Here is a 232,556-nt window from a genome sequence, read left to right as displayed (position 1 = left end):
CTAGCTATGAAGTAAAATCACAATAAGTAATAAACATAAGACTCAGGTAGCTGGGAGCCAGACAATAGGTTATTAATGCCTACTTTTTATAAGAATATAATCAGAGAACTGAGTATTTTGACCTTTTGGGGATGCGTAGTAAAGAATTAACCTGGACTTCCCTGGTGGCGCAGTGGTTAAGAATCTGCCTGCCGATGCAGGGGACATGGGTTCGACCCCTGGTCCAGGAAGATCCCACATGCTGAGGAGCAACTAAGCCCGTGCACCACAACCACTGAGCCAGCGCTCTAGAGCCTGTGAGCCACAACTACTGAGCCCACGTGCTGCAACTACTGAAGCCTGCATGCCTAGAGCCCATGCTCTGCAACAAGAGAAGCCACCGCAATGAGAAGCCTGCGCACCGCAACGAAGAGTAGCCCCTGCTCACCGCAACTAGAGAAGGCCTGCGCGCAGCAATGAAGACCCAATGCCGCCAAAAAGAAATAAGTAAATAAATAAATTTATTAAAAAAAAAAAAAGAATTAACCTCACTGGTCTGGTCTTTGCCCTCATGTCCTGGGAGGTAATCTCTAGGAAGAGTAGGTTTGTTTACCTGGGGGCCTTGGGCCACATAGTATTCTCTCTACGTCCAGAGGGGATGGAGACTAAAAATCAGCCATGAGGGCTGTCAACCATGTCAACATAACTGAGTCCCAATAAAAGCTCTGGAAACCAAGACTCAGATAAGCTTCCCTAGTTGGCAATATTCTGTGTGTGTCATTGCACATTGTTTCTGGGAAAGTAATGCGGTCCGTGACTCCACTGGGACAGGACAACTGGAAGCTGCACATTTGGACTTTTTCTGGACTCTGCCCTGTGCACCAATTCCTTTGGCTGATTTTAATCCGTATCCCTTTGCTGTAATAAACCGTAAGTGTGAATACAACCACTTACAGTGAGTTCACTGCATCCTTCAAATATATTATCAAACCTAACAGGGGTCTTGGAAACTGTGAACTCTGAAGCTGGTGTCAGATGTGAGGGTGGTCTCTTATGGACCACTTCCCTAATTGTGCAGGAAATTTTTGAAGTTTTGCCACAAAGTATATAATCAGATTTCTAAGTCATGCCTACTGATAGGGTATATTTTATGTTTGTTCACAACAGACTCCTATGAGAGGTTGTGTGGACTATTTGTGTGTTTCTGTGAATTTTTGATTATAATACCAATAGTTCTTGCTACATTTGTTTTAATGCTGTTACCTTTAATGTGGGTGCTATATCTGGTTCATAAAAGGCCTCTTTTTGTTTAAAAAAAAAAAAGAATGAGGGTGAATTAGATACTGTTCTGATAAGCAAACATAAATAAATAAAGTCTTTTTTTTTTCTTTGCCATTGGCACCTTCTCAGTCCCACTAGAGAAAGTGTCACTCCTATATCCAGCAACAGTGACTTCAGGGTGTGGCTACAATGAGGAATTAACATTCTTCAGTTACTCTTCTATTCATATCCTATGTTCTGTCACTTAAGCCACTTTCAATATTTTCAATTCTCTTGAAAACCTTCCTTCTCATCTGCTTGGCAAAACTCAGCTCTTGTTCAGTCCAGGCCTAGTGACCACTGTTCCTCCACAGTGTTTCACTGCAGGTCCTTCTGCCCATCCCTAGCGAGTACTGAATTGTTAGTACTCAAGAGTATTGAAATGTCTCTGGCCTCCCATTCCACCATCTATCTCCTCATTTTCACCCAAAGACCAACCTGCTATTTAACAAGAAAATTGATACTAATAGTCAGAAATTTGTTACCTGTGCTTACCAACAAATCTGTATTCTAACAAAACTTGGCTTCTCTGGTGGAAGAGAGAAGAATCCTTTTATTTGTATCCTAGATGTTATTACCTCTCACCTCCCTAAGTGTTTTGTCCCATTAGTTATCTTCCCCTCCATCCTACATCTTCAGTCTTTTCCTACAACCTGCAAGTTGCTCAAGTTTCTCACATGTTAAAACAACACCCCATACAAGCCAATCCTCCCCTTAACTCTAAGAGGCAGTCTAGATATTTATCTAATCTCTCTCACTGCCTTAATAGTCAAGCTCCTTAGAAGGGTAATGAGCATTTATCTCCGGTTCTACACCTCCCAGTATGTCCTATGCTCGAAACACTTCTTCCATTCTCTCCCCACCCCGCTGTTTCCCATCACCTACAGGATAAAGTCTGAGCCCTTCCAAAGTTGGCCCCTGCCTAGCTCTATAGCCCCTTTCTGCCACTTCTCACCTTGCCCTCCACGCTTCTGCATTACTGAGCCACCCAGAACACACCACGCTGTCAAAACCATCTGTGCTTTTGCGTGTGCTATTTCCTTCTTTGGCAACTGTCATCCCTTGCTTTTATGCCATCCATCTATTCATCCCTCAAGCACTACACTGGAGTCATCTTATCTCTGAAACCAGCCTCTTAGAAATTCAATGGAACCAAGTAGATAGTACCGGTACTCCTCATCTGAATCTTGAATCTATTTATAAAGACCACCAAAAAATAGGGCTGGTAGAGAACCATAGGATCTCCTTTATTACTGATAAAGCTAATATTGGGGAATGCAGTCCCCCTCTGTAGGCAATAACAATGAACTGCGTCAAATCACAGGTGAGCTGGAAAACCACAGACTGCCTTTCCTTTGCCACATGGCAGAGAACAGAGCAGAATGTGTGCAGTCTGAGGCAGGCTGGCTCCCAAGACGGACGGAGGAGGGGCTGGAAGAGGAATACCCAGTTTCTTTCCGACTCACCAGATAAGTCATCCCACCTCCTCAGGGCAGGAGTGAGTGAGGGAACTGAGTGAGGTAAGGAATCATTTCCCCTCCCCTACTGGCCATTCTGTGGGTTTCCTTCTGTTGGTCCACTGTGCTTAGACCTTAAGCCCAGAGTCCTCTGGGCATGGAGTTGTCCTCTTCGGGAGGAGCTCAGCATTCAACCAGGGTAATTTTGCTCCCACTTTCAGAAGTCTGTCCCCCTCTCAATATTCATCACCACCCCTTTGTGATTTCTCCTAGATCACAAAGTGTGTGGTGTAGGTCTGTTCCCACAGAAGGCTCTGAAATGGATCAAAACATGACATTAATCCAATCCCTCCCAAGGTCTATTCTGTGCCCAAGGCTGAAAATTCACTCTCTCTTCTATTTCCTACCTCGAATTCTATCTAGGCACATTGTGACCATAGTAAGCAGAGACTCTTTACTGACTTCAAATTAAAACATAAAGATACTTCAGTAATAAAACCACATTTGAATATGAACAACCTCCCATTGTCAAGTTCCCAAAGAAAAATTAAATTCCCTGCAAGTCAAGCCCCAGTCTTTAAGAAGTGCTTCCCTAATTGCCCTTACAAAGTCAATCTATGCCCTTAGAAACTGCATCTCAGTTCTCTAGATCCTGATTCCTTTTGGGGAGTCATTCCAGTCTGCCCCTTTGAGATCTTGCCTTTCTTCCTCTGTCAGATTTCTTTGGGCCACAGTCGTTTTCTGATCTAATAACAGTGAAGGTGTTTCCCCATTTTATAAAGTTTTAAGAACACTTAGATCCAAGTGCATCTCCATTTCTCTCTTATACTTGTCTATCCTGGAATTCAAGATCTCATTTTTCCATTTTGCATCTTCCTAGTCTCTTCCCCCAGAAGCTGTCTCTCCAAGAGGTCAGATAGTCTCCTAAGGAAACCTCTCTCTTCCTCCAGTGCAATCAGCCCATCTTCCTTATTTTTTTTTTTTTTTTAAACACTTTTTTATTATTTATTTATTTATTTATTTATTGGCTGTGTTGGGTCTTCGTTTCTGTGCGAGGGCTTTCTCTAGTTGTGGCAAGCGGGGGCCACTCTCTTCATCGCGGTGCGCGGGTCTCTCACTATCGCGGCCTCTCTTGTTGCAGAGCACAGGCTCCAGTCGCGCAGGCTCAGTAGTTGTGGCTCACGGGCCTAGTTGCTCCGCGGCATGTGGGATCTTCCCAGACCAGGGCTAGAACCCGTGTGCCCTGCATTGGCAGGCAGATTCTCAACCACTGCGCCACCAGGGAAGCCCCTTCCTTATTTTTTTAAAAAAATTATTTATTTATTTATTTTTGGCTGCATTGGGTCTTCGTTGTTGTGCGCGGGCTTCTTCTAGTTGCGGCAAGTGGGGGCTACTCTTTGTTGTGGTGCGCAGGCTTCTCATTGCGGTGGCTTCTCCTATTGTGGAGCACAGGCTCTAGGCGCACGGGCTTCAGTAGTTGTGGCTTGTGGGCTCTAGAGAACAGGCTCAGTAGTTGTGGCGCACGGGCTTAGTTGCTCCGCAGCATGTGGGATCTTCCCAGACCAGGGCTCGAACCCGTGTCCCCTGCATTGGCAGGCGGATTCTTAACCACTGCACCACCAGGGAAGTCCCCCACCTTCCTTATTTTGTCTCTATACTATTATTACTGTTCAGAAGACAAGACTGAAGCATACTTTTCAAGTCACCCTAGCTTCTCCTTGACTTTCTAAGCACATCTGATTCCTAGAGACAATATTCTAAGCAGTCTTTTAAATTGCCTTTTTAACCTTTGGATTTGTAATCATTTCATTGAGTTACTTCTCTAACTCCAACTCAAAAAGATGGCATAGTCTTTATAATAAGAACTCCCATTATTTATTAATATAAGTCCTCTCCCTTCCTATAAATGAAGCTACAATTTGACTGTAGCATGGCAGATAAAGCCATGGTCAGAACAAATGGAATCAAAGAATTAAAGTCAACCTAATAGGTAATGAGTGACTCTCAAGAGCCTGTGGACAAGCCACATGAATCCAGGAGGTTAGTACTGAATAGTTTCCTCCTTTGGCCCTGTAGGTAGACAAAAATAAAATACAAATGGGTAGGATTTAGATATGCCTATCCACGTTGTCTAACTAGGCCTGGCAGTGACAATTTGAAGCTAGAAGTTCAAACATAAGTCCTTTATAACACACATGAAACTTGGGTGCAGGATATGTCCTTGACTGTAGACCCAGCTGAAAAAATACAGTATAAGCAGCAAATAATTGACTGCCTCTCATGTCTGATGGGTCAGTATAGGGGAAGACTCTTTCGCCTGCAATCATGTCCTTGTTTATTAGGGTTTCCACAGGCTGTAGAAATCAGCTGATTTGTGGGGGGCTGCACATCCACAAGTGGGCAAAGGTGCTGCTGTCTGCTAAGACTCCTGTCTGCTAAGGTCCTCTTGGCCTTCCCTTTACTGAGGCCTCTGAAGGTCTTATAAGTTTGCTGAGCCTAGCTTGACCTGTGAAGCTGAGGCTTCACTTGCTTAGGCCAGCCAGCAAGGCCCACCTGTCTTTGCTGGAGGTTATTTGCTTGTTAGAGGCATTTTCTTTGCTGGGACTCATGCATGCTTGCTATGGCTAGCAGGGCTCTTATAAAAACAGCTATTTGCCTATTACCATAAATTTCAGTAGCCCACCAAAGTGAAAGACCCACATGACCTAAGAGTTAAAGACACCCTCAGAGAGCACGGCAGTTAAAAGAAAACTGTGTGAGTGTAAACATCTACCACATTACAGAGTATGAGCCTCAAAGGCCAAGGTCAAGAATTCATATGGTTTGGGCTCAAAAACTTCAAGCTACATTCCAAGCTCACTCCAGAAGTCTCAGTCTCTGCGTGTTTGGTCTCCATCCACCTCACTTTTTGTCTTATTTCTTGATGATTTTGGCCAATGCACCAGATTTGGGGACCTTGAAGGGGCCCATTAAATAATATGAAGCAATAGGGAAACAATAGACATCATATATGGAGACTGAATATTCCCTTATTTCTGATATATAGAGAATTGACTTGTACAGCAGGCAACTGAACTTAATTCGAAAACCCCAGAATCAGAGAGCTAACCTTTCAACCAAAGGCCACACCCACACTGGACTTTGAAAAAGAAGGCATGGAGGCAGAGAACAGAATGCACGTTTCCTGAAAGCAGCTTGCTCCTAGGAGAAAAGGGGAAAGACGTGGCTGGGCTGCGCACACCCAAGTTCCTTTTCTAAACTCTCCACTTAGACAATTCACTCCAACTCCCTATGAGTGATTTTTTAGCTATTACCAAAAAATGCCATTATAAACATTCCAATATATGTTTATGGGACTATGTTTACATATACATAAGCATTTCTGAGGGCATAGACCTAGGAGTAGAATTTCTGGGACATAATTATGTCTACGATCAGCTTTAGTAGATGCAGTCAAATGATTTCTCAAAGTGGTTCTGACCACCAGAGTCTAAGAGTTAGATGCTCAGCATCCTTGTTGACATTTTGATATGATCATTTTAAAAATTTTATCCATATGGTGATATATAGAGGTATCTCATTATGGTTTTAATTTACATTTCTCTTACAGCTGTGGAGCATATTTTCACAGCTTTATTGGCCGTTTGGAAAAACTTTTTGTGAAATGTCTGTGCAAGTCTTTTTGAACATTAAAAAAATGACGTCTTTTTCTTATTGATTTGTAGGAGTTCCTCATATTTTCTGGATATGAGATCTTTGTTGGGTATATTTGTACTGCAAATATCTTTTCTCCCTCTGGGGCTTGGCTTTTCACAACTGTAATTGCACGCTTTGATGAACAGAAGTTCTTAATTTTCATAAATCTTGTTTATCAATGTTTTTCTATGTGTGATTAATGCTTTTTCTGTCTTATTTAAAAATTTTTTTGCCTACGGCAAGGTCATGAAGGTATTGTCCTCTGTTATCTTCTAGAAGCTCCTGTTTTACCTTTTACATTTAGAACTGCAATCCACCTAGAATTGATATTTGTGTATGATGTGAAGTACTTCAATTTAATTTTTGTCTATGAGGATACTCAATCTAGCACCATTTATTTTAAAAAATGTCATCCTATCCCCATTGCACTGCAGTGATTCTTTTGTCATAAATCAAGGCATTTTATATATGTAGGCCTTTTCTGTTCCGTTGATCTATATGTCTATCTTTTCACCAATACCACACTGCTTAGCTATTGCCATTTAATAATCATCTTGATATATGATAGTGTGTCTTCCAACTTCATTCTACTTTAATATTACCAGCTTTTCTTGGCCTATTACATTTCTACATAAATTTTGGGATCAGCTTGTCAAATTCTTTAAAAATGTGCTGGGAATTATATTGCGATCTCACCGAATCTACAGATGAATTTGGATTTTTAAAGAATATTTAAAATTTTACTTTATATTATACATATATATTACTTTACATATTACACTGTTGCTTTCTTTCCAGTTCTTTTACTTATGGAGGGGGCAGGGGGAAAAGAAGGGAATGCTTTATTACACCGACCAACACCTCCAATACATGATTGAGTACAAGTGTGATAGTGGATCTCCTTGTCTCATTCCCAATTTCAGGGGAAAACTTACTTCAACATTTCACATTAAATACAATGTTTTCTGTAGGGTTTTTGGAGATATATTTATTAGATTAAGGATGTTCTCTTGTATTATTACTTTGCTAAAAATTTTAAAAATCATAAATGGGTGTTGCATTTCATGAAATGCTTTTTCTGCATTTGGAGATGATTTTATGATTTTTTTTCCTTTCAGTCCATTAATGTAGCAAATCACAATGACTGATATTTTTGAGTGTTAAACTAATCTTGCATTTCTGGAAGACTACCAAATTGGTCATCATGTTATCCTTTTTCTACGTTGCTGGATTTATCAATATTTTGTTCAGGATTACTGCCTGTAGGTTCATAAGACACTGGCCTGTAATTTACTTTTCTTGTAAAGTCCTTATCAGGTATTGTTACCAATACAGTAGCTAGATTTAGCAAATAAAAGTGTGGGACACCCAGTTAAATTTGAATTTCAAATAAACAATGAGTAATTTTTAGTATAAGTATATCCTGTGCAATATTTTATACTAAAAAGTGTTCATTGCTTATATGAAGTTAGTTTTAATTGGGCAACTCTAGTACCAAGGTTCTGTTTACTTCATAACAGAAGTTCAAAAATGTTTCCTCTTTTTGCATTCTCTGAAAGAGTTTGTGAACTTCCTAAATGCTTGCTAGACTTTACTGGTGAAAAAAATATGTGCCTGGAGTTTTCTTCATGGGAAGGTTAAGTACAGGCTAAGGTTATTAATAGATGAAGGACCATTCAGATATTCTATTTCTTCACCTGTCAGTTTTGTTAAGGCATGTTTTTCAAGGAATTTGTCTATTTGGCCTAAATTTTCCAGTTGATTGATCATAATACTTCTTATCTTTTAATATGTAGGGACTTTAGTTATATTCTCTTGATATGTTGATTCTTTTGAGAAATGTTCTTTTTGTCTCTAGTAATAACGGACACAAATTTGACTTTGTTTGATATTAGGGTAGCTATACTAGATTTCTTTGGTTAATGTTTTTATGATACATCATTTTCCATTCTTTTACTTTCACTTTTTCTGTGCCATATTTATGGCGTATCTTGTTTAAACAGCAGAGGATTGGGTTTTGCTTATGTAATAAGTCTGACAATCTTTGTCTTTCAATCGAATTATTTAGTATATTTAATAATGCACTTGGAGTTTTAAACTACCATCTTGCTGTGTGTTTTGCATTTGTTGCATCTTTTTTCATGTTCTTCTTTCTTGCCTTTTTAAAAAACCAATTAAATATTTTTTATTGTTCCATTTCCCCCTCCATTAGCTCGTTATTATAATTTTTAAAATAAAACTTTTTGAGATAATTGCAGATTGTCATACAGTTGTGAGGCACATTATAGAGATCCTGTGTACATTTTACCCAGTTTCCTCTTGCAAAACTATAGTTCAATATCATAGCCCAGAACTGACAGACAGTCAAGATTCAGAATATTTCAATCACCACAGAAGTCCTTCCTGTTCCCTTTTATAGCCACACCCATGTCCCTCTTGACCCCACCCCCTCTTTAATCCCAGGAAACCACTAAGCTGTTCTCCATTTCTATAATTTTTGTCATTTCAAAACAAAATATATAAAAATACATGAAATTACACAGTATGTAAGTTTTTGGATTTTTTTTTTAACTCAACACAGTACTCTGGAGATTCACCCAGGTTGTTGCATGTGTCAATAATCTGCTCCTTTTTATTGCTGAGTAGTATTCCACAGTACCGATGTAAAGCAGTCTGTTTAGTCATTCACCTGATGAAGGACATCTGGGTTGTTTCCATTTTGGGGCAATTACAAACAATGCTGCTGTAAACATTCATGTACAGGTTCTTGTGTGAACATAAAGACTTCATTTTTCTGGGATAGATTCCCAGGTGTGCAGTTGCTGGGCTGTATGTAGTTTCATGCTTAGGTTTTTAAGAACTGCAAACTGTTTCCCAGAGTGGCTGTACCATTTTATATTGCCAGCAACAATGGACGAGTGATTGATACAGCTTCCCTGTATTTTTTCCACCATTGGGTGTTGTCACTAATTTTATTTTAGCCATTCTGATAAGTGTGTAGTGATATGTCATTGTGGTTTTAATGTGCATTTCCCTAATGGCTAATCATATTGAACATCTCTTCATCTGCTGATTTACCATGCATATACTGTACCTGCTTTGGTATGTGTTTGTTCATCTCTTTTGTTCATTGTTCTAATTGGATTTTTTTTTTTACTGTTGAGTTTTGAGAGTTCTTTATATAATATAGACATTAGGCCTTTCCCAGACATGTGGTTTGCAAATATTTTCTCCCAGTGTGTAACTTGTCTTTTCATCCTCTCAATGTTTTTCACAGAGAAAATCTTTTAGTTTTCATGAGGTCTGATTTATCAGTTTTTCCTTTTATGGACTGTGCTTTTGGTGTTAAGTCTAAGAACTCTTTCCTTAGCTCTGGATCCCAAAGATTTTCTCCTGTGTTGTTTTTGTTTTTTTAAAAATTTTATAGTTTTCCATTTTACGTTGAAGTCCATTATCCATTTTGAGTTAATTTTTGTATAAGGTGTGAGGCTTAGGTTGAGGGGTTTTTGTTTTTATTTTTTATTTTTATTTATTTTTTGGTAAGGCACAACTGTTTTTATTTTATTTATTTATTTGGACGTGCCCCATGGCATGCGGGACCTTAGTTCCCTGACCAGGGATCCAACCCTCAAACCCATGCCCCCCGCAGTGGAAGCGCAGAGCCCTAGCTACTGCTAGGGAATTCCCTGTGTGTTTTTAAATCTATGGGTGTCTTTTATCAGTTGCGCAAAATTCTTGGCTATTACGTCTTCAATTATCTTTCCTCCATTTTCTCTCTTCATCTTCTGGAACTCAAGGTACATGAAGCTAGACTTTTTCACTTTGTCACATTTATCTCTGATGCTCTTTTCTATATTTTTCATGTTTCTCTCTGTGTTCTAACTGGTTATTTTCTATTTCCTGTCTTTCTTTTCCCATATTGGCAACTCTTTTTTCTTTGCTTTAATGCTAACTAGTCCTTCTTGTATTCATACTGTACTTCTAGGGTTATTTTCCTTCTTCAGTAGTACTTACTTTAGAAGTCCTGTTAGGGCTAGTCTGTTGAGTCTCACAGCTTTCTTTAATCTTAAAACGTTTTTATTTGCACTTATATTGCAAGATCATTTTGCTGGGTGCACACAGTTCTAGGATGACAGTCATTTTCCTTCAGCACTTGACAGGTATTATTTCACTGTCTTTGGGCTCCCATTGTTGCTATTGAGAAGTCTGTCTTCCTTCCTTGAGAAACTGTCTTTTCTCTCTAGCTTCTTTTTAAATCATTTATCTTTGATATTCTGCAAATTCAACTTGCAGTATTTGTTGTTGGTTTATTTTTATTAAACTACTTGAGTTATTTTGTGCTTCTTAACTTTGAATTCATAGTTTTCATTATAAAAAATTCACCTACAATATTAAAATAGTACCATTCCTTGTTTTTCTCTGTCCCTTTTTTTGTAGAAGTCATTAAACATATTGGAATAGTGATAAACATTGTTCTATTTCCAATGTTTCTCAACTTCATTTTTAACTATTTTTCATGTCCTTCTTCTGTGCTTCATTCTAGGTAACTTCTTAGTAACATCTTCCAGTTTAATTTTGTTTTCAGCTCTATCTAATCTGTTCAGCCCATTTATTAATATGTCAACAATTATGTTTTTTATGTCTGGAAGATCCAGTTGGTTAATTTTCAAATCTTTCTTGCCGTTCCTAATAGACACCTGTTACTTCTTCATCTTTATAATTTTGTCCTTTTTCCTATTAAGGATTTTTATATTCCAAATCTAGTGACTGCAATATCTGAATTCCTTGGGTTTGTTCAACAGTGGCTTGCTTCTTCATTTGCTTGGTCATCTTTGATTTTGTACTTAATTTGATCTGTGATTTTTCTGCAACATTAAATTGGGATGTTTTCCCAACTGAGATTCTCATACATTTCTGTGAAGAAACAAAGTGTGCTACCAATATGCTTTTTAGTTTCTTCAAAAGGCCTGAGTTAATATTGGCTCCAGTTAGTTTCCCTTCCTTGTTGTGAGCCTACAGGTTAGGGTCACACATTAAACTGCTGCCCTGGGCATTTGTTCTCAGGGCTGACCTGGGCCTCAGGTTTACTTAGCCCTCAAAGCTACCACTCCTGAGTTTAGCTCATGGTTGGGGTCTCCCCCTACCCTGGCCCTTATTTTGGCAGAGGGGAATTCCTTAGATATTTCCATTTTCTGCCATCCTAGTAATGCATTAAAAAGAATAATTTACTCAGGAAATAATTCTTAGAACACAAAAATACCCAAGTACTTAGTTTATCATAATGCTGAAAGCTGCAATCACACATCCCTCTGTTACATGGAAGGACAAAAAAAAAAAAAAAAATCCAGTTTGGATTCTGGGGATTGCTTTCAAGTCAAATCAGTACTATTACTTCATTGATTAATTCATTTAATTGAAATTTACAAGCACTCATGTACCAAGTGCTGTGTTAAAGGAGAAGAAAAGAAACCATCTCTGCCCAGTTGGGGTCTAGCTGAGGATAGAACCCCTAAACTAATAAGCAAACAGATACACATATTATTACAGTTAGTGATGAGTGTGATAACTGTTATGAGAGAAATTTGGGCAGCAACTTTATATTTAAGCTTAAACCTGAAGTGAAGGAGCCACCTATGATGAGAAAGAAGGTAAAAGTCTTCTAGGCAGAAGGAATAGCTTGTGCATAGGCCTCGAGGCGCAAGATTTGGTGTTTAAGGAGCTGAAAGATAGTGTATGTAACTATGGCGCGAGGGACAGGGAGCCATGGGGGCTGACGTTAGAGACAGGAAGAGGGCAGACGATGCAGGGCATTGTGTGCAATGGGAAGGTGTTGGATTTCTTCTTTTTTACAGATTATTTATTTATTTATTTCTGGCTGGGTTGGGTCTTTGTTGTGGCACACGGGCTTTCTCTAGATGCAGTGAGCGGGGGCTACTCTTCGTTGCAGTGCATGGGCTTCTCATTGCAGTGGCTTCTCTTATTGCAGAGCATGGGCTCTAGGCACGCGGGCTTCAGTAGTTGTGGCACACGGGTTCAGTAGTTGTGGCCTGCGGGCTCTAGAGCGCAGGCTCAGTAGTTGTGGCTCACGGGCTTAGTTGCTCTGTGGTATGGGGGATCTTCCTAGACCAGGGCTCAAACCCATGTCCCCTGCATTGGCAGGTGGATTCTTAACCACAGAGCCACCAGGGAAGTCCAAGGTGTTGGATTTTATTTTTTGTGAAACGGTAGGCCACTGAAAAGTTTTATGCTGGGAAGCAATTGATCTGACTTATGTTTTGAGAAGATCATTCTCGCTATTCCATGGAGGAAGGATTGTTAAGGCCAAGAGTTCCTGGAATTAGGGAGACCAGAGTCTCTTGCTGTATTCTGGGTAAGAAATTATTGCAGCTTGAACTTGTGTGATTATTGCAGAGACGGAGATAAGTAGAGATTCAAAATATATTCTGGAGGGAGAACAGAGAACGTATGTTTTGAATGTGGTGGAGCCAAGCCAAGAAGCTGGGCAGAGGAGAGCATGGTGACTAATTATGCTACATTAACTGGTACCTGAAAGGTCATCACCTCACTACCACTTTCTGTGACAGAGCCCTGCTGAGCTTCTTGAGACCTAAGTTTTAAAATATCAAAGTGAATACTGCAGGGAGAGCACAGGAAGAGAGCTGTGGGGAATCCTGTGAGCTTGCCTTAGTCAGAGGGGAACGCAGAAGGATTACGAATAGTGTGTCTAACCGCTTACTGCTCATCTGTGTGTCCTGATAAGTTACTATCTTAAATAATTTACTCCAGAAATAAAATGACTTGTCCTGGGATTGCTATGCAAAAAGAGGGGAAAAAAGTTATTTAAAAAGTTATGAATCACTGGCTGCATAAAACAGAATACCTGCTTAACAGTATTGTTGGGCATTTATTTTTCTGAAGTAATAGAAGACTGGTGATGCCTCAGGAGTTCATCAGTGTCAGGGTCGGTACCTGTGATTTTCCTGACTTTCCCCCATGCTGTTCAGAGTAGCATTCTCATGATTGACTTGAACCAGCAACAATCTATGAATACCCTATTTATTATAATCAAGGTATTTTTTAATATAAGAAGGAACAGGAGAATGGTTATTGGGTAGGTGATTAATAGAGTTATCTACCACTGTCTAGATTTAAGAACAATAACAGAAGGACTAGAACAAGACCACGTTACTTAAAACTCCTGAAACATGAAAAATTCTTTCAGAAGTTAGCAGAAATGAGTTATTGATCTTAATGACAGTTTAAAAATAAGTCCACCTTTTGTAAACCTAAAAGGAATATGTAGTTATTAATTAAATTGATAAATTCACTGGGTGAATATTTGAGCCTATGACATATATACAGCACTGTGCAAGGTCCTAGGAGAGATACAAAACATGATACAATTCCTTACCTTCAAGAAACTTCCAAACAATAATTGTTTGTATTAGACTTTCTACTTCATAAAACTCTTTCCAGGCATTATTTCCTTTGAAATCATAACAACTCTGTGTAGAGGAAATTTTTATCTGATGAAGAAATTAAGTGCAGTAGACCCTTCAGATCCTCGCAGGTAACTCTCTGGCCTTCACCACTTCAATTCCTCAGGCTGCTTTCCTGCCATCAGTATCTGTATCTTTGCCCGAGGGCTTTCTCCCAAGAATGGAAGGCAGCCCTGTCCCTGGGGTCAGGGCAATTCGGAAGTGCAGGGAATTATCAGGCTCTCATCTCAGCAGCTCTCACCTAATGACTGACAGGGTCTGTTGTACAGTTACCCCAGCTCTCTTGCCCCTCAGGTAGGTAGCTTTGAGGCATGTGTTTCATACCATTTCCCAGTTTTCCCGTGGGATTATGCTCCAGGCATTACCAATGGTAGCTGGCTTAATAAGGCGCCCTTTATTTACTGCCTTCCCTTCTTTGTCTCACTTCCCCACCTCCTACTGGTGTTTCCTGAATCCTCCAGATAAACTACCTGCACTCAAATCCTTGTCTCAGGATTATAAAGGGCATTTCCACTAGGTTATTTCCCCAATACCCACCCAGCAGCTAAAGTGCTTGGTCCAGTGGGTGGGCCCATGATTCAAGCCAAGCCAGCTGGAATCTTTCCCAGAGAATTTTGTTCAATCTGAAATAGGGAGAAAGGAGCTCTCTTCCCTCTTTTCTGTTCTCTTTTTCCCCTCCCTTTCAATGTATTTCTAGTAGAACAGCGCCTGGCACAAAGTAGGAACTTGCTAAATATTTGTGGAATATTTAATGTATACAAGTCCTACAATTTCTTTGCTGCTAATTGACATTTATGATCAGATGTTAATTTAAAATGTATGAAATACTCTTGTTACAGTACATCCTAGTGCCATAGCACAACGTAGTAGTTGAGAGCACGGACTCGGGAACCAGACTGCTTGAGATTCAAGCTTGGCCACTTGCCAGTTGTTTGACTGTGCAGGTTGTCTGTTGTCTCTCAGTTCCTTTCTCTCTCTACTCTCTCCTCTGGATTCTGGAACCCTAAAGGGTTCTGGAACCCTAAAGGACATGTCCCAGACTCACTTGCCAGGAGGTCGCCAGTTCGGTTCTGCTGACAGATCAGTGGGCAGGAGGAGGGTGGAAGGCACTCCTCCTGTCTTCGGGCTCCAGCAGCCCCGGCAGCACCGTGCTCCTCTATGATGGCCAGGAACGGGGGTCCCCGAAGGCTGCTGGCTTCCTGCGAAGCAGCTAGCAGAGATAGTTCCAGTAACGCCAACAGTTAAGTTCCAAAAACCTCAGAAGCACACATTTGTGGGTTTTGGATGACACTGCTTTCTGTTTCGCGTCCCGAGGGCAGGGATGCTGGCTTTGATCCCGGTAACCTCTGGAGAGCGACACTCTCTCTCCCTTTTGCTCCTCCAGTCCTTCTGTAGGGATTCCGTCAAAAATAGACGTAATAACATTCCTTCTGAAATACCCTAAGTGGCTTTTCTTTTCCTGACTGGATACTGGCTGATACTGTGACCTCAGGCAAGTAACTAATTCTCTTGGCCTCAGTGACTTCCTCTGTAAAAGTGAAGATAACACTAGTATTTCTATCTCATTGGCTTTAGGAGGATTAGATATTTTTAGAGCACTTAGAACAGTGGCTGGCACACAGCATACACTATGTTTGTTAAATAAATGGTATCGTGTATCACATTCTATTGTTAAATACATATGGCATTAGCCATAAATTTTATAAAACCTAATGTCCCTCAGTATACAGCTACCACTTTGTGCAACCTGGCCCATGATCCGCCCTTATCATTACTGCTTGTCACAATCACCTTCCTGCGTCTTCTGTCTTCTCCTTGGCTCATCTCTTGTGTCATAAATCAGCACGTGTGTTTTTACAGTGTCTTCTTCTCTCACTTGCTTTAGACATAATACAGACATTTTGGAGGCGTGCAGGTTTAAGGTTTTTATGAAGCGACTGTGTTTCAGGAAGCTGCAGTGGTGAGAGGGGTGTGCAGGTTGGGAAGCAGCACTGGCACTGGAAGATTGGCGTTAGAACCTGAAAATGAATCCAGACTCATGAAAGTACGATGCCAGGGATCTTGTGCAGGAGAAAAGATCGAGAAATACCGATTCTTTTGGTTAAATCTTATCCACATTAAGAGTATTTCACATTTGTGTGGAGTTACCTCACTGACTTCTGTTTTTGATTTTTGAGAATAGACTTTCTTTTGATTTCCTACTCAGCAGGGAGAGCAGATGCAGATTCTATGTTACATTCACTCCATTCCCAGGATCCTTCAGACCAACCCTCACCCTGCCACCCCCCTCTCAAAAAAGAACACAAAAAAATGTGGGAATGAGACAGGCTTAGAGGTTACTGAATAGACAGAGTACTGCTGTGTCTGTACAAAGGTGGGATCATTGTCCAGAGAACTGGTTACAGAAATTCCTAGAATGACAGTTTTCCACAAAGTAAGATCAATTCAATTTTCATTGTCCTTTTAACTTTCAGCTTGTCCTACTAGGCACAGAGTAAATACTCTTTCTTCTTTGCTAATTAGTCCAATCTTCAACTCTGCATAAATGCATTGTTTTAGTCTAATTAGAATTCTAGACTTTGAATTTAGATGGATATTTTTTAAAGTACATCTGAAAAATCTCATATTGTTTACAAACATATTTTTAAATACCATCAAACTACTAAGCATAGAATCAAAATTATTTAGGGGGCAAAGTTGTAAACATTTCACCCTTATGAGTATTTACACCAGAATTTACAATTTTTAGTCATCACCAAACTTAAAACTGTCATTGGTTAGATATAAGGTGAGCACAGTATTAATATATCACAAATTTACTTTAACTGGAAACACCTACAAAAAAGTAGACAAAAAAATATTTTCAAAAAAAATTACAACAGAATTATTTTCCTCCTGTATGAAAGCAATAGATATTCAGCTAAATATGGGCCAAATTAACAATGCTATTATACAATTCAATAGCTGCTGACTCTAACCACTGTTTCCTAAAATAGAAGAGTAGTATTCGCTCCCTCTCAAATGATGCCTCTATTTTCATACTGTATTCTGCAGCTCTTATTGTTAAAGTTTAAATTGTTCTTGACTATTTTGGATTCAGTACTCTGCAAGCAGAAAAATAAGTCATTGGCCTTAAAAAAAAAAAAAAAGCTTTACTGAGGCATATTTTACATATCACAAACTTACCCATTGTAAGTGTACAGTTCAGTGATTTTCAGTTAATCTATACAGTTGTGCAACCATCACCACAAGCCAGTTCCAGAACATTTCCATCATCTGAAAAAAGTTCTGTTGTGCCTCTGTGCTGTCAGCAGGGCTCCCACCTCCAGCCCTAGGGCATCTCTCTTTAGCTTTCTGTGTCTATACATATATTTGCCTTTTCTAGAAATTTCATATAGATGGAATCATACAATATGTTGTCTTTTGTGTCTTGCTTGACTTAGCATAATGTTTTTAAGGGTTCATCTATGTTATAGCTTTTATCAGTGTTTGTCCCTTTTCCCCCTTGATTCTTTTTTACTGATGAATAGTATTCCAGTGTATGGATACACCACATTTTTGTTTATTTATTCATCAGTTAGTGGACATTGGGATTGTTTCTAGCTTTGGGCTATTACAAGTAAGGCTGCTATAAACATTCATATACAAGTTATTTTTGTGGACATAGGTTTTCCTTTCTCTTGGATAGATCCTAGGACTGGAATTGCTGGGTAAATATGTTTAAATCTTGAGAAACTGTCAAACTGTTTTCCATAGTGACTGTACTATTTTATATTCCCATCAGTGATGCATGAGTGTTCCAATTTTTCCACATCTTCACCAACACTTGCTATTTTCTTTTTGATTATAGCCATCCCAGTGGGTGTGAGATGATATCTTACTGCGGGTTTAATTTGCATTTTCCTAATGATTAATGATGTTAAACATATTTTCACATGCTTAGTAGCCACTAGTCATTGGCTTTTTAAGCATAGACTTATTCAAGACCTGGTATCCTACATACAGGAGGATGAATTTTTGCACATGCACATACCTACATGTGTACGTATATAAGTGTATATATACACATACCTGTGTAACTAGGACCCCAATCAAAGTATGTACATCATGCTAGGCATATTACAGCTTAATACAAATGATTACTTTTATCATTTTCTGAACAACAAAAGATGCTTACAATTTAACTCCATTTATTTCTCCTATCTACTTCTACATGTTATAAAAACGCCCAAGACATTATTATTCTGTTTTAAACAAATAATTTACATAATTACCCTTGCCTGTGTTCTTTTTCTCCTCCTGAGGATTTAGGATCATTTTCCTTAAGCAGGACTGAGGGAATGAATTCTCAGCTTTTTCTTGTCTGAAAACATCTTTATTTTGCCTTAATTCTTGAAAGCTTTTTCCCTGGATATAGAACTTGAGGTTAGCAGTTTGGTTTTTTTCTTTAGTAATTTAAGGATGTCCTTCTATGGTCTTCTGGATTTCATAGTTCTGTTGAAGAGTCAGCATTCAGGCTTATTGTTGCTTTTTAAAACTTACTGTCTTTTTCCTCTGGTTCCTAAGATGTTTTCTGTCTTTAGTTTTCACATTTTTTATTATGATTTGCTCCAGATGACCTCTTCTACTAGAGAGGATTTGACCTTTCCTCTCTGTAGGGCAGAACCAACCCCTCTAATAGGTAGAAGGATAAGGGACTGATTATCTCAATCCAATGAGGGACTGAGCTGTATGTATCCAGGCTGTGTTGTGAAGTCTTAGTAAGACCCAGTTCACATCTGGCTCATATTCCTGATCCTTAGACATTGTCACATGCGCTTTTGCTTTAGGTCTTGGTGGTCTGTCTCCTTAGCCCTGAAAGACTACCAAAGATTCATTTCTGCTCTTTCGGTGGACATTTAGTTCACACTGATTCACAAAAATAATAGTTGTGGGTTTTTTTTGAAGAAAAACAAAATACCTTCATTTTCTTATCGTTTTTTGTTGAAAATGCCAGCAGCAGAACGAGAGGCTTTTGTTTTTTCTTTACCTGCATTTTCATTTCTTCAAAAATTTACTGTTGGGCTTCCCTGGTGGCGCAGTGGTTGAGAATCTGCCTGCTAATGCAGGGGACACGGGTTCGAGCCCTGGTCTGGGAGGATCCCACATGCCGCGGAGCAACTGGACCCGTGAGCCACAACTGCTGAGCCTGCGCGTCTGGAGCCTGTGCTCCGCAACAAGAGAGGCCGCAACAGTGAGAGGCCCGCGCACCGCGATGAAGAGTGGTCCCCGCTTGCCACAACTAGAGAAAGCCCTCGCACAGAAACGAAGACCCAAAACAGCCATAAATAAATAAAAAATAAATAAATAAATTTAAAATAAAATGAATTATTAAAAAAAAAATTTTACTGTTGAGCTGCATCACTAATGTGATTCTTAACAGTTAGGCCTCAGAACCAGTGGTCTACTCACAAATGGCTGTGCCCATGTGATGACACTTGAGTATGCTTTTCCTTCTCCTCTGCCTTTCAAACAACTTGAAAATATTAAACTCCAATGTAAGATTCATCTTTCAGAAACTAATATGTGTGCAGAGCAATTAACGGCTTTCCGTTTTTTACACTAACTATGCACCTTGAGAGAACAATAATAATTTTATATGCAACTTACCGTACGGAAAGTATACTTAATTTTGACTAACTATATGAGTTAATCAATCAATAATTATTGAGAACTTATCATATACTGCTTTGTGTGTATGAGGGGAGGTTACAAAAAATGTATATATTTTCTTCCCCTCATGGTTTTCCAGTATGATTGGATGATTATGAAAAGTACAAATTTTTAGGATAACTGACTGGATAAATGATATGAATTTCAATAGGTAGCACAACCCAGATTATTTCTACACAGTCCTGCCAGGTTGACATTGCTATAGATAAATTCCAGTTTATCTACAGAACAGCTATTTATACTTATAGGATAGGGGACCTACTTTGGAAACAACTTCGATCTTAGCTCATAATTAATTTATTGCTAAATATTTATGCTGTTACAGTTTGTGAGATGCTGAACTCAGGCAAAGTTCGGCAAATAAAGTGATATATTGGTATCGCCTAGGGGGAAAAACCCTGGTAAGATCATTTTACTAGAAGACGAAGATGACTGAGCAATAGTGTGTAATCTAAAGTTTGTTCTATATAGTTTATTACATTTGAGTAGCTATAGAACTCTTACTTCATCAAATACTGTTTTGAAGTAGCTGGGCTCAAACTTATTGGTACTTATAACCAAAGGATTTCCTGGAAACAAATTATTTATCTTTTAAATTTTAATTATAATCTCTTGACCACCTAACAACTGCTAAAATTAAAATATTTCCTCACATTATGATCACATATTCGCAGAATTATAGAATCATAAAACTTAGAGATTATCCCCCAAATGTCATTTTACAGTTTGGCAATCAAAAGTCTAGAAATGTTAAGTGTACTGTTCAAAATCACAGCCCTTGTTGGATTTTAATTTACACATTTTTTATGAGAAACATAAACCCTTTCCCCTTTATCATCTTTTAGGAAGATGCAGTATTCTAATAAAAATAAATTTGGAAAATTAGTTTTAGAATATATGAAATTGATATGTTTCTGAAAAGAAATGGCTTTAAAGTTGAGTACAACCTTTTTTTTTTTTTCTTTAGAAATACAATCTTATTTTCCCATTTAGAACCGTAACAGGATTAGTGGCACAATGAGAAACACCTTTAGTACTACCTCTTCATAGGACATTTCAGTTTTCTGATAAAGTCATATTAGTCATGACATAATGAATATACCAAGTAATTCATAATAGTGAACTAGGCCTCTTGTATATTTAATCCATTTTTTCTGAACAACCTTTGGGATTAGATTTTTTGTGTGTGCTACCAGATTCTGTATATAGTTTCCATTAAAAAAAAAAAAAAGTTGTTCTATAACCAACCACTGTCTAGATCTCACTTAAGCCTTATTTCATTTATGACTTCACTGTGCATCTCAATGTTACTTTTAGGTCAGGAAGTACAGCAGAGTGGAGTCTTGGCATGGAGGGTAAATGCAGATTAAATATAGAAATGTTTTCCTGTTCTCTGCTGTGATGGAATAAAGAATGGAAATTGGTGTCAGTGGGGTTGGCTCCTCCTGATGGTTGTACGGGAAAAATCTATTCCAGGCCCTTCTCCTTAGCTTGTAGATGGCCATTTTCTCCCTGTGTCTTTTCACATCATCTTACCTCCATGCTTGTCTCTATGGCCAAACAAACCCTTTTAACAAGGACACCGACCATATTAGATTAGGGGCCTACCCAGCTCCAGTATGACCTCATCTTAACTAATTACATCTGCAATGACCCTATTCTCAAATAAGATCACAGTTACAACCATGCTATAAAAGCACACAAAAATCCAAATGGAAAAAACAAATCATACATTATTCAAATAGCAATGAACAGATCACTGATGCCTTACTTTTCAAGTTTATTTTAAAATTCAGTGGTATTGAGGACATGCACAATATTGTGCAACTAACATCCATTTCCGTTTGCAAAAACCTAGTTTTTAATTAGTAAATCTAGAAAAATAGCTGTTGGAACTGAGGTTCTAGCGAGTATGATCACCGTATCCAAACCAAATAGGAGCACACAGTCTAACAAATGCCAGCGAACTTACTGAGAAAAGCAAGAATATTTAAAATCTGTTGAAACCAACTGTCACTGTTAACATATGGGCCAAGAGGAAAAAATAACCCTCAAAACTAAACACAACACAGAAATAGCATAAGATGTCAGTCAACGTCCTCCTACCCCGGGAAAGGCGGCTGGTGACGCCTGGAAGCAGTAAGCTAAGGTCGCTCGGCTGCGCTCTCACCAGACACTAAAGCCAAGATTCTTAACCTGGGCTCGGAGGAGCCTGGAAACGCCGCGGAGCGCAGTTTGGCGCATAAATGCAACGGGGGGTGCGGAGCTTTCACGCGAGTCTCGAAGGGAATCTTTGATAGGGAAAAGGTTTTAAAAACGATCGCGTTGCGGGGACCAGACAGTGACCACTGCGGTGACAGCGGGCTGGCCTCGGGGTGGGAGGGGCGTCGCAGCGCTCAGGTGGAGGGACTGAAGGGTGGAGGGAGGGGTGGAGGATGGGGTGTGGGCCCGGCCCCAGGACCTAGGCCCGGGATCGGAGCCCGGATGCAGGGGCGGGACCGGGAAGACGTCGGCCGCCCCGCCCCGCCGCCCGCGGGCGGCTGTTTACCCCGGGATTTGACGCCGGGACAAAGGGGGAGGGAGGAGTGGCCCCTCGCGGACTCCGTGGGCGGAAGGCGCCCTGCTTCGCGGGCGTGCGGTACCCCCATGGGGACGGGAATGGCTCCCTCCGCCCCTCCCCGGTCCCCGCCACCTATCTTCCTCGGGTCCTACCCCAGCCTCAGCGACACCCGGCGGCGCCGGCCGTCGGCCGCAGCGCAGGCTCCTCAGCCTCCGTATTTGTTATTCTCCGGACGGGGCGGCGACCACCGCTCCGGGAGCCGGGGCTGTGGGCCGCGCTGGGGCGGGGGACAAACAGGACCTGGTCCGCCGTCGGGGTCGGCGGGGCGAGCCGCTTCTGCCCCTTCAGCGCCCGCAAACAGAGCGCCGTCGACCCCGGAGACCAGCCCGCGGACTCGCGACACGGTATTTTTAAATCTGGCGGGGCTTCTCCACGGGCCAACCACGCCCCCCGCCGCCCGCCCCAGCCAGTCAGCGCTAGGCCCGCCATTTTTCAAACCCTCTTCCGGCCGCCAATCAGGATCGAGCAGCACATTCCTCTCCTGACCGGTTCTAACGGGTCTAGGAGTTAACTACCCGGGCGACCCACCGAACCTGCTAGGCTGCGGCCGGGGGGACGAGCCTGGCGGCACACCGGCCATTCGGAAGCCGTCGTGGCGAGGGGGCGGGGCCTCTCCGAGTTTGAATAATCCCCAGGGCCAATCGGAGCGGTGGGGGGTGTGGCCTGTGGCCCGGCTCGTCAAGTTGCCGTGGCGCGGAGAAGTCTGCAAAACAAGAGACGGAGGATTGCGTTAGCCACATACCAGTTCACGCCGGAGCCGCGTTTAGCAGCGTCGCGGTCGGACCCGGCCGCTGCGCGGTACTCTGAGGAAAAGCTACCGCCAGGCAAGAGCCGGCTCCGGGCCTGGGGTGCGTGGCCGGCCGGCCCCCTTCCCTCACGGCCGGCCCGGGCGCCTGCGGCTCTCGGGGCTCGCCCCGCGGGCGGGATCCGGGTGCGGGCCGGGCGGGCCGGACTGCGGAGGCGGGAAGCTCGGCCGGGCCCGTCTCGGGAGTGGTTTGAACGCGGGGCCCGAGGCGGCAGCTCGGAGCAGGGCTCGCGGCGTGGAAGCCGGGGGCTTTCCTGTCAGGAAGGACCGGGCGGGGGCGGCGGGCCCGGGGGGTGGGGGGCGGCGGCTTTTGGGCGGGAAGGCGCCCCGCCCGCCAGCGCCCGCCGCGCTCTCCCGCCAGGTGGACGCGCCGCCGCCGCCGCAGCAGCATCATGGGGAAGGGCGACCCCAACAAGCCGAGGGGCAAGATGTCCTCGTACGCCTTCTTCGTGCAGACCTGCCGGGAGGAGCACAAGAAGAAACACCCCGACTCCTCGGTCAACTTCGCCGAGTTCTCCAAGAAATGTTCCGAGAGATGGAAGGTGAGCGCGAGGGTCCTCACGCGGGCAGGTGGCCGTGACTTTGAACTTGCCTCCGCCGCCGACTGGCCCCAGTGTGTTTATTCAGAGTCTGAGGCACAGGACTTCGGGGTGCCGGTGTATTTTAAGACGACGGAGGCAAATGTGGCCCTGAAGAGAACCCTGCCTCTTCGGGGCTGGATGTCGGTTTACAGTGTTGCATTTTCACTGCTGCTTTCATGCCCACAGACCATGTCTGCCAAGGAAAAATCCAAGTTTGAAGATATGGCAAAAAGTGACAAAGCTCGCTATGACAGGGAGATGAAGAATTACGTTCCTCCCAAAGGCGACAAGAAGGGAAAGAAAAAGGATCCCAATGCGCCTAAAAGGCCTCCGTAAGTTTTTTTGTTTTGTTTTTTTCAGTCAACTGAATTGCCCGCATGGCTTTTCATTCAGGTCATTACAGCTCTGTTCCTTCCTTTCAGATCTGCTTTCTTCCTGTTTTGCTCCGAACATCGCCCAAAGATCAAGAGCGAACACCCTGGCTTATCCATTGGCGATACTGCCAAAAAATTGGGTGAAATGTGGTCTGAGCAGTCAGCCAAAGACAAACAACCGTACGAACAGAAAGCAGCTAAGCTAAAGGAGAAATACGAAAAGGTGTGTTGTGTGAATTTTCTGGAGGCAAGGTTGAAATCTGGTCGACGGTTTCTAAATGAGCGCGTTAGACGCAGGTAGAAGCTGTATGTTAATAGGTAGAAGCTGTAGTCAGTTTTCCCTGACTAGCAAGTGGGGAACCTTCCGCGGTTCTGTGTTGATGGTTGTCAGCTTTGCTTTGAAAAGGTCTAATGAGAGTTGGACGCGGAAGGAGTATAAGCTAATTGGCACCTCCTTTCTTTGGTCGGCAGCCGGTGTTTGTAGCCCTGGGAGGTTGCTGCATTCAGATGTATTTGGGGTAAAATGCATCTCTTAGCTGAGAAGGATGGAGGGCTAAATGTTTTTTGTAGGTGTATCTAAAAGGTGAAGTCAGGGGACAGGCTCTGTGCCGCTAACAGATAACGGTAGCGAAAGTACTGGCAGACGTCAACCTGATACACCCCCATCATTTTACATCATTAGCTTTCTAAGGCCTGGAGGGAACAAATGATCTCAAAACCAAGTTTTAGACGGGCATCAGGGTTATTGGCCAATAATCTTAGATTGTTTACAACTACGTGGTTTTCATGGTTGAGTAATGACACCGGATGACGATTTTATGTTTTTGACAATATTTCAGGATATTGCCGCATACCGTGCCAAGGGCAAGAGTGAAGCGGGAAAGAAGGGCCCTGGCAGGCCAACAGGCTCCAAGAAGAAGAATGAACCAGAAGATGAGGAGGAAGAGGAAGAGGAGGAAGAAGATGAAGACGAGGAGGAAGAGGATGAAGACGAGGAATAAATGGCTATCCTGTAATGATGCGTGTGGAGTGTGCGTGTGTGCTCAGGCAATGGTTCTGCTAAGAATGTGAATTCAAGTGCAGCTCAATATTAGCTTCAGTATAAAAACTGTACAGATTTTTGTATAGCTGATAAGATTCTTTGTAGAGAAAATACTTTTTTAAAAGTGCAGGTTGTAGCTTTTTGAGGGGCTACTACATACAGTTAGATTTTAAAGCTTCTGATGTTGAATGTTTCTGAATATTTAATGGTTTCTTTAACTTCTTGACTTGTGTATGGTAGCACAGCAAACTCATAGAAATTAGTACCAATAGTGAATTTTGGGTTTTCTAGAATGAGAATGTTGCATTCTGTTTTTTAAAAAAAAAATTTTTGTAATAAAATTATGTATATTATTTCTATTGTCTTTGTCGTATATGCTCAATTAGCTTTTGCTTTAAAAGTCATGGTCTGGAACCATGTCAACTTTTCTTTGTTTTTCTGCCTAATAGTTCTCAGACATGGTTGATTCAGTATAACGTTTGTTTAAAAGTCAAACATGCCCATATTATTCATATTTACAAAGTGTTCTTTAAAAAGCAGCAGTGGAATTTAATGAACTTAAAAAATTTATGCAGTTTTATAAAATGAGCAAGGTTTGTTCTTGACATTTATGTTCATTTGTTAGCTAACTTGTTCCATTTTTTTTAGCTGACATTTTATTTTGAGAGAAACTTTCTTTTTAATACGAGGCAGAGGAGCTCATACAGTGAATCCATACCTAAAAACACATAAACTTTTAAAAACAATAGGAGCAGGGTTACATTTTCTGTTGATAATGATCTAGTTTGGGGTAGAATACCAGAGTGAATTTTGAGTTAAATCTTAAAAATCAGTGTGGTCTTAAGCCTAGAATTCTCGTTAACTAACCCAAGAAAGCTTTTCAGATGGTTGTTGTGATTTTCCATGACTGTAGTTAGGCGAGATTTTACTAGGATATTTATTTACAGGTGAAAGCAGTTACTTAGGAAATGCTCATTTGAGGAAGCAGTTGCTTGTATTTGAATTTAGATAACTATTGTAAATAGTTATCAAGTTATTAGTGAAAGTTAGCCATCTGTTGTCTAAGAGATTATAGAAGAAACCTATTTGTTGATAGTTTCATAGTTAAACCTGACAATCTTGGTTACCTATCAAGTATTAAAAATAGAAGCCAAAATTCTTATTACCCAACCATGGGAGCCTTGGTTGTCTATCTTATGCCATATTTGGAATTATTTCTGACACAGGAAATACTAACCAAAGTTGTTAAATGGAAGGTAAGGTATTAGCATAATTCCCAAAGCAGATGGACTCAAGTAGAATCTTCAGACCTCTTAGAGATTGCCCTCCATTAATATCACAGTTGTTGTTTTGGGGCTTTTACTGATCATAAAATGAAAACTAGCTTATGTATTTAAAAAATATTTCCTGGTGTTAGGTGACTTAATGCCAGAAAATTGGGGGTAAGGTGTTTTAGAGACACGCCTAGGTCTGGATCCCAGTTCCCCAGCTCTACCAAATGCTAGCTCTATGGACTTTACCTCTGGGCTTATTTCTATCTGTGTAGGGTGTCAGTACCTACTTCGCAGTGTTTTAATGATTAAATGAGAATGTTAAGTATTTACAACAGTACTTAATGCATAGAAAAGATATTAAATAGGAGTTTTTAAAATTGAAATAGAGTCTTTCTTAAGGATTTCTATATCTATAACTTAGACCCATGAAGCAGACCTATCTGGTTCCTTGTCACCTTTCTTTTTGGGAGTTTTTGTGTTTGCTTTCATTCTGTCCTTTAAATGAAATATAGTTTAAATGTCTAAGAGTGACTCATTTTTTAAAATCAAGGGTTGTTCCATAATCTCAGCATTTGAGATGAGTCCTCATATTTGATATTTTCTCTAAGTGTGGATCAAAATTTAAAATACCCTTGTTTTCAGGACTAAATGACCTCAAGGAGTGGTTATGTTGGAAAGCTCTGAAATAGGGGTAAGAATCAGGTTCTATCCCAGGCCAGCCAGTACTTGGGGGTGTGTTTATGAAAACCACCTGCCCCCCCTTTTCTTTTTAAAAAGTCATATCTTGATGGTATAAAATGTAAAAGGGCTATATAGTGGGTAGTTTACAACCTTGATTTCCAACTACCAGGTTCTCCCAGGAGGCAACTCCAGTAATGTAATAATTTACCCTTCAAGAGAGACTGAAGCACAACAGTCATATGTGCATATATATCAATGTTGCACAAAAGGAAGCTTATTATATATGTTGTTCTGCCCTTTAATTCTCATCATTTTAGATTCTTAGCACAACAGAGCTGCCACATTTCACTTAAATAGCCATCTGAATAGTAGCCCATTGAATAGATCACAATTTAACCAGTTCCTTAAAGATAGTTATGGTTGTGGGTTTTTTGCTTTAAGAACAACATTGCCATGAATATCCTTGTATGATTTCAAAAAATTCTTTAAATAAGTTTGTGCATTTAAAATTGTGCTAATTATACTAGCTAAAACCTGTACTTGGTATATGCCAGAACCTGCTCTCGTGCTGTTAACTTGCTGAAACCTGCCAAAATTGCTCTCAGAAGTTTTACTAATGTATACTCCACAGCAATGAATGTCTATTTCCTCATCTCAGCAACATTATCATTCTCAAACTTTGTAATCTTTGCTATTCTCTTATATAAAAAATGGTTCCTCCTATTATGAATTCTGCATATTTTTATGTTAAAGAGCCATTAGTGTTTCCTGTGGTCTTCTGTCTCATTGGTCTTATTAGTAATTTGTGGGAAATAAGGAAAATGACCCTTTGTGACATGCATTGTAAATATTTTTTTCTCTGTTGTCTTTTGACTTTATGATGCTTGTTTTCATGCAAAGATTTGTTTTTATGTAGGCAAATTTATTCTCTAGTGGCCTTGGGAGGCCTTTCCCACTCAAAGATTATAAAAATTGTCTTTGCTTTCTTACTTTTTATTATTATTTAATTAAATCTTTGATCCTTCTGGAATTTATTTTGGTGCAAGAACTGAAGTAGGGCCTCAAATTTCTTTTCGGATGGTAGCCACTACTTTTGGTCTTTTAATCTATAAAAGCTGTGTTAGAAGATGCTGAGGTCCCTTATGTAACTTGCAGACTTGCTCAATATGGGACAGTATGCCTTTCTGTGTTTTGCTCTTTAACAGCATCATTTACTGTAAGTACTAAACCATAAGTTTGTCTTAGCCAAACATAGCATTATCTTAAAGCTGACTTTCTATTACTACGTATACCACTAAAAATGTTTACAAAGCAGTAATGATTTTATTTCTTGGGGAATAGCAAGAAGAAAGCTAAAGGGCCTGTTTTGCCGATGCACAAGATCCAGTCCTTTTAAAAATAAAACATCTTTCTCTAGCAATAAGCCATTTTTGTACACCTCGTGCCAGAAAGAGTAGCTGTCCTAAAAACATTTGTAAACATAAATGCCCAGGATAAAGGGGACAGCCATTGTTTAGCTCAGTCCTGTTGCTGGATGTGTGGGTCTAGGATTCCCAAATCTCCCAAATTTTCAAGTGGAACCAGAATTCTAGATATTTAAAAAATGTGAAATCTGAATTGTAAATATTAGCAATGAATTCAAATGTCAGGCTCAAAGAAAACATGTCTGTAGGTAAGATTCTGTCAAGGGTCACTAGTTTGCCACTTCTATAAATTAGTGTAGGTAAATGTAGGATTATTAATAACATTTACTTGAGTTAGGGCTGTTGGTAAAAGTTTAAGTACAGGCCTCCCCGCTAAGCATTATTTTCCTAGTTGTCTAGAAACCCTTCTCGCCCTGATTGGAAACTCATCTAACTTCTTATCCTGTTGTAAAGGTAAAAATAGACATTGTCTCTGAGATCTTAATGGAATATTGGGCTCCTGAGCCTTTGTTCTTCAGGACTTAGCGCAGACCTCTCTTAGCCTCATCCTGGGAGTTAACATGTCTATAGAATAGTGGCTCAGGAGCACGATTAGTGTCACATTAAAAGGAAAAAAAAAAAAAAACCTTTTAAGCAGTATGTAGCATCAAATTTCAGAACTGGTCCAGTCTCCTTTCTTCAGGAAAACATAGCAGTCAACTAGGACAGTGCCCTAGGGCAGTAGGTAAGAGAAAGCAAAATTGTAATTCATACATTCATGTGTTATTCTTTGATTCTCTACATTTTTGCAATAAAGGTGAGATGGCTTATACAAAGAACAAACTATATAAAATACAGACATACAAAAGGAAAAACGAAGTTATGAAAGAAATTAAGAGTGAGCTGATGAGCTTACACTGGGAATCAGATCAGTTTGACTAGGGCTGTTTCTTATCAGTTTGGTAACATCAGACCTCGTGTGTAACCTTTCAGTTTCCTCAGGTGTTAAAATCAGAATTTTTTTTTTTTGAGCATTAAATGAGACAATACATCTAAGACATCCTAGTGGCAAGAAATAGTGAATAATAAATGTTAGCTAAAAGTACGCAAAACAATATGTATGTGTTAATATATTTGCTATGATAAGAGTACCAGATTCACTTCTGAGATTCTTAACAGTTTAGGTGGACAGGAAAACTAATTATGTGGAAAGTACAATAGACATTCCTCCCACAGGGCTCTGGGGATACTGAGTACTGGAGTTATATCCTTGACTCCAGTACTAAATTTGGGAATTTGGACAAGTTATTTAACCTTTTCTTTTTAATTGAAGTATAGTTGATTTACAATATTGTGTTAATTTCAGGTGTATAGCATAGTGATTCAGTCTTTTTGCAGATCATACTCCATTATAGGTTATTACAAGATATTGGGTATAATTTGTGCTATACAGTAAATCCTTGTTGCTTATCTATTTTTACGTCTAGTAGTTTGTTAATCCCATACCCCTAATTTGTCTCTCCCCTCTTCCCTTTCTTCTCTGGTAACTATAAGTTAACCTCTTATTCAATCACATTTTATCCACGTATATTTGATCACATATAAATGCGTGACTTACTGTACGTTTTAGTTGCTTTTGATTTTACAAAACGTATTTGTTGAATGAAGTCTTCTGGGAATTGCCCTTTTCACTCAACACTACCCTACTGGCTTGTTTTTAACCAGTTCATTCACCTTCACTGCCTTGTAACATTCTGTCATGTGATTATACCACAAATGATCCACTCTCCTGTTGATGGGTCATTAGGTTGTTCCTGGAGCTTTTGCTGTTATAAATGGCAGTGCTATAAAAATTGCTGTACACGTCTCCTGGTTTTCAAGTGCAGCCCCCTCCAGTGACCTGCCCTGTCAATTCCAGCTGTCTCTGCATCCTCTTCAGCTCGGCCAAATCACCAGGGTTTGAGCTCCACTTTCCTGTACCGTGGTGGGAAAAGTTCTCCAGGCAGACAGACATGCTGAACCAGGGTTCACCCTGTGTGCTTCCTTTCTCTCAAATTATTACAGTCTGCTTTGCCTGTTACCCAATTCCTGAAAACAGCTGCTGCATATATTTTGTTCAGTTTTATAGCTGTTTAGGACAGCAGCATTCTGTTTAGGGCAGTAACAATTACTATGCTATGGCCAGATGAGGAAGTCTATTCATCTCTATTTTCTACTGAAAGTTTTAGTTTTGTTTTGGGCATTTAATCATTAAGACAGCTGGAGTTTATTTGCTCATATCAAAAGCCCAAGAGAAATTTCGTTTAAAGATAATTTAAAGAATGTTCTATCTTAGACATTCTTCCAGATGCACTTAGTTCTATCCAAAGGTTAAATTATAAATTCGACCACTGAAAACTACGTTCTACACATGAACGGTGTGAGGTAGAGATAACAATTACTCTCTTATGGATAACCATTTCACCCCCAGTGTTTATGCTTAACTTATGAGCTTAAATTCTTCACTTGGAAAGTGGAGGTAATGATATCTCACATATGAAACACAGGTACACACACACATAGCCTTTATAGAGGGTCTGCAGTGTAGCTGTCTTAGTTCTTCTGATTAAAGACTGATTTTAAGACTTTGAAACCAGGTAACAATAGCTACCATTTATATTACCCTGATTATATGCTGGGGACTATTCTAAGCACTTCATGTATGTTAACCCATACAAGCCTAATAAAAATCCTATAAAACAGGACTATTATTTCCCCCCTTTTACGAATGGGGAAACTGAGGCATAGAGAAGCATCAATAACTTGCCAGGGTCACACAGGTAATTTGCAATGGAACAGGGATTCGAATGCAGACAAGTGCACCATACTATACTATTCAGATGAGCAGATTGTAATATCATTCTGTTATGAAAATTAAGGTGCCCTTATGCCACCTCTGCTCAGACACGGGCCCAAGGCCTGATCCACTTACAAAACCAAAACCCACCAACCACAGTTATAGGCATTTCAAACTCTTTTTTTTTTTAATTAAAAAGTTTTTTTTTTGGCCCCACCGCACAGCATGTGGGATCTTAGTTCCCCAACCAGGGATCGAACCCACGCCCCCTGCATTGGAAGCGCAGAGCCTTAACCACTGGACCGCTGGGGAAGTCCTCAAAATCTGAAAAAGGAGATTGGCAAAGCAATTATCGAATTTAGTTTAGAAACAGCCCTTCTGTTAATCTCTACTCCCAGGGACAGTGGTCCCCCCAAATCATTCTGACTTTTGTCCATTTTTTGGCAACAGATTCTAATGAATAATATGCATTCTCATAGTGCTCGGTACTTCTAAAAGTGCTTTCACATGGGTTAATATTCACATACCCAGTTACTGGCCTATTAGCCCTCTGGCTCAGGTCAGGTACTTGTCATGTTCTCCACTGAATTTTAAGTGGCTTTTTTTCCCCAATTACAGTCTGTCCAGAAATGATGAAACATATTCCCAGATCCCTGTGAAAGGCTATCTCTTAGGAGATAAATGAGCCCCCATTCACTTCAGTCTGGTGCTCTGTCACTTTTCCACGTTTCTCAGGCACAGCAGCTGAGAAATGAAGCCATGACAACAGCCGAGCTTCCCAGACCAACATGGCCCCTCACTGGAAAGCTGGCAGCCGTACCTTCTCCTGAGATGTCGTGGGTTGTGCTACAAGGTCCTACGGCCCAGTTCTCACTTCATGTTGGTAGGCTTCCCTTCTTTCTACTCACTTGATCTATCAGGTTGTAAAGAATTTTGACTTAAATTTTTGCTTTCAACGGGTAATGATATAGTAGAATACACTGCCAAGGAAGATATACGTTGCTGGGTTGTTTTTTGTAATTGATAAGTGATTTTTAAAAATTTTCTATACATAGGCAACCAGGGGCAAAAATAAGCCTTTATGTTTCCTTCTTAGATAGGTAAGCTCTGAGTATTCTAAACACATTCTAAGCAGAATTCTAACCAGCACTCAAGCACATACTCAACATATAACTGTGGTCTATGATATTTTAACTATTATGTTAGTGTATCTTGTAAACAGTAAAATCAAGTAATTATTTCAAACATGCGGTGTTTAGATATAGAAATGATTGCAAGTACTAAAAAAACCCATGGATTAAAATACAGTATTTTATTTTTTTCTCACCTAAAAAACAAGCAACCCAGAATTAAGATATACATAAACTTCTCAAATTTATCCCTAATAAAATTTTGAATATTTATACAATTTCTACAGAAACATACAGTGTATCAAAATCTGCATAAATCAAATTTATAAAATGTGTAGAAATGCATAGTGATATTATCAACTTACAAAGCAAGGATATGGGAATTATTTCCAAAGCAGCCTACAGTAGAAAATAGTCATTATGGCAGCAGCTTCTGATGTGTTTTCGTGTTTGGTAAGGTTTCTGATTTCAATATATAGAATCATTTTTTATAGAGTATCTTAACGAATTGCACAAAATACCCATTTAAAATTTACATGCACAGTTTATGTGCCACCTTTCTTAGGCCTATGCATAGTTAACAAGGTTATAATCTATTCAACAAAGAAAATGGAGCCTTTTTGCAAACACACAAGTAATTAAAGTACCAATTCTCTTAGTTTCTTATTTATAGTTGATTTATTTTGCAGTTATATAATCATATAAATGTATTCCTTTTTAAACATCCCTAGAGATGAATGAAAGTTCAAATGGTTGATCAGAGATCAGTAGCAAAATACAAATTGGCAATTCAAAAATTATAAATAAAACTCTGTTTAGGATGTTGAACTTTGACTCTCTGAAGTTAAGAGCTAAGCTTGGAAGAAACAAATCTGTAGGCTTTTCTTTTAAACAAATGTAGGGTTTTTTCCCTTTTCTTTTTTAGGCTTTAATTAAATGTATTTCCCTCTGGTAGTAGTTTGTGAATTCCTTTCATTGATATGATTACAGGATCAAAAATGCTTAATTTACTTGCCATTCCCTACCTCATCATTTAAAAAAAAATTTGTTTTGCATTCGACATAGCATTTAACCTTGTAGGTAATAAAAGACTATTTAGCAATTAAAATCTATTGACAACTTGGAGTATTTGGTTTTCTTCTAGTAGGTACTATCTTAATAAATGTGTAAATTCAAACAAGTCTTCTTTTCACTGGAAAAATACTAATAGAAATATGCTTTCAAAAAAAAAATAAGAAACACTAGGGAACTAACAGATAATCTAACAGAATTCATATTTGTTAATGAACTATATTTTTAAATAGCCTTTTTTAAAATTTAAAAACTGTGCAGGGAATTTCATGAAGATATAAATGAAACGTCTATTCACCCTTGGCTTCATAAATTGCACAGCTTAGGTTGTAACACACAGTAGTCTTGTAAGGCTTAATCCAACAAGGGTTTGGAAATTCTCACCTCGGTCAGAACAAACCTTTGATGTGTTTACAGTGGTGTTTTGTTGTTTTTGTTACCCCCTCTTCAAGGTTTCAAAACTGAGAGTTAGTTATTTATAGTTTTCTGTGGTGACAGGGAATGGGGAAAAGTCAATCCCCAATGTCAGGGGACATTTTTCTCTAGTTAGTAGACCCTCTGCTGCCTTAGGAGTTGGTACTGACAGAGGACACTGGGAATGCCAGCAAATAGGGGAGTTAATGCCATACAGTCTTCAAACCCTACGGAATAGCTTTGGATGTTCCATCTTGTCATTTCTTTTTTCAAGCAATACAACATTCAATTTCAGAGCAAATGGTAGCACATTAATTCAGTTCTGAGTGGTAAAAGTGTTCCTCAGACAGGTGACAAGTCCATCAACATCCTACAAATTGCATCAAAAGCTCTTGAAATATACCAAGAAATGAAAAGAGGCACTAAATGTGTTGAAATTCACCTTTCAAAAAAGCAGCATGACTGTGAAGGAAGGCCACCTTGGCTAATAACCTGTGGCAGTGCTTCAAAAAGATGTAAAATTAAATAAAGATACAACAGGTTGATAATCACCAAGTTACATATGACGATCTGGTTACTCCAACCTTTTTTCAAGTGTGTTAAAAAAAAAAAAACAATCAAACTGCCTTTCAGACCCCTGAGTGTAATCCCAAAAAGACAACAATGCTTTTTACTCTGTTCTAAATAAAACAGAGCTAAATGCACAGATTACCAACATCATCTTAAAACAAAACAAAAAAAAGATGTAAACATCTACAAAGTTTAAGGTAAAAGCAGTTTTGTAAACAGTAACTGCAGATGATAATGTTATCGTAAAATCACAGTTTATCAATGTCCTCAGACTCCTCAAGAGCCTCTGGGTTTGGAGCTGTACAATAGTTGCAGCAGGTTTCAGGAGGTTTTCAGTCCTGTATATATTTACGTGTCAGTAGGTAGGTTATTGGTTTCTTTCATTCCTTCTAAACACTATGGATGTTATTTATTTCCCACTTTTGAGTCATTTTGCTGGAGTCGCAGTCGGAGATGAACACTTGATGGAGGACCTCCGAGCGATCCAAGCACTTTCTGGAAGGAATGTGAGTCAGTCTGTGCAGGTTCTGGAAAACACAGGGAAACACAGTGTTAGGTTTGCACTGTGTGATATCACTGACATTAGACAAAGTCACAGCCTGGCTTTCCTAAGAAGACTATTCAAGCGAATCGGGCAGGCATGAGCCAGGCACACCCCAGAGTCTGTGTTTCTCTTGGTCGTCAGTCTTCTACATCCTGTTATTGTTCAGTCATGATGTACTGCTGGTACCTCCAATTCAATACATACAAACTTAAATTCATCATCTTCCCCTCCAAACCTGCTCCTCTAGCTCCTATCCTACTAATGACGATACCAGCTTTCCCGTGCTCAGGACAGCACGGCTCAGGCTGCATTTCCCTCCTTCCTTCCTCCAAGTCGTTGGCTGAGGACGGACATCTGCAGTGGCTTGGGCTTGCATCCTTTCCCCTCCCCACCGCCCTTGCCTTGGTCGAGCCCTGGTAACCTGCTGGAGGTTTCCTTCAGTACAGCTCAGGGCTGTTCAGAGTGTGGTCGTCAGACTAGCTAAGATTGGGTCTGTAAGGTCGAAACGATTTCATAATAATACAAAGAGCCCCATCTGCCTTCTTCATCGTGTGGACACGTATACCGATGGTGCAAAAGCCATGCTGGGTGAACGTGCTGGGGCCGTAGCATCAATCACGCAGTCATGTTCTCCATGGACGCACACTCACAATTAAAAAAGAAAAAAAAGCCAGTTTCACTTGAGAACGCCCTTGACAAAGCAGTAAAAACGTATTAGGTTTTTTTGTTGTTTTTTTTAAATTTATTTATTTATTTTTGGCTGTGTTGCGTCTTCGTTTCTGTGCGAGGGCTTTCTCTAGTTGCGGCGAGCGGGGGCCCCTCTTCATCGCGGTGCGCGGGCCTCTCACTATCGCGGCCTCTCTTGTTGCGGAGCACAGGCTCCAGACGCGCAGTCTCAGTAATTGTGGCTCACGGGCCTAGTTGCTCCGCGGCATGTGGGATCTTCCCGGACCAGGGCTCGAAGCCGTGTCCCCTGCATTGGCAGGCAGATTCTCAACCACCGCGCCACCAGGGAAGCCCAGTTCGGTTTTTTTTTTTTAATGATAATAACGTTTAACATTTATTGAGCACTTGCTCTATGCCAGGTAGACGCATACCAGACGCTCTACGTGTATTAATTCATTTAATCCTCATAATGAATGGCCCTGGGATGTAGATCGTCTCCTATTTTTAATTTTTTAAATTAATTTTTAAAATATTTACTATTTTTTTAATTGGGGCATAGTTGCTTCACAGTGTTGTGCTAGCTCCTGCCGCACAGCGAAGTGAGTCAGCCATATGTATACACATATCCCCTCCCTTCTGGACCTCCCTCCCATCCATCCAGGTCACCACAGAGCACCGAGTAGAGTCCCCTGCGCTATACGGCCGGCTCTCACTAGATATCTACTCCATACTCAGCGGTGTATATTTGTCAATCCTAATCTCCCAGTTCACCCCCCACCCTTTCCCCCCTGGTGTCCACGTATTAGTTTTATTAAACCTTGACCCTATGAGATAGTATGGGAAGAGTGGACAGCACATGAGCAGTTGTCGGGACCCGAGGGTTGAACGAGCTCCTTCTCTCGTGGGTTGTCACTCTGACTTGAAAGGACAACCTGCAGGCAGATTACAATTATGCAAACTTGGGACTGGGTAGACATTTTCCAGAAAATAAAGTGAGCCCATCACTTCAAGGAAAAAACAACAATATAAAGCTGACAGTATCTGTTGCCATTGATAAAATTTGAGTTTTCAAGCAAAAATTCGAGTTTTCGAAAACTTGTATCCATTACCATGAACTTGACAGCTGCACAAGATTTAAAGACTTTTCTGATGAAATCAGTGGTTATATTTGTGATTTATTTGGCATTGTACGATGAAATGTGCCATCATTTGGAAGATCTACATGACTTAGTGAGCCAATGTTTTCCAAATGAGCAGCGAATGTGTGATGCTACAAAAGATCCACTCCGGTGTAAGACAGACCAGTGGGTTTAATGCAACAAAGAACAAAATGTTCACTGATAGGATTCCAGATTCTACACTGCAAAGCTTTTAAGAAACTACCTCTTACACACTTGTGTAGCACTGAAGAAGAACAGCCTCAATTATCTGAAAAGGCTATTAAATTACCCCTCGTTTTCCAACTGCACGTGTATGTGAGGCCGGATTTTCCTCAAATACGCAACTAAAACGACATATCGCATCAAACTAAATGCAGAAGCGGAATAAGAATCTATTACACCAGACATTAAAGGCGTTCGTGAAACTATAGAACAATGCCACTCTTCTCACTTTTGGGGGGATTATAAAAGTGTTATTTATATTAACATGTAATATGGTTATGATTGTTACATTTACGTGAATACATACATAAATACAACAATTCTCAGGTTTAATTCCCAACTCAGGAAATACCGTTAGCTGTAACCTCTAAAACAAATCTGTCTGGGGAGCGTGTCAGTGGTTTGTAAGGATGTAAAGGGGGTCCAGAGACGGGGCAGAGTGAGAACCACTGACCGAGCTGGCCTCCTGCTCACCAGTCCATACCTGACAATATTTCCAGAATTATTTTCCTAAAAGTATCCACTGTTTCCTATCACTGTGATCCTTAACTAATGTCAGTCACTCCCTAAAGCCCACAAAACAAAGTTCCATGCTCTTTCTCATGGAGAACAACTTAGGGAACCAGACCAAACGCAGTTCCTAGAATTCTCTACACTTTGATGCCACGCCTCTGCTCACCCGTTTTCTCATTTATTATCCATGAAAAGCCTTTTTATACCTCAAGACCTGGTACAGTGATACTTCCTACATGAAACTCATCAGAAATAACTCCTCCTGTTAATCTCTCTTTTGCTGTCCTATGGCATTTTGCTTATTTTTACTTCTGCATTTCTTTCCTTCTCTGCCATTATAGTATGATGGGCTTTAGATATTTTTTGAAGGGCCCCAGTGAATATTTCGTAATGTCTGATGCACAAACGGATATTCAGTGCTGTGCTCTTTAAAATATCTAAAATATGTACATTCCATTCTTATCCACTTCTTCTTGTGTCGTTTTGCATCTGCTAACCTTCTTTTACTAGTTTACTAATATTGTCCTTACTCACCCCTAGCCTTTATTGCTATTATTCATCTTTCTTTGTGTAAATAAATGTTCTCTTCTCTGGGATTTATGTTCATCTTCTCCTTCCTAACTTGTTATAAGAAAAATATCAGCAACTGACACATACTTACCACTTCATAGTAATTATCTATGCACGATGGTAACTGGAAATATTCAGCTGGGTCGTAACATCATCACTATGTGGCAAACAAGTGTTTGCTGACAGGGAGGACATGACAGCGAACACAAGACGCGTAAAGAAAGTTCAGGGCTGCCAGGTTCTTTCAATCTGGGGCAGCTTCCCCAACTTTTTGTTTCATAATAAATTGATTTATTTTAGCCAAGTCTAGACTTTGAAAATTATTCAGAAAACCATTATTATGTTGGAATCCTCAACCTGGCACAGAACTCTGAATATTCACAGCTGAAACAGAAAAACTGCTCCCGCAGAGTCAAGTGAGAAACTAAACATGACCTTTAAAACAAGCAACAGGCGACATGTATCCTGTTGCATTTAGCAAGCAGCCACGATGAGAAGCTTTGAAGGCCTAGAGTCCAACACGTTATTTGTTCGTCTCTATCCCCACCTGCTGGACAACAGGCAGCAATATTTTAAAAGTTAATAAAATAAAATGCAAAAATAAACGCAATATTTTCTATGTGTCATACGTAGGTATACTTACACATTATATACGTAATTTTAATGAATGACTCTTTTGGATTAAAAAGATCGGCTTTTGATATTAGAACAATGGTGATGACTGCCTCAGGGAACACTGGTTTTCCTGTGTTGATAAATTAGCAGTGGGTCTGCATGGACTCCAGGTGGCCTCCTTCCATGACAATACTACACCAGAGGATAAAAGTGATGCTTCAGTGTGGAACAATGAGTCACTAGTGCTCAGGAAAACAAATGAGTGAGTGAGACGGACATGCAAGTCAGCGTGAATGCAGGTTTTAAGGTTTATACGTCTAAATTCCACACGGTAGGTGTTATTAAAATGAAATAGCATGTATTTCAGAACTGAAACACAGATTACCTTGAAGTACTGCCATTCCTTCAATTCATTCAGATTACAGTGTGTAATCATAATTTTGGATCCATCAGGGCCCTTCGTCAAACACTGGTCATACTGCATGAGTTGATTGGCTTCGTTGATTCGGAAAAGCTATTAAATAAAAAGAAAGAGAGAAAGAAACTTAACTCCTATAATTCAGCTCAATGAGTATCCTATTTCTCTACCATGTTTCTGTATGTCCAGAACTGTAAGTCCAAAGACAGGAATTATTCATTTGGATGGTAGTAAAGACCCCTTCTAACTCTTAAAGGATTATGTTCTTTAGCCTCTTAGATACAGAATGGGTCATTAACATATGAATTTGAACCAACAATGTAAGAAAGTGGAAACAGACCTGAAAATATTTCACAATGTAAATCAGAGACAAGAAAAATACTCACATAAGGAAGTAAGAGAATATACTAGTGAAATATACATGATTGGCAAAAGCATCCCAGCCTACTGGGGGGAAGATGCGGGTACTGAACAGTATCTGCAAATAATACTGTTAGGGAGCTAGGCTTACATAGTTACACACTCATGCAAGAATATATTCTAATCTACATAGGACATAAATTCTAGATTCTGGTTGCTTACATGAAAACCAGGACTGCTCTTATCCCCTCATTTAAGTAAACGTTTTAGCACTGTCAGTTTTTCACGGAATGTTTTACTTTACCAAACAATCACAGTCACCAAATGGAAAACCGGGCGAAACCCCGTGCCCGGTCAGCCCAGCTGCTTCCAGCGCCGACGGAATTAATCGCAAAGCCCGGCTGTTTACCTGATTCCCGCCCATCCTGTGGCAGGGGCCCAGCTCAACAAAGCCTCCGTTTGTCTTCCCCATGCTGTCAATGCAGTACACAGTTTCAAAGCCTCTGATCTAAAAAACATGAACAGAGAACCATAGGGAAGGCGACAGTTTAGACTCTAATAAGCTCTCACGTGGCATCAGAGAGCTTCGAGTTAACCGGGTCCCTACTGTCCTGTCAGGCCTTGAGGAGTTCGGAGCTACAGTCATCTCTGAAATCACTTAAGTCTTGAAGTCAGCACTGGAATGAGCTCATTCCAACGGAGGGTCTTGGCCTCTAGATTTTGACAAAATACCACAGAAGAAAAAAATAAAAAGATACCATTAGTACCATTTCAGATTCACGATCATTCACGTGAATGAGAAGGAAATAGAGCAAAGGGAGCTGACCATGGCGGTCACAGACACTGGCCCCCGGGTCTAGGCCAGAGTGAACTTGGGAGGTAAGGCTCCCACTCCTGGCAGCAGCCCCCAGGGGCCTGGGCAGTGAGGCTGCTCTCTGACTATGGATGTTGCAGGTGGGCAGCAAACACGCGTTTCCATGTTTGAAATGCACATTTTGTAAAAAACAAAAAACAAAAAAACCACAACTTTTTCCTTATTGGAAATATTACAGATTTATATCTCAATTATAAATTACTCCTGTATTTGGATAAAATGCTTTATTCATTCCTTCAGTCGGCAAACACTGACTGAGCACCCAGGACGGTAAGAGCTTCAGAGGAGAAGCCAGTCGGGGTCGGAGGCCCTGCGGTCTGCAGAGAGGATGCGGCCGGTGCTGGAGGCGGCCCCCCGGAGGGGACAGGGCAGGGGTTCACCCTGGAAGCTGCAGGGAGGGTGCAGAAGTGGCTTGTGAGGTGCAGGGACCAGAGCGGGGAGGGTTAAACCGAACACGTGTTCAGGGTGAGACCGTAAAGGGAGGATGGAACGTTCCACCTGTTCACTGGCTCGCGCTTTGATTTATTCGTCAGCTGTTACGTGAGTGCTGCGTCAGGCATGCTGAAGGCTCTGATGCGCCAGGGCACGAGATGGATCGGATCCTCGCCCCAGGGAGCTGACGCTCTAGGAGGGCAAGCCCGAATATAAGCAAAACCGTAACAGACACGTTAGAAAGTGGCAAGTGAGAGCCAAGGAGAAGAGACAGATGAGCAAGTTGCGGGGTGGGAGTGTCTGGGGGGCACGAGGTGCACAGAAGCCCTGGCCGTGCCTGCAGACGCTCCCTCTGCTTCCCCAGGCAAAGCATCCCGGGGGAGGGAAGGGCAAGGCCGGCGCAGGCCCGCGGGAGGAGGACGAGGGGGGAGGCCGGCCGGGCTGCAGCGCGGCGGGGAGTAGCAGCGGGGCCCCCAGGAAGGGCTCTGCCCCCCACCTCGGCGTGCCCGGGGCCTCCTGGCGGGGCTCGGCGCGAGGAGCGACGCGGCCCGGCCCGGCCCGGCCCGGCGGCCGCGTTGACAGCTAACCGGGGGCAGGCAGGGCTCGTCTCAGTGGGAGACGTGGCGGGTTAGAGCAGGGCGAGGGAGGGCGGTTTCGGGAACTGGGTGTGCAGTGTGAGAGGAGAGGCGTCAACGAAGGCGCCGGAGTCTGGGGCCTGAGCCGTCAGCACGGGGGGTGGTTGGCGGGGGGGCGTCCAGCCTCACACACCCTAGTCTGGGCTCTGGGACAGAGATTTGAGTTGAAGGGGGGGTTATCTGAGAGCCCTCAGCACGTGCAGGGGGGACTCTGAAGCCTCTACTGGGCAAAAGCTCTCCAGGAGAATCCATCCCTTCCACGCACAAGGCAGTGTGCTGATCAGGTGCTCTCCAGAGCGAAAGAGAACCAAAAGGCGGTCCGGACTCCCAGGGGCTTCGGTCTAGTTGGGAGTTACGACAGAGGGGCAGAGAGAGCGAGAGAGAGCGAGAGAGAGAGCGCGAGCGTGGGTATCCTTCTACCCAAACGCTAAGTGCTGGGGCTCCTTAGGGACAGATCCAGCCTCTTTCCTCTGTATTTTTCTCATTCCGTCCCATGAAACAATCTACCTGCTGCTGGATCCAAATAAACGTCTTTAGATGCACATGTGGCCTCCTTTCTGGGCCTGAGATCTGGACGGCCCAGCGGGGTGTCTGCTGGGCTCTTCGTGCCCCCCTGGTCCCTCTGGGCCCCTCCCCAGCCGCCCCCTCTGCCCACCTCCCCACCCTGGCGGCCACCCAACCCGATACTCAAATAAAACCAAACCAGCTGTCCTGCTGGCCCACACCCTCCGCTGCCCTGCCCATCGGGGAGCTGCCTCCAGATGAACTAAGCACCCTGACGGGGCCTGCGTCCCGCCACCTCCACTGTCACCACCCCGTCCCAGCCACCATCACTTCTCCCTGGAACCGCCCCACTGCTTCCTAACCCGCATCCTTGCTTCCACTCTTAGGCCCCACTGTAGGGTGAGTGAAAACACAGCATAAATGGAATCCCATCACCTTTCTGTTTAAAGCCCTCCTGTGGTCTCCCACTCTCAGGAGGACGGTTGCCCTTTCCACCTGCCCCTGCGCCTCATTGCACCTCCTCTTTTCTGCTTATCAAACACGCAGAGCCTTTCCCGGCTCACAGCCGGCAGGCACACCGTCATCCTTACCCGGAGCACCCTTTCCCGGCTCTCTGATTTGCTGGTTCCTCACATTCAGATCTCAGACCCACCGTCACCTCCTCCGAGAAGCCTCCCTTACCGGGTCCCTGAGTCCCCTCAAACAGCAGCTGTCTATTTCCTTCATAGCCTTTTCCGCCATCTGTCACTACACTCTTTGTTTTCTGTTTCTCTCTCTGCCCCACTAGCAATGCACGGTCCCTGAGGAGAAGGTCCTTGCTTGTCACACTTTCTGTCTAGAAGATTGACCGGCACCTCGTAGGCCCTCAACCACTATTTGCTGAAAACATAACTAAGCAAGGTCTTGTGGGCTTGAAAGTTCATGGTGTGTTTAATGCACCTACAGGGCAGCAGATAAGGCACAAGGGTGGGTGCATTCAGAAAGGAGGCTACAGAGGCAAGTTTGAAGAAACAAAGACAAAGCAACACAGATCAAGGCCTTTGGTTTTCACTGTTTTCAGTTACCCTCACTGTCTGGGTGCCAATTGCACATGGGGCCTCCGCGTAAGTCACTGGGACATGGCAGTGAGCAGGGCCCCGGGGCCCTTACAGACAGTGATTCCGAGTTACGAGAGGATGGCAGGCCTGAGTCTCGGGATGGAGTGGGGAAGCGTAGAAAGGCTTTTCACTGTGGGCAATCTCCACGTGGACAGCAGTAGGGTAGGTAGGAGTTCGCCGAGGAAGGGAGTCGAGCGAGGGGTGGGGAAAGGCAGGAGCTGAAGGGAGCGGAGAGCGTCCCGAGCGGAGCAGACAGGAGGGACTTGGGGCGGGAGGTCGGTGCAGGGGAACTGTCCAGTGGAAAGGCTGGGAGGTTAACAGCTTTTCACCAAACTTTCCCCCAAGAATTCTCCTCTCTCCTCCAACATTCCCATCTCGCTCTGCTTTCTCCCAAGCTCAGTCTGCATACAAACACACTTTGAGATCTGACCCCCGGCTGATACTCACTTCTCCCCATTCGACATTTTTGGGCGGCAGAGGGTAGTGTGAGGTGATATCATAAGCTATTTCTTCCATGAACCATTTGAAACTTTTGCAGTTGTGATCTTCTCGAAATTTCTTCAGCTCTGATATATCCCCATATGGTAGTGCCTTTGATTCAGGGCGACTGGCATAGAAGTAGTCTTTATACTCATCCCACCAGACCTCTACAACTCTGACGTAATTCTGGGAAAAAGAAAATTAACGTCATTATAAAAACCAAAAATATTTGTACTGTCATAAACAGCCTCTCTTCGACATACGAAATATGACCAACATACGACAAATTTGTTTCAATAGGACCCGATACTTAATGACACAAATGCAAGCGAGCCCGTGACTCTGACATGTCCCTGTCACGCGTATTGACGGACACAGAATCTGGTGTCACTGCGCTGAAGGTCCCACACTCTAAGATAATCCATTCTTTCCTGCTGATGGAGCTGAGCGCAGAGGGCTGGTGAGACAGGCTGGCTGGCTGGCACCGGGCACCCCCTGACCCCTCAACAATCTCCTCTCTGAGGACCATGCTGCTGGCACGTGCGGGGGGAGGGGTCTCACATCAGAAACCACTGGGGAAAACAACAAGCACATTTCTGCAAGTGGCTCTGCCCATCTTGTAACAGCTACACCTGAACCACTGCACTGCAGCCCAGAATTAAGTGGATAGTTTCCCCAGGGGGTGCATTTTGAAAAGCAACTAAAGAACAATCATGTAAGTTGACGTGTGAGAACTGACAAAGATCTAACTTCTACTGTTTCACTGAATGAGCGCTCGTAGGCGTGAATCGATGCGATGGACGCGGCACAGATCCAGCGAGGCCCTTGCGCTTGGACATCACGGGGCAGCGAACTTTATAAAGGGCCCGGGAGTCAGTCTTTTCAGCTGGGTGGCCAGCCAGTTTCTGTTGCAACTACTCACCTCTGCTGCTACAGTGAGAAAGCAGCACAGGGAACACGCGAACAAACGGCAGAGCTGGGTTCCGACACAACTTTATTTACTGAAAAAGGCTGGGTTTGGCCCTCGGGCCGCAGAGCAGGAACGTCTAGTGTTCAGGTTAAATTTTCTCTTGGCTACAAGACAACTATCAAAGGGGTGCACGCCTGGCCGTGGGCATGTTTCTGCAAAAGCCCGTGGGCTCAGAAAGTTTTAAGCGGCAGCCTCCTAAAAGCACACAACATTATTGCTAAATATTTTGAATTCTTGCAAATCCACCCAAAGTTAGACACAGTCCGTGTCTTCCAGGTACTCGTGAACATGACGAATTAAGTGCACACGCCTAAGGTTACGGCAACAAAAAGGAGGAGCATTTAATTATTTGGGATGGAGAGGGCGGGGACGGCTCAGTCCCGAAGGAGCGGTCAGTCAGGCGGGACTGGGACCCGGGGCAAAGAGCAGTGCAAATATATGACAAATCATGGTGCATGTGGAGTCCTGAAAGAGGTCCATCACCACAGCGGGAATGCAGGATTCGCTGAGACAAAAGCCGCCTCGGTTTCCTCATTTTAAGATGAGGCTAATTAAGAAGTTAATCAGTGCGAAGTATTTAGATTTGCACACACTAAGCACTCACGAAGTGTGAGCTATTAGTGATACGACTGATCGTTTCCAAGGGCTTTGCACGTCACCCATTAGCTGACGGCCGTCCGAAGGGTCCTCGCAGGTAGCAGACATCAGATTCAGCTTTGAGGCGAATAACCGGGGCAGGGAGTGCAGGTGGCCTGAGGTAGAGAGCCGCCTCTGAGGGAAAGTTAAAAGCTCAGCTCTGAAGAGGCCAGGTCTGAAACATCTGAGGGCCATCTAAGAGGAGGGTTCCAGGGACTTCCCTGGAGGTCCAGTGGTTAGGACTCCGCACTTTCGCTGCCAAGGGCTCGGGTTCGATCCCTGGTCAGGGAACTAAGATCCTGCATGCCACGCGGTGCCACCAAAAAAAAAAAAAAAAAAAAAAGAGAGAGAGAGAGGTGTTCTAGAAGACGGCTAAAGAAGACGGTCTAGAAGACCGTAAAGGTCTGCAGCTCAGAGAAGACCACCGGCTGGAGGAAGAGCCCTGGAGGGTGGAGGGGACGGGCAGAAGCGGAGGACAGAAGGCGCTGGTGATTCTGGCGAAGGCTGCGCTGGCTGGTTCATCTGACAGCGATGAGTGTCTCCCTCTCGTCTCTTTTCCGTTTGCTTGTAGCACCGGCCTTCCTGAACCGACCTGACTTTCCATCAGTTCTTCGTGGTTGTGGGGCGGATTCCAAGGGCGGCTGTCTTCCTGCAACGCCGTCGGGCCCAGTGTTCACTGGCGGCTATCTCCGTCTTACTGCAGAGATTTAAATCTCGTCCCCTGTCCTGGCGGGGCTCCGTTTGGCCACTTCTAAGAAAATTTGGTCGGTTAGAGGGCTGTGTTGGTTCTTAAAGCCTAGTCTCTGCTTCTGTTATCTACTCGCTTTGGGGAACGGTCCTGAGTCGCATCCGTAGCCAAAAATAGACCTCCTTCTGCTTTTGACTTGGTTAAGGGCTCCAGAAAATGAAAGGCACCACAGTCATATGCTCTTAGAGTCTATGAAAGCCGCCCAAACAAAGGGCTTCTAAGTTGTTCCATCAAAGAGAGAGGCCATCGTCCTGCCAGCACTGGGTCTGTGGCCTCTGTGTGAAGCTCTCCTGGTTTGTCCCTGGTTTGAGGGACAAAAGTTATTCATTCACCTTTTGCAAGCACTGTTGAAAAATGTGATTTTGTTTACTACACAAACTTCTATTATAATTACTTTACTTTTTAAAAACCAAACAAAAATAGTGTTTCACTCACGTGGGAATAATAGACATTGGTATTTCCCTTTCAACGACTCTCCTACATGGTGTCAGGTTTTAAAAATTTGAGTTATCATTTTTTAAAAAAAATTTTTACTGAAGTGTAGTTGATTTACAATGTTGTGCTACTTTCAGGTGTACAGCAAAGTGAATCAGTTATACATATATTTCCACTCTTTCTTTTAGATCCTTTTCCCATATAGGCCATTACAGAATATTGAGTGGAGTTCTAAAGTCTGAGATATCTTGACGGAGAACATTCAAAACCATTCAATAATGGAATTCTAATCAGAGTGGGATACAAGGAATAATCCTAGAAAACAATAAGAAGTTTCACGAATAAGTCTAGTCTAAGTGAAAAGTGAGAACCTGCGTGACTGCTTCAAAGATGTTGCCTGGGGCTTCCCTGGTGGCGCAGTGGTTTAGAGTCTGCCTGACAATGCAGGGGACACGGCTTCGAGCCCTGCTCTGGGAGGATCCCACATGCCGCGGAGCAACTAGGCCCGTGAGCCACAACTACTGAGCCTGCGCGTCTGGAGCCTGTGCTCCGCAGCAAGAGAGGCCGCGATAGTGAGAGGCCCGCGCACCGTGATGAAGAGTGGCCCCTGCTCGCTGCAACTAGAGAAAGCCCTCGCACAGAAACGAAGACCCAACACAGCCAAATAAATAAATAAATAAATAAATTAATTAAAAGATGTCGCCTGGCCAGCGAGCTGGCGTTAAGTGGCCACGTGGCACATACGTGTCAGCTCCCTAGCCCCCCCACTTTTAACCGGAAGACTCACCTTTAGGGTAGGAGAAGACCCGACATAGACGGGCGGAGGGTTCCCCTGCCAGCCCTCAAGACGGTAGATGTGCCCGACACGGGAACAAGGGACAAACAGTAACTTGCCACCGCACTGCCAGATCTGTCAGGAAAGACACACGTGGCAGCTGTCTCAAACGCCCAATCTGTCCTGTAAACGTAAACCTAAAGTCTAAATTAGACACAGGGTCTACGGGGAATTCACCAGCTAAACAGAGCCTACGATAACTTCTTGTTTCTCAAGCTCACGTGCTAACAAAGAGGCCGCTGGGGAACGCAGGCGCACAGGGCACCCAGGGGCCCGTCCTGAGCCCCGCAGAGCCACGCAGACTCCTGCGTCCCAACGCTCTTCATCTCTCCCAGCGCTAACACGCCTCCTCCCACCTGGGGGGTTGTTCCCATACCCGCCTAACCGGCGGCTCCTTGGCCTCCGCTTGCCTCTACTCAGGCTCCCTTATTTATAGCAGGAGATTCGGCTGGCTGAAGGGCCGCTCTGGGTCATGCTCTCCCCTGCTTAGTCTCTCCGATGGGTCTCCACTGCCTGTCAGATTAAGCAACAGTCTCTCAGCCCAGCACTGAAGGCTCTCCTCACTGTGGACCTGGCGCCCCTGCCCACGCCATCTTCCTGGACGCCCGTCGGATTCATGCTGTCGGCTTCTGCCAGACGGTGGGCCCCGTGCCCGCCCTGCGCCTTTCCCCGTTCTGCTCCCCCTTAGCTCGGCCCGTCTTCCTGGTTCTGCCTCGAAAACGTCCCCCAGCATGATGCTGCCTCTGAATCACACCACCTGAATGTCGGTCTACCTTCTGATCGTACTACGAATGTAAGCGTAGTTCTCATCTCTCATCGGCTGTAAGTTCCTTGACAGCGAGGACCGAGCTCCTCCTCTTCTGTCCCTCCCAGTGCTGAGCACCGGACATTTAAGACAAGAGGTAACGCCTATGTGTTCAACTCGAACTGGAAAATACTTCTTTCTTTTGGGGAAGTGGCGGGGGGCAGGGGTGGGTGCTGCAGGAAGGCAGCTCCAGGGTCAGTGTGAGGACACACGATCACTGTTGGACACACGATCACTACCTCTGACCTGAAGCATCCTGTCCCGCGGTGATGAAGGCGAGCTTCAGCAGTGGATGGTCAAATAGAGCCCCACACCTGCTGATTCCCGCAAGGGCTCCTATCACAAAAGGCTCCGAGGTACAGAAGGCTTTCGGGGGTGGGGTGGGAGGGGAAGGAGAGGAGGTATTTTTACTTCTGAAGCTCGCTGGCTTCCATTTTTAGCTGAGCCATCTACGTATGTAGTAAGTTTGGAGCTTGCATTTTTGCCTTAGTTTTCCCAAAAGGCAAATATTTTTGTTAGTCTTTCCTTATAATTTAGAGAAATGCATTAAACAGGTTTTTCATTTTTTTTTTTTTCCAAAGAAACCAGCCTTATCTGAATGTCACAAGAATCCATAACTGCTTAGAAAACTGCATTTGTTTCAATGAAATGTTACCTTGTATGAGATCTCAAAGTTTTCACCACCCCAAATCTGGAGGCCTGGATCGTAGAGACCCAGCTCAAAGAAGAAGTCTCGTTCAATGGCGAATAATCCTCCAGCCATGGCTGGGGACCTAAGAAAAAGAAACGCTGAAATAACTTTTAAAGACAAACCCCCAATACCCCTTCAACAACAGATAACAAGCCTTTATGGAATACAGTATAAGTAGTGCATAGAAGAGACAAAACTGATGGCCAAACATTAAGAAATTATAAAGCCTTCATGAAACAATGTGTTCATAATTCCTTATGAATTTACTATAATTTCTAACTGAAATCCTGTTACAGTTCGTTACAAATTAGAGCATTACATCATTTCCCCATTAGAGGGCGCCTTGGTTCCTTTGTTTATTTAAAAATTAAGCCTTGAGACTTAGTTAAAATAGAATTTTCTCTTTCACTCCTAAAAATACTGAGCCATACAGCCGTGGTCTGCTAAATGTTCCTGAAATGATTTATGATTCATTCTGGGATGAGTGAAACCATACACCATGGAAGTAGTCTCTCATTTTTTAATTTTATAGCTCAGTGGTTTGCCAAATAAGGGCGTAAATCATGGTAGAACAGCCACGGTTCATTCAGAGTTTGCAAATATAGCACAGAAATGACACAGGAGCATTAGACACAGCTATTTACTGTGTCAGGAGGCAGGGCTGCCAAAGGGTGATCTGTGGTCCTTCTTGAGTATGACCTTGAATTGGGTACTTTTTAGGGACAAGAGAAAAAAAGACTTGATAGTTTTTTAGGGCAAGCCACTCGCACGGTTAGGAATAATTTTCACCCTGTTCCCCTCCCCTGGGAACAGTGAATTATCACTGCATTCGATTCTTAGGTAGATCCCTCCATTAGAGCCTCTTCATCAGCACACCTGATATTCAGTCTATCACCAACTCCTACTGATTCTACCATCAACACACATCTTGAACCCACTTCTTCCTAGCGTCACTGCTGCCATCCTAGACCAGGCACAGGAACCCCGACTGTGTCCTCCGCTCTCTCCTGCCCCATCCAAGCCCCAGCAGGCAGCAGGCAATGCCTCCCTGCTCTGCCCAACCCCCTCCTGTCCCAGGGCCCTGGCTATGCCGCAGTCTCCCGAACGGTCCTTCCTCCTCCTCCACAGGGCCGACTTCTCATCCCTCAGGGCTCGGCCTCAGCGTCACTTTCAAGACACTTTCCGTGAGCTTTTCTTCTCACCACTCGTCACACTTGCTGCTCCAGTTATTCCTGCAGTTAACTGTTTAATTTCTGTCTCACCCACTACATGTTAAGTGCCATGAGGGAACAGGTCTCTTTAAAATTTATCCCCAGAAAATAGCGCCTGGCACATAGTAAGCACTCATTAAATATTAAATAATGAAGCAAGGGACTTCCCTGGTGGCGCAGTGGTTGAGAATCCACCTGCCAATGCAGGGGACATGGGTTCGAGCTACGGTCCAGGAAGATCCCACATGCCGAGGAGCAACTAAGCCTGTGCGCCACAACTACTGAGCCTGCACTCTAGAGCCCGCGAGCCACAACTACTGAGCCCACGTGCCACAACTACTGAAGCCCGTGTGCCTAGAGCCCATGCTCCGCAACAACAGAAGCCACCGCAATGAGAAGCCCGCGCACCGCAACGAGGAGTAGCCCCCGCTCGCCACAACTAGAGAAAGCCCCCGTGCAGCAACGAGGACCCAACACGGCCAAAAATAAATAAATAAATATATTAATTAAAAAGATAATGAAGCAAGAAATATTTTCAATATTAAAGGGAAGTCACATCAGGGGAAAGTCATTCTCTCATAAGGCTTTTCTTCTTAAAGGAGAAACAGCCCTATTGCGTTTTCAGTTATACTTTCATGCCACATTTATTTAACTGTCATTTAACATTACTCTATTATAACTATGCCTTTTTGATCTTTAAATATATTCCCACTTATCTCAGTACATATTTGAAAATGTATCTTAACATGGAAATCAGTGAGTAACTTAAAGAGAAACTTTCCTTAAAATTTTCTACCACATTTTAAAAATTTTCTTTACTAGTCCATGGGATTGGTAGAAATAGAACTGTAGTTATTACCCCTTATGTTTTTTCTCCCAGAATTATTTGTGAGTCAGCGTAAGCGGGTAAGCAGTAGATTCCTGGACAATTTTTGAAAAAGAACTTCAAAGAGAAATTTGGAAAATGTCAAATAAAGCTGAAAGTTGTATAATTTCCTTATGTTTGCCATTTCAGTATCCTGGTATCACGACACGTCCAAATCCCACCAGCTTTTTGCATGACGTTGGAGACACCTTCCCCAAATTGAGTTTCAACATCATCAGTAGCGTAACAGTAAGAGAGAGACCAAAAGCAGAACCATAAGATCAGAAAAATAAAATCAGACACATTTAGAAGCCTACATTAGCATTTACGCAAACATTTCATTTGGGGCCACTCTTCTGAAAGATGGTAAAATATTCCAGTGAAAAGACCAAAGAGAGAGTGGCACAAGTTGTTCTATTTGAAGAGCCACAAGAAGGGAGAAAAAGGAAGATTTTGGAATGAAGTTTCCTTTTCATCAAGTGCTCTTCTGAAAATGAAGTAATAAAGGATTCTATGTAACATTTCCCAAAGTCATGTATTTTTATTCATCAGATTTAACTGGGATGAAATTAGTATTTAAGAGTTAGCATATAAAACAAAAGGAAGAAAAAAAAAAACTCTTGTTACTGTCTTTCATTGTCAACACTACCCGCAAGGCATCAAAGTGGATATAAAACTTGGATCGTAAGCAATGTGAGCATTTTAAACTTACAGAATGACGTAATCATCAAAAGAACAAAATTTCATGTCTAGTCTACTAGGACATGATGGCAAAGATTTTCTTTTTTTCACCTGTATTTGGAACTAATGCCATAAAGCATGCTCACCCCCAAACGGAGCTTGCTTTTAAGGAAAAAGCAACCACAAAGAAGCAGGTGTGAGTTTAAACCTCTGAAACAGCACAAAGAAAGAAACCCTTTCAGAATCTGAGACAGCATCTACAGTTTTAAAAACAAGTTTCTTTTTTTTTTTTCTTTTTTAGCTTGGCAAGAGGTTAATAGGTTAGCAGCAACTGGAGAAAAGAGAAACAGGTAAGTGATTTAGTGATTACCGATATGGTTCAGTTTTTGTCTTTCTCATTCTCTTCTCTCGAGGGGTCAGAGGCACCCGTTTCCAGAGCATACTCCAATCCCATGCTCCTCGGGCATACCCATCTTCGTCACCACCCCCTTGGGGTACAATTTCATAAGTGTTGCCATTTATGACATCTATGATCGGCACAGTGCAAGTGGTTCTGCATTGTGATGATGGCAGCGAAGATGAAATGCAAGGGCGTGTAGGGACCCACATGTTTACACGAGTACATGGGGAAGGAAAAAAAGAAAAGTACTTAGGTAAACGTTCCACGTAAGAAAAGGAAGGAGTAATCTTTACCGATAAGGTTCAGTTTTATGTTTTCTTTTGGCCTTTTCCTTGTGGCTTAGAGGAATACGTTTCCATAGCAAACTCCAGTCCCAGGCCCCTCTGGCAAAACCATCTTCATCCCCACCTTGCTGTGGCTCAATGGAATAATCATTCCCATCTATGTAATCTATCAGAGGCACAGTGCATGTGGTTCTGAAACATTTACAGAAAATGAAAAAGCATTTAAGAACCCAAAACTGACTAGTTGAGCATGCCTAACTAGATTCTCTCTTGTTACTGTGGGTTTGCCTTTTTTTCTCCCCCACTAGGGGATTTTCATATCTAATGGGAAGTGAATGAATGCTTTGAAAAGTCAAGGAGGCTGTTTTCTTAAGGGAAGGAGAGAGGAGATGTCCCTGGGCTCACAGACACATGTCAGGGACAAAGAGCCATGAACTTGAACTTAATAGGATTTCCTCATTTTCACTGTGGTCCTACAGGCAACACTCTCTTGGTAACTTCCCATTATTTACCAGATTTCCCTGCCTGTTATTTTCCCTCCTTACCCCTCCATTAAAAATGAGTGTGTGTGTAGAAAGATAATACCTGCTACACGTTCAGCAATGCTCCCAACTCTTTGCTGCTTTCTACTTCTTTGGAAGCAGTGACTATGAAAATCTGTTTCTGTACATTTACTTGATCTTCTTTTCCTACTTCTTTTTATTGGGAAAAAACAGCTTTTCTTTTATTGCAAAAAAAAAAAAAAAAAAGTACTGTATTGTATTCCTGCTTTTTAAAAAAACAAGGAAAAAAAATCCCTCAAAACTTGCTGAAGAACATAAATAGTGGCCTGAGAATCTGGAGCAAAAAAATCTTATACCTTTTACGTGGGCTTCATGAAAATGCTAGAACTATATGACCAATCAGGTGTAGAGCCAGCTCTACAAAGATAATCGGTATCCTGCTTGTTCCAACATTCATTTTATCAGAAAAGAATTTTAAAATGCATATCCTAAAATGGAGATTCTAGTTTTTTACAGCCATGTTAAGGTGCTTTTTAGATGTTTAGAAACCAAGGAGAAGGGGAAAATCAATGGGGCTTAGAATTTCGATACAGGGGAAAGGTACTTTATTCCGTCCAGACAGTGGACTCCCATGGGCGAGTGGAGGGTCCCTGTGGTATGGCCTCCCTCACCACCCCGAGGACTGCCAGCTTTCACCAGGACAGGTGAAGGCTGGTTATCTCTCCTTATGATTCTCGGATTTCTAAGTATGCGGTGGAAGGTGTCCCGGAGAGATCTCAGTTGGGTAGTTTATAAGCTGTCAGATTTGGGGCAAACTAATTAATTTCTCTCAGCCTCAGTATCCTCTGTAATACAAAGGAGGCAATAATATCTATCTTGCAGGGTTGCTGCGAGGATTAAATCAGACAGCACGTGGAAATCGTGTCTGATAGATGCTCTGATGATAAAATCCTCCAAAAGTTCTTCCTCTGACTCATGCCATTGCCACAGGGACATGTCTTATTTCTTCTTGATTCTGAAATAGTCAGGATTCTGGACTAAAAGCAAGGAAGGCTTTGGGAACTAGAAAACTGGTGCTGCCTGTCTACTGTTTCAGACCTTCTGTAAATTGGTGATCACCACATTTCCATAGGATAGTCATCTACTTCTAAACTTTAAAGGTCCTGTGGGAACCCAAGGTCTTGCCACAGGTAAGAGCTGGCCCTTACTGTGTAAAATAATCACTTCAAAGGGCATAAAACAACCCACAGGCAGAATTCCAAAGCATGCTCCTTCAAGTCTTTAGAATGTTACCACAGTGTGCGGGAACAATTAATATTACTCTTAGAGCAAAGCTTTTGTAGCCAGAGGAAGAAGATTCTGAGTGAGATGCCCTAGGCTTATCCCAAATGTCTAACTGCCCGCATGTGAATCGGCCCCAAGTAGCCACCTAGATCCACCCAGGGAAACAACTAGCTAAAAAATAGTACTCAACATACAACTTGATGCACTGAATGGAACTGGAATCAGAAGAATGGGAACATTATTTGTCCTTCTAGGGTGAGGTTTACTTTTCAACCAGGAAAGAAAAAAAGCAAGGTAATGTTACCTGTCCTTAGATATGGGAGCTACGAGTGGTGCGTACCAGTTAACCGCCACCTCACAGTGGGCATCGAGGTATATCAAAACCTGAAAAAAAAAAAAAAAGAGGCAGGGTGAAAGAAAACTCATATACAGCACGACATATATCACGTACAATTCAAAATTAGATGCTAATATAAACTGGCGTTAGAGTCAATTTTGATATAAGTTATCTGTTTAAGGTAGCATTTTCAATTCTAAAAAATTAAAAATTAGATGGGTACTTAAAAATGTAGACGATCTTTTAGTGACCAAATCCAAAATGTTGACATAATAGATATCCAATGTGTCCTACCTGTCCAAGTTTAGCCTTCTGGGCACCGATACTTCGTGCCTGAATTAAACCTTCTCTTCTCTCATTTCGAAATACCTTGACTAGGCCATTCCACAGCTTAATATAGTCATCCAGTTTTTCTTTTAAGTGTTCTATGAATAAAAAATTCAGTCAACATTATAAATTATATTTATGGCTAATAAACCACTTAAACTATTTTTTTAAATTAACTAATTAATTTATTTTTGGCTGTGTTGGGCCTTCATTGCTGTGTGCGGGCTTTCTCTAGTTGTGTTGAGCGGGGGCTACTCTTCATTGCGGTGTGTGGGCTTCTCATTGCGGTGGCTTCTCTTGTTGCAGAGCACGGGCTCTAGGCGCGAGGGCTTCAGTAGTTGCAGCGCACGGGCTCAGCAGTTGTGGTTCGTGGGCTCTGGAGCACAGGCTCAGTAGTTGTGGCGCACGGGCTTAGTTGCCCTGCAGCATATGGGATCTTCCCGGACCAGGGCTCGAACCCGTGTCCCCTGCACTGGCAGGCGGATTCTTAACCACTGCGCCACCAGGGAAGTCCCCATTTAAAGTCTTATTTTTCTCAAGAAATGAGGATAGGCAACAGGTCCTTTGAGTACTCGGTAATTTTACACAGACCATATTGAATGTTAAATGTATAGGGAAGTAAGGTGAAGTGTATTAATTGAGTTAAATTTTGAGCTTAATATACCTACGGAGAACTAGCTAGCCTGAGAATTATCAAACCTCTCTCTAAACAAATAAATGATGACTATGCCAACTGACATGAAAACTTAAAAAAATCAAATGTTAATATCATATCTAGAAGCTTTCAGGCACAATAGTTTTCTGCTTTTGGAAGAAGCAATGGTTCAGGATTTCTGAAGATGTACTGCCTATAAATAACATTACATGGCCTTCGGGATCCACACAGGGTATAGGTTAATATTTGTTTCTGAGCCATCTTTCTACTACAATCAGTGTTGAAGGGAGTAGTCTTGGTGTGGTGATGAATATAGTTCCCATTCAGTTGGCAAGTAACAATAAAAGATCCCATTTTCTCTGTATTTTAAGCATCAAGTGTCTGTATATATATATGTGTGTGTATGTATATATTTATAAATAAATCTTTACATATTTATATAATAAATACATATATCATTTCCACACATATGCGTGTATATATATGTATATATATATATACACACACACACACATATATATATGTTTGCAGTTTGGTAGAGAAAATTTTATGTTATAAAAACAAGATACATTTGCCAAACTTTCCATCTTGGCTTCCTAGTTGCAAGAGAACAGTTTTTGTTTGCATCACTATGAGCCAATGAAACTGACTCATCACAGCCACAACTAATTCCTGGATCCTTAAAGATGTTTCTTGAAGACACAAAAATTATTTTTAAGTTGTTTAAAATTTTGGCCCATGAATACAAAAACAACCCCCAAAACAGCTGTATTTAGTAATGAGCCAGTGGTTAAATGGGCAAATCAGGCTGTACACTTAATACTTTACTCGTTTTTAAGGAGCTTATAATTAGCAAGATACCCACACATGGGTATTCAAAATTGAGAAGAAAAAATTTTCCATTCTCTACTTTGGTGTCCAGTTGTAATGAGACTTATAAATAAAATTCTCATGCTGAATTACAATGTTTCCCCAGAAAGTCTTGATGATTTTCCCTTCAATATAAGGGTTTTTTGTTGCTGTTGTTTTTTTTTTAAAAAAGCTCTTACCTTCCTATTTTTTTTAGTTCGGTACAGTCCTAAGTTTTTTTTTTCTAAAGCCCCTTCTGACTTGCATTAGGTACTTTTTTGGATATGTGATCTAAATATATCTAAAATAAATTGTTACGGCCAGAAATGAGTTGATGGTGTGCTCTTTAAATTTAGATTCTAGTTAAGATGACTTTGGCTGCCCTTGGGTCTCACTACAGTGGATAGATCAGTGCCCCGAACGAACACGGGCCCTGCTAGGGGATGATCAATCCTCCCCAGCCCCTGCCCGGACTGCACGCTGGGCCACCTGACTTGCTGTGGCCAATGAGAAGCAGGTGGAAATGACGTGCACTTGTGAGCGGAAGTGCTCCCGCAGCTTCCTTCCCTGAGTGCTGCAAGGAGGACACGTGGTCCGTGTAGCCCTTTGCCCGATGCACAGGTGGAGAGGAGTGTTCTCTGTTCAAAGGCCCCAGACCCTTCCGTTTTGAGGACATTGTAACTTCCAGAAACCCGAGGGTTCTGAGCAGCCAGCTCTTTTGTGAGGTTTTATATAAATTAGTTAAGTATTTTGTCTTTAAAAGAAAAATTATAACTCAGAGTTTTAATTACTGAATATATTGGGGAAAGAAAACAATCCAAGTTTTCACTTAAGTCAGATTTACCAAATGCTGTATAGTTTTACTGAGGATAGGACTGACAGATGTTCAAGGGTGTTTTGAAATTGGGAAGAGTAATTAAAGACCTTCTGTACTTCTGTCCAAGAGTAGCCCCAATCAACGACCCTCCCCACGCTGTAAGCTAAGCAGACCCTATATGTAATTGCTTTTAAAATGTGTCACAAGAGGCTGTTAGAGATTTGTAACAACAGAAGCACTGATCACAAAAAAATTAAACTGGACAAAAAACTTAAGCCCCCATTTTGTTCTTTCCTCGGGCCAAGCAAGAAAGCAAGATTTTAGAATGGGAAACACCTTTTGGTGTATCTTCACTTTTTTTTTTTTAAGGACTATTCTGAGCTTTTTAACTTGTATTAATAACATAGTGGTTCTTAAAATCAGTACAATCATAGACATGGGATTTCTCCAAGTTATTTTTGTAGACTTAAGTTTTGCTAAATCTAAAACATTGTTGGCACCAACAGTATCACTTAAAAACATATTTTCAAATATTTATTTGAGACAGGAATAGTATTCTTAATGAAAATGATCCCGTTGTAGAAAATTGCAACCAAGATGTCTAAGCTAAAGGCATTTGATGACTGAAAATTTAAAGTTATACATTCCCTGCTGTAATTAAAAATGATTAGTTGAAGAAAGTGGTAGGTCATATTTCTGTTTCTCTCCATGCTAATATACGTATACAAGATCAAGATTCTGGTTGTGTCCTTCCAAAAACAGCAGAGGTTTATCCAGACTGCAAGAGTTCTAAATTAAGTTTTGGAGGAAGCTCTTGTAAAGCCATTTTGAATGGTATTTTTATGCTGCCCATGTTCTGACTTCTTTTCTAACATTATATCCAGTGGTATCACTACTTATATACAAAAACTCTCTGCAAAACTCATTTGCCAAAAAGCAGATATCCTGTTGTTATTGAGTGGTCTGTGCTCTTTGGTCAGTTTTCAAAGGTTTCAACTCAGTTTTAGGACAAGCAAAGAAGAATAAATAACTGCCCAGACTTGGGTTTTAGGAGCATAATTACATGCTGCTTTGGGGTCTGAGCTATAGCATTATCTATCTTTTGATATTTACGTCATTAAGAAGATATATTCAGCTTACAATAATGGATCTATTTGAAGAAAAAAATTTTAACTTAAAAAACCCCACTTATCTGGAAAATCACTGCTCCATCTCTCTCTAGCCAAGTTGAACCAAGACTAACCGATGTCTCCCTAAATGTGTTAGAGCTTGCTCCATAAAGAGAGTAAAAAATAAAACACAATTTCCTTCTATTCAATATCTTAAATCAAATCTAGAACAAAATAAGCTTTAGTAGGTACTTTCTTTTATAAATAAAAATAGTCCATGGTTTCTGGTCAAATTCAAAATACATTGAAATGCAAAATACAAGCTATTAAACAGGTATATAGGTTTCAGTATATAGATTTGGACAGAGCTTTGGGTGGCATTACAATATACATGCCATTGCATTTTTTTCAGTCATTCAATAAATTACCTCTACGATTAAATTTGTATAAAACCCAATGCCCACAGAATTGGTATAGTATAAGACCGTGGTTAAATACACAGACTTATGAGCCTATAGATTTGGATGCAGCTGTTAATGACTACCTCTGTCACCGCTGGCAAGTTACTTAACATCTCTGAGCCTCAAGTGCAAAATGAAGATGAACAATATGTATCACAAGGCTTACCGTCAGAACGAAACAAAATAATTCACATACAGTGCTTAGCATAGTGCCAACTTGTTGATAATAGATGCTATCAATAGGTGCTAATTATTAACTTCTGAAGACTATTTTGAGATCACCTTTTTGCAATTGCTTATAATTATATTATAGACAAAATGTCGATTCCATAGCCATTACCTTTGCTACTGAAATCATCAATTAACACGATTTCTGCTAAGTATTTCCTTGGAGTCCTTTTAATTACGCTGTGAACTGTCCTCATGAGGGTGGACCACCCTTCGTTGTGGAAGACGATGACAATGCTGGCCGTTAGCAGGTTCTCATCATAATGCCAATACTTGCATCTGCAAAAGGAACATTTCATCATATTTATTCAGAGGCAATCTGCAGTGTTTGGTTCCAGACTTACTATGACTACGTTTTCCGATTGGATTAAATATTATTGACTTAACTAAGGTAAGTGAATGAAATACATTTTATATTTTCACAGAAACCCAAGGTAGAAGAGAGAAGCTGCTATGAGATGAAGTTACTCATATTCAAGCTACTTCTTCACCAACCGGCACTTATTGTGACAAAGAGAACTAATTTGTGAATTTATGCTTCTCAGCTGGGGATGGTATTAAGGTTTGTTTTCCATGACTTCAACCTCAGTTTATTTTCTGCTTTAAAACTTGAGCTTCTGGTGCAAGGGATTTATTTCACTTGCTGTGAATAAACCACTGTATAACTGTGTTTGAAAGCTGTCCTGTTCTAATATGGCTAAAACATTCAGAAAAACATGAAATGGGCTGAAGTGCAGCATACGAGAGACATTCCAAAATTAACTGTTGGATGAATAAACAAAGTTCTAATAGCGTTTAGAGTTATTAGACTGACTAAAGAAGGGTCTTTAACCGTTTTACGCAAAATTACTTCAAATAACTGTAGCAGGAATAAAGTTGCCAGAAACCTTTTTCTAGTTGGAGAGAACCCCCCCTGCCCCCGCCACAGTCGGCCCTCCATATCTGCCAGTTCTGCATCTTAAGATTCAACCAACTGTGGATCAAAAATATTGGAAAAAAATTCCATAAAGTTCCAAAAAGCAAAATTTGAATTTGCCATGGCAACTATTTACATAGTGCTTACCTTGTATTAGGTATTATAAATAATCGATTGAAAGTATACAGGAGGGTGGTGTGTATAGGTTATAAGTAAATACCATGCCATTTTATATAAGGGACTTGAGTATCCACGGATGGATTTTGGTATCCGAAGGGGTCCTGGAACCTATCCCCCGGTGGATAATGAGGTACAGTTGTGTGTATATTATGCATATACAAGCATATGTGTATACACATATATGTGTGTATGTACACACACACACCCACTTTTTTCTGTTTGGTTATGGGAGAAGAACAAGACAGTAAGAACACGACAGACGGATGAGAACAATCTGAGACCCATGTTCTTTCTGCAGGAGTTAGCTTTCAGAACTAGCATCTGGTGCCTATTACCTTCTCCTTGGTAAGTGGAAGGGAAAGATTTTTCTTTTAATCCCAAAGTTTTTCATGGAGGAGTAAAAAAGCTTGTTCCCAAGATTAAATTTAAAACCATAAAAGCAGCAATTAACATTATCAGCTTGATAACCTATACCACCATTATTTAAAATAGGACCTGGCCCAATAGAGGTGCAAACAATGTTTTCTCCGGGTGTTTATTTCCCTTTCAACGTAGTTCTCAATTGTCTGTGTTCTTAGAGGTTGTTTTTATAGAAATACAGACTGAGTCTGGAATCCATTCAATCTTATTTCTTACATCTGCATTTTCTTGTTAAAGGAGTAGTAAGTACCTGCTACGTTCTGAGCTAGGCACTAGCTCAGCATCAAGGAGCAGACATAGTCTCTGCCCTTGTGAAGCCCACCGCGAGACACAGAGCAAACGTCTGCACTTTCTCTGCGTGTGACAGTGGGGAAACCATGGTGCTTTGACAGGTGGCCCTCATTCAACCTCAAGACAGGTGGGCAGGAAGGCGTCCTGGAGCCATGAGGCGAGGGTGAGACCAGAAGGATGATTTAAAAAGTACTGACACCAAAGAAGTGGGGAGGAAAAGATAAAAGCACACAGTGAATTGTGTGCATGGGATTCAGATAAAAAATGAATAGACGGAAGATCTATATCTTTGGAAGGTAGAATTAAAACATGAAAAAAACTGAAGAGGCAAAGTTACAAAAAAGGGCATTTGCAGTATAACTGCAAATACCAGCATATACTTATTATGTGTCAGGCACTATTCTCTGTGCTTTACTTTTATTAACTTATCTAACCTCCCCACATCACTATGAGGTTAGTACTATTAATGTCCCCATTTTACAGATGAGGGGACTGAGGTCAGGGATAAATGACTGCCTAAGATCACTCAGCTAGAAAGTAATGAAGCCAGGACATAAACCTAGGCTGTCTTGGGTTTACAAGAAATCTTGTTAAAAGTAAAATGAAAGAAAAAGAAAAAATACTAGCTATACCTATCTATGAATGGCTAAGAATTGACCTAAGGTCTAGGAACTGATACTGACATTGAATATAATGTCAATACAAGGCACACATCGAGCTTATTATTATGTGATGGGAGCTCTCTCCCCTCCCCCTCTTCCCTGCCCTTTGTGGCCTGGAGATAACCCAGGAATGGGGAAGGGGGTGGGGGCATGGTAGCCTTCGGCAACAAAGAGGGCTTTCCAAGGTTGGGAGGGGCCACATGCTCTTTCAGAGTACCAAGTTAAAAAATACAGCAGTGGAGGGATGCAGATTTTGAAAGAAGATGTGATGAGTATTTCTGGAGAGAAACTAACCTGGGCAGGTACGTCTAATTTTGGAAGGGTAGGGACAAATGATCTCCCTCCCCGAAACTGCAAAAACAAGCAAACGCTCTGATGGAGATTCAGGCAATAATTTTCTTCCCTGAGTCTAAGCACTGGGCCTAAAGAAGCAGAACTGGATGGGAAAGACACAGATTTTGATTTACAACAGACACCAGAATTGGTGAAAATATTTAAGTCATGGAAGGAGATTTGGAACTTGCTGATTTCTAAGGCAAAAGATGACAGCTTGGGGAAATGAACCAGATAAGGACCTTGAATGGGAGACTGCAAGGAGTTGGAAACAGAGGGAATGGAGGAGGGGAGGAAGGGGGAAAGTGAAGACGAGAGGGGGCCCACAGGGGACACCTTCCTGTCCCAGGGACTGCTTGGGCAGACCGTCCATCGGAAGGTCTGGACGTGCTACCTTGCATTCCTACAGGACAAGGGGACAAGAGCTGGAAGAGAGTGTGTTCCCAATTTCTCCATCTTCCCTCACCTCTGTACGGTTTGGAAATAACTCCAAAGATGTAAACTAGGTTATGTGCCAGTAACGACAACTCTTGGTATATATTTTCCTATTTTCTTTGTCTTAAAAATTACCAAACAAAAGCAATATTTTTTTCAAGTCCATCTCTTAAAGTAAGGGAAATAAAAGCAAAAGTAAACAAATGAGACCTAATTAAACTTAAAAGCTTTTGCACAGCAAAGGAAACCACTGACAAAACGAAAAGACAACCTACTGAACGAGAGAAAATATTTGCAAATGATATGACTGATAAGGGGCTAATATCCAACATATATAAACAGTTCATATAACTCAACATCAAGAAAAACAAACAACCCAATTAAAAAATGGGCAGAAGAACTGAATAGAGACATTCTTCCAAAGAGGAAATGCAGATGGCCAACAGGCACATGAAAAGATGACCAACATCACTAATCATGAGGGAAATGCAAATCAAAACCATGAAGAGATATCACCTCACACCTGTCAGGATGGCTATCAACAAAAAGAACATAAATAACAAATGTTGGCGAGGATGTGGAGAAAAGGGAACCCCTGTACACTGTCGGTGGGAATGTAAATTGGTGCAGCCACTGTGGAAAACAGTATGGAGATTTCTCAAAAAACTGAAAATAGAACTACCATACAACCCAGCAATTCCACTCCTGGGTATATATCTGAAAAAAACAAAAACACTAATTTGAAAAGATACATGCACCCCAATGTTCATAGCAGCATTACTTACAATTGCCAACATATGGAAGAAACCTAAGTGTCCATCAACAGGTGAATGATTAAAGAAGAAGCAGTATATATATATATATATATACACACACACATATACATATGCATACATACATACCTACAATTGAATAGTACTGAGCCATAAAAAAGAATGAAATTTTGCCATTTGCAGCAACCTGGATGGACTTGGAAGGCGTTATGCTAAGTGAAATAAATCAGAGAAAGACAAATACCATATGATATGACTTACATGTGGAATCTACAAAATACAACAAACTATGTATATATAACAAAAAGAAGAAGACTCATAGATATAGAGAACTAGTGGGTACCAGTGTGGGTGAGGGGCAGTATTGGGGGCAGGGAGGTACAAATTGTTGGGTATAAGATAAATAGGCCCAATGATGTACTGTACAACATGGGGAATATAGCCAATATTTTGTAATGACCACAAATGAAGTTACCTTTAAAATTTGTATAAAAAAATTTTTTAAATAAAACTGAAAAAAATTCCAAAAGCAATACACACTTTGTTGTACAAAATCCAAACAATATACAAGTGTATAAAGTAAAGGTAAAAGCTGCCCCCCTTCCCTCTCCCCAACAAATCTCATCTCCTAGAGGAAATCATTGTTACTAGTTGTTGTGTTTAGACATTTTATGCTCATGCAGACATATAAATGTATGTCTGTATATATATACAGATATATTCAGGTGAGTATGTATAGATTCTTCTTTCATGTGAGTATGTATAGATTTATCCTGTTATCTAATTCTTTGTAACTATTGCACAACATTGCGAAGTATGGCTGTTCCATAATTTTTTTTTAATTAATAAATGTTTTTGGCTGCACCACGTGGCTTGTGGGATCTCAATTCCCCAACCAGGGACTGAACCCCGGCCTTGGCAGTGAAAGCCCAGAATCCTAACCACTAGGCCACCAGGGAACTCCTGGCTGTTCCATAATTCATGTGACCTTTTCCTTATGGACATTTCCGTTGGCTCTACAACGTGACCATGATCATCCTTATGCATCAATCTCTACACCCGCCCTTGCCTGGAATCCTTCCTACAAAAGGCTCGAGACTGTAAGGTAAGCTCATTAAGGAGAGGAACCTCAACTGCTTTGCTCACCACCATCTAACACAGAGCAGTCGCTCGATAAATATTTACTGAACTGCTCTAAGGGTATTTTTGAAATGCCTCTAGATGTGTTTTCTCCTCTGCGTAATGTCCACTCTCCACCCCGCAGTCCAACTATTTTGAGCTACTGTCAAGAATCAGTCAGTCCGTATGGCAGGTGGAGACAGATGGTCTTCTAGCAGGAGAGGGGGGAAGTCTGGAGGAAGACCAAAATAGAGCAGATAGTCGAGAGACCAGGATAAAAGCAGATGGAAGGAGGGGCTCAAGCCCGGCCTCCCTGTCTGAACTTTAGGGGAGAGGCCCAGCGGGGAGGCGGCAGCATGGGGTAGAGATGATGTTGTGGGTATGCGGGCAGGGGGAGCTAGGCAGTCCCTTCCCACCTCTCCTGTGCCGTCTCCTTGGCTCTCGATGGAGCCAGAGAGCGTAGACGTTTCCACCTGCTGTCAGCAACAGAGTTAAGAACCAGGGCTGCCAGGAGCCACCACGTAAGGAGTAAGGCGACGTGCAGGGAAGCGACGGGGTGGACGGCTTAAGCCGGAGCCTGGCCCGCGGCCTCAGAGGATGCCCGCTACCCGTGAGAGCCGGAGGGGAGATGAGCGCCCACAGGGGGGCAGGCGTGGGGTGGGGCCCGCAGGCTGGGGGGCAGCAGGTGAGCAAGGTCAGTACACCTGGGAGCCAGGAGTGGGTGGCAGGGATGGCGGGTACCGGCCAAACTGCCGCCAACACCTCGAGGACACGCCACCCTCCTGTCGCCCCGACGCTACAGGAGAAAGGGCGAGAGCCCCTGGGGCACGGGAGCAGCCGGAGGGGGACGTACACTGCAGGCGGGCATTTGCGCTGGGAGAGGAGGCCGCCGGGAGAGCGCGCGGGGGACAAGTGCCGATGACGATGCAGAGCCTGGACCAGGAGACTGAGTCCTGAGAGAAGCACCCTGTGCTGAGGTCAGACCCCCGTTCCGCAGCATTTCTCTCACGTTACTGGCATAAAATCTGTAATAAGCTCCAGGAAGAAGGAGGGCCAACGGAAACACGATGCCACCTTGAAACGGATGGGTTCTGTTACAGACTTTTGAGTAGTTTCTCCTTTCTGGCACTTCATCTTCCAAGAGAGCTTAAAGACCCTCGGCACCAAGGGCATCGTGCCCCGCGCTAGTTACTGCAGAACTCTCCGGCCGTGCGTACTTATAGCTGATGCACAATGTTGTGTTCGTTCCAGGTGTAGAGCAAAGTGATTCACTTATACATATATATACGTTCTTTTCCATATTCTTTTCCATTACGGTTTATCACAGGATATTGTATATAGTTCCCTGTGCTATACAGTAGGACCTTGTTTATCCTGCAGAGTTTTTCTTAAAAGTAATTTTTACAGAATATTTCCAGGGCACCTATGTGGTGCCAGGTGCTTGTATCAGAAGACAGGAATGACGAATTTTCATAGTGACCTTTCTATAACTTAAAAAGTCAAAAATGGATTTCATAACCAAAAATGACATGCCTATTAACAATTTCCTTCCATTTTCTCTGTCCCAGCTAGGTTTTTTTTAACATCTTTAGTTTGATATAAAGCCTTTATGTATTTAAGCTTTATCAATAAATAATATCTAATTCAGCAGACTATGAAAAACTGGTTACAGTTGGAAGGTTGCTTGGCAAGCCTGAGATCTGATCATCTTGCTGGTTTTGAAAGCTCCATGCATGCTCTTCCACAATAGGGATTGCTGAACAGACTAAATTCAGACTCAGGCCACCTCTCCCATGACAGCTGTGGGTGCAATGACCACGTCTCTTCTTTGGGTCCCCTGTTCTCACCCCCAGGTAGACTATTCCCTTCTTGATAATATATTCTTTCTTTTGACTGGGCACATAAAATTGAAGCATGAAAAATTATTCTGTATTTAATCATTTTCTCAAAACTCTACCTCTATGCCTTGAAGAGCTTGTATCCCTTTCCTTGATTATTAGAAACTCTAGGATGCTCTACTTATTTTCCCCCAATGTTCTTATCAATCCTTCTTATCAGTCAGTCTTCCCTTGAAGGTCAAAATTAAGTCTGTACTAACAGAACCCATGCTTCCTCCAAGATGAAAATGTCAGCTAATCACCACAAGTTCTGCTCATAGCTGGAACAGTGTTTTCATATATTATGTTAATATTCAATACATATTGGTTGATTTGATTTCAAAAATTTTTCTAGGAATACTCCTCTTCACAATGCTGTACTACATCATAGAATACCACACATTTTCTTCATTAATGAATTAAATATTAATGAAAAGGAGAATAAGAAATCTTTAACTTGTGCTCCATTGGGGTTGAAAGTCAAAATCAATGAACACAGGATTAATGGTTGGTTATGCAAAAGTTTTTCAGGATGAAACTCAGTAACTGAGGAAGCACGGTGTCTGCCATGCTCGCTCTGGCACGCTCCATGTGGTGCCACAATTGGGAGGCAAGAAACCAGAACGGTATGAAGGCAGGGACGATGGGTGGCTTTAGCTCATCACGCCTGTAATCTCTATCAGGTCCACACTCCCAGTCAGCTCAATCTAAACTAAAAACCACACGCTGGCCACGTGTGCAAGCTTTTAAGCAAGTGCCCTGGTTCCAAGTGGGTAGCTGCATCTCAACTTCATCTTCTGGGGCAGAGAGTTGAGGGGCTCAGGTTTGTTTCACGTCCAAGTGACCAATGTGTTGGAGAAAAGGGGGAAATTCCTAGCAGAGCAGAATGACTTGGACCAGAAATTCTCTAGCTCATCATGGCTGATTCCTAAGGCAGGAAGCTACAAAACCCGCTGCTTCACGTATTTCACAGAACAAGCAGCAGGACCGTTATCTGCCCAGATCGCTGGTGGCCTCCTGTGGCCCCGGGCTCTCTGAAAAGCTTGTATCTGTCCTATTTCCATTTCCCCTAGCCTCCTCTGGTAGGCAGTTTCCTGGCATCCCCACAAGTAGTGGGGGACAGCTGTCCAGTCCTTACCCATGGCAGCTCAGCTGTCAGTGACCCTCAGACAGTCACAGCGCAGTTGGAATTCACAGCTCCAAACAGCCAGCGGCTTCCTAAGGTTACATGGTTGTTGGCCTCTGCAGCAACCGTGGATCATGTACAAAAACCCTGGGGCGGGAACCTTGGAGGACGGCTTCGAGAACAGCTCCATCTCTGCCGCCCCACCGATGCTCTGGCTTGCTTAGTATCCTGACAAGCCAAGCAAGTGTGAAGGGCACGCTCTCCACGAAGATGGGTACTTCACAGGTGGCAGGTGCCAGAGTGGCTCCACGGGGAGACTCTGTCCCTGTGGTGGGGACGGGAGTGGCACCAGGGACCTTGGGCCAAGGGTTTGGGCAGCCCTGGCTGGTAGGCAGCAACAGGAAGCCCCCTGCATGGAGAAGTCCGGGAAGATTCGTTCCCAGGGTGTTCAACAGCTGGCTCCAGAGCTGGCTGGGAAGAATCTGAGGGACCTAAAATTCTAGCACAGTGGATAATGTTTGAGCCAAATAAGTGGTATTTTTCGTATTAGTTACTGTGATCCCATTTCATCCCAGGCTGAGGAAATGCAGTTCCACTAGCTCGTATGGTACATACACGATCATACCTGAATAGTCCGGAGGGGGCCCCTCTAGACCACATGATTTGCTCAAAGTCACAGCTAGTGACAGAGGCAAGATTTAGAAACGAAGCCTTTAAGATTCTTTCCCCTAAACCACAGATTTACCAAGAATTACTCACCAATATATGCTTAAAAACAAACAGGAAAATGAATTCCTTATTTTTGCTCAACACCCAGGGGATATACAGCCACGAACAGACGGCCGCACTCAGCTCTGTGGAGTGATTTGTGCCTGATCCCAGGGCTGAGAATGCCAACTGCGTCGGGGCAAACTAAGAATGCTGACTCTGTTGCTGGGTAGCCGTCTTCAAATGATCTTTTTTTTGAAAAGGAAAACATACTCGGACAGATGTGTCCACTTAATGATCTGAAATGTCAAACCACAATTTAGGGAAAAAATCTGGCAGGGAATCCTAGTACTGGACAAATGTTCTTGTACATTTCTCCAAAACTCCCTGGGAAAAGAGAAAGAATATTTCACAGTGGAAGCCATATGCTTCTAGCTATATTGGACTCTCATCTCACACACGAGCTTTCATGCCATATTCTGATTTTACAGAAGCACCAGCTTAAACACCAATATATCTAAGCTGAGACAACCACCGCTACCAGGTGCAAGGATCTGGGTGCTACGGCATGGATGTAAACGACGCTAGGGGCATGAACCAATCAATACAGGTTTGCATCTGTAACTTACTTTTATTTTAGTTTTTAATAGAACTTCATATTGGAGTATAATTGCTTCACAATACCGTGTTAGTTTCTGTTGCACAACAAAGTGAATCAACCATATGCATACATATATCCCCATATCCCTTCCTCTTGAGCCTCCCTCCCACCCTCCCTACCCCACCCCTCTAGGTGGTCACAAAGCACCGAGCTGATCTCCCTGTGCTATGCGGCTGCTTCCCACTAGCCAACTATTTTACATTCGGTAGTGTATATATGTCGATGCGACTCTCACTTCGCCCCAGCTTCCCCCTCCCACCCTGTGTCCTCAAGTCCATTCTCTATGTCTGCCTCTTTATTCCTGCCCTGCAGCTAGGTTCATCAGTACCATTGTTTTTTTTCAGATTCCATATATATGCGTTGGCATACGGTATTTGTTTTTCTCTGACATTAATTCATGCTGCACCTTATTCCACTGCACCATTGGAATTCCACTGCACTTTGGAATGCTGCACCGTTCCAAAGGACTTCAAGCAGCTTACAAAGACACACAGAATACAACAATACTACAAAACTCTAAAATAGGAGGGGGAAAAGATGGATAAAGAAAGAATGAGAAGAAAAAAGAGGAAGCAAAAACAAGATTTTAAAAGTGCATATGAGAGGGCCAAGGGGTCCTGTGTGCACAGTCCTGGGGCACCATTCACAGAGAAGACACTCAGATGGCACCCCCTGAGCTGGGCAGCAGGGTGGGCTTGCACCCCACCGCTGCCCCGTACTTCGAATGGATGGGCCACAATTTGGCTTGAATTTTCTAGCAGGGAAACCTGGTCAGGACTGTGTTTAACAAACCAGTTGTTCGGAAAGAGTACAATATTCTTGGCGTGAAGACCAGCTGGGATTTTTTTTCCAGGGGGCCTCCGTATGGTAAACGCAGTGATGAGCTTCCCTGGGCTGTCTTCCTGGAGGCTGTCAGTGGAGACCAACGGCACTGCACCAAAACACAAGTCAGTGTGACAGTTGTGCGGAGACCAAGTTGGGAGTTTAAGTTCAACACTGTTTTGAAGATCACACTTTGCAAACATTCCTTAAAATGTTTACTGAGTATTTGTAGTGAGGTGGATGGACCTAGAATCTGTCATACAGAGTGAAGTAAGTCAGAAAGAGAAAAACAAATACCATATGCTAACACATATATATGGAATCTAAAAAAGCAGTACTGATGCACCTAGGGGCAGGACAGGAATTAAGACGTAGACACAGAGAATGGACTTGAGGACACGGGGCAGGGAAGGGTAAGCCAGGACGAAGTGAGAGAGTGGCACTGACATATATACGCTACCAAATGTAAAACAGATAGCTACTGGGAAGCAGCCGCATAGCACAGGGAGATCAGCTCTGCGCTTTGTGTCCACCTAGAGGGGTGGGATAGGGAGGGTGGGAGGGAGACGCAAGAGGGAGGGGATATGGGGATATATGTATAGCTGATTCACTTTGTTATACAGCAGAAACTAACACACCATTGTAAAGCAATTATACTCCAATAAAGATGTGAAAAAAAATGTTTACTGAATCATGTTTCAGTGAAAAAATAAAAAAATCCGTGTTTCATCCCTCAGTGAGTGATTATATGCCTTCTCCATGTGCTCTGATTTCAACAAGGAAGTCACCTTGACCACATGGAGGACCCGTATTTCCAAAGGCAGATTCTGACCCTGGTAATGATGGAAAAAAAGATATAAACTTACAGGGCAGCATGGTGACTTTAGGCTGGACTGAGCAAATAATTTCCCCACCAGAGAATTGTTAGGTATTAAAGGAGTTATCAATATAGGCCGTAGAACATTTATTTATGGAAGGTCTTAAACACTGGCTGATACTTATGTTCCTACAGCAAAATGAGGATATATATACACTAGATCATTTTTTGAAGACTCAACTATAAAACTCTGAATACAGATGTGGAAAAGAGTACATAATGTACAACAGTTAGCATTTATTAATTCGCAGAACAAGCAATTGCTGGGGCTATAAGAATATATGCAGTATGTTTAGCGATTTACCTTCATAAAGGTATTAAAAAGATATGTTGCCTGTTTAGCATGTAGTATAATTGATACATATGTGATGTTTAGTAAATATTGTGGAAGAGGAAGTGGGTAATACTGTTTCTAGAAATCATTAAAGTAGTATCCTTCTTTTCCTATATTAACTGAATTATCTTCTCCCTTACATCTTTGCTTCACTGTAATTTTCTGGAAAATCAAATCTTCCAGAACTTAGTGAATCACCAAAAGTAAGCTGAAGTTAGTTATCGAAAGGGTTACGCTCAGAGATGGGATGTTATTGTAAAGGTAAGTTAGCGACAGGGGATGTTCATTCTCACCCTGAAGGAGGCAGACAGATGCCAGGAAATCTCCAACCACCACTTTGGAAAACACTGTAGTTCATTAAACTCTGGCAAAGGAACTCAAGGACTGAACAGCTGTGAGATCACAAGTGAGGTGACTCATCAATTTGTTAACTTTTCTCCTCAGAGGCCCTGGGTTTGTAATAGGTGTGCAGATGGGCCATACACATGGGAGACGATTACCAAAAAGGAAAGAAAAAAGGGAAACGGCAACACGAATCTGATCTGTGTTGGGTGGCAGCTGACGGAGCAACGGGGAGGACCAGGGGTGTGTTGGACGGTGAGAAGAATCAAGGAAACGCCACCAGGCACGAGGCAAAGGTTACCAATCCTTTGTTCTGGCTGGTCCACGGGGATCCGTCCTGCTGAATAATCCCCGTGCGGCACAAAGACAGAGCCAGCAGCTCGGCCATGACAGCAACGTCACCGCAGGCAGGGGACCCGTGAAGGAACGTGGTCCTCCCTGCATGGCGCATCTGTGTAGAAACTCCAGCCTGGCTGCGAGGTGATTTTTATTTTCTTCTTCTAAGTTTTCTATTCAATATATATACTTTCCTCTTTCAGAATACTTAGGAATAAAATGGCTACTTAAGACAACTACAAGTGAACAGAACATCACTTGGTAGCTTTGAAAGATTCACAAGCATCTAACCCCTGGGCAAGAGGTCTTGTCCTGGTACCTCTTTTCTAACTAAAACCATCCCATGAAGGCTTCCCAGACCTGGAGTTCCCCGTTTCCCAAGGCATTCACCCAGTGGGCGGCTTTGCCCCACTGCATCTTTTCTAAGCAGCGGGGGGCACATTTTATAAAAACATTACTATTTATACCCATTTGCATTTTGATTCAATAGTAGGATATTGGACAGATTTGCAAATCAGACTGCAGGTGCCTGTGTTTCACTGCTGCCATTTTTCCCTCCTGATACCAGCTGGTTAATTATGCCATCGAATCCCATCACCCTGTTACACTGGTAGAGCAGGGGGCGACACAGAACGGGGTGCAGGAGGACGGCTGTCCCCAGAGCAGACACCCTGCCCGGGGGGGAACGGGACGCACACACAGAGATGTGAGAGCTCGGGGGGAAGAAATCTCGTGTGAGGGCCGGCTGCCAGCTCGTGGAGGTTTATAAATCGGAACAAGAAAGCCAGCTCTTCCAAGTGCCAGGGTAGTGTTTCCAGCATTCCTGAATAAGTATGTTTAATTATCAGCATTTTAGACAGGAAGTATTTCATGTGGTAGAAAAATTATACTTCTTCAAAATCCACCCAAAGTCTCAGAAATCAATCCTAAATATTCTGAAGCAGTTTTTTAAAATTGTATACATTTTGCAGCAATTGAGATGTGTTCAATTATGTTGCTCAGGGGTAAAAAGGTTTGCCTTTTAAATTCCTCTCAATACCCTAAGCGGACATCACTGGTTTAACACATACGTCGACCCCCAGTTCCCGCACTCTGAGCCCCTCTGACAGGCCTGGCCACGGGCCCACCGTGCTTGCCCGGTGTCTGCCGCCCAGAGATGAGCTTCATAGCACCGAACCCCACGATGACCTTTTACACTAAGGCCTTCGTGAGCAAGGAAGCCGTTTCTGCAGCTTCCTCATTTCCTAAGACAGTAGGATGCAGAAACCATTTTCTCCCTGCAATTTCTATTCACAAAACACTGTCATTAAAAAATATATTAGGCATTTTTTTCCCCTAAGCTGCTAAACTCAAGACCTCAGAGGAGGAATTTAATTGAACCCTGTGGCTATGTAAAGTCTCGTTTTCTGAAGGTGATGCCAGTCTGTTAAGTCTTTCTTCTGGGGAGCACAGACAGCCATAAGGGTTACTGTCACAGCTGAAAGGAAACAAGTTTCACTGTATTTACCTCCAAAGTATTCCCACTTTAATTTTAAAGATTTCTCCCTGAAAGGATCCATAGCCTTACATACCGCCAATAACAGTACTTTCCTGTACCTCTGCAGAATTGTTAAAAACTAGTGGCTATACTTCAAAGTACATTTCATTAACATTTTGTATTTTCCGGTTCTAGAAATATGCACACATGTACGTTATCTTGCTCTTCTCTGCACAGGACTTTTGTAAATAATTTGCCCACGGGACTTCCCTGGTGGTCCAGTGGGCAAGACTCCTCACTCCCAATGCAGGGTGCCCGGGTTCGATCCCTGGTTGGGGAACTAGATCCCGCATGCCGCAACTAAGACCCGGCGTAGCCAAAATGAATAAATAAATAAATATTTTTTAAAATTATTTGAAAAAAAAAATAACTTGCCCACAATCAGCTGGGGGCGATATCTGTAGTTTTACTGGATCCCGCTGGTATGTGAAACCTTCCCAGCACCATGCCTGCAACTTTCCCTTCTCAAAAGCTGTCCATCCCTTTTCCTGCGTTATGACAGCTGACTTCATGGCCATGGCCCATTAGACTGTGCTGTGCTCCTCTGAAATGAAGGCTGAAGTAAGAGTCAGGTGGGATGGTCTTTGTTTATGTGCTACTGCAAAGAATTTCAATCAATCACTTCTCTTGAGGAGGAGGGGAGATTAAAATCTGAAATTAATAAGTGTTCCTGATAAAAAGTCTAGGCTAGTTACTAGGAAATTAAACAGACTCAATACGGCATCCAACCACGTGGGTGAGTGATGCACTGGGGCCTGAGAGTAAGGTACTACCCCTTTTACACGGTCACCGGTACCTGAGAAACTCAGGTTAGGTCTGCTCATCAACAGAGACTATTTCAGCACTAAATCTAATAAATATTCTGAACAGTGCAGGACACCTCCTGGTTCACGGCCCCTGCGCTGACTGCAGCAGCCTCTGTGAGCCCGTCCCGGCATGATTCCAGCTCCTTCCTAAGCCCCTTTAGCAAGAAGACAGTAAAGGAGGTATGGGGGGAGGGGCGGGAAAGGAGGGGTGGGAGGCAGAAAAGAAAGATGAATGAGGCAGGGTACACTGAATCACAACCAGGCCAGTTTATTTCTGTTCTTTGAATGGAAAATCTTAATAGTCTACGCTTTTTGGTCTTGACATTTCTAAAAGCCACTGTCAGATTTTCTTTCTGGCGTAGATTAACAAGTAAAAATATTTGGTCAATTAGAATTACCATTTTTCAGTGTTACGAAGATTTGCACTTACTATAATGGGATATTGGGCGCTTTGTCCACTAACTCTATACTAAATATTTCTGTGATTAACCTGCACTCTATACTCAAATATACAAAAACACAGTGGCTCCTTATTATTCGTGGGTTCTGTCTGTTAATTTGCTTCCTCTCTAACATGTATCTGTAACTCAAAATCAGTACTTGGGACATGTTTGTGGTCATTTGAGAACACATGCAGGGCAGGGAAATGCGAACAGGTGGGCACAGGACGACGCTCTTACTCTGGTACTGTAAACATGTCCTTTACAGCGTCTGTTTAGTCTACTTATTTCTTATTTTGTGCTTTTGGTTGCTGATTTCGCTGTTTAGCGTGGCCCCCGAGGTTGGGCTGCAGTGCTGTGTGGGGCTCCTATGTGTGCGAGGTTGTGCTGAGCCTGACAGAGAAAGCGTGTGTGTCAGACAGGCTTCCTGCAGGCGTGAGTCCTAAGGCTGCTGGCCGCGGATCCAACGTTACGACGCGACAGCACACTAAATAAGGTGCCTTTAAATAGAAACACACATAAGACAAGGTGACGCACACATCAGTGATGCAAAGGTGCCAGAGGCGTGTGAGCACCTCTCCCTGCGTTTCCTCCGGCAGTGATGCTTCTGTATCCCTGACCCTGTGTCCGCAGGGACTTTATGAGCCTCACCCCCGTGAATGATGAGAACTGACTGCCCATCAAAATGCACACGCACAGAAGCTACATGTCAGCGGCCGGCTGTGAAGCCTGTCACTCTGGACTGCCCACTACAAAGGGAAAGCATGGGGGGTGGGTGGATTTCTATCTACGGGCAAACGTTTCTGGCTGTCAAAACAACCTGCAGGGTGTAAGAGGTAGAGACTGAATTACATTCTCTCCATTAAAATTAAATTTATGCTTGGAAAAACAATTACTAGACCAGAGAATGAAACTTTAACCAGTAGGGTCATAAAAAGTCACGGTAAGCTGGGAACATTCTGTAAGATATTCAGGGATGCTTTGTATAAAAATGTGCTCTGAAAACTGCAGGAAGCTGCCGAAAGAAGAGAAAAAGAGATTGAGAGATCAAGAAAAGAGAGAGAGAGACAGAGAGAGAGAGACAGAGAGATTTTCAGCACTTAGCAGCGGTAGGAACAGAGAAATGAGCCTGTGTCACTGGCAAACCTACCCTTTCAAAGGACAATGTGGTCTCTTGCTTAGATGACAGTATAGGCTCCAAAGAAGCTCAGAGTCAGAAGAAATACAGGGGTAACTTGGAAAACAGATGTGTGTTTTTAGAAATGACAAAGGTGTTTATTGTTATGAAGTGTTTGTTCACATACTACACCCCAGAGCCCTGATCTATCTTAATTCTTTCTGCCCTTCTCCTAACGATGCAAATCATAGTTTCAATTGCCCCACACCTCCCAGTAAGTAGTCCTTCATCTGATGTTGACATTAAGGACGTCTTCCTCTTCTGTAGCAGGGTGACTGCTACCTCTTATGTGACGGTGAGGGTGACGCGCCCTAAGGATGAGGCTGAACACACACCTAGTGTGAAGAGAGACCCTCGCAGAGCAAGAGCTTTTGTAGGGTCTCTGCCACAGCAGGCGGGGGTGACCTCCGACAAGTGGGGCTCACGTTACCGACTGTGTCACATGCCTTTGACGTTCTTTATCACATTTAATGCTCACAATCACTTTATGAGCCGAGTACTATCACCCACATTTGCCAGAAGAGGCTCTTCTGACCCCTCTCAGCCCCGCCTCTCTGCATCCGTGGGCCTGGGGCTCCCAGGCACCCGTGGCCCCTCCTCCTTGGGCTCAGGCCCAGCCCACTGCCCGAGCCACTCCAGGGCAGGGCCACTGCAGAGCCCACTGGGTGGGGGGCTGCCAGCTTCGACACCCCTCAGCTGTGGAGATTTGCCATCCGGAAGGTCTACAGACAGTTCAGGGAAAAGCTCCTTCGCAGCATGTCCTCAGCACTCGGGTGACAGAGTTGCACGTCATGGGTGGGTCTGCCGGATCCCTTAACACCGACCCTCTGCTCGGGGACCACACCCACCTGGCCCTCTGCTCTCCCTGCAACGGCTTCTTCCAACTTAGATACAAGCAGAGGCTCTTGCTGCAAAGAGTCGGGATTTTCAGTGCCTACAGTTAAAGACAGTCACTTTGCAATTGATAAGATACTCCCCTTTTACGCAGACGTAGAGAATGGACTTGAGGACACGGGGAGGGGGAAGGGGAAGCTGGGATGAAGTGAGAGAGTGGCATGAACTTATATACACTACCAAACGTAAAACAGATAGCTAGTGGGAAGCAGCCGCATAGCACAGGGAGATCAGCTCGGTGCTCTGTGACCACCTAGACGGGTGGGATAGGGAGGGTGGGAGGGAGACGCAAGAGGGAGGAGATATGCGGATATATGTATATGTATAGCTGATTCACTTTGTTATACAGCAGAAACTAACACACCACTGTAAAGCAATTATACTCCAATAAAGATGTGAAATAAATAAATAAATAAATAAAAAGATACTCCCCTTTTGTTCCTAAGTAGAACATTTTATTACTGCAAGGACGTTGCATAAACACAGAGCACAGATAACAAGCTTACACGACTCTGACGAGCAGACCTGCCTGGGCTTCTACGCGTGTGGAGACAGGCCCGGGGAGACAGCATGCCTCCTGTGGCTGGGTCACCCTGCAGACGTGCCTGCTCTGGATTTCCGGTTCCCTGTCCACGAAATGAAGGAGCAGTGACCTCTCCGGCCCCCTGTGGCTCTAGAATTCCGAGTCAATGGAATATTCAACAGATGACGAGCACGGTTCCTGAAGTGCCCAGGCCATTCCCTGTGAAAGCTGTCGTGTGATGGCGAAAGTGGGATCTCGGGCCCTGGTTCCCATCCACTGTGACTGGTGGTCTGCTAACCGTGTCACATCACGGGGAAGAGGCTGGTGAGGCTCAAGCATAAGCCACACACGAGGAAGGGCAGGGAGCGATGAGCTTTTAGCACACAAAGCAAGTCTTTCATGCTCTAAAAACCATGAATATACGTATACACTTCGTATGCGCAAAGAACACGACAAATATTCACCAAACAGTAGCTGCCTCTGGAAGGGGAGAGAGGGGACCCCTTTCTTGGTCGATGTGGCAAAATGGGCTTCCTCCACCCCCGGGGCTGGCCCGCAGGAAGGGTAACAGGGGCTGCTCTCCCAACAGGATCCCGTCCCGGAGATGCTGGCAGGGTTGGTCTTGGTGACACGCAATGGCTGATTGTCTCCCGGTTCATCCGTCCTGGTCCCCTTCCTCCTTCTGTGGAAACCAAAGAAGGGTGAGCCTGGGGTCCTGGCCGCCGGCCTGAGGTCCCCCCGCCAGGGCAGGACAGTGTCATGTTGCTGCAGGGCTGGAATCGATGCAGCACGTGCCTCTGCCTGGATCCTGCATCTATTGTGACTTTCCAAGAAGAGCTGTCACACCTGGTAGGGCCTCGGGCCCCCGGGGGCAGAAAGAGGCGGTACCCACACTCGCTCAGCTGGAGTGATAACAGCTGCACACCAGCTGCTTGCTGTCTGGTTCTACTTGGCTTTGCATCTAGAGGAACGTGAGGAAGACCCAGGGGAGGATGTAGAAACGTAGAAAAAAGTACTTTGAAAACGGAAAAGACCTTGGTGGATGCCTAGTCGAGGGGTTTCCAAACCAGACGGAGGAGCCGGGGGATTTCAAGGAGATGCGAGAACCAGAGCAGAGGTGCTCCCTAGGAAGCCGCTGGCAGAGAGGATTCTGCCAATTCTGTGCAGGAAACGAGCTAAAAACACTGACGACCCCCTCTCTTTACAGATGAGGAAATGGGACTCAGAGAGGACTGTGGGGCGGTGTGTCCTCTGAGAACTCCTGCCCTGTCAGGACAGAGCTGTGTCATCCGCACGTTACACTTTATAGTGGACACAGATGGGACAAAGAAGACAATTTGGTCGTCCCGCAGGGTCGGCTCTGTCTTATCGATGACATTCTGTCCTGTATCATAACCACTCACGTCTTAGTCTTCGTTACTTTGGCTTTGAGTGCATTCTTCTGATTCCATTGTATATCTGCTCAAAGTTTTGCAATCATTAGAATAGAAATAATAAGTGCCTTCTGACTACTCAGGTATTATATAGAAGACTTTTTTTCAAATGGAAGAGGGGGTGAAAATAATCAATGCATGGCATGTCCTCAGGTTGCTATAGTTCCCTCATTAAAAACTTGGTCCTAAGACTAATTTTAACTCCAAAACTTAATTTTTTTGTCTATATAAAAACTGCAGATGATAAAGTACCATTTTTTGTCTGGTAATTTGCTTAGGGGGAAGGTGTTGCATGGACTAGCTTTATAGATGTCCCCAACCAATGAGTGAGCAGTTTAGAAGCTAACTTAGGTCACCTGCATCATGTCTGACCAAACATTTTCATCATGTTAATACTACTGACCTCATTTTATGATACATTTATATGATAAATTATATGATAATTTATATATCATCTCTAGAATTTAGAAAATATAGACAACTTGTGTGCACTGTGCTATGAATTCCTGGAATTGTGATCAATACAAAATACTGATTTAACAAAGTACCCAACTAATAAACTGTTGAACTTTGAACCTTGGGGTCTGAATCCCTGTTTTCTCCCACGAGTTCCTTTTCTGAATCATTTAAATTACTACGATGACGGTAAACTACTCCAAATTTGGAGGCTGACTGCATCATACCATTTAAAAATACTGCCGTCCCAAGAATAGTAAAGCTGGTCTTTTTTCTTTTTTCTTTTTTTTTTGGCTATTACTTTATCCCTTAGTCCTATGTAATTAATGTAGAGATAGGATCTCATTCATACTATCAGGTCACCTACCCTTTTGTAGATGTTCTAGCACTTTGGTAATATAAAATCAAGTTCTTATTTATCAGTTAATTAAAATAGAGTTCAATTAAATTCTGGATTAAGTAAGCATTTAATTATCTAAATGACTGGTAACCCTAGAATCTGGTGAAATTACCAGTGAATCAGGTATAAAAGATCTCCTTGAACTTTATAAAATGTCATTGTATTTGTCAATGATCAAACTAGAGGATGACAATTTTTTTTGAAGTCTCATTATTTTTATTATTCATCTAGTTTATTCTAAAGATCTGTTAACAGTGGTTCACAAAGTACGGTCCACAGATCCCTGGGGCCCCCAAGACACTTTTTGGTTAGGTCAAAATATTTTCATGATAATATTAAGACCTTAGTACCTTTTTACTATGTTGATCTTTAATCTGATGGCACGAAAGCAAAGGTGGGTAAAATCGCTGGTGCCTCAGGACAAACCAAGGTAACGGCACCAGAAGGTTCCTGTGGCCTTGATGCTCCTCACCTGCCACACCCAGCGTACAGCCGATGCTGCTGACACCGCGTGCCCTGGATGGAGGGGTGAGTCCTCCTTGGGGAGGATTTATAATTTGTACTACATCTCACCCCTGAGAACATGCTTTAGCGTCCTGTGAGACAGATGGGAAGTGTGCAGAAAGGATTTCTGCTCCTACTGAGGACAGCGGTCATCTCGAGGACGAACACCACGCGGCCGAGCTCCCGGCGAACCCGCCGAGTCCCTCAGAGAACGCCGCTGCACTTGAAAGGACCCGCAGACAAACCGAGGCCAGTCAGACTTGGTGATTTGGCATTTTCTCAAACACAGATGAAGGGAGCCTGTCACTTCAAGGAAAACAACTGACATCATTCGTCACCGATGATAAAACTTGAACATTCAAGCAAAACTTAGACTCTTGGAATTATGACAGCATCCCAGGAGTTGAAGACTTTTCTGATGAGATCGATGATGATATTAACAAGTGGGGCTTTGTTGTGCTTACCACACAATGAAATTGTCAGTATTTGGAAGATCTGCATTGCTCAGGAAACCGGTATTTTCCAGATGACCAACACATGATGCTACAACATCACCTAAGAGCAGAAGGCCCGTCTAGGGCTTCCCTGGTGGCGCAGTGGTTGAGAATCTGCCTGCCAATGCAGGGGACACGGGTTCGAGCCCTGGTCTGGGAGGATCCCACATGCCGCGGAGCAACTGGGCCCGTGAGCCACAACTACTGAGCCTGCAGGTCTGGAGCCTGTGCTCCGCAACAAGAGAGGCCGCGATAGTGAGAGGCCTGCGCACCGCGATGAATAGTGGCCCCCACTTACCGCAACTAGAGAAAGCCCTCGCACAGAAACGAAGACCCACCACAGCCATAAATAAATAAATAAATACATACATAAATAAATAAATTAAAAAAAAAAAAAGAAGGCCCGTCTAAGGGCGAGACCGACTAACAACAGGGTAGGGGAGGGTCTTCTGAGGGATTCAGATTCTATGTGGCCATTACTTTTAAAAAACTACCACTTGTTGTGTTTTGGTCTAGTATCAACGAAGAATATCTACAACTATCTGAAAAGGAGATTGAAAGCACTTCTCCTTTTTCCAATTACAAGTCTGTGCGAGGCCAGATTTTCTTCATCCAAGACAGCATATGGGCACAGACTGAACGCAGAATTCAGCAATCTTCTATAAACCAGACGTTCAAGGCACTGGAAAAAATCCAGGGCAATTCTACTCTTATCAGACTTTTTTTTTGGAAAATTTAGTTATTTTTCATAAAATATGTTAACATGTAATAGGTTTTTCTTCTTCTTCTTCTTATTTGAATTTAAAACTTCTGTTTTAATTTCAGTATGGTAAATTGTGATAGATATAGCCCATATAAAAAAACCTTAATAATTTGGGGCTATCGATAATTTTTAAGCATGTAAAGGGGGCCTGACCAAGAAGGTGAAGAATTGCTGGTCTGTAGGCTATGAACAGGCCAAGCTGTTAAACATGTGTGCTGTTACATGTTTTACTTTCACATAATTCATTCTGATACTCGCTGATATGTAACTAAAATATCAATTTCTACAATGATCCAGATAAGTATGGTACAAAATTATCTTCAGAGGTCAAGAATATAAGCATTATCAGTATTTTTCTTGTTACTTAGAATAATTTCACTCGCAAGTATTAGTAATTCTCCCGATTAGAAGGAAAGGAAATGGAAATAAGGGATAATTCAAGGGAATGGGTTGAATAACTTAGAATAAAGCTCAGATAAATATGCACCAAATTCTGAAAGTGTCATCAGTGGCCCCCACTGACTGAAAGGTGGACAAGGTAAAGGGCAGGATAGGGCCTTTTTACAGTGGGATGACGGGCAGCTCTCTCCATTCCACCCCCAGTGCATGTTATATTAAGAGAGAGAGAGAGACCATGTATCCATGAATGATTACTGAAACACCACTGATAATGTTCAGATGTTCTGCCATGATGTAGCCTGAGACCCATCACAAAACCCTCACTGCTAATACCTAACTTCATTTTACCTTTATTTACTTGGCGGTTCAACCGATCTGTGCCGGCTGTCCCCACAACGTTCTAAGTCCCATCTCTGTTCTTCCCATTGTGTTACATACCCTCCACCCCTGCTCGGCACCTCTGGCCAACGTTACCTTGACTGGCCCCTTAGAGCGGTGGGGATTATTAACCAGGGGGGATTCTACCCTACAGGGCCATGTGGCACAGTCTGGAGACATTCTGGGCTGTCACAGTTAAGGACAGGGAGGGGCGGTGTGTGCCACAGGCATCGGTTGGGTGGGCAGAGTCCAGAGATGAGGCTGAACATCCTACAAGGCACAGGACAGTCGGCCTGACAGAGACTGTCAGTAGTGCCGAGACGGAGAAAACGCGGCTTAGAAGCAGGAAAAGATTCTGCAGTAATGACATACAAAAGTCTTTGCCTTTTCCCTTTTTCTAACTTTCTGTTCTCCTCTTTCAAACAGTTAATGTGATGTATATACTGTAATATCCACCTCCACCCCCGCCCCTGCCGCCCCGGGCCACCGGTTTAGCGTCACTAACAAGGCGATGCGGTGTGGAAGCCCGAACCGGGATCCCGCCGCCCGAATCTTCTAGTTAATGTGACCTTCAAGTTATCTGCTTCGGAGCCTCAGTTCCATCCTCTACAAATCCAGAGGAAAAATAATAATAATAACGCTGTTTCCGCCCGGTTATGAGGATGGGAGACAGTGTGTCCGAGAACGGAGCACACTGCCAGACACACAGCAGGGGCTCAGCAGGTGGTCGGGGATGCCGGTGATCCTCGCGGCCACTGACGGAGCACCCCGTCTTCACCAGCCGCGGCCACGGAGAAGTACGGAACGGAGAAGCGGCATCGCGGCGGCAGCTCATCACCCGGGAGTAAAAGACAGGCGTGGACCTCAGGGAAGGCGACCGAGAAACATCCCCACCGCTTGAAGTGTTAAGTGAGCGCCCCGGGGCTGGAGCCTGGGGTCCTGCGGTCACGGCACCTTCCCAGCCCGCGCTCGGCCCCAGCCGAGGCTGCGCCACGCTGACACGGGCAGCCAGACCCCAGCCGAGGTGGCTTCATCCTCTGCTCAGGACAGACCCTTCTGGATGTGCCTTGAAAAAGAACACCCGATGCTGCTTCTCCGGTCAGCCGGCGTTCACACGGCCTGGAAGGACAGCTGGCAGGACGGAGTTTGCGGGCTTCCCTGGAGCCCCTCCTGCTCCCGGCTCTCCGAGGAGAAGCCCCTGCAGGCCTGCACCGAGCGCGTCCGCCGCTGGGGGGAGCGCCTGCCTCGCGAAACGCGGCGCAAGCGCGGGGCGGTCCCATCTTTCGCGGGAGACCGCCCCCCCCCCACCAGCTCCTGTGTCTGCGGGGACCGTGGCGCATCCCCAGGGTCTTAGGGACCTGGAGCTCAGGTGCTCAGATCTGTCTCCAGAGCCCTTTTTCCCGGCTCTGGTTTGCTCGCTGGGACTTGCCTTTCTGCAGAGGGTGCGGGTGTTTTGCTTCTGATTGAAACGGCAGTGCTCATTCTACAGTGAGTTACTGGGTTATTAAAAATGACAGTCTCCTCCACATTGGCTACGTTTGGGACAGCGGACGCTCCCCTGGGATTCCGCGAAGAGGAACGCAAAACCGCGGCCATTTCCCAGTGATGAACTAAAAGATATTACTGAATGTAAACTGTGTTTTTATATCATTTTAACTCATGTAATTAGCTTGTTCCTCTTATACTTTGCAAGGATGACAAAAGAGCAATTCTATTTGTGATACTAAGTGCATTTTTAACATATTTGGCTTAAAGTGAGCAAAGGTGATGGACTTACTGAGAAGCGCACCCAGGGAGTCACATGCGTTATTCCTATTGCTCCTCCCCCAGGCCCTGCTTGAGAGGAAATGGTGCTGCTGACCCGCCTCACAGCTCTCCCCAAGGACCCGCCCGCCCGGAGGGGGAGCGGTCAGAACTGCCCCGCTGCACGGCAGGCCCCCAAGACGGCTGTTCTCTTGCTCTCTGGGCAGCCCCTGCCTGCCTGGTCCCACCTCACCTACACCCCCTCGCGTGGCTGGCCTTCTCTCCTGCAGCCTCATCAGTAAAAATGCCTACGTACTCGCCCCGGGCCCAGCTGGTGGTTGCTGCTACTGTGCTTCCAGAACAAACGGGCTTCTCTTCCTTAACTGTTGGTTTATGCGTGGCCTAAAAATAGCCCGCTTCAGGTAGATGATGCTTCTTAAGTGTGGGCAGCGCCTCGCTGGGTGTTCAGCTTTGACTCACTGCAATAGGGGCACTTCTGCTCCAATGCCATACACATTTTTTCCCCTGGAAGGCCTTCTGTTTTGTAAAATCATGCAGAAAGAAAGAGAAAAAAGAAGAAGAAAAAAAGAAAGGAAGGAAGGAAGGGAGGAAGGAAGGAATGGAGGAAGGAAGGAAGGAAGAGGACTTAAAGGAACAACAGGGCTAGGACCAGACCACTGGAAACCCAGGGCGCATGGGGACCAGGGCCCTAAGGAAACCAAAGTCAATCGGTTAAAATCGCTACCAACGTGCAGTTTCATCACAGCCCATCCCTTGCGTCCGCGCAGCCTTGAAGCCCGGGGGCTCATCTTCTCCTTGTGCAGGTCCTGGGAGATAGTCTCTTCTAGCGCAGGGCAGCGATACCAGAACTAAAAGGTGGTCCAGGGCAGCCTTTCTCCTCCATCACGTTCCGCTTGGCTTCTCGGGGACCCCTCGGGTCCACGTCGCCCAGCACAGTGCAGCGCCGGTGTCCTGAGGCCCTCACCCCGTTCCTGGCGCTAGAGAGAAAGACTTTCTTCTCCAGATCTTCATAAGTACACTGTCCTGGCGGTCACTTTAACTGTGGGACACCTTGCCGGCCCACCTCCAAACATCACCACGCAGGAGGAAATGGAGGACCCCCCCAGGACCACTTCCCTGTTTACCAAACACCCGAGGGCCCTACGCAGAGGGGACACAGCGAGGGACCAGGCTGAATCTGACGGTCCGGTGGCTGAAGCACCGGGGTTCGTGCCAGCCTCCGGGTGGAAGGGCCCGTGCCTGACGTCCACCGGGCACTGTGGCAGTTCAGACGCTCCCTGCTGAGGGATTGGTGACTTCTTAGCAGATGACAATGACCAAACACTCTGAAATGACCGTCAGCTCCAAATCTCAGATGCTCCAGTAGGAAAGGGCACCAAAACTCCCCCTTCATCTCCATGTCAGAGCTCTGGATGGGTGGGAAACTCACCCTGGAGGGAAAGAAAGAGTCAAGGTCTCCCTGACACTGTCTGTCATTGGGGTGGAATGTAATGAGGTACCTCGCGGTGCCTCCACCCACATAGCCAGCCTCCAGGGACTTACTGTAAACTCCCGGTTGGGGGTGGAGAGCTGTGCGAAAACAAATCAAGCACCCGGGGTTATACTTTTACCAGGCAAACCCTGTCCTTTTGTGACGTGGTGGGCGAGGTGTGTGGGGAGATGAAGCTATGTTCGTGGGCGGGACCTCAGTAACCACACGGGGTCTCGGCAGGACAGGAACGTCCCCCCTGGGGACGGGAGCCACCCCCGCAGGCTGCTGGCGGGGGGTTCGAGGTTGCTGCTACCCTGCTAACGGTGGCCCGGAGCAGCAGATGACCTCCATGTCCAGTTTCCGGAGGCACCCCTCTAAACTGCTGTGCGAACTGGGGTGACCTAAGTTACCCCGATAGCTCCAGTAATTCCCATTTGGCTAAATACGTCTCCTGTGGTCAGCCAGGACCTTGAATAAAAATCGGCTGTGCCCCCATCATTGAGAAAATCCCAAAGTGCAGTGTGTGTGTGTGCGCGTGCGTGTGTTCAGACGTGTATGTTTAGAAGAGAAAGAAGAAGAGAAACTAAGTATCAGAACACAATTTATTTTTAAAGTTCATGTGGAAAACCTCTGAACTCACAAAAAGTGGCTCCCAAGAGTAAAAACTTTCAGGCCAGTTAGAAAGCAATACTTTCTGGGTGTAAAAGCAGCAGCGTGTCCACTGTGGGTCACCTGAAACCAATTTCAAATGTGCTTCCTGCAGATTAGCTCTACGGCTGCCAAACTGCAGTCTGAAAAATGAGCTGTGCTTTGGGTAATCCAAGAGAGGAAAGGAGTGCATGTCAATGGTCGTGACCCGTGTCGTTTGGACGGCGTCGTATAGAACCAGCGCTCATTGTGCTAACAGAAACTAGGACGCAGCACTGAAGTTCATGTGCACATACGTGATTCACATACACATGTGTGTACATGATTTATAGATAATTCTAATAATTTGTTTTAACCTCTTACGAGCGGCTCCTTACCTTTAGTCAGTGTTAATTGAAACCCATGGGTCACAATGTATAGAAACAGAAATTAGAAAAGAACCCTACAGCCTATTTTGAAAATAGCAACTATTTGATAAATTATATTACTATATTCTACACAAAGGTATCAAAGAGAACCCTTAACACAGACAGAGAATGAAAAAAGCTCACGACCATAACCTTAAATAAAATTAAATATCAGTATTCTGGTACCAGGTAAGAAGAGAATTACCTAGTGTATAAGGCAGGAATGTCAGTGTATAATATCTTTAAAAAAACACCTCAGTTTCCCACAGACAAGCTTAACAAAGTTATTAACAATCATATTAACATTTGCATAGCTCTTAGAGTTTTTGAAGCACTTTAACATCTATTATTTCGCTCTGTCAATGCAACTGAGATAGCTTTCTACAAAACAGAAATGCAATAGCAGTGTAGGCAGGAGGAAAGGTTAAACAGTAGAAGCAGAGGAATTTGTTCAACAAGTCAAAATATTTAATTCATTTGTTTGAAACAAAATAGCTTGGATTATATACCCCTGATTGTCTGCCTTCTTGGGCAGAAAAAGGGCAAGAATAATTTCCATATATTTGCATCAGCCGTTAGTTCACAGTAAAGGAAATAAAATCCTATGCTTTATTAGAAGAAAATCTAATGTAACCACCAAGAGCACTTCCCATAAATGGGCTCAGCCCCCTGTGGGGCTCAGCACGGGGGAGGCCCAGGTCTAGGGCACAGGTGCTCTGGGCAGAGCAGCTTGTTCTGAACCTCCCCCCTCCTTGGTCAGTGGTGGCCTTCTTCCTGTTTCTAAGCTTCAAAGCCTCGTACTGATGTCTCATTCCTCCTTCCCCTCCATCAGGCGCCAGCGCCTCCGGTTCTAACTCTTGTTCTCCCCCTGAGTCTCCTGTCTGGTTCTGGGGCCTTCACTCAAGTTCCTACTGTGACGCTACGGACCCTCTACCAGGTCAGGCCCCCACCCTCCGCCCGCTCCGGACACCCCAGCAGCCTGACACTCCTCACGTTCTCTCGGTACCCCTTCGGTAGGTCTTCCCTGCACCGCATTCAGTGCAGACTATGAAGAGCGGCACTGGGGGCCTGCAAACGCCTCCCTCTCTGTCCTACCAGCTGTGTCTGTACGTCTCTGCACTCACTGCTCCATCCACGTAAGCCACGGCACCGGGTTTCCTCCCGGCCCACGCCTACCGTCCTGCCCTCTACACCTGTACCCTCCTCCTGGGAAACCTCCTCATCGTCAGGCCCGTCCCTAGTGCTCCCCCCATGAATCCTTTCCTGACTTCCCTGTAACTCGACGCGGCTCCCCTCTCCTTCCTCAGGCTCTTACGTCACGGTAACCTTTCCCCTCTCCCCAGGGGTAGATGGCGAGCCCCTTGAAGGCAGGGACTGTACTTTCTTATTGCTGCATCCCTGATGGGCTAGCACAGTGCCTCGTTTATTGGAGATACTCCATCTCCGTTGAACTGTGCAGAAAATCATGTATTTTTTTTAATAGAAAACAAGTGCGAAGGCAGGTGAGGTCATTCTTGGCTCAAGCCTTTAGAAAAGAAGGAGGCCTCCAGTTCCCTCCAAACACTGTTACTCACCCTCCTAATGAGCGATCAACAGCCAGTAAATGACTCAGCCAGGGGATGTGATTCAAAGCTGCAACAGACGTGAGCCTGAGTCACACTGGCAGCTGGGCAGTTCTGTCCTGCTTTTCATCCAAAAGGACAGAGGGAACGGCCACAAGAATGAGCGAGTGAGCCAGGGGCCGATGTTGTAACTGGACAAACAGCTCAAAGCTGGGTTTCCAAGCGTGGCAGGTGGCTCATTATGCGTGACAGAGGCAAGAGAGCAGGCTAATCAGGCCTAGATCCCACAGCTGCGGAGGTTCAAGCCCTGTGCAGTATGCTTTCCATGGGGACCGAGTGTGAGGGAGGGCGTGCGTGTGAGGTGGGCCCGTGGGATGCTTTCACTTTGCTGGTAGAGCAGAAAAGTGCTAATATGCACATCAGATACTACGTGAAACTTAGCAGTGCTTTATTTGCTGTTGACCTTTTTATTTTGGAGAAAATTCTTAAGATTGACCACATTCTCAATTATGAATAACTCAACTTAGAAATTATTTACGAGTCTACACTGAATTTTACAGTGTTCAAACAGGAAAGAAGCCTATCCCATTTTTTTTAAAAAGGGTGAGAAAGAATTAAATTTAAAAAATAATCTGGATTCAGTTAAAAAAATCTTCTGGGAGTATGTTTGCATATTTTGAGTATAAACAAAAGTTTTCTCACTAGCATAGAATTTTAGAAAGGGGTTTAGGATCATTTGCTAAGATAGCCTCGGTCCTTTTATCTGACTGGGGACACGATCCTTGCAGGAACATGCAATAATCTTATTTCTAAGCGCTGCTCCAGTTATGCCAGAGAAAAGAACAAAGAAATGATCAGCCTATGTAAAGGCATGGCAGGAGGAAGGAAGGAAGATTAGAGGAAAGAAGAAAAGAAGGAAGGCGACAGGTTGGGGAGGAATGCAGTTAGGAAAGACAGCAAAAGGCAGGAAGAAAGACGACTGTAGGAGAGCAAGGCCCAGAGAGATGGGAGCTTCAGAGGCGCCTGGCGTGTCTGAAATCATCAAAGGGGACGAAGGCTTTGCCATCAGGGGAGGTGCGAGGAGATGTAAGATGATGCAGACACAGCGGTGTGGGGGGAATCCACATTTTCCAAAAAGCAACAGAGGACCTCAAAGCTGCATAGTTACAGAAACATTCAAGGTTAGACAAACTGTGACCTGAAGAAAGTGCCACAGCAATTAAAAAAGAAACAGCCACTAATACTTAAGTTTCTAACCCCCAGGCGTGTGGTGCGACTTTTAGTCTATGATGTCCTTTAATCCCAATGCCAATCCAGGGGGTATAGGTATTAGTGGAGCCACGTGACGGATCAGGTAACTGAGGGTTAGGGAGGGTAAGGAGCTGGTCTGAGATCTCGCGTCTGGTAATGGAGCCAAGGTCTGATCCCAGCAGACTCCTTCATTCACTCCTTCATTCACTCACTCATTCATTCACTCTCTCAGCAGATGTTCACCACTGGGCACGGCCAAGCTCCTGGGTGTCACTTACTGGAAGTAGCTGGTGAAGAAAACAGACAAATTCCTTGCTCTTGGGACCTTATCATCTAGTAAGAAAGACAGTCAATAGACAGCTAAATTAACCAATGTCTAATTATAAAATCTGAGAGATACTAGGAATGAAATGGCCAGAGAGGAGTAATGGAAAATAAAGCAGGCCAGAGAGTCTGATGGAGCCTGAGGGTTGGGAAGGGGCCACAGAGAAAGGAAAAAGCCCACAGAGGTGAGGGGGCGCGGGGGGTGGGGGGAACGTGCAAACGCCCCGGGAGAAGGCGCGCGGCCAGGGCGAGGTGGGCAGGCCCGGAACGTTTTATTCTAGGTGCTCTGGGAAGGCGAAGAATGATGTTCCCCGGGCTAGGTGTGAACAGGCAGGAGGCACTGGCGGGGTTCTAGGAGAGATGACAGTGGCGTGGCCGTGGCTGGTGACAGGGGAGGTGGAAGGGTGGACGGGGACGGAGCGTGGTGGCAGGAAGAAGAGGGCTGGGGGACAGAAGGATGTGAGGGGCGCGGGAGGGGGAGGCACCGAGGGCCACGCTAGTCCTGGGCGCTGCTCCGCCGTGTATGCACGTATGCCTTTGATTTTCTTGGCATGTTTCTTCCTTCCTTTTTTTAAATTATAGTTGGTTTACAATGTTTCAGGTGCAGAGCAAAGTGATTCACTCACATATGTACTATATATATATATATATACACATATGAATATATCTATTCTTTTTCAGATTCTCTTCCATTATAGGTTATTTCAAGATACTGAGTATAGTTCCCTGTGCTATACAGTAGGTCCTTGTTGGTTTTCTATTGATATTTTATATCTTAGCACATTTCTTATACCGAAGAGTGAGCTAGATTTTAAAGTGATTTTAAAACTGGTGTTTTACATGTGTATCTTTTATAAGTAATTCCTGTGCTAAAATCTCCGTGTCCACGCTGAGCTCACCCGGGGATGGCAACCCTGCCCGGGGCCACACTGTCCTGGAAGGGGTGGGGCCGAGGAGGGAGAAGGCCTTTCTAACCGGGCCACCTCGGGTAGGACCACAGCTCTGCCATCTCGCTGGGCAGATACAGAGAAGTCACAGCGCTAAGCCTCAGACTTCACATTCATACGTGGGAACTCTCTCGCAGTTTGCTTGTGGGAATCAAATAAGATCACTTGCAGCAAGTCCTGGCCTGTAGCAGAAAGTCAGTGGTAGACTCTCCCCCCCCCTTTCCTTCCCCATCACGGTGAGGAGAAGGCCATCGCGAGGTCCTCCGAGAACCCCCCTGGGACAGACGCACGGCCTGAGACTGTCTCGGGGAACTGGGAGGCACTCCAGGGAGGACCGCAGATCCCGTCTGGGGTCCTAAAGCGTCCATGCACGGCAATTCTCGCTCTATGACAACCACCTCAGCCCCTGCCTAGGGGGGCTGCCAGATACAATACAGGATGCACAGTTAAATCTGGATTTCAGATAAACCACAAGTATTTTTAATGTGTGAGTATAGTCCAAACACTATTTGGGACATACTTATCCTAAACATTCTCCAGTGTTTAACTGAAAGTAAATTTGACTGAGCATCTTCTATTTTTTTTTTTTCTTTCTAAATATGGCAAATCTGCGACCAGGCAAGTCTCTACCTTGACCAGGAATAACTGCTCCCACACTCTCCCTTCACAGTCCCCCGAGATGCTCCAATTCTTCTCTGTACTAGAGGTTATGTCCCTCACCACCCTGGTTCTCTACTGCTTCTCTTTCTTTCTTCTCTGCATATTTCAGGCACCCCCCACCCCTCACTCCTATCAAATCAATATAGGAAGGTCCAAAGTCTCTGGAGTAGCCCTCTGGTAGGTCCAGAATTCGACTGCAGGGTCATAAAGGCTGCTGCCGTGGGGACCGTGTGTGTGCGCGCGCCTGCTGTGTGCACTTCTCAAAACAAGGACTGCGTTAACCACCCGTCACAGGGGACACATCTGGAAAGTTTTCTAGTAGCAGTGAATAAAACGTGCACCCGCACAGTGGAAGCTAATGGAAGCTGCTTAGACCCTCTGAGTAGAATCAGTTACTGAATAAACTGAAAGAGAAAAAGCTTTGAGTTCATTCAATAATCACCATTATCAAAAGTCAGGAGCTGGAAACCCTTTGTTTTAAATCTCACTACACGAAAAGGGCTTGAACGTGAGCGCTACGGTTTCATCTGTCGGAAGGCGCCTTGTGTACAGTACATACTCAGGGGCTTCCGTTCCCAGCTTCAGTGCCGAGGGTAAAAACGGAAGAAGGCAAACAACCAGCTAGTTCCAGAAGCGTCCCGAGCAGCGTTCCTGTTTGCCGTCCCACAGCAAGACAAGGAGCTTGGTGCAGAAGGAAAAACAACGCACCAAGAGAGAAGGCTCTGGTGTTATTCAAACATTGTCAGGTGAACGTAAAGCACTTCATAGCAATAGTTACTTCACGGCCTGGTACAAGCTCGTTTTCTCTCTGCGGACCGGGAACAGAAAGTTCAGACCGGTGCTCGTCCGGGGACCACACTTTGAGCAGCACCGGTAGAGGAGACCCCAGAATTTTATACGCCACACCCTCAGTGAAATAACACAAGTGGGGAGATCTCCCCCTTGTGGCCACTTCGTGGACCAAAGGCCCTCTTATTCCCTTGCAATGAAGGCACAAATACGCTTTGCACCCTAACCATCTAAGTTAAGTCTAGGCATCTATGGAAACGCGCGCCCAGGTCAGAAAGGGGAGGGGTTGTGCTTACTCTTCTTGTCGTAAGTCACTGACGCTGCGGTCCAGGGAGATCATGTCACTCGCCACCATGTTAAATCCAAACTCTTTAATGCTGGCTTGAACTGCATGTTTGAATTCTGGTCCCAAAACCAACGGCTTGGCTTTCTCTCCAGGGCCACCAACCACTCCGTGAGGCTCGGGCTCTTTGGGTTCAAAGTTACCGAGGACCCCTGGGCGGAGCACAGGATCACGGTACGTGAAAGTCTGAGGCTTAAATGTGAGATACTGCCTCTGCATTATGTCTTTCTGGTTATCTCCTCCAGCATGGCGCTCTTGTTCATGATTGGCCTTGTTTTTTCTTCTAATAGACTCTAAGTCCACTTCTACTCCTTCAACATGAGGCCAGGGCACCACGGGTTTGAATCTGTCATCCCCAGGAGCTAGTCCATTGCCCCCTCGGTCAGGCATGGGGTTATTAACAGCTCTGTCTTCCTACACAAAAGGGAGGGGTATACAGTGAGTACATGAAGGCAACCACAGCAGAGTTTATGACACCAATTTTCATGTTTTCAAAATAGCTGAGGCAACAATCAAATGGTTTGAAATATGAAACAGAAGCAGGCCATGAATCAGGGCCCCCATGAGAAGGTACCTTTCCCAGGGGGAACCAAGAAGAGACTATTTCCTTGCCTAACCGTTCCAAAACGAAGGGGGGGATGCATTTTTTTACTTCTCCCCTTATAAACACGACTCTCTATCAAAGACCCCTTAATAAAGCACATTGTTGTTTTCTTTCTTTTTCCCTAATTTTTTGGCTGCGCTGTGCAGCATGTGGGATCTTAGTTCCCCGACCAGGGATCGAACCCATGGCCCTTGCAGTGGAACCACGGAGTCTTAACCACTGGACTGCCAGGGAAGTCCCAAAGCACACTGTTACAGGTCAGAGCAATGAGGTTCTAGGACCTGTGACTAAAGCAGGCACCTAACAGGTCCTGTTGTACAGTGTGGTTTTCCCAGTTATCTGGTGTACGAGGAATAGGATGTTTTGTCGGTCACACAGCCACATGGTGGCAGTGGTGTCAGGCGTCACCCACCCCGAGGCTGGCTTCGTGCTCCAAATGCCAGAGGAACAGGGCTGGGATATGCACTCAACAGCCCCCATTAGGTATTTCCTGCTCAGTGAAAGTTTAGCTGAGTTCCAAACTATATTAAAAAAAAAAGCTCTGGTGACTGTAACCGAGTCAGCTGGGGCTTTTAAACCACACCCAGTACCTAAGTTGGCCACATTCCAGAGGCGTCCCAAGGAAACACAGACTCTGTGTACGGGTATTCTGGGAGGACTGTCTCCCTTTCCTCATCCCCTGCACAGATCTTCCCGCCAGAAGTCCTGAGTGCAGGGTGTCCTTGGTGGTACAGTGGTTAGGAATCCGCCTGCCCATGCAGGGGACACGGGTTTGAGCCCTGGTCCAGGAAGATCCCACATGCCGGAGAGCAACAAAACCCGTGCGCCGCAACTACTGAGCCCACGTGCCACAACTACTGAGCCTGTGCTCTAGAGCCCACGAGCCACAACTACTGAAGCCCACGAGCCTCAACTACTGAAGCCCGTGTGCCTAGAGCCCGTGCTCCACAACAAGAGAAGTCACCTCAATGAGAAGCCTGTGCACCGCAACCAAGAGTAGCCCCCGCTCGCTGCCACTAGAGAAAGCCCATGCGCAGCAACGAAGACCCAACGCAGCCAAAAATAAATAAATAAATAAACATTTAAAAAAAAAAAAAAGAAATCCTGAGTGCTTTTGTTTCTGGGGTGTCACATGTGAAGTTTTTCCTGAATCAGTGCACAGAGCCTTGTTTCTCAACATCAGCCTCACCTCCGTGGCTGTAAGTATACTGATGTCCGCGTCCCACCCCTCAGACACTGTGATTTAATTGGTTGGGGCATCAGAATTTTAAAAGCTCCCCAGGTGATTTCAACATGCATCAGGCTTGAGCTCCTCTGGCTTAAAGGGAGCACCTCCAGCTATAACCAGCGGAGGAGGCAAGAGAGTATGTGCAGCTGGGCCGGGGCGAGGTGAGAGGTCAGGACCAGAACCGCAGGCGGCCGGCTGGTCTGCCAGCCGCCTCACGCCAAGACCCCCTGGTTCCTTAAGAGATTCACGAAAGAATCAGTACCCTCCCACTGACATGTTTCTACAGTGTTAGAGCTGTCTCGAAAAGTAAAGTAAAAAACGTAAAAGAGTGCAGAAGTAAGGCTCCAGGTGTGACTCTGATATGCAGGCTGCCGTCTACCAGTAGTTTATCTAGAGACAGAAAGGTCTCTTTGGAAAGTCAGCTAATTCAAATGTGAATTTAGTCCATGTTGAAGTTTTGGTAACGGCTAGCTAAGGACTGACTTGAGAGAGTTCAAAAAGGAATTTAACAAGTTTATCTCTTTGTTTAGGTAATACTATAAGCATGTGATATAAAATTCAAAGGATCGCTAAGGGCGTATAGTGAAAGGCAAGTTTTCCTACATTCCCTTCCGCAGAGGTGCACACAGCCAGCGCTTCCTTGTGAATCTTCCTAGAGATTTTACATGCAGGTATGAACATACGTGTGTATGTATAACAAGAATTTTTTTCTGAACGTGGGACACAGATTTTAATTGACCGATTAATTTTAAAAGGAACCGTAAGACGTTACAACCCGTTCAAAGGTGAATCCAAAGAACAGACAAATATATAAACATCAAGAATACTGCAAAGAATTTACAAATAGAGGCAAAACTGGTAAAAACTGGTCAATATCCAGAGAGCAGTAACCAATTGCATTCCACAGTACATGACTGCCATTTCAATGGACAAGACGCCTGTGCATTACTAGCAGTTTTCTATCATTTACAGGATGGTAAAACAGCTCAGAGATAATGAAAGGGTGAGATAACACAGAAAGCCGAGTTGGATAATGCACCCCATAATCTTTCTGGTCCATTTCAAAGTTTCTCCACAATTTTCCTCCTGTAGCACAAAACTAAACATAAGATGCAGCACTTCGCCTAACCATCTAACGTGATGCCTTCGTCCAGGTACAGGTGGATAAGCCTTCTGGATCAGGCTTCTGGCCACCGCACACCTGAGTCGAGTAGCAGGGACGTAGCTGAAGCCTAACCCGTGAGCTCTAAGGGTCAGAGTAGGGCTAGTCTGGAGGCAGGAAGCAGCCTTGCCCGAGATCCGTGTCCCGAAGCGCTGAGGGCTCTGGTGGGAACTGACCCATCCCGAGGAGAGGCAGCCAAGCACGTCTCTGTCACAAGGAGGTAGGCGCAGAAAAGCTGGAGGTGATTCCGGTGATGGGAAAGTGTCCTCTTCTCCACTTATCTCCTGGCTCTTTCCAAAATTATACTCTACAACTGCAGTGTTGTAATAAACAAATTAAAATAGAGAGGTCATTATAAAACTCTCAGATACTGGACTCAAGTTGTTGATGTTGAACCAAGTACCCCACAAAAAAGGAGGAAGACATGGTCCCCCCACTTCAACTTTTCACATCAAGGCTCCAGTGAAGCAGTAACGGGGTAGGTAAAGAATGAGGGGAGGGAAAAAGGGACAGAAAAGGGACAGAAAAGTACACTGCACAGGTCACCGAAGGTCAACAGAGCATCCGCTGTAGTGCCTAATATTCCACTGGGGGAAAACGGCTTACTGGAAGAACGCGGAACATGGGAGTAGGTGAAATCAGGTACCCAAATCGTGAGAGACGTGCTGTGGTTTAGGTGGGTGGGGTCTGATGTGAGACTCGCGAATTTAAATGTTTCTCAAACTCACCCACCTCAACAAGAGAACGTTTAATGGATTCGAACTTCGTGCTCATCTTCCTCCAAAAATTGTTTCGATCTTCCCTTTGTCTAACCTTTGACTCTCTTTGGCCGCGAGGCTCGTGGGATCTTAGTTTCCCGACCAGGGATCGAACCCAGGCCCTCGGCAGTGAGAGCTCCGAGTCCTAACCACTGGACCACCCGGGAGTTCCCTAACCTTTGCCTCTTGGACTTCTCTGTAGATCTGTTAGGGGCCTGCCTGTCACTCCTCCTCGCTCTGGCATCTCCTCTCCCGAGCGAGGTGCAGGTTCATTTGATCTTTCCTACCCCCGTCTCCTCAGCCCACATCTCACTTCTCATCTCCGGACCCACAGTCAACTGCTTCCTCAACGTTTCTGCTTTAATCAACCTGGCACCTAAATTGAAAAGACCCCAGAATGAACTTACCACTTACCCCATGTCACACACCCGTTTCCATTACTGTCCTCCCCACCTCGGGGATGGGAACCACTGCCCACTCGACCGATCAAACACCAATCCTACGTTTCATCCCCAGCCTCTTGTTCTGACAGCCTATCAATCCCTGACTCCTGTCAATCCTACTGCCTTGTGTAGCTCCTGAATCCGGCCACTTTCTCCATACCCTCACTGCTGTGAAATAAGATTCGTATTCTATGGCAAGACAAGAAAAATTTCAACACAGAAGTTCTTCTCTGCCCCTTGGCCTCCTCTCTCCCCCACTGCGCACTGTGTGTCTGCATTATGCATCAACCAAACCTCCCCATCGGCAGAAATACCTGCTCAACCACCAAGAGCAAGATTCTCCCAGCATCAACACGACAACGCCTTAAAAGATAACATTCCTTCTTGCCTTGTAAGGGCTCACGTGACCCACCGCGATGGCACTTAGATCTCGATCGTGTAAACTGTCAACAATACGTCATTGGATGTACAGCCCTCTGTCTCAAAAAAAAACTTATATACCTGTGCCTTGACTTCTAACAGGCAGAACAGTTCTCAGAGCTTTCTGAGATGCTCTTCCTGGGTTATAATCCTCGAATTTGGCTCAAAAAATTTTTTCCATTTCTTTCTTAGATTGATTAATTTTTGGCCAACACTGCCAAGGCCACTCTGCCCTCTTAACAGGAAGACTAAAATAGGAATAACAGTGACAACTGCAAACACTGTGTTCTGAGTGCTTCACGCGTATCAGCCTATTTAATGCCAAGAGTTAGGTTCTGTGATTGCCATCCCCATTGCACAGACAGAAGAGCCAACAGAGAAGTGACCTAAAGTCAGGATCAGTACAAGGCAAGGCTGAAACGTGCATCCAGGCAGAGCCCGTGCGCCTGAACCCCGGGCGTTAGTGCTTCTCCTTCCAACGCGTGCATGCACTCACTGTCTCTCGTCATTACTGTTCTGCACAGCAGCCGGTGTGACTTCCCTGAAATTCAAGTATGAACACGTCCCTTCCCCTGCTTCCAGGCTCCACGCCGGCCCTCTTCCCTCAGGAGAGCAGACACTCTGCCCAGAGCTTTTCCGGCTCCGGCCTGCACTCATCTCTCCACCTCACCCCCTGGGGCAGGAGCAGGAAACACTCCCTGCTAGGGACCTCAGCGTCTCTGCTGCAGTTACTCGAGATGCCATTAGAGTGCCCAGAGCAGCCAGAGGGTACGTAACCGAATGGGTACAGCTGTGTTCCCACAAAACCTTGTTTACAAAGACAGGCTAATGGGGACGGATTTGCCCCCAATCCCTGCACTAGACTGGAAGTTCCGTGGAAGGGGAGGGACCACGTCCATGGGATGCACCACTGCACCCCAATGCACGCAATCCTCAGTAAGTATTTACTGAATAAATGCATGAATCCTACAATATCTGCCTGACTTATGAGAGAGAGTCTGAGAGGGAAAGGGAGAACACGGACAGGGCAAGAGGGGCTTGATGAGACGGAAGCTTCCTAGCGATACTTTGTATTCTCTGAGGAGAGGAGGACCTAACTTTATATTCTGTGCACAGCGCTGTATTCTTAATAACGCTGTATAACAGACACCAGAAAAATTGAATTTGCTCACTTCTCAAAGCCTCCATGTCATTAAATCTGAAGGCAAAACCAAATACGAGAATTGTCTGTCTAACCCCAAGTCAATTAAGAATAATCACGTCCAATCGTCATGTTATATGATTCAAAGGATGACTGTAAAGTAGTGTAACACTCAACTCCCCGGAGAGGGAGAACTACAGGCTCCTTCTTCCTGGGAGGGAATGAGAGTAAGCAGCTGCCTTTGTGACTTGCTGGTGTTAAGATACCTTCATAAGCATGAGCTGATTTCCTTAACAGTCAAAATCAATGGATCACTATTGACTAGAAATGGAAAACAGAATCGGGAGATCATCTTCTAAGATCGGTATGTTTGTAAAGGTGGAAATGTACTGAAAAACAGGATCAAACAGACTCACTAATCACCAGATGGAAATACGGGATTATCAGGAATCAGGTCAGACTACTCACTTTCCATCTTACAATTTACCAAGTTTCCCCCTCGACCCCAAATCACCTTTACGCACGATATCTTTCCAAGATGGTCATGCCTCAGTAGAAATGATACGAATACAAAGGAATTTAGAGCAAAGGAAAGTAACACAGACTTGGATCTGAAATTCGAGGTGAGCCTAGAAAGCTAAGCTCATAATGAAGAGCTTCTGCAGCCACCAGATCTCTTGAGAAACCAGCTTTGCTTTGGGACGTGGCCGCCACTAACAACTGCTCGCGATTTGGTTGTCATTCTGCCTGAGCCACAGAGTCTACAAGGTAACAGGTCAAATTTAATTCTACAGCTTAAAGACCCTCTTGATAAATTAGATAAATCCGATCTGCATCCCTTCTCCAGCTGCACTCACTCACCTAGGAGGAGCAGAAGACAGCAGGGAGGGAGGGGTGAGAACAGGCAACGAAGTTCAGAAGAAACGGGGTGAGCCTGTGGGCGGGGAGTCCCCAGACTCTCCCCAGCGTGCGGCAGGATGTAGGCATGGGTGGGGTGCTCCAGCCTTGGCAGCCGGTTTCTCTCTGGTCACTACAGCTGGATTCTGAGCTGGCCCAGCCCCTGCTGACATCCTGTGCTCAGGAAGACCACCCACTCTGGCTCCTTTCAGAGGCCTGAGAGTTGACCGCACTGCCCTGGGCGTCGGCGGCCCTTCTGGGGCATGGTGGGAGGGGGGAGGGGAGTGTCAAGTAATCTGCCTGCTTCCTCAGGGCTTGAAATGGATACACTCAAGATGAAACAGAGGACTCACCAGTCCTTGAATACGTAGGATGTCCTCCCTTATGGAAAAGGACCCTATTCAAGTACATTTTGAGACCAATGGCAATGCCTCTGTTAGCAGTTACGGCAGAACTGGAAATGGAGGAGGGTCTGGCTTATCAGTGAGAAAAAGCATTACATCCCGACAGAAGGATTATCTGCCCAAAGAAACGGGCGGACTCAGTAGGGATGCCAAGCACCAGGCCAGGACATAAACCAAAAGGGAAGAGCATGGAGAAAGCAGCACACTTGACATCACCGTAACTGCTCCACCGGGAGGAACGCAGGTCAGCAACCCTGACACCACAGGCTAGACCTGGGCAGGTAACCACCAGTCACAGGCTACTACACAGTAAGCCAGGGGGACCGAGGCGTACCCTAGGGACAGCGCATCCCTGGACTGTCTGGAGCTCCTGTTATATCAGAGCTGCTGACACTGGCAGCCAGTCACCGATGGGAAAGGCAGCGCTGCACTTGAACCTCCTACCAGGTTCAGAGTCAATTAAATGCCACTCCTCCTTAATCAGATGAGCAATACATGAAATGCAGTATATAATACAGATCTGTCCTGTATTTTGTAATACTGAAGTTAATAGGTGTCCTCTGGACTTCCTGGTGGCCCAGTGGTGAAGAATCCACCTTCCAATGCAGGGGGTACGTGGGCTGGATCCCTGGTTGGGGAACTAAGATCCCACGTGCCACGGGGCAACTAAGCCCGCGCGCCACAAATCCTGAGCCTGCGCACCACAACTAGAGAGCCCGCGTGGTGCCGCGACGAAGAGCTCACGTGCCCTGGAACCCGCGCAACACAACTCCAGAGAGAGAACCCGCAGGCCACAACTGGAGAGACGCCCACGCACCTCAATGCAGAGCCTGCATGCTGCAATTAAAGATCCTGCATGCTGCAACGAAGACCCCGCCTGTCGTAACTAAGACCCGATGCAGCCAAAAAATAAGTAAATTAATTAATTAAATACATATTAAAAAATATAGGTGTCCTCCTAAAAAGTGGCTATACCACATTTTTGAACACTTATTCATGTTAATAAAGGAGATTTCCATTATAAAAGAGCCTCCTGATAAATCTCATAGTTGTGCGGCTAGTCGAGATTTGTAGATTTGTATTTTTGTGCATATCACATGGTACTCTTAAAGGAAGTGTCCATCTGCACTGGCACAATGATTTTCTGGAGATAAATTTGCGATCTGCCTGACTTATATAATGAGAAACTTTCAGTCTGTACGTAAAATACTACATAGTCAGTAGAAAAGTCTCAACTATTTTGGGGCAACCAACTATGTGAGTTATTGAAGACAACCTCGTGAAGGTTATCTAAAATTAGCTACATTTTCTGAGGCCTGGAGCGGGCTCTCAGTTGATGTTGTCTAGCATCCTTTAGTCCGCTCCCTCTGGAGGCTGCAAGTTCCCTTTTTAAGCAGAAGGCAAAGGCAAGCACTTCATCCCAGCTGTTTCTAATCCATTCAAGGCTTTTCCGCCAGGTCAATGATGAAATCCGGATGCTGGGAGTGGGAAACACTGACCCCTTCCAGCATTTAACATCATCCAAGAAACAAAACAAGAGTTAAGCAGCTTTCTCCCCACCAGTATTTATAAAAACACTGCAACGTCAGTTTCATTATGTTCCACCTTTGGATAACAATTATGCACTGACAGTATCCCAAGTTATAAATTAGCCAGTGTCCAATTTCCATCGTTTTCTCTGGTTCAAGTAAATACTTCAGTACGTTTCTAATATTTAACATCACTCATACCATTGGACACTGTATGTGGGTACACTTTTCTTCTTGTGTTTGTGGGCGCACCTCTTCATTCAGGGTTTAGGAAAATCACTCTTTAACTGACAAGAAATATTACCTTTATCTCACCAGAACCCAAACTTAATGGACAAGTAAGAATTTCATTATAGGATATACATTTATTTAAACTGTTTCACAGATGAGAGGCAATACTAAAAAGAAAGACTTCTGAAATATTAAAAAAATTCTAATTTTTAAGTTTGATCTCTCTCAACTCTAGATTACTCCAGTGATTAGGTATAGTTTAAAAGTGGTTGACAGGGATATTAGTAAGCGTGGGTAATAAAATCTATCACGTTTCCTCAGAAGCATATGGTACACTTTAAAACAAAACTTAGTTTAACCAAACTAAAATAAGTGATCAAATTGGTTAAAATTATGATAAAAGTTACTTTTTAATAACTATGTCAGTGCATTGCATTTTTAAAAAGGTATCAGGGTAAACTGCAAATTCCTTAGTAATAAAAACTTTCCATTTTCAACATATAAATTCAAATTACAACTGGAAAAAGGGAGATTTCACACAAGATCCTTCTCTGCATTAACACTATAATGTCTAATGTTCTATTTTGTAAATGTGAAATTATCATTAAGCACCAGCAGTTCAAGCCAGCAGTTTTGAATGCCCCCCCCCCCAATTCTCCCAGGTCCCAAATATTTCTAACACTGTTCTTCCCAAATTCCCTTAGGATCTGTTCACATGTTTCTCCCCAGTCAGACGAGGGCTCTCGGAGGTCGGTTATCTGTGTGTAGACAGTAGGTGCTCAATGCGTGCTTCTTCATGGACTGAGCAAATGGGTAACATCTGGGGGGGGTCACATCACCTATTTATTTGCTGGAATATAAACTGGCTTTGCATCCACTGTCTTATGCCACTGCTGGACTTGGTTTAAGTTTTAGCATTTTGAGAATCCAAATGAGATGACTGAAAACATTACTTTCCCTACAAATCTAAAATTTGAATAATCCTTTTTTTAGTTTCTCTTCTTCAGATCTGAATAAATCATGTCTGCAAGTGAAATTTGTTATTTCATGGAAAACGAGTACTTCATTTAAACACAAGAAAGTAAACCTGCTGGTGTTAGTCTGAGCCTCTAGTGCAATTTATCTTGCCCATGGTCTCCTGCTAAATTTGGTCCTTGTTTTCAAAACAGAAATAAGCTAGAGATTCTAAATCAGGTCAGAAAACGACCAGATAGTACTCAAGAGGGAATACATTAAAAGAAGAAATGGGCAGATAAAGGACCAAAATATACGTTAATGTCTACAAATAGGAAAATAACAAACTGGTTATCCTTTTACAAAAAGCTTTTATTTCTTAGACTGTTTAATGGCCCAGATCAAAGTTATTATCATAGACAACTAACCAAGAGGTCTATGAAACATGTAATGTAAACACCTTGACGAAATCCAAATAACTTTTATTTTTCATGCCTTAGCTCATTAACGGAGTCATATATATACTTTACAGGTTTAAAACAATATTTATTATTGTGAATACTTAGTATTAAATCTCTAGCTGATTCGAACTGAATTTTAAGAATCAAACATAGGTACTAAACAACTGATCAATAAATCGGGACTTCTTACGTGGTCCAGTGGTTAAGACTCCATGCTCCCAATGCAGGGGGCATGGGTTTGATCCCTGGTCAGGGAACTAAGATCCTGCACGGCGTGGCCAAAACAAACAAAAAACCAAAATCAATAAATCATTTTGTAGCAGATTTCAAAAGGTGACGAAGCTATATTTGCCAAAGTTTATGCCATCATTTCAGTGGTAACAGCACAGATGTCGAGACAGGGCTGTAAGAACAAGGCACATCGATGTCACTTAAAAGCCCCATCTCCCACAGGTAATGAAAGGTGGATTAGAATACCTCTTAGAAACCATAAAAGGATAGAGTGGGTAACTCTCTGTGTTTGGGAGCTAAGCAATTACTGAATTTTAAAAAGAGAGTTCCTAAATGGTATTTTCATTCTAAAAATTTTTTTAAAATTGTCACCATTTCATAATAAATATCCTACCACATTATTCCTACAAAATGACCTGTCTAAAAATAAGAAAAGTCTTGGGGAAAGAGTGAGGAGAAAAAGATGAAAGCAAAGCGAAGAGAGAAAGATGGTAAATTAAAACCTGCAAAGATCTTTAAACACATGAATAATTTATGTATGCATATATATTATGTATGTGATGGAGAGTGGTAATATACATTTAAAAGCCGAACAGCTTGGTAGGATAAGATGCAAGAAATTAACCCTGCTGAACAGACCCTTTGAAGGAACAATTGCAGCATTCTGTCAGGTGGAGACCGGAGGGCCCGCTGAGAGCTGAACTGGTGAAAGATGAGCCCCCGCCTGGCCCTCCTCTGCCCACCTGCCCACCCACGTACTCTGGGACCCTCTCTCAGCCTGGGCCAATCAACTCCACTTTCTTACCTAGAAGAGCTGACACGTGCTCCACTCTCTTTTCCAGATCATCTTTAAAATATTTTAAAAGAATGAGCCCTACATCCGTCCCTGGGGACCATGCTGTTAAAACTTCTTTTTTCTTTTTTAAATCCAGGCACATGCTTATTTAATTCTACCCTTTGATTCTTGTTTCCAGTATAACAATACACTTCATAATCTAATACCAGTCGAAGCCAAACAGTTTAACTCTTAATTCTCCTTCACATCTGGTGATCCCAGTGAAAGCACTAATGATTTCCAAATCTTCCTGAAAACTGTCTTGGAAATTATGTCACCAAGAGGATCATCAATAATTCTTAGGACGTTAAGGAAAACATTTTACTAAGGGAGAGCAGAACGAGGTCAAACGTGGGATCCGTGTCAGGAGAGAACGTCTGTAATACCCTCGTGAAAGCTGAGAAAGCAATGTCCTATTATCTCTCTGGGGGAGAAGTTCTAGAATGAGCACATCACTCCCACGTGGAGTGCTGCTACTTTGCAGAGGGAAGTGCATCAAACAGCCTTTCCTCCAGTTCTCCCTGGCTTTGCCCCGAAGTAACAGCTCATAAAACAGCACGGCAATGTGGGGCTTTACCACACATACACTGCGATTGGTATAAGATAATCTTCTCTTGCAAATCTGAAAAAAGAATCACCTTGGGAAAGAAAATACCTCAACATTTTCAGGGCAGATGTATCATTTTAAAGCGTGGAGTACCATTTACTACATTTCCTACCATGTCGACAAGAAATCCATTTTGGGAGGGGTGACAAGGAATTGTAACTATGTGAGAAAGAAAAATACCCTCAGAGTAGATCAGGGTTACTCATGTAATAAACTTTCTGACCTTTTACTCTTCAGCTACAAGAGGCCTGCTCTCAAGAGGGAATGCTTATCCAGGGATCCTCCAGTTTATCATGAGTGGTATTTGGCATTCAGGTTAATATTTATATGCGTCATTAAAAGGTAAAAGAACTAAAAAAAAAAAAAGAAAGGTAAAAACTGTCCTTCTAGTTATCCAAGTATTTATTATAGGTCTGCTACCCGCCAGGCGCTCTCTGACGTGTCAGAAGGCGGCCCAGGCTTCTTCGCAGGGGAAGGGAAGCCGGAAGCGGCATGACCTGGGTTTGCAAACACTCCCCATCCCAGGAGCGGTGGGAAGGATTGCGAGATGGCGGGGGAAGAGTGGGGCCTGGCAGCCTTTCTAGACCGAGGCAAAGGCACCAAAGCATAAAAAACGCAGGGACTCTTCAGGGAATGCAAATGGCTTGGTGTAAGGAGTGGAGAGGACCGGTGGGGAGGTGGCAGGAGCTGAGATGCTGGCGGTGCCTCTTAAAGGCCGAGAGGTCCTGGCGGCATCCTGCGAAGCGCGGGCGCCTTGTGGGCAGCAGGCCAGCGCAGAGCTGAAATCCGGAGAGAGGACTCTGAGGGAGCATCTGAATGCGGAGAGGGGCCCAGATGTTTTCAGACTAGTAAGAAACCAGTTTAGAAATAAAATGCCGGGGAAAGCAATGCAGGAGAGAATTTCAAGAAAGGAGTCATCAACAGGGCTGAAAACTAGGCATGTTGTTAAACTAACGAGAACCCCAAGGCCGGAGGGGTGGCTTGCTTCTGCAGCAGGACCCACTCACCGGCTTCGGGACACACGATGACACCGGCTGAGGCCCAGGAGCCTGGGTCCCGAGGCCTCGGGGCTCCCCACGGTTATTCCTCCCCACCCGCAGATGGAGAGAGCCCACTGTTTCGTCATCCCGGTGCTAGGGGCACCCTGTGGTCCTCGTGTTCTGCCCTAGACATTCCTCGGAAGCGGCCGGCTGACGGGCTGTCGAGCACGTGCTGAGCCCCTACTCTGCCGACCCCGGGGACACGGCGGTGCAAACGCACCCCTGCTACTGGGGAGCTCTCCTTCCGGGGGGAGACAGGCAATCAAGTCATCGCACAGATGAGGTGCCATGTGAGGGCTGGCCTAGCCTGGGAAGTTAGGGAAGGCTCCCTGAGAAGGAGGGCTTATGCAGGACGAGGTCGAGAGAGGAGGGGAGAGTCCTGCAGAGCCCCCCAGGGACTCACTGTGGCTCCAGCACAAAGAGCGGGGGGCGGGGGGGGGGGGCCGGGATGGTTATCTGTGTGTAGACGGTAGGTACTCAGTGCATCTTTCTAGAACACCGCACAAGTGATTTGAGCGCCTTCTCGGCTCTGTGGGAAGCAGGGCCACAGCTGCTGGTGAGGAAGGGCAAGCACCTCGCCACCACGGGGAGAAGCTGGTCCGTCAGGGACGCTGCTCTGACACACCCCAGCCAACCTCGGCCGGTCACACGCGAGCGCCACCAAGTCTGACAGCCCTTCGCGACGATCGGAAGAATGCTGGCAAATAATCTGCGTGGTACTTGGGACCGTCAAGTCTCCCCAGGTACTTTGGTTTTATTTGCCATAATCTTCTGGTGGCCCTAAGTCATTCAGGTTGAAAGAAGGAAATTTCTTTCCTTTACTTGGTACTTCGAAGGTGAGCAAGACATTTATCTTGGTATCTACGAATGAAGGAAAGGAGGTACGAGAAGAAGACAGCAGCCAAGTGTCAGACAAAGCACAGCCCAAGGCAGCAAAGTTCACACAGAGCCTCCAAAGGCTTAGAGTGAAAAAAGGAATTAAAAAGAACCCACAGGGGCTTTCCTGGTGGCGCAGTGGTTGGGAGTCTGCCTGCCAATGCAGGGGACACGGGTTCGGGCCCTGGTCTGGGGGGATCCCACATGCCGTGGAGCAACTTGGCCCGTGAGCCACAACTGCTGAGCCTGTGCGTCTGCAGCCTGTGCTCCGCAACAGGAGAGGCCGCGGTGGTGAGAGGTCCGCGCACCGCGATGAAGAGTGGCCCCCGCTTGCCGCAACTAGAGAAAGCCCTAGCACAGAAACGAAGACCCAACATAGCAAGCAATTAATCAATCGATAAAAAATCTTAAAAAAAAGAAAAACCCACAGCGGTAAACCAATTTCTCACCCAAGTGTTTTATTGAAAGCTGATTTCCAAGGCGATGACCACAAAGATGAGACAGGGTGAGGAGGGGGCAGGACCCTGACGATGTAAGAGCACCTGTCTCCTGCCATCCTCACCATCACCCTCGGAGCTGGGTAACACCACTGTCCCATTCTGCAGATGGGAAAACCAAGGCACAGGGTCTGAGGGGTTTGCTGAAAGCCACACACTCTGGGGGTGGCAGGGGCGGGACACAGACCCAGGGTCTCTGACGCCAGAGCCCACGTTCTGGACCACTTTATTCTCTCCTGGGAGGGAGGCATCCACAAGTTTTTCATACCTTTTAACTATACAAATTGATAAGTATCAAGATTTTTGAAATACAAAAAGTAAAATACAGCCCTTAGAATCACTGTCAATTTCAGTACATTCATTTCAGTAAAAATTTCCAGACTTCCTCAGCAGTCCAGGGGTCAGGACTCCAAGCTTTCACTGCCAAGGGTGCGAGTTCCATTCCTGGTCGGGGAACTAAGATCCCGCAGGCCACGCAGCACGGCCACAAAAAAAAAATTTCCTTTAGTTTCAAACCAATACAATGTTATTAACTAGAATTAGTAATAAATAGTTCAGACAGGGCTGTTTTCATAGAAGTAATCTTCCAGAAATCCAATTAACACTTCAAAAAGTAGTAGTAACTTGCTATGGGGCCCACTAGCCTAGGTGACTATCAGGATGTAAGAAAATGGAATATATACTCATCTCATGTGACTTTATTTCTACAGAGAAAAATATAAATTATTTTCAGTTGCTCACTTTGGCACACAGGACCTATTCTGATTTCACAGAAACACAGAATGGTTTTCAGAAATCTTCTATTTGTCTGCCACTGACAAATATGAAGTAAATACAATAAGGTGTTCAGATTGACACTGAGAAAGAGTTACAGCATTTCCACTGCCCGAGTCACCTTACTCCTGTTTTCCTGAAACAGAGCCTCGGTTTCGAGCACATGGAGGTCTCACCAAGACCCTATTTTCACCAAATTTCTTGCACATCTACTTTGGGCAATGTGTGTTGCTAGCCTTCTAGAAAGCTAAAAGGCAGTGATGAACCTGAGAAACATAAAATCTCTTTCTATAAACATACATCAGTGGTTCTTAAACTTTTTAGGGTCACAAAGATCTCGCACCCTCTCCTCAGGAGAGAAAAAAAAAGTACAAACAGTGTGACTTCGGTGGACTTTTTTGTAGAACCATCTAAGCTGTATGTATCAAAATCCTTAAAAACATTCCCTCCTTCTGACTACAAAATTTCAGAAGTGGGATGTATTCTAGGGGCATAACTCTAATTACAGACAGGATATTATGCATAAATGTTCAGTGCAACATATACCAGCAAATATACTAGAAACAAACAGAAAGTCTATAATGAAGACTAGTCAAGAAAATTAATGCTGCACTTACACAACTGAAGAGTACTTAACTATAAAAATGTTTAAGAAAAATAATTCTTGTGGAAAATCCTTATGATATAATGTTAGTTTTTTAAAACTAGGAGACATACATTGATTATGCATACTGCTTACACCATATGCTCTCTTCTTACAAAAAGAAAAGCATAGAAATGACTAGAAGGAAAGAAAGTTAAAAGTAGTAGTTGTCTCTGGTGGTGAGATTGTAGATGATATATTTCTTATGTCTTGGTTTTCCTTAGTCCCTATATTGAACATATGTTAGTATAAAGTTTTAAAAAATTGTTAAGCTTCCTTTTAAACTTGTTTTAAAAATTATTTATTGACAAAAACTGACTCATTAGAAAACAGTTCATATAATAACTTGAGATTTTTTTTTCTGTAAGGAGGCTGTATATCACAGTAAGCTCTAAAGTTTGTTGATTGCCAGAGAGGTTGCCATACGTGATTTAGTGATAAAACAGAGAGAGAATACACAACAAGCAGAGCTGACAGAAGGCTCAGAGAAATAATACTTATAACCACAGAAGGATTAAGCTAAAAGTTCACACACAGGGCACAGCTAGGGATATTCTTCATCTGAGGACACAACCAAACTTTAGGCAGCATTAAAACAAAAACAAAACACGCCAGCTTTAGCAAATGTTTTAATAAAGCACAAAAAACAGAATGTGGTGAATTCAATTATTAATCAATCATCGATTATCGATCACTTAAAAGCAAAGGAGAGAATTACGTCGTATCTTCTAAAACGAGACAGTCACGAGGTAGCAGCCCACGTCCTGCACTGCACAGCACTTAACGTGAAGACGCTTCTTTTTAAAATAAGAACAAATAAATGCTTCACTACACTTTGTTCTTATACCTGCTCCCAGTTACATCATCTTAAGATACTTCTTTAAAGGGGAGTTAAATTTTTAAATTTAAATTAAAAAAATTAAAGAGGTTAAAAGTCTTCATCTTACTTTCTCTCCAAAGCAGTAGACACACATGGTAAATTAGAAATTAGGAATTAAAAGGAGTAGTTGGATTTTACCATTAATTTTGATGTCATTTTTTTATTATATTGTCTTTTAACCACATACTAAAGTATATGACATACATATAATTTTAAGACACCTCACGTCCAGTTTAGAGAATATTATAAAGCAAACAAATTATGTTGCTGGGTGTCAAAATTTTGTGTACTGAGAAATAAGATTAAGTTTTAAAAACTCTAGAACAAACATACTGTAAGTATGTATTTCAAGATCCTCCAATAGAAAAGGGAACCCTCCTGCACTGTTGGTGGGAATGTAAATTGATACAGCCACTATGGAGAACAGTATGGAGGTTCCTTAAAAAAGTAAGAATAGAACTACCATATGACCCAGCAATCCCACTACTGGGCATATACCCTGAGAAAACCGTAATTCAGAAAGAGTCATGTACCACGATGTTCACTGCAGCTCTATTTACAATAGCCAGGACATGGAAGCACCCTAAGTGCCCATCGACAGATGAATGGATAAAGAAGATGTGGCACATTTATACAATGGAATATTACTCAGCCATAAAAAGGAACGAAATTGAGTTATTTGTAATGAGGTGGATGGATATAGAGTCTGTCACACACAGTGAAGTAAGTCAGAGAGAGAAAAACAAATACCATATGCTAACACATATAGATGGAATCTAAAAAAGTGGTACTGATGAACCTAGGGGCAGGGCAGGAATAAAGATGCAGATGTAGAGAATGGACTTGAGGACATGGGGAGGGGGAAAGGTTAAGCTGGGACAAAGTGAGAGAGTGGCATGGACATATATACACTACCAATGTAAAATAGATAGCTAGTGGGAAGCAGCTGCATAGCACATGGAGATCAGCTCAGTGACCACCTAGAGGGGTGGGATAGGGAGGGCGGGAGGGAGACGCAAGAGGGAGGGGATATGGGGATATATGTATACGTATAGTTGATTCACTTTGTTATAAAGCAGAAACTAACACACCATTGTAAAGCAATTATACTCCAACAAAGATGTAAAAAAAATTAAAAAAAGAAGATCCTCCAATAAAAACGAAGACAGACATAGCCTCAAAGCAAGTGAACTTACGACACGCAGCCTGACCTAATTCAAAGGAAACCATCAGGACTGTCCTTTGCTGAGAGCACTGAGTCCCCCGAACCAGGGGGAGGAACACCAGGGGGTCAGCGACACCCTATTTCAGCCCAAGCGAAAAGCTGGAAGGGGGTCTCTGTGAAGCAAAAGCGAGTCACCTTCTTCATCGGAAGACACAGGATGAAGGTTGAGAGAGGGGTCTGGGATTCCGGGGTCTCTAGCTTGCGTCAGCATAAGGCTGTCTCTGGCACTGACTTCTTCGAGAAACTTTCAAGCATGGTTATAGAGGGAGCACTTTTGCGGACTGGATTAGAGAAGCTAAACACCTGAAGTTTGCAAACAACAGTAACAGGCTGCCTGCACGTAAACACTTGGCCCGGCCAGTATCCTACAAGGCAAGGGTTCAAGGCTGATAAAATTGGGTTAAAAGAAAGCCTTTAGGGTTACGATGAGTGACACAAGAGCAATCTTTTTTGACTTCTTTTAACATACATCTTCAATAGGAAAAATAAGAAATGGATAGTCATAGAAAAAAAAAAGTCTTTGTCCAGAATGGTTTGTTTTGGAGAAACCACAGCAAATTTACTGGCGATGTGGTAGGTGCTGTGAGAACCCCCAGGACCCCTGACCCCAGCTGCGGGTGGCTGGGCGCAGGATGGTCCCGGCAGCCAGACCTCCTCGGGGACCCCTGCTGCTGCGGCGGCCACGAGACTGCCTCACCCAAGGCCAAGGCTCCTTGTAGGACGGGGCGGCCCAGAGTGACCGTCCAGGCAGCGGTCCCAGGCCCAGCCTCCCTCTCTCCACGGGATGGACACCTGTGATCCAGGGCTCCGTGTGTGTGAGGGCCAGGGCTTCTAGAACCCCCGTCACAGCTCAGCCTGGTGCAGCTGGGCCAGCCCCTCCCTCCCAAAGCCGCTGCCCCCAGAGCCCCGCACCGACCCCAGATCAGAGCCCGCTTCCTGGAGAACCCAACCTCCAAGAAGAGAAACCTGGTATTTTCCTGAAGAAGCCATTCAGCAAGCAGAGACCACAGTATTTAAGTCAGTTTCCTCAAAGTTGGAATAATAGCAAGCAAGTACAGGGTCACTGCAAGGAGGGGGTGAGGTAATGCACAGAAACACCGAGGGCCGGGCAACACCGCATATGCAATAAATGTTAGGCGGTTATTAAGTAGATATTAAAATGTTCCTCAAGACGGATTACTGCTTCAAGACCTCTAAAGAACTGTAGGGAAGAGGCTGCAGAGAACAGGTTCTGAACATACGGAAAGTTACTGCTCAAGGCAGTTGCTCCTAAGCTCCCTACACAACTCCCACCAAATTCCTGACCTTTCTTATGTTTCCCAGGCAATCCCTTTCCCGTGTCTTTACATTTTTCTCTCTGTGCCAATTATCCAGCGGTTACATTATACAGTAATCAAATTATAAAAATGTCTCAGGAGGAATAAAAAGGGGGGAAATATTACCCAAAGCAAACAGATCTCCCACATTCCAGAAATCCCAAGACTGACCAGGACAGGAGAGTCAGATTTATTTGTAAAATACAAACCTACCAGCTGACACTAATATCCCCCCAAGACTCTGATTCAAAAGATCTGGGGTTATAGAAACTTGTATTTTCTAAAACTCCTCAGGTACAGAAAGAACTGCAAAGAAATCTTCAACCTCAGGGTTGCTTTCTTAGTAGTAATATTGACATTGTAATTTTAAACATGTATATATGAAGGAAGTAAGCAAATATATTAGTAAGAAGCAAGATTTTCAAAATAAGACATAAAAATGCTCAAAAAGTTTGTTACATTTAAATTGGAAGTATCAATATGAACTCACGATGAAAAGAAATCCACATGTTTCCTTGCTCTGAGAATACTGAAAGGGCCTAGAAGAAATGACCTAAAAGTAGAAAGAGGGCACCTAACGTTAGCTCTTGACTTCTAAATACCATCCTTCACGACAAGGAACTGGGGCTGTTTGGAGAAATGGCTGATTCTGGGTCTGAGGCAGGAAATCAGAAGGTGAGTCAATTTGGTTGTGTCAGAAAGAAGAGTGGAACTGAAAAAATGAGGGTAAGGTTTGATTTAGTGACACCTACTCCAAACATAGCAATTAAAGAGAAAGCAATAAGCATTTACCCCTGCTTTTTAGAAGGAGCTACGGGCCAGCCACAGTGGATGAGGGAATGGTCCCCTTTACAGAAGAATGCCAGCTGAGTCTGTGGAGGAAACAGTGGACTCTGGCAGGGACCGAAGGATGCTGAAACCTTCAGGTGAAGACAGCCTGCTGGGGAGCATTCACGTGGTGCCAAAGCATTGCTCCTGCACATCTGCTGTTTACGAAAAAGAGACCCATCTGGCAGTCACCACCATGAACGAGTGATCACACAGCACCATTCATGATGGAACGATCTAGCATCCTCTGCCTCCTAATGTGCTTTAACATGAAGTACACATGACAATGAAGAAGTATTCTTACCGAAAAGGTTTCACCTAAATCAAATCAAGCCGAGACCCACAGAGAGAGGTCTGTGTATACAGTGGGAAGGGGAGGGGAGGGAGGGGGAGAAAGCAACTTTGTCAGAATATTATTAACTGTTGAGTCTAAGAGGTGTTCATATGGATGGATGTTCACGGTACTATCCTTTCAACTTCTTGTATATTTGAAGACAAGTTTCATTATAAAAAATTTAAGGGAAAGTAACATTTTAATGTTTTTGAAATGATTCTGATAATCATTTAGTTTGACAAATTTGGGACTAGGGGTCTCATTTAAGGGAGTTAGTTTTACTCCAAAAGTGAAGTAAAGGAATTCCTAAAGAACGCATATACAACCGAATGCACTGTGCAATTTTTAAATTTAATAGCAATGTTTTTACTGTTGAATACCTCACTCTAGATCACAGAATTGTTTTATATGAGAACTAGTATCACCTGCTTTTCTTAGATCAACGTTAAACTACTAATGTAATTCAAGCTTAGAAATCTTACTGTACTAATTTAAAAAAACTACTACTTAATTTATTCACCAAATTTATTGAACACTTAACATGGGTTAGAACAGGGCAGGATACAGATTAAAAAGAGGTGGAAGGACATTTGAAACACAAGTGCAGAATACAGACACTGCCTGACCTGACTTTTCGATTACGGTCAGTATCAAAGCTCAAAAACTCTCCAACTCACTCCTTAGGCAGCTTTCAAAGTGCTCACCTTGTTGAAACAAGAGGACTGCTTATCCTCAGGAAGCTCCATCTAAGTACAAGTGGTTCCTGGAACTGATTTAGAGAAGTGCTGAGATGGGGTTTTTTTGTTTGTTTTTTGGATTTTTTTGAGGAAGTTTCTCACTGAAGAAATTTACACTACTATGGCCAAAAAAGATCCAGAGCCAGAAACTAGCAGTCTGGTGCTTTGACCTTAGTAGCAATTTTATTTAAAACATTGGAGGTCAGGGATAGAAGGGGGTTAGTCTCAGCTCTAAAATAGGAGATGGGAATTCCAGTTTCCAGCCCATGTCTTCCCCTAATTAGCTATATTATCCCAGGTAAATCGCGTTAGCTCACTTTTAAAATGGGGGAAGTAATGTGTCTAACCTCACAGAGCTGTCAAAAGGATCAAATGAGGGGAGTTTACAGAAAAGTCCTGCTTAAATGTGATAGGTTATAAGGGGGAGGGGAAGTTCACAATTTCTAAGGAGGTGCTCAGAACGTAAGTTTTCACTGTTTCATACCCCCAACTTTAAAAATTAGCTGGTTTAAAAACAAATCAATACCAAACGGAGGTACGGTGTACAGATCGCTAAGATGATGTGGAATTCTCTGTGAAACACACGCCGCATCACGCGGATGTTTACGTGACCGCTGAGCGTGTGCTGAGGGGCAGGACACGAGACTCTGAGGGGCCGTGTTCTGGACCCACAAGGAGGCGGGTAAAGAAGGGAAAAGGCAGCATCTAGAAACTTTAAAGCAATCTGACAGCTTAACTGTATGTCTCCTGAATCTAACTCGGGTTTGCATTGTGTATGTTTTTCAAATTTCCATTTTTCTGTTAATTCACTTTCATTGCATGGCACAGAGGTACTGGTTTGTGACTGCATAAAAATAAAAAACAAACAAGCGTGTTCTGTCACCACTGACGGTTTGAGGGGCGGCTCTATAGAGCATGGAGCGAGGAAAACAAAGGGCCTGCCCCGTTTATGATTCCTGCTTCAGTTCAGGTGTCTCTCTCACCAGATCAATCTCTCTGAACGGTAGTAATTAAAGAGTGGGTGCGGTGGAATAAATATGAATAAAATGAACGCCACTGAGCTAACTGCAAGTGAATAAAGTCCCTGCCTATACAGGGAAGCCTGGTGTGACCGCAGCACCTGCCAACATTTGAGTCAGAGCTGGAGCTCACTGCAGATCAGCGCTAACAGGTAAATATTTGCAACTGATTGTGACGACAGGGAGTACTAACTTTGAATCCCAATTAAGCAAAATGTTATTCCCCAAAAAAAGAATTACACCCTTCTCATTAGTAGACCTGTATTTTTTAGTACTCAATTATTATTATCATTTGAATTATTATTTGAATTCATCAAAAAAAAAACTATAAATATAAAAACATAAAACTGGCATCTGACTTCTACCTTTTCCAAATAAAGTTAAAACAGTTAATTGAATAACTATTTAATAGTTAATCTACTGAAATATTAAAGTTCTCCAAAAGTCAAATGCTAAGAATCTTCCAAGACTGAGCCTAGAAACTGCTGTTTTAGAATCTGGCTTTGCCATCTCCATTGGTAGTTCCACAACTCCAGTTAGTCTCCTAAAAAAATAACCCTCCCCAACTAAAATAAAAAACGGGCTAAAGACCTTAACAGGCATCCCACCAAAGAAGACACACAGATGGCACACAAGCACATAACATCTTATGTCATCAGGGAAATGCAAATTAAAACAATGGGATACCACAACACGGCTATTAGAATGACCCGAGTCCAGAACACTGACAGTATCAAATGCTGGTGAGGGTGTGGAGCAACGGGAACTCTCATTCTCTGCTGGTGGGAATGCAAAGACAGTTTGGCATTTTCTTACAAACCTAAAGATACTCTTACCGTACGATCCAGCAACCATACGCCTTGGTATTTACCCAGGAGTTGAAAACTTATGTTCACACAAAAACCTGCACATGGGTATTTATAGCAGCTTCATTCCTAATTGCCAAAACTTGGAAGCAGCCAAGATGTCCTTCAGTAGGTGAATGGATAAATCTACTGTGATACATCTGAACTAAGAACTGTTACTCAGTGCTAAAAAGAAATGAGCTATCGAGCCATGAAAAGACATGGAAGAACCTTAAATGCATAGTAGTAAGTGAAAGAAGCCAATCTGAAAAGGCTGTGATTCCAACTATGTGACATTCTGGAAAAGGCAAAACTATGAAGACAGTAAAAATATCACTGGTTTACAGGGGTTAAAGGGGATGGAGGGATGACTAAGTGGAACACAGAGGAATTTTTAGGACAGTGAAAATATTCTGTATGATACAGTAACAGTAGTCATTATACATTTGTCCAAACCCATAGAAGGTACAACGCCAAGAGTGAACCCTAATATAAATTATGGATTTTCATTGATTAGTACATGTCACTATAGGTTCATCAATTATAACAGGTGTACCACTCTGGTGAGGGATGCTGATAATGGGAGAGCCTATGCATGTGTGGGGCAGGGGTTATATGAGAAATCTCTGTACCTTCCCCTCAGTTTTGCTCTGAACCTACAACTGCTCTAAAAAATAGTCTACTTTTTAAAAAACCTTCTACTTTCATTTCACTTATTAATTAGCTTCTCACCAAAGGATCATGTCTGTGTACTAATTTGACTGATAGTTCTACTCTATTTGAAAAGTTCAGCTCAATATTTGTTGCTTCTCTATTTCATTCATGTTGACTTCTATTACTGGGCTGGAGATTAACTTCATAAAAGAAGAGATTATTCCTGTCCTTTTACTGCTATATCCCTAGTACCTAGCAGATCTCCAGGAAGACAGATGTTGATGAAAAGAAATAAAACCACCGAAATGACCAAGCATCTGGAAGCTGGTGGCTGCTTAAGGGGGGGGACCATGACTCATTTATCTCTGCACACGGAGCATGTAGCACAGGGCTGGAAACAGCAGGGGTCAGTAAGTGCTTGTAGAATTAAATGAATGATGGGGCTTCCCTGGTGGCGCAGTGGTTGGGAATCTGCCTGCCAATGCAGGGGACACGGGTTCGAGCCCTGGTGTGGGAAGATCCCACATGCCGCGGAGCAGCTAGGCCCATGAGCCACAACTACTGAGCCTGCGCGTCTGGAGCCTGTGCCCCGCAACAAGAGAGGCCGCGATAGTGAGAGGCCCGCGCACCGCGATGAAGAGGGGCCCCCGCTTGCCGCAACTGGAGAAGGCCCTCGCACAGAAACGAAGACCCAACACAGCCAAAAATAAATAATAAATACATAATAAATAAACTAAAAAAAAAAAAAGAATTAAATGAATGAATGAGTGGAGGGATGGATGGATGGATGGATGGATGGATCAGGGCATTGGGCAACTGCCAAAATTTAGAACACATACGCTTTTCACTCTCTACTAAAACCATTTTAATATTTACAATTGACTCTGAACATAAATTTTACTATTATTTTACTACTATTTGCACTGTATATTATCCATCCTACAACCAACACAATGTGAACAGTAATGCTCAAAATAAAAGGAAACAGGAAATCTAAGTGGCTGAGAAAATTGCCAGAGTTGCTCTTTAGAGTACATTACAGAATTTCCTTCAAACAGCCCTCCACTAAAAAAACATGCATGCATGTGTGTGTGCGCGCACACACGCGCGCATGCACACACACACACACCCTTCACAACGGCTATTGCTGGGTGTTGTTTCTATAGCAAAGGAAACAAAATATTCACAGAGAATTTTAGGTAAATGTGATACTATAATTCTGTAATTATAGTTCTCCATAATTTAAAAAATCCTCTCAAATTTACTTTAAGATAAAGCTTTTTAGCTTTCAGAAAAACTTCTCACATTTATTCAATTAGAAAAGTACTTGGAATAAAACTACTCACCCAACCCCAAATTCCAACAATCTCTTCTAAGCCTGGAGCAGTTGAATAAGATTCATTCTTTAAAAAATATCAGAAGCCATTTCTCATTCACAAATGAAATGACTTCTAATCTACAGAAAACATCTATGCTAAGATTTGAGGATAAACCATCTATCTTTACTATCATTTAAACTTTTTCTTTTTTTTTTTTTTTTAATTTATTTATCAGTAATAGTGGCTCACGGGCTTAGTTGCTCCGTGGCATGTGGGATCCTCCCAGACCAGGGCCCGAACCCGCGTCTCCTGCATTGGCAGGCAGACTCCCAACCACTGCGCCACCAGGGAAGCCCTATCATTTAAACTTTTTAAGAAACTCTGCCAAGCCCAACAGATAGCATAAGGGATAGGAATTTAATCTGTTTTCCTACCTTGTCTCCAGAAGCCAGGAGAAAATTTAATGAATTGACTCAGTCAGAGAAATTAAGGTTATTATGAAATTTAATCAGCCAGCTCTCTGGAGCCTGATGGCTTTACGATGGTATTTTATAAACAACTGTTGGCACCCTTAGTATTTTTTCCCTTAAGATGGAGCACCTATTAGTAGGGACTATCTTCCATAAGCAAGGCGGCAAGTTGATCAACCCAGTCCTTAAAGAGTGTCTGAGTGAAGTCAGGCTGCAGAATATCCGTGCCTCCCCAGATCTACACGGAAGTACGAGGCATATTAAATTCCACCCTCACTGTGTGTCGTTAAGTACAGCATATGGATAAATATGGGTATGAAGATTTAAGGAAAAATACAAACAGCTAAACCACCACCTCCTATCACTTAAGGCAAAGAAATATAGACAACTCTGACACTCAAGTCTCTGGGTGAAGCAGATATTAAATCCACTTCAAATAAGAAGGCTGCACAGGGAAATTCTGATTTGCTTTTTTCTTTTGTGGAAAACTGTTTTAAAATGCACAAAGTAAAACATGCTTTTCACTTCAACCTTACATTCTTAAAGATGTCAGATATTTACTAGTTATAAGTAGGGCAAATTAATGGACTATTGCCACATGAAATAAAAACGATATATTTTGACTAAAGGAGGATGTATAAAACATTTCGTGCATTTAGATTGTACTGACTTGGAATTGTTGATCAGCTACAAGATTTAAGTTTACCCTGGCACTCTGTATGAAGAAAGTGTTTGCTAACGTAAATCAGTGGCTGAAAAAATATTAATGGAGGGAAGAGTTAGCCTACTGAAACATCTGACATGGAAACAACATACGGACATCATTCTCAGTAATCATTAAAGCCAGTTTCAAGGATCTGAATGTTTGTGAAGATGCAGTCGAAATAACAGTTTCAAAAATAACTGACAGAATTGTGGTTTTTATATGGTTCTATATTCTAACATTTCATTTACCAGAAATGAGCTCCTTAGTTAATTCAAAAAGGTAGTTGTACGTATCCCATGCCTGGAGAAGTCTTGAGACCCTATCCACGATAGCTAAACCTAAAGGACCATTAAATTTTCTATAATTAAAGGACCTTACTTACTGAATTTTTCGTATCAACTTCATTTTCATGTACTTTTATCCTTCTCATACAACGAAGACTCTGGCATGTTTTAATTTTATTGCCTTTGTAAGATCGTCCAGAGAAACAGATTCACACATGGGCTTTACTTTATTTTTGGGGGTTGGTTTGTTTTGCTTGTCGTTTTAAATATAGACTTACAGTTTTTACAGCTAGAGAAAAACACCAATATCACCGCTGCTGGAGCTGTAATCCCAGCCCTTGGACCAGCTCTAGAACTTTCTCTAGGAGCCCAGGGGTCAAGTGCCCCAGGGACTGTTAGAATGCTCCCGGAAGGGACGCCCCATGCCCAGGACGTCCTCAGGTGTTGGGGTGAGCGATGGGCCCCCGCCCAGCTGGCAGCTCTCATCCTTACCTAACCAGTGCCCCTAGGGCTGAAGTGGATTCAAAAGAGAGAAACAGACATTTGAGGGGACTAACTCAGAACCTCTCCGACGGCTGGATTTGCAACTTCAACTAACTTCCTCTGTGGGCCCACCGTGTTCCCAGCAGAGAACAGAGACCAGGGTCACAGCATCTGCCTTCAAGGAGCCGAGTCTGGGGGTGAGGAGGAGCCGGCAGGCAGTGACGATTCGGTCACAGAGGGAACAGGCGCAGCGTCCAAACCACAGCTTGGCTCCGGGCACTGGCACGTGGCCACGACTCAGGCAGTGAGCGTTCCCCTAGGTACGGCCTCAGGCTGGGGGCCAGGATGTGCCGGTGTGGCCTCTGGTATGGCAGAGGTGTGGAGTAACGTTCTGGAAAATGCTGGACAACTACCGGGGCTGGAAGAACAGAATGAAAAAAACCACAGAGCTGTGGGTTTGGGAGCAAGGAAACGCTCTATGGAGAGCACACAAAACGTGCGCACGTAACCGGCATTTTCCTCTGCCTTAGGGAGCGTCTGGGTCTGCCCGTTCCTTTTCCCTTTGAAGGTTTCTCACAGTCTGGTTGTTTTCTCAGGGCCCTCAGTTCCCTGCAGACTCCTCTTCCTCAAGCTGAGATCCTGCTCTCTCCCCTGGAGCACACTCTGTGTCCCGGGGGCAAGATGCTTAGAGATAAGAAGTCTGAAGCCACTGCCCCCTTTACACAGTGATCTGGGTCAAAACACAAGTTTATGACTTCTCAGCATAAAGCGTCTCAGCTTATCAAAATCCAAAGGCTGGGCTTCCCTGGTGGCGCAGTGGTTGAGAATCTGCCTGCCAATGCAGGGGACTCGGGTTCAAGCCCTGGTCTGGGAAGATCCCACATGCCGCGGAGCAACTAGGCCCGTGAGCCACAATTACTGAGCCTGCGAGTCTGGAGCTTGTGCTCCGCAACAAGAGAGGCCGCGATAGTGAGAGGCCCGCGCACGGCGATGAAGAGTGGTCCCCACTTGCCGCAGCTAGAGAAAGCCCTCGCACAGAAACGAAGACCCAACACAGTCAAAAATAAATAAATAAATAAATAATTTAAAAAAAAAAAATCCAAAGGCTGTGATACGTATCATGACGTGTGGACTCTTCTGGAGTTTTCAAGAGCTTTGTACTTATCCTGTCTTGTGAACTGAACTTTATTGTTTAAAGGAACAACACTTGAACTTCTTCTAAAACATCAAGGTTAAAGGAGACAGTCTAATGATTGCATCTTAGCTGTGTCTTGCAAAAAAATATAAATAACGTTGGGTTGTGTGTTATTTTCAGAGGCATCCCAATCTTTTCTGCGAACCAGAGATTGTTTGAGGTTTACCAAATTTGCCTGGAGCGGTAGAAAAGCCCCTGTATTAACTTTATGAAGTGAAATACAGAATATTTGCAAAGCTCTGGGGTCAAGATCTCGGAAATGCATAGTGGAAGAATCCATTTGAACGTACCTAAAAACGCTTAGTCTAAAATCAAACTTGCTATAAAGAATTATGAAGAATTCTTCTTAGTAATAATAGGAAAGGCTGTTCATGTAATTCATTCAAGGAGACGAAAGACTTTTTAAAACTAAAGTTGATAAAAACAACTAGATTTGGTGTGCTGCATGCATGTCAGTGCTTTAATATTTATCGGGACAGTTGTATTTTTTAATTTAATCTTTAATTTCATAAGACTGAGTTTTATTACAAGTTTTTTGGTTGGCAGACCTTCAAAAATTACTAAGAAATAATCACCATACAGCTATCAGATTATAGTTTTAAGGATGTGTGCAAACAGTCTCCTTTATTTGATTGTGAAGTACAGTGAGTAATAAAAATATCAAGCTGAGACTCTTCTCAGACAACAGTGATTTTTCCTGTTTGTCCATCACAGCTCAACTGTTAACACTGTTTGACCAGTTTTGCAAACATCGCCATAGCTTTTTCTTGCTGGTTTTCAGCCCACTTCTCCTTAACATTCTGAAATGGCATTGGTTAACAAACCCCTAGTTTACGGGGGGCAGGTCCTCACTCGGGGCACCTGAACAGCACACGGAGTTTAGGATCAGGTGTGTCAGTTTTAATTGTGCAATAAAAACACTGTCCGGTATAAAAAGAAAAATGCCGCCGGATAGGTGGAGAATGTAAAAAGAGAAATCATACTTCTTCTTATTTACGTTAAGCATCTTGAATACTAAAAACACATCAGAGCATTCCACATAAGGAGTCTTCTGTTTATCGTTTGGTCAACTTAAAATTATTAACAAATATGTACATTTTTCTCAAATATTTAATATATTAGAAGTCAGTTAAGAGCAACCCATACTCTACCCATATATAACCCAGTGCATTATTTATTATATTACATTCACTTTCCAAAGTGGAATTTTTCCTGAAGGGATCAAGTATGTTAAAAGGGAAAGCAGGGTTGTGGTCCCAGGTCTTAGTATTTTCCATAAAACTTTATTTTTAAAATTTGGTTATTGTACTCAGTCATAAGAAATGTACTCCTGAAGAAATAATCACTCTCTAATGCCCAGTAGTAGACAGACAGAAGGACAGGCAGACAGAAGGACATACAGACGGAACTCTGAAACACTGAAGCCACGCTGCTCATCTTTACTCTATTGTGTGTTGAGTCCAGTAGTCAGATCTCACAATGTTTTTAATCATTATGTTAGAGCAAATCAGCACATCTTCATACACTAGGGCATTGCAACAACAGAAGGCCATCATAGCCCATGAAAAAGGGAGGTGAGTCAGAAGACAGGGGCAGGCGAGGAGTCCCTGGGCAACATGGAGTTAATCCCTTGATGTCTTTGGGTCTCAGTCTGAATTTTTCACTTGTAAAGAGTTACAGGCGGGGCTTCCCTGGTGGCGCAGTGATTAAGAACCCGCCTGCCAACGCAGGGGACACGGGTTCGATTCCCGGTCCGGGAAGATCCCACATGCCCCGGCGCAACTAAGCCTGTGCACCACAACTACTGAGCCTGCGCTCTAGAGCCCGGCAGCCACAGCTACTGAGCCCACGTGCCACAACTACTGAAGCCCAAGTGCCTAGAGCCCGTGCTCCACAACAAGAGAAGCCACCGCAATAAGAAGCCCCTGCACCGCAATGAAGACCCAACGCAGCCAAAAATAAAATAAATAAATTTAAAAAAAAAAAGAGTTACAGGCAAAACTATGGAGACAGTAAAACGATCAGTGGTTGCCAGGCAGGGGGCTGAGGGGATGAACAAGTGGAGCAGAGAGGACTTTCTGGGCAGTGAAAACAACCCCGTGATACCGTAACGATGGAGACATGTCATTATGCATTTGTGCAAACCTGCAGAACGTACAACACCAAGAGTGAACCCCAAGGGGAACTACGGACTTGGGGGGTGATGACCTGTCGGGGCAGGTTCATCGGATACAGCAGAGGTGCCGCCTGGTGGGGATGGCGGGGGCGGCCGTGCGTGGGGGGGTGCTGGGGGTCTACTAGAAAACTCTGTGCCTTCCTCTCAATTTTACTGTGAACCCGAAAGCTCTCTTTAAAAAGTCTTTTTTTACAAAGATAGTCTGGATAATCTAGACTCAAGACTCTTTCAACTTGGAGCCATATAACCATCCTGATTACTGTTAAAAGGCTGCTTAAACACTCTGGAACTTGCAGGGCACTAAGAATACCATTATTTTATTTCATAGGCCTTGTTAATTACTTGCAATTTCTGTAGACAGACTTCTACTGATTTTTAATAAGGATGTCGATCAAAGAACTAGGAAAATAGTTAATTATTAAATTCACTTGCCTTAAATAAAACTGTCAGATAATCCTTCTAGTTACATCATACAGAATTAGTGTTATTTTAACACTGATTTTGCTTTTTAGCAAACAGTTTGCTCCCTAATCTTCAACTCATCTGAAATAATCCTGGCATTACCTCTAGATGACCTGAGATTTATTATCTTTCTGTGGAGTACATGGGCTGCCCTTGTCAGTTCTATGTGAAAGAAAGAGAAGAAAGCCATGTGACTCACACCTGGTAGAGAATTCCATAAAATCACAGAGCAGTCAACCATACGGTCTGCTGGTATCTGGCAGTTCTGTCACTCGTTTCAAGATACGGAAATTTAACCTGGAAAACTCAAGCGGAATGTGTTTCTCACACTTTGAAAACTGAGAGGCTGAAGAACTTTTATATTAGGTCATGACGACTAGAAATGCATTAAAATAATTTCGATAGACTGACGGCAATTTTGATACCGATTTTTAAAAGCAGTTTCAAAACAGCAATCCACGATGCTATAGACTAATGCTAATGTCTAAAAGACATCAGGAGGGGCTTCCCTGGTGGCGCAGTGGTTGAGAATCTGCCTGCCAATGCAGGGGACACGGGTTCAAGCCCTGGTCTGGGAAGATCCCACATGCCACGGAGCAACTGGGCCCGTGAGACACAATTACTGAGCCTGCGCGTCTGGAGCCTGTGCTCCGCAACAAGAGAGGCCGCGATGGTGAGAGGCCCGCGTACCGCGATGAAGAGTGGTCCCCACTTGCCGCAACTAGAGAAAGCCCTCGCACAGAAACGAAGACTCAACACAGTCATAAATAAATAAATAAATAAATAAAAGAACGTGAATTTCTAAAAAAAAAATAAATAAATAAAAGACATCAGGAGGATGGAAGGTCATATAAAATCCACCCAGTCATGTCCATCACAATGAAACTTCCATTAACAAGAGCACATAAACAGTGCGTGTGTGTGTGTGTGTGTGTGTGTGTGTGTGTGTGTGTGTGTGCGCGCGCGCGCATGTGCACTGGAACGCATACCACTATGGTGTTGTACATTTAATTTCCTGGCAACCAGAAGAATAATCTGAAGACCCCCTTTGCTGCCGGTCCCTCTGTTGTTACTGAAGATCTACGTACAGTATTAGTACCCTTCCTTACCTGTATGTTGGCAAGAGCAAGGAGCACGGTACAGCAAGGATGCCAGGTTTGTTACTGGAAGACTCAGGTGTGTACCCTTACTCTCCCTGGGAAAGCTGGTCATGCTGGATGTGTTTAGTCATAGGTAAAATGAAGAAACTGGACTAGCTCAGTGGTTTTTAATTAAAGGTACTTGTCAGAATCGCCTATGTACCTTTTTTCAAAACACACATGCCCAGGCTCACACACAGTTTTTTACCATACCAGATCCTAATGAGAGTACAGACAGGAATGCACATTTTGAGAAAGTTTCCAGGTGGTTCTAGAGGCACCCCTAGCTAAGAACTCCTAGAAACAGTTACTTTCAATAGAAGGACAAAGTAAGATAATCCAAAATTTAGAAGATGATCTCACATGTGGCTACTGAGCACGTGAAACGCGGCTGGTCCAAAGTGAGACGTGCTCTAAGTATAAAATACACACCAGATTTCAAAGGCAATGAAGAAATTAAAGAAGCTCAATATTTTTTTTATGTTGACTACATGCTGAGACATGACTTTGGATATATTGAGTTAATTACGTTAAAATTAATTTCACCTGGGTTAAAACTTTTTACTGTGGCTGCTAGAAATTCTACATTATATATGAGACCTGCATTTATTTTTCTGGTGGACAGTACCAGAATAGAGTTTCGGTCAAGTATCTTCCGTAGAAACCGGTTCATTTTTAACATTTTAGCTTTTTGAAGAATCAAAAAGAAGGATGGGACTAATACAGCAGACGTAAGAGGAAAAAGAAAGTAAAAGTGATTTTCTGCTCTCCTTGTCTTCTGATATTTGTGCAGGGGTGACCATGTTTCACTTTGCTCTAAGTGCGTTCACGAAACCGTCAACGAACGTGAGCTCTGGATGTTGAAATTCTATCTCCTCGTACACAGGCGCTAAAGCCCACCGAGACGCCAAAGCGGAGGTTTCCTGGCATCCTTCCTGCCAGGAAGCAAGCACTCATTCCTCTGGCTGGAAGGAGCCGTGTTTACGCTGTGGTGTTTCTGTTGAAGTGTAATTAAATAAGTACTTCTTGAATCGCTAGGTGCCCGGCTCTGCCTGAGCACAGAGGCACACAAGGTCAGGAACTTTCCGTGCGGGGCCCCGGGAGGGAAGCCAAGGATGGGCTGGCGGGTCGGGGTGGGAAAGGCACCCACCCCGAGGGGCCTTAGGCCGCCTGCACCCTCCCGGGGGCACAGTGGCCAAGGAGGGCGAGGCTGCCAGAGATGGGAGGGCGGTGGGACGCGGGGAAGGACCGAGGGGCCAGGGGTGGGAACGCCTGCAGTGCCGAGTCCGCCTAAGGGACCATCTTCCTTTTGGCTCCAAGTAACTACGCAAAAACGTTCACAGAATCGGAGAGGATTCGGGTTTTTCAATCCTAGTCCTGGGAGTGAGTGAGAACGAAACCTGGGTGGAGAGGGGATGCGTGTGACACAGAAGTCCCACTCTCCCTCCTGCCCCTGGGAATGCACCCAGAAGAGCTGAGAGATGGGCTGATCTGTGGCAACCCTGCTCAAAAGGTGCGACGCCGCAAACCTTTCTTCTACAGAAGAGAAGAGGGGAGGCAGCCCCAGCTCAGAGTGTTGTGAAGAACAGTGGTGCAGCAGGGTGGGGAGAGGATTGCCCCGTAGATACTAAGATGGACTCTGAAAGCACAACAATTAAAGGTTTGGCACCAGCGTGGACAAGAGACAGATCAATGAAACGAAGTTCAGACACAGACTCAAACGTATGTAAGAATTTCGTATTTAATAAAGGTGGTACGTCAAAACTTCGGAGTATTTAATAAAGGATACTGGAGCAATCGGTGAACCATTTGGACAAGGAGTAGATCTCTAAACTATTCCAGCCACAAAAATAAGTTCTGGAAATTAATAACTAAGATTTAAATGTAAGAAAGAATTCATGGAAGCACTGAAAGAAAACATGATCTTAAACGGAAGAAGTTTCTAAACGTGGTACCAGAGGGGTAGCACTCAAAAGGAACCATCTGTAGGTCTGATTACAGAAAAAAAATGTGAAATCCTATCCATCCAAAGCCACGGTAAGGTTTGGCTTGAGATGGCAAGGCTGGACACATGTGCCTTTCCACCTCCTGAGAACCCACTTAAACCAAAGACAAGGTACAAGGAGGAAACCCGTAACCGGGAAGAGAAAGGCAGAGGGCAGGGCACCTCTCTGGAAGGCAGGGGGCCAATGCGAGAGGGCTGCACGGGCCGTGGGGAGATGGGCGCCAGTCCGTGCAGACCACAGAGCAGAGGAGGCTCAGTCCCCAGGGGCAGAGGGGCAGGAAAGAAGGGGACACAAAGCGGGGGGCCCAGCCCCTCGGGAAGTGAGGGCCCACACTAGGCTCTCCTTCCTCGGCGGCCCACCAAGCTCGGGGACAAGTAGGTGCGGTGGGTGTGCCTTGCGTAACATCTGGTACAGGGCTGCACCCACCCACCTGTGCCTGCCTTTCGGAGAACAACGTCTGCAAGGCCCGCTCAGCGCCAGCCCCACGCCTCACGCTGGGGAGAGACCAGGAAAAAGGCCTTAAAGAGCGTCTGCTTCTCAGGTTCTCAGAAACACGGACGAGTTGCTGCCCTTTGGCAAAATAAAGACAACTGGTATCATACAATTATCAAGGGTGCTATGGAACAGCGATAACCATCAGAAAGAAGAAAAATCAATGGATATTATGAACTTGAAAATTAGACTTCCTAACAATTCACAAAGATAGGATCTGCTGTGTTTCCTCTTAGAGAGACTCTTTCCTCTCTTTCTCTCTTTACAAGTATAAACTCAGGCAGACTGTCACTTTTCTCAAAACTCAAAAAAAGAGGGGATAGATGTATACATATAGCTGATTCACTTTGCTGTACAGTAGAACTAACACAACATTGTAAAGCAGCTATGCTCCAATAAAAATTAAAAAAAACAAAACACCAAACAACAACAACAACAACTTGGAAATAAAATACTTAAATAAAGAAAAAAAAAAAAAAACGCTGAGAGATAGAGATCTGACAGTTCTCTGCCTTCCTATTAGGTAAAGCAGCAAAATGGCATCAGAGTGGGAGTTGACGAAAAGATGTTTGCGGGGTCTGCACAGCCCGGCTGGAGCATTCCTAGGCCCTGCAGGACAATTAACATGGGAGGCTGTAGCACACAGTCTGCAGTTACCAGGAAAAGGGTGCTCTTCCTAAGATTTCCTCTCTGATACCATCGGCTGGTCGTCTGCTCTGAATGGGAACAAGCATTTCCATTAACTTAGTGCAATGTTGAACTGAATCCCATAGACTGAAAAATGAGTTCTCAGTTTGGCTCAATATAGAGATAGAATTTAACCCAGTTCTCTTTGCTCAAAATAGATTGTATCCCTAGTCCTACAATAGCTGTGAATGCATTCAAAGCACTCAAGGATTTTTCTTTATTTTTATTTGGATTCCACAAGGGCGCAAAGTGCAGTGAGAATGGCAAGTATTTTGCAATTAATCATATTAATATCAGGCTCTTCCATATCCTACCTGTGTGACTTTGGCCAAATTTGTAATTAGTGAATAAGTTAATTTAATAATCCTACTTTTTACTGAAAAGGATAGGAGGCGGTCTACCTAAAGACATACCAGAAAAATACAATTTTTAAAATAGCAGGCAGAGGGGGTTCCCTGGCAGTCCAGTGGTTAGGACTCGCGCTTTCACTGCCAGGGCCTGGGTTCAGTCCTTGGTTGGGGAACTAAGATCCCGCAGGCTGTGCAGTGCGGCCAAATTAAAAATAAATAAAATAAAAAGCTTTAAAATATCAGGCAGAAAAGAGAAATGAAGGCAGTAAAATCAAGGGGAAAAAAGGTAAGCACGAGCTTCATTCTAAAAGGCATTATACAATTGCTAAAAGTAAGTAAAATAATTTGGCTCTGAACTTTAAAGACATTAAAACGAAGTCAAAACAATAATTTACAAAGCCATTAGGCAACATACTTAATCTGAACAAATTTATTTGAGATGGATAATATCACAGATCTTGAAGGTTTATTGTGAGAATTAAATGCTCTATGAAAACACCTAGTGTCATCCTAGCATGCAGTTGCTGTCCCACAAATATTCTCTCTTCCTCTTAAGCTTTTGTGATACATCTCTCTTTTAAGCTGAGGTTCAAAAGCGATATTTGAGAAATGCTATTCTAATCCCTTTCTCATTGAGAACATTACTTTTGTCTCACTGAAATAAAGAGCGACATTCAACACACTCTATAATATAGAATTTCAGAATTATAGAATCTCTGTACTAAAAAAATGGAAACAACTATATCCTACAAAATAAATTTGCTGCAAGATCCTTAATGAGGACACATGCACCTCTCACCCCTTAGCGTCCTCTACAGACCAGACAGCATTAATTTTAAAAGGACTAAAACTTCTGTTAGTGAGAAGAGAATATACGCTATTCAGATAACTAGGTCTTGCACTTGGAACCTTAAAACATGTAGGAGGTTGTCAGCTCTCTGATATTACTGTAGTAATTAGGATTCCCCAGGAAAAAACGATGGTATGTCAAGTGAGATACTCATATTTTCCCTTTCTTAAAGTGTAGAAACCTATAGATTTTAGAAAGCGCTTCCAAGAACAAAGTGGTTTAGAACAGGGCAGCACGGATAACACATGCAGATAACTGAAAATGGTCTGAAAACAATTAACCTGAGTGGCTTTCTTTCGGCCTTAAATAATCAAGGAGAAATGTGGCTCTCTGTAAGGGAAAGGGCCGACATTTCGTTCTCTTGCCATAAAATTGTCATGTTGCAAAAAGGTGAGTGCCTTTCAGTGGAACGTGATATGACTAATTCCAAAGGGCTGCGACAGAAGTTAGAAATATAACTGGTTAGCTAAATGACTTCCTCCGTGTACAAATAGAATTTGAATAATTTCCTTAGCTTCATAAAAACCCCTCATTTGTCTAAATCGTTAGGGAAAGAGTTCTCTGGGTTATGAATGTTTGCAGCAACTGAGACTTCTGTATTCTCTACCTGGACTGCTAAATCTTCCAAGAATTTGAAATCGATAAAATGCCAAAACTATTCCAGATAAATTTTAACTTCTGTTGATTCAGAAGGAACATGATGACTCTTTCAGTGCCTTACTGTCACTTATGATAATTCGCTATTATTACAGAGCCATGATTCTCATCTCCTTTCAGCAAGTGGCTCATTGCAGATTCTGATCTGTTCCATCCTACCCTCCACCCTATCGCCACCTCCCCATTTGCCCAAAATAGAAGGAAGACAACCAAACTTAAGACTTACACATCCTCAAGAACTTTTTTTTTTCGTTAGAAGTAAACGTGGGTAGAAAACAGATGAGGCAGGTTTCAATCTCCTGTGTAGGACAGTGTCTACGTGGTGGGTGACCATTAGGAGGGGCTGAAGGATATCGGGCATCTGGGCTGTGCGAGGCACCAGGCAGAGTCTATGATGAAGATGAGAATGACGTCACCGTCACCTTCTGATGACGGGGACAATGGCCATGCTGATGAACGGGGTAGGAATATCACACCATCGTCAGGAGCAACATCTAGTTTAGCAGGTGGTCCCTATGTTCCAGGCAGTGTCCTAAGAACCTTGCGTATACTAACAATTCCCAGAAAGAGGCACTACCGGGGTCCCGAATATTCAGTCACTGAGGTCCAACAACTTGCCCGAAGTTCTAAAGCAAGTAAGCGGCAGAGCCCTGGCTCTGGCCTCAACTACTACAACATGCTACTTCCATCACAGGACTTGTCACCTGTCCCCTGTTGGTATGGAAATCAGGGTTTATTCCTGGAGACCACGCCTTACTGTGCCCCTTTCCTCCCCCACATGCAGAGTCCTGGGCTTCCTTCCCCCAGCCAGGAATCGTAAGGGGTAACAGTGCATTAAGCTACGGTTAACCCTCTGGGCAGCCCGCTGAGGGTGGTAGGATCCCCATCTCACAGATCAGGAGGGTGAGGCTCTGAAAGGTTATGTGATTTGCCCCAATTACCTGGCCACCGGGAGGGTGGCTCCAAAGCCCCGCCCCTCCCTCCGTCTCCCGTCCTCCCTCCACCCGGCCTGCACGTCCCCGCGCTCCCGGGTCTGGGCGCAGGGTGCCTGGTGAGGTGTGGTGGCCAGGATGTCCCAGAGGTGGAGGACAGCCCAGCTCCCACCACCCCCATGTGTGTTGACACTGTGATGGCACAATTAATCCCCGGACGAGAAGGAACGGTGGTGAGACTCTTTTTTTTTTTTTTTTTTTTTTTAATATTCAATCACATTAGGTACTATGGCATCTAAGCTTGAAACAAAATAGGAATATCTCTGGTGACAAGTAGTACCATTTTCTATCCCTTTACAGGATAAGATTTCAGAAAGGAGAGAAAGGTCTTTTTCACATTTTGGAATTAAGTTGATTACGAAATGAATTACTTTTTTCATAGAAGCTGGTCCAGGGTTTATCAAAGCCATCCCTACGCCTTCCCTTGCTTTATATGAATGAAATTTCTTTCCTGTTCTAAGACAGCATGTTATGATAGGCTCCAGATGCAGTATAAATTTATAAAAGCTCAGGTTACAGAAATCCTGCATAGCAGAATTGCTGTGTTTAAGACAGGAATATGATTTCAGTGATAAGAATCTGAGACTCTGGGGTTACTTTACAGAACTTATAAAAAGAAGGAAGTCATGGAATCAGATCCCTACTACCCGTATCTTGACAATCTCAAATGATATAGTTCCTTCTGTTTCCCTGCAAAAAAAAAATAAAAGAGAATCTAAAAATTTCACTTTCTCTGAAATACACATACCTCTCAAATTTACCTCTACCTCTGGATGTTGGGCAAAGAACCCAACTTGGATATACATCAATCTGATATTTAAACAACAGAAATGAAGATAATTTTCAAAAAGCAAAGTCCAAATATGGAAACGGCTCTGAGGTTAGGTTTATTACACTACAGCACCCTAAGCGCTAAACTAATTTGTTTTCATGACAACCAAACAACAATCCTCATATTACCAACTAACAGTGCCTACGCCTGCTCCAAACTCCAAGCTCTTTTTAGATCTTGTGGAATACATCAAATGCCTTAGTTAAATACATTCCAACTCCAGACTCCCTCCATTATTAAAATATGAACTAGGAAACTGCAATGTAATTATATATAACTTAATGTCATGCATTGTGCAGAGGTTAATTTTTTTCTTATTAATTAGGGAACTATCAAATAACTATAAGTATCTCATTCATATCTGAAAGCAAGTAAAGTGAGCAGTTAGAGTTATTATTAATTTCCATATAACTCAAAGGCAGCTACACTTTTGAATGTATAACATCAATAAGAGGCACATTTTAGTTTTCAGGTTTAAATTAAAATGACAATAGAAGCCACATGGTGATATGTATTTTTTCCATATGACATTATTAAATACCACATGACATTTTTGAAAGCTTCTTTGAACTCCACACCAGATCTCGTGTCTGTCTACTGTCTAAGAGACCACACATCTGAGTACATCAAGCTGAAGTCCCCTTCCCCATCTCACTAACCACACTCATAGTAAGCACGGAATGGAACAAAATTCGTAATGGTGATCAGACTGTCCAGAGATTCATCAGGGTAAGGACGGCTCTGCTCCTACACTGAGAAGTCATTTATCTTCAGACCCAGTGTCCCTAGAGAAGAAAATATGTTTCTGGCTTACACTCACAGATGCTGGAGGCCCTGGGAAGTGAGGGGCATTCTATGCTACTTTTGTTCCTCTGCAGAATGATCCTAAGAAGGAGAACCGGCTCAAGCATGTAAATTTAAATTCTGGAATGAATGGAATTGCATTAGATCCAGAGAACTGGTCCAAATACAAAACTCACTGCAAGGTTAGCCTAGAACTTGAGCTGGTCACTCAGACCCCCTTCAATCCTTGGAAGACTGTTCTGCTTACCCGTCTGACAGACGGTTTTAAATGCCCTTTAAGAAATAACTAAAGTTGGTCACAAATACTTAGGGAAGAGGCTGAACAAGTAAAAATAAAGTATAAGAGGTATGGCAGACTTGTTGAATGACACTTCATCAAGCCCAACACATAATTCCAAATCCCAGAGGCACACTTTATATTTTGGTCTTGAGATTAAAGGAAAGAAATGGCTTTATAAATACTTCACGTGTATGTGAAACCGAATCTTATGAATGAATTGAGTTTTTAGTATTAAATGGGCACTGAAAATTAGCACCTGCCCCTTAACCACTGGATTCTGGGCTGAAATTTAGCTGAGGAAAACTAAGACGGAAGTTCTCAGGTTCACACAACCTTTCACTGGTCTCTTCAGCAGCAACAAAAGATAGAGAGGACATTGTCAAGATTCGGTCTGGACGCACCCACGGCTAAAAGCCAGATTACATTTATCTTTTATAAGATAAAATCCTAATCAAAGGCTCACATGAAACTACCTCCACAAAAGTGCTTAGATTCAAAACCTAGTATCAGTTTCATTTTACTGTCAGCAAACATCATCTCTCCCTTGTTTCTAACCATAATGAATCCTTAAATTTACACTCAAAGCCACAGACTATTACTGCGATTACGAAAGTGCTGAGGAAAAAAAGTTCCCCAAACTTTCCAAATATTTTCTAAAAGTTGCAATATGGTATTTACCAACCCTGGGTAGTAAGACAGACTTTCCAACTTGATAAGTGAACTAAACTCAAGGCATGTACAAAACATGCCTCTATAAATACTGTGTATTAAAAAGTTATATTAAATCTGACAATAAGGGCTCCAATTAGTTTACATCATTAGCTTCTTTAACCTTCTATTAGCTCTTAAGGCTTTTAATACTCTGTACCCTAAGCAAATACAGTAAAATAAATAATAAAGTCATGAAGCAATTAGTTGAACCGTTAAAGACATATTTAATTGGTTCCTAGACTATCAAAAAGACCTTAAATCCATTTACAAATAAGAAAGCTGAAAACTAAGTCTAACTGCTTTCACTATAAAATTCCGTAACTACATAGCCTGTGAACAAAATTTATATATTAGCCAACAACTCAGAGTAAATACAGCAATAAATGATGAATACTGTTAACAACTGAACATGTTTAGCCTCGTCTTTAAAACTTAATAGTCTACAGCTTTGGTACAATCATCTGATTTTATAAGCCACTCGGACACCTCCCCAGTAAATGACAGATTTATTCCCAATTCATTAAGCGCATATTCTTTAGAAACCAAGTAAATATGATACGTTTTCTTAACCAGAAAAAAAAATTAATTTTTGAGATTATAGTTAAAGCAAATGCACTACTCATTAGCACTATTAACTAACTGCCAACAATTTGGGAGGTAATTCCTTTTTTCTACTTTGTTGCCTTCTGAGTTATCATTCATTTAAACAGAAATCTCCACAGATTTCATATTATATATAGTCATACTATATATCACAGTTAATGATTCTTTGTCAAAAAAGATCAACAGAAAGCCAGACAGACATCTTAAAAAATTATAGAAAAACAGATTATACTCTTGTACAAAAACACGCTTCGTCTTCCTTCATGGCCACACCTCAGACCCAAAGGTGAGGTCTGGGGAGAGAAAAAGACAGAGGCAGCGACAGAAGACATGGGGGCTGAGGAGCAACTTCCTGTCTGGGATTTGAGAGTCCTGCCCAGAAACCTTCTCTGGTTTATATATATAATTGCCATGACAGTAATTCATTTGGCTTGAAGCAGAGGATTATTTCTGTATGGGGCACATGTTACTCTTTGTGTATAATTTGTGTATAAGTTACAGAAGCCCATGTAAGTTAGTTTAAGCAAAATGGCATTTATTATAAGGACGCAGGCAAATGTCACAGAACCTAATCTGCAGGAAGAACAGGTAGGTCTTGGGGAAGTCAGAAGGTTCTCAGGCAGAAGGAGAATTGTCTCCTGTGCCTGTCCTTCTCTATAACCTCTTTCACCTCTGCTTCTGGGGAGAAAGTCCACCCCATTCCTTTCTCTGATGACTGGTTTCCTCACAAAGACTTCCAGGTTTTCCTCCCCAAACTCTGCCCTGTATGTTTGACGTTTAAGGAGCTGACCGTGGTGCTGTGCCTAACAGACCACCTCTAGTGGACAATGCCACGTGACTCAAAGGTCCCAGGACCGAGGCTGTAAGTGATCTAGCTTAGGTACCTCTGCTCCCGCCAGCTGTGTCCGTGGGACAGGGGCAGACACCAGGAGGTGGTTTCAGGTCCCTTTGAAACAGAATGTTATGCAGAGGATGACCTTAAACACTGTCACAAAGAGGAACACGGAGGGAGAAAGGTTTAGGCAGATGCCCTTTGGTTGCCCCCCTACAATTTAACTCTGCTGCCTTTCAAGGCAATGACGACAACTCAGGAGCTCACCTGCACATACAGAAGTGCCCCCTCCCCTCGAGGCATGGCAGCCGGGGCAGCTTTCAGTGTCTGGAGATTCTGATACCCATCAAGACAGGTCCCACATATGGAAACTAGAAACTGTTCTGGGGTGGGGGGTGCGGAAACTAATATGAAAACGGGATGAGACAGCGTCAGCTTGAAGATAAGGAAAAAATAACAGGACTCTTTTGCTTATAAAAGTGAACATCTCAGCAAGAATACGGCTGAAGGACAGAAAATCTTAACGGACAGGGTGGGAGGGAGGAGGCCTGTCAAATTCAAAATTCTGAAACAAGAAGATCCCCTTAAAGCCGAGACGAGGACGCTTTCAGGACAACTGAGTAACGCTTCTCCGTAACGTAAAGTACGTACAGGGCACGCGCCAGCTTCGCAACTACTTCCTTCCCCGCCGAGGCCGAGTCTCTGCCTGCTGCCCTTCCCCACCCCGCCCGCCCAAGTCCCACCTCTGCGGATGAGCCCCGAAGTCAACTCTCCTCCACGAGCCTCTCGTTTCCACTTTCCAGGCACAGTTCATTCTATTTTAATACTGAGCGTGTGATATTCGTTTCTCCACATTCACCTTGTCCCACAAACTAGGCTGTTACCTCCCTGGGGGCGGAGCCTGCAGCCTCATCGTCTTTGTTTCAAGGCCCAGCAAAATGCCAGCCGCCGACAAAGTTTAAGTCGTTTTTAAATGAGCCACAGACCCTGGAAATAGACTCAAGAAAGACTCAAGGAGATGTATAAATAGTAGCTTCATAACAGGTTTCGAAAGGAAAGAAAGGAAAATCCAAGCTGCGTCCTTAACTCTGAGGCTGCGAGGAGGGAGGTGAGCTCTCTCGCGTAAACACACCGGGGTCCAGGTGTGGGACAGCGCGAGACGTGTGCATGCAGGTAGGGCACCTGGAAAACACAGCCTATTCTTGTCTCACTGGGAAGTCAGATCCACCTCGGGGCCAGTCCAGACCTACTCCCTGATTTCTTTCTCAGCGCTGTTTGGCCCAAACCCTTCTAGCAGCAAGGTCCCAAAGGAAGACTTTATATCCAGGAAGTACCGTGCTGGTCATTAAACTACTGTCTTCTCGGCTCCAACCCTCCCTTCTCTATTCCACCCTGGCGTCAGGACCTCTACAAACTCTTCTCCCTTTAGGCTTTGCCAACAGGAAGCGCTTGAGGGCGGCAGGAAGGCTGGCAGAAGAGATCCCTCCTTCGCTTGCTCTCCGAGTAAAGGCCCTTCACCACGGCAGCTGGTGTGGTTCCAGATTCCAGCATTTATCCCAACCAGCCCTGACCCCCAAAACAGCCTCATGACGTTCTAGAGATGCAACAGGCCAGGGCCCTCACCAGGCCACCCCTGAGATCTGAACCCCAACTAGCCGGGCCCTCCCCTCCTGTGAGCTGCTAAATTCTGACACTCCCACCTCTCCCTTTCATCCTCCCCACGTTTCTGACAGTGGATAAAGTGTCCCTCCTGATGCAGGGAGGGGGGACTGATCCCGTTAGCAAAAAAAAGACCAAGAAACCATTTAATGTATTAACAATCTAACAAACAAAAGAACAGGATTTTGATGTGATAAAATTAATTACCACAGTAATTCAATGTGATAACACTATGTTAAAAGTACCGCTTGGTGGTTACAGGTGCATAAGAGGAACTTAAAACTTTCTCCTCTTGATGTGAGCTTAGCAGACAAGCCTGAGAGTCTCAGAACCAACAGTTAATCAAGTGATACAAAGAGTCACAGATTTTAAGTTTGGGTAAGAAGACCAAACATACACCAGATACCAAAACCAAGGTGATCTTTCCAGGGAAGGGGAAGGTAGGTAGAGCCAAAGGTTGAGTGACAAGGGGCTTTTGACCCCTGATTTACAACTTTATCATTAAAAAACTTACATGCTATTACTCTGTGGCAAAGACCACTATTTCCAATTTCCTTTCTCTTCTTCCCTCTCATAATTAACCACCTCCTAACCTCAGAGCTCTATCCATGCATGTGGCCACCCAGAATAAAGACACATTTCCAACATCCCTCAGAGTGAGGCTATTTGGCCCGTGGAATGTAGCTGAAGGTGATACTACAGATGGAGCAGCAAGCCCTCTCTGTTTCCATCCTTCCCGCTGCAGGGATCCATTCTAGACCACGAGGGAATGACACAGCAACAAGGCAGAAGGGGCACAGATCCCAATGATGTCGCGCAGGACCACGAAGGAGGCCGGTCAGTCTGGGTATTTATGTAGGAGGAAAACCCCTAAATTTTTAGATTTCTGTTACAGTAGTCAAATCTGTATTTTGATATAGACCCCAAATAGCTAATCACCATGCCTTCACATTCACATGCAACCAGGGGGGCCCACTGACACCTGAACCTCTGATCTGCCCTCCCCCATTTCCCCAGGGAAGGCTGGGACGGTGGCAGGAATCCTCTGTCTCAAAGACATCCGGAGGCATTATGCACACTGAATACGCAGTGCAAATGCTCAAGACAGATGATGTTAATTTTGTACACAGAAGTTCCCCGGAGCAAAGGAAGACTATCCATGATTACCGCAGGGAGTTTCCAAAAGAAAAGGCAGTACTTTCAGTGTGAACCTTATTAGACTCATATTTTAAAATTAGAAGCTTCACTCAACCTTGCCTGTGCAGAAAAATTTATCCACAAAACAAATATGATGCATCTTTGATTTTCTGTGCCTGTAAAATGTCTGTAAAAGCAGTTTATTTGGTTTAGGGGACCTGCTTTGATATTTTCATGATATGAAATGAGCGTCCAGTAGCTGAAACATAATTTATACACTGGCCATCTAATTCCACGTGAATAGCAATCTAATATGGGTTATACTTAAAACCATTTGTCTCACAACCCAAGTCAAAGAACCACTTATGCTGGGATTCCCTGGATAAAAGAAATTCTTAAGTATAAATACTTAGACTCATTGGGCTGCTCAGGCAATGGGGCAAGACGTTGGTGACGGCCAAGCATGGCTGTTCTAAGAAACCTCTTTGAACTGATCGGTAGGATTTTTCTGTAATTGTGAAATACGTGCTGTGTATGAGAATTTACAACAGAACTGAAATCATGTTGGCTGAATAATGCAGCAAGATCAGGGAGTTGTGTCCCCCCGGAAAGCAACACAGGGGCAAGCCCGGCTGGCGACTGCTCCCTGGAGGAGGGGTCCTCCCTGGAGGAAGGGCACTGGCCCTCTGGTCCCCTGGGAGCTCTGTCACTTGGATCCAGCTCCAGCAGCCTGTACTCTCCGGATGCCAGCATTCTCTAGAGACTGAGTCAGTGACCAGGTCCCTTTGTGAAAGACGAGATGAAATCTTTAAGTTTACTTCCTATGGGAGTTTTCAGAGCTTTTAACAATCCAATGTACACTGTGAGCCTCTAAGGGGGTGATATAACATGAAACAGTTCTCAGCCTTATTGGCCCAAGAAATCTTGGAAGTAACTCCTGCTAGTACATCTTGGTTCACAGTACACAGTTCAGGAAGTGCCACTGGGTGGTACTGGATCCCACCGGAGAGGGTGGGCTGGGTTTGAACTCTGGTTCCACTACTTACAAGGCCAGTGACCTCGGGCAAGGCATTTAATTTCCCTAAGCCACAAATTTCCTCATCTGTAAAATGTCAGAAGATTAAATTGAGAATGTGGACAAGCCTAGAGGGGGGCATAGTAAGAATTCAATAAAAGTTCCTGATTAGCATTTGATGCTCACCAATCCATTTTCAGACTAGAATTCTGGGTGAGGAGAGACAGTGCTCACCTATTATTTTATATATATATATATATATATATATATATATATATATATATACACACACACACACACACAAATAAATAAACAAAATGTATGTGTGTGCTTAAAATAAGATTCAAGGTCCTAAAAAAGAAGAGCCTTATCACTGCACAGTGAAAGGTGTAGTCCAACTATGCAAGGATTAAAAGGGCATAATTCTCATTTTTAAATGTTCCTAATATAGAGAAGAGTATTTGACAAAGATCCAGAAGTAGCAGAGCTGAATCAGTAAAAAGAAAAATTAGTGTTCACAGCTCAGAGACAACAGGATCAGGGTTAGTAAAGCTAACAATGTCTTTACTAAGCCTCATAATTAACCCCAGGGCAGTGACTTAGATTTCTTACTACTCATTCACTAAGTAGAGGTTTAAAAGCTCAGAGCGTTTAGCAGCCACAACTCAAAACTAGTGTGGACGGTGCTGGGGAGGGTATGAGAGACGTGGGATGAGCGTCCTGCACAGACCAGCTGCTCGTCCAGCTCCATTTAACCGCTGGGTTAGCCAGGACGCACCCAAAATTAGTTTAAACAGCAACTTTTATAAACCATCCAACACAACTCAGAATCATATCGATGCCTTCTTTTTTTTTTGGAAGGGGCAGGTGGAAAAACAACTTTGCAAATGTGATGCACATGACAGTGTAGGGTCTGCAATTCCCAGCATACTGGGACTTCTTTTTTCCCTAATGTCCTCTTTCCTTAAATCACCTCCACGCTAAAATGACCAAGTGCTAAAAGATTACCTTACAAAACAGTATATATCCTAGAAACAATATATAAATTAAAATATTTCTACAGTAAAATTAAAAAAAGGCAATCCACAGAGTAGTACATATAAGGTCTTTGCCTATAAACGCTTAAATGTGAGCAAGGAATACACCAGACAGATCGTAATAATTAGCTTTGAGCAAGATGGATTACAGGTGATTTTTAGTTTCCTATTTTCTTTCACATTTTTATATTTTCTACAGTGAATGTATGGTTCTAGGTACTTTTGCCGCAAACATTTTTGCCTCATAACTAATTGGCCATTTTGCAGTAGAACATAAAATAACAAAAAACAAAAATAGCAAAAAAACCCAAGAGGGGCATGAAAAAAGACAGTGAAACGTGACAAGTGAATAACTAAATTAAAAAGACTTTACTGTGAAATACAAAATATTTGAGTATATTAAAAATGTGTGTAGACCATGGCAATACTGCTCAAATAACTGGTTGTATCTCGTGTCAACCGTGGTGTGCATCAAAGTAAGAAGCCATCTCTCAGGGCAAATCGTCGGCATCTGTCGGCTTAAGACCACCAACGTGGTCCTAACGGGAAGAACTGCTACCACATTTCAACCAGTTGAAAACCAAACCATCAAACCAAAAACTGCCAACCAGTTATTTTCTCATTCACGGTAAAACTGCCTGACGGCCAGTTGTTATGTGGCAAAGAAGTCTACAGCGAAGCTGCTTACGGTGAAAATGTGGGTACGTGAACATACGTTTACTTCAGGAGAAAAGTGTGACTCAGAAGTAGATAAATGATAGCGTTTTCCTCCCTCCCCATTTTAGAATATGAGTTCACCAAAGGGCATAACTTTTAAGGCAGAAGTCTAAAGTCTAGGATACTCATCCCCTTTTCACTGATCATTCAAAATAAGGAATTCATAACAAATTTGCATAATGTAAGTATTATCATTCTTTTAAGCACTCTCGCAGCGACACAGGAATTATTATGCTCTTCCAAGGAGGAGGAAGGGAAGGAAGGAAGAGAGAACAAATGTGCGACACTGCAGGTTAACCCGGCCCCGGGGGGCTCCGACCTGACGGAAGCCCAAGGGCAGCGCTGGGGCAGATCCTGGGTCTACTTCCCGGCCGAGGGAAAGGGGGCTGGGAGAAGCCGTCGCCAGGCCAAGACCACCAGTGTTGGTGACAGTGTTTGCACGGGCTTTCAACCCACGTCACGGTCCACGTGCCACTTTTACCATGTGATGGACGGATTGATGTCAGCTTTCGCTTTCAATCGCCAGCTTGTCTTGCGGAGCTTCCTGCTCTACGAGCCAGGAGGTAAATTAGGCATTAGCAGAATTCCCCCAGGATATTCAGTATTCGCGGGGATTAACATCCATAGTTATCAACACGGACGTGGGCGGGGGCGGGGGGGGGGGGCCGGCCTTCCCCTCCCCCCGTCACGGCCCAGGCTCGAGGTCGCGCCCCGGACCAGGACCCTGAGCCGCAGCAGAACGCCTCCCCTTTCCGTGGCGCGTCTTCCCACATCTCCTGCCTCACACTCTCTGCCCTGCCCCAAGCCCGGGAAGGAATGCTGTAATCCACTTCAACGCGCCTTCCCTAGGAATCTTTTCTCATAAATTCTGCACTGATTTGGGTTTTTCATAATCTCAGTGACAGAGTCAGAAGAAACCACCAGTGAAGTATCAGATTATTTCAAAACCACCAGGCTGCTGAATGTCTGGGCCCTAAACAGGGCTTGTCCTTACTTGCCTGGCACACAGTTTACACGACAGAAGCGTTGCGATCAGGAGACGATCAGGAGACGGGTAGGCTCTGAGGCTGCACCAGGAAGTAAACCTCCCCGCAGCACAGACGTGACCCCCACTACCTCCTGGTGACTGGCCTACAGGGCGAAATTCTAAGTTGAGTATTCCTGGGCTTCAGGTCTCTTCTGCTTGGGCCAAATATCCAATACATTTTAATTCCTTACACCACCCAGACAGGAAGCATTTACGCAGGCTTATGAATCATACAGATGCAGGCCCAGTACCCTTAGAACCTCAGGGAAGTCTCTCAGAGAAGTAACTGTAGTCGTATAAATCCCACAGGACACTAGCTTTCCCTCCCCAAACTGAGTTTTCCCACCTTTCTTTCTGAGACTCACTAACCTTCGCTGCAGCAGTAAGTCTGGCATCTTAAGAGATGGGTCCTTTCAACACCCCAGGGGCCCCCGATGGACCCGCCGTCCACTCCCTGAACACACTGGACATTCTCTGGGCGGGCAAAGGGGATTCCGAGTGGTGGTGAGCAGATCGGAACGCAGATCCCTCTGGCTTTCTGCTTCACCGCAAACCAGTCAAAGCCTGCTGGTTTTGTTTGTTGCTTTACTTTTCTGGGTGTCAGTCATCTATTACAAATATGTTTTTAAACATACACCTGTGATATCCTAAATAAAAACAGCTATGAGTAGCAGAACTGGCCCATGGATTTAGGAAGTAAGTAAATCAATCAAATATGTATCTAAATGGAAGGCACTAGAAATAAATCAGGGACCTGGCTTAATACGGCACTGCACATTTTCTGATTTTTTTTTTTTTTTTTTACCACCTCAAGACTCTGACAAGTGGATGGATACTTTGTCACCTGATGAGAGATGGTGGGAATGGAGAGAAGTCGAATGAAACTTCCACTTGCAGGGTATTAACATGTCAAAGTACCAATAGCATGGTTTAAAATTTTTTTTCAAAAATGTTATCAAGTAATGTTGCACGCTCCACTTAGTAATTTAAATTTGATTCGAATTTCGTCACAGCATATATGAGGCAATTTAAAATTTTAAGCCCATGCCAACCAAGGAAAATCTGCAGTCCTTTGGCAGAAAGGAATCTCCTACAAGAAAACCAAATCTCTAATGTTACTTCCATTCCAAGTCAATAGTTCACAAGATGAAACAGCTTCTTAGAGCATCTTGTGAGGCATGTAAGAGTGGTGGGGAGACGGTGCACAGCAGTAACAGAGCAAAAAGGTTAAAAAAAGAGAGAAAGGTTCATTTCATTGTCTCTAATTTTAAAAATGAAATTTTATTTTTTCATTAGCACTGACTCATCACAAGAGTTATGGGTAGAACAGAGGACTGTGAAGGTTCAGTTATCTTTAACTTAAAAGAATTGGGTATTTTCAGAAAATGCAAGCTCTGTGTGTTAAAAAAAATTCTGAGTAAGCTGCTGTCCTCACCATTCAGAGGCAACATGCTGGGTGCCCAAATGGCAGGCTGGATTCTTCTAGCTACTCTGTGGTCAATAAAATATATGACAGACATTTTTAACCTTGAAGGAATTATTGTCACATTTGGCACCCACTGGGACCCACAGACACAGACCAACCACTCCATAAATGTCTCATAACCAGAGAAGGAAATGCCCTGTCCCAAGGGAGGAGAAAGTAGTTGAACAGATTTCAGTTTTCATGAAGAACTGAAAAAACTGTAGGAAAGGTATGGCAATTCATTAGGAAACAAAAATACTGAACAAACACAAATATATTACCTTTGCTGTTACCTTAAGTTTGCTTTTCTGTAATATTAAAAATCATCTATTCCTTAACTGTCACGACAATTTCCTTTTGGCTACTCCTTCTGCATTGTATCTATCCTTCTAAGCCATAAGTCACTACACATGAGATGTTTGCTTTCAAACACAAGTACCTGTTATTTAAGTTAAAGAAGGAGATGCAAATCAGAACACAGGTTGCAAGCGACTCACTTTATCTTCAGGAAGTGATTTTTGCCAACATAGAACAAAGATTTTAGCATTTACTTTTCTCTTAGTGTTACCAGTTAACTGAGCAGAGATCAAGGATGACAACTGCCTCTTAGGAAACAGGACTGTACACTGTGAAACTATTTATTAGACTCTGGCTGCAATTTTCTTCCATTCAGTCACAGGTACAGGCTGGCACTCCTCCTGCGGCAGTAACTCATGGAAAGGAAAACGAAACCACGTTCATTAAAGCCTTCCTCAGATTTCAAAGGGGACGCTGGAGAGAGAATCTGAGAATACCCGTGTAGAACACACGCCCTCTGACCCATACTTCAGGCCACGCCAGCGCTTCTTTTCTCAAGCTGGGAGGCAAGCAGAACCTGGGGAAAGCCTGGCATTTGGGGCTCTATCATCTTTGCAGGTTTGATGTCGCTCTTCAAAGTTTTCGAGGTTAACAACTGTGCTTACGTGTGCTCTACGTTTATTTTAAAATAGAAGTTACATGTGCCATGGTTTGGAGTCTAAATGCTAACTACAAAAAGAAGAGTAAGAGTTATCTCAATTTCATACAGAAAATGTATTCCTTTAAAATACCAAGGTACTTGGAAATCATCCTCTTTTAGCACATTTTTAGAATAGAGAATTTTAGAAAACTATTTGCTAAAAGTATTTTTCTCTTGACTACCCACTAAGATCTCCCTGGACTGCAAGCAAATTTATTTTAATTGGCCACCACAATAGAAACACTCTCCTGCAGACTTTTTTTTTTTAATTTAATTTTTATTTTCTTTGGCTGCACTGGGTCTTCCTTGCTGCGTGCGGGCTTTCTCTAGTTGCGGAGAGCGGGGGCTACTCTTCATTGCGGTGTGTGGGCTTCTCATTGCGGTGGCTTCTCTCCTTGCAGAGCACGGCCTCTAGGTGTGCAGGCTTCAGTAGTTGCAGCACACAGGCTCAGTAGTTGCGGCACACGGGCCCTAGAGCACGCGGGCTTCAGTAGCTGCAGTGCATGCACTCAATAGTTGTGGCTCGCAGGCTCTAGAGCGCAGGCTCAGTAGTTGTGGCGCACGGGCTTAGTTGCTCCGCGGCATGTGGGATCTTCCCGGACCAGGGCTTGAACCCGTGTCCCCTGCATTGGCAGGCGGACTCTTAACCAATGCGCCACCAGGGAAGTCCTCCCCAGATTTCTTTGATAAATACTGGACTTTGAATTTCCCCGAGTCCATCATCACACAGAGCAAGTTAATGAAACCGCATGCCTGTATTTCCCCATTCTATCAATCCTTTGCTTAAATGCTAAAATGTAATTATATATTTTAAGTGATCAAAATTTCCAATCTTGACAGTGATCTTTTAGCTTAAAAAACTAAACCCTCTACCAGAGTAGAAAAATCTGCATGTGTAAATTAATGAGATTTTAGTCATTTCCATTCCATTACTCTAAAAAGCACTTTGTAGTCATTTGTTCTGTATAATTGAGAGCTTATTTGCCAAAAAATCTAATGGATTTTTTTATTCATTTTAAACACCCTGGCAAGAGTTAGCAGATTTTTGAATAGGGGGTTTTAAACACTTTCTTTTAAAAGAAAAGATGTAAAATCCTACAGATTGTCAAGGTAACAAATACTAAGACTTACATGGGACACCTTGCTGTACTAGAGACTAAAAGGCTACTTCTGTCAGATTAGTTAAATTTTAAGAAGTATGATGATCAAATTGTCTAATAAGAATTGCATGGTACAATATTAAACTGCAAGATGAAATATTGGGAGAAAGGGGTTGGATTTAAATCACCCCAAGTAAGCAGAATTAAAACCTATACCTAAGAAGCCGAGAATTGTAGAAAATGTCTAAGACAAGTTTTCAAGTGGCTGTATAAAGTCAACCTTTGATTTCTCAGGTACACGGGCCATTACTGACCAACAACTCCAGTCCAGTATAATATATTGCAGGGTAAATTTTTCTAGGCAAATATTTCCCATCACAAACATATTTTTCTTAGCAGCATTAAACAATCAAGCAAACAAAAATATCTTAATTGACTTAACCCCACTAGGTCTTTCCTAAGTCATTTTTGAAACGTTTATGTAAGTGCCTAATGAACCATAAATCTAAAGAGCAGTGGAATCTCCCTTCTGATTTTCTGTATCTGGACATCTTTATCCAGGTATCTTTGATATATTCTGGCAGAATGAGGCTCACATGACTCAATTATATGGAACACTTTGGCTTCTGCTGGGGTTATAAGGGAACTATTTTTCCAATAAGAGCTGTTAATAATATGTATATGAAATACTTACTTAAAATTCAGCAGAATAAAATTATTTGAAGTACCATAGTAAATGCTGACAAATAAAGAACCCCTAGAGCACATTCAAATAGCATGACCAGGGACTTTGTTAACATACTATTGTAACTTATTCTATCTTTTTTTTTCTGTTTAGTCTTTCTAAAGAATTTATCAAAAAAGTTCTCACAGAAGCATAAAGGTATTGCGTTCGTGTTACGATATCACTTCTCAACAAGTGTAATTCTTAAAATCCTGTAAAACTGTTCAGAAGTGTCTCTTGTCCTGCACTAAGAACCTGAGGCTACTGTCTCACTCCAGTAGCTGGACTCAGAAGCTGGGTTGGTTCGAAATGAAGGGTTCCGGCTGGAAGAGTCAGACATTCACACCCTCGTGAGGCTACTTGCCAGCCTTGCTCACACTCATCAGAGCGTCTTCTCACAGGGTTTTCTTCTTCTTCTGGTATTTTTATCAAAAGGGAAAATCAAGAGTCAAAGGATAATTACAGACAATCTCGTAAATAAAAATGCTGGCACTCCCACCGTCTCGTAAGAGTGACAAAGAAGTTTTGGCAACTTCTCACTTAATGTTTCTTTAAGACATACTTACTCTTTAAATACCAACTCTTTTCATAAGGTGTACACATGACCAGTGAATACCTCAATCCCAAAGCACCTTATAAAATAGTTTATAAAGATAAGAACTACAGATGCTAAAATTATGTGTAAGCCGGATAATCACTGAACACGTAGCTTACTACTGAGGAGAGCAGCATCTGCCTGAGGCCCAAATGTACGCTTAAACCCAGGGACTCAATAAAAGATTGAAGATGGGAAAAAAAAGAGATGAGGTCATCTCTGCTATTCTATTTTCATACAGAACTGCTCCCAATAGTATGTGATTTAATTTTAATTCACCCAGTTTAAAACATCCTTGGTAATAACATATTCCAATTGCTTGGCACAGAAGCCCCTTAGCAGGCCCACTGGTACTGATGTAATACTGCAGCTAATTGTACCTTCTAAACTTCGGAAACCAGGCTGTTCTACAGCAACTCGACAAACCTAATGAGATAATGCAAAGTTAAGGTTTTCCTCAAGTTTCGGCGGAGCCCTTCTTACACTCAGTGAGCTGGATCAGGCATCCCGACTGGCATGTTTAAATGCTTCTCGGGAGCCACACTTTAAAACACTACAAAGGCCGGGGAGCCCAGAAGGGAATTTATAATGGAGCAAAAATGAGAACATTTCTCATTTTGACATATTCAGGATGCTTAGCAAATGAAGCAACTGCAAGTTACTTCTCCCCTCTCCAAAAAAAGACCCAACCCCTGGGTAAGTGCAGTTCCAACTTGTCTCAGGGTTGCTTTCGGGACCATAGCACTGAACCAGAATTAAACCGTAGACCTCATTTCAAAAAACTAACATCACTGGGGCTTCCCTGGAGGCGCAGTGGTTGAGAATATGCCTGCCAATGCAGGGGACACGGGTTCGAGCCCTGGTCTGGGAGGATCCCACATGCCGCGGAGCAACTAGGCCCGTGAGCCACAACTACTGAGCCTGCGCTCCGCAACAAGAGAGGCCGCGATAGTGAGAGGCCTGCGCACCGCGACAAAGAGTGGCCCCCACTTGCCGCAACTAGAGAAAGCCCTCGCACAGAAATGAAGACCCAACACAGCCAAAAATAAATAAATAAATAAAAATTTAAAATAATACAGACATTTAAAAAAAAACAAAAAAATAACTAACATCACTGAAATGCTAAGCCTACAGTTTTGCTATTGTTTCTTCCTTTAGTTACACATCAGCCAAATTAATATATTATTACAAACTAAAAATTGCCTAATATTCTCAGGAAAAAATTCCTTTCCCAACTTCAAATATTAAAATGTTGTTCTAATCACAGCTTTCCAAGTTAACTGGATCTCAGACTAAAAGAATGCCCCAAGTGCCTAATACGTATTATCATCATATTTTAATACAATGTGTATAGTATATACAGTCTGTATTATCAAAATTACATGACTGTGGTTCAGCTTAAAATACATGGACACATGTGTCTCTATACACACACGGGGTGGGGGTGAGAGGCCTAATTAAGGCAGAACAGAGATAACCCCAATGTGGGAAGTCCTCTTCGGTACTCATGGCTCTCTAATAAAACCCTTTCTCGATTTGTAGTTTTCCCCCAGGGAAGATGAGTGTTCACCACTTGAACTTCTTTTTTTACCTGAGCCAGTGTTTCTGGGCATCACATTTACCGAGACGCGCTGCAGGCCCTCCTCTACCCCAGGTGCCAGGGGGCGGCGCAGCGGCAGGTGTTCCTGCTTCCACGGCCGCCCGCTCACTACATCCTTCGTTCTCATCAGCTCTTGCTCAAACGTTGCAGCACTTGGAATTGCTGGTGGTCGGGCAAGACTCCCCAAGTCATCTGACTTCCGCCTGAACCCTCTTTCATCTCTCCTCCTCCTGGCATTTCCCCGGTTCCTCTTTCATGCCACGTCCACACCCTAAGCTACCACTCCAGTACCCAGGCCCCAGATTGGAGCTGGGCTCCTGCCCAGGAGCTCACACTTTGCATCCAGCTCCGATGCCCGTTCCGGGCTCCATCTACCCGGCAGACACCTCCACTCCACTGGCCTGTGGCCTGTACGCACTTTATGCCCAAACCGCACAAATGCTCTGTCTCACGGACCCCAGCGCTACGTGTGCTCTAGACCAGCACTTCGCAAAGTCTGGTCCCCGGGCCGGCAGCAGCGTCACCTGGGAACAGTTAGCAGCGCCAATTCTCTGCCCCGCCCCAGACCTCCTGAATCAGAAAGCGCGGGCAGGAGGCCGGACGACCCGGGCTTTAAGACACTCTCTGGGCGACTCTGATTCCTGCTCAAGGCTGAGAACTGCCGCCTCAGACGGTTCTGTTCCTGCTGAGGCTTCAGCATCCTCCCGGCCCATTCCAGCCAGCAGAGCTCCTCCTCCCACCAGCCGCACCGCTAAGTCTTACCGTCACCATCTCTCTCTCCCCACATATTCACTTTCTTGGTCCCCCTCCTGGTTTAGGCTCAGCATGAGCTACAGGGACATTTCTCTCCTCACGGAAAGCTGGCCTAGGCACTGCTCCCGGATCACTCCTCGGAGCCAGCCTGAACCATTCACAGTATTCAGTGTCTCAGGGCTCAGATTCCGTTTCTCTCGCCGGGCTCTCTTCCATCCCTCCAGGCCCTTTCCTGCTTCTGCGTGCCCAGGCCCTGTCCCCGCGCTCACCCTCCGCCCTGCCCTCCCGGGGACCGCTCTGACTGCACCCCACCCCGCGGCCAGCTGCTGCTTTCCCGGGGACCCGGGGACCCAGCAGCTAGTACGACCCTCCTCTCACCCCCTGCAACTGTTGTTTGTGCATCTGGCCCGCAAACCTGTGGCAAAAAGGTAATCACTCGTGTTGTTTATCTAGGACCATGCCCGGTGCGATGACCACATAATTTATCACCCAACCCAGAGCATCCCCTGCTTACACCTGCCAGCTCATCAAGTACTGCCCTCCCTCCAGACACACCCAGCTCAGCTCCCACCACCACCACGATGGCCTTCTTTCTAATTCTCATGCATTCCGGCCTCCTCCACCCTCAGGGCAGCCCTGCCTGTCCCCTTGGCCGGCCGGGAGGCTCTTCCCTGAGAGCTACATCCGGGACTCAGCTCATCCATCGCCTTCCCCGCGGGGTCCTGGGCCCCTGTCCCTCCACTCATCCTGCACCGCCTCACATGCTTCTCTCTGTGTGAAATGACCTCTCCAGCGTCTCTGCGGCCCCCTTCAATGGGGGCCACACGAGCTCATCTGTGTTGTTAAAATCTGCGGGAGGTCAGAGGGCACAGCAGAAGTCAGGACACCTGAGACTGACTGTGTAAATGACCTTGGGCAGGGTTCAAGGCTCTGTAACTCAGTGAGGATTACATCAGACCGCATGAGAGGGTTATTGCTACAATTAACACCACACACGCAGAATGCTGACCTGGCACAAAGGATTCACAGATGTTATCTGTTATCACAGCGTTTTTTACTACTTTATAGTACCTCCAATGTCTAGAGCAGTAGATGGTACTTCGTAGGCAACAGGTGTTTGAAATCTTTGAAGCAGGGAATCAGCAGTTGAACGTCACCATTCCCTAACTCCATTTCAAAAGCTTCCAAAAAGCTGCTCTTACTGCTGAATCAGTAAAACCCCAACCCAGTTCCTCAGCCTGCCATTCAGTACCTTCAAAATAGGGCCCCAACGTACTTTTCCAACCTCCAGTTCCACACCTTCTGTGTGGTTAGTAGGTCATGACCTGAGTAGCATCTTCCTTACGCCAAAGCTTTCTACTTCCTCTACTGCATAGCCTCTCCGATGCCTAGAGCCATGGATGGTGCTTAGTAAACACTCGACGGATATTCGAAATGTCTGTTGACTGAATGACTGCCATGTTTACAGTACAAATACATCTCTCCCAATTCTCACAGAATTCTGTCCACATTGTTAACACATATTCTACCTTCTCACCCTTCCCTCTTCCACCACACAAACTCCAACCATAAAATCATTCCTTTCATAGTCTCAGGCTGTGTCCGTTCTACTCTAGAAATTTTAAATTCTTGATTTCACTGCTTTTCTTCTTCTGTCAGATTGTACATTCATTCCTCAGGGATGAAAATTAGAATCTAAAATATGAACAAAGACAATCGTCGAGGTTGGAGCTGAATAATCACAACCATGTTCCAATATTCAACAGCTGTTCAAATCTTGCTGACCAACCTTTTTTTAACAAATCAAGTTAGAAGTTACAAATATTCTGTTTACAAATGGCCCAGGCTCAGAACCGTGATGTTCATTCACGATGCGTTACCTTCTTTCTCCCTGTCTCTAATTCACTAGTAACAGATCGAAGCCCACACCTTATCTCCCATTCCATGCAGCCGGCCCCATCACAAAACAGTTACCCAGATTCAACAGCTCGGCAGTTTCCATTCTTTCTTTACTAATAATTGTGCACTCCCTGAATGGCTATTCTAAGCCTTCGCCACCCGCTAAGGAAACGTCCTGTGACAGTTCCCATAGCGAGGTTTCCTTACCCAGCTACCAGAGTAAGGATGGGGAAGGAACCCAGGCCATGTGGGCGCTGCATCCTTTTTTTCAACTAGGATGTGATCCCTTTAGAACAGGGACTTTTCCTTGAGACCGTCTTGGTATTTTCAGTGGGGGAGGGGGGGTGGTGGTAGTAACAGGATTGATGCCTGACCTTCCAACACTGGATGGGAAACACTTCCACAGAATCGACAGATACAGCAGTTCTCAGGAATGTTTGCATTTCCAGGGTGTAATGAGTGTTTCAGCACCATGGAAGACGAGGGAGAAATTCCATGGGCAGGAAACAGGCATTCTGCCTCCCAAGGACTCAGTGCTTCGCAAGTACCTTTAAGCTTCGCAGGTACCTTTAAGCTTTGCAGGTACCTTTAAGAAACGTGAAAGCTTCTGATTCTCAGCCGCCCAGAAGAACACACGTGTATGCAAAACTCAGCATTAATTTCAGGAGGCCTATGGAGCCCAAATTTCTTAGACTTGGTAATAAGGGAGTTTTTTCACTGCAAGGGTGGGGGAGGACAGCAAAATGGAACAAAAACTAATCCCAGGGCATTTCACTTGGGGAACCGAAACAACAGTGACCTCTTAAGACACTACATTTCTTCTAAGTGATAGCTCCATCCCTAATAAACGAGCTTCCATTTGAAACAGAAATCTCATGGTCAAGGGCAGAGCTTTTCTGGTTGCAGCCAATCATCGCTGAGATAAAAGGCTTTGTTAAGGTAGAACCTGACTGACTGGGTGATCAATTCAGTCACAGCCTCATTAAGCAGTGTTCCTTTACACTGGTCTTAGCTTATCACATAAAACCTCTCCATCTAGCAATGGTTCTTGAATTAGTCCTACTATGGATGCTCTGAGCCTAAGTGGCATTAATAGTCTGAGTCAAGTAACATTTGCACATACAGAGAGCTGCCGGTTTACATGCAGCTTCTCACGAGTACTGAATTTGCTATTAAAGAGCCACTGAAGGTCTTGCAACATCTCCATTCCAGACCTTTATTTTCAGAGGCTAATGATTCAACGTTGAACACTCAGCGCCGAAACCCGGGAGAAATGGTCTGGGAGATGCTGTAATTTATTAATTAAAGGAACTGTCTACACTTTGCAAGTGCTAAACAGATGGTTTTAATAAATGCTGACCTTAAAATATTCAGAGGACAAAGCCTAAGATGATAAGCCTTCCCGTTATAACCATAAAACATAACATCAGAATGTATGGATTTTGTCTTCAGAACCTTCCATGTAATAAACAATCTGTCATCCTTCTACCACCCATCGGGTGCCTCTGGACACCTTCCTTTTCCTTCACTCCCACATGCAGACACCTAGTCCTGGTGCCTCTGCATCTTCGTTTAACAGCTCTTGAACCAACTGACTTTTCTCTCCTTCCACCGTCACCCTGCCAATGCCATCAACATCACGTTCCACCTGGGCTATCATAACCTCCAACAGGATTCCTATCTGCTCCGGCTTTAAACCAATTCAGCTAGAGTGGTCTTCTCAAAGCACAAATCTCAGCCCACCTCTCCCCTACTTAAAAATCCTTCGACGAGCTCCATCCTTGGAGTTAACGGCTGCTCTAAAGACCTGATTCCTGGCATGGTCTCTCTGAACCCTCGCCCTCCATCTTCTAGTTACGCTGGCCTTCTTCCACTTCCTCAGCTCACCATGCTACCTGCTACCTCAGGGCCTTTGCACATACTTCTCCCTCTCAGGGGTGTCCCCCTCCCATACCCAGATCAACAATGACTCTTCTTCAAATCTTCAGATTTCAACTCAAAAGCCATTTCTTCAGGTCAGGCTTTTATGACCAAGTTCCTCCATTTTCTCACCCCCTGTGGGTTTGTTTTTTTTTTTTTTTTTTCATAGCATGTGGTGGCACAATTTTTATTTACACATTTGTGAAATCTTGATTAATGTGATTTTTGACCCACTAGCCTACAAGAGCCACGAGTTTAGGAGCAAGGAGTACTTCCTTGACAACTAGCACCGGGACATGGGAGGTACTCAAAAATGTTTGTTGAATAAATCAAATAGTATCCAACAGAGTACAATTTGAACGGTAAGATCACTTTTCACATCATTCACATCAGAGAAACAGCAAGAGGCCCGGAGATGGGAAAGCAAAAAGAAATGTGTTCCTCTTGTCTTGACCATAGGTGACGCACTTTGCTGGGCAGACCTAAAGGAGGAAGTAGTCCAGGGAAAAAAAAAGCACCAGGCTACGGCAGACTTTTGTGCCTGGAACACTGAAAGTATGAGGCAAAAAGCTGTACAGGGCGGACCCACCAGGACCAGCGTGCTAGAGTAGAAGCATAACCTGTACTTGGTAAATGGGATTGTCCTAGACTATCTCAGGCCATTTATCAGAATCCAAAAAAGCCCTATACATGGATTAGTGTTAAGGAGAGGCAGGTGTTTCACAGTGGGTGGAGTATGTGTAATCATAATCAAAGAGTCAGAATTTTCCCGAAAGGAGATGTCCTTCTACTGCTGTATTTCAGAAACATTTAGGTTAGCTTTTATTAAAGGGAGGCAATAGTCCCTTATTTATGCTCTTATGATTTATAAGCTATACCTTAACTTGCTTAGTTAATATTTACCCACAAACTTAATAAAAGGGTTTGGCTCTCCACATACATAAAGCATTCTTCTTAATGTTAATTGTTTGAAAGTCTTAATAAGCTAGCTTCAGTCTTTGGCAAATGACAGAAATTACCCTGGACCCAACGACAAACTTTTATCCAATAAGTTGGACCAAAAATCAAGTTATAACCACCTCCTACAGCTATTAAATGAGCTCGTGGCTCAGTACTTGTACCAGCACTAATATAATATTTCAGAGGAAACAGGCGTTGGGGCTGACGCTCCATCACCCCTTTAGAAGACTTGTCATCTGAACTGCAGGACATTCTGAATATCGCTAGTTCTGTCACTCTTTCCTCAATTTCTTCCCCCAGGAAATGGCATCTTTACGTCTTTATTAGCTCTCGGTAAAAGGCCATTTGATCACAAATGCTTTCAAACAACTGCAATATTCGGTCGTCCTTTGTCAATAAGTCATTTTGAAGCAAAATCATAAAGAGGTCACCATCACTCCATGAGAGCTGAGGGACTTAAAACCACAAACACATTCAAAAGGAAAACTGGGTACTTTTTATTACCATTAACTTAGATGACTTAGAGGGGAATCCACCCCATACGTTATAAAGAGATTCCAGGGCCGTTATGTCTTCAAATACACACTAAAACTTCAGATTAAATCTCAAGAGTAAACCTTCCCTCATCACAGGGGCAGGCGCAGATAAGGAAATCTCTTCCTACGATTCTTAGTGTTGAAAGGACGCCTTCTCCCTCTACTTCCAGACGCTAACTTTCCAAAAGAAAAGTTAATAAAGGCGACCCCTCGGATGCAATGCAGACGCTGTTTGCACAAGGCGCTGGAAGCGGCACAGCTCCCCAGCCCCCGAGGCCCCGGCTCCCGCGTCCCAGGGGAAGAAAGGGCGCGGCCGTAACGACGGGCAGGTCGGGCCGGGGGCACGGCCGGGTCAGCGGGGCCACAGCCCGGGGTCCGGTCACCCACGTCCCGGGGCGCCGACAGAGCCCCACCGACCGGGAGAGTCGGGCGGCGGACAGCGCGTCCGGAGGAGCCCTTGGCGCGGGCGGCGACCGCACAAGTTAGTTTGGCGGCCCTGCGGCCCGGCCGCAACCGGGGGGGGGGGGGGGGGAGAGGGGAGGGGAGAGGAGAGGTGGGGCGGGCTCCGGCCCGACGGGGCGGCCGGTGGAGGGGGCTCCGGGGCGGGGGTCCGCAGGCGGGCGAGGGCGGCCGCCGGGAAGGAGAGGGGGGAGCGGGAAAGGGAGGGGGAGGGAGGCCGGTCCTGGGCGAGGCCTCGGCCGCGCATCGCCTGTCTCGGCGCCGAAGCCGATGGGGCGGCGCTCTCCGCGGAGCCGGGGGCGGGGCCGCGCGTTCCCACCCGGGCTGGCAGCCGGGGGCGCCCGAGACCGGGCGGAGGGGGGCGCCCCGGACGCGCGGGGGCGGCCGGACCCAGGGGCCTGGTCCGCACCGGCGGTGGCGGCGGCCGCGGCCCCTCGCCTCCGTCAGGCATGCGCGCGCCACAGGCCGCAGCCCGGACCAGCCCCGCGTCCCCGGCCGCCGCCGCGGCGGTCCTGGCCCGGCCCTTCTCTCCTCCAGCCCGCGTTCCAGGTGCGGAGGGCGGCCGCCGAGCCCCCGCCGCAGCGCGGGGCGGGAAGGGGCCGGGGCGGACGCGGCGTTCGGGGCCCCCACCCGCCCGCCGCGCCACCTGCGGAGCCCGCGCCCGACCCGCCGCCCCCGCCCCCGCCAGGCGCGCGAACAAAACAAGTTGCAGGTCGCCGCCGCCGGAGGGGGCGGGCGGGTCACTCACCCTCATCCTGCTCAGCGGGCTCGGCTCGTCCGGCCGCGGGGATAGGGAGGACCAGAGGACCACCAGCACCAGGAAGCTGCCCACCACCAGCAAACTGCGTAAGAGGAGCCCGATCTTCAGCCTCATCTTCCTCCGGCGGCGAGAGGCGCACAGCCGGGCGCAGCCGCCGCCACCGCTCTCCCCTCCCTCCTTCCCCCTCCGCGCTCGCCTCCTCCTCCCGCCCCCGCCGCCCGGCGGCCGCCCTCCCCGCCTCCGATCCGGAACTCCCCTCGCCTGGCGGGCCGCCCCACCCCCGCTCTCCCCTCCCTCCCCGGGCCGCTCCCGCCCCCACGCCCTCGCCGGGCGGCCCCCGGCCGGTCCGTAGCCCTTTCCCCGCCGCTGTCCTCGACCCTTCCAGGTCCTGCTACCATGCGACTAACTTACACTCTCCCCAGGTCTGTCCTCAGCCTCGGCCCCACCGCTCAGCCCTTAAAGCTGCCCGGGTCCCCAACTTTTATTGTCCTTTGGGGCCGTAACTCAGGCCTTAACGCCGGCCCCCCAGCCCCCCGGCCCCCCCGGCCCCCCCGGCCCCCACAGCGGGGCGGGCGGAAAGGAAACCAGGAAGTCGCGGCGGCCGTTGCCGCAGCTCCACGTGGCTGATTTATAGCTGGGAGGATTTTTCCTTATTGATTGTGCTCGCTTCTTCACACGGCTCCTTAAGGAGCCGGATTTGTAACCGAAAGGCCCAGGTGTGATGTGCAAATATCACCGGACCCCAGGAGCTCTACTTGGAAAGCGGGTAGTACGTCGCTGTCTCTTGAGCTAATTAGAAGAAAGCCAACCTAGTGAGAATAAGCAATACCAACCTTGTTCAAGGGCTAAGTTTCTATTCCTAGGACCGAGGATTTCGGGGTTTGTAAAACAACACTCAAAAAAAAAAAAAATACTCCACCCTCGTCGCCTCCTTCAGACCCAATTTTTGCCGCTTGATGGAGGTTCCTTGATTTCTGTTTTTCAAAAGCCTTTCTGCCTGAGACCTACATTACACAGGAAAGGGTATTGAGAAATGTTTAGCCAGATGCCCCAGCCGGAGGAAATAATTTTTGTGCCCATGTCTCCCAACAAAGATGTCAGTCGCTTCTATTGCCAGGTGCACGTGATTACGTTATCAGTGTGACCTCGTATCTGCCTAATTCAAGTTGAACAGAATGTTTAATATCTTCTCCTAAGTTTTAGGATGGTAAAAGTTGATCCTTCTTCCTTAATATTGTCTCTTATCTGCAGGTACTTTAAAACAAGTGAAACCCGGTTATTTAAATTTCTAGAATGAAATAGAGAATTTGCATCATCAGGATAGATAAAGAATTGTACCAGACCAACTCCATGTGCTTCATGGTTTGAGTTACACTACCTAGTATATTGGGGATTTCTGTAGATGCCATCATTTCAGAATTCCCACAAAATGTTGGCAGTGAACAATAGGGGGAAGTGTAGGATGGCTGACGATATTCAGCCATTCAGGTCTGTTCTTGGCTGGATAATTGTGCAGAGTAATGCATGTTAGCCGAATACATACAGCACCTGGAGGGCTGTCATGGGTTGAATACAAGTCACTGTCTGACTCAGCATTTTTATCAACTACTTAAATCAAAACCAGTTGCTTTTCACATAGGACGAGGGAGACTGCCGAAGACCTTTTTTTTTTTTGATGAAAAAGACCTGGACTTTAATTTAATTGATAAAGTATGAACCGGCTGGGTAATGTAGAAAGCTACTGCCCCACTCCTGGGTCAATTCAGGTCCATGTGGGGACCCAGGCATCACCTGTACCCAGGTGATTCTGACCCAGCTCATCTGTGCACCACCTTCAGAGAAACAGTGAAAGGAAAGGGTGCTTGGGGAAACGTTTATTTAGCTAACTCTGGAAAGCAGGAACAAGTTCATTTGTGGACCCAACTTGGGCTGTTCACAGTGGGGAGGACTCCTTTACAAAGCGGACGTCCCTAGACAGAGACTGGGCTTGGAGGAGGTGACCTTCAAGGGATCTTACTCCGATTACTTGAGGGAATAATTCCATTTGAAATCAGCAGCTGAAGTCCACCAGGAGTAATGAAACCTTCTGTTTGTGGTCTCATTTGCACAGAGGAGACAGTTTTTGATTATTAAGAAAATAGGAAGCTTTATTTTTACTTTTATGAGCATAGTCGGGCAGGTGTGCAAATTGAAAGTGGTCCTTATCACTCCCTAAGGCAATCAGAAGGATTCTTGGGCAGAAATGGTATTGAGAGATGACCCTGCCACCCCCTTTAAGTTTTGCACAGAGAACTTAAAATACGTGTGAAAGGACACAGAATTAGAAATTGACCAGTGGGTATATGGTTGTAAAAGCCCAGGCTCCTCTGAGTCCTAACAATGTTTAAAAGAAACTCAAAAGTATAAAATACAAACCTGTTGCAGCATTTGCAAGGAGGCAGCCTCAGCAGAGTTGACCCAACTCTTTAGAAAATGAAGAGCTACACGCATCCAAAGCTTAGTTCATGGTCAGTCACTTAACCTCTCTGAACGTTGGGCTCTTATCTGCCCGACAGTGATTGCAATACTCACCTCACAATATCATCAAAAGGAATAATGGAGGTCAAGTACATATGCAAATATAAAGTACAGATAGAGTGATGGGGCAAGTCTCAGTGTGTCTGGGTGTAATTCGTTTTTTCTTAATGAATACTACAGTTACCATATGACAGGGGTTGTTGTAGGGGAATACTTCTGGTTTGTCTAACCCGGGGTTCGCTGGGAAAGAGGGTTGAGACCAGAACTTAATTGGAGGGACACGGGATGGCCAAGAGAGCCTTGTCCTCTGTCAGGTTATGGGGTCTCATGTGGCAGATGGTGACGTGGTGTCTTCAGCTGGGGGCTCCAAAGTAATGGGGGAAAGATAATTCTTTTGAAGGCCTGGTGTGTGCAGGATGCTTAGCACGTGTTACTGCATTTACTGCACGTGAGTGGGGCTGGCGTCACTATTGTTCTCAAGCTGGGATTCAAAGCAGACTAGATTTCTAGAGAAATCGGATTTTTAGAGATTAGATTTCTAGTCTCAGAATTCGTGTCGCTGCGTCCATACTCCTTGCCAAGCTGGGCTAGCCTTCTGGGCCCGGAATATAAATGTGTTCTTAGGATGCAAAAGGTCAGGGCCTCAAGATTTGTTGGTTTAAATTCTTCCCCTGCCTGCTCTGTCCGAGGGGAACCCACCACGAGGAGCTGCGCCCTTGCCGGGGCTGCTGTTTAGAGGTGAGATGCCCGCTCTGGGGGTCTAACCACTCCTCCCTTCCTTCTTTATCCTGCAGCCAAGCTGAACATCTGAGTTTCTAAGTGTGTCTTGAACTCCCTTTGCTTCCGGGTGGGGGGATTCTTTTTGCCTGAAGTGACACAAAAGCTTTCCCATGCTTCCTCCCGAATCCCTCCCATCCCCCAGGGCCCTCCCCACCAACACACTGGGACCGGTACCCTGCTGGGTGCTCTACGTCTCCCTCCCTGATAATTACATAAGGTATGTGAGGACAGAGCCTTGTCCGTCCAGTTCATCCTTGTATCCCGTTTGTAGAAAGGATTCAATAAATATTTTTTGGTGAAATAATGAATAATTGGATTGAGAATATAAACAGAAGATGAAACTTAGAAGAGAGGCCAGGACTTTATCAACTGCTGGTCCTCCTTACCTGGAGCTTCTCCTTCCAAGGATAAAACTTTGGGGGTTTTGTTGAATTAGAAAGGTGATTATTTTAGGTATCGTGGTTATCACCATCAGCTGGTAGACCGTTATTTCCCCTCACTTTGAATCCTACTAGGGTTACTCAGGACTAAGAAGGAAGTGATACTTTTAATTTAAATTCAGATTATTGTGTCTACTGAGATTTCCAAAAAAGGAAGAAAGAAAGGAAGGAAGGAATTAAATTGTATTGAAATGGGAACACATAGCCATGGGCAAGTACTGTCAGCAACCAAAGTTCAGTTTTAACTATATGTGATTGTTAAGAGCTCAGGTTAAATTAGCCTCAGTGACCTATAAATTATTGGTTAAATATCCTAGTGCCTATTCTGTAAACCATTTGATCACCTCTTTTCAAAGAAGGACATCCGTGATAGTATTTTTAAGTTAAGAATGTATTATAGGGAATTCCCTGTTGGTCCAGTGGTTAGGACTTGGTGCTTTCACTGCCTGGGGCCCAGGTTCGATCCCTGGTCAGGGAACTAAGATTCCGAAAGCCACATGGCCAAAAAAAAAAAAAAAAAAGTATTATATCGTTTAGAAAATAATTGCTATTTAAATTTTGTTAAAGTATAGTTTAAGTTTGTTAAGAATATATTAATTTTGGACAGTGTTTATTAGTTATCTCTTACTGCATAACAAATTACCCCCAAATGTAACATTTTAAAGCAACAGACTTTGACTGTTTCATGCAGTTCTGAGGGTCGGGAATCCAGGAGTGGCTCAGCTGGGTGGCTGTGGCCCAGGGTCTCTCCTGAGGTTGTTGCCAGGCTGTCAGGTGGGCCTGGAGGAACCTGCTTCCAAGTTCACTCCCCAGGCCAGCAGGCAGGCCTCACGGGTTACTGGGGGGCACTTCAGTTCCTTGTCTCAGAGCCGCTCAGGACAAGGCAGCTGGCTTCCTGCAGGGAACAAGATCTGGGAGAGGGAGGGAGGGAAAGAGAGAGAGAGAGACAGGGGTCCAGAAGCTGTGGTCTGGTGCCGTGTGGAAGGGGTCCACACAAGGCTGTGAATCCTAGGAGGTCAGGGTCTTTGGAGGCTTAAGAACAACACTGGAAATCAGAATACTCGTTATTCCATTTATTATTTGTAGTATTTCGGTTACCATTATGATATGCTGAAGTCTTTCAAAAAGAATCCAGATCTTAAATAATTGCTCATTTCTGACTATCTTGCAAAGAAATACTCTGTATACTGTCTTCAACTCTGAAATGAAGGTGTTGGGCCAAAGAATCTTGAACACCCCTTCCAATTCTGAAATTCTGATTGTCCTGTGATGTTAATAGATGGTTGAGACTTTTAAATTTACACTCTTGTGTAGAATACAACCAAGTCAAATTCTGCCTCTATACTTTTTTTTTCTGGCATGGATTACTATTTCTGTAATAAGCTTAAAGAGATGGATAATTCCTGAGTTGTGCTCATCTGGAATAAAGACTGTTGTCACTAGGGCTTCCATTTGATGAGGTTAATGGTCTCCTACACTGTTGTGATGGCAGAAATGCTTATTTTAAAACCCTTTTAACAACTTCTGAGTCTGCGCTCTAGAGCCTGCGAGCCACAACTACTGAGCCCGTGCACCACAACTACTGAAGCCCGTGCACCACAACTACTGAAGCCCTCGCACCACAACTACTGAAGCCCTCGTGCCACAACTACTGAAGCCTGCATGCCTAGAGCCCGTGCTCTGCAACAAGAGAAGCCACCGCAGTGAGAAGCCCGTGTACCACAATGAAGAGTAGCCCCCACGTGCCACAACTAGAGAAAGCCCGCGCGCCACAACTAGAGAAAGCCTGCGGGCAGCAACGAAGACCCAACGCAGCCAAAAATAAATAAATAAATTTATTTTTTTAAAAAAAAGCTCTTTTAGGTTGAACGCCGTGGAACACTACCTCTCCAGGAGACTGTACTGTTTTCAGACTCCCATATTTCAGAATGCTCTTCTGACTTGACCATTTATTTAAGCGACGACTGAAACACATTGTCTCCTAACACTCTTGTTTGGAACCCCTTCAGCAACTTCCCATTGCTCTCAGAATTAAGCCCAAACCTCTCAATTTATTCCAAAGACCTTTGCGAGCCAGCCTCTGCTACTTCCACAGGCTCAGCGGGGCCACGAGTCCTCTTTTCCAACCTAAACTGCAGCTACGTTGACCTTCTCTCTGTTTCTGGAATGGACCAACTTCTCTATCCCTTCTAGGCCTTCACACAGGTTATTCCCTTACCCAGAACACTGTCTTAGTTTCAACACCAATTACCTCCCACCAAACTGCCAAGCATCCTTCAGAATCAGTTTATACATCAGTTCCTCCAGATTCCTCCGTTCTCTTCAGACCCCAGCCCTGCCCTATGCTGTCCGAGCCCCCTGTTCACATTGGTCATGGCATGTAGGGCTCAGCTTTGTTATTGCTTACTCAGTGGTCTGTCACCCCCATCAGGCCATGTCCTTATTTGATGTCATCTTCCCAGACGTTCACAGTGCCTAGCACACAGGACCTGCTGTGTTGGGGGAGAAGGAGTGAAAGCATAGTTGACATGTGCTGTGTTTCACATGCTCCCTCTATGGTTTAAGCAAGTTTAGAAGCATTGTGTGATAGACGATATACTGCATATATGTACAGGAAGAGAAAATGTTCTTGTTCTTTGCTCAGTTGTTAGAAGATAACTGAAGAAAAGATGAACTTTCCGGTGTGGAATCTAGAAAAATGATACAGATGAACTTATTTGCAAAGCAGAAATAGACACACAGACGTAGAGAACAGACAATACCGGGCGGGGGGAGGGGCATGAATTGGGAGATTGGGACTGACATATACACACTACTATGTATAAAATACATAACTAATGAGAACCTACTGTATAGCACAGGGAACTCTACTCAGTGCTCTGTGGTGACCTAAATGGGAAGGAAATCCAAAAAAGAGGGGATAGATGTATACATACGGCTGATTCACTTTGTTGTACAGCAGAAACTAACACAACATTGTAAAGCAACTACACTCCGATAAAAATTAATTTTAAAAATGCAAATTAAAAAAATGGTGAACTTTCCAGGCCTTAGCAAGATGCAGTATGGCAGAGTTGGAAAATAAAAGATTTGGAATTACCAGGTATCTACTTCCTGTTCAGCCTCTGATTCTCAGATCATTTAGGGTAAACTCTCTGCATAAGCTCTCTGCCGTCTATACCTCAGTTTCTTTGTTTGTATGCAATTCTGTTATTTCTCTTTTGAGATGTCTGAGAAGGTTTCTAGGTACAGTGCATTACTAAAAATACCCCAATCTTTTTTATAGCTAATAAAAATTATATCAGGTACTTCTGTCGCTAAAAAATAAAAATCTTAGAAACCGAAGCAAGTCACCGTCCCCACGTCACCTCAGCTATGAAATTCTTTATCTCAGTTTGCCCTAATCTTTATGAGTTTCAGTGTCTTTGTATGACTTGATAATGTGTATAGAGGTTGAGGTACTTTTCTTCCCCATGCTTTAATCATTTTGAATCAATAGATCTTAAAAGGCGATAATATCTAAATGTTTTGCAAAAGTATTTTAGAAGTAGGTGGCTTTGCCCTCATTTAGGGGCTGGGGAAGGAGGGTGCACCGTTCTATATTTTTATCTGACCAAAATGAGTGCTGTAATTCCTCGATAATAAACTGAAACTACCTATCTGCCCACTGATGTGGAAGTTTATATGCACAAACTGTCATAGGACTTACAGTAATACCTTGACAAATTTCAGTTTTGAAGACTGTTTTCCTGTCATTTAACCACACTCTGCTGAGAACTTGAGTCTTTCTCCAGTGAATTTCATACTCTAATTTCATGAAATTTTAATACTTGAAGGGAAATTAGAAATGAGAGTCTAGCCAACTCTCATTTTTATGTATGATAGGTGGGTTCTTGGTGCCTCTTACTGGCAGAGCTTCTTTCTGTTCCACCTCTGTTGCATCAAAGTTATGCTCCGAGAGATTATCAGTACAGTTGTCCTTCATTATCTGAGGGGGATTGGTTCCAGGACCCCTCGGACCAAAATCCGGGTATGCTCAAGTCCCTTGTGTAAAATGATATATATTCACATATAACCTATGCACATCTTTCTTTATACTTTAAATCATCTCTAGGTTGCTTATAATACCCAATACAATGTAAATACTATGTAAATAGTTGTTAAGTACAATGTAAATGCTGTTTAAATAGTTCCCATTAGTGTGACAAATTCAAGTTTTGCTTTTTGAAACTTCCTGGAATTTTCTTTTTTCCAAATATTTTCAGGACGTAGAACCCACTGTCAGCAGACTGCCAACCGTATTAGCAAAACAGAGGCTGGTTTCTCTTGAAGGTATCAGGTTCCCATATTAAAGAATGTGAGATTCTAAGTGATGCATTTTGCCGAATCTCTCTGGCCGGACCACAATAGGTGTAGCTGGATGAGCAAGGTCTCTGCAGGGAGGTCTGAAGAGGTGTGCAGCAGGAGAAAGGGGCCAAGGAGGAGGGAACGTTCTCCTGCTCGTCCAAGGCAACCTGCAGCCCAAAAGGCACATGATGGGAACGACAAAGAAGCGCTGTGCACCATCTTCTGAATGGTTTTGACTAGTTATAATAAGATTGGGTTATTTTTAGTAATTGACTATGCCTAGAAGCCTTTTCTGACACTTCAAAGGAGATAAGCAAAGTTGCATACGAATGAAACTGAGGTGTATGCTGGGTATATGCAGGGAGATTATCCTAAATGATCCAGGAATTAGAGGCTGGCCTGGGAGTAGATATCTGGTCATTCTAAGCCTTATGTTTTCCAACGATGTCATTCTTCACCTTGCTGATGCCCAGAAATTTCATCTTTTTAGACTGAACAATGAACAGTACATTTTCTCTTTATTTGAACGTGTGGCTCTATGTTAATCACTACTTGGAGGGCCACACCTGGGAGATGTGGGCCCAGAGTGCTGATCTTCACAGGAGCTCAAAATACTGTCATTTAAAAACTTTGGTTTGTGACTTTTCACTTGTGAGGATATATGATACACATGGGTGTTATTGTGGTACCTGTATGCAAATCGAGACTTAGTGAAGTGTGGTATTCTTAGAGCTATCGGTCAAGGCAGTGCGAAATAGATCTTTTTGCATAAAACAATACTGTCGTTTAGATAAATGTACCTTTTGGTATATTGCAAAGAGTTTTGAAATTTGAATTTTAATTCCTTTTTTTTTTTTGGAGAATGGTCTTTGAGGTCTTGGTCTTATGGGATGGCTTCTATTTCTCTACGTAAAAATTTTTTTTTTTTAATTTATTTTTTATTTTTTTAAATTTATTTTTGGCTGCATTGGGTCTTCGTTGCTGCACAGGGGCCTTCTCTAGTTGTGGCGAGCGGGGGCTACTCTTTGTTGCGGTGCACAGGCTTCTCATTGCAGTGGCTTCTCTTGTTGCGAAGTATGGGCTCTAGGCACACAGGCTTCAGTAGTTGTGGCACGCGGGCTCAGTAGTTGTGGCGCATGGGCTTAGTTGCCCCGCGGCATGTGGGATCTTCCCGGACCAGGGCTTCGAACCCGTGTCCCCTGCACTGGCAGGCGGATTCTTAACCACTGCACCACCAGGGAAGTCCCTGTAAAAAGATTTTTAACAATCCCTTTTTATGATCTTTTATTGTATATTTATAGATATTTCTATTTATTCAACAGTGTTTGGAGCATGTATCATGTGCTAGCCATTGTTTTAAATGATGGGAAACAGCAGTAAACTAGAGGAGCAGAAATCCTTGTGGTCATGGAGTCAGACAATAAACAAGGTATGTAAATGATTATGTATCGTTATCGATGCTGGTATATCACTTATGTGCCAAGAATTATCCTAAGAGCTTACAAGAATAACTCATTTACTTAGGTGGTGTAGTAGAAGATAAATACTGTGGAAAGAAATCAAGGACGGAAGTGGGATTTGGAATGCGGATAGGAGTGAGGGAAGGTTTCAGTTTTAAAGAGTCTGAGACGGTCGCATTGAGGGGATAATATCTGGACAAGACCTGAAGGGCTGAGGGAACAGGGCGAATGGCTACCTGAGCGGAGGTGGCTTCAGGCTGAAAGGGCAGCAGATACAAAGGCCCTGAGGCAAGAACATTCCTGCTTGTTTTAGGAAAAGCAAGGACGAGAGGAGAGCTTTGGCTGAGGAAGTGTGGGTGGGGTGGCCTGATCTAACTCACATCCAAGTAGGACCACAGCCTCTGGCTTCTGGGTTTGGTAAGGAAAGGAACAACAATAAAAGCAAGGACCAGTTAGAAGGCTATTTTCATCATCCAGACAGGGGCTCATGGTAGCCTGGACGAGGATTCTGACCGTGGAGGTGGTTAGAATAGGTCAGAATATGGGTATATTTTGATTATGCTTCAACTATTATGGTTCCAAATCATTGAAGTTGTTGTGCTGCTTCCAGGCTCTTTGTAAGTAGTTAAATTAATAACCTGTAAAACAAACTCTTTAAAGGCTCTGGCAGCACACGTTATTTAAAGAAAGTGTGTAAGTGAATATTCGGCAATTTGCTTTAGATTTTCATGTGTACACTATATTCTCAAGTGGAACTACCTGTACTTGGAAATAGAATCTCCCAAGTAACAGTGGCAGTTTAGGTGCGGGGCCACCTGAGCTGATGAAAACAACTGGAAGTGCCAGGTGAAATACCTCTGCAATCTTTCTAAATGCGTCCATGGGTAACAAGAAAATAAATACTAAGGTCAAAGACTGAACAGACAAGGTAAGCTGAGTACGGAAGCTGGCTTTTGCCTTAGGGCTTTGGCCAAACCTAGGGTGCCTGAGTATTTTTTACATCCTGAGTTCAAGGATTTAGGAACAGAAAACAAATTCAGGGTCCACCCCAAAGTGGAAAGCCTAATAGGACCTCAAAAACTAGGATCCCAGAAGGGTTCCATCCCCAAGGTGAGAGAGAACTAGAGTAAACCCACTCCCCTCACCCTGAAGAGAAACGTCCCTCTACACATACCCCACACCATCCAACTAGGAAACTAGTCATCATAATGTGGCCCTGACCCTGGTGTGCAGTCAGAATTCACACAACCTGGATGCTTAGAAAAACCTCAAACCAAGAACTTAAAGTGATCCCAGACTAATGGTGTCACAAGGCATCTGAACAGCAAATGTGAATCCTTTTTGAAAGAACTCTCTTCACCTCAGGCTTTGAAAAATATCCTGTTCCTGTGTCCCTAAGAAGATGAGTCACTCACAGTTGAAAATCACTGAACTCCCAAAGCCCTGGGTGGGAAATAATATTCTACAAAATAGGCTGCCTGAAAAACTTAGCAGTTAGAATTACCAGACACAGAATATAATCACATTTAATACACTTCAAGAAGTGAAAAGAGAGCTCTGAAAATATGAGTAAAATTGAGAAAAGACCTAATTTCCAGAAATAAAAAAATACTAAGTTAATGGACGGGTTAAACAGTATAGTAGAACTCTTACTGAAATTTTCTCATCCCTTGGCTTCTGGGCGCTTGGTTGTTTTCCTGTCTCTCGGGCCACTCACTGTCAGTCTCATCACAAATTCTGCTATATAAAAAGACAGCATTGGGCTTCCCTGGTGGCGCAGTGGTTGAGAATCTGCCTGCTAATGCAGGGGACACGGGTTCGAGCCCTGGTCTGGGAAGATCCCACATGCCGCAGAGCAACTAGGCCCGTGAGCCACAACTGCTGAGCCTGCGCGTCTGGAGCCTGTGCTCCGCAACAAGAGAGGCCGCGATAGTGAGAGGCCCGCGCACCGCAATGAAGAGAGGCCCCCGCTTGCCGCAACTAGAGAAAGCCCTCGCACAGAAACGAAGACCCAACACAGCCAAAAATAAATAAATAAATTAATTAATTAATTAAAGTTAATGGGTTATTTAAAAAAAAAAAAAAGACAGCATTGTTTAGAATTCAGTTCTAGTTCTTTTTCTTTTCCTCAGTTTTGAATCTTTGTGTCGACTGACCCATTCACAAGGTTTCAGCTCCGTTAAGTGGAATTCATTTATTTTCCCACCAAATCATCTATTCTTCCTAGGCTCCTGATTTAGCCACTGACACTTAAAAAAGAAATTTCTAAGACATCTTTCACAGTTTCTTCCACTTTTCCTTCCAGATTTCATCATTAACAAGTCAGGACCACCCCATCACTGATGTTTGCTTTTGCATCTGTTCCCACTGCTATGATTCACATTTCTTTGCAGTTTCTTTACCATGTTCCCATCGTTTAATCTCCTATTTCTTAAAACCATTCTACCTACCACTACTATTATTCTTCTAAAATATAAGTTCAACGATATCACCCCTGGAGCAAAAACCTCTAGTGGTCACCTTACATTGTGTCCTGGAAGTATAATGGCCTCAAATGAGATACTGAAGCATACCTATGCTAAGTACATCCTAAAGATTGTAGGTTCCATGGACTTTTTGGTACAGAGTGTTAGAAAACGAGATGGATGGTGGAGAAGGAGAAGATCCTGCAGGACCTTCTTAAATAAGTCCTTGGTAGAACATTCGTCTTCTAGGGCAAAATCATGCGCAGCAACCTGTTCTCCTGCTTAGGTTTGAGAAGTGGCAGTAAGTGAAATAAAGTACGTTCGCACATCCAGTTGACGACCAGATAAAATGACTTCAGCTGAGATTAAGCAAACTGAAAAAGTCAAAATAAGGCCCATAGAAAAGGTGCTGCCAAACCAGGGAACAGGAGTTTGGAAGATTTTAAGACTTTGAGGAAGAACATCAATGAATGAGGGTAGACTGATTGCTATGACAAACAACCCCACAACTTCAGGGGCTTCATACAATGAAAATGTATCACATCACAGCCCCATCCTCTCTGCGGGTTGGGGGGACCGAAGGGACTCCGCCCCTCCCAGCCCATTAGGGATCCAGACTTTTCCCATTCAGTGGATCTCCCATCCCCTGAGGAACTCTAGTCCTCCACTGGATTCTTTGCATCTAGCTGGCAATTTAGGGAAAAAGAGAGCAGGTGCAGGATCCCCTATGATGTGTTTTAAGAGCCAGGCCTGGAGCGGTGAACATTCCTTCTGATCACTTTTATTGGCTAGGACTAAGCCACATGTATTTGTAGGTGAAGAGTTAAATGGTGTATTTGGTCCTTCAAATCATGTTTTAGAAAATATTTAGTAGCATGGGAAAATGGAAACAGTAAGTGGGGGAAAATATGATACAAAAGTAAGTGCATTCCGGTTCTAACTCGTTAATAAAATAAATAATATATTTTCATTTAAAAAAGCCTATAAGGAAATAACCCACTAACATTTTGATCTCTGTTTCAATAGTGGGATTGTTGGGAATCTTCTCAATATTCCTCTTTCTTATCTAAATTATTGATTATGAAAGTGTTACTTTTCAAAATAAACCTTATCAAAAAAATTTAAAGAAAGAAAGTGGTGTGTCTTTAAAAGATTTCTATATTCCTGGAAATTACCCATCAGAGGCCTTGAACATAGTAGACGCTTAATACGTATTCAAAGATTCACCATATTCATTGACTGAACAGAGTAATTAAGTGGAAAAAGCCTAAGAACAAAATGTTAAGGCACTGTTATTTCCCTAATGATGCTATGTAAATGTAGTAACAGGTGAGCCAAATCACCACACTTTCTATGATAATTTGATTTCAGTTTTGTAACACTTAAGTCATATAGTACATGTGGTACCAATACTAGTGAGTTACCTGTGTTAGTGTTTCCTGAACTTTATTCATCTTGGTACTGTTTATGCCATCTTTAGTCATACCTAGAGTAGTACATATATTATTGCTTAATATTTTTCATTAAAATTATGTACTTTTATAAAGTTAAGTTTAGCTTTGTACTAAACAATGATACTAGTAAAATCACAGGATTGTGGTATAAATTTTTCTACACTTATTAAAATTAATGCATAACTATCAAAATTTTAAAAATTCACATTCTACTTAATCATCTCTTTTAACCCCAACTTTACTACACTTTAGAAATAACTGACCTATTATATGTCATATTTATCTATTTAATGTTTTAGGTTCAAGCTTCTATAATGTTTAGGTTCAAGCTTCCATGAACAATACAGGTTTTGGCCACCTGACAGAATATCTAGTTTTATGAATTATTCTCAATTTTGTGATTTATGTTCGTGTATAGGTAAACATAAAGTGAATGTTTAACAGGTACTATATATAAGTTAACTTACTTTTTTAACAATTTTTTTTAAACGATGAATACTCCATCTTCCCCACACCCATCCCAATAATGGAATCCCACTGATACAACACAGAATGTTTCTAAGGCAAAAAAAAATAAGTTAGTTAATATATGGAACATTTTTTAAAGACCAGAGTTCTTTGGTTTGCACATAGCTCACATGAGTAAAATAGAAAGGTAGTTACTGTTTCTCAAGATCATAATCCTGCTCCCAGAGATGATAAATGACAACAACAGCAAAAGCTGGCCATTAATTTCACACTTTGGGTGCAAGTTTCTTTTTTGAATGACAAAGAATACAAACTTTGGGTTTTGTGACTCTTGAACTAAAAATACAGAGGGAATTGTAGAATCTACATCTGGGGAAATCCTTAGGATAGAGACCTTTTTCGGGATGATTTATGTGTTGTCTAAAAATAAGGCTGTGGTTTCTTGGTTGTTCCTGGCTTTGTGGTTATTAAGTTTTTCACTTTTTAAAAACCAAGAGTTAAGAAAGAGGTGGGAACCAGGAAGACAGGGTGAAGTCAGCAAAATAAAACGGAGATCCATAGCCAAGGGGATGACTTAATAGGTCACATTAGGTAGGTTATGGTGAAAAACCTACAAGATTTTCTTTTCCTGCGTTTTAAAAAGAAAACAAAAATCTTCAGCACAAATCCCATCTACAGAGACTGGAGAGTCTCGGAGGACAGGAGCTGACTGATGAACATTCACGCTCATTGTGGGGCACAGACTTTGAGAACAAGCCTTTTCCTGAGTACCGAGGACCATAGACACGTTGGCTGAGCTGTTTGTTACTCTTACCAATTGGATATGGCTGAGTTTCCATTACATATATCGTCCCACCATGTGATTCATCCAGCGGGTGTATTTTTTTTTTAATTTATTTATTTATTTATGGCTGTGTTGGGTCTTCATCTCTGTGCGAGGGCTCCCTCCAGTCGCGGCAAGCGGGGACCACTCCTCATCGCGGTGCGCGGGCCTCTCACTATCGCGGTCTCTCCCGCTGCGGAGCACAGGCTCCAGACGCGCAGGCTCAGCAATTGCGGCTCACGGGCCCAGCTGCTCCGTGGCATGTGGGATCTTCCCAGACCAGGGCTCGAACCCGTGTCCCCTGCATTGGCAGGCAGACTCTCAACCACTGCGCCACCAGGGAAGCCCCCCAGCGGGTGTATTTTAATTATTGAACCAAGACGTGAGTAACTGGAAAGGAGGAAACCTAAGAAGAAACACCAGTTCTTCTGCATCGACCTACAGGTCAGGAACTAGGAAGTACTTTTGTTTTTTCTTTTGACGTCTAAAAAGAAATATTCTTGCATCTCCAAGAGAAAGAGCAAGAAAACAGAGGGATGAAACACTCCTGATCAAGGGCCTGTAGTCGATGTCCCATTTACCCCGTGTGTCACCTGCTTGAGCCCTAACCCCTACTATCCACCACTCCAGTTACCCTGATCTTTCCTGTTCTTGGGGTATGATTTAAACAGCCTGTTCTCCTCTTTTGGGAAGTTGGATACAAATGATAAATAATAAATGGTGAATTTGGCCTCACTTTTGACTGACCTCATTAGGCTTTAAATGGGAATCACAGAGACCCACAAAGGTACATTTCGGTTGTCCTGGCGCCGAGCAATAATAGGTAGAGTTCACAAATAAAATAATAGAAATGATTCTGTCTTGCGTGGACTCTGGGGAAACAGCAGACAGATACCCACTCTGGTCAGTAGCTGGCGGAGTCCGGGCAGTGTGGCCCCAGAGGCAGAGCTGCAGGACAGTCCCCGCTGCGGCTCAAGGACAGCCCTTGCCCTGCCCCGATGATGCACAACGGTCACCTTCAGGGGACCAAAGTACCTCTGCTGAGTTTATCATAGCGCAAGGGTGTCTCAGCTTCATAAACTGTGATGGGGCAAATTAATTAAGCTATTTTACTTGCTTTGTTGGAAGAGGGGGACCAGGGTCAAAGAAACTGGCCTTAGAACACACCGTGCTGCGAATAAGATTTGAACCCATTTCTACAAACTCCCAGTCTAAGGTTTCCTTTACTCGGTGGAAGCTCCTGTATCAAGTTGAAGACATGAATCATTTGTTCAATTTAATTAAGTCGTCGTACACTGAGCGTGGGCGCTGGAGACACGGTGCTGGATGAGCCGGGAAAATCCCCCTGCTTTCACAGAGCTTAGAGGCCCAGAAGGAAGGCGGACAGTAAGTTATGTAAGGTGTGTTATGATGAGACCCACTTCAGATTCAATACACGATGCAGCGGAGGCGCCTCATGCCACCTAATCCGGTGGATCACAGAGGGCCTCCTTGAAGAGCAGACCGATGGAGGAGTAGGTATCGCCCAGCCAAGGAGGTGGCTGAGGGGGATAAAGGAACAGAAAGAAGTCCTACGGCTGGCGTGAGCGGTCCACGGTGCGCGATGGCTAAACCAAGGATTTTAGAAATAATCTTAAGGACGACAGGAAAGGGAGGCAAACAGACCACAGTGGCTGTGGATTGAGAGCAACAGAGAGCCTGGGGTCCACGTGGTTCAGCTTAGAGCCTCTCGCCTCCCGTTACCAGATAATGTTAAGAATGCACATATATTTATTTTCCTAAAAGTAGACTGAAGGAAGAGAAGCCAGCGCTTTTCTTCAGTTCAGGCAATTTCTGTCTGCTGGACAGCTGCTGCATTCAAGGGCATGTAATACCTGTACTAGGCACTTTTCAGACTCACGGAGCAAGTGAATATGTCCTGGTGTCTGCTTACCCATTACATTCAGAGCGGTGCTTATGAGCACCTCACTGACAGCAATCTGGTGGGAAGACAGGACAAAACAAAATGCAACAGCTGGGCCCGTCTGCAAACAGCTATTAGGCAGACTGCTTAACATTTTAACAAATAACCAAGTTGATCTCAGGATTACCTCCGAGAGTAAGAGAATTTGGGGGTTTTATTTTTTAAAAAAGATTAAGAACAAATTTCAATTTTATGCCGCCAAATTACTTTTTGCTTAAAAATATGAGTGCCTACCATATGCCAGGCATTATACCAGGGACTCGAATTGAGGACCTTGCTCCTGGCCTCTGGGGAGCTTACAAATGGGCGGGAGCTACAGATATTGGGACAACGCATCACCGTGGGTTGTGTTCTAGAAAAGGAGCTACAGTCACGGGGATGACTTCGTGAACCTGGGGAAGGTGAACGAAAGCAGTGCTGTTCCTGCATTGTTCTTTTGTGGACACAATTTTTAATAAGATGGTTGAAATCCAACACATTTTTGTTTTCTTTTAAAATTTTCTAAATCAGAAAAGGAGCAGGTAGCAAATTGACTCCAGAAATGAAACTGTTTTCATCACAAGGAGACATTTTCAGTGTGATTTGACAGTTTTCCATCAGCACAGATCACAGAACATCCACCAGTGGACTAGGCCCTGCAAATATTATGACTGTCCAGCTTGCTTTCTTTTTTAAAAAAGACAATCTATTCGCAGTATTAAAAGCATTTGTATAACTTTCTTCTTACACACTATGCACAAATTTTCATATCTCAACATGGAAAGGATTCTGGTTGTATTTGAAACGTTTGAGGGTATATAATAAGCCTCACCGTTCACATATGATTTCATTGATACATTCATGCAACACATGTTGAGTGACTGTGCCAGACTGAGGACACAAAGTCCTGCTCTTACGGAGTTTACAGCCTGGGAAATCCAAATGGAATGATTAATGGTAATAGAAAGTGTTTCTGGACTACCCTGGTGGCGCAGTGGTTAAGAATCCGCCTGCCAATGCAGGGGACACGGGTTCGAGCCCTGGTCCGGGAAGATCCCACATGCCGCGGAGCAACTAAGCCCATGTGCCACAACTACTGAGCCTGTGCTCTAGAGCCCGCAAGCCACAACTACTGAGCCCATGTGCCGCAACTACTGAAGCCCGCGCACCTAGAGCCCGTGCTCCGCAACAAGAGAAGCCACTGCAATGAGAAGCCCGCACACCACAACGAAGAGTAGCCCCCGCTCGCCGCAACTAGAGCAAGCCCGCGCACAGCAACAAAAACCAAAGCAGCCACAAATAAAAACAAATAAATAAATTAAAAAAAAAAAAAGGAAGTGTTTCTTTTGCTTGGCCGTTCTTCTCACTACTACCTTTAATTAAAAATTTAACGTTCTATTTTATAACTATTTTCAAATATCCCTTTTTACTATTAGAATTGTGTGAAAACACTTTTTCTGGGTACCTGTCATTCAGTGTTATGCCATTATGGCTGACATCATGAACTTATCAAGAGTTTCACTGCCATGATTCACTCTAGTTGATGCCTTATGTTCAAAAGGAAAGAAAGGAAAGGAAAGGAAAGGAAAGGAGGGAGGGAGAGGGGGAAGGAGGGAGGGAGGAAGGCTGGAAGGAAGGAAGGAGACGCTAATGAGCATAGCTACCCATGAAGCTCTTAACGTATAATGTATGATAAGAAAAGAAAAAAATTGAAACAAAAAATTGGAGGAGCAGCAATCTGGGAGCACAGAAAAGAGAAAAAGTAAACTAGAACTAGGATTGTGCAACAAATTAGAATTATTTTTAACCAAAGTTGAGAAAACAGGAGGTTAATAATCCATCAATGCAATCTAAGGAAAATCCTCAATTGCTTAAGCTAAGGATTGAGAAAATCTTAAATCAGATGTGTTAGCAAGAGGAAATAATTTATTACAATTCCTTAATTCAACATTAAATAAAATTTCAATCACCAGTTCCTCTTGTGAAGTCTACCAGGCGACTTGAACTGTGTCTCTTGCCTAGAAATAGGTCAGTTAAATAAATGATTGCAAAGGAGTATATGATGTCTGATTTCATGAGTCATTTAATGCTTAATAACAAAAGCAAATCAGTCAAGGGGGAAAATATCAATAGTTCAAATCTGTTGCATCTGAGGTTTTAAATTTTATTTTGCTTCTTTAATTTTGAAATCTCAGCATTAGAAATCAGAATTTTTCATTACCTTTCTCTTTTCTTCAGTCTCAAGTGACCGTTTATTGAATTCATTGTATTCTATATGGAAATTTTAAAGTGCAGATTGTTTTACTTCAAAGGTTTTTAAAAATGTTGATTGCACGGAGAGAAGGTGCTGGGAATAAGAATTCACACCTGCATACAAGCAGGCATTTAAAACAACTGTCCATCATTTAAAATCTGCATTCTCATACTTTAGCATCAGTGAGTTAAAAGAGGAACTTTACCACTTAGAATTTCCATCAACCTGCATTTACTGATCCCCTGCAGTATGAGCCCTGTGGTTTCAGAGCAGCACAACCTCACCCAACCACTCACAGCAGCTCCAGACTAGTCCCCTGCCTTCATTTAGACCTACCGTCTACCACCCAGCTCAAACCAAGGGGGGAAGAGGGGGTGGGAGGAATTGGGAGATTGGGATTGACATATATACACTACTATGTATAAAATAGATAACTAATGAGAACCTACTGTATAGCACAGGGAACTCTACTCAGTGCTCTGTGGTGACCTAAATGGGAAGGAAATCCAAAAAAGAGGGGACAGATGTATACGTTTAGCTGATTCACTTTACTGTACAGCAGAAACTAACACAACATTGTAAAGCAACTGTACCCAATAAGAATTTTTAAAACTCATTGGGTAGTAAAGTTCCTTCTTATTTCTACAAATTCGAAGAATAGCTGTTTCAAAGCATAAAGTACAAGAAAATGAAAGATTGAAGGACTGAATGCTAGAGTTTTGCAGGCGGGGTTTCAGCAGAGCACACATCCTCATCCCCCAGGGGGGCAGTGGGGATGCTAGGCAGGGACCACTGTGTGTTCGCCAAACTCCGCCCGGTTCTTCCGGAAGCACGGCTTCAGTGCATTTCCCAGACCCTCGCACGGGGGTCACGTGACTGCGTTCTGGCCAATGGAAATTACGTACACCACTTGCAGGCCCGGCCCCTGATCATCAGCGTACACAGTCCTCTGCCCGTCGTCAGATGCACAGAGTTCAGGGGAAGACAAGGTCAGTGGGCTGGAAGAGTCCCCCTCTTCTTCCTACTGCACTCGTTCCGGACTGGGGCCAAGCAAGAACTTAGCCTCCACTGCATTACACCCCTGAGGCTTGGGGTTGTCATAGGAGTTATTACACGACGAATGACACAGGTGTAAAGGGCGATGGTGGCCAGGAGAATGAGAAAGCAAGTATCCTTGATTTACAGTTGGCCGCTCATGCCACGTTACTCTGTGTGGACATGCAAATTGCAAAATCAGGACCACAGACAGGGGACTTCCCTGGTGGTCCTGTGGTTAAGACTCCACGCTCCCACGGCTGGGGGGTCCAGGTTGGATCCCTGGTCAGGGAACTAGATCCCGCGTGCCGCAACTAAGACCCGGCACAGCCAAATATATAAACATTAAAAAAAAATAAAACCCACACAACATAAACAAAAAGTTACTAAGCCAATATATTAAGGTTCAGCTACAGTTGAATACCTTGGCGATCATCCGTTTTTTTCTTCCAAGGTCTACATGTCTGTGTCACCTTTCCCCAGCTGCTGCCTTCCCCTTGGGAACCAATTGTTCACGTGTCCCCTCCACATTTCCTCTATGATTATGTAGCTTCATTATCCTGCATTCCTTTCCCAAGTTGTTAAAAGTATTTTCTGTTTTTCATAAATTGTTGATAGCCACTTCTTTGACATTAATGAATCTGCAAGGGGAGGAAGATAAGCTCAATTATTTTAGCATAAAAATAAAAGCCAGTTTTTAAAAAATTGTAATTTTGTTCTTGTTTAATATTTTCTTTTGTGTTTTTTTTTCCCTACCAGATATTGCAATATGTTCTAATGGTCTGGTAATCAAAACCAGAATAATGATGATGCCACAATAGACCAATGGATTGAAATAGAAGACCCCAAAGCATGTAAGAAGCATAATTGAATACCCAGAAGTATATATAAATGCCACTCTTTTCCTCGGAGATTTTTTTTTTTTTTTGGCCATACCATGTGCCTTGCAGCATCTTTCCCGACTAGGGATTGAACCTGGGCCACTGCAGTGAACGCCCGGAATCCTAACTGCTAGCCCAGGGAAGTCCCTATAAATGCCACTCTTGTGTGTACTATGTTTTTACATATATGGGGATATTTCTGAGCCTTCTATTTGAATGGACATCTCCTGCTCCCTATATTTGTGTTTCTTCCCTTTTTTTTCTATATTCTTTTTTAAAATAACACAGTGTAACAGCAAAGCCACCAGAATGGCTTCCAATCTTTCCCGCCTCCTACTTCACTCCCCACCATGTAATCCCCTCTTACTTTGTAGCAGGGTTGGTCTGTGTGGCCCTAGAACAGCAGGAGTGATGGCACGTCCTCGGGTTTTAGCTCACACTCCTCTTTTGGCTCCCTCGTTCTGGGGAAGTAGGTCGTCTCGGGAGAGGACACTCAGGCAGCTCTGGAGGGGCCCCTGTGACAAGGAACTGAGACCCACAGCCAGCAAGAACCCAGGCCTGCCAACGAACAGGTAAGTGAGCTTGGAAGGGGATCTTCCCACAGCTGAACCTTCCATGACGGCAGTTCAAGTGGCAGCTGAGCCAGAACCCAAGGGTGCCATCCAGAGTTCTAAATCTCAGGAACCGTGCGAGACAACGAATGTTTGTTGCTTTGTGCTACTCTGCCAAGTTTTGGGGTAATTTGTTACACATTAGATAATTCAACCACATAGCATATAAAATAAAATCAATAAAACTAATATGGGTCAATGATTAGTAAATCACACAATCTGACAAGTTTTGACATTTCTGTTTCATCTTAATTGTCTTCCTCAAAATTAATTCCTTTGAGTAAAACATGTGATTACCAGTGTAACTAAAGGATTATTTTCCATTTTATTGAACTCATTAAACAGTATTGCAGTGTATTTGCTTCTATTTAAAAACATGATATGACTCTGGGAAAAAAGCTACTTCAAATTAGTCTAAAAACTATTATTTCTTTCTATCAATGTGTAAAAACATGATGATTGCTTAGTAGAAGTTCATAAGAGGTGGACTGACTTAAACATATATTTAAGCATAACATTGTAAACAAACAGGTTCTTTTGAAGTCCTTGAAGATAGTTTTCTTTCTTGTGAACATCCTTCTTTATACGCCTAAGATTGTTTGCAATCTCTGTCATTATTCTTGGTAGAGTTAAACTTCAACAGAGTAACTGAATGCTAACAATTCTGAATTAGTGAAGCTCCAAATAAGGAAGATTTATTATGTGTGAGTGTGCTGGAAAGGCTAAAACCCCAAGTTCTGAGTCAAGGCGATCGTTCTGAGCAGCCTGTGTCTCTGCCAGGGTTACAGCACCAGTGTTCTCCATGCTTCACTGAGGTTGGAATCCAGATATTGGTACTGAATTGTCTCCATCTGGCCACAGTGGTCATTTTACTTTCCCACTCATTTTCCCTCAACTAGAATGACTAGGGATAATTGATTTTTCCATGTAGAAAAAGAATGAAAGTGAATCTCTGTTTCACAACATTAAAAAAAAAAAACCCACAAAAACCCAAGTAAATCAAGGGCTTATGTGTGAAAGGCAGAACTTTAAGCATTTTAGAAGCAGATGGAGAGATTATCCTTATGACCTTGGAAGAATTTCTTCATTAAAATACAAAAATCACAAATCGCAAAGGAAAAGATTAGAAAATTTGACTACATTGTGAACTTCTCTCTCTCTCTCTCTTTCTCTTAAGTATTATACTATGAAGAAGAATTTTTAGGGAGAGTAATGTGACTTAATAAGCTTCATTATTTTGGCAATTTTGGTGCAAATCTTAGTAATACACAGTCAGAGATCTGGCTCCAAGATCACTTTTTTTGTGTGTGTGATTCTTGGTTTTGATGGCTGTCATAGCCTTAATTTTCTCATTCATATTTTTCTTATATCCTGAATTTTCTCAATTATTGTTTTCTTTTCGTACTTTAGTATCTTTGTAAATTACATCAAAACTAAGGGGGTAGGTAATACATAAAAAGGTTGAACAAAACATTAGATTCAGTTTATGCTGCCAACAGATAAGTATTTCTAACCTGAGCCTTCAAAACATTATAAAAATTTTATAGTAAACAATGGAGGGGCTTCCCTGGTGGTGCAGTGGGTAAGAATCCGCCTGCCAATGCAGGGGATATGGGTTTGAGCCCTGTTCCAGGAAGATTCCCCATGCCACGGAGCAACTGAGCCTGTGCGCCACAACTACTGAGCCTGTGCTCTAGGGCCTCTGTGCCACAACTACTGAGCCCACGTGCCACAACTACTGAAGCCTGCGTGCCTAGCATCCCTGCTCGGCAACAAGAGAAGCCACCGCAGTGAGAAGCCCGTGCACTGCAACGAAGAGTAGCCCAGCTCGCCACAACTAGAGAAAGCCCGTGCGCAGCAGTGGAGACCCAACACAGCCAAAAATAAACATACAAACAAACAAATAAATAAATATTTAGAAAATGGATAATTTATGGAGACTTTCTGGCAATACTGAATGCAATACAGGTAAATCTTCTCCAACTAACTCAGTTTTGGCACATCTAAACACCCTATAATCTCAGAGACACAACACCAGACCTATCAGTCATAGATAATACTTCCTAGTTGTCTAAAGATTCAGTTTGTCAAATCATCTCGTTAATTTTTATCAGGTTGGGTCTTGCATTGCATTTGCTAAATTGGGAGAATAACAGACTCAGACTCTACCTGCACTTCCTGTAAGCTCTCTCAGAATACAAAGGAGCATGGGGGCCCCACTTTTGTTCCTCCCAATTCAATCCTGTTATGCAATGCAGAAGTTACAAAGCTTTCATCAACAATTACTGACTACTTTTTTTAAATTAATTTTTATTGGAGTATGGTTGCTTTACAATGTTGTGTTAGCCTCCACTGCACAACAAAATGTATCAGATATCATACATATACAGATATCCGCTCCCTTTTGGACTTCCCTCCCATTTAGGTTACCACAGTGCACTAGGTAAGTTCCCTGTGCTAACAGCATGTTAGCTCCCAATTCCTTCCACCCCACCCCTTTCCCTCTTGGTATCCATACATTTGTTCTCTGCGTCTGTGTCTCTGTTTCTGCTTTGCAACTAAGATCATCTGTACCATTTTTCTAGATTCCACATATATGCATTAATATATGATATTTGCTTTTCTCTTTCTGACTTCACTCTGTATGACACTCTCTAGGTCCATCCATGTCTCTACAAATGACCCAATTTCATTCCTTTTTATGGCTGAGTAATATTCCATTGTATATATGTACCACATCTTCTTTATCCATTCCTCTGTCGATGGACATTTAGGTTGCTTCCATGACCTGGCTATTGTGAATAGTGCTGCAATGAACATTGGGGTGCATGTGTCTTTTTGAACTATGGTTTTCTCTGGGTATATGCCCAGTAGTGGGATTGCTGGGTCACATGGTAGTTCTACCTTTAGTTTTTTAAGGAACCTCCATACTGTTTTCCATAGTAGCTGCATAAATTTACATTCCCACCAACAGTGCAGGAGGGTTCCCTTTTCTCCACACCCTCTCCAGCATTTATGGTTTGTAGATTTTTTGGTGATGGCCATTCTAACCCATGTGAGGTGTTACCTCATTGCAGTTTTGATTTACATTTCTCTGATTAGTGATGCTGAGCGTATTTTCATGTGTTTGTTGGCCATCTGTATGTCTTCTTTGGAGAAATGTCTACTTAGGTCTTCTGCCCATTTTTTGATTGGGTTGTTTGTTTTTTTGATATTGAGCTGTATGAGCTGCTCAATATATTTTGGGGATAATCCTTCTTCAGTTGCTTTGTTTGCAAATATTTTCTCCCATTCTGAGGGTTGTCTTTTTATCTTGTTTATGGTCTCCTTTGCTGTACAAAAGCTTTTAAGTTTCATTAGGTCCCATTTGTTTATTTTTGTTTTAATTTTCATTACTCTAGGAGGTGGGTCAGAAAAGATGTTGCTGTGGTTTATGTCAAAGAGTGTTCTGCCTATGCTTTCCTCTAAGAGTTTTATAGTGTCTGGCCTTACATTTAGGTCTCTAATCCATTTTGAGTTTATTTTTGTGTATGGTGTTAGGGAGCGTTCTAATTTCATTCTTTTACATGTAGCTGTCCAGATTTCCCAGCACCACTTATTGAAGAGGCTGTCTTTTCTCCATTGTGTGTTCTTGCCTCCTTTGTTGTAAATTAGGTGACCATATGTGTGTGGGTTTATCTCTGGGCTTTCTATCCTGTTCCATTGATCTATATTTCTGTTTTTGTGCCAGTACCATACTGTCTTGATTACTGTATCTTTGTAGTGTAGTCTGAAGTCTGGGAGCCTGATTCCTTCAGCTCCATTTTTCTTTCTCAAGATTGCTTTGGCTATTCAGGGTCTTTTGTGTTTCCATACAAATTGTAAAAATTTTTGTTCTAATTCTGTGAAAAATGCCATTGGTAACTTGAGAGGGATTGCATTGAATCTGTAGATTGCTTTGGGTAGTATAGTCATTATCACAATATTGATTCTTCCAATCCAAGAATGTGGTGTATCTCTCCATCTGTTTATGTCATCTTTGATTTCTTTCATCAGTGTTTTATAGTTTTCTGAGTACAGGTCTTTTGCCTCCTTAGGTAGGTTTACTCCTAGATATTTTATTCTTTTTGTTGCAATGGTAAATGGGACTGTTTCCTTAATTTCTCTTTCTGCCCTTTCATTGTTAGTATATAGGAATGCCAGAGTTGTCTGTGTATTAATTTTGTATCTTGCAACTTTACCAAATTCATTGATTAGCTCTAGTAGTTTTCTGGTGGCATCTTTAGGATTTTCTGTGTATAATATCATGTCATCTGCAAACAGTGACAGTTTTACTTCTTCTTTTCCAATTTGGATTCCTTTTCTTTCTCTGATTGCCATGGCTAGGACTTCCAAAACTATGTTGAATAATAGTGGTGAGAGTGGACACCCTTGTCTTATTCCTTATGTTAGAGGAAATGCTTTCAGTTTTTCACAATTGAGAATAATGTTTGCTGTGGGTTTGTCATATATGGCCTTTATTATGCTGAGGTAGGTTCCCTCTGTGCCCACTTTCTGGAGAGTTTTATCACAAATGGGTGTTGAATTTTGCCAAAAGCTTTTTCTGCATCTATTGAGATGATCATATGGTTTTTATTGTTTAATTTTTTAATATGGTATATCACATTGATTGATTTGCATATATTGAAGAATCCTTGCATCCCTGGAATAAATCCCACTTGATCATGGTGTATGATCCTTTTAATGTGTTGTTGGATTCTGTTTGCTAGTATTTTGTTGAGGATTTTTGTGTCTATGTTCATCAGTGATATTGGCCTGTAATTTTCTCTTTTTGTGATATCTTTGTCTGGTTTTGGTATCAGAGTGATGGTAGCCTCGTAGAATGAGTTTGGGAGTGTTCCTTCCTCTGCGATAGTTTAGAAGAGTTTGAGAAGGATAGGTGTTAGCTCTTCTCTAAATGTTTGATAGAATTCATCTGTGAAGCCACCTGGTCCTGGACTTTTGTTTGTTGGAAGATTTTTAATCACAGTTTCAATTTCATTACTTGTGATTGGTCTGTTCATATTTTCTATTTCTTCTTGGCTCAGTCTTGGAAGGTTGTACTTTTCTAAGAATTTGTCCATTTCATCCAGGATGTCCATTTTATTGGCATATTGTTGCTTGTAGTACTCTCTTATGATCCTTTGTATTTCTATGGTGTCATTTGTAACTTCTTTTTCATTTCTAATTTTACTGATTTGTAGCCTCTCCTTTTTTTCTTGATGAGTCTGGCTAAAGCTTTATCAATTTTGTTTATCTTCTCAAAGAACCAGCTTTTAGTTTTATTGATCTTTGCTATTGTTTTCTTTGTTTCTATTTCATTTATTTCTGCTCTGATCTTTAGATTTCTTTCCTTCTACTAACTTAGGGTTTTGTTTGTTCTTTCTCTAGATGCTTTAGGAGTAAGGTTAGGTTGTTTATTTGAGATGTTTGTTGTTTCTTGAGGTAGGATTGTATTGCTATAAACTTCCCTTTTAGAAATGCTTTTGCTGCGTCCCATAGGTTTTGGGTCATCGTGTTTTCATTGTCGTTTGTTTCTAGGTACTTTTTGATTTCCTCTGTAATTTCTTCAGTGATCTCTTGGTTATTTAGTAACATATTATTTAGCCTCCATGTGTTTGTATAATTACTACTTTTATTGTCATCCCCATGTGGGAGTTCTGAAAGACTGTTTGAAATTCGTTCAAGTAACAGAGGATAGTATAGGAAGTGCAGCCTTCTGTATTAAACAAAGAATAAGAGAAAAATATTCACTCCTATCAAAGGTGCAAAGCAATAGAGAATCAACACAAATAAAACAGGCGCCAGCCAGAAAGCCTGTAGGAAAGGGAAAGGAGATCAAAATCAGGTTCTTTAGAGGTGAATGGTATCAAGAAAACACAATGTTATTTGCAACAGAATTTTTTAAAAAGAAAGATAAGCTGGAATAGCCTATTAGCCAGACACTTCTTCACAAACTAAGTTCTGGATAGTGGTTCCATTTGTAAGGACTCCAGCAGTACTGTATACAGCATTGAGCAGGAGAGTTCCACAAAAATGCTTGCCACTGTCACATTCAGGCCAACCCAAATCATCCACAGTCAAGTAATCCCTACAACCTCATTCACTGAAAAACCATGAACGTCTCATATTTTTTTCTCATAAAAATATAGATGAGATGGATTATAGCTGAAGGTATATTAGAAAAATTCCAGATTGCTTTTTTTTTAGCTTTTTATTTTTATTGTTCTCCTTGGCTCTTCAATTTTAGTGTTAATTTATTGAATTATGGTCAGAAAATCTGTACCTTTTATTATTTATTTATTTATTTATTTTAAAAACATCTTTATTGGAGAATAATTGCTTTACAATGGTGTGTTAGTTTCTGCTTTATAACAAAGTGAATCAGGTATACAGATTGCTTTATACATTTTTAAAAATCACAGTTAATTAATGTCATTTTAGCATTTGAGAAAATTTCAACCCTAGGTGAGAAGCCCATATCATTCTAAACTTCTTCATACCCCTCAGAGACCTAAGTATTTTACATGAATATCACTCTATTACAAAAGTATAAAATGATATACTACTTTGACACTGAAAAAGTGAAATGTCTAATTAAAGAATATATTCAAGATGTATGATGACATCTGCCAGAAAACATAAGAATTTCCTAAATTTAATGCACTATTATAGATTGTACCAATTGATCATATTAGCATAAATGTCAAAGTAGGATTCTGAACACCTGAAAGTCATATTGCTTTGGGAGAGAAGAAAATAATTAGTGACTTGTGCTCCTGTGGTGATCATTATGGTGGTTTGCAAATTCCACGCTGTCTCTTTTTCAACACATGGCTTGTATTTCCTGTGCACTTGGAATTAGGTTGTATTTCCTGTGCCCTTGGAATTAGGTGTGGCAGGTCATTCCTCTGCTACAGAAAGTGAAAGCTCCACAGGGCAGTGTCTACTCCACCACATCGGGTTTTCCTCTTGCTTGGAAATTCACAGTATTTGAGATGGCAGCCTCTCAGCCACTGGGACCCCTGAGGGATTATCAAAGGCAGAGTCCTGCTTCCAACCTGCAATAGAAATAGAGCATGAACAAGAAATAAGTAAAATGTGTGCTTTAAGCCACTGAGATTTTGGAGTTTGCCACTGTGTCACAACCTACCTACCTGTCACAATACCACATACAAAGGTATACAAGAATCATATCATGAAGAGTGAAATCAAGACAGGTTGTCAGCCTCAATTCTGTTTTGTTCTATCAAAAGAACCACTAGCAGTTGCCAGGAGAAAGCTATCCCAAATTGTGTCCATTATATGAAAATTATAAACGTGTGGCTGGAGAAGTAGGGGTAGATGGTGTATCTTATAACACATAGTAGCCGGAAGAATACCAGCCATGTCGGCAGCCTAGTGTGCATTTCTCTGCATTTATTTATATTAAATGAAGAGGAAAAATACTAGGTGATTATTTTTTAAAGTAATTTATTCCCATTCCATTTGGGCTCTGATATTTATCTGCCTGACCAGAAATGAGCCAGGGCAGCAATTTGGGAGTTCTTTTTTTTCTCTATTTTTAAAATTCAGTTTATATTATAGATACCATTGACTTCAGTTAAAAGTTTTATTATTTTTCTAATTTTAAGAGGGAAAGAATCTTATTGATCTTGTTCAAAGCCATGTCCCTGGTACTTAGAATAATGTACAGAATAAGTAGACCAAAGATAGTTTTTGAATGAATGAATGAATCTATGTTTTTGCCAGAAGTTTTTATTATCTGCAAGGTCAATATTAGTTAACAGTCTGATGTGGCTCTCCCAAAACTCAGGTATCATTTTGAATTTCAATAATAGAAGTATCAGGTCTAGGACAAATGGAAAATATAATTCATTCTACTCTTCTTAGCCTTCTGGAGTATAATATTTAGTTAATTCTATTATCACACACCAAGACAGGTATTGATAAGTTCTACTGCAGAGCTTCCTTAACTTGTTTTTGACACCATGGTGACCCCAGAACATGATAATATTTGTAGAATACAAGTGGGTAAATAAAAGCCTTCCTGGGCCACTCTTAGGGCCGAAGGACTAAAACGCTGTGGGGAACTAACATATTTCTCTTAGAGGATCCTTTATTACTAACAGAAATTGTTTAAATGCTGATAATGAAAGAGTGTTTATATGACAAGGGAGAGAGAGTTTCTTTAATTCTAAAAAATGACCGCAGTACACAGGAGAGAACATAAAAATGAATATGGTGCTTTCTTTCTCACATACACCACAGCCAGGACACCCAGAGAAAATGATGGTATTTTGGCACATTTGAAATGCAGCTCAGCTCCGCTGTGTCAGGAGACCCACTGGAATGGAAGGAGGAGCTTGAAGGCACAGTATAATGGTTATTCTAGTCACAGCTAATTCAGGACCTCCCGTGTCAGGCACTTTGCATACAATGAATGTATGGAATCCATCTGAGATGGGTATTATTTCTTGTACCTTTTCATTACGGAAACTGAAGCTTAGAGACATGTAATGTTACATCCATGTCCATGTAAGTGGGAAACGGCACAGCCAGGTTTGAATCTAGGACTGAGCCCAAATCCTATGTTCTTTTCTCTGCAAACAGGGAGACAGAAAGGGCTTATGTGTCCATAACTGTCTTCAGATGTTAAGGGACTCTTGTGTGGCAGAGAGAGTAGAAGTTTCTGATGTTCCAAGAGGTCAATCTGGTACTTACGAGTGGAATTGTGAAGGAAGACAGACTCGATTTCAGAATAAGGAAGAAATGGTTAGCTATGAAGGTAGAATTTCCCATCCAGATGGTGTTTAGCAAGTGATTACTTCTTAGGGAGTTTTAGAGGAGACTCCTGCTTGGACGACCTCTGCTTTACCTCCAACTTCAAGAGTATGACGGTATAGTATGTAAAAAGCACGAGAAGATTCTGTTAGAGATATTGTTTCTCTTACATGAATTTTCTTAGGAGGGATTTGTATTTTGGACTAACTATTAATATATGTGGATGAAAGCCCATTTCCATGAGAGAAGGTTCAGTCGTTTTCCTAAGAGTTTACAAGTGCCTTTCTTAGAAAACTGCCCTGTTATTTTGAGGCTTCCAGAACCTGGTCAGAAATACATTCATTCTGAAAAATCAAAGTATAATCTTAAGCATCCACCATCAACAGGATTGGAATAGAACAAAGAGAATCTATTACTTTCCTCGATCCTTCCCAAAGAAGTGAATGGATATCGGTTAACAAGAAATCTTAGAATCCATAGATTGTCCTACTTTGGGGAATGGTTTAAGCAACTTTTAACGTGGTCTTGTTAGTATGTGTGTGTGTAAGATGTATTTATTTTCAGATTTCCTCCAATGCCTTACTGCTTTTTTTTTTTTTTTTTAAATTTTATTTTATTCATTTATGGCTGTGTTGGCTCTTCGCCTCTGTGCGAGGGCTTTCTCTAGTTGCGGCGAGCGGGGGCCACTCTTCATCGCGGTGCGCGGGCCTCTCACTATTGCGGCCTCTCTTCTTGCGGAGCACAGGCTCCAGACGCACAGGCTCAGCAGTTGTGGCTCACGGGCCTAGTCGCTCCGCGGCATGTGGGATCCTCCCAGACCAGGGCTCGAACCCGTGTCCCCTGCATTGGCAGGCAGACTCTCAACCACTGTGCCACCATGGAAGCCCTTACTGCTTTTTTTTAAGGGGACTAATACCCCTTTCCTTTTCCCACCACTTCCTTCCCAAATACACTTCCAGTTTCTGCTTTAGAATAGCAACTACTCTTATAAAGCAAGGATTCTCTAGGAGGAATATTTTCATCCTTGAGAGAGCACAGGAGGACTAACATAAAGCATTTGCCCCTGAACGGGATAGAGAGATTGCAGAGCTGGGCCATATCCAGGCTGCCTTTGCCCCCCTCTCTCCTTCTACTCTTCACTTCCTTTAGGCCAGGCCAGTTGGTGCCCCACTGACCCTCCAGTACTGTGAGGAGTCTGGGGTGATTTTGGAACTGCAACTGTATCGCCTTGATTTTTTATTCCCCAAACCAAAGGTGATGAAGAGACAAACCAAAGCCATCACAGGGAAGGAAATTCTAGATAAGAAGGTCAACTTTCAGTCACTTGCAAACCATCTCCCTTTTCCTTGGTTAAAGGCACCTTTCATTATAAGGAAGGAAGAAAGGTTGAAGGCAGAGGGAAAGTCTGGTGGGTCTGGATTCCAGATAATTCTGTCGTTAATAGCATTGATTATTTGGTAAATGAAGGCGAGCCCATACATATCAATAAAATTTGCTGAAAGATGTCTACCTAGATGAAATATCTGTGTAATTTATCGCCTGTGCCATCCTTCCTACTATTTTTAAAAAGCCTATTATGTACCTAATAGGTGATCGACAAATTCTTGTTGAATAAAAACAAATGATATTTTATGTTTGGGAGATAATGATGATACAGGCCATTGTAGTTTCATAATCTTTGATATCCATATCTTGAGACAATTGCTTGAGAGGTGAAACCATCTTAAAACTGAAGTTCTTTCCGTTCAGTAGATCCGTCAGTGAGGAGCTAAGACAGACTCAACACATACCTAATTTTGCTTCATAACAATAGGGCCAGTGACAGTTTCTTCTTTGATGAGCCCAGAAGATAACATACATTTAAGAGAATATTTTCAGGATTCAGACTGCTGGACTACAGCTCCATCACTTACCTGCTTTGTCACCTTGAACAAGTTTCTTACCTAGGTTCCCTCATCTGTAAATTGGAGGTAACTCCTAGGGCTACTGGGAGGATAAATGGGATAAATCTTTTAAGATTACTTAATCTTTTACTTAGCATAGGGCCTGACACACAATAAGTAGTAAATGAATGTTAATCATTATTCTTATCATCATTAATCTATCATTATATAGAATAAAAGGACATATGTACACAGGGAAGTGTAACACTAATAAATAAGAAGGTCATTTGGCTTTCATGTCTGTGCACTTAAATTTTCTTGAGGTTTTAGATTACTGTGTACTGTTTTTGTTTTCTAGTTTTGTACATGTTTCAATAGTTACAGGACAGTAAACTACTAAATACTACCACTCTATAGAAATACATGCAACATGGTTACATGCTTTGTTAAGTGTCGCCAAGCTAAGCCTATTCAATTATTTTGTCCCTCAAAGTACTTTTATGTTTTAAACAAGTGCTTCTATGAAGCCTGGGCAGAGTTCAGAATATTTTCCTAGAAGGTAAAGAAGAATCCTATGTAAATAGAGTTGGAAACCTCTTTGAATTGAGCTGACAGTTCAGTACCTTAACATGAACAATCTTCCAAAAAGTTATTCAAGTTCAAGGCAATCCCTGATTAATTAGTTCAATTACTATTATGTGGGCCAAAGAGTGAGGTTACATTCATCCTCATGGAGCAAGCAGTGTCATTTGTTATTAGTTTTCAGACTCCTTCAGTCAGCTTTCCACCGGAATTTTTTTTTTTTTAACAGCATTTAAATTTAACTTCTTGTTCACCTTTCTTACTACTTGTTTTTGTCTAGCATGATATTTAGGCCTTCAGGTGCATATGAATTATTTATGCACCCGTATGATTTTCTTTCTACGTATCCTCACTGTGTTTTAAGTGAAAAGTTATGAAGGAATATTAAATAAGATGAGAGCAAAACCAAGGGAAATGCGATACAGTTGTGTGTGTGTACTGATAACGCCAGCCAATGAGTGTTGCTGGGCTCAGCCGGACAAAAAAAAAAAACCGAACAAACAAATATGAGATATTCTGTAGCTGCCTTCGCTGGTTGTTCGTTTTATATCACCCTAAGGCAAGATTATTTCCTAGAAGACACCATTCTTTAATAGAACCCGTTCTTACCTCGAATCTCCATAGCCCCCTGCTCCAAATACCAGGTAATTTTACTAAATCATAATACATTTTGTTAGCAGTGTGGGGAAAGGAGCTAAATGAATGTTGGATCATCTATTACGCCAGTGGATAAATTACCAAGTGCCATTTCTCCAAATCAAATGCATTTGCAAAGCAAACCCTGCAGTAGCTTGCAAAAAAGCAGACATTGCTAGACTCATATTTTACGTTCATTTTAAGTCATAAATCTTTAGAGTGCCTTTTAAGTCCACAGATACGATTATGTATGTCTTTCCATGCTGTTCACAGAGAGTAGGAGAATTTGCTACACTTGCACTCTTCTATCTGAACAATTCATATCCTTCGCAGGCCTTTCTCAAATACCCATCCCTCTTAATCTTCTCCAAAAGCCATAAAACGCATGCATCTTTCTGTGATGGAGAGACAGTTTTAGTCTGAAATCCCCAACTTTGCATTTGCATCTTCAAAATCTCTCTGCAGAAAAAAAAAAGAAAAAAAAAAATCTCTCTGCAGGGAGCAAGCTTCTTTCTTGGCTTTCAAGTCAGAAAAAAAAGTGGAAATGGTGTTTCATGTCTAACTTGATCGTCTGTGTCTTTCTATCACCCCAACACCTGTTTCTTTCTTCTATCCTCATAGTCGGCCATACAATTTTTGTGTTAAAAATTATACCTCATCCATCACAGAGTTAGAGATCAGAAAAAGAGCCGATCAAGGTTGTTGGGAAAGAAACCTTCTGCTGGCTTTCAACTGGATTCAAAGAAGGTGCAAAGTAATACATTTTAGTGGCGTGTAGCATTAAGAAAAAAGACCACAGGGCATTAAGTCAACTACAGCAAACAGTGAGAGATTATTTTTTCCCTCTAATACCTAAACCTGCTCCAATATATCTAGCGGAATCTTTTGTTTCTTTGGCAACGAAAGAAAACATGCTCACGTGTAAAATGACCTCTAAAGCAACCGTGCAGTAATATGGTTAGGGTGGTGTCGAGAAATTTGCTGTCGAGAAATCAAGAACAGCCTTGCTGTGTAACCTTTAACAATTCTCAACCCTCTTGGTGTCCTGTGCATTGATTTCTCTCTTGTAAGACATACACTGCCTTTTATCTACTACAGTAAGAACAGAAAAAAATCTTTGAGACCTCTCACCATAGTGTTTTCTTGTATGAGAATTTTAATTTTATTTTTAAGGATCACAAGTCCATTTACTTTCAGATATCAGCTATGTTATGGCTTCCTTTCTCAGTTACGGTGTATCCCCTTTTAGCTACTGACATCATTCTCTATTATCTTTTGTCACCCATATAAAAAAAAATTAGATCCCGAATAGCCACTGCAGGCCTTCATGTTTTTCTTTAACGTCATGCCCCTGTTAAGCGGTTAATTTTAACTCCCTTCTTTGCTAGATTGTTCATGTTGGAAGGTATACTTGCTAATCTCTTCTCCAGTGACGATGAAACAGACTAGAGCTGATAAATCTTGCCACCTACAGATTTTCAAAGCTCCCATTGATCCCCTGTGCTTTCATGTTAAAGAAAGAATTGAAACATCAGAGCTAAAACAAGATAACATCAGCTCCAGGCCTGAGGAGGCCAGCCGGCCGCTGGGGAGTTTCGGTATCAGAGGGTTTCAGAGCCTTCCCTCCGCGGATGATCAGTTACACACCTACACCTGGGCGTCGTCACCAAGGTGGTCGCTGGCACGGGGCTAACGGAGCTGTGGGTCGTCAGGTCAGCCTGGCTGGAGCGGAACTTAGTTACCCTCGCAGACGTGCCGTCAACAGCCCCACAGGTCCGTGCCTCTACCCAGCGGTCAGCCTGCAGGCATTTTCTTGTCCCTCCAGAGACGGATGAGAGAGGAGAGCTCAAAGTGGCCTGTACGTGGATCTCATAGCTACATCCTGACCCATATATCAATATTTTAATACTGTGACGGGAATGACCTGCTCTGAGCACCGACACAGGAGATGCCGGCTTTGACAGCGGAGGCTCTGTGGTTTCACAAACCTCCACTCCAATCAGCAGAGATCAAAATGTTCCTGTGAATTCTCTGCACATGCTCAGGGTAAACCCGTTCACGTAAGGAGTGATGTCATTTTTAGAGAAAACGCAGGAATGTGAAAAGGTGGCTGCCCAGGGCTTTCCTAGCACAAGCAGCCTACCTGGGACCGAGGCTGGGATGCGATGGGCAGGAAAATGGCTCCCGGCTGCTTCCAGGCCCCCGGCTGCCGGGACTTCCCAGCTTCCCTGTTGCAGCCTTTTCGTGAGCCGTGAGGTCGGGCCGGCAGCAGGTCTGGCCACCTAAGTAACGTTGGGGTGCAGGCTTTTTAGGAGGTGTAGGGGTGTACAGTGGTCATGGAGACAAATCCTCTTCCCCAGCAGAGAAGTGCCCATGGGAAAAATGGTGCTTTCTTCTCTTTTCAAGGTTTTTATGAAATTGCTCACGGACCGATGCATGAGTTTCTTTGTAGCCGTTCCTGTTTTGTTTTTACAATTTTTGACCTTCCCAACTCAAAGAGCTGGTCTCATCTATGCAGCATTAAGAAATCATTCTCCTTGCGTGTGTGTGTGGTTAAAAATGTTTGATAACAAATGTATACATGCACCTTTCAGAAGTAGTAGTCTCATTTTACATTTGTGTTGTCTCTTAATACTAACAGTAAATGCAAAACAGGTGCTGAAAAGAGCCTATAGAGCAATTCTAGCAGGGATGACACAGCAGCTGTAACGCCTTAACAATTAAGGGTTAGCTGAAAATCACGTTAAACTCGGGAAAGTGCTCCGAATCCTCATCGTGTGCAGGTGCCACAACTAAGCCGGCGTGGCGTGCTGTGCCCTGTCATTATTCAGAGCTGGAACCGCCCGGTGAACTCCTGTTTCCTCACCTCCTGGCCTGCTCGTTTTACCCAAGGACACAACTGTGGGACTCTAGTAAGTTTTGACTTGCCTTCTGTTAAGAGGCTTATTTCTATTGAGAGCCCTTTACTCCCAGCTTAAGTCGTAAGTGAAATTACACAGTTTTGTAAACTGTGCTCAATTCACATTTGTCTTTATTTCATAAAGTTATATTGACGATAGCTAGCGTAATCCTTTTATTATCAGCACTGAAATACTGTTTTTGGGGGAAGTTAACAAAACCAACTCAAAATCGGTGGAAAATCCTTTGAAAGACTCAAAGTGCCAATCAATTTTTTTTACCAGTATCAATTTACAGGAGGTTAGACGTGAAGTTTGATTTCTTCTTCCAAAAGCTAAAATTGCAGTTCACTTCTTTAATTTCCTCCTCCCCACCTTTTAAATAATTTGCCTTGGGTAAGATTTCAGTTCCACGTGTGCTATTCCTGCTTTCACGTCAAGGCTATAATTAAGTCTTTTGTTTGTTCTGACTTGCAATTCCTTCCTGGTACTGGATAAGAGCTAAGATTTTGCTTCTGCAGGTTCTTCCCACAATAAAAGTGGAGATAACAGCAGAATGATTACTAGCTTTTGTAATGGGAATTATAATAACACATGACAAAACAAATTCACCTTAATATAAATTGGGATGTAGAATTTTATTTCATCAGCCACCTGTCAAGTTAACCCACTTGTAAATTCCAAAATAATTTTTAATCTTTGCATTAATGTTTCTTTCCACTTTCATTCTCAGAAAAACATCAGATTTTGAATGACATGCTATTTCTTGGGTTTATGTGTACTTTCACTTTTCAAAAGCAAGTAATAGACTATGTTAAATCATTGCTTCATTTCTTCCAGTCTGTTTTTTTTTAAGGTCAGAGCAACCACTCAATTCAGAACTCGGTGCTGGGGAAAACCCCCTTCTTTCTGGTTACTGTTCCACAACATCGAGTCACTTTCTTTACTATGAAGGAGTACATTTGGCATTGGAAAAAAATAAATCTGACCTTGTAATCTTAGGTTTAGCACAAGGTTAGGTGCAGAGTAAATATCTGAGAAATACTTTGCCCTCCGAAAAACAACAGAAATCTTAACTTTTGGATGATTCTTACATCTTATTGACTCCTCTGCAATCAGGCAACTGAGACCTAAAGTCTGAGATTTCAAGGTTATACAGTGGGTCAGGAAGTGGGAATAAAAGCCAGCTTCCGGAATCTTTGTTCTGTGTTCCATTAGCTAGATGAAAAAGGGGCTACAGCCTTGATCAAAAGGACACCGTCGCTCCGTCAGTTTTCCTGGGCCGGACCCCTCAGACCCCGCAGTGCTCGGCTGCTATTGAAGGCCCTCTGCACTGTGACCTTTCCTTGCTTATTTGAACCAGTTTACCCGTCAGTGCCTCCGGCCATGAACACACCGTGCTCGTTCCTGCTTCTTGGCAGCGCTCCACCCTTTCCCCGCACGACACTGGCTGTGGCTCTGCAATCCGCTGCCCTGCGGTCCCTCCTCTCTCTGGAGAGCAGCCCTGGTCTTCCCCCCTCCACTCAGCCTTCTCTTGATGCTGCGATTCCCATCCCTCGCTCCCTCCTCTGAACTCTGAAACTTAGGTCTCTGCCATTTCACACTTTTATCTTGCTCGTATATGACTTTACATTTCATGCTCTTTATGAACTATATTTTATATCCATCATCAGCAACACAATAGTTTTGTACGTCTTATGTAACTGAAGTCAAAAATTGCCAATGGGCTCCTTTTGTTCCGCCCCCCATTCACACCGCAGTTCTGGCGATTTGAATTGGAGACTAAGTGCTATGGACAGAATGTTGCTGGCCCCTGCCCCAAATTCACATAATGAGGCCCTAACCCCCAGGGTGATGGTATTTGGAAGTGGGGCCTTTGGAGGTAAATAGGCCGGGAAGGTGGAGCCCCCATTAATGGGATTAGTGGTCTTATAAGAAACACAAGAGAGACAGGATGTCTCTCTCCACCAGGTGAGGACACAGCAAGAAGGCAGCTGCCTGTAAACCAGGAAGAGGGCCCTCGCCAGGAACCTGACCACGCTGGCACTTTGATCTTAGACTTACAGCCTCCAGAAACTGCAAGAAATAAACGTTTGTCGTTTAAGCTACTCAGTCTATGGTATGTTTGTTGTAGCAGCCTGAACTGACTAAGATACTAGGCAATGAAGGGTCAGAGTACTGTGAGGAAAAAAGAACCCAAACCAGGCAGTTTAATAGAAAGGATTTAACGTGGGGTACTGGTTACAAGGGTGTCGGAAGAGTTAAAGGGCAAACGGCAAATGGTGAGGCCAGAGATTAGTAATGGCAAGACGTCACCAGCAGCTCCAGGGCTGGAGGGACAAAGAGAGGGGGTGGCTTGGCAAGAATGGGGGCCACCAAGGTTGAGCTGCCTGGGGGAAGCCGGGGCTGTGGAAGAGGCACAGCCACGGCCAGAAATACTGGCCAAAGCAGGGAAAGAAGGGGAGGCGAGCTCTGGCTTCTCCCCACCTGCCATACCCCACACCCCTGCCAATGACTCTTACTGGCCAAACTGACCAGAAGCCAACTGGCAAAGAACCTGGGCAGTGTGTTTTGCAGAAATCAACCCTCTGTGGTACAAACAGAGCAAGGGAAGCAGAGGAAAGAGATCTAAGAACAAATAGGCAAATGATTACCCACACTGATAGGCCAGAATCAAACAAACTCAAAGCTGTTCTTCATGTGGTGAAACTACAAATAGTTCAAAATAACTCACAGATTACTTGTTTCCAATATTTTTTACTAGGATTACTATTTCTGAATGACCACCATTTAAAAATTTAGACTTCTTAAACAGTAACTCAAATTCCTTTTATTTTATTATAAATTATAAAATAAATGCCAAGTCTTATTTCTTTGCTTTGGCCTATTTCGAAAGGATCACAACCATTCTGGCATCTAACTGTCACCTGTAAAGAAATAATTTCCAGAATATAGCTCCTAACCTAACCCAGTCCTTTAAATTCTAGCTGCTCCCCCACTTATAACCTATATAATGAATTTTCCATCTGTTAACACATTGAAAACTAATCTCATCCTTTTGTTATTAGCTGTTTTCTATTTGAGGTAATAATCCAACACAAACTAGCTTAAGCCAAATAGGAAATGTATTGGCTTAATCTAACTGGGAAATCTAAATCTCGTATTTCAGGCACACTCAGATCCAGGAGCTTGAATGATATCACCTAAATTCTGTTTCTGTCTCTGTGTCTTATCTCTCTCCTTGCTCTGCTCTGCTTGCCTTTGTTTTAATTTAATTCTGGCTTCAGGTGTGATGTGTAGACTTCCGGGAAGAGCTCTGATTGGTCTGCTTGGGTCACATGCCCACCTGGAGAACCATTGGGAAGACCGAGTCTATGGTGGATTCTGATTGGCTAGACTTAGGTCAGGAAAGTACCACTTGGACTGGGTTGAGGGTGTGATCTTCCCCACCCAAATCACATTACAGTTTGAGAAGGAGGTTGTTTCCAAAGAAAGGGATAATGAGAAGATAAAAACATATTCAATACACTTCCTTTCTCCTATGAACTTCTTTTTTTTTTTTATACATTTATTTATTTTTGGCTGTGTTGGGTCTTCGTTTCTGTGTGAGGGCTTTCTCTAGTTGTGGCAAGCGGGGGCCACTCTTCATCGCGGTGCGCGGGCCTCTCACTGTCGTGGCCTCTCTTGTTGCGGAGCACAGGCTCCAGATGAGCAGGCTCAGTAGTTGTGGCTCACGGGCTTAGTTGCTCTGTGGCATGTGGGATCTTCCCAGACCAGGGCTCGAACCCGTGTCCCCTGCATTGGCAGGCAGATTCTTAACCACTGCGCCACCAGGGAAGCCCCTCCTATGAATTTCTTAAAACTTTTTTTTTTTTTTTTGGCTACGTGGCTTGTGGGATCTTAGTTCCCCAGCCAGGGATGGAACGTGGGCCCTGCATAGTGAAAGCATGGAGTCCTGACCACTGGACTGCCAGGGAATTCCCTCTTGAAACAGTTTTGCTTTTGCTGTTATAATTTTGTCAATCATAAAGTTACACAACACCTGCTCCCTCTCTGTTGCCTCCAGACTCAGTTCATCATCAAATCCTATAACGTCTTCCATGAAGATAATTCTGTTATCTGTCATTTGCTTCTATTTTCACTGCCCCTACCTTGATTCAGACCAGGTTTTCTCAGCCTTGTCACCACTGACATTGTGGGAGAGATGGCTCTTTGTTGTAGGGTGTTCTGTGCATTGTAGGATGTTCAGCTGCACCCCTGGTCCCCACCCAATGGAAGCCAGGAGTGCTCCACACTGTGTGACAACCAAAAATGTCCCCAGACATTGCAGATATCTCCTGGGGGACAGAACACCTCCTGGTTGAGAACCTCTGATATAGGCATTCGTTATCTTACACTTGGTCTGTTTTGATCGTCTTTTAACTAGCTTTTCTACTCCCATTACCAATCCTTTTACTTTTTTCCCCCATACGGTACTGCCATAATAGTGTCATTAAAGCACCACATTGATGGGGAAAATCCTGTAAGAAAAATTTGCTGATTTTTCTCAACTGCCTACTGAATAGAGACCAGATTCTTTTACTGATATCTATATTCAAACCCATCACCCATTACTGCTCAACTAAACATGAGGGAATATTTTCCACTCAAACTGGACTACCCAACGTTCCCTGACTCTGCTTTTATTTTCCAAGTTGTGGGTCTTGCTGCTATGTAAGCCAGCAGTGTCTTCAACCAACCTCAACCCATTCAAACTCCTATGTGTCCTCCAAGGCCCAGCTCAGTACCACCTTCTCTTCTCCTCCAGGAAATCTTCCTTGTATCTTCCTCCTTTTTCCCCAGTACCTTTCCAACTGCTATCACTTTTTACAAACTCTTATTACATTTTGGCTCTTGTCACCCATTTGACTGGTAGCACATACATCTTGCATTGCTATGATTTATGTTAATATCATCTTTCCTACTGGAGGGAAGAGATTGAAATATGTGATACTATCCCTGGCATCATCACTGAAATGTGTCTTAGGACAGGTTATAAATGTTCCCCTCTTTTTGTTTCCTGATTAGTTTAGTGGAGATAGTCATGCCCTTCCTGCCTATCTCACTTGGTTTTTTTTTTATAAATTTATTTGTTTATTTTATTTTTGGCTGCGTTGGGTCTTCGTTGCTGCACACGGGCTTTCTCTAGTTGCGGTGAGCAGGGGCTACTCTTTGTTGCGGTGCGTGGGCTTCTCATTGTGGTGGCTTCTCTTGTTGCGGAGCATGGGCTCTAGGCATGCGGGCTTCAGTAGTTGTGGCACGGGGTCTTCAGTAGTTGTGGCTCGCGGGCTCTAGAGCGCAGGCTCAGTAGTTGTGGCACATGAGCTTAGTTGCTCCGCTGCATGTGGGATCTTCCCGGACCAGGGCTCGAACCCGTGTCCCCTGCATTGGCAGGCGGATTGTTAACCACTGTGCCACCAGGGAAGCACCCTCACTTGTTTTTGGAAAATAAAATAAATAAGATGAATTCATCTCACAGAGATACTACAAAGGACTACACAGTTCTTATTTGAATCTTCATAAGATTCACAGTGACTCGCTGGTCAATGGGAATGGGTGGGGAAATGAGAATAGAATCTTCATTCCGGAGAAGAATTGTCTGTGGATGTGACTGGCATAGACGCCAGCCCAGTATTTTGTACTTTCACTTAGCTGTTAGGTTGATTACCATTGTAACCATTCTAAGAGTGGTAGAAAAAACGAAGGAGTCATAGAAATGTAAAATGGTGCAGCCACTTTGGAAAACAGTCTGGTTGTTTCTCAAATTGCTAAGCATAGAGTTACCATATGACCCAGCAATTCCACTCCTAGAAATCTACCCAAAAGAAATGAAGACATATATCCATAATAAAACTCATACATGAATGTTTATAGCAGTACTATTCATCTCAGCCAAAACGTGGAAACAACCCAAATGTCCGTTAACTGATGAATGGGTAAACACAATGTGGGATATCCATTTAATGGAATATTATTCTGCCATAGAAAGCAGTGAAGCACTGATACATGCCACAACATAGATAAACTTGAAAACATTATGCTAAGTGAAAGAAGACAGTCACAATGGAGCTCATGTTATATTATTCCATTTATATGAAATGGCCAGAACAGGTAAATCCGTATAGACAGACCATAGACCGGTGGTTGTCTGTGGCTGGGGAGAGGCATAGTTGTGGAGGCAAAGTAGTGATATTTAAAGGGGATGGGATTTTTTTTTTTTTTGAGGTGATGACAATGTAATTGACAACAGGGATGGTTGCACATTCCTGTGAAAATACTAAAAACCACTGAATTGTACACTTTAAATGGGTGAATTGTATGCTTTGTGAATTATATTTCAACGAAGCTGCTATTTTAAAGAAGCCAAAAGTCCAAAACCAACCATCCAAAAAAAAAAAAGAGCATACAACTTACCAATGTCCGCTTAAGTTTCTGGAATCAAAACAGTTAAGATATCAAAGACTAAAATGTTAAGCCCAGGGCTCACGGCACACATGTCCTTGGTGTTAGTTCTTTGTGTGCTCTCAGTTCATGCTTAATCTCCTGGCAGAAATTCAGTTCTGCTTTCTCTGCATCTGCCTTGTTCTCCGACGCTGAATGAAGTGATCTGTGGACCCACAGAATGCTAGCAGCTGGCCAGTACTCATTCTCTGTTTTTAACTTAGCTACGTCAGTTTGTCAAAACAGGAAGTTTTACTATAAAAGATTATACTTTAAAAAAAAATTTTGATTGGAGTAGAGTTGATTTACAATGTTGTGTTAGTTTCAAGTGTACAGCAAAGTGAATCTGATATACGTGTACATATATCCACACTTCTTTAGAGTCTTTTCTTGCATAGGTCATTACAGAGTATTGAGTAGAGTTCCCTGTGCTATACAGTAGGTCCTAAAAGATTACACTTAAGGTGGGATATAGAGGAGAAAATCCTGTGCTTCCAAACTACAGGGAACAGTTAAATGACATTTCTCCCAAGTCGTTACGTAAAAGAAAGTTCGTGCAGACGGTGACTTTTTGTTGTTGTCAGAAGTTTCCTGTCTTCTTTGCTCTCCCAGACATGTGCTAAGATGACCACTGAGTTGCTGTAGAGTTTTCATGTCATTGCGTAATGCATAGATTGTTGTACATAAATTCAATTTCATTTCTCTGGTCTATTTCCCTTTTTAAGTATAACAGGGATGTGTGAGCCTCCCAGCCCTTTCCTGGGGGGTAGATGCTTGAACCTAGGAGAGTCGGTTGGAAAGCTGGGCCTTACAATGCCTCTGCAAATATCCCCTCTGGTGCCTGACCTTCTGGGCCTCTCGCCTGCTTCGATGGCCTGTGTGTCTTAGCACATCCGGTCACCCAGCCACTCCTCTTTCTCTTGGTGCCAGAGAGAACGGGACAGAGAAGCCTCTGTTCCTTTCCTCCTTGTTCCCTTGGCCCTTTAGCCTTTTCAATAGGAAAACATCAGGTGACATAGCATATGGAATATTTATCAAAACACAGTCACAGCGATAACCGGAAAATTAGTGTTAACATTGATTAAGCACCGTTCACTATGGGGGATGCTTTGCTGAATCTCAACCAGTCTTGAATAAGTATCATTATTGTGCCTATTGATAGGTGGGTGAGCCAGGTCTTAGAAAGGGGGAGAACTTGCCGCGGGTGACACGGTTAGTTCCCGGTAGAGCCAGGATATTCACCTTGGCGGTCTCTCTGATGCTTTTTAACAGAGATTAAAAGTACCAAGATTCTGGACTGCCCTGGTGGTCCAGTGGTTAAGACTCCACGCTCCCGGTGCAGGGGGCGTGGGTTCGATCCCTGGCTGGGGAACTGGGATGGCCCGTGTGCCCCCATGGATAAATAAATAAATAAATAAATAAATAAAATTTTAAGAAAAGGACCAAGATTCAAGTTCGAAGTAGTCTGCAACTTTCTCTGTACCTTTGAAGGAAAGGACCACAGACCCAGGCTTTCACCCTGTGTGTCCATGTGCCGGACACCTACGGTTTGCCCTGCAGACCTTGCCTGTGTTTCTCCACTCTGCTTTGTGCGACCAGGTGTCTGGTGTCACCCCCTGTCACGTGGCTGTCTCCCTTCACTCAGCACTCTGTCTCTGGGTTCTGGTAACCGCACCCTCCCTTCACCCAAGGGTGGTAACACCTGCCTGGCCAGCTCGGGGAGTCGCACTGATCTCTGGTTTCCCTACGCCCTGCCCACGCCTTTGTAAACACACCTTTTATTAAACTCTCCTGAATTTCCCTGCTCTGCGTGGGCCATTTGTTTCCTGCTGGGACCCTAATTGATCCAGTCCCTGTGGGCCTTCCCCCAACCTGACCTGGTTCTATCTTCAGGTCACAATCCCGCCTTCTTCCTGTGGCTGCAGGAACATCTGCATCTGCGTCCTTCCCCAGAAGGACAGTGTTCACCTCTGCTTCTTCCCCGGGGCCTGCAGACTCTAGCTGGCCTTGGGAGGGCGGGGCCTTGGGAGCGGGGGAGGGGCCACCAAGTCCTTCCAGGTCTGGCTCAGTCCCCGGACCCGGGAGGGCTCTGGTCACCGGAGCCTCCGTAACTGACTGCATCTCTCAAGGACATACGCCAGTTGTTTGCTCAGAGACAACGTGACGTAATCTAATCTGAATGAAAACGATTTTTCTTATGAGCAGGGCTGCGGCCCAGACCTGCAGAAACAGCGGGTCTTCATTACTGGGCCTCAAATCATCGGGTTCAGATTCTTTTCCACCCTGCCTCAGGCCCTGGCAGCAGGAACAGAAGCCCATAATAGCTTTTAGTGGCTCCCTGGAGAATGTTACCGACTGTGATGAAGAGATTTTTGATTCAGAATTTGGGGAGTGGGCAATTGGAGAGATGTTCAGCGATGCTTCCTCATTGATGAGTGAATTGATAGGAGCAACCTTGCTTCCGTGGAATTCTTTCTGCTTCCCCTTTTCCCTCACATTCTGGATATAGGAGAAAGTCTAGAGTCCTAGGGAAAATCTTTAGAGATGGACCCGTTCCGTTTTTGAAGGGTGACGAAGTCTTCTTGCAGGAAGTTACAGGGATTTTCTAGGTGGAGGGAAGAGTTTGTGCAAAGGCACGGAGGCAGGAGAAAGCATGAGAAATCTGGGGAACTGAACACAGGACTGCACGTTGCCCAGAGCTCAGATCCTCAGATCCTAAGGATGAGAAGTCAGATATGGCACCAGTAAGGCCACATGGGTTGTGTAGAGCAGGCATCTGTTCCGGGTGGTTAGCGCCCTGACACAGGGTGATCTAACCCCCCGTGGCCAGTCCCAGTTTTAGCACCGAAAGGCCCATGTCCCAGGAAACCCCTTTCGTTCCAGACAAACCAGGAGGAGTGGTCATCCTATGCCGTGAGAGCAGTGAAATATTTTGGACATCATCCCTGCACTAACATACGTGCACACGTGTGTAATGAATTCCATGTGTGGATGTGTGTTCTTGGGTCCTTGTTGTGCGAGGTGATGTCTTTAATGGTCTTCTTGCTCTTTGAGTTTTGAGCAAGAGTTCTGACTCAAACTGCGACCCAAGATGACCTCCCCTTGCCCTGACAGGTGAGAGTATTTTTTCATCAGTGTGGTCTCTGAGGCATCTTGAACTTTCCTTTCCTGCTAGCAAACAGAGTTTTTCCCCAAGGATCTTTGAAGAACTCCCTTTCAGACTTTTCCTGCTCGGAGGAAATTCCTTTTGAGCCTCAGAAGATGGCCGGCTGTATTAAAACAAGCACGGCTACGATTGGAATGTTTGAAGACTGTTCCAAAAAATTGTGGGTTCGTTTCAGTTTTCATTTTAGCCCTTAAATTACATATTTAATAGAGACCTGATATCTGCAAGGATAGCAGATATCCCAGCTGACTTTGGCGGCAGGCAGAGGGTTCTTCCTATCTGCCGCTCTCTGAGCCAAACAGCTGTCTGTGCTCTGAATCTGTTCTCCAGGCAGCTGCTGTGTGCTGCAGCCCTGCCAGGACAACTCCCAGCTCTGAGGCCATACCTGGAGGCCTAGAATGTCACTGGACGAGCCCAACTAGGTGATGCATCCCAGAGAAGGCTGTCATCACTCCTTCCTAGACACATCCCTGACTCACAGGCATCTGCAAATGATTTGCTGTAATATGGACTCTGGGCTGAGTTCAAGGTCTGAATCTGCCTGCTTAATGGAAAGCCGTATTTGTGTTTGGAAAATTCCTTCTTTGTTAGGGGCCCAACATTCACGTATAACTCTGTGAGGACGGGTAATGATCTCCAAACTTGAGGAGTTATCATCGTCACTATTGTTATTATTTTCATTTTGCTAGAAAATCAGCGCTGGAAACACAGGAGGATAAACTGCCCAGGTTCATATCCCCAGAAGTTCCTTTCATGCTTCACTCTCTCCCCAAGTCACATGTTCTATGTCTTAGCCTTTGCCAAATCCAGACCAATGGCAAAAGCTGGAAGGTTCCCCTTGCTCTGGCCTGTTCATCAAGTGATATTAACCTGCATTTTAATTTGTATTGTGTTTTCTAGCTTTGGTGTCAAAATTAGCTGCCAACTTTCTCATATTTTTTTTTACACTCTAGACTGGTTTATGTGGTGTAGAAATGAACTATTCTTTTCTTGCCTTAAAATCATCCTAGTCCTGGTATACTTTAGGGTTTTTTTTAATCTTAAAATTTCCATACGGTTTTTGATATTTTAAGGTTTTCAGTGTAGTTTTGAGTCAGTTTTTTCCCTTGGGAATCATCTATGAGATCTAGATTTTTAGGTTTATTGGAGCAAAATTATACTTTATCTTCTCATAATAAAAAAAAATCTTGTCTATATGCAAGACATGCTACATTCTATTTTCTAATGCTGTTTATTTTGTGTCTTTTATTTTCTTCTCCAAACTTTGCTTATTTTATTGGCCTTTCCAGTGCATTAGCTTTTATTTATATTGAGAGAGTAAGAGCGAGAAATGGAGTGAGAACGAGAGAGAGAGAGAACGAGAACTAATATAAATTAGATCAACTTTATTACCTTCTTTTGAGTCTACTTGGTCTATTTCTTAGAGAGATATATCAAACTCTCACATTTCTTATTTTACTCTCAGCTTTTGCTTTATAGGTTTCACAGTTGTGTTTATAAGTACACAAAAGTTTACTACTGTTATATATTCCTTGTGGTTTGTATCTTCTATAAATATAAAAATGTGTTCCTTTTTAAAGCCAGCAAATGCTTCTTTCTTTACATTTTATTATTTCTAATATTAATATTGCAATATCTAATTTCTTTTAGTCTGTTACAAATCTGTTACCTCTTTTTATTGCCTTTTTTTCCCCGCCATGTTGTGTACTTTTGTTTGCTTTAATGTCTGCTAAACATAGAGCTACCTACATCTCTCTGGTTCATGTCATAATTTTATGTTTTTGACTCAGTAAAGGAAAGACCGCATGATAGAGATCAGCGAAAGGGTTCACTTGCTCTTTGTTTCCTATCCTATGCAGAGCTCACGTAGGATCTAGGTATTAACCATACTGTTGCAGCCATCTGCTTGAAGGTGGAAATCTTTAATCAACCCATGTAGTCCTGGACTGGGGGGCTGCGCTGCTAACTTGTGATTGCAGAGCAGAGGGACAGACAATGGAGGGGACTTATTCGCAGCTAACATGAATAAGCAACCTGCTTTGTATCTGTAGAAGCTTTTCTGATTTTTTTCATTTGATCTTTGGTGTTCTGAAATTCCTCCAAGAATAGTTTTCAATTTTCCTGCTTGAAATTCAGAGTCTTTCTAAAGACTTCAGCTCTGGGAGTTTTTCTAACATTCTTCCCTTTGATTTCCTAACTCACTAATTTACTCCTTGGCTCTGTCCGTTCTGCTATTCAGTCCATTGACTGAGTTTTTAATTTTGTCAATTACATATAAAATTTTCGCAGATGCAATATCTTCTTAAATCTTTCCGAATATAATAATTATACTTATGTGGCAGGTACTCTGTAGGTTTACAACCTTGGTCTCTCTATTCTAGATGTTGTAATTTATAAAACCTCGCACCTGGCTGAGGTTATGAAATATAATTCTGGCCAAGTCTGTTGGTGCTGTCTTCTTTACTTCCTTCTTTTTCATTCATTGGATGCAGCTATGTGGTCTGGGGTCTCAGCAGCTGTCTTGTGACCATTAGGACTAAAACCACTCTTTAAGGTGGCAAAGCAGAAAGACGGAAAGATCACACATCCTTGAAGTCATCACCGAATAGCTACATTAGCCTCAGGCTACCCCCTCCATCCTACTCTCTATATGACAAAAAAAGAAACCTCTAAGATTCAGTTGGATTTTCTATTAAGCAAAGCCGTTTGCCATCCCTGATAAACACAACTGAGTCTGAAATTCTCTTCTGATTGCTCTATTAGCTCATTTCTACTATTTTTATTAGGTCCTCTGCTTATTGAGTTTGGTTCTCCTCTCGTGGTGTTGGTTTTCTTCAAGTGATTCTAATTCTTGTTCTTTAAGAATCCCTGCTTGCCTACCTGTAGAGATGACCTTGTCTTGTCAATGATGATTGCTGGGGGGAGGCAGTCGCCTGTCCTTGGTGTGGGACACTTATCTTTCCCATTAGTAACCAGCTGGGGCCCAGCGCTGCTTTACTGGTACAACCCAAACCCTCCACTATAACTGGTAAAGGCCACCGCTCCCTGCTGCTTGGCAACAGTGGGCTGAGGGAGGGACACAGGGGAGTGGTCAGCCCTGGCCGGGTGTGCCGAGGCAGCTACCCGATTAATCACCACAGGCTCCCCACCCTCCTCCCCCATTCCCAAACCCCACTCGCACCACTTTTCTTTGATAAGATAATCCTTTCCCTGAACTGCTGCTGCCCTAGCAGACATTTTCTCCCGCATGTGATAAGATGTGCAGTTTTCTCTTGTTACTGTTGCTTTCAGCGTCCATCCAGTCTGTCTTCTGTATCAGAAACATCTCAACACGCTTGTCTGCGGACGGTACTCTCTCTTATGTTTCAGGGCTACTCTGGATTTATTTATTTTTTTTAAATCAGGGGTTCTCAAACTTTAGCCTGCATCAGCGTCACCTGGAGGTCTTGTTAAAACACAGATTTCTGGGCCCTGCCCTCCAGTATTTCAGTAGATGTGCAGTATTTCAGTAGATGCAGGAAGAGGCTGGAGAAATTTGTGTTTCTAATACGTTCCAAGGTGAGGCTGAAGCTGCTGTTCTGGGAACCACACCTTGAGAACCACTGCTTTAAAATACGTCTTTCATCTAATGCACCTTTGGAAAACAGGTGCGCGCATGTGATTAGTTTACCGTGTGGATCCAATCTCAGAAGTCTGGTTCATTTTAAACAACCTTTTATGTTCTGAAACCCAGGATTTTGATAATTGGGGATTCACAGCTGAAGGGAAAACCAATTAAAATGCTCATTTTAAGTTACCCCCTCCATGCTTCCTGTCCATTTAAAATATTCCAGATCTTTCTATCACTCCTGAATGATCTCTTCTCGTTCCCTTCCAGAGCTCAGTGTTTTCACATAGTTCAAATTCTGAGTGAAGAAAAAAAAACCCTGCTATGTCTGTGTGTGAGCCTAGTTTGATTATCTTTGCATGTATGATCATGTAGTATTTATGGACAAAGAAGAATTTGGATATCCAAACACTGTTTCAGAAATCTGCATTTCTACAAGGATAAAAAGCCCCAAAGTGCTGTGTCTCGGGCACATTCTACAGCACTGTCTGAGATGGACTCAGATAATTTAACCATCCACTGAAGCCAAGCCATTTTCCCCAAGTAGCCACTGGTACGTGAGAAATCCAAACAGAAGGGGAAGGCTAAATATATAAGGCTTCCTTTTGTCTTGTATCCTGTTTCTTCTTCCAAATTTATTTTCAGGCCCAGGCATACGATGACATGCTAGTTTTCAAGATTAAATGTTCACATCCACTTTCTACTGTTTTTCAAGAATGACTGTAAATGTGTGAATGTATTTAGAGGAAGACTTGTATGCATGTAACTGGATCATTAGGACACAAAGTATAATGTGCATATTCTATGTATATCATTTAATATGTGTGGTTTATTTTAACCTTGAGGCTTCTTCCTACCGTATAAACAAGACTAGTCTTTCTGCCTGAGTCTCCTTAACTTAAATATTTGAATGTGCTCTGAGGTTACCTATTCCCACTACCTGTCATTGAGTGCTGAGCTCAGACACTGCCTGTTTTAAGCTCTAACTAATTTAAATTTGCAAGTCATTATGACCCCCTTGAATTTGAAACGCACATTTCTTTAAGTGCCAAAATCACAATGCAGTGAATCAGCTTACATGTAAAGATAAACAACTTTAGGGTAAAGGAGATCTCCATTAACCAGTCTTGTATTAGCTGTAATCTAAACACATCACACATATATTTTCGGCTGCAGCATTCCCACTATAACCTAACAACTAAAAATACTACCTGTGTGCTTGAGGGTAAGTTATGACTGTCATGGGAACCATAATTTTGAATTTGATATTTGTGGGCATAAATCTCAGCTCTGTTTCTGCCTAAGCATTAACTTAGACAGAAAAACTGTTTTGGAGGCTTCTTTGCATATTGTAATGATAGTGGTTGGCCCGACTCTGAGTTGGTGCTAGTTTTCTTCAGATAGGGTTGTGTCTGAAGATGTCCTCTGACACAGGACACCTAGTAGATATCACTCCGCTTCAGCAAGAGCATTGCCTGATTGCAGTGATACGCGGAGAAGGACAGATTGAATCCTCATTGATGCATGAGGATTTTCTAGGTGAAAGAAATGAAGAAAGAAGAGAAATTGCATCTTGGAGGTTTTTATGCACTCTCTGTATGCAAATTGTATTTATCTTGAGAACAGCTATGAGCATAAACCTTGGTGGCTTTTCCTTTTGTTTCTTTTTTGGAGAATTTAGAGCGTCTAGTTATAGCCCTGGAAAAGGGGTTTACTCTTTCAGAAGACCAGCGTCCTGACCTGTGACATGGAGGTGATGACACTTACCTTTCAGGATTTTTGTGAAAACTGATGAGATAATATGGGTAATGCCACATGTAGGTACTTCCTGAGGAGTTGTTAGTATTGTTGAAGAAACTGAATCAAAGCAAGAGAATAACAGTTACCACAAGAGATATAAGCCAACTTGGAGCAGTGTGTTATAATCACCAATGCTTTAAAGAATGATTTCTAGGCAGAAATCACATTAAAAAATATACATATAACTATAACTGAGAAGGGAGAGAGAATGAATATTTATCTGAGCAATCACTTTGTGTTTTGCACTATTGAGGTATATTAGCTATCCACTGCTGCAAAACAAACTACCACAAAATGCAGTGGCTTAAAACAGTCCACACTTCTTAATGCAGTTTCTTTGGGCTAGGAACCTGGGCACAGCTTAGGTGGAGCCTCTGCTTCAGGGTCTCTGACAGGCTGCAGTCAAGGTGTTGGCCAGGGCTGGAGTCTCATCTGAATGCTCCACTGGGGAAGGATTTGCTCCTGAGCTCCCGGGGCTGTTGGACTGGGGACATGGTTTCCCACTTGGTTGTTGGCTGGAACTGCCCTCAATTCCTTGCCATGTGCGCCTTTCCAGTGTGGAAGTTTGCATCATTAATGCAAGCCAACAAGGCTGTAGAGTCTGCCAGCAACATAGGGAGCTCAGTTTTATTAATCTGATCATAAGAGTGACATCCATCACCTTTGCTGTATTTCATTGGTTAGAAGCAACGCCCAGGTCCCAGCTATACTCAAAGGGAAGGGATTATTCAGGGTGTGAATACGGGAAGTGGGGATGGCGGAGACCCTCTCAGAGTCTGCCTGCCATAGTAGCTAACATGGAAGTAACAGAAATTGAAATGAGAGCAAAACGAGCATAGCACTATGTGCCATATATTCTGCAAGCATTTACATTTGTTCATTATTCCTCCCAACAATCCTATGAAGTAGACCTTACTATTATCCCCATTTTGATAATGAACACTGAAGCACAGAGAGCTTAAGTGATTTGTCTGAGGTTACACAGCCAGGAAGTGGTAGAGCTGGGGTTTGGACCTTGACATTTGCACTCCTGAGCCCTTATTCCCAACCACGACTCTACACTTCATGTACTGTAGAACTCTAGACCATAAAAGTTATAAATAGTAATTTATTGACATATATGTTAGATTTTAGTCATTTCTTATTTTCTGTATTTGAAGGAGTTGTCTGATTAGTAGTAGCCTTACATGAAATGAGAGTGAACTGAATAGGTAAGATGATGTATTGCTGCTGCACAGCAGGTGCTCGGTCTGTGTTAGTTTCCTTCCCTTGTTTTGGCAGAGAATGGGCACAGCGGAGTCAGGGTAGCACTCCACAGGGCAGGCTCTGAATGACTCAAGATTTAACTATGTTTCCAGATTACTAGCTTCCTGAGGACCGAAAGGGCATAGAGGTGTTTCCCGGGAGCAGAACAGTATTCCTAAGCTCCAGAGACAATATTAGGATGTTTGCTTTCAGAGCGGCACCCAAGTGGTATCTGAATAAGTCTTTGGCTTTGAGTGAATGGATTTCAGAGACAGAGTGGAGCAGCACTTGTTTGGAGGGGGATGGTTTTGCCCCCATTAAAGCTCAGATACAATCCTCTGAGTGGTACGATAAGTACAATGTGTTTAAATTGACCTCTGCATCCCATAAAGAGTCCTCTTCATTTTCTGCCAGGTCTACTCACTTCTGTCTTTTTTTTTTTTTAATCAGTTTACTGTTTTTATTTTTTTAATATTTATTTATTTATTTATTGGCTGTGTTGGGTCTTTGTTGCTGCTCACAGGCTTTCTCTAGTTATGGCGAGCGGGGACTACTTTTCATTTTGGTGCATGGGTTTCTCATTGTGGTGGCTTCTCTTGTTGCGGAGCACGGGCTTCTAGGCGTGTGGGATTCAGTAGTTGCAGCATGTGGGCTCAGTAGTTGTGGCTCACAGGCTCTAGAGCGCAGGCTCAGTAGTTGTGATACACGGGCTTAGTTGCTCCGTGGCATGTGGGATCTTCCTGGATCAGGGCTCAAACCCATGTCCCCTGTGTTGGCAGGTGGATTCTTAACCACTGTGCCACCAGGGAAGTCCCACTTCTGTCATTTTGAGGCCCAGTTTCATGCTTTCTGTGCTACCCTCTCCCTTACTCAATAAAACAGGATGGAGAGAGCTACGTGACTCCAGTAGGGCAGCTCTTCCTACTCAATTAAGAAAAGAAAGGCACAGCAAAGTTATGCCCTATGTTCTCCAAATGGTACTGTTCCTTCCTATAGGACATTTGATTACTAGAATAGAGCAGTTGCAACAGTACTTTTCATTTCTCAGTCATCTGAATATACACTCTACATCTTCATTTGTATGGATAATTGAGAACTGAATATACATGACCACATATTCTCCATACATATAAATGAGGTTATTGGCCATGTAGAAGGAAACGTAATTCATGAATTATTCTTTAACAATTCTAGTCCATTAGTGGCCATTGCATTACACTTGGAAATTAAAATCTGATATCATTTTCGATGGCATAGTGGGTACCTTTTGGGATGCTGTTACGGACTGAATTGTGTCTTTCTGAAATTCATATGTTGAAGCCCTAACCCCCATATTTGGAGATAGGACCTTTAAGGAAATAATTAAAGTTAACTGAGGTCATAAGGGTGGGGCCCTAACCCAGTAGGACTGGTATCCTTATAAGAAGAAGAAGAGGCAACCCAGGTTTCTCTCCGAGGGCACACAGAGGAAAGGCCAAGTGATTAGCAAGAAGGCAGCTGTCTGCAAGCCAGGAAGAGAGGTCTCACCTGAACCCACCCTGCTGGCATCTTGATCTTGGATTTCTACCTTCTGAAACTGTGAGAAAATAAATTTCTGTTGTTTAAGCCACCCAGTCAGTGGTATTCTGTGATGGCAGCCCTAACAGACGAATAAAGGTGTCGATCCAGGTAAACTCCCATCACCTGCAGCCCTGTCCCCACTGCCCGTTTCCTTCCAGTGAGCCAGCTCCCACAGACGTGGCTGAGTCGCTAGCAAGTGAGCCACATAACCCTGCCCCCGAGCACAGCCACGTAGCCAAGTGGTTCCCCCTTGATCCAGGCTTGTCCCACAGATTCACTCTCGTAGGAATTCAAAACAGGGACTCAGCAACTCTGGTTAGTTTTGATGAGATGCTTTAACAGAGTATTTGAAGCCTCGGCTGTGGTGACCTTGTGCATGCTGCCCTAGAACAAAGTAGGCCTTTTGGGAGAAAGAAAAGATGAAAGCAGATGTGCAGATGTGCAGAGAAGAGAAACGAGAATCCGAGAGCATGGTCTCAGAGAGGGAGGAGTGACCTTAGCTGTGGACCTTCTAGTTCTGACTTTGTCTCCTCAGGGGCCCTGGTCAAGTTGTTCATTTGGTTTCTGTGAAATATCTCTGATTCTTTACAAAAATTGCTCATTACTTCAGCCACCTCTAGGCAGCTTCTGTTTCTCGCAACCTAAGGATTTCTTAATAAGACATATGGAAACGTGTATAATTAAGGCCTAAAGCATGACTTAAGTAGAAATCCCATAATAAACAGAAGGTTAATGCATGAATTTGCTAATCCTTCTCTCTTGCTGTGGAAATAATGGGAATTTTATTCCTAACCCATGGCAGTATAGGTCTCTATTTAGTTCACTTATTTTTTATTTCTTGTTTATATCCTACATAATAAGTTTTTCTGAGGAAGAGTCTGTCTATGATCTGTAACAGGGGTCCCCAACTCCCGGGGCCATGGACTGGTACCGGTCCGTGACCTGTTAGGAACCGGGCCGCACAGCAGGAGGTGAGCAACTGGCGAGTGAGAGAAGCTTCATCTGTATTTACAGCCGCTCCCCGTCACTCGCATTACCGCCTGAGCTCCACCTCCTGTCAGCATTGTGGTGAGTTGTATAATCATTTCATTATATATTACAATGTAATAATAATAGAAATAAAGTGCGCGATAAATGTAATGCGCTTGAATCATCCCGAAAACCATCCCCTCCGCCCTGGTCCTTGGAAAAATTGTCTTCCACATAAATGTCTTCATTCATTCATTTAAAAATGATTAAGTATGTACTTTAGAGAAGTTCTGGATTTAATCTTAGGTGAACAACACCTTACTTCTGTCTTAAGTGTTTCGTGTTAGCTGGTGGTGATGGACGCAAGGCACCCAGGTGTGGCCACGTGGATGGTTCTCTGTGTAACTCCACGGGCGACTTCGAGATGTCTGTAAGCCGTGCGCCCTGGGCACGTGGTTCATAGCATCCAGAACTGAGTGTGCAGTGCAACAGCTCTGCTCAGGGCTGTGTGGTGACTGCTGTAAAATGCATGAACAAGTCATATGGGGCATAAGTAATCCTGCCCGGGAGGGAGGAAGAAAAGGAGGTCGGTGAAGGCTACACTGAGCACGAGACATTTGACATCCAAATGACAAATTTCCAAGCAGCATAAACAGAAGACAAGGGCATTCCTAGCATGGGGAGCAACAAGAATAAACGCACAGTGGCATCCAAAAAGTGCATTCAAGGAATGGTGGCGTCAGGACCTCTGAAGATCTGCTCGTCCGTGAAAGCAGTAGGAACACTGGCAAAAACTGTCAAAATCCACTTTTTCAGAACTCTGGAAATTAGCCACAGGCTTGTAACTAACCAAGGAGTGTTTATTCAAGAAAAATGGCAGAACCTCAAAAAACCAGGAAGACTTGTGACATTTTAACTTGCCCTCATTCCACCCCCTCTCCAAGGTCTGCTGTAGCCCTGAAAACCAACAGCTCACAACCAGGGAAGCTGTGAACTCCAGGAGACTTGCCACCCCTGGAGGGGCCAGAACTGCTTTGGAGCCCCGTCCCCAGAGAACTGTCACTTCCTAACTTGTCCAGCACCTCACCGAACAGCCCCATCTCAAGCTGGCCTTTATTTGACCTGACTCAGAGCTCTCTCTGTGTGAAGGTGCCCACCTGTGAGCCAAGCTTAGCTCACAGGATGAAAAGCAGTCAGTAGAAACTGTCCCCGAGGAGTCCAGAGGACTTGCTAGACAAAGACTTTAAATCACCATTGAAAATATGTTCGAAGAATACCCCTCGTTTAAAATATTACAAATTGTTCTGAGAAACAAAGTTCTCATACTTTGAGTTCTCATACTTTTGAATTCTGTGATCAAACATTGATGAAATAATGATTTGAAAAATTTCTGTATTGCTGGATATGTCAGCGTCGTTCCCGTGCAGATATACAATGTGATTATCCAGCAGTGGCATATTATAGGCTTTTCCCAAACTTCTTTGACCACAGAAACAAAATGTCAGAAGATATTTATTTGTAGCTTATGGAAACCGTAACGATGCTTTACACATAGTTTAGGAAATGGAGGCCTAGACCGTGATCCCCTGTAACAGGGTAATTACTAAGGTAGGAATATCTGATTTGCATGTTGCCTGGTACAATGTCTCGGGCATCCTACATGCTCTGTGATAGTTTGCTGAAGGAGTAATTGTAAGAAGGAGAGCTAGAGGGAAAGAAATGAGTGTAGCAGCGACAAAGCAGGATGAAGATTCCCGCCTGCCAGCCTCCCTCCCCCATACCCGCTCTGGTTGTCCCCAGAGCCCTGCCTCTGCGTCATTTACCACATCCTTCCTGCCTCAAGACCCCACCTGATCTTATCCCAACCCAGACCTCACAAAGGCACTTGAATTTTGTCATCACCCTTCACTATTTCCTCTCTTTTGCTGGTCCCTAAGCCAAGTCCAGGTGAACTTGGAGATGTATTTATTTAACTCTCAGCTAGGACCTGATGCCCTGACATCTCAATTCACGTTCCCAGTACTTTGCCAATCCCAACCCTGGACCATAGCCTCCAAGATGCCTGTTTTCCTCCACTTCTCTCCTCTCTGTGGTGCATTGGAGAAGGGGAAATTTTTGCGGCTGGGCAACTCAAGGTGTGCCTCGGAAAAACCTGTCTCAGCCTAATCCGAATAGATATTTCAAAGAAAGTTCCCTGAATTATCTTGATGTAGATAATATCTCTTGCACACACCTGTGCTTCTAAGACAGGTTTCCTTCCTGCCTTCAGGGACTCACCTCTCCTCTCCATCCCTCTTCCTTTCTCTACTGTGCAGCAGAGGGTTAAACTAAGTAGCAGAACAAAAGAGGGAAGACTTTGTTTTAGAATATTTAGCATGGGTAGGGTGAGACTCAGACGTGCAAGACATCCCCGCTAGACAAGAGCACCCACGCTCGTCCTAGAGACAAGGCAATATTATCTCCTGAAGACTCCACCCAAGTCTTAGCACTGACACAGGGAGAGTGCTGAGGTCTTAAAGAATGCAGCGAAGAGAAGAGGTTAAGAAACTAACACTAAGAAAGAAAAAGAAAGGCATTCAAAGTGCAGCAATTGTGATGCAAATGAATCTTATGTAAATGTAGGCACTTACTAGGCATTCTTAAGAGCTCTCTGGTAAGTGTGCATTTAAGCAACAATAGTCCATTTTCCCGGAAACATCTTTAGAGCATATTTTGATGTGGACCTTTTGAATAAAGCAATCAAAAATGTTTGTTCTGATAATGAACAATAAGACTGCAAATTGAAAAACTAACAATTGAGAGGGAGCAGCTTGACCAAACATGAAGAAGGTAAAGAGAATGCAACTGTTTGCTTTCACTGCCAGGGTATCTGGAACCTTTTCAGAGCACTATCAGGAGAGCTATTCTTGACGTTTAATTCAAGTTCCCAATATATGCCCCTATCTCGTGGGGCACCTGAGAGAAACCTGAAGGTCCAGGGAGTCTTTGGAACAAGGTCATCGGAGAGAGTGAAAGGGGGCTGCCTGGTGGACAGACAGACAGCCCTGCCTCCCTTCAGTCAGTGGTGGCTCTTGGCTGTTATTTGCCCTTCTGAGAAACAGGACAAAACTGATAAACTTTAGGGATGAAAAAACACGCCTCGCAGACAAATAAAACATAGGAACATCTCAAAACTCAGGGCACAACATGGTGAAAAGATGGTGGGCAAGCACTGGGCAGGAAGGGTGGGGAAAAGTAAAATAAGCCACATCCAGTGAGAGCAGACAGGAAGGCTGAAGAGAAGCACGATGATCCTATGAATGTAGACGCATAAATGTGCAATTTGTATTTCTGCACGTAAGCATCAAATCTGGCAGCTATTTATTGAGCAGGAACTCGGTAAGGGATGTATGCCATCTGAACGACGTAAAGCTACCAACGTCCATCATATTTGAGTTTAAGATTATGAGTCACTGAACTTGTGCCCTGAAATCTGCACGGGGTCTTCAGCTATCAGGGCTCCCATTTGATTATCAGAGTGTTATTAAATTCAAAATATTTATAGTTCTTTTCCCAACACCAAAGGAAATAACATAATTTACACTTGGGTCTAAGATTTTACTCTTCTTGAAAGATGACAAGTTGGCCTGTCCCAGCTTTATATATATATAGTGTCCTGACAGCAGGATACAAGACCCCAAAGTCAGAGACACAGACCATTTATTACTCACAGCAAATCAGCAGTCAGAGAGGCATTACGTACTAGTTCCTGCATCCCTGTCCCCGCAGTGATGTGATGTGACGAGGGCCCAGTGGTACCTATGCAGTCAGTGAGAGTACATCCCAGGAGCAGATCCCCAACGAGGAGATTCTGAGCTAAATGGGGTTGCTGGGACGACCGCCCATTCTCCCCTCTGGAGAGAGGGAGATTTCTCATTATCCTGGACTGTTAGCCAAAGTCTCTGGGTGGAAGTACTGGGCTTTATCTTTGCTACCCCGGGATGTCCCTGTTGAGATCTGTTTCTAAACCTCTCTGGAGGAACAGCTTTCAGGCTGTTCCCTCTCCAAACCTGGCCTTTACTCAGAAGGCTTAGGCGGTGCAGGAGTGCAAGCATTCCATGGAGAACTGTCTCCCAACAGTTTCAGTTTCTCAAACATTTAATTTTTTCCCATCTAAAAATGTTGCGATTTTCTTAACTTCTGTCCTTTTATGTTTTACCATATTTCACAAATTCTTCTTTTCTGCACTTAACGGTTTTCACATTTCTATTATACAGGAAAGTCTTTGGCCCAAGACTGATTCTTTTTTGTCATCTTCTTTGATTTCATCATTTACTCAGTATTAAACATTGTATGGATTGTGTATGATGTCACAGGAAATTCGACCAGTACAAAAGTATATAAAATATCCTTCAACGTTCCATTATCCAGTGATAACTGCGTACATAAATGCACACATGGAGACACAGTATTTCATGTTAATGAGGTCACTAGCATGCAGTTTTGAAATTTTCTTTCATTATGTCATTGACTACTTTTCATGCTAATTAATACAATATTATAGCATGCTTTAATTTGCCATTGATATGGCACACTTTTTTTTTTTTAATTTATATTTGGCTGCATTGGGTCTTCGTTGCTGCATGCGGGCTTTCTCTAGTGGCAGCGACCAGGGGCTACTCTTCATTGCGGCGCGCGGGCTTCTCGTTGCAGTGGCTTCTCTTGTTGCGGAGCACAGGCTCTAGGTGCATGGGCTTCAGTAGTTGTAGCACACGGGCTCAGTAGTTGTGGCTCGCGGGCTCTAGAGTGCAGGCTCAGTATTTGTGGCGCATGGGCTTAGTTGCTCCATGGCATGTGGGATCTTCCCAGACTAGGGCTTGAACCCATGTCCCCTGCATTGGCAGGCAGATTCTTAATCACTGTGCCACCAGGGAAGTCCCGACACACTTTTTTAATAGTAGGCAGAACCAACCATGGAAGAGAAAGTTCACCCCAGAAATTGCTTCTTCAGTGTAAAACTGTTTTCTAATTATGTTACCCACCCCTTCTTTGAGAGTGTCTTCAAATGAAAGCTCTTTTGCAAAACCTACTGTTTCTCCCGAGCCAACATTGGAGATCCTTCTTCTTTGCAGGGCTTATAAATAGACTAAGACTAAGGACCTAAACTTCACCAGGACTTTCCCTTCATCTCTCTCTTTGCTCCTCTTGTGGATCATGGCTGCTCACTGTTGCGGGTTTAATACATCCCCCTGGCATATAACATAGACCCTTCTCTATCTTGCTTCTTTATTTCTCTTAAATCACTAGGCAGCTATCGTCGCTTTATGGCACAATATTGTGCCTTGTCCATCATATTTCTGCCAAACACACCAGGCTTTAAAATAAGACTCATATAAGGAATTTATCAACAGTGTTAGTGGCCTCAAGTGAGAATTGCCTTTCCTTTCTCTCTTTAACTCTTTATTTATAATACACTTGTTTCTTTAAACTATTGACTTTTCTTGCATATGACATTAAAAACCAGGTTTTCCCAGACAATCCTTGAAGTTTCAAAGAACAAAGCAGGATTTCTTCCCCTGCTTAGCATCTTTTCCATACTACTTGCTGGAGATTGAACGTTTGTGTTCCCCAAATTTCACTCTTTGAAAACCTAATCCCCAGTGTGATAGTACTTTGAGGTGGGGCCCTTGGGAGATAATTAGGTCATGAGGCTGGAGCCCTCATGAATGAATTAGTGCCCTTATAAATGAGGCCCCTTCCACCATGTGAGGACACAGCGAGAAGATGCTGTCTATGAGGAAGCTGGGTCTCACCAAGACACCCAGTCTGTGGCACCTGGGTTTTGGACTTCCCAGGCTCCAGAACTATGAAGAATGAATTTCTGTGGTCCATAAGCTACCTAGTTTATGGTATTTTATTTATAGCAGTCCAGACAGACTATGACATCATTCATTTTCAAGGTCTCATATAAATTCATCTGAAAAAGCAAATGAATTGCTAAGAATAGATATCTTGGATGACAAGTTGGATTCCCAGGAAAGCAGACTCTGAGATGGAGTTTCATGGGCAGGGTATCAATTAAGGAATGCTTTTAGTACCAACACATAGAAAAGGAGAGGAGAAAGCAGGACATGGCAGGGGAGGAGCCGTGAGGACCTAGGGCCTAGGGCCTTCAGGGGGCTGTGGGACTAGCAGGGCCCTTAGGGTTGTCTACCCCGACCTAGACTGTCACCAGCTGCGGGCTGCCCTGGGAAGGTGTGTGAGCCCGGGTAAGGCCCTCTTTCTGTCTGCGGCAATCCCTGAAGGCCCACAGCATCCCCAGTGCTTAAGATGCTTCATTGAGGGGATGTGGGGTGCACCCCAGGATCCACCACTGCCCTCAGAATCAGTCCTTTCTAGACTTGTTCTGGAAACAAGTCTATGCCGTGCTCCTTTTGTCCCCCTTTTCTCCTGGCTAAACTTCCATCTGTTTTTAGTTCCTAAGCCTACTCTCACCCTGTCTCCTCTTGCATACTCAAAATGTAGGAAATGTCTTTAATCTTGCTCCATTTCTCCTCTTCTCTTACCTGTTTTGACTCTGTTGACCAAATTGTCTCTTGGATGTTGTCTTTTGACATTTCACTCCAGTATTTTACCTTTGTTTTTTCCTAGCTTGTACTTGATGAATATCCTAGCAGTTGGGAGTATTTACTCGGCTCTTTCAAATCTTTGACTTTGTGCTTGCTTTCCTTTGAGCGTTTTCTATATATTGTATTTTAATCAGTTCCCCTGTTTTCTGACATGTTGAAAGCACAGATTCTCACTCCCCTAGATCACTTCTCTTACATTTTCAATTTCTTTCAGTTCTGACAGAAATTTTCTTGTTTTTCATTGCCAGAACTCCCATGTCAGGAAGTTTAATAAACAAACGAAATGGAAGTCCCTATCCAAATATATTCTGGGATTGAGACAAGTCTGAACTCACACGCTGGGCTGTAGGAAGTTTATGGGCCTGAAGTGAGTGGAGGCATTTTGCCTTGAGCCCTGCGGAAAGGGAAGGAGGGATAGAGGGGCGGCCGGGGTGCATCTTTGATTTGATACAGGGACTCCCCATGGATGAGCCTTGTGGAGAGAGCGGCTCCAAAGGGGAGCTGAGAGCTGTGATCACAAGGGCTACAGCCACACAGGGGCACACGGGTGGCCCTGCTCTGGGGACAAGGTGACAGATGTGACCGAGAGAGGAGCAGGTTCTCCCTCTTCCTCGGGGAATCACGCCTGCTCTCAGAGGACTGCAGGAGGCATAAGGCTTGCTTGAGGGTTGGCCAGGCCCCAGGAAGACGCAACCCTGGCGGGGAAGCCTGGTGGCAGATGCGTCCAAAGGGCTCTTCGCTGCAGGAAGGTCGGCAGGTGATTTTAGGTTGTTTGCGTGTGTGGCCTCTATGCCCTGCTTGGTCCCCTCCAATGACCTTCAGATTTTTCATGTGTCCATTCCCCTCACAAAGGCTTGGTGAGTGGGGCTCATCTATTCCACGTGATTCTGGCGGATATCACAGAAGTAAGGCGTGTACGGCCCTCAGGGTCATGGCTGTGCAGGGTGAGAACACACGGAGCAGGGGCCGGAAACCACAGTGGGTCTTGACAATAGATGCCCCACCACCTGGAAAAGCCCCTCGTACTAGAGAGGGGGTGAATATCCACTGGGCAAGAATGGGAGTCCAATAGGACTGTGTTTCAATGTCAAGGAGCAGGAGACCCCAGATGACATCTGGGTTACACAGAAATCCCACGATTGCTGGGCCTGTGCTGGCGACCCTGCTGCCCACCGTGTGTCCCCGCTGAAGTCCACAGGCTGAAGTCCTTACCCCCAGCACCTGAGCATGTGCGCTGATTTGGAAAAAGGATTGTGGCTGATGAAATTGGTTAAGTTAGGATGAGGTCACCCACGAGGTCCCCTGATCCAATGTGGCAAGTGTCCTCAGAAAAAGGGGAAATGTAGACACAGACATGCACACAGGAAGGACCCCACGTGAAGGGACACGGAGAGAAGATGTCCATGCAAGCCCAGGACAGAGGCCGAGGGCAGTCCCTCACAGCCTCCGGAGGACGAGCCCTGCCGACTCCTGGATCTCAGACTTCCAGCCTCCACGGCTGTGAGAAAGTAAATTTCTGGGATTTTTGGTTTGTTTTTATGCAGTTTTATTCATATTTCTTTCCCTTTTCTGTAAACAACATAGGAGAAATTGGAGACAATAGATGTTGTCCCCAGAGATGTTTTCCCCAGAGAATTAGGTCTTCATTTTTAAAAAAAATTTTTTAATTTTTTATTGGAGTATAGTTGATTTACAATATTGTGTCAGTTTCAGGTGTACAGGAAAATGATTCCATTATACATATACATGTATCTATTCTTTTTCAGATTCTTTTGCCATAGAGCTTATTATGGAATATTGAGTAGAGTTCTCTGTGCTATATATTAGGTCCTTGTTGGTTATCTATTTTATATATAGTAGTGTGTATATGTTAATGCCAACCTCCTAATTTAAAAACAGAAACAGACTCAGGCTTAGAAAACAAACTTATGGTTACCAAGGGGGGAAGGACTTTGTTGTTTTTTTTTTTTTTTGGCCGCGCCGCGGGGCATGTGGGATCTTAGTCCCCGACCGCGGATGGAACCCGCGCCCCCTGCATTTGAAGCGCGGAGTCTTAACCACTGGACTGTCAGGGAAGTCCCAGGACTTTGTTTTTTAATAAACGTTTGTCACAGGTTTACTCTGGCCAAACTATGCTTCAGTTAAGCAAGGAAAATTTATATAAAAACAGTAATAAAATAATAAATTGCTTTAAAGGATCTAGAAATAAATGTCATAAAAACATTAAAAAAAAGAAAAGCCTTGCTACAAAGATACTGCTTTAATGTCTGATATGTTTGGCCACAGAAAGTTGTCAGTCCTGTTTGAAAAGTCAAAGGAAAATCACTGTTTAGATGTTAGCTTTTTTTGATAAGATTGTGAGTTCATGTTCAGTAAATGGGTCTTTTTTTCTTCCAGTTTTATTGAGATGTCATTGACAGACAGCACTGTATAAGTTTAAGGGGTACAGCAGAGTGGTTTGACTTCATACATCACGAGGTGATTATCACAATAAGTACAGTGGACATCCATCTTCTCATAGAGACAAAATTAAAGAACTAGAAAAAAATATTTTTTCCTTGGGATGAGAACTCTTAGGGTTTACTCTCAGTAAGTTTCCTATGTAACACACAGCAGTGTTAAGTATATTTGTCCTGTTGTGCCTTATATTCCTAGTACTTATTTATCTTATAACAGGAAGTTTGTACCTTCTGACCACCTTCATCCAATTCTCCCTCCCCCCCCCCTCCACCCTCTGGTAACCACAAATCTGATCTCTTTTTCTATGAATTTGTTTGTTTGTTTGTTTTTGAAGTCTAATTGACCTACAACACTATGTTAGTTCCTGGTACACAACATAGTGATTTGATATTTCTATACATTTCAAACTGATCACCACAATAAGTCTAGTTAAGAAATGTCACCGTACAAAGATACTATGTAGTTATCGACCATATTCCCCACCCTGGACAGTTCATACCTGCAACTCGTTTATTTTGCGACTGGAAGTTTGCACCTCTTAATCTCCCTCACCTATTTCTTCTCTACCCAACCCACCCACACGCTCCCGCTGGCAACCACCTATCTGTTCTCTGTATCTATGACTGTTTCTGTTGAGTTATATTTGTTCTTTTGTTGTTCTTTAGATTCTACATGTAAGTGAGATCACACAGGATTTGTCTTTCTCTGTCTGACTTCCTTCACTTAGCATAATGCCTTCTAGGTCCATCCATGTTGTCATAAATAGCAAGATTTCACTCTTTTCTATGGCTGAGTAGTATTCACACATTTCTGTTCCTTAAGCCACCTATTTGTGGTACTTTATTACGACAGCCCCAGCAAATTCACAGAACCACTGGGATGAGCCCTGACGCCAGTTACTTCACACTTTATCTTTTCATACTCAATATTATAATTTCGAAACGTTAGCTTAAAAAGCATACCTGAGCGCTGTAGTCTGCTCTCACCGTCTCTCTGAGTGTGTGTAGACGCGGTATCTGGTTTAGGTCTTCCTGCTACACATCCTGCTGTCTCCTTGACTGTGTGACTGTCACAACCTCTAGATTCCTATGAACCCCCCTCCTCTTTCCCATATTGGCTCTGAGGTCCTGCCTTGAATTTCATCTCACATTCTCATTGCCATTCTCTAATTCACACCCTTTGCATTCCTTTCTCCTGCAGAAGGATTCCCACCACTGCAGACCTAGGATTCTCATTTTCTTTGTTTTTTTCCTCTATGACTTCTCTGAATGTTCTCACTTCGTGTCATTCCTTCTCTAGCAGATGCAGAGCTATTTCTTTTGAAGCAAATACGCTTTTGGTTACTTTTCTTTGACAGAGAGCGTGCCTGTTCATCCTTACCTGTTTTATTTCTTTTTACTCTTTCACAACTGGAAATCCATTAAAAACTTGTAAATAACCTACGTCTCTTCTGGAAATCCCTTCTTAGGGCCGAGTTTCCTTTGGACCCTTTCTATTTTCATTCTCACCCTTGAAGGTAACAGCTATGACTGACTTCCTCCATCTCCCCGCCCCTTGCCTTTCAATGACAAATTCTTCAGCATTTTGCAAAGACTTCTCGTCTTTGTGATCCAAGTTTCTCATGAATATTTTCTTGCACTGTCTCCCGCAATGAACCTAGAGGAAACAAGTAGGCAATAACCAGTAAAACTACATGTCTTCTGGGGGCAATCTCACAGTCGTTTCAATTTTTCACTTTTCTTGAGTAGAATTGGTTTAATGCTAACACCAACTGTCAAGGAAGTCATGCTGATGAGCTATAAATGCCATAGAGTGAAAACAAAATGTTCAGAGCTTATTCTTTTTCAGTACCGTGCCATAGCATTTTAAAAGTATTACTAAGTTCATTGCCTCAATATTTACCCCAAGAGCAGCTCAAAAGGGCCTTTTATTGTTAGTGTTTTCCTTATCTTGAAAAATATTGAAACTGGAGTGGGAAGAATAGCTTTAAAAGTTTTATATTTTGAGCCTACATTTCATTGTAATGACCTTAAACGTTTATGAAAGCACTACAGGCATCACAGCAAAAATCCAAAGCCTTAGGAGGCTATTAATAATTTAGTGTCTCAGGTTCACGTGCAAATCTTACTCCCACTCACCAAAGAAGAGTTCATTATGACTCACGACTAAGACCCTGTAACTGTGGAGATGCAGAAGTGTGAAAGGATGCTGTTACAGACACACCAAGCACCAAATCCAAACACGCCAACTGGGGAGGTTGTGAACACGAGTTTCTGGTGAGTTTTCCTTGAAAGTCTTCCTTAAAAAGTTAAACTCAGATCTAGACTTTTCCAACAAAGTGGAATGTTATTCAGATTTGCTTCTGAGATTATGTTGCTAGAATAACTGCTTTAACTTAGAGTTGCGCTAAACAAAAAATGCAACCTTTGAAACAGCGCATAGTGACACGGTAGACTTGGAAGGACCAGGGGAGATGGCCCGGAGAGGTGGGGGCTGAGACTTTGGGGTTCCCTTGAAGATGCACCTCTTTTGGGCAGGAGGAGGAGGCTGCCCATTTTTCCTGGTCCCTGTGCCTCTGGGATTAGAGGCAGGGTTGGCTCCCTCCTTGTCCTCCACTGGTGTTTCTGTACAACTTCCACAGTCTCGTTGAAAATCAGGCTTCGTTGAGCAAAACACACCTTTCACTCTGCTTGCCTCCCTTCCTTCTCGCTGTCTCTCTCACTCACTCACTAGTGAATTTATGTTGGTCTAAGGGTGCTCCTTCACCCTGATTCCTGCTGTCACATCACCTATACACACATGGCCTCCCGCACACCTTGACCCCCGTTTTCTCGACTTCCTTTCTCCGCAGCTTTCTCCTCCACATCACCTCCCTCCACTCCCTGAGCCACGGCCTGGAGCTGAGAACACCCAACACTTCCCCCACCCCTGAATCACAAGCCTGCCACCCGCCCTCTGGTTGCCGCCTCCTGTCTTTCCAGACTTCCTGTCTGGTTCCTCGTGTTCTGGCCAGACTTCAAACTCAGGTGGGCATCGACTGTTCATGGCTTAGGCTTCTCACGGCTCATTCACCTATTTCATCTTTACTTTCTTCCACGTCTTACGCAGAGTCTACGAGCCATCATTTCCCTGTGTCTCTCTCAAGATTCCAAAGTCACGTCTCTGCCTTTGTCATATTCATCAGAGGAAACGTCAACCCTAGCTGTCCCTTTTCTCCATTTCTGTGCCCAGGTAGCTGAAGAACTGCTGGAGAAAACCTTACAGTGGGGTAGGTTTTAACCACCACCAGTTCACAGTGGGCAAACTTCAGCCGGCCTTCAGCATCACCTGGAAATCCATCCGCGCTGCCCTGACGCAGGTGCTTCCCAGTCCTTGCCAAGACTCTTCCGGCTCCAACCCCCCCTCAGTCTTCCCGTTCATCAGCCCCATCTCTCTTCAGCTGTGGGGTAACCTCGCCCTTCACTTTACAAAGGAGCTGGCAGCCACCAGGGGAACATTCTCAACTTCCTTCCCTCTCTCCTCCTCTCCGAGATCAGTCCTTGCATGTGGTCAGGATCTCTGTGTCTGCTGATTCAGGAAGGTTCTGTTTCCCATCATCCATTCTCTCTTTTATATCTTCACTGTTTCCTTCCTTAATGGATCCCTCTGTGCAGCGCTGAGGTATGTCCGCGTCTCATCCATTCAGATTGTTTATGGACCTAACTAACCCACTTCCACCTTTGTCTCCAGTGCTTGCCTTCCCTTTACAGCCAACTTCTTGAAAGCCTTGTTGTCTGCACTTACTCCGCTTATCCGCGCGTTCCACCATAATCAACACACGCCGAAGTAGCTTCTGCTCTTTTTATCATCGAAATATGACCTTCACGTCACTAATCCGGCAGGCATATTTTGTCCTCCGTGAAACCTTGGCCTCCATGAAGGGCCGCTTTTCTGATTTTCCTCTTATCCCTCTGTCTTCTTTGTCTCCTTCGGCTGTTATCTTCCTCCGCGTTCCATCAGCTCCACATTTGCTCCGTAGACAATCTCATCCGTACTTAACGTCTTCACCATCAATATTCCGATTCAGTATCTTTGTCTTCTGCTCGCACTTACGGGATAAATATGCAACTTTCCAATCAGGATACCGTTTTTCTTTTTCTGCTGTAGAATTTTTAATTTATCAGGTGAAGTTCAGCAAAGACCCATTAAAAATATCCCCGTGTAGCTTTTTAAAATTTCACTGCAAACTACTAATTTCGGGGAAGGCTTCCCAAAGAGAGAAAATGGCATTAAAATAGAGATCATTTCTTTGTGGCTATAAAGCGTAGTTATGAAAAGTTTTTCTCCTTGATTCCCACTCTGTGGTGTCTGTTGGAAGGGTGAACTCTGCGTCCGTCCGTCCGTCCGTCCGTGTGTGTGTGTGTGTGTGTGTGTGTGTGTGTGTGTGTTTCATGTGGCCTTTTCCAGCGTCTGTCTGCAACACAGCCCAGGCACGGTAGCTGCGGTGACTGTCTGCAAAACCCGCTGCTCTGTGCCCCTCCTTCTTGTGACTCCATCCCCTGTTTTCACAACGACTCACTTTCTCCTCAGTGCTCCCCGCGGCCACGGTTATTGTCACGTGGCCTGATTTTGTGCTTTTAATGTTCCTTCCGTGGGTCTTGTTCTGCCTCTGTTCTCTGCATGACAAACACCTGCTCAGCTGGTCTCCCCTGGAAAAGCGGGCTGCCTTAAGCATGACAGCAGGACTTCCAACCAAGCCGCATTCCAGACTGACCCTGAAGATCCTGCCCTTCCATCTGCTTTAGGGAAGAAAAGTGCAAATTTAAACCTGACCTTGAATTCCTAAGTGGCATTTGGGGAGGAAGCAAAACGAGGAGATATTTTGCAACATATTAACCCCCTTCCTTACACCTCCCAGTGCACTTTATCTGACAGGCAATTTATTGAATGAGCTTGTACATCGTCCAGCTCAGTGTTGCACCTTTGCTCCACATATCCAGCTCCCAGCACCCCACCTACATGGTGAAAAATTCCCTTTGGCGAGTTTAAAACTCTGCCTTTCCACCTATTTCTGCCTGTGATTCCTGGTTCCTTTTCCTTTTTCAAAATCTCCCTCTCAGCCCCTGAATTTGATGCACCTGGTTTTGTTATTCTTGCACTTACTGCTCGGGTCCCCTCTTTTGGAGAATCTGTCTCTCTTCCTTTTGCTTGTGTTGCTTTCGTCTGCGCTGGGTAATTAATTTCCTCAACGACCTGCTTGGCTGCTGGAACTTCAGCTTCTCCTGAACACGCCACTGCCCACTGCCCCACTGGGCACCCCCTGCTCCCCACCCCGGTCCCATCCACCAGGAGGATCCAGGCAACTGTGGGGCCAAGCTAGTTTTAGTTTTCTTCCAAGAAATCTGAAACAAAACAAAACTTTCTTGCTGGTTGTCACAGTGTGGGATGGGCAAGTTTGGAGTATGAGTGAATCTGAGATGTTCTCTGTACAGTGGAAGACTGTGGTCTGTCATTATTTTACTTTTAGAACAATCAGTCCAATATTTCCAAGTAGAATCTATGTATTCAAACATTTGTGTGAAAATGCTAATTTTTAGGAAGATATTTTGTTTGTTGTTAAGTAGAGAGATGACATTGTATCTAAATTACTGTGGGTGTTTGGACACCTAGATGTTGAAGGTGCATTGTAACCTCATCCGTGACCTATTTGTTGCTGCTGCTGACCTGGGCGCAATCTGACTCTCCTTGCCCGCTCCCATTTTGATTAAGGTGTGTGAAAAGAAAACTAATCCCTTTATTTTGCCCCTTAATAATCCTTTTCCCCACTTTCTCCTCATGTTACCATTTCTACCATCATTAGGATACCTCCAAGTATAGGTTGTTTTGTAACTTCTTGTAACAAGCAGAATCTGTACCTGAATAGAGGCTATTGTGTTACCTTGTGACATGTGAAATGTTCTCATGATTGTCCCAAAAATGCCCTAATTCTTGTCGCTCTGGTTTGATAAGTAATCAGCCTGGAGCTGCCCACTATTTCAGCCGAGATATTGATCTCGTAAATTGTTTATCAGATTGCTCAGTTGCAGCTAGGTAAGAGCCAGGATACCGTTTTTCTTTTTCTGCTGTAGAATTTTAAATTTATCAGGTGAAGTTCAGCAAAGACCCATTAAAAATATCCCCATGTAGCTTTTTAAAATTTCACTGCAAACTACCATTTTCAAATGCATAATGACATGTCTTTGCAAAAAGATTATGATTAGTCCCCTTTCTTTGAAATTCAGGAACAGCTTACTTGTGGAAAACAGGATGGAGTCTGTCCAGAAGTCTTCGTCCGTGGTCCCCTAGATATAATTAACATTCAACTCTAAATTCAAGTATCCTTTAGACTGTCTAACCATCAGCATTTTGGGGCACTTTGTTTGAATTCAGAGCTATAGAAAAACTGCAACATTTTCACTCTTTAATCAATTCAGAAACTGCAGATTTTAGATTCCTCTGGAGAATTAATTAAACATTCAATTATTTTAAAAGCGGATCGTTGGAGGGGAAACTGTGATTAAGTCACACTTTTGCCGTAAGCGACGCTCAGAAACTCGTTCTAGAATAAATCGTGGAGGAGGAGGTGTAACCAGCAGTCTCTCACCTTTGGGTTTCTGAGTTTCTGCAGATGTCTGCTGTGCTCATGTCTCCCCTGGTAATTCTGTTACTGTTTGAAAAGAGAGGATTTGGTGGCAAAGGTCTAGAGATGTAGCAGCCTGATGGCACAGCCAGAGACCGGACCTCTGGACTGACTCGGCAAGGGGTCGCCCCGGGATCTTGTTCACAGCTTCCTCGCTCGATGCCACAGTTCAGATCTGCCGAATGTATACAGTTGTATAAGTGTAGTGATCTGTCGGAAAATACAGGAGCCTGGTGACCTACTGGACTTGTGAATTTTTCTACAAAGAGAATCTTTGTAGAAAGTATTTGTTTACAGAAATGCTTAGAATTTTCTCATCTTATTTGATAGCATAGATGTGAATTATTTTCCCAGGTGATTCATTAAAGTGTGTATGTGTGTGTGTGTGTGTCTTAATTGAGTTTAAAATGCATAACTTCAATGCTAAGAGGATGCTAAGCTTGTACCCATTAATGTATTTATTGAATACTCTTATTTATTAAGTACCTAGACTCAAGAAAAACCTATATTTGATTTCACTTGCTTGACCAAACATATTGGCTCTTACGTGAAAATGTGCTTTGGCAACAATGATGACTTGGGTTTTAGGGTATTTCTTCCAGGTCAAACTCTGGACTAAGTGCTTCAAATACATATCCTTTTCCATCCTTACCAGCTTCTAAAGCCCATTTCACAACTGAGGCAACGCAGGTGACCTCGCGAGGGTTCCCTGTGGCTCCTTTAAAGGGGAAGAGGTGTGCTGAGCTTGAGTGAGTGCTCCGAACCCCAGGGCTCGTGAGCCAGAGGCAGGTGGAGGCTTGTGCTCGTACAGCCCTTCTGTGGTTGATTCTCTGAGCTCTGTAATGTCCTTCCAATAAATTCCTGCTTAAGTTTTCCAGCATAATTCTTGCAATTCAAGAACACTGGCTGCCTGAGGTCTGTATTATTACCCCATCTTCAGCTGAGAGTTTGGGTCATGGAAAAGTTGTCTTAATTGGCCAATGGTCAGACGATGAAGAGCAGAGCTGAAATTTGAACCCCAATCTGCTTGATGCCAAGATTGTATTCTGAGCCACTACTCTTTGAACTACAAAACAGGAAATATTCCAAAGACTCGCTTACCATAGTTTTTAGAGAATTACTTCTCAGCTTAAGGACACAGACATTTCACATAGTAGATTGGCTCCAAGTGTTGAGGCTTCTTCAAGGAAAGATGGAGCCGTGATGATTAACTAGAGAAGATGCCCTGCCAGCCTGTCAATGTAGAACCTCTGTGGGAGCTTGTGTTGGTGGCAGGTCCTCCATTGTCTTTTTGAAGCGTCTACCCAAGGTGGTGTTTTTACTTCTTCTGTGCTTGCTGGTCACCTGTGTCTCTCTTCTTCATTCTGCCTCTACCTGACTTCCTCTAAAACTGGCTCCCTGCTTTGATTCCCACCGTATACTTTTCCTTCTCTGAGAGGAATCTTAGACAATTATTTTCTCCCCAAAGTAGAATCCTGCTCTTTTTTTTTTTTTTAATATTTATTTATTTGGTTGCTTTGGGTCTTAGTTGCGACTCACTGGCTCCTTAGTTGCAGCTCGAGGGCTCCTTAGTTGTGACATGCAAACTCTTAGTTGTGGCATGCGTGTGGGATCTAGTTCCCGGACCAGGGATTGAACCCGGGCCCCCTGCATTGGGAGCATGGAGTCTTAACCACTGCACCACCAGGGAAGTCCCGAATCCGGCTCTTTTATGAAGGGCTTTCTGATCCAAAGGACTGGAGAAGTGCTCATTTGGTTCTCGGCATTGCCTGATCTTTGAGAGGACGGTTACCCTTGGGGGGATGTTTCACTATCTCGCAGCTTTTTTCATCAGAGACATTAAGTTTAAATTTCTCTGTCCTTAATTTCACCCCAACTTATTCCCCCTATTCAGCTCAGTAATGACTCTGACTGTTGTTTACACTCTGTGGACACTTTCCGATGGCAATCACATTTCCTCTTAGTTGCTACTCCAGCAGAGCTGGGCGTTTTAGAATCCTTTAATCATTTCTTTTCACATGTCAGTCCCTCTGCCCTCTGAGTCAGATTTGTGCCCTCCTCTTCACTTCTAGCCCATTGGAAACTGTATGATTAGCATATAGATTTTTCCTGCTTCTGGAAAGGATTTTACAAATGGTTGCAAAAAGAAGCTCTGAGCTTTTTAAAAGATCCAAGGTCTAACCCACCAAATTCCACCGTTGCTTGGGCCAATATCCTTTTGCAAAATCCCTTTTGTACCAAGCGTGCTTCTGACAATGGAAAGTTTAATTGCATGGCTTTGATATAAGATTCAGGTGAGGTTTGTAATTTGTGCAGCTCTTTCCCTTAGGCTGTGACTCTCAGATGATAAAGTGGAATTGTAGTTTTCAGTTATCTTACTGTGCTCAGCTCCGGGCGGGGTTACTTATCTCACAAATGATTGCAGGATGCTTTAAATATATCTGCAGTGGCTTCTTGCTCTTTTAGTAATCATCACTCTTTTGTAACAGGTATCTCTCTTGCCAGGGATTGCTTCTGTGATCCTGAAACTACATTCTCCTCTGGGATCGAACGTTAATTTTTGCAGCTGCCTTGTTATCCAGCAACGTCCTTTGTTTTGCTTTAAGGCGGCCACACAGGAGTATTTATCAAGTACAGCACGGTGTAACTGCCTATAAATATTGGGCCTAGGCTATTTACTTATTAGATGGCTAAAAACTGGCAATTGAGATCATAGCCTTCCCTTTCCAACGACTGGTACAGCTGGAACATTTCCAGCCAGGTTGGAAAATATCAGTGAGCTGTTCAATGTGCTTTTTCTCTGCCTCCTTTAAGAGAAATTTGAAACCAGTGTTTGAAAAATGGAAGCCTGCTTAGTGTTGGCAGAGGGAATGCCACCTACTTTGTTAACATTGGATAAATAAGAGTTTGAATTTGGCTTTATCAGAAGTGTTTGCCCGAGGAGATGAAATTTTGTTCTTCACTGGTTTGCTTTTTATGATCACACTGGGGCAGAGTAAATGGCCTTGTATTTTCCATAGGCTGTGCACTGTTTTCTCAAAACTTTCCTGGGGAGGGAAAGTACTTACCATCCTCTCTCCTCTACCATGGGAGACCACAGATCCTAGGAGGTAAAAGAGGGAAGGGCTGGTGATGAATTCAGGAGGAACCCCCCAACCCAAGGCATCTGCTCGAGTCTTCGTGCTCAGAGCCCAGGTGGCCCTCAATTCTCAGGACTAACTCTACCCCTTTCTCGTGCTACTGAGAAAGCATATCAGAGCACAAATGAGTGGGACTGACGTTCTTTTAGGAAAAAAATTCAGATTCTTTTAACTCAGTAAAAAATTTGGAAACTTTGGAGCTTTACATGTTATTACTAAATTAATTGTGAGCCACCTTATAACTGATCAAGGCACACAAGTAGACCCAATAAGGAGTTGAGCACTGCTGCCTTTCCCATGCTCCCTGGCAAGACTTCTATTAGCTGATTGGGCCAGAGGGGAATATTTAGGAAAAGGAAGGCTCTCCTTTTTTGCACTACCAAGGATGTGTCATTCCTAGTTTCCTTCCTTATATTGAAGATAACAGGGCATTTTTATTTTAGAAAATTTAAAGACTTCAAAAGCACTCCATATCTTCTTACCTTTTCTTTTTACCTTATCCTTTGAGAAATCTCCAGTCATCTATTAAAAAACAATAGTAAAGGAGAGTGAGATGACTGTAAAGAATGGTTTTCCTTTAAACATTAGCTCTGGCTGGGGTTTTGTAATCCCATAAGCAGATTTTCAGCCTGCTGGCAAGGTTTACAGACTATTTGACTAGCCTCCTTGTGAACTCAGTTATGGGAACAGCTTCATAGGAGAAAGCTTTTCCATAAAGCACTATTACAGGTTTTTGAGAACTTGTATGTTTAGTGTCTGCCATTCAGCACTCAATAAATGTTTGATGAATGAGTGACTCAGTAGCTGATAGAATTAATACACTGCCAGTCGCTTAGCATTTCTGAGTGTCCTACGGTCCCTTATCTCATTTTAAAAATATTTATTATTATTTTTTTAAATTTAATTTTATTTATTTATTTTTTATACATCAGGTTCTTATTAGTTATCTATTTTATACATCTTAGTGTATATGTGTCAATCCTTACCTCATTTTGGAGTGGTGTGTGGATACAGTTATCTTGTGCAGTCTGACGCTGACGATGGTTACTCTTATTCCAACCCTCCAAGCCAGGGAAAATACGGTCCATGTTCTCCAGATTAAGTTCTTATAGTGTGACCTGGATCCCTTTCTTGTTTTCTTCTTACTCTAAAATCACAGAATTTCCCACCGTGTGGCTGAACCACACTGATTCCATTGTGTCAGCTCAGTCTTAGGCCCCCAGTCCTACCCCCTCCCCTTGCTGCGTGACTGAGCTTTAGCCTAACTCGCAAGGAGTGCGCCCAAGTCAGATAAGTTCCCTGTCAACCTTTACGCTTGCCTTCATGGGATATGAAAACTGGAAGAATGCTTTTTTAAAAAATATATTTATTTTATTGATTGATTTTTGGCTGTGTTGGGTCTCAGGTGCGACACTCGGGATCTTCTCTCTAGTTGTAGCGCGCGGGCTTAGTTGCCCTGTGGCGTGCGGGATCTTAATTCCCTGACCAGGGAGTGAACCCATGTCCCCCGCACTGGAAGGGGGATTCTTTACCACTGGACCCCCAGGGAAGTCCCAGAAGAATGCCTTTTGCTGACACAGATGATTAATGGTCGTAAGACCACCACCACCCGCCCCCACCAAGTGTGTGTGCGGGAACTTCTGGTGCCCATCCCTGGGGACGTGCTTCTCCCTAGCAGTCAGATTCTGTTTTTAGCTTTGGCCCCTTTAAATCCCCATGTACCCCTTTCGGAGGCACAGCTGTGAATGCCTCTGGATGGTCACCCGCCCGATCCTACCTGTATGTAAGTTCCCCACGATAAACCTCACAATTGCGCTTTATGGCGTTGCCTGCTTCAGTTGTCAGTCTTAAAGTTCTTTCTCAGTTTAGAGGACATTATTCACTATCGCCTCCTTCCAACATCCATTTATAAGGGACTTCAGAATACAGCACAATTTAGGAATGAATACTCTAAATTACAGGTATTGGGTCATTTACCCATGGTTATACAGCTAATTAATAGCCAAGTTTAACTTCAATAAAATCAGAGTTGGTGACCTTAGGAATCAGAAACAAAAACTAAAACAGCTTTGCTACAGGTACGGTAAGCCTTGCTCCTCTTGTGATGATTTAGAAGAAGAAGCACAGTTGGTCAAACGCGATGTGTTTTGGAGAAATTTAAGAATGTTAATTCCCATCAGATCAAAGCAGTCACTATCAGGAAAGTAATTCCCACATCCATTGCTTTTGATCATTTTCCCTTTCTGCGGTTAAGCAACATAAGCAAAATGAAGTGAAGTTTGTAGGTCAAGAACAGTCAGTAAACCTTCCTCAGCTACTTCGGAAGCCTCTTCTGATTGTGCTATGGCCCAATGTTTGCCTTAAACTTCCGTGCTTTCTCAGTTTCATGCACTTCTTCTTGCTTAATTAGTTTCAGAAATCGATGTCACTACCTGGGAAAGCTTTCAAATCACAGATTCCTACTTACAGATGGGTAAACGTGAATTTATTGCGTAAACACACTTACGTGGCTTCCGCTGTCCCTTGGGCTCCCTGAGCTCTGGTGCCCCAGGGCTCACTTGGAGAGGGTCAGTGCTCTTCCCGTTAACAGTGAAGAAGCTCAGGGCTATCACGCAGTGGGACCCTTCCGCCTTAGCTTTACTGAGGTCCAGGCCATTGGAACAAATATCTCCCCCAAGGGACTCTATATAATCTATATTTGCCATTTCCACCAATAAATAGAAACTCCGTATATAATTTGTATACATCTCAGCTCGTATTGGATCTTTTTCTTTTTCTCAGATTCCTTTCTCTAACTACTGACAATGCCTAGTGAATACCTTTACTGTATACATTTAGAAAGGGGTAAAAATGTCAGCATGAGCTGGGAAAGGGAGGATAGTCGTTCTCTGATCTGTGCTCTTCCGGTGGGGAATTCCACAGGGGTGGCGGGTGGTGAGAGCAGATCAGGGTCATGAGAGATGCCCTCTGGTCAGGGACCTGTGCTCTTTGAGACTTTTTCCCTGTCCACTGCCTAATGGCATGTATTTTGATTGTGCCTCATTTTTTCCTCCTTGGAGCAGCAATTATGAAAGAACTCACCACATCAATCTAAATACCCAGTGAAGGTATATTTCTTATGCTTTAGAGTGTGGGCTTCCATTGATATTGCTTTTCTCCCTCTCTCAGTCTCTCTCTTTCTTTCTGCTCCCCGTTTTCGGGGTTGAGATATGCTACATACTGAGAGGAGTACAGGGAAGGATGGATGACATTATTCCTGCCATCCATCCATCCATCCATCCATCCATCCGTCCGTCCATCCATCCGTCCGTCCGTCCATCCATCCATCCATCCATCCATCCGTCCATCCATCCATCCGTCCATCCATCCATCCGTCCATCCGTCCGTCCATCCATCCGTCCATCCTTCCGTCCGTCCATCCATCCATCCATCCATCCATCCATCCGTCCGTCCATCCATCCATCCGTCCATCCATCCGTCCATCCACCCATCCATCTGTTCAACACAGTTGTAAGCATCTAGTACATACATATTTTAGATAAACCGATTGCTGTCTTCACAGGTGTATTGGTGGAGTAGCATTTGGGAGCCTTCTGTTTGTTATTTGCTTTTTGTTTGTATTCTTTTGGTTGGTTGATTTGGTTCTAAACCAGATGGTTTATTGTCTCCTCATTTTTGCTGCAGCTGCAATATAGCTTGTGAGGAACAGACCCTGAAGAAAATAGCTTCATTTCATGGAAGTTCCCCCAATTTCATTTGTCTCAGGATGCACTAAAATTGAACAAGCTTGGCACCGCCCACATTCTGAACATGAGGCATGTTTATTGGGAAGGTCCATCAGGCCTTATTACCTCACTTTGATGAGGGAATTACCCCTGTGCAATGAGAAACCAAGGAAGTAAATAAGCAATAAAAACCTAATGTCTTCTTCACTATTTTGTTTTACTGCTAAGTTGCCTGACAGCAGTCTCATTCCAAAATCCTCATTCATCAAGTAAAACACAATTCTACTGGCAAATCTACATAAAACAAACTACAAAATAGCAATGTTTAATATTGTGGGAGATATTTAATAATTCAATAATCTTATAAGTTCTACTTCCCTTTTAAATTAAGTATGTACGATTACATACCACAACAGAGGAGAAGACTATATTTCCTTTATAAAGCACCCTCACTGTAAGTTTTTACTTATATTTTCTAAATTAAGCTGGTTATTATGATGTTATTTCGATACCCTGATTTGATGAATTAAGACATTAGGGCCATTTCAAGCGGTGAATAGCCTAGATATTTTAATCTAGTTATAATGACCTATAAACAATTTTAGTTTGGAAAAAGTTTCATTCCCAAACTTAAAAATAGCAAAATAAGGGCTCCCCTGGTGGAGCAGTGGTTAAGAATCCACCTGCCAATGCAGGGGACACGGGTTCAAGCCCTGGTCCGGGAAGATCCCACATGCCACGGAGCAACTAAGCCTGTGCGCCACAACTACTGAGCCTGCACTCTAGAGCCCGCGAGGCACAACTACTGAGCCCGCGTGCCACATCTACTGAAGCCCACACACCTAGAGCCCGTGCTCTGCAACAAGAGAAGTCACCGCAGTAAGAAGCCCGTGCACCACAATGAAGAGTAGCCCCCACTCACCACAACTAGAGAAAGCCCGTGCGCAGCAATGAAGACCCAACGCAGCCAAAAAAAAGAAAAAAAAAATAGCAAAATAAAACCACATAACCTACATGATTTCAAAGAACTTTCCGATAAGAAAATCTAAGTACCCAAACCCAAATCCGCTTTGTGAACACTGAAGGGGGTCATGATGATATACCACCCCCAAAATTTGCCACTTTTGGCATAAGAATTATTTTGACCTCAGGCATTTGAGTGCCTCAACTCCTTTATCTGCCTGAAAGCAGAGCCTACCAAAAAAAAAAGCAAAAGAACTCAATTTTCATAAATCCCCACCCAAGGAAGAATTCTAATCTTCTCTGTTTGGAGGCAAGAAGTTGGCACTGCACCCAAACTGACATGGTCACAGAAACTGTCATACATCCCA

General features: G+C 43.5%; 2 protein-coding genes and 2 long non-coding RNA genes across 12 annotated transcripts; 3 read left to right on the top strand and 1 right to left on the bottom strand.

The window, feature by feature from the left end:
- Positions 1 to 22,975: 22,975 nt before the first annotated feature.
- Positions 22,976 to 27,763, top strand: HMGB2 (high mobility group box 2). 2 transcript variants are annotated; one of them, XM_036856400.1, is made up of 5 exons: positions 22,976 to 23,107; positions 23,450 to 23,630; positions 23,856 to 24,001; positions 24,092 to 24,266; positions 24,883 to 27,763. In XM_036856400.1, the coding sequence occupies exons 2-5, from the start codon at positions 23,481 to 23,483 to the stop codon at positions 25,042 to 25,044; spliced, it is 633 nt and encodes a 210-aa protein (XP_036712295.1). In that variant the 5' UTR covers positions 22,976 to 23,107; positions 23,450 to 23,480; the 3' UTR covers positions 25,045 to 27,763. The 2 variants fall into 2 exon arrangements, with proteins under 2 accessions (XP_036712295.1, XP_036712297.1); XM_036856402.1 differs by having other exon boundaries at positions 23,002 to 23,131.
- Positions 27,764 to 32,576: 4,813 nt separating this feature from the next.
- GALNT7 (polypeptide N-acetylgalactosaminyltransferase 7) lies at positions 32,577 to 153,737 on the bottom strand. Of its 7 annotated transcripts, none has more exons than XM_036854708.1 (12): positions 153,519 to 153,735; positions 91,221 to 91,681; positions 58,798 to 58,964; positions 54,534 to 54,664; positions 54,207 to 54,286; positions 52,125 to 52,307; positions 48,639 to 48,756; positions 47,131 to 47,253; positions 43,522 to 43,740; positions 39,942 to 40,040; positions 39,140 to 39,268; positions 32,577 to 34,991 (listed from the first exon to the last, which is right to left on the bottom strand). In XM_036854708.1, exons 1-12 carry the CDS (start codon positions 153,642 to 153,644, stop codon positions 34,854 to 34,856), a joined length of 1,974 nt encoding a protein of 657 aa, XP_036710603.1. In that variant the 5' UTR covers positions 153,645 to 153,735; the 3' UTR covers positions 32,577 to 34,853. The 7 variants fall into 7 exon arrangements, with proteins under 7 accessions (XP_036710603.1, XP_036710602.1, XP_036710605.1 ...); XM_036854707.1 differs by lacking the exon at positions 52,125 to 52,307 and adding an exon at positions 51,802 to 51,984; XM_036854710.1 differs by lacking the exons at positions 52,125 to 52,307; positions 153,519 to 153,735 and adding exons at positions 51,802 to 51,984; positions 96,501 to 96,505.
- LOC118896637 lies at positions 87,032 to 91,649 on the top strand. The gene is made up of 3 exons (XR_005020224.1): positions 87,032 to 87,267; positions 91,363 to 91,441; positions 91,558 to 91,649. It is a non-coding gene; the product is annotated as an uncharacterized LOC118896637 (long non-coding RNA).
- LOC118896638 lies at positions 153,508 to 175,217 on the top strand. Of its 2 annotated transcripts, none has more exons than XR_005020226.1 (4): positions 153,508 to 153,616; positions 162,937 to 163,043; positions 174,275 to 174,369; positions 174,870 to 175,217. It is a non-coding gene; the product is annotated as an uncharacterized LOC118896638 (long non-coding RNA). The 2 variants fall into 2 exon arrangements; XR_005020225.1 differs by having other exon boundaries at positions 174,867 to 175,217.
- The last annotated feature ends 57,339 nt before the right edge of the window (positions 175,218 to 232,556 follow it).

This window comes from Balaenoptera musculus, chromosome 6, assembly GCF_009873245.2.
Source record: "Balaenoptera musculus isolate JJ_BM4_2016_0621 chromosome 6, mBalMus1.pri.v3, whole genome shotgun sequence".
NCBI lineage: Eukaryota > Metazoa > Chordata > Mammalia > Artiodactyla > Balaenopteridae > Balaenoptera > Balaenoptera musculus.
Note: the sequence above shows the minus strand (reverse complement) of the source record. Positions and strands in the feature narration are given on the sequence as shown.

Excerpts from the sequence above, each read along its gene's own strand:
- HMGB2 (XM_036856400.1), top strand. The coding sequence starts at position 23,481 with ATGGGGAAGGGCGACCCCAACAAGCCGAGGGGCAAGATGTCCTCGTAC. Across the intron at positions 23,631-23,855 it reads AATGTTCCGAGAGATGGAAG|ACCATGTCTGCCAAGGAAAA; the intron begins GTGAGCGCGAGG and ends TCATGCCCACAG. Across the intron at positions 24,267-24,882 it reads TAAAGGAGAAATACGAAAAG|GATATTGCCGCATACCGTGC; the intron begins GTGTGTTGTGTG and ends ACAATATTTCAG.
- GALNT7 (XM_036854708.1), bottom strand. The coding sequence starts at position 153,644 with ATGAGGCTGAAGATCGGGCTCCTCTTACGCAGTTTGCTGGTGGTGGGC. Across the intron at positions 52,308-54,206 it reads GCTCCCATATCTAAGGACAG|AACCACATGCACTGTGCCTC; the intron begins GTAACATTACCT and ends TAAATGTTTCAG. Across the intron at positions 40,041-43,521 it reads AAAATGTCGAATGGGGAGAA|ATCAGAGGCTTTGAAACTGT; the intron begins GTGAGTATCAGC and ends CATGTTTTTTAG.